We start from the raw sequence: 283201 nt of genomic DNA, 5'->3' as shown, positions 1-283201 counted from the left end.
GAGATGGAGGGGATTGGTTTTGTAGTCATAAAGCTTCTAGATAGTGTGTTGACCAGTAATTCATTACAGGCCTTGATTTTGCTGAATAACATTGTTTTTGAAGAGCAAGGTGGTAAATGACAGCTAACATGCATATGCAGGCTTTGTGCTGTCAGAGTTCTTGGCTTAAAGGTGCTTTTGTTCACAAATGGGAAGAAATGTAGTGTCACTGCTTTGGTTCCTCATAGTCATACAGGACTCTCTGATGCTGTGTTCAATTTGTATCACTTCTGGAGGAAGAGGAAACTCCTTTGTGGATTGCTGATGACGATAACCTGCTAGCAGGTAACAAAAGAAACATATGTACAAATTAGCAAAACCAGCCAGTGTTTCTGAAATGGGTAATTGCATTGGTGGGGAAAAAAAAAAATGGACTATTTCCTGTGTATGTGAAAAGCTAGATGTGACCACTGAAGGAAAAATGGGAGCCTTATCATCAAGGTAGCAGCAGTAGCTCCTCTGGCACATAAAACATTCTTGACATAGCAGTTTTTTTATGGGTATGCAGCTTGGGACAGATTATTGATGCCTGGCAGGAGGCAGCGCCCTGCTGCAGTAATGTATCCTACCCAAATTAGTGCTGTGTTGAGTATACAAGGAAGAGATCGAAGAGCTGTCTGAAAATTGTTAACGGCCTGAGAGGCAAAAAGATTAATTTCAAAGTACGTAATTGTTTTGTAGAGCAGAAGATGACATAAGGGATTTTGGCCCAGAGAATGGTAAATGTCACCAAGTATTTTCCTTTTATAACAATATTTTATTTGACTCAAAATAGATCCACCCATCTCTTGCTAGTCTAGCAATTTTTTCAATATTTATGGGAGGTGAGTAGAAATTGTAAATCTGATGGTTATATCCATTTGAATTTGAATGAGTTTTAATGGCTCAGTCTGTATACTGAAAGGCATAACCAGAGTAAAATTAATCCAGTTGAAGATTGTTGATAATTGGCTTGTTCAAAATTGGGTCATCTTTTAAGTAAAGCATTTGAATTGCTGCTATGGGAGCAACAGGTTGGGAAAAGGAGGGGTTTTATCAGATAACCTACCCTACACCATATGTAGTGCTGGGTAAACCAGCTAAGAGACCAGTATTTTCCATGCTGTGTGGTGTTGGCCTGCCAGAACTAGTGCTGAAGTTGGATTTTCAACATGGTCAGGCCGTCGCTGAGTGCACTGCAAAATTTCCCCCAGAGTTGATGCCAATGATATGTAAACCCAAGTCCAATTTCAATTCTACTGTTGCCTCCATTTTGCCTTAAATATTTTTGGGTTATGGGGACCACGCATAAAAAAGGGTCAGTCATAAAACCTCCTCTGTATTCACGCATCCGAGAGAGACGTGTCGGGATCTGCTTCTGCTGGCACACAAAAGGAAGCTTGTGAGCGAAGCTGGCGTTTGTCTTGGCAGTGCCAGTCAGCCCTGTGCCTGCGGACCCCGGGCTCGGGACAGGGGTGCTTCCCCCTTTCTAGGCAATTCAGTGTTAAGTGCGCTGCCACCGTTGTTATTGTCAGCTGTTAGGAATGTCGTTAGTCAAACTTTGCTAGATAGTGCCTATGGCTTTTTTTTTTTTTTAAATGTTTGTGCCCAGCACACTTAGTTGCATTCTGTGGTAATTCTGAGATGAATCTTGGAGGAGTGAAGCTTGGTGCAAGGCGTTGTTCTAGTGTCAGCACTCAGCATTCCTGCTGGCAGTGCCTTTAAAAGCTGCTCCGTGGGACCACCTGCCCGCCTTGGCATGCGAATGGGGGGAAGTGAGATCGAGTTGTGGTGTTTATTAACGCTAACTCTGCAGTCTGTTGCCATAAGGTTCATCTTTTCCAACGGTAATGGTGGGATATCGTTATTGTCCACTTCAGCTAGGTACCGCCACGGTGCAGCTTTGTGACAAGCTTGACCTTTAAGGCAAAGGTTGCTACAACTTGGAGGAGCTACAACTTAGAGTTCGTTTGTTCATGGAACACAATAATCTGTTCCTGGGAATCATCTGGTCCAGCCCCCTGTTTAGAGGAGGGCCAGTTCAGAGTGTCCGATTATGCTGCAGTTAATTTCCAGAGTAGTGCTTGGGGCAAGTATTTTGGGCTGGAGTATAGTTGCTTGTTGATGAAGCTGGGCTGCATGCTTCTGTTATGACTAATGCAAATATTTGAAAGGTAGAATGGTGGACTGAATGGAGAAATTGCTGCTAGACAGTATTGGCTGTCTATATTGAAAGAAAATGTTGTTAGCAGCAAAATCCAAAGCTGTTCAACACAGAGCTTTTTCGTGTATTATTCTTAAGAAAAGAAGTGGAAAATAAGCTAGTGAAGACATCAAATGGTATAGCTGTAAGAGCCATAAACATTTGTAACAAGAATAGACAATGGCAAATTTCTTTTTAGCTAGGTGAAGTATTTCGTCTGTAGGTGGCACGTGCTTTTTGTGAATGAGTCTTTGAGCTAGTGATTGTGCAGCTCAGAATCTTTCCTCCAAGACACGTACAGGTGTAAAGCTGATACGAGTGACATTTTCCCAGGGTCAGTTAGTTTTTGCTCTTTAATAATTGTTGGCAGTAGCTGTGTAGTGGCCTGAGACAGCTGGCTTTGAACCTTCATGGTGAGAACAAATCCTGAGGATTAAAACAGGAGGAAAGCTGTCTTCCTTATGGAAACCATGCAGTTTAGCTTTGCCCAGGTGTTCTGTCTTGGAGAAGATGCACATATATATATGTGTGTGTGTGTAATTTTTACTCTGTCATGATTCTTTTTGGTCTTCTATCCCATCACTCTTGCTTGTCCTCCATTTTATAGGTTAACGTTTTCTTCAGATGATTAAACTGTTGAAGTGATCTCCTAGCATATTGAAGGCAGTGCTCCAAGGCCAGTAGCCTCAGGTTTTCTTAAAGTCTTGATGAAACTACTTCGTTCTTTTCTCCATATGGTAATACCTTAATCCCTTTTTCAGCAATCAGACAAATGTGTAAAAGACATAGCATTTATAAATTAGTACTGGAGATTCCAAGTCAATCACAGAACAACGCGAACTGGTTATGCTTTCTGAAGGTGGTTTACGGGGCCAGGTCACAAATGCGTTTTCCAGTGCTGGAAATCCTGTTAGAACTTGAAGAGGAAGATCAGAGGATTATGGGCTTTGTCCTTTCTTACAGTCCCTTCTGACACAAAAGCACCTGCCACGCATAAAGGCAAGCAGGAAATGTCTTCTCACATCATGCTATTTCTGTAATATAGTGACCTTCAGAAGCTCAGTTTATGTGAAATGATCTGTTCCCTCTGATTCCTTCCTGGGTGCAGAGGGTGATGTGTGTCAGGTTTATTTCTGAAGGCTTCATAGCCTTTGCTTGCAAGCAGTAGTTCTGTGAAGGCACTTGCCTATTTTTGTAACAAGTAGGTGGATTTTTTTTTTTTTTTTTTTTAATAAACCAAAGCCCACAGATCTGTTTCACTCGATACTTTGACTTGCATGCCACTTCGGGTCAGAAGCAGACCCATCTCTCATGAGTGGTGGGAGTGTTGCACCTTTGCAGTTCTCATTAGCTTTGCTTGTTTCCATACTGGCTGGCAAGCTTAGTAAGGTGTTTTCCTGCAGGGATTTTCTGAGAAGTATTTTAACTTCGCATTTGCTCCATGAAGTAAATAGTTTCAATGTCAGTGTCCATGTAGTTTTCAGCAGCGTTTTGGGAGGAAACTGTCTCAATAATATTGTAGCTGCTTATAAAGCATTTGCAGCAGCTGGTATCTCTGAAGGCAGCAAGTGTGGTGAGCAAAATAGAAAATCCAGTGGTAGTATCTGTGTCCTGTCAGCTCTGAGATCGGACACAGTTGTCTTTTGTCTTCCTTTACTGCCAAGAGGACAAGAAGTACGTGCAATTACAGTAAATATTTTCAGGTGTGGGTGGTCTCTAAGCTCCTTTTACTGTTGAAGCATGGTATTGAATATGGTATTCTGTAGGGCAGTATTAAATGGAAGAATGCCAAAGTTTTTTTCAGTCCTGTATTTCTGTCTGTGCTGCAGACAGCTGGCTCATCCATCTCCTTACTATCCTTCAGCCATGTCCATGGTGTGCCTGCCAAATGAGAGCGTTCGCACTCAAAGCTGGAGCCTCCAGAGAAAACGCAGCCCTGCCTCGCCTCTGTGGGCTTCAGCTAGAAAGGGATGGCTGAAAGCGCTGCCTGCTCGAGGTCAGAGGGATCAGTAGCTACTTGATGTATTTCGGAAACAATAATGAACCAAATTTCACCTCTTCTAAAGGAAGGTCATGGAGACTATACACTCAAAGGAGGTATAAATAAATTAGTATGTGATTAATTTCATCGTATTTGTGATGTGCAGCGTAAGAGTACGGAAAAAGACATAGCCAGGGATTTAACCCTGTTCCTTTAGAATCTGTGCAAAAAAACCTTATTCCGATCAAAATTTATTTTCAATACAGTTAAAAATCAAGTTAAGCTTCCTGCAACAAGAAGACTGTGTTGTTCCTACAAATTAACCAGGAGGAAGTTTTATGATGATTCTGAAAAGGTTTGAGGAGAAATTTGCTGGTTGCAAATTAACGTATCCACCCTCCTTTGTGTTAGGGATGTAACCCTGTTGACCTTTGGGAACTGCATATAGAATAGAGTTCTGGCTGAAACAACTGAACATCTTCCTGTACGGGCGTTGGTTTGACTTCTTTTTCTTTTTTCAGTTCTATAGTCAATTTTTCTTGCTTGTAGCCAAACCTGATCATTAACATTTCACCTGGCATGCAATGCAATCGTTTCTGGATTTTCACGCTAAACTGCATATAATGGGGGGAAGTTATTTGCAGGCCTTGTTTGTGGGTGAAACGCATTTATGAGGATGAAACCTAAAAGAATATTAACAGGAGTTGAAGCTGACCACAAAAGCAAATGTTTGATGACATAAGCATCAAAGCCTCGGTGCTTTCTGAGGCCTGCTGGGAATACCGACCTTCCGCACAAACATGCTCTTAGCCTGACTTCAGCCTTATCCAGTAATTCGTGTTGTTCCTGCTGCATGTCATCCTTGGCAGAAATCAAGATTTTGCTTTTGTTCTGTATTTCCATGGCTGAAAGAATTGGGCTTTCTGAAAATACCCACCCACTAATGAGCCAGGTGGAATCCCTCATGCAGAATGCCAGCTGGAAATAAAAGATGACTCACTCAGGAGGGTGAGGATGCACAGCATCTGGTACCAAAAAAATGATGATTCACTAACATTTCAAAGTGTTTTTCCTTTGGTTAGGGTTTGTTCTAGCTAGGTCTCACGAGACTTTCAAAACAAGTTAGGCCCTCTGTGAAACTTGGAAGGGAAAAGAGTTTACTCTGAAACTGTCAATGAGAGGGTTGTGGAGAATTAAATTATGGAAGAATAGATGTAATGAGGTAGTTGTTCAGGTCAGAGGAAATGCCTAACGTGCTCTTTCAGCCCGTGTGCTCTTGGTGGACCTCTCTTGAGGAGAACATACTGGCAATGATGTACAAAGAGGAAAAACCCTAGCCAAGACTCTGGTTTTAACAAAGTTTATCTTGACAGAGAAGTAGTTGCCCTTAATTGTCTGTATAATGGTGGTAATTGCCCCCAAAACTCGCAGTGCAGAATTTTTTTGAGATCTTTTCAGAGCTGAAAACCCTGAAAATGAGTGGGGATTGATAATAAATGTGATGGCCATGCAGGGGAACGTATGTTCATGGTTGATGTTTGGAGGGATCTCTCTTCGCTGGGAAGAATCACAGATTCTTCCTTTAAAACCATTCAACACTACAGAGGAGAAGAGCATTTTGTTGGACAGGAGGGGTGGCGGGCGCTACGTCCATCGACGCTGCGTGATGGAAGCTGGGCTGCATGGCGGGAAGAGCAACAGAACAAGCAGGCTGATAATCCAGAAGCAAACTGGACATTTTTAAAGGGTGAAATTGTGAAACTGTTTTCTAGAAATAATCTTTTCTTTCTGAACAGAGTGCAGACATGCTGCTGAACAGACAAGGGTCAGGGATGTTGCTGCTTGCTAGTGGTGACTGTGATTTTTGTAGATTAATGCTGTTGGGTTACTTTTTGTGTGTGACATGCAAACATTGTTATGAAAACTCTATAGGACTGACAGCTGTGGAAGCAGACAATTACATACAATTTTTTTTCACAAGTCATTCCCTCCAGACCAATCTTTGTCTCACAAATTCAAGGAAATTTGGAGGATGACTCCTTCTGCCCCACAGCTGTCATAGTGCGTGTCCGTCTCAGTTGTGGATGGTTGTGTTTTGCTGTTGAATCCTATTTTAACATAAATTAATGTGTTTTCCTGAATGATTGTCTCAACCAATTGATTGTCCTGCTGCATCAAGAATGTTGTCTTAGACTTATATTGTCCATTACGTGGACACGCCAGCATATTCTATGATTTAACATCCAGTTTTTGGTTTGCTATAAATGTTATTGACTGTGTGGGGCCAGTTTGAATTACTGAAGCTACTTGCTTGTAGTGCTTTATAATTTGTTACCCTTTTAACTATTCTACCTTGTAACATGGGTTAGAATATTTAAATTACTACAATAAGGGGTATTAAAATACAAGGTGTAGAGTTTCCACTGTGGTATTGAGATGCCAGCACAATCAAAAGGCTAGTTGAAAATATTTCTGTTCTTTAATGCATGTCTAGATCTCAGCAAAGGTCTAACAAGTGATGGTAGTTATGCAATTGTACTGGCAATAGCAATTAGAGATTTACAAGTGCTTGTAAATGCTGCTATTTATAGGATGGGCACTTTATTTAACGAAATGCTAATCTTTCTCTGCAGAGAAAATGTCATAGGGGAGTATTTCATCCTTGTGATGGGACTGGACTATAATATCCAAAAGAACAGTACTTTGTCCTTTTTTTTTAAAAAAAAAACAACCTAGAGGCTTCAAATAAGCTTGCACATGGGGAATGGAGAAAGAATATTTTAAATTTTGCAGTGCTTTGGAATGCTAGTATTAGAGATCTGTGGGGCTTTGCAGGTCACGAGATACCTGTCTTGTGAGATTTGGAATATGTATTTTTAGTTTTCAACCTGTTAATTTTGATTATTGAGGAGCAGAACAAGCACCTCGTTCTACTGAACTTCTCACTGTGAATCTGGGAAAAGGTGATCTAAATGCATTTTGTTGCTTGTTCTTACTTTGTGAATAAATTTGTCCAGGAATATTTTTAAAAATTAGAGCCAATATGACAGTATTTTTGTTAATCTTTCTCTTTGAGGGACCCCGTATGTCTTCTTGAATACGACTGATGGATCCCATTTCAGTGAATGATGGTACTAATAATGTGAATCAGGCTTAAATCCAAGAATAGAAAAAGCCCTTTTTTACTGAATTAGTTGCATGATCTACCTAGTTATAGAAGTGTCAGAAAAAGGTTTTTTTTCTTCTCTTCATGTTATTTTGACTGTGCTACAGTAAGTGTTATGTTCTTGGCCATATTCACACACAAGGTTAAGTTATTCTTTTTTTTCCATACATGCATAGTGAATGATTGGATTAAATAAGAATTAGCAGAGCAGATCCTATCAGCAACTCTCCCAAGTGTTGCAGGAAGCAGCAGAAGGATGATTGCTTAGGATAACTGACATGAACTGCTGTAGACTGATGCCAATGTATGGTCAGTGAGGAGAGGAAGAAGACAAAAAAAGGAAAAGAAAAAAATTTTTTTTTAAAGACTGAAACATTTAAGACAGCAGGGAAGCCTTTTGTAGAAGGAATGAAATAAATCTTGTATTGCTTTCTGTCTGTGCGGCATGTATGGTCGCTGCATTTGTTTTCAGTAGCTCCTGTGGCTTGCGATAGCAGCGAAAACCTGCAGGACAGATGGATATATAGTCATTGGCAAAGCTGTGTTTTCAGAAGCTGCTGATATATGTAGTTATACAAATCTCTTCTTGTATTTACACACTAAGGGAGTAATTTTTTTATACTGGTAGTAGATTTGTTGGTAAAGTTGTGTCTAAAGAAGGAAAACCTTGTGTTTATTTGGTAGTTTTCTACTGGAGTGTTCTTAGTATAGAGACACACAGATATTCGCTGTTGGAGCCATGCTTTCTGGTTGTTATCAATTTTATAAACTGGGTTTTGTGGGGGTTTTTTTGTTTGGTTTGTTTGGTTTTTTATATAGCAGAGAGATTTTCTCTGCGGAATTTTTATGCTTTCCATCCTTACAAAAGACAGATGGACTTGTTTATCTGCTGTGAGGTTCAGGGACAGATTATAGATTATTTTGCTTTGTGTCATTTAAAACATTCTTATTTATGAGCAAGGAAGTTGGCAATAATCACGTGAGTCATGGTGGAAAAATTATCTGCAGGCTGCTGCTCCTGTTGTCCTAATAGGCTTAAAGGAATTACCACCGATGTAAATAATAGTTCTGTGTGCCGCTGGTGCGCAAGGCAGGGCAGGCAAACGCTAAATATAAAGGATGTGTTTTGGGTAAAGCCCTTCCCATATGATTTTTGCAGAAATAACACTGTAAAGTGAGTAATCCATTTTGATTTCTAATAAGCCACGTTAACAATCTTTGTAAAGATAGATTGTTTAATTAAAAATCCAAACACCACCTCAAGACATTAAGAATTTAAGACTCTGAGCCTGGAGCAGTGTTAGCATGTGCATCTCTGTAACACCCTGTAGCGGTTCAGCTTGGCCCAGGAAAAATCAGAGTTGCAGTTGTTTTGAAGCTGAGGAAGAAGAGCAGCGGGGGAAGAGCCAGGCCTTCCTGCCCCATTCTTTTCATGAAAAGCAGGAAGAATTTCAAAAGATATTTCAGTGCCATTTCTACTTTCATTTGTGCATGCAGAATGCAAGCCAGAACAGTCGAGGGGAACGTGACCAAAGCTTAGGGAGCATGAAGAGAAATAGTGCCCAGAAAAGGTGACAACGTGGTTTGGGTGCCTTGCTGAATGGAGTGGGGACATGTAGAGGACAGAGCGGCAGCGTGGGCAGCGCAGCCGGCTCGGCGGCCACGGCAGCACGTGCCACTTGTCCCACTGTCCCTGAGCAGAGGCGGGTTCAGGGGAAGGGAGTAACATATTGTAGCTGACGATGAGGGATTTACAATTGTAATAGTACAATTACAGTAGTAACGCTAAATATCAATAGCATCTGAAATTCTTATGCAATTTAGTTTACAGTTGATTTTTAAAAATTGCCCAAAATTTTGTATGTTGCTAACTTGACTAGATAGTATTTTATTAGAGAGAAGCATGTTTATCAAAACCAAGGTGTGTATTTCAAAACCGAGACATAATGTCCAGTGTATGTTATATGTGGCATCGATAACATGATTCCTCTTTATCAGATGTGCAGCTTTTTGAAGTTCCAGGAGCTTTATAATTTCAAAAATTGGGTGATATTTTTTTCCCCCAAATATTTTCTTCTCCTTTTTTGAGTACTTGTCTGTTTTGGGCCACGTATCTGTTGTAGGGTATCTGAGTAATAAGAATTTAAAACCCCAAAAGTGACTTCGCTAGCACATGTAGAAAAAACAGGATCCTGTAAAGCTGAAGTGTAGTGTAATAAAACTAAGGAACAAATATCATCAGAATGGGTAAATTGTGGTTTAGGAATGTTGGCTGGAGAAATGAGTTGTACGCTGTTTGCAAGGATTATGTCCCTCATTGTATGCTCACCACCTTGCGTTCCGTTGAGGATCAAGTTTTATTCCACTTAAGAAGCTCTGTGCCCCCTTCTTCTTTTCCAAAGAAAAAGAACTACAGAAGGATATGAGCAAGCCTGTTCTCAAGTACTGCAAGGCAGATGCTGTTTTTACAGCTTAATTTTCTGCTTTGCGGTATTTCCTGTTAGCATCACCCCTTTTTCGGCAAGTGTTACTATTCTGCTTTTAGAGTATAACTGCTCTTCACAAAACCTTTGCGTCCTTGGAATGTGAGAGCATTTTAATTGGATTTTGATGGTGTTTCTTAGATTAAGGAGTAGGAGAGGGAGGAAGATTTCATTAAGATCGGTGAGATTGTGGAAAGGACAGATTGATTCTGATAAGCTGATTGGGTTAGTGACTATTTTGGAAAGGAGAGGTCGTGGACTCAAAGGGGAGTAGCATAGTGTGTAAGTAGTTGCGACAGAATTTCAAGTGGATTGAAAGATGAAAGGGAACGGGCAAGGTGAACAGAGTTCATTAGCCTGCCTGAGAGAGGAAGGCATAAACACAAGGGACAAAAATAAATCTCTGCAATTTATGGTGTCAGTGTGGTGTTAGTCTATTCAAAGGAAGCTGAAGGTGAAATAACCATCTTTTTCAGACTGCAGACTCAGAAAGGCAATATTCCTTTTTTTGGTTTGTTTGGTTTTGGGTTTTTTTTTTTTAATATTCACATGCAGGGGGCTCCATATTCCACAGAATCTACAAATAGGCATATTTGTAGGGTAAATACACACCAGAATAGATCAGGCAAGATGAGTCCAAAGACTGCTCCTTCAAAGGCTGCCCAAAAGTAGACAAGAGGGTGGTAAACACAAAATTGATCCCCTGAGAGAAAGACTGTAGAATACAGTATGAATTTCCTAAAAATTAAGAGTATCACAGTTTTTAAAGGGGGGGGGGGGGGGAGGGGGAAGGAAGCATCTAACCTTACATAGCCATCTGCATCTGCTACAAAGTTTAAATATTCTTTTTATTAGGGAAAAAATCAGGTTACTTCTTGTTGCTGAAATTCTAGTTACTGCTGGTTTTCCCTCATCTCTGCAGTAAGAATATAATTAAAGCCAAAGCTAATCTCCTGCCTTTGGCGAGATATTGGGAAAACTGCTTTGTCATGGTAAAAGCTGTATTTTGATTGAAAATCAGCCATTTGAAGGTCAGCTTCTCAGGTAGCACTTCACATACTGTTGTCACGGAAAGGAGATTTACAATAGAAAGTAAATTACAGTAATTGAGATTACAGTAATACAGAGCTCTGTGTTTAACCAGTGATTGACAACACTTGAATTTGCAAACAGTACTCATTGAACTGTGGTTTTAACTATGTTCAAATTTGTTCTGTCTGTTTTGCGGACCAAATTATTTACTCTTCACCTTTCAGTTAGACCTTTCAGGCTTTAGGTGATAATTTCTTCTTGTTTCTTTAATAACTGTGTGAAAAATAAACATTGTTTTGCTTTATACAGTTAAGTCAGGTTGCTTTCTACTTCAAAATGGGAGCCAGCTTTTTTTCCTTAAAATGCTCAGGATTTTTGTCTCATGTGGTATTACCTGCGTAGATCTGGGTACGTGCCATACTTGAATCTGAACTGTCTGTTTATTTGCAGGAGAGGTCTGATCAGTGTTGCTGAAGTGATTGTTTTCCCCTGTTCTGAATGGGATCTTGGCACCCGATATTTTGTTTTCACTATGAGAAGTGAATCAGGTTGTTCAAATTGGTTGCAGCAGAAAATGCAAATTATGGTAAGTGGTAGCAAAGCTTTTGGAGACTTGTAGAATACACATTTATTTCAATTGTTTAATTGTAGGCCTTAGCTAATAGATAACAAATAACACTTTCATTCACACCAATCGTGATATTTTTATTAGTTTGAAAGTACATACTCAATGCATCTGGCCAGCTATTTATATTTATATAGTAAAAAGGAATAGAATGTAAGTATGTATGTATGCTTCAAAAAAGAACTTAATTTCTCTATTTTTAAGTATCTCCACCCTTGAAACTTACTCAGCTAATGGGAACTTAGTGCTGTGCAGATGCTCTAGTAGGTTTTGCGATATATTCTTTGGTTGTTAGGCCTAATCAATGAATAGTGGCGTTTCTTGCTGGTTTTTTAGAGGAGGAGGAGGAACAGTATGTCGTTCATTATGTGATACACTCTGTAAACAGTATATGTGGAAGGTACCTTAATCTGAATTTAGCTACCTTATGAATTTAAATTAGAATGATGTTATTTGCTGTTCATGCTGACTCTGTACCAATACTTGCATTTTTTTTTCTTTTTTTGCAGATTCTTTTTTCTTGTTGGATATTTTCAATTCTGTTGAATGTGTAATTACAACTATGGCAACAAGAGTAGAAATAAATTCTACTTTGGCGTCTTTGACGACAGTACCTGACTTAAATGAAATTAGAAATGAGGATAAATCACAGCGTGTGTATGTAAGTGTGCTTTCAGATGCAAGTAACAAGACAAAGGAGGCTTCAGCATCACTAACCCTTGAAGAGAACAACAAGTTTGGGAGTACTTTGAGATCTGCAACAATGCCATCGCTAGGCTCAAGGCCAAGACTTTTCCCAAAGCCTTTTTCTAAAGAGAAATCTTCAGATACTTTTGCAAATGTAAAACCACCTATTCCAGCTTTCAGATCAAGTAGTGTTATTAGAAAGGCCACTGAAGAAACATCATCTGTTAAGGTATTAAGTGGAAATGTTCCTCCGTTAGTTGATCAGAAAGTAATTGAAAATGAAAATAAGGCTGGCAGTGAAGTAGTCACAAACATGACTTTCTACACTGGTCCCAGTGCGAATACTGTCATTCTTTTTGAGACAGCAGGCACCAACCAATCAAAGGTAAGCCTGGCCCAAGAAAAAAGGGCTGCTGATGACTGCAGAGTATTTAGTACTATGCAAACAAAAGAGCTTCAGTGCAATACAAAGCTGGAGAAACTATCTCAGCCATCTGAAATATCCAGGAGTCCTGAAGGGTCTCTTCATAGGCAGATATCACTTTCCTCCAGTCTTAGACCAGTCTCTTGGAACTCCCTCAAAACTGGTGGAAAAAAAGATGCTTATGAAGTTAATCCAGGGGAGAAAAACAATGATGATGCAAATAATATCAACAGTAAAGTTGATTTCTCTATTGATGTGCAGCAAAGGCCAAAACATAGACCAGTATCTGCTATTTTTCTGGAATCATTAAGAGATCAAAAGCATCGTACTGTGGAAGCTTCGGAGGACAAATCTCCTACAGAGAAGTCCTGGGTTAGAAAACCAAGGCCTTTGTCCATGGACCTGACAGCTAAGTTTGAACAGAAAGATCTTTCTTCTTGCAAGAAGACTTGTTCATCTCACGAAAGCAAGGAAAATGTATCGGTAATGTCTTTTACTGACATGGGTTGTCACAATCAGTCCGAAATGGGGCCAAAAACTGAAGAAACTGAATTTAATAAAGGCAGTTCTAAACCAAATTTGAAGTGCAGTAGTCAGGACATTGGCATCCTAAATAACGGAAAACACATACGGGAAACAAAGCTTATATCTAAAAGTGAACAAATTGAGACAAAACCAGAAATAATGACTAACTTGCACAGTTCTGAAAGAAGCCATGAAACCACTAGTGAAAGCAGAACTAATAAGGGGAGGAAAAGACCGGATCAAAAGGAAACGCATATGTTTCTAGGCTGTGAAAGCCCTGCAGCTTCGTCAGAAAAAGAGAGTAATATCAGAAGAGGTAGTGTTAAAAAACACATTAGTTTGTTTACTTCAGAAAATCCCGGTACCTCAATGGATACAGAGCTTCTCCAGTCAGCTGCTGAGAGGGAAAACAGATGTGTGAACATCCAACAGAGAATCAAAGAACTGACAACAGAAAATACTGATGTTAAGCCAGGAACTCCTCACAGGTCACTTCAGTCACGACCACTTTCTGCGGACTTAACAAAGATGTAGGTTGCAGAGAAATTTTATTTAATCTTCTTAACTTCACCTCATTCAGTAAAACTTGCTCTCTCAGTACAGTAAAATAACTGACCATTTTGATCAGATAATTAATTAGATAATTCCACTAAATGGAATTATTCTTTATATTATTATTCTTGAGCCCCTTTCCCACCTTTTCCTACCCCCCCCCAAAAATAGAAAATTTAATGAAATATACCCTGACAACAGCTGCAAAAAAAAAAAAAAAGATGCTGTCAATATTGTGGCCTTTGCATGTTACTGTAACTCTATATCTATTATTAAAATTTCATGCATTTTGAAATCTTGAGATGAGCGTTGTAGACTGCAAGCTTATATATTTGTGAGAAAGCAAAAGAATGGTTACCATGTCTTTGACAGTGGTATAAAGTATCAGGTGTTCAGCCAGACAGGAATCTTATTTCGCTGTCATATTGAAGCCTAAAGATCTATGATGTCTATTCTGCCTAAGCTGTTGCAATGAACAGTGTTGTTAGAGTCATATGAGATCTGCCGATTTTTACATACCAAAACAAGAAAGAATCTTGTCCAGTAAAAAGAGATTTAGTCCAACATAAAATATATTCTCTCAGTACAAAGTTGGGTAAATGATTATTCAAAATCATAAAAATTTGTTTGTGACATGAATGAGATAGTACTTTTGTGCACTTTGCAATATAATCTGACGCCACAGTGCGGGGGCCTGGTGCTAGTTTGGATGGTTCATGTTCTGTATGTGATGACAAAGGGATAAAGAAAGAAGGATAATGTTTTTTGGTAGTGTAAAGGAAGTGTGCTTCGTAGATGTTTGGCTGACAAGACCTGCTTTATGAACAGTGGAATAATAGAATTTTTCAGGAAACCTTGGTCTTTTAATATTGTGATCAAAATAAAAGAAATTTAACTGAGGCATGAGCGTATTAGTATCTCTTTCACTATGCCTCACTGTGTATCTCTAAATCTTATGCTATACAACAAGCTGCATAACTAACCATTTTTTGGGAAACAACAATCCTTTGGTCTAGATGCAATGAAACCACCAAATACAGTTACTTACTATGAAATAGTAATGTTTCTCCTTTAAGAAATACAATTTATTGGATAATTTCTACCAGTCTGCTTTGGTAGGAAGTATACCTGCTAACTAACTAACTGGACTAAAAGAAGTAACAGAAGTCTTTTATCTTAGGTTTTCAAGTCCAACATCAAGCAGTGAACCAAAGCCTGAGAAACCTGCTGAAACCAGAAACGACTCTATCGATGAAATGCAAGAAAATCAAAAAGTAAGAAAATGGCATCAGCTGATGTGGTCTCCAGCTAGGTTTGCATTTAGAAGGCAGAGAGCACTGCCCTGTGTCCTGTGTGTCTTTATCAATCAATGACTTCAAAATGGGTGTTGAGACTATTAAGAATGACATACTCCTAATGGGTTTACTTGTCTAAGTCTATCTTTAGGACACACCGATGAAGTGTGAGGGTATCATGTCTGTTGAGTTTTTAAAAGCTAAATATGCATGCAGTGGTATAGAGTGAAAAGTATTTTATGTACTATTTTAAAGGGACTTTTAACGCATGAAAACCCATAGTGAATTAACTATGGCTGTTGTGGTTTTGTGCAGTGATTATCCTTTATTTTCTCTAAGCATAGCATTAGTGTAGTGCATTTCTACACCTAAGTCATAACTCATTACATACACGCTGTATGTTTCATGACAATCTCCTAAATATCCTTTAACTTAGAAGTTTGACGATGAAGTATACAGAAAGTTCCGATATGCTGTAAAAGTTGTTAGGCTGTCTTTGTTTCTAAGCAACACTTTGGTGTTGCAAAACACAACTTCTCTGCTGACACTTCTTAGTATTGGAGATTTAATGTAGCTTTAAGGGTATTTCTTGTGAGTTCTCATGGCTGTGCCTTTTTCCTGTCTAGGTTTAAGATAGGAATATATGGTAGGGAAACTAGCAGCTAGGTACAACGTTTCTGTAGTTTAATATAATTTTAAAGAAGAACAATCTGTTTTAAAAAGAAAATCTTTCTTTAATGGAAATGCTGTTTTCACAATCTGACAATAAAGTAAGATTAAAAAAATTCCTTTGAATTCCTAGAAGAATATAGATCAGATTTAAAAATTTTAATTTTAAAATGTCTTTAGTGTTAATTTTCTGACATTCTTCAGCTTTTTTTTTTTAAACAGATTCTTAAGTCAATTCCAAGTTTTAAATTTTAAAACTTGAAAAAAAGATTGAACTCTTGTAGGACCAGGGAGTATTCTTTGACTCTGTTTATTATTTGCATGGTGTGCTTTTTCAGCGAATGTTATTAAAAATAACAGCTTTCAGGATGTTAGTTGTATTTCTTGCAAGTAGCTAATATTAAAGAACTGGCAATAAATATTAATACCCACTTTCTCTTTTTACTTCAGCTCAGCCTTAACATTCTTCTTAGCTGAGCAGCTCCAGCTGTGATATTTACTCAGATCTTTATGTTCCTTGCAGTTACTGACCACGTAACTATTTAGTTAGTGAATGGCTATATTTGAAAAGACAGTTTTGACAAAATACAGTATATTTGGTGTCTCCCAAGGAGTTTAGACTTCTTCTGAAGGTGCCTACCTCCCTGTGGTGCTGTTCTATGCTTTGCTTTTGAACTTGAATTTCTGTAGGGCTTGCAACATAAATGTTCATAAGCATTTCTGTGGTAGCTGGGGTTATGAACCTTCTAAAGTTTTGTACTATTTTTGCATGTGTTGCCTTCTCTGGAGTATGCTGTGGGTATAAATTCACTGCAGATTAAAATCTCTTGTGAAATCTGAGCTCAGGAACTCACAAGAGTCATGCATATCTCAAGTATGAACACTTCATAAATTTCTCCTTTTTTGTATTAAAAGTAAAAATCGAGCTATGAGATAATTGTTATAATTATGATTCAGGAGCTGGAGGTACATATTTACTTATATTACCTTTGTCTCAGTGGATCTTGTGTTCAGAGGACATGGTTGTATTTAACTTGTGCAGGCTGTGTTGCACAGAACAGGTGCAAGTAAGTTTTAAAATAAACTTTATTACACATCTTTTAAATAAACTATCTCAACTGTTGGATTTTTTTGTTCCAGAGTAAGGAGATCAAGCTTGCACATGGCACAGATTTCACTGAAGCACATGCTACTGGGAACCCTTGGAAACCCCGGCAGATTTTAAAAATAACAAATAAACCTGATCAGATAGAGAGGAAAGGAAGCTTCCTTGGAGATGGTCAGCATTTTTCTCAGCAAAGTGAAAATTCTGTCTCCTTCACAAGCAACTTGGAAAAAAAATTAAAACCAACCACACTTATGGAAAAGACCTACATTAAAACTGTCCGAGCCACCATGTTTGACCATAATGTTCAGAGGCATAACGTTGCTGCTGATCATCCTGGAACAGATTCTGCACTGAAAATGAATAATGAGCTTGAGGCAAAGCATGATGTGGTGACTTTGGGGCACAACAGACGATCATGGATGGGAGAAGCGGAGGAAACCACTAGTATAAAGCAGGAATATCACAAGAAATCTGATTCATCAAAACATATAGCAGATGTAGAAAAAAGTGGAAAACCAGCTTGTTCAAGTGAAGACAAGAAAATGACTCCAGGAATTCTCTTAGAAAAATCTTTTGTTGAGAAAAGTGAAAAACCCACTCCTAAAAATGCAGAAGACTCTCTAATTTACCAAAGAATAGAGCCGAGATATGAAATCTTTCAGACCTGTGGTGAAAGAGCTCTTAGTGAAGCCATTACAATGGCTCCTGAAAAAAAGGCCATGACACTCAGAACTAGAAAATCATCTGTGAGAGAGAATAAGAATGATGAGGATGTTTTACACACTGGTCAGTCGGCTAGGGCAAACAGCAAAACTGCCTACTTGAAAGAAGATAACATTATTTCAGAAGCTAGAGATGCAAAGGTTTTTACAAGCAAGTCTCCATTGAGAGAACCTAATGATATTTTCTCTAGTGAATGCACTTTACCTGAACAGAAAAAAGACTCTGATAAAACTGAAACTGATCCGATACTAATAGCTGAGAAAATTTCTTACTCTACAAACAAAAGTAAATGTTTGGGAATGAATGAAAAAGTAAACAAACTACATTCTGAAATTAAAAATGATGAGAGTGAAGTCTCTTCCATGGATAAAATGGAGAGGTCTAATACGATGAAATGCTCTTCTGAGAAAAGGAGTTTTAGACCAGGTGGGACAGACAGCTATGAATTCAGAACCAACTTTGATCATGAAGTTATTTTAACAAGTGTAAATAAACATGGGGCCCAGTCATCTTCAGTGCTTTCAGGTGGACAATTTTGTAAATCTTCTATTAGCTGCCATCCTGATACAAGAGTGCTAACCACTAATAATGAGGAATCTAGGGCCTTTGGTTTAAGGAAAAGTCTAGACTTAAATTGTAAAGAGCAAGACTTCAGCTTAGGTAGTACAGCTCATGAAAACAGTGAAAAAATCAGAGTAATAGATCCAGAAGAAAAAGTCAGGAGAACCAGAAGTAGCGTTTCTGACTTGAAGATTTCTGAAAGGTGGAGAAGGAAGACCTTGCCTCAGGATTCTGTCAAGACAGAAGAAGTCGTCTGGCTCACTCCTGAAAATATCAAAAGGCCGAGTTGGACAGAGTCATTGCAATTAGATGAAGGTTCAGTTAAAAAGAGAAGCAGAAAAAGCAAAGAAGGGGTGGAAGGGAAAGAGGCAAACCAAACTGTTCTTGGCAGTCCTGATGATTACTTGAAAAATCAGAGTTCTGCCTTTGAGCCAAAGGCAACTTACTTTGCAGTGACTTGCCAGATTCCTGGTAACAAAAAAGAGAAAAGCTTTGTTGGTACTCCTAGTGCAAGTGAAGGTAATACAATTTCTAGCTCAAGTGAGGGAGCAAAAATTAATTTGGACCCTGTTTTTCCTGGAAGGTCCAAACCTTTATTGCAGCAACCAAATAAAAATTTGACGAGTACAAATTGCAGAGAAGACTCACGGCAAGTGCATATTAACAAGAGTTGGGTCAAAGAAGATGACAAAGATGAAATTTTTTCCAAAAACATTGCATTTGGTAATTTTAATGTATCAAGGAAAGATAACCAACAGTATCATGAAAGAGGTCTGGATCATTCTAAGGAGAAAATTATAAATGTTGATGCTTTCCTGTTAAAACCGGATCTGGAACATACAGCTCCAACTGATCTCAGAAGTAGCAGGAAGGTCTCGTCTTACCATGAACCCAGATCCCCTCTGCATTTTGCACAGTTACATAAAGACAGTGAGCTAGTCCCCCTGAAAAGGAGTGAAAATAATTATGATTTATCTGGAAGGAAGGCTGAGGATGGTTACAGATCCCAAATTCTTGATATTGATGCACTTATGGCAGAATATAAAGAAGAATCAGTGAAGGCCAGTAATGTTCAAGACAAGCTCTCTGAAGATCACAGCTCATTTAGCAGGGAGAAATCAAAGAACAAAAGAAATGTGTCAGATAAGATGACTTCTTCCTATAGCTGGAAAGAGTGGAAGGGATCAGATCACTATTCTGTTAATAACAAGCAAGGTGACTGTGCAGAAGAGTACCGCAGGCCAGAGAAATTAATTCTAAATGAAAAGAACAAAGAGAAACTGGAATCATGTAGCCCTGAATTCGATAAACAAAAGTCCAAAGACAGAAAATTCAGCCCTCCTTACTGGGGAGATCCTAGCAGCTTTTTTTCAGATAAATTTGTAAATTCACCTGTGGAGTTCACTAGGAAGAAAACTTTCATCGTTGATGAGGAGGAAGAGGTGAACTTAACTTCCAGGAATCAAAGTTCAAAATTTGTAATTGATAAGGTACAGCCTATAAGTGCAGTTGGTACAGACCAAAGGTTGGAAGTTAATTTTGCTTCCAAGTTGTCCATAAAGGCAGATGATGGCCTCTTACAGAAGAACTTGGTCACAACAGAACAGTTCTTGGAGGTGTCTCCAGAAAGTGATTGGAGCAAAAATATAGCAAGGAGCTCTATAACGAGGAACAAAGGCAATGCAAGTAAGACGATGTATGAGAAAGACTCTTCCAATGTGAAAAGTAAAACTGATTGGAAGAATAATACGTCTGGTTTAGGAAGTGCACCCCCAGATTTAAGACGATCTTATTCAGAAAAGACCCACCAAGGAAAAGACAATCTACCGCTTATGCAAGAAGTAAGGGGAAGAAAGGATCTATACCCATCCAGGCAAAGCTTCCCGTTGGAAAGTGTGGATAATAGGTGGAAACACAAGGTGTCATCTCAGCCAGAATCATTCTTCCAAGAGGATAAAAAGGTATTACCAAATGGTATCTAAGTGTTTCCTGTAACTAAAATTGAAAGTGAGGAGGAGCTTTTATTATGTCTCTATACTGCTTTTCAGTGTTAGCTGTGACTTTGCAGCAAGTGAGCAGATACATACTTTTCAACAGAGTTCATTTGCTTTTGGGTTGTATTTTCTTGAGGAATTTGTATTGTACTAGATGACTAGATTTTTGTTTCAAATGTATAAATATTTATTGATGTTTCCATGGAGAGCTTGAAAAAGCTTTAAAACGTGTGTGTATTATTTTATTAATGCTATTAGCCTAGGATGTTAAATTGTTAAGTCTGCAATTTTATAATTATTTGAAAAGAAGTAGTTTGGGTTTATTTTATAAGTTGTCAACAGTGATCTTTTTGGAGTTCTTTTTTGTTTAGGTTGTTTTTTGGGTGGTTTTTTCCCCTGAAGGAAGCAAATTTTTTTTTTTTTAATTGGTTGAATGGCCCTCATTTGTATGTGAAACTTCACTGCTGATATTCACTTTGGTGAAATGCAGGTAGTTTTCCTTAACGCAGTGACACGTTAATGCATTAATGCGTAGCCAGTTAGACATTGATGGCTATAATGTTTTTCCATTTTGTGTTTTCAGCTTTGAGCTTCCTCTGTGTGGGGTTTTTTTTTTGTTTGGTTGGTTGGGTTTTTTTTCCCAAAAGGGCATTTTATATACATATGTATGTGTATGCATGTATATGTAACAACATACATAACTTTATTTTAACAGGCTTCTAGGAAAGAGTGGACCAAGCAGAGTTCAGACAAAACAGACGGAACAGACTTTTCATTGGTTTCTACTCGGAGAAGCCGCCACAGTTTTTATAAGGACAGAAGGGCAGATAATGGGACGGTATGTTATTTTGGAGGAAGTTCTTGGGCAGGGGCTAGGGGAGAGAGAAGGGAGATGCAGCCTGGCTTACTCCGTTCAGCCCTGTTTTCCTTTTTGCAAATAGCTGTGAAAGAAAGTATGTGTCTTCCTAGGAGAAGGAGCAGATGCGCTTTTTGTGGAGTTTAACGGGCAGAGGATGCTTCTCCCTGGGATTCCATCTGTGCAAAATCTTCAAACACAAAGCATTAACCATGCAGCTTGTTCGTTTTTCTTTCTAAGCGAAAAATTTTCATCCTGAACTCTTAAGAGGGGTCTAGATCATTATGCTTTTTGTTTGCTTCTCAGCTTAGATAATGAAAATTGGTTAGATTCCAGAAAAATCTTTTCTGGAAAATTGTGCAGACAAAGAGCACCATGTCATAGCCTGAAAAATGATGGGTTTAATTTTCTTTCTGTAGGCAACACAGAGAACTATTTATGTGAAGAATCACGGCTGGCATTTTTGGTAGTCTGATTTGTCTCCAATATGCATACTTTTTGGGTAAAGTCCCACTTAAAGTTGTTGGGTGATACTCTCCTAAGTTGCAGAAAGATGTCCTGACTTTAACCCACAGATTAATTTTATGTTGGGAAATAGCATCCTATGTCCAGATGTTGTTCTGAAATACAAAGCAATGATCTGGATCTTCCAAATTTATATAATAAATGAAGTATCAAAATTTTCTTGGAAAATAAAGGATTAGAAAACTACATCAGCAGCACAGAACTCTACAATTTTAAGAGAGATGTTGCTGCTGCCACTGAAATCCTTCTTTACTGGAAGAATTGTTTTGAATGACTGCAAGTGCTGTGGTGTTTTGTGTTTTGTTTTGGTGTGGGGTTTTTTTTTTTTAACCCTGTGCATGGAAACTGATTTGATGCACTACAATAACAGTCACTTCAGAGTGCACTCTTTTGCAACTCTACACACACATATTTGCAGTTTTTGAAAATCTGGATGTCCCACATCTTTTCAAAACTTCCACTTGTGTGGAAAGGGGTGACTGAAAGATGTTACCATGCTGACTGTACCAAGGCCAAATCTCATCTGTCCTTAGTCTGCTAGCACACTCGTGTGGTGACTGAATGTATTGCCCTCTGCAGAGATTTTTTTTTTTTAAATTACTCCTACTGCTATTTACAGCCCTTTAATAGAGAATAGACAAAAAGATAAAAGGAAAAGAACTGAGTGACTTTTTTTCCTCTTCTATTGAAGAAAAAGAAAACCCCCAAACCTATAAGGATTTTGTAAACAAGTTCCCTAATAGGAGTTTTGGAAACAGGCTCATATTGTTTCCAATTCTAGTCTTAAAAATTCATGGAAGGTGTCCAAGGGCTGGTATCCCCTTGTCTTTCCCATTCTTAGCATGGACTTAAGGTTGAATGTTCATCTTGGGGGGAGTTGGGTTATTTACTGAATTGGCAATTATCATTCAATCCCTAGAAGTTGCTATATGCCATCAGCTTACAGTGCAAATATGTAAAGATGTTGTTGACAAGGTAGAATATGTGGGAGAAAAGTGCGGTCAGAAATACTGCCGGGATAATTGAACTATTCAGGTAGTGTACTCAGATGAATACGACTGTTATTCTCCAACTTGAAGTGTGAGGTTACGCAGAATAAACCTTTGACTTCATCAAGTGTAGCCTGAGACAGGAAAGGAAGGCTGTCAGCCCCACTAAAAGAGAAAACTCACATGTCCAGGATCCACTGGAATTCAGTAGGATCCGAGTGCTTTACTCCTTTGTATTGCTTTGAAAAGCCTAATCGTGGTGTATTTGTTGTCCTGCAGTGCCATGGTAGCAAGAACAGCAGTCTGGCCTTTGTGAATATAAATTGTGAGTGAGCAGGTGCAGAGAAGCGATTTTTACATGCGTTCGGGAGGTGGAAAACTCGTCATACTTTCATGTTTTCCAAAGCCCCACATAGGTATCACAGGAGATTATGAAAAACTGAACCATTTCTTCTGGTGCCAAGGTTAATATCTTTGTTTTCATTTGGAGAAAATACAAAGACTTTTGCTGTCCGGTTGCCGTTCTCATCAGTACGTTTCAATGCTTCCCTCTGGTGGAGAGATGCGTTGTAGTTGTGTTTGAGTTCAAGGGATGCGAGAGGTCGAGATAGATCCACAGGAAAATCACAGTTAAGTAACATATTTCCTCTGAATTTGAATGCAATCTGTGTTTCGCTTAGTGCACCTTTGAAAGAGGATTAGAAGGAAACAAAACTGCTGCTGTTTTGTTTGAACAGTTTCTAGTCTATCTGTTTAGTTGTGAAGTTATTTGCTTTTTCTTGTGGCATAGTGATAAAAAAATATGCTACAGTACATATCACTGGTCACTAAAAGATACCATTTTCTTTCTAATGAGACTGTAATGCTCAAAGTGACAAGTTGTTACTTTTATTGTAGAATAAAAGATTCACTTTCATTCACATATACTACTAAAGTAGTGTAATGAACTGTCCTGTATTCTTTGATATTTGGCAAACCAACTTAAATTAATATGCATTTGTTGCATTATTTCCCATCTGGCTATGACAATGAACAACTACTTGAATGAAATTTTCCAGGACAGCTAATGAACTAGATTCTTATGGATGAACACAATTCTAAATTGGAAGCAAGGTGCAATAGCATAATTCTACTTCTGGAGAAGTAATTTCTTTGTGATTATATTTTAGGGAAACTACTTCCAATTAGGTTATTTTTTGAAGTTATGTAGGACTTCTTTGAAATCAAACCATTACAATATACAATTGACAATATGGGATTGTTGGTTGAAATTGCAAAGGATAATACTCTTGAGATTTAACACTCATCTAGATTGCTTGGTTTTTTTGCTATTTTGAGTTTGTATTCCTCAAAAACAGAGTAAGGCTTTTATAAAGATTCCAGCATCATTGCTAGAGTGTCGTCATCTGTGTTTTTAATATGGGTGGTACTTTTCTCCGTATGTCTTTTACAAAGAAAATCTGCAGTGCTCTTAAGTATTACAAGGCTGGTAAAGCATCATGGCATTCAAAGAGGGGATGTTCCTGGTGGAAGGGTGTTCTGTACTTATAGCAGTAGCTTCCAGACTTCACCACCTTTGAAGACTGTGCTGAATTAATGACTGTGGATGTATTGGACTGTGGTGAATTAATGACTCTGAATGTATCATACTATCAGTGGTTTATATGCTGAAGTTTGAGGAGGAATTGGGCCACAGCATCTATATGTACTTAAAAAAAAATCACGTTCTATGACCTGAAAAGATGGTTTCTTTCCCAATGAATAATAGAAATATCACAGTTTGGATTTGCCCACATATTTATTTGGGCTGTTCCAGAATAGAGGATAAGGAAGTCTGTGTTTTAATGTGATGGTCTTTGAGACTGTGGAGGTGTTGTGGTTTAAAACCTTCAAACTGAGATGATCTTTGAAGACTGACAGATTTCTTAGAGTGTTTTTCTCTGTGGTCAGTAACATTACATATCTCATGTACAGGAGAACATGTTAGGATCTGCAAAACTATTCCTCCTACTGTGTAGTTGGATGTTTTAGTGTTCTCTTGGCTGCTTTTTGCTGAGATGTTCAGAAAGTGACTTGTGCAGCCAGGAGTCAGCTGGGTAGCCATGTCCTTGGGGTTAGGACTGGGGATGGGCTTCTGCTTTCTGGGATGTGTGAGTGACAAAGATACAGGTGAACAGCAAGGCAAATCCTTCTAACTTATGATTTCTGTGTGAATATTCTGGCCTTTCTTTCTGTTTCTTGGAGGTTAGAATAAATTTATGTTTGTAAGCTTTGTCGTTAGTAATTTTTGAGCAGGTGACTGGCTGTGTTACAAGTATTACTGCTAATTGTAGCTTAGTGCTTAAACGTTCTATTCTAACATAAGAGTTTTTTTTTCTTTCCATTTTCACTCTTTGATATAGCCTGATTCTAGTAAAGAAGGAAATAATTTCATGTTTAAAGGCATTCACCTAACAGAGAATTAAGGAAAAGAATAGACTTTATGTGAATAAATAATTTCCTGTTTGCTTCGCTAGAGCTAACAGTATCGAGAAGACAAGACTTTTCCCTGCCCATTTAAAACTATTTATTCCTTCGTGAAGAAGTCAAATACTCTGTACATTGTACTTTAGCCCTGCCTGCATCACAGTATAGGTATAAAAATAAAGTTGTTCTTATGTTCGCTCTGGACAACGGGGATTTCAGCTCACAGAATTAGCTGCAAATCTCTCAGACTCTCTAGCAGACGGAGAGCTCATCTGCATGGCTTAATACCGTAGGCTATTGTAGGGTCTTTTTGTTTAGACTTTGAATGCAGTTTGAGGGACTGCGAGCCTCTGTTGTAACTATCTGTAAAATACAAATGTTTTCTGGTTTTGTAGCCTGTTGTAAGACTTAGGGTTATTATGCACTTTGTGCTCCCTTAGAAGGCACTGTAACTGCAACGTGCTGTGGTAAACCACTTGAATTTCAGAAGATGTTCTCAAGTATTGTCTTTCATAAATCGTAATGATTCCATCACAGCTGACACAGTAATTCTCTGATGTTCAGTCACAAACCTCAATTCCTGATTAAGTCATCAAGACTGATAGGAGTCTTATGAATTAAAAACTGAGGAATGTGCGATGCAGCTCATCCCCCAAATAGAACTAACTGCGCTTGCTCTATTGGGCCGAAGGGATTGCAACTTCATCTGGAAACAGCAGCTTTAATGCAACTATGGTTTATAACCAAAATTGCTGCTTTGTGTAGTTAAAACGGCGCATTCTGGTACTAGAACTGGTGTAGGCCTGAATTATTTTGAAGCCTCTGGCTATATATTTTATTTATTTTTTTTATATTAAACTTTGGTTTTTTGTTCTTTGGTGAGGAAAATCTGGTATCCATAATGGTATCCATATAAAGATGCACTTATTTGAGACTGCGATGTGTGGGTGGAGAAGGATGTGTTTAAGAAAATCATGAGCTGACTCTTAAAAATATTTTGGAAATTAACTGCAAGGGAGAGAAGATAAATATTTTATAAACATGTGCAGATGAATTTATAGTTTGGCTTGTTCACTAGTAGTTTCCGGTTCTGCCCATGACAGGTGTCTCTCCTGCCCGTTGAAAAGCAAGCCTTCTCATCTTCTGGTTGTGTAAAGCCTCTAATACGGCAGCTTCACTCCTTCCCAGATGGAAACAGATGTACTAACAAAACCATCACGTGCAAATTGTTCTGTTAGCCTCAAAACTGTATCAGCCTGGATGAAAATCAAAAGAATTTTGTCAGCTGTACAAGGTCTTACAGGTACAATGTACAGCTTAGAGGTACAGCTGTACAAGATCCTGTATCAGTTAGAAAAGTGGGGGCTATTTTCCTTAAACATCCAGAAACAAAATGGCAAGCAGAGGAGATTGTGGAGTCCTGGAAGCTGTTTTGTGTACACCTCTGCGTTGTCCCTCCCTGGGCAAGGTGAGAGCCTGAGGAGTGCTGGGTTGGGGGGTTCTCCCTGGGCTGCCTCCTGTCTCCTGTCTTTCCTTTTCCCATCAAAAAAGGGACATAGGTCAAAGAAGTAGGAACAGATAGAGATGTTATGATTCCCATTTTTGCTCTTCACAACATACCTACCATAATTTGGCCATTTAACTCTGCTTCCTATTTCTAAAAACAGCCCAGAGGAGGATGACCTGGTGTTGGTTAATAACTCGGTTTGCCCAGGCTTCCTTCCTTTTTTGGTAGTATTCGTTTGCTGGGAACATTCCAGTGGTACACAAAAAGACACTTTGCGTCTATTTCTTCTTGTTCACAAAAGACATTTTTATATTAAAAGCAGGAGCTTTTCTTTCGTATGTATTTTTTTTCTTTTTCTTGTACATTACGGAAAAATAAGGTCAGCTAGCAACCCCGCCGCCTGCGGTGGCATTAATAGCGTTTCATAACCCAGCCTGCAAAACAGAGTGGGTTTAGAAGCTTCTCTTTCCTTCCAGATGAAGGGCTTTTTAGTGCGAAACCCAAAGTACTATTATTAATTCTAGACTAACACATTCCGGATTACCGAGATGGGAGAAGTCTGAGCGGTGAGATGCTAAATAACAAGTGGTTAAGTCACATGGTGCCGGTAGCTCAGCTACTGCTTATAAGTAGCCACAAGCATCTGTTAAAGGCACAGAGCTCAGCCTGGTGACGTGGGGCTGGATAAACAGGCACCGTACATTATTCATGTTGCTTTTAATTGCTCTGGTCTGCTTTTAACTTCTGCTGGAGGCGGGGAAGAGTGGGGAGGCTGAATCTAACAAGGATGGTTTTGCATTAACTTTGTGTTTTGGAAGATGGAGTATTATTACTGTCCACGTTTGCTGAAGTTCCTGCAATATTTGTGGGTAAGTGTACTCTTTAATGTAACTGCGCTTACCAAGTTGGACATTTTTAACTGTTTTCAAAAATCCTGAGACTGTTATATGTAGCAATGGCTTGCTTGGCAGCTTTTCTGATCTTTCTGAATAGTAACATTAAACTTGGGATTTATTTGATATGTAGAGAAAGGCTATTTTATCCTTAATACTCACTTAAAATGAGGAGACTGCAGACTACTTAAATGTGCCTCAGAAAACCCTCTTAGTAATTGGAATTTCTTCCTTGTTTATGTCTAACTGTAGGAGTTGTAGTTTTGCATACTGCGTATTAGAAATATTCCTCCCCGTTTGTTTAAAAGCTCTTCTTGGACTCTAGAGACTGCTGCTTTCAGAAGCACTCCTTCTCCTACTGCTAGCTAGAGCTGCTGCCTGCTATTTAAGTAAAATGGCCAGTACTAATGGCTTTGGAAGTGTGTATTTTTACAATTCCTTACTTATTTTTAATTTAACTGTTAACAGGTTTCACCCTTCTCAGCGAGCACTTCCTCTTCAAACAATCCTTAGGGCCCTCTTCAATGAAAAGCTCTTTTTAACAGGCGGCTTTTACTGTGCTAGGCTGCCAGCTTTGGAGGGTTACTTTTGCACAGTGATTCCTGCGTGTCTGATCTTTTCACATTTATAAAAGATGAATTTGATTTTTAAAGCCTTTTTGAATAGGTACTATATTACTTTGAACCTAACTACTTAATGTTTTAATTTCTTCTGTACTAATTAGATATCAGTTTTCATTTGTTTGTGATATTGTCTGCATTAATCTAGCAATTTTTTCAGCTGTAAATTCAGCACGTAATCGGCACTGACCTCTAAACCTTTTAATGTTAGCTGTTTGTTAGCACATTTTGAAACTGTAGCAAAGAGTTGACTTTCCTCATTTAGAGTTTAATTTTACAATCCTTGCCTTGTATGTGCTTTGATCGGTAGTGAGATGAGATTGCCTGCTGTAATTTTTTTTTGCAGCTGGGAGAGAAAATAGTACTTGAAGACCTGGGCGTTTTCTTAAAAATCTTTTCCCATTGGAGACTGTAGTATTGTAAAACATGGAAGTCTTTGGACATTTCTTAAGTTTTTTGTCTTTGATTAGCCAGATTTTTAAAAGGCAAGCTTCTTTAAATAGCACATTAAAAACTTAGTGTGATACATCAGACTTTAGTATGACAAGGGGGTGGATGTTCTTCATGGTTTGCCAGTGTGAGAAGTCTGAAAGAGATCTCTGAATGCTTTTGTTTTCACATGTATCTGGTGATTTTTCCATAAGGCTGGGGTGGGTGAAAAAAAAACCAAAACCAAAACCCAAACCACACTTTTTGATCAGTCCAGCAGATCACTGGGATGATATCTAATATTGTGCAGTTTTAGTCTGTAACAGAACAGGTATGTTATATTTTCTGTGTGTATATGCTCTTTTAGAGGCCTTGAAGTATCTCTTAGGTGTCTTCCTTAGCGTACACTCTCCTGATATGTTGCAAGAAAATATTGGAAGGGCAATTGTGATATTTATGATATTAAATATATATATAGAAAAAGAAATTTTAAGGGAAAAGCACAGCTGTGCCTTTTTATCACTTTTGGTGTTGATGTTACAGCTGAAGGCTACTAAGGAGATACTTACCAGTTGTCTCTATTTATAATCAGGAGTAACCAGAGATGTCAGGGTTAGTTGACAAGCTTTGTGTTATTTAATCTATCTTGGGGAGCTAAGATACTTTATTCATTAGGTAGACATACCTGGAGAAGCTGTAACTCTTAATTAAAAAATACTATAATGAAAATCCATTTTTAAAGCTACTATTTTGAGTTATTAATAGGTTGCATCTCTTCTGCTGTGTATTTGTTTTACTCCTACACAGTGGTGGAGTTGTTGGGACATCAGTGGACCCACTCAGTGCCAGCTATCTGCTAATTACTTGCTGATTTCTCTTCTGATCTTTGAATAGGATATGTGTTATGGTGATGTGTAGGAAAGTCGTCAAAAGAAATCCTCACAGTATTTTTTGAGCGCAGCACAGTTTGTGGTCTGCCCGGGTACGTGTGAAATGATGACTGGCCACCAAGAAGTCTATGTCCTGTAGTCAGGGGTGTGGAGTGACAGCTCTAAGTTTCTGAAAACTTGTTGTTATGTGTTTTGTTCAGTACGTTGTATTAGATGCAGGCAGAGTTCTGTCCAGTAATTCAACGTTGAGCTCCCTTTTAAATTCAGGTTGCAATATGAGGAGGAGAGCAAGCTTACCAAACCTGGATCATTTGCACTCTTAATGAGGCATGCCACAGGACTCTGAAATACTGTAGCTCTTTCTTGGTTGGTGTTTTCTTTAGTGAGATGCATAACACTGAAACAGGGATTACTGAGAAGCAGGTTCCTAGGGAAGACTGAGCATCGGATTTTTTGATGACAGGAGATGGACTAACAAGAGCTGCTGAGAACTATTGCTGCAACTGTGCCAACTTGCTAAAAAAAAGAACAATAAAAGAAGAAAGCCAAAAGTGCTTATGGAGCCTTGCAGATTGGTGCAATAAGGGTTTTATGAGTCTTTAGGATGTCTCAAGAATGCAGAAGTTCCTAGCTGGTGTGATAACACAGTCTGGTTTTGGGCAAATTAGTTGATGTTTCTTTGAGAAGGGGAAGAGCAGGACTCTTAAACACCACTCTGTGTTTGGTTTACTCTCAGTAGATTGTCTCTTCATACTATAAATGTGCTCGCTGTTGGGAGAGATTGCTCAGAAGCTTGTGGTTTTTTCATTCCAGCTATGTATCGATCCTTCTTTGACTCTGGCCATTCAGATTATAGATGATGTGAGATATTACCTGTATGGCATACAACCGGGTTTTTGCTGGTGATAGGGGGAAAAGGGGTCCGGGCTGCCTCCTAGGTCTGTCTGCAGCCCTTGGTAGGACTGCCTGTGGTTGGTCCTGCCTTAGCCTGTGTTTTCCCGTAGGCTGCTGGTGGTGCTCTTCCTCCTGGCATTTTCAGGGCTGGCTGTTTACCATCCAGCTGGTGTCAGCACTGATTCCTTTTGCTGCCTTTTCCACCAACCTGGAAGCCAAACTGAGTTGCTTTTAGTCATACATTGTTACAGACTGTATTTGTTATTTGGACCCCTTCAGTCAAACGCTCAGATAAGCATAAAGCAGAGCACTGCACGCTAATTGCCAAATGCATTGTGGTGGTCTGTAGTTCAGCAGCTGAAATTCTGAGACTGAATCATAGCTCTCTGTATTCCCTGTCATCACTTCCTTCTCTGCTCTGCCATGTACCTTCCTCCTAGCTGTGATCTTTTCATCATCTTTAATTGGTTATTATTGTAATTATGTATTCAAGTGCCAGTCTTCCAGTGACCATGTGCTATATTTATTAAATTTGAGTATTTTCCAGGGTACATGGGGTATTCATCATCCTTTTTCCAGCTGGTGAGGAGCTTTGCTGCAGCTGATACAAGACATCTTTAGGTCTGACTTGCATAAGAAGTCCTTTAATTGCTGCTCAATAGTCTGCTGTCCAGCTGCTTGCATCAGTCAGACTGTTGAGCTGGTCAGCATGCCAGGTATGCAGCCACAGTAATGAGGTTTCCTGTTCATTTGTAATGCCCTTTGTCCAATAACCAGCTTTTTTGGCTTGCCGGTGGACACAGCCACTAGTGGAGCACTCTCAGTTGGTTCTGTTCCTGTCCTTAGCCATCTCAAAGTTGTGAGCAATTCTTGTTCTGCCTCAGGGCACTTTGTGGGGTGCTCCAGTGTTGATGATGTAATTTCTTTTTTGATGTATCTGAGGCTACTGTAAGAGCGCGCTGATAAATAATGATCAGTGTTACAAGTAGGACTAGGTAACGTAAGCCAGCTCAGTGGGTGGAGGCCAGACTTCTTGCAGTGGGGGCAGAGCTGGCAAGAGATAGGAAAACTCTGGATCCGTTCCAGAATAGGTGCTGAAGGAAAAGAATAGGAGCCCTGGCTGATTTTGAACAGGCGCTGTAAGTGCTCGCAGGGAGAGGAGGGTTGGTGTCAGGACGTGAGCTGTCACAGATGCAGTTTTTAGTACCTTGGCCAGGAGCCAGCTGCGACTTTGGTCACAGCCACCTTCAGAACGGTCGTGGCTGGTTTTATGCTTAGTGAGGGACCTGGGACCTGGCTTGGAGTGCTGGCTGGCCCTCCAGCTGTGCTGCTGTGGTATTGGAGACAATCAACAGTCAAAGCCTTGGGGCTCGATGGAGAGCTGTGTGATTGCTGTTCAATCCAGATAAGACAGATGATGTCAGTAGATGAGAGAAGACAGCTGGAAGAGCTGAGAGCAGCTATCAGTGTACTCCTTCATGTGAGAGCGTACTGTGATCTCTAGAGAATATGTGGTCTTTCTCTTGATAGCTAGATGCTGGCCTGGTCTGGATCCCCCCACAACATGTGTGGCAGATGCATAAATCCTGACACCTCATAAAATGAATAGTTTCATTAGTTTCAACTGAGTGTGACAGAAGAGCATCTGGGGCAGATGAGTGGCTGAAGATGCCTTGAAAACGTGACCATGTTATAGATACGCTCTAAGAGTGGCCTTGGCTCCGCTTTAACAAAATGAAGTTCGAAAAAGCCTGTGGGAGATCAGTGTCCTGTTAGCAACAGAGAGTCTCTCAATAAAGCTTGTAGCTCTGTGTTATACGTCATACTGTGATGCACAGTGGAAATGAAAGTGGGCTTCGGATTCATCATTCATTTCAGGCCTTCTGGTGTGAATGATGGTGGTGAGTTTCCTGAACATGCTAGGTACCGTTCTTGATGAGTTGCTTCTTCTCAGTCTGGCACTTGCCTTTGTTCAAATAGCAAATGCTACATCCTGAAAGCATTCAAAGGAAAATGACATGTTTTAAATAAAATGTTACCCTGCAGCACCGTGATGGTTTAAAAAGATGTTCTTTATTGACAGTCATTAAACAATAATTGCAAAATCAAAAGAAAATTGGGATATTTAAGTAAGAAGTAAGATCTAAGTTTTGTTTTGATGAGGTTTTAGTTGCTGCCTTTTAAGAGTGGTTTTGATAACTCTTTATCAGGTGATTTCAAAGGAAGTGGCAGCTCAATAATAGCCATGCTGCCGCGGCATGTCACTGCAACAGCATTTTGATGGGTGATGCAAGGAAACCTTAATCATCGGTCTGCATGCCACGTGTAATGGTTAGCCCTGCTTTAAGGGAGGGAAGGCATTCTGTGTCGGTGTTGTGCGGCTTCCCTCTGTGTGCGCTGCCTGGGGATTTCCTGTGGACAGTGTTTGCTGCTATTCTGTTACGGGATTTACTTTTGATGATGGGACAATTGCATTTCAGACATGCATTTTTTCCAAAGACTAAAAAATCTCTCACACCCAGGTAGTGTCTGAGGTGTATCTGCTGTGCTGATGTCAGCAGCTAAATCTTCCTTTCAAATAATCTGAGTAAACAAAGCCCTGTTGCAGGGAAAAATCTGTTTGGAAAGGCATTTTCCTAATTCTTGAATGCTGCTGTAGGAGGGGAATTCTAACTTTTGTGTCATTGCTAAGAGCAAGCGGCCAAAACAAACCCAGCCAAGGAAGCCCATTCCCTGTGGGAACGCGAGAGAGTGCTGTTCAGCCGCAGGAGGCTGGTGTGCTGGCATGAGGCCACTCGTCCTCTTGAGCTTCAGAGCTCGCACAAGGGAAACAGTGCAGAATCCATGACAGTTTGTTATAATTAGGTGTGGTATTAAGTTTAATTTACCATAAAATGCTTTTATGAAATAGTGCATTCTAGGTTAACTCAGTGCAATAAGGTTTGCATTCAGTAAGATGTAACCATTTGTAGACCCAGTAATTTTTTTTTTTGTAACGACTGTATCATTCCAGGCTCAGAGAAGCTGGAACTGGTGGGTTGTCTGCCCCTGCCCCTCAACTTTTTAATTTGTGTCTGAAGTAGTGAGGACGCTTCTGATACGGGGCTAAAGTGGACTGTTAAATCTCATTTATACATACAAAGCAGAGGTAACTTCCCTGCCTCTCCACTAATATTTTGACTTAAAGTTGTTTTGACTTAGTTCCTGCTTTCCCATGCTGTTGTCCATGTTGCTAATGCTGGGAGACAGCCAAGTTCCCACTATTGTTCCTGTTCTTTCAGCAGTTGTGAGTTGTTCATACAGCCAGTGTGTGTTTACTGTACTGAAGGGAAACAGCATTTTAGAGAGCAACTTGAGCATGGTGAAAGTAGGTTTTTGTAGTGGCCTTTCCTCAAGATATGACAGGACTTTGTACTGCAGTGGAAAGCTTCTCTTAAAAAGGAACTTAAGGTAAATCTTAAGCCTGAATGAAGCTTGGAAAAAATGTAGTATTTGGTTTTGTGATTCATGGTTGAGGCTAACAAATACCTGCCCCATTAAGGAAGGCAGTATAGAATATTTGCTAACCACAGTACATATTTGGCAAGTTTTGATTGCTAGGGTTGGAGATTGCCAATGTCAGATTGGACTGGATTTACTTCTGCATTTGTTCCATAATTCAGCAGTATTTCACAGTTCAGGGCAGGAAATACAGCAAATCTAGTTGAGAATGCAGAAGGAATTTCAGCAAATCAACCTTTTAGCTCCACAGAGTTCCAGACCAAGCAGGAAATAATGCACTTAATGTAAACGAAGGCCACTCCTGTAACAATGACCCTGATAAGCAATTTGAGATGTAGCCTTCTGCAGAGTTGTGTGGCTGTTCTTGTACCGCACCGCTGCTCTGGGCTCCAGAAAAGCGTGTTGGCTGGGTGTAGCTTGGTGTAAGCGTGGGGTCAGCAGGCTTGTGGTCCCCCACCAGTGCACCGACCACATCTCGGGGTGTGGGAGCATCGGGCCGTTGTGCGGCTGGGCTGCGCAGCCACCCTCCCGAAGGGGGACGTGGGGCTGACGGGCTGGGCATGGGAGGAGGAGGAGGCAGTAAGAGCAAAGAGTCCAAGAAGTAACGGAACTGTGTATGCATGCAGTGCTACGCAGCAATGGCGAATAAATGCCATTGCTTTTTTCATAAAAATGGCATGTTGCAAGATAAAATGGATGAAGGATGTGTTGTATAAACTTAGACTTGATACTTGTTCTACTTACTGCGATCAAGAAGTGGCTGATGTAAATGAAAGACGTGTGGAATAGTGTTTTGTAGAGCGAAAATGGAAAGAACAATCAGGCGCTCAGTGCTTCCCAGCTGTGCAGTGGGAAGGTGGTTTAGACAGTTGTTAGGCAGCATGTGATTATGCTGAGAACAGCTGAAATGATTTAAGATGCAGTTTTACCTTCCAGCTTCTTGTTACTACTCTTTGAAGAAGGAAATCCCTTGCACAAAAAAACATGCTCTTCCTTCAGAGTGTTCACTGAATTCTGAAAGTCAGATTTGAAGCCTCAGTAGTTGGAGGTTACCCGAGCACCCTCTGTGAGAAAGAGAAATACTACCAAATTTCTCCAGGCAGACGGTAATAAAAAGTTCCGTATTTTATCCCTTTGAAAAGGATGACAGAAATGCACTATTTAAGAAATAGTAAACTTGGCTTTTACTGACTGATTTAAGAGAGCAGCGTGCTTTGGACCAAATCTAACTCTTCAGAGAACATATCGTTCCCCAGTATAGCATGCAGTCTGTCTGTCTGTCACTTCTTGAAATTGGCCTGCATGTGTTTGCTGTGTTTTGAATTGCCTGTGCTGCCTGACGTTCGGGAGCATGCCGAAACGGACCCTGACTTTAGGTACAGCGTTACCAAGCAACGCTAAAACTTGGGAGATTTGAGGAGATGTTTTCTGACTGCTAGAACCTGCCTAATAAATGCAATGTGTGTGGACCAAATCCTGCTTCCCCAAAAGCTCAGCTGTGCACAAGAAAAGAGCTCTTCTCGCATAAGGGGATTCCTGCTGTTACAGGGTGTGGATGACAAACCCCATCCAGCCTACGTACCGGGGCTGACTGCCTCTGATGAAAAGTGAGTGCTGGCTGAGGTACAATGCTACAAAACTGCTCAGACTGCATTTAGCGAGATGAATCAGAATTTCATGGTGAAACTTTAAGGAGATGGAATGAAATTAGCAAAGCTGGCATTATCCCTGAAGTTGGATTTTGATGCCTTTGCAGAAGGGTGTTGGTGAGGAGGGGTTTGAATGACTGCTCATATGCAGGTCTGAATTGACAGTAAAACTTTGCATCAGTCAAAGAGAAGGAAATACTTTGAATGTCTCTTCATATCGGATTGTTCTGTCTCGTTTGCACGTAATTTGACTCACTCTTATGGGAACAAGAGATTTCCCAACCTTCTTCTTCCTGTTACCATTTTGAGCAGAAGTAGCATGCTTGTTTTCTGTCACTTCACTTACCTTCTTTGCCCTGTGAGAAAAGTTTAGCAGTTGGAGGTATTTTAGGCCACTGTGGTGGGTTGACCCTGGCTGGATGTCAAGTGCCCACCAAAGCCACTCTATCACTCCCCTTCTCAACTGGACAGGGGAGAGAAAATATAACAAAAAAGCTCGTGGGTCCAGGCAAAACAGACTCGACTTGGGGAAAATCAGTTTAATTTATTACCAATCAAAACTGAGTAGGGTAATGAGAAATAAAACCAAATCTTAAAAGACCTTCTCCTCCCCAACCTCCCTGCTCTTCTTCCCGGGCTCAACTGCACTCCTGATTTTCTCTACCTCCTCCCATCAAGTGGTGCAGGGGGATGGGGAATGGAGGTTGTGGTCAGTTCATCAAACATCATCTCTGCTGCTCCTTCCTCCTCAGGGAAGGACTCCTCACACTCTTCCCCTGCTCCAGCATGGGGTCCCTCCCACGGGAGACAGTCCTCCACGAACTTCTCCAATGTGGGTCCTTCCCACAGGCTGCAGTTCTTCACAAACTGCTCCAGCGTGGGTCCCTTTCATGGGGTGCAGTCCTTCAGGAGCAGCCTGCTCCAGCGTGGGCCCCCCACGGGGTCACAAGTCCTGCCAGCAAACCTCCTCTAGCCTGGGCTCCTCTCTCTCCATGGGTCCACAGGTCCTGACAGGAGCCTGCTCCGGTGTGGGCTTCCCACAGGGTCACAGGCTCATTTGGGCACATCCCCCTGCTCCGGCGTGGGCTCCTCCCCAGGTGCAGGTGGATCTCTGCTCCCCCGTGGGCCTCCATGGGTGCAGGGGCACAGCTGCCTCGCCATGGGCTGCACCAGGGGCTGCAGGGGAATCTCTGCTCCGTGCCTGGAGCACCTCCTGCCCTCCTTCTGCACTGTCCTGGGTGTCTGCAGAGTCATTCCTCTCACATAGTCTCACTCCTCACTCCAGTTGCAGTTTTTGTGTTCCTTTGGTTTTTTCCCCCTGTTCTTAAATATGTTATCACAGAGGCGCTACCGCCATCACTGATGGGCTCAGCCTTGGCCAGTGGTGGGTCCCTCTTGGAGCCGTCTGGCATTGGCTCTATTGGACATAGGGGAAGCTTCTAGTAGCTTCTCGCAGAAGCTACCCCTGTAGCCCCCCCGGCTACCAAAATTTTGCCATGCAAACCCAATACAGCCACATTCTGTCCTCAGGAAGTCTCTGTTAAAGATGTTTTGCGCTTAACATGTGAGTGTCCATTGGATCAAGTGACAGAGAAATAACTGTTCCCGTGATGGACTTAATAGAAGAGCCCTGGCTATGGTACTGCTTTGTTCTGCCTCGCTGGTGCAAGGAGACCCTTTGCAGGCTGAAGTTTTTGCCTTGTGGCTGCCTGGCATGCTGGGGAGATTCCCTAACTGAAGACTGGGGCCTCGGGGAGAATTGAATCAGTCGCGTGTTGAGATCGTGCATTTGATCAAAACAACAGAACGGCTCCTGAGAATGCTTGGGCACGTTTGCAGGGAGCATGTGGCGTTCAGCCTGCTTTGTATTTGTTTACATGTTCATATTTTCATTTCACTGTGCAAATAGCTCCCTTTTCAGTTAAGTTTCATATTGTGTTTCTTGTTGACATTAGATACCTCCCCTACTGTAAGATAGCTCCTGGTTTTCCATAGCATCTTCCTTAGCTTTTGTATCACCTAATGCTTAGCTTATTGCTAAGCTTGTAGCTAATTTGTTTGTAGTTTTCAGCCCGCATTGGAGGGAATGTCTAGTATTTGTATGGTAATGTTTATCAACAAAAAACTTTCTTCATCATGGATTTTTATTTGTATAAATGGAAAAAACTGTAACTACCCATCTTTTGCTTGGCTTGATCCTTTGACGTAAACAAATGTAAAGAAAATGTTTTTAGTACTTTCCAGAATATTTGTGCTGTAGGAATTTCCTGTTTCTGTTTTGTTTTTCAGTTTTTCCTCCTCCATTGAGATGGAAGGGAAGTGCTGCATGATTATGTACATGGGCTTTCAAACATCATAGTATATTTTTAGCTTGTTCCCTCAGCTTTAATGTTGATAGCTTTGTTTTATACTGAAACAATTCAAGGTACAAAAACTATGCGTGTTCAGGATGTTTAACTGGGCCTTTATTAAGCTCAAGAGAAACATAGTTTGGGGGACAAAAGAATTAACATTTTCTGAAAAACTGCTCTGGCACTCTAGTTGTTGCAATTATTACTGGTAATTGTATTTAAACTAAAATTGTTTAAAAACTTAGATTCAAAGTTATATTTCACAATTACCTTTGTTTACAGATTTTTATTAATCTCGGGATAATTACATACTACTGTAAAAGTGCACAGAATTTTGTACAGAGAAAAGGATGGCTGACTTTCTACTTTGATTACAAATAAAATGGGGAACTGCAGTTTTTCACTGATCCCATCAAGGATGAGCATGGTATTCGAATGGTAAAATTACTTTGGCAGGTATAAACGAGTATGTGGAGTGTTCAGTCATGAAAACTATTAATGTGTTTTCTTTTATCACAAGTGTAGTTCTGTAAGGAAAACAAGGGATGCAAATTTAAGGCTTTTTTCTTCTTATCTGCTTTCTCTAATATTGGTTAATTCGGAGGAAAGTGCAGCTTTCAAGTGCGTTTGGAACTTAATAAGACTCACTCTGTGCCTCTGCTTTCCCCTGTTCTTGCCCCTTCTGTTATCATTCTTTGATTTAAATCCGTAAGAAGTGTACGTATCTTACTTAAACGTGACTTTTCTTAAATGAGAACGTAAGGTACAAAATTTTATCTGACTGAGGCGATAGTGCTGTAATTTGTTTTGTTTTGTTGTTACAATGTACATGAGTGTTACCTATCTTTTACAGAAACAGTAAGGCAAACCTACCCTCAAAGATCCATAATCTAAAGAATGGACAGAAGCCATGTGATACCATGAAACATGTTGGGAAGGGTGGTGGTAGCGGGGAGGGGGATGTGGATGAGAGCTTACAAAAGCGGGCAGAGAGTGCACGGCAGCTGGGGCCCAAGTGTTCCTAGTGAGAAGAGTCAGGCTATGGGGTGGACTTGCAGGCAGATTAGATGTGTTCGGTATCTGACCTTCTTCAGCAAACATTGCAAAATGTTTGTGATAAAAAGCTTCATTTCATACACGCTAATGTGCTTCTTGTGTGGGAGGGGAAAAGATGATGTCCCAGCAAAATTTCTAATCTTTTTCTTGTCTTGTTTGAAGTGTGTGGATGTCTAACTGTGTGTTTCAAATTTATTGATCACACTGGGTCACGCTATTTTTTTTTTTTTTTTTTTTAAAGATTGAAGAAGAAAAGATGTTAAAAGTGGTAGCTCTTTGTATATAAAAATGATTTGGAACCTTGCACACGGAAGTTTAATCAGCTGCACACACAACACTTCCAACAGGTTTTTGCTGTTTTTCACAGCGTTATGTTGGACAATTCTCATTGTGTGCTGCGGAGAATGTTTTATTAGTCAGAAGATGTGGGTGAGACGGGAATCCATGTTCAGGCATAAGCTTCAGCTTTAATAAATTACCACTAGGTAGGTACGAGACATTTACCCCTTTAATGTTCCTGCCACCTTGTTGGGGTTATAGAGTGTCAAGGACCTCCCTCATACTTGCTTCCGAATCCTCTAATTCTCTTTCGAGCTGGCCATTTTAACCTTTACTTCCTGAGCACCAGATGTGTTTTTCTGCTTGCTTTCATGATTCTAACTCTAAGTCATTCTTACCGCAGATGAATGTATACAGAATGAGGAGGTTGGAATGCCCACAGTCAAGACAAATGATACGAAATAGGGTGAAAAAAATTTCCTTCCTGCTCCCCAGACAGGTGATATGCTGCTTGCAGAGACCTTTGGAACCAAACCTCACATTTTGCAATGGGGGAGAGGGGAGAGAGAGGAGTTGGACTGCAGGCGAGGAAGGAGGCCCTGTCTAACGTAAGCTCCATTTTTATCAGCGCTGAGCATTGGCTCTGCTTGGCAGCAGCGCTCAGCCAGCGCCGAGCCCAAGGAACAGTGTGTCCACTGTCCTTTCGCACGCTGATCTGGGAACTGCTCATACCTGTTCCTTCGCCGGGCCAGGGGTGTTCCAGTGATGCTGTAAGATGACAGTTGTACCTGAGGAGTGTGGGGTTTTTGTTTCTTTCATATATTTATTTATTTATTTCACTGCCATTTTGTCCTCCCCGTAGTCTAGCCAAACCTCTTGGTGTACGAGACCTGGAGAAAGGATGTATTTCTCTTGTTTTGTCTTTTCTTGTTCCTTTTTATTGTCCTCTCTCAGCTGATATTCAAGAAGATGCATGCAGTGACTATGAACTATTTGGTTGGTTGGTTGTGAAACCTTGGCAGAGCATATTCATTTATATTGCGGAAGTGGCAAAACCTGTGCCATAGGTCTGCAGGGAAGTTGCTGGTTTCCTCTCTGAAGTCACTTTCTGTGGCAGGGAATGTTCTTGTTACTTTTCTGCCCCTGCGTGAGGGGACTCTGTTGTGCTTGCCATAAAACGTGATTATTTTTATAATGCTTTTTGTGCTTTGAGAGGATTGTCAGGTTCAGCTGGAGTAGGCAGGATAGCATGGTGGTAGCCAAGTGAGTTCAGCTCTGTGGTTTATCAAACAAAAGTGGTAATACCACAGGTGAACTTCAACAGTAAGGTAGTTGTGGAATAAGGATGTGCATCAGGTGAGTGATATCGTTTCTGTTTTCAATGGCTGGCTGTCAAAGGGATTCAGCCTTCTAGAGCTTGCACTGCCACTGGTCCATTACATTGTGGGGTAGGAGATGAGGCCATGATGAGTATTTGTCCTAAGGTGACATGGTCTGTGCAGACACTTGAGTACTGGGGAATGTGATGTCTTCAAAGGGACACAAATTAGTTTCTTAGCGAAGGTCGTCCTGAAGCAAATTTGACTGGATGATAAATAAGGAATTCTTGTGTCCTGTTCCAGATCAGATGAGACTCAGACTGCAGAGGCAAATTGCAAAGACAGTTTTATTACATAGGCCTTTTTGCAGTTATGGTGCAGAAGTATCAAGAAATTTAATTTTGCTTTTCAACCTGGAGGAATAAATGAAAAGTATTTGTCTGCAAAGCCCCTGGCACTGAATTTCAAAATGTAATTGTTTCCCACGATTGAAATGCATTACTTCTTTAAGAAATTAGTATTACTCTGAGGTTGTTATTACCTCTGTTTAAAATGAAGATTTTTAAAATAGCCGTGGACTGCATTGATGAGATACTTCATATATGAAGTGCTTTAGCACCTTTCTTTAAAAGTCTCTTGTATTAATGTGTGCTTGTGTAAACGTTACAAGCATTGATCCAGAACCTGTTGCTACTGCAGTCTCTCATTGCTCACTAGTTTGTGAGGCCTCTGTGGGCTTTTAAAATAACCCAATAAAAGAAAAAAAGTCTAGAAATGGAATTTCAGTCTCTTTTGTAGCTGGCTATGTGTACGAGGGGAACGCCTTTAATGTCAAGTTCTATGCAAGTTGTCTTAAATTCTGAGTAAGCATAAATTAAAACTGTATACATGAACTTAATTTGCTTAGTTTTAGTAGGAAACGAAAGTAGGAATAGAAAACAAATATTTAGTGTAAATATTGAGATACCCAGTGTTTCAGGTTACAAAATAGATTTCAGTGTATATACACACTGTACAAAGTCCCTGTGCTAAAACACTCCATTCAACTCTTTTTTTTCCTCTCTCTCTTTCCCCTTCTGACTGTAGAGTGCTTATGGTTATTGTGGCAGGTGAAACAGTCTAGGCATCTGAATGAATTGTATTTATTGTACTGCCATGAAAAAGAAAAACACCAAACCAAAAGAGATAAAACCACTAAGCTCTTCATCTTTGGCTGTGTTAAGTTTCATGAGGAATCTTGGATTTGAGGGATGGGAAAGCTAGGTACAGCAAATGGGAAAAAGGGTGGAATAAGAAGCAGGCTTACCTCAATGATTGGCTTAGAGTGTATGTCATGTCAATTATTTTGTTATGGTATATGTGATACTGTGTAAAAATCAGAGGGGAAGCAAGGTTTTTGTTGTCTTCAGAGTACCTGTGCAGCAGTGTTGGTTTTACTGGTTGGTTTATTTATGCCTGTGTCATAAATTTGTTCCAGCGTGGGCATACTAGGTACCTGCATCACAGCTGGTGATACCCAGTGTGTTGGAAGCATACGGGGAAGGTGTGAGTCTGAAGGATGTTGAGCTGCAGACAAGGTGCCTAGCCTGCTGCAGATTGGTGCCTGGCCTGCTGGCTTCGAGACAGAGATGGATGCTGTGGTGTGAATCGTATCATCTCTTTCTCCTCTCTCAGAACAGACCTTGACTGGGCCAAGGGATTTATTTCCATTTCCCCTAGACGATGCATGGCACAGAAATCTTCTGCGCCCATGCACCAAGCAGCCTGTTAACAGTTTTGAAATTATGCCAGGTTTTGAACTCTGTCAATTATAAACAGGTGCAGGAGCCTGAACAATTCCAGTCTTTTGTTCATGCACCTAAATGTAAGCCTTTTGTTTAACTTAAGCGCTGTGTTAATTTTTTTTTTTAGCTTAAACGAAAAAAGATTGCTATGTGCCATGAACAAAGATAAAAATTAAAGACTTTGTGCATTAAGACTGTTCTATGAACAGTTGTGACAGCTCACTGACAATAGCAGAAGAAGTGCCTTTAATTCTGTAAGTCTGTCTTCTTGCCGGCGAAGTGAGGTTTAACCTGGCAGACAAATGTAGACAGGGTTTACTCATAAATCTGATAACCTGATTGAAACTTGTGCATTTTTCAGATTTCCCTAAATCCAGATATTCTACAGAATGTACCCAGAGGATTTGTCTTTTTTGTTTGTGTAATAGCAAGTCATTTTGAAGAGAAAGGGGGGTGTGAGAACTGGCAAGTAGATTGGAGCATTTTAAAGAAACCAACTTGATACACAGTTTTGTTCTTTGTAAGTGGAAAGCAAAACATACTATATCTGCCCAGGCCCTTACAAATCATGTGTTTTCCCAAGTTAAGACTGTTTTAAAGCAGTTCAGTTGGTCTATGAAAGAAAAAACCAAAAACCTTTGCTCCAGCTGTTAGGCTTTTGTGTCTGCTAGCTGCGCGGCCGGGGCCCTGCTGACTGGCCAGGACAGTGGGGCAATTGGGGAACGGTTCATAGGGGGAGCAGGACTTGTGAACTGGCAGATCATTGGGAAGCCTTGAGAATATTACTTGGCATTTCAGATGACTGAGTATCAAAGCATTTGTTTTTTAGTTTAAATGAGAATTTGAGGATGACATAGTAAAAACTTTTATTATGGGATGTTACATGTAAGAAATTCAGCCTGTAGTTAGGAATGCTTGCTAGTCCTTCTTTGAATATGACAATTCAGGTGACAAAATAGAGAATACAGAGGCAAAAATAAGGCGGATATAAAAAGCATAAGTTGTTTTGTAGTGTCTGAGGAACCCAAGGAGTAATTGAGTCTGGAGCCACGTAGCTAAGCTCAGCACACTGCTGCATCTTTAAATAGTCCGTAATGTCAAACACAACAGATTAAATTAAGTTCTCTTACTAATGAAACTGAAAGAGAGTTGATGTGGAATGCAGGACCAGAACAGCCTTACAAGGGCAGGCTTTGCTCCTTGGTGGTTGCTGAAGACGGAGCGTAACTGCGATGGACAAACTAAGAGGGCAGAGATGGAATTGAGGCTGTCACGATCTTTGCAAGTGCAAACATCATGATATTTGTTTGTACGTGGGACGATGACTCCCAGAAAACACTTAAGAAATACATGAATTATTAATAATTGCTAACTTAAGTGGGTGTGAGGCAGGGTCCCACAAAGGAAAAGCAGAGGCTCTGGTTTTGCAGTTAGTTTAAACTAAAGTTGCCCATCCTTCTCCGTCACGTCTGCTTTGCTGTCAAAGGATCATTCAGGGATCCAGTCTAGGTGAAAACTAATCCCCAATATCCTTCTGACAGGTCTTCAGCTGGGTTGCCTTCCCAGTTCCATGCACGCTAGTGCTGCCAGAAGGAAGGGGGTGATGGGGGGGACCCAGCCACTGCTAAAGGTCCTGTGGACTTGAACGGCTCGCACTCATCATGAGGCTGTGCTGCAAGTTCCACCTGCCTCTCATGGTGTGTGCATTATGTGCTGTGCTACATGCAGGCCTGTTTTGAATTTGACCTACCAATCCTATATAGTCATTAGCATAATTATATGTATTTGAGAACAGGTAAAGCTCAAAATGAGCTGAAAGAAGCTTTTGGAAAATATAATGTAGCCATAGAATTTTGTTTTCTACTGAATGAGGGGAAAAATAGGGATTTTCACTCCTTTGTGCAGGATCGTATTTTTGAGTTGTAGGTGGAATAGACGTTAATAATAAAAGTATCCAGCAATGTTTGAATAATGAGGTCCCATTTGCTACTATGGTAATTAGTCATGCAGTAATGGTTAGCAATGTGCGCTCTCTGTTTTCTGAAACTGCAGACCCTTGACAGATCCATGGTGGCTGCAGCATGAGATAATCACTAGTATTTTTCAAGGGCAGAAGATCAGCTTGTGCTGTTCTTGTTCAGAAACAAACCCTTGGTCAGCCAGAAAGACTGCTGCACTGAAGTGGCTGGGAGACAATTACAGAACGTCTGTATGGTTTAAGCTATGTCCTCTAGGCTGATAGTTATAAAAAGATACGTGGATTCACCAGAGAAGAAGTAAAGAGAGCTCGTGTGTAACCCACATGCTGTTATTTAATTAAAATACAGTTGTGAGCTTTTGCCAGCTGGGAAGTTTGTGTGGAGTCCTACAGAGCATCATATTCTGGGGAGCCTTAGAAAAGAAATAAAGAGAACAAGTTGGTGTGCTCCCCGGGGAGCCCAGGCTTTCTTGGTCCAGTGTGTGCACGCCCACAGGCAGGAGACCTTGTCCGTGGCAGCGTGCTCTTTGAAATTGATACTCTTCTATGGCTAATATAGTCCTTAATCTATTGTGAAGTTGATTTATGTCTTTTAAAATTATTTTTAATAGTGGCTTGTGTTTTTCATACAGGTGAAATATCACTTGAATCAGAAAGGCCAAAAACATGATTTGCTACTCAGTTTCTTACAGCTTTTGAAAACTCCGTCCTTTATACTTTTCAAGTGTTCTCCAGCTTTGGTTGGCTGATGTAATGGGGTCCTTTGAGGTTTCGGTGGATTATTTTACTTACAAGAATAGAAGGGGTAGAAGCAGTCCATTTTAATACAGTAGAATAACCCTCCTCACACACACACTGTGCACAGATCAAGGCAGAGGTCAGCATATTATGCTTTTGGTGGGGAGGGGTGAAAATAAAAAAAATGTATTGTGAAATAATCCATCCAGTCCAGTGAGAGGTATTTCTGAGGATGTTTCTTCTATGTAATTGCTATGCAGATGCATTTTAATAAAGCGCTATTGCTACAAATTTTCTTAAAACTTAATCCATTTTTTTCAGACAGTTATTTTTAGATGGACTTTCTAAGGAAACCAAGTGTGACTGCATAGTCTGTCACTCTCCTGGCAGCTGCTGAACTCGGCCAGTTTTGGTATGGAGCTCAAGCAGGAGAACATGCAGTCACTGCATTTCAGCTGGAGGGATGGAAAAATCTTCAACCATTTGAATTTGATGGTGAAAGCACATCTGATTATCTCCTAAAATGTTTTGCCATGTTAATTGAAGTGTAAATCTAAGCATTAATTTAGATGCTGAGTATACTTAAATACCTAGCAGTAAGTTCATGTGGTAGCCAGAAGATACTAAATTTAGTATTGCAGATAGTCTCAATCAGCAGTTTTACAGTCTTCTAAGGATGAAAATGGTAAATTGAGCATAACACCTCACTCTTTTCAGGGGAGGTCTAATAAAAAAGTGGAATATATTCTCTAGTGAATTTTCAGATCCTTCAAGTCACATACATGTGTCAGAAGTTCTTGCAGCAAGCTGCAAGAAAGCCACCTTCTGTGGATGTTGGGTTGAATCTGGTCGTGGATCTCCTCCCATTTTTTGACAGGTGATAACACCAGAAGGTTGGTTAAATTTCAGTTCTGCTCTGCCTGTCCTGTTTAGGTGAAGGGACTGCTGACTAACTTGCATGGCAGCTACAGTCCAGAGCTCTGTGATTGCTATTTCGGGGGGCTACTGAATCAGACAGAGCCTGAGACTATCTAAAATAGCAAAGTGCCTTGTGAAGAATCCCTGCACTGCAACAAGCACAGAGCTGCACTTGCAAATGTGCAGATGTTTGAAATATAGAGCTTAGACTAAACAGCATAAAAATGTGTAGTAAGTCTTAAATTTCAACTTTGGATGCAGGATCTCCATTGTTTGTGAAGCATTATCCATAACTGTGTCAGAAGAAATTTAATTTTTTTCTGTTTCTTTAAAAATACAAGAAACACCCAGCTCTTGGGGCATCTGATCAAAAGTATCTCTTTCTATTTCCATACAAAAACAAGTCTGTAGCTCTTTAAAAAGAAGAGCTATGTGAGGAAAAAGGGGTTTTTTTTTCTCTATTGGTTGGATTCCCTTTTAACACTGAGGGTTTTTGTTAGACTGCTAATTTGAGAATGTTCAAAACAAACATAATGTATTCAGAAATGAAGAGTAAGATATGGAACACTGCATTTTGTTATCAAAGTTTTTCTTGAAGATAAGTTACAGGTTGGTGGAGTTCAACTCTTAAAAACAATGCTTAAAAGGCAAGACACTCCATTTCCTCAGAGCGTCTTATGCTTGTGTGCATGTCTGTAAGTAATTTCTGATACGATAAAACTTTATGTGAGAGCCATTTCATAACATATTATCTAGAAATTTTTCATTCCATTAAATCTCTTCCTGAAAGGTTTAGGGGAGGAGAGGATGATGCAAGACCATGGTACTTTGTACGGCAAACTAAGCAACAGCAAGAAAAAAACCCCCTTGAATAAACAAGAAAGTGAGCAGCTTTCAACATGCCTTCCCTACCTTCATACCTGTATCTCTCTTTCCCCTCAGTTCTAAACTAGTCATGTCTTGACTTTGGACACCTACTTAGGTTTACTGATTTAAAACCATAGCTTTTATTTCTGCTGCCCCCCCAAACAGGCTGTTCCTAGAAATTCCATGGCTGGTGACATGACTGCTCAGCGTTACCTGCTTTTATCTGTGGGGTCGTCTTGTTACCCCGACCCGTTTCAGGCTTTGCAGTGGCGGTACCAACCCCACGGTCTCCCAGCTGCCGAGGAGGGAGCAGAGTTGGGGACTGACAGGGAAAGTTGTTAACAGTGCGTGAAAGTGGCAAAAACTGCTTTAAATTGTCAGACCTGCTCAGCTTTGTTTTGAGCTTCTGGCTTAATCATTATCGCGCACTGATATCATAGTCACTAACTTGCAAGTATCTTGTTGGAGTTTGTGAATCGCATAATAAAACAGTTCTCCATGATGGCGCTGCCCCGGTACCCCATCAAACGACGGGAACGGGGTGTGGGTTTTGTCCTAACCTGCCCTACCCGACTAGGAAGCCTTTTGGTGTCAGCGTAAAACATTCCCCGGCGGAGATGTTGCTGTTTTCCCAAGGAAGGGTTAAAATCAGTAAGTACACGTGACAAATGCAAACTATGAATCATTCCAATAGATCTGTGCAACTCCTGCCTGCTTAGGCAGCAAGCAGATGCTGTTCCCTTGGTTGCCATGGCAACCCTGCCTGTACTATAATAAAGCCCAGCCCAGATCCTTCCTCAGGCAGACCTCTGCGGCTGTTTCACCTAGCTCATTGTTTCCTCCGGGAAGAGGGGAGGCAGGGACCGAGAGGAGGGAATGAGATGCCGGAGGCAGCGGCAGCAGCAGCAGCAGCTTTCGCCTGCCTGTGACCTCTTGAGCCTTGCTCAGGGAGCGGTCAGAGCACGCGAGCCTTGCTGTGTGGGACTGAGCCGGGCTTGCAGACAGCTCTGAGATCCAGCAGCTTCTTCAGAGTGCTGTCCAGGAGAGGAGCAGGCGTGTGCAGCGGCTTTAATAGGCGTGGGGAAAGTCTCTGTGCTGGCCACTGGTACAGTGTTTTACCATTCCCAGCTCCATTCCTCTGTTATGAAGCCCCCCCTTGAAGCAGAGCAGCTGATGTCATTCAGAAGATCTCTTGGCAGGCTCTGAGCAGCCAGCAAGTCCGGTCTTGAAAGCAGCAGGCTTGACACGGTTCCCCTTCAGCTCCACCGTGCCTCACGAGCTTGTGATCTGCATTTCTGGAAGGGAAAATCTTGTAGAATGGTTCTGAAGACAGGAAGACTGGTGAGGAGGGGATTCTGCCGATGCTGATACCTCCCTGCAGAGTTTTTTGGGAAGAAAATAATTTGGATTTATTGTTCACAAGATCTAATTGTTTTGCTGCTAAATGGATTGCATAGAAGCATCAGAACTTTGTTTAATGTACTGTTACCTGAAAAGCTGCCGAGCCAGAAGAATATGGTTTTTTTCATCCTTCTGATATTTACAGCAAAACAAAAACTTGGCTTAAAAGGGGAGTTGCTTTTCCAGCTCTGAAATGAGACAGTAAGAGACTGATTCTGTGCTTGTAAATGGACTAATTTCAAGTGACTGTGTCAGGATTTAAACCTTGATTTCTCTCTTTAACATGGCTGAATTAAACATATTTTGATGGAACTCTGGAAATCTGATTGTAAGTAGGAAAAGTCTTTTATTTTTTCCTACTTGACAAATACCAGTCTCCAACCTCACATACCTTTTGTTACTTAAATATAGAAATATGCTGATGGTTATGGTGTAGTGCTACTTACATTAGCTGAAAATATTTTATAAGTGGAATCTTTTTTGCAAAATACAATCAGGGCTGTTAAGGAGAATATATTTTACAGTAATTGCTACTGAATATTGATTTCTCATCTCTGCTGGAAAAATGGATTACCTTGGAGACAAACTGACAGTGGCACAAACTCACATGACCCAGTGGATGGGTACAGTGCGGAGATCCTTACAGGAAGCACTAAATTTAGTCACTACTGCGGTTGCTCATGAACGGACTAGCGGGGAAGGTGGAAGCAGGACTCCCTTCAAGCGAACCTCTTCCTTCAGGCACTTTGCATCCCGGAGCAGAGAGTCCTTCCGAAGGTTTTCAGTGCGGAGTCAGCAGAGGTTTTCCTCTTTGAGGAAGAGGCAGACCAGTTCAGAGCCACCTGAGCTTGTAAGCTATACACCTTTTTGAGACTCTCGAGGTAGATAATACAATGCAAAAAACTTGGTTTTGTTGCAGTGTTTTATCTAATAACAAAACCTATATCATGTCTGATTTTCAATTTAAAAATAGCCCCCAAAACACTTCCAGGTAGTGGTGTCTTGTCTGTCTGCTCCCAGCTGGTTTCTTTCTGCAGCACAGGTGGATATTTTCATTTGCCAAAGAACACAGTTAATCAAGGTTTTGGGAATGGGGAAGAATGTTGTTGAACTTTTTTAAAGCAACACAGTAACGTAGGACAAATATTTGTCTAAAATTAGGAAGTTAATCTGAAACTGCACTCGTGTTGGCCATTTCAAACAGCACAGGTCAGCGTGACTTTTAATGTACATCAATACTTGTAATTTTTCAGTAAAAAAGGCTTGAAGCTAAATTACTAAAAAGATCTGTCACTCTGCAGTCAATGGTAAATAATCATTATTCTCTTCTTTTATTGAAAAAAGAGGTGCTTTTTTTCAGTATAACTTTGTCATGAAATAGAAGTTATATGACCAGTGTGACTTGAGGGCTGTAGTTGGGTGGGGTCAGGGTGTAATTTCATGGGAGCAAAGGAAAGGTGAAGAGCCCTCGGATCACAACGACTGGGTGCCATGCAGAGCCCCCTGCCACTCCCTTTTCCATTAAATACCTTTCCTAGTCTCTGGGTTATTTTCAGGAAGGACAGTCTGTATTACATGGCATGGGAAAGCAGTGAAGGAAATGCTGGTTGTGTAGAGAGAAGCCCCTTCCCGGTGGATGGGGTGTGGGCTCCTGCAGCTGGGCTGGGGTCTGCCATGCTCCTTGCAGCCATTATGCGACACCCCCTGTTTCTAGTTCCAGCAAATACTGCAAAACAGCAACGTGTTTTGGTTATAGTGTGTTGAAAGGTAAATGAATCCACTTTCTTCTGTTTTATTTCACGGAGGGGAGCCTAAACTGGTGATTTGAGTTGTACCTGAAACTTCTGACTGGTGTTTGAACCGTGGGAAGTGGGTGTACTGTGGTTGACTTGAGTGGAATCGGGACCAAAGCCTTGGTACCAGCATGTGGGTAAATCCTGAGCAGCTTGTGCTCTGAAGTGGCTAAACATTTTGTTTTGTTTTCAAACGAAGTAGTTATTCATTGTAAGTGCGAGTACGTAAAGTTCTGATGTGGCCTCACAGAGGTTTGTTCACTAAATGATTGAAGGTACAGTTGCATTCCTTGGGCAGGTGTGGCGTTTGTGTATGGGCTATTTCCAGTACTTTTTATCAGTTATCATCTATAGCATTTTTGTCCTAGCTTGCTAGTCATCTCCTGTTTGGCGCTACTGGAAAAGAAAATACTGTCAAGTGAGCACAAAAGAATGAAGAGGAAAATATTTGGTAACCACTGTTAATAGTGTTAGCATGGTGAAGTTCTGTTGGTTTCTTTTTTTGAGCTGATATTTTAGATTTATTAGAATAACCTGAATTAAAAAAACCTGTCTAAAAGAAGTGAAGACTGAAAAATGGAAATGTGGAACCTGCAGAGGGCAACTGTACTACTTTCCTTACACTGCACTGCTTACAGAGCAGAAATCGTGAGACACAGGATGACCTTTTCACTTAATTCACTGGTGACAGCCGCTGGCACTGCTGTTCTTCTGTTTCAGCAGTAATTTTGCATGTGCTTGGCTTTATGCATGAATTTGTTTTAACTTTTGCCCAACTCCTGTGCTCAAACTTAAGGTCTTGGCACTTGTGAAAGTTGGTAGTTTGTGCCATTGCATCTTCTGCAGAACAACTTGTGAACACGGACCTTTAGCTATTATTTTTTTGTCTGGCTGGAACAGGGTCCTGGTTTTACTTAGCCTTGGAGCTACTAACATTTTTCTACAAAAAAATATGGAATTAGTATAAAGCACGTAGTTCATCATAAACTGAGTTATTTGTTGTTTTAGGGATGTACTGCAGAGTAGTCACTCAGTGCTGATACATCAGCGATACAGTTTTTAAACAAGGAGCATCCGGGCTCGCTGGCTTCTGAGCCAGCTGCCGCCACTTGCCCGACACAGCGAGGGCTCGGTGGCTTTCAGCTCCCATCTCCGCTGTCGCTGGTGGCTGCTGGCTGAGAACTTAGTGTCATACAAGACCCAGAAATCTGTCAAACCTCAAGTCAAACAGCACAATTTAAGGTAGTGTGAGTAAACTTGCTGCTGGGGTTGAAGATAGTGGAGGTGTGAGAGTGCATTCCACTGTGTCGATGTAGCTGTTTGTCCCCTATTTGTCCCCTCTCATGACTTTGGTGGACTCTCAGATTAAATAACCAAGGGAAATAATAGGTTACAGTTTGTACGGATCTCCCGTCACTGCTCCAGATATCCTCTAGAGGAATTAAGAGTATTGTCTTTAAAGTATTAATCCATTTCTTTGGATATCTGTGACTTTTAAAAAAAGTCTTAGGCTTAGGCTCAAAAATTGCCTTGTTTTCTGTTTAGTTCTGTGCTTAAGTTGCAATCCTATGTCTGTAGTAGCTTTTATGGCAAAGGGATGGTGCTGTGTGTGCTGTCTGCTGGATCACACAGTGGGAAAACTCAGCGCTATTCCATAGGTCTGACATAGGTGCAGCTCTCAATCTTCTTAAGTGTGGGGAAGCTGGCAGGTTGGTACCTTATTAATAACATACTACAACATACTTCAGCTCGGAACTACTGCAAGCTGTGTAGCTGGGAAAGGGCTCATGGATATTGCATTCTTTTCCTGGGCTGTAAGAGAGATTTTTATCCACTACAGAGGAGCTTTAGGATTGGAGCAAAAGGCATTTGACATAACTGGTTATTTCCTTGCTGGAGGTCATAAAAGTAGGAATCAGGCTGCAAGAGAGAAGAAATAATTTTCTTTTCAAACACTTCTCTTTAACAGCTCAGGGATTATGTATTCGCTTAGTTTTTCTGTTCATACCTTGTCACATTTTCCTATTTGATGTCTGGCAGGGCTGACTTCCTGACCCAACTCCGTCTCTGATGCTCAGTGTTGCTCTGTAGTGCCGTAGAGAGGAGGTTCTGCAACAGATTCCTCGGGAAGGGAGGCTGGGTAGATATACCTTATTTAAAATGTAATCCTCTAGTTTTTATATGGGAACCAGTCTTCATACACATGACATTGTGAATTTAATTTGTGCCATATAAAATCTCTTCTAACCTCCACTTTTTCTTTCTTGTTCTTTTTAACTCCATATGCCTTAAATTACACCTAGATAAATAAATGTCTAACAGATGGCAATCTGATTCTAAATCTAGAGAAAGTACAGCCATGTTTTTAAAAATTGCTTAAAAGCTAGGACAATCAAGGGGTAAAATGAGCCTGAGAGCTAAAACTAATTCAGCTTGTGCTTCTCAAACCAACAGTTGATCAGTCAGAATTTAATATATGCAAATCTGCAAATCACAAACAGGAGTGCAGGAATAATTTTTATTTTAAATAGCTTGTCTGGTATAGTCAACAGCGGGCTGCTTGGAAAAAGGTTATTTTTTTTTAATGATTATTTTTCCCTGTAGTACTCTCATTCATTTCTTCATTGAAATGGAATACTCTGTCATTTGTCCTGCCTTCATTCATAGCACAAACCCCTGAGCACACTGGTTTTCTCATCAGTTGCTATTTCCCAGCAAGCTTTTCCTTCCTCTCTTTTGCCTTGTGGTAGTCTGTTCATGTAGCTGTATCTTTGCAGCCAGTTATCTGTCCTTTTTGTTTCCACTGAAATGGAGTTTAATTGGTCTGAGAATATTTTCTACAAATAGATGTAATACAGTGTTCTCATAGTAAATTTAAGGGGAAAAAGGTGTCACCACGGACTGAAGAAACTTACTGGCTGCTGCACCCAAGAATGCCTGGGCCCTGCTGTTGCCGGTCACGTGTACTGAAAAACGCCCGCACATAGTGACCCAGGACCAATTTTAATTGCATCGTTATTCTGGCATATTAATATCAGATCTGGGAATATGTAGCTGAGCTTGCAGAATTTTTTACTTTACAGTGGAATCTTTTAAATGGAAGTTGATTTTTCTCCCAGACTTTTTTCTTAAGGCTTTTTTCCATCTTTCGTCTCATATCATGAGCTCAGTGTCTTTGTTGTAATAGGAGAAAAGATCTTTTCATTCAACATTGCCTCTGTTTTAATCATGGCAATATCAGTCACATTTCTATTACAGGTATATCTGGTTTCACAGCCAACACCATTAGTCTAGATCTCTAAGTTTGTTGCCATACAATAAAAACAAGGTAGTTGTTTAATACCCACAGTTCCTTAGCTGTAGGCTTACGCTGCTAAAGAAGTGTGGCAGTTTGTTTCTTTGTAAGAAGTTCAACTACTTTCAGACTGCTAACCTGAACAACAAAGCTGGGCAAAAACTCAAGAGGTGTTTCAGATTCTTTGGGAGAAGGTTTTGAAATAGAGCAGAAACACTGGAACAGAACAGAAACAGAACAGAAAAATTCTGTGGCTACTTGGGCTGTAAGTACTTGGTGTGTTTTACGTGAGTTGCTCTGATACGTGCTAAAAATCACACCGAAGTGCATTTAATTGTGTTTTGCTTCCTGCTGTGCTGGTCAGTTGATGGAAATGGTCTTTTCATTCAAGCTTGATCTGACACTATCAGTTGTTTTGTTTGGATTTGGTTTTAATATAGTTCCAATATAAAGATGGGAATTGAGTGTTTTGTTTGGCTGCACGAGTCCCAGATGTGCTGGGAGGGTGCTTAGTCCTTCAGAGGGTTTTTGTTCCATCCTACAGCCCTCTCAGTATCATCCTCTCTACTAGAGATCGAAATTCCCGTCTTGGTTTTTTAAATCTTCACAGCTCTTTCTTTCTAAGGTGGTTTAGCCAATATAAGTTTGTGCAGTTAGTTTGTTTCTTGGAAAAGTTGGTGGGCTCTCACTTTTTCCATCTGAGTAGGATCCCTCTCTGGCGCTGAAGAGCGGGTGAGGGACTAAGAGGAGCGCTGTTAAAACCTGCTTTGAACTATACACGTGCCATTCACCTGCACATCGTCTGGGATTGTATCTCTGCTTTTAAAAGAGCATTGATCTGTACTATCTGTTTTGATTTTACCCAAGGTCTGTGTGCAAATGTTTGTCCTTTATGGTGAACAACCTTCAACAAACTGTTTGTAAAAAGAAGTTAATACAAGTTGGCATTTTTATTCTGAGCTTGGCTATTTTGATACAGACCCTACAACAAATAGTTGCTGGTTGCCCTAATATTCACCGAAAGCGCAATTTTTTTTTTTTTTTTTTTTTGGCTACCGTCGGTGAATGGAATTTTATCTTTAAATTTCCAAAGAGTTCTTATGGTAGCGTGGAGCATGTTTGCAGAAAGCATGCTTTTAAAACAGAGTTGTTTGTCTTGTTTCAGGGTGGGGGGGAGGGGTAAAGCTGTTCAGTTTAATTAATGAAGATACAAGGGCCAATACTGAAACAGTTCATGCTTTTTCATTCTTAATAACTTTTCTTTGGTTTAACAGGCCATGAACATAGCTGGCAGCATAAATCTGGGCCATAAAACTGTAGTGATGGGTATTTGGTAGAATGCCTTTGTTGTTCCCTTGTTATTTTGACAGGAATAATCGCTTAGACAACTTCACTCTGTCATTTCACTTAGGCTGGCTGCAAGGAGTTGATTTTTACCATGTTCTTAGAGCATAAGGAAACATAAATATATTTAGAGCTGGTCATTTTGTGCTCATTCACCTTGCTTTTTTTGTTTGTTTGTTTTTTTAAAAGCACTAAGTGATAGCAGTTAGCTTTCAGAGGGAAATAAATTGCATTAAATAAAAACATCACTGAATACAACTCTTAACACTGGCAGTCCATTTTTATTGAAACTTTGTAACATTGTGATAGTTTCAGGAAATACTAGTGGTGTTTCCTTGGTCTGTGTGTGTGTGTATTTTGACTGCTGTCTTCTAAAACATCATCTAAGTTGTATGAGATTTTTGTTTAAACGAGCACTGCAGTTTCCAAAGTCTGCGTGTTTGTTACTCACTTGTTGTCAAGATATCCTATCACTTTCTATACATCTTTAAATCTAGACTTTGAACTAAAGAGGCCTTTTTCCCAGGAATGTTTGTTTGAAATTTAACTTGTGTCTTATGTGGAAAAACGTTAACTGTGCAGAAGAGCTGTGAAATAAAGTATTTCAAGTAGGAGGTGTTGATTTCAAGCATGTAGCTTTTCAAAAAAAGCCAATATATTCACTTCCTAGCATAACAGTATAAAATTGTCTTGTTCTGGCTCGTGTCTTTTCCAATGGTGAAGATGAGGGATCCTGTTCAACTCCTAGTGCCAACTGTTATTAATGCTGATGAGAGTTGCCTATGCCCTCTGGGAGAGAGTGAATTCCTCAGTCTCTGAGGTAGGACAGCACTATTCTCCTCAAAATCTTCCTGATGGACAGGCTGGCATGCCTCTGGCTCTGATCTTGATGGGTTTGGTTTCTTGGGGTTTAATTTCTTTTTAGCTTGACTGCCTAAGGCTGAAAAGAAAATTTAATATGTTGATATAGGAGGGATTTTAAAGACGTTCCCAGCTATTTCCTCTGCTCTGCTCTGGTTTTCTACTTTCTCACTTCTCAGAGGAAGTAGTCATGGCTCGCTCAGCCCTAGCAAGGTACATATTTAGAATTTGGTTCTTGTCTGCTTTTTGCACATCAAGTCAACCTCTGCTCTGTCTTCAACCTTGCACTGAAACCACATGATATGTGCGTGGTGAGTGCTCAAAGCAAGTCATAGCAGCTCTATTTTCAGTTATAAAAAAATGGCAAACTCTAAAATGTCTTTGAAATCCTGAATGAAGCAAGGAAGTTAACTTCATCGAGAGTCACTGCAAAAGCAGTGAGTAGATTTCATTGCGTGATGGTAACCGGATTGCTGGCAAAACTAACTTAATCTGAATTAATTTGGCCACGTTCTCTGCTCTGGGTAGACTTTGGGTGTCTCTTTGGTGCTGCTGCCTTTCAAATCGTGTGTGTCTCAGCTGGACCTGGCTCTTGGAAGGCACGGCATAGCTGGGGGTTATGAGTGAAAGATCCATTAATGTAGAAGAAGTGATTAGCTAAAGACCAGCAAGCAGAGGAAGTAATTTTCTATGTCAAAAGGCGTGGAAAATGCCAGGGTTTGGGGAGCTGTGATAGTATTCAGATTCAAGTTTAGGCTGGAAAGGTGTTGCTGGGAACATGCTGTTTGAACTTGAGTAAATCATTGAACTTGCTGGCAGTGGTTTCCTCTGGCTCCTTTGTCGCTGTTTGCAGCGAACACTTTGTGCTGGTGTGGCAAGGAGGATCCCTGTCAGCTCTGCGCTAACCCGCTTGACAAATCATTTGTAGTGTTTAGGTCTGTTGCACAGTTTGGGTGTTTTGATTAAGGTGAAAATATTTTTACTGCAGCATAAGGCATGTATACGTTTCAAAGGGATATATGTTAAATACAATGGATTTAGTTTTGTTTCGATTCAATTCAAATACGGTACTAAAGCAAAGAGTTTAACTTCTAAGATTAAGGCTGGCTTTCCTATCAGCAAGGCTGCAGGACTAGTGATAAGGCCTGTCGTGGGTGAAGTATAAAGCTTTTTAAAGGAGAGCAGCTGAGCTAACAGTGTGCATGGGATATCGCACCTTGGGATGTTCTCTGCCCTCCCCACCCACACACTCTCAGGTACCAGCAGCTCACAACTTCTGGCATTTGCTCCCTCAGGTTAGGGGCTGGAAGGGACGCTTGCCCTTCCCCTTATTTCTGCAGATCATAGAATCATAGAATGCTTTGGGTTGGAAGGGACCTTTAGAGGCCATCCAGCCCAACCCCCCTGCAGTGAGCAGGGACAGCTTTAACCAGATCCGGTTGCTCAGAGCCCCGTCCAACCTGGCCTGGGATGTTTCCAGGGATGGGGCCTCCACTACCTCTCTGGGCAACCTGTTCCAGTGCTTGACCACCCTCATTGTGAAATATTTCTTTCTTATGTCTAGTCTAAATCTGTTCTTTAGTTTAAATCCATTACTCCTTGTCCTGTCACAACAGGCCTTGCTAAAAAGATTGTCCTCATCCTTCCTATAGGCCCCCTTTAAGTACTGGCAGGCCGCAATAAGGTCTCCCTGCAGCCTCCTCTTCTCCAGGCTGAACAACCCCAACTCTCTCAGCCTGGCCTCGTAGGAGAGGTGCAGATGTAGGTCTGCTTATCTGCAATTTTTGCCATGCCTATCTTGGGGGAAGGTGTTGGGACTCAGGCCCGTGCATCAAGCTGGGAAGCTATGAAAAGGTGGAGAATTAAACCAGTCACCCTCTAAAAACAGCCCATGCTTTGTAAGGTAAACGCTGTCAGCTTTTAACATTAGGGATATAATTGGTTGTTGCTTATCGTATCCTGGTGGAAGAGGTAGAGAAAACACATATGGCTGAGACAGCCCTGGGTTGCATAGCAACAGTGAGGATGTAGTGGCTGATATCATTTATGAGAATGCTTTATACCGTGGGACTCGGTACGTACTCCACTGCACATGGAAAAATTAAACATTTTATGACTGAAAGGGTTTTTGAGTAGAGCACTGTGGATTCTTAGGATGTAACAGTGCTAAATAAGTTGTGTGTGAGGACTTTTGAGTGCTTTTGGACACAGGCTGGAGCACGCTTGTTTCCCCCGGTGTGTGCTGATGCACCCCTGCAGTGGCAACTGCTGCAGTTTGCCACGTTAAACCGGCTCATCCTCTCCAGCCTCATCCCAGGAGGGCAGCGGGGCCGGTGGGATGTTCCTCCTGAGCAGACACCAGGGCTGCTCACTGCAGCCTCCTTACCTGCTGCCAGCGGTGGAGATGGCCTTTATAATAATGTAAAGACCTTGAGGTTATGAGATCGATTAATTCAATTACTTTTGTCACTGCTCTTAGACTTGGTCTCCGGTGTTTGTAAAGTGCTTCCTTGGTTTGAAGATATTTATTGTGCTGAACCGGGTATTGGATAGGGCTGGGGAAGTCATCCTCGCATATCGATGCCTGGGGGTGGAGCCTGCACTGGAGGTCTCTTAACTTTCCTCATCAGTGAGGTCAGAAAGAAAATGTACAATTCCTGGAACTGTTTATCTGTCACTGCAGTGTGGAGGGTGGGGTGGGAGGCAGAAGGTGCTGCCTTCTGCCTGGGACATTACACTAAGGCAGTTTACTCCTTTCAACAATTTATTTAAACACTGAGTTAGTAAATCTTCTCGCCTGATTGCTAGGAACTAACTGGAGCGTTGGTCTTGAACCATGACTTACTCCTTGTGGGCAGCGCTAGTTCGGCGGATAGTAAGTATATATGGAAATCCTAGGATGCTGATTCCACAAAGTTAGACTTCCCACTTGCTCTATTGGCATTTAGATACTTACAAAGAAAAAATAATATGGGTTGTGAAGTGTTGTATAGTTTCTAAGGCCCTCTTTTTGTGGTGGTTTTTGTTGGTTGGTTGGTTTTGAGATGGTGCTATGATCTTGGTAATTCTGCTAGTGCTCCAAACTGTATAGTTTACCTTTTAGTAACAATCCTTAGAATCATTAGAATAATTGTAGAATAATTCAAGTTAGAAAGGACTTCTGGAGGTCATCCAGCCCAGCATCCTGTTGAAAGCAGAGTCAACTATGAAACAATAGAATAAAATTTTAGTAGAATACGGTGGCATATTGCTGGGGAACAACTGGGATGGTTTTCTGGATTTGTAAGGACTTGTAAGCTCCCCTTAAGTGCAGTGTCACACTTAAGGGGCAAGAGACTTCTGAATATATGCAATTTTACCAAAATTCTGACTTCTTTTAATTAAAAAAAGGGGAGAGTGGGGGGGGGGAAAAGCTTTTCAAGAAATTAGCAGAAATTTTTCTCTTTGAGTTTCATATTAACAAGGCAGATGGTCAAAACTTCATTCCATTGTGCAATTACCTATTCATATTCAATATATGCCAGTAGATTTTAACTTTTAATTTTTGCACTTCAAGCTGTGAGGTGTCATTTTGGCTGTCTGATGTCTCGGTCTCTTTTGCAACAAAGATATTTTTGAAACTGTCTGTGCAGATTCTGACTCATGAGATCTCTTTCAACTGGTATTCCTCATATGCCAGGTCTTTATTTCACATCAGTGCAAAAGATTTTTTTCACATAAATGTGTGCATTCATTCTTAGTTACGGTTAATTTTTGTGCTGGTAGGACCAATATCGTGTGTGCATCATTTTCAGGAACTGAAAACTGCAGGAATAATCAGCCCTGGACTATTGCCAAACCCAGCTTAATTCCAAGGGAGTATCGAAAGAGGCATAATCATAAAGTCTCATTTTAGAAGAAGAACTAGAGGGAAATCAGTATACAACTTGGCTGTTTTGTTTCATATGAAAATTAAGTTGATTTTTTCCTGGCTACTGGTGTAAGAATTACAAAGTTAAAGATCAAAGCATGGAGAATTACAGCATTTGAATACTGGATCGAGAGTAGTGTTTATTTGATTGGGGAGATTCTTCTGTGATTATAAATAAGAAAATTCCTAATTTGGGTTTATCTTGTGCGCTAAGAAGACACCAGACCCTTCTCTTTATTGCCTTTTCCTTTGAAATGTCTGTTTTTACTGCATAATGAATATTCTGTTTATCGAGGAAATGGCTGTATCTGGCCTAGCTTCACATGTTGTACACCTCTTATTTCAACTTTGGGTTCTTCTTCCAAGGGATGGATAAAGAAAGAGAATGGATCACAGATATTAGCACAAGTTTGTTGAGTTAATAATGGGTAGTTGCCTCTTACAGAAAAAGAGGTTTCTCTTCTAGAGCAGATCTGTCCTTAAGAGCAACAAAAGTCAAAGCCGGATGTGTCACTTCTTTATCTTGCAAGATCTCTTGTCCTGTGGAGCTTATACGTTAAAAATAATAATAATAAAAAAGAAAATATAGGTCTTATCCATTTGAAGATGTGAGCTTTAAATTAGGATTTAGGCTAGGGAACAAAATATGAGGCAGAAACTGATCATGTTTGGGAGCAGTTACATGTCGGAAAGTATTTCCTTCTTTCTCCTCCCAGTACTTGGGTACAAACTAGCTTTAGTGCACCTTACTGTGCCACTGGACGCATTGCAAGCGCTACTACACAGTAGGTAGGGTGCTTCGATCTGTCTTCTATGGTTTTATGTAAATTAAAGTGATACAGGGCACTGTGGGCTGTGTGATATAATGGGCTTGTGGCAGACCTAAAAATTGTCAGTCTAGTACATTCAGTAAGTCTTACATTATTTTCCCAATCTGTCGTATGTTTTAAAGGTTTCAATTTGTAATCCTAGTTTGTTCTTCATTCATGCTCTTTGTCTGTAACACCAAGTTGTTCCAAGTAAAATGTTAGTGCCAGAAAATGCAAATGTATCTGTAGGATCTAATTTGAGTTGCTTGTGTCTAAAAGCATCTCAGCCATCAAACACAATGGTACATATGTATAGTTCTCAGACAATTTGTGTGGTTTTGTCTGGTATTTAAAAAACCCCAAAGTTTAATAGCAACTTAATAGCAAGTTTTATAGCAAGTGCTGTCCAGAGAGCACGAAGGCTGAAAGAGGCTGCAAGTAGACAAAATTACATCCCCCCCCCCCCTTTTTTTAATAGTCTCTTCTGTTTAATAGTCTCTTCTTATTTTAAAAATAAACTTATAGTTACTGAGAGTAAACATTTTGAAAACAAAGGGAATGAATCTTTCCCAGGCACCTCCAAGGTCCCAATGCTCAGTGCTTCTGTATGCCAGATTGCCTTGAGTCTTTCCGAAATGTGCTGAAGATGGTACAAAAGAGATCTTCAAAAGAAAAGATAAAACTCGTCATTCTTGTGCTTGCTAATAATCATGTACTGGAAAGAACAATCTCTATGGTTTGTTGTTGCTTCCTTCTTCAACACACACCATCTCCTCCAAGCTGCACGGGCTAGAATTGCTTTTCTGCGTCACTCTCGGTCCCCCCAGCTGACATCTCTCCTCCACAAGTTGGGGAGAGGATCGGCTCCTCCTACCCCTCCCTATTTGGGTTATAGTTGGTACCTTTTTTCTCTCAGATAGCTGAACAGGTTATCATACCTCATTAAATTCTCTGCAGTTGCTCTCAGCTGGTAGAAGCTGGAGTCGTTAAATAGTTTAGGCCTCAGGAGCAATTTGTAGACTTGAAAGAATGTTTGTTTTCCAACTAATCATTTGGCCTATTAAAAAGTATGGGTTGAAAGGGATCACCAGGGAAAGACGTGCAGTTGTCTTCTGAAATAAGTGGCTTCCTCCAGAAGCAAAATGCAATAACATTACTCGATGTAACAAAGTAATCTCTTAGAATTTGGAGCGTCTTATTCCTTACATTTAGACTTTTCAGTTTGTTTTATTGAATTTAAGTTCACAACGTCTACAGAAGTAGTAATGTTGGGGTTTTTTTCAGGCTTCTTTTGGTTATAGCATAGAGAATTGCTATCTGAATGTTAATTGTGTCATTTTGGTTATAAAACTACATCTCAAAGTTCAAATATATGTAACATCAAGTAAAATGTTGCCCAAAACTGAGGAGTATGTGCAGATCAGTTTGTCTGCAATGTAAATTTTTATTAAGAATTACTGTGCCTTCAGATGAGCGATATATTTGCATCTGAATTTCTTTCCTGTTGCTGCTGAAATGGTAATATCTGGGTTGTGCATACTTTCTCCTCACAACCATCACTTTTGTGATAACACCACCCACTTTTTATAAAGTGTCTCCTAAATGCAACACAGAAAGTTGTTTTTCTGCTGCTCCCATTCCTGTTTCTGAGCTTTTTGGACTATATTGTCTAGTTAGAAACAATGTGAGTAATTGCAAGTAATACGGTCTATACCATGCATAGAGAGAATATGCTGTAGCTGTAGCAAGTGGAAAATACTGGCTTCCAACAAAAATGGTAATGTGCTTGTGTCTGGTGGGTCATCTGTTTGTGGCAGCCAGTGTTACCCAGGGTTATCGGGCAAGGGCTGTGGAGGTGCGTGTGCTGCCACTAAGACTGCCAGATGCTGCAGTTAAAGCTCTTAATATAGATGCAACTTCTTCTGTGCAGACAGTGGCAAAAGTTGATGAATACTCTCTTCATACTGTTTACAAGAATCATAGAATCATAGAATCGTTTAGGTTGGAAAAGACCTTTAAGATCATCCAGTCCAACCATTAACCTAACACTACCAAGTCCACCACTAAACCAGTTAAGGGTAGAGTAGTAATTTCATGTTTTCTGGCTTGGTGGCTGGATTATTTTTAGTGAAAGTAAAAACTAGGAATCATTAAGGTTGGAAAGGATCTCTAAGATCATCAGTCCAACCATCAACCCAACACTACCATGCCCACCAAACCATGTCCCCAAGTGCCACGTCTACACGTTTTTTGAACGTTTCCAGAGATGGTGACTCCACCACCTCTCTGGGCAGCCTGTTCCAACGCTTGACTACCGTTTCCGTGAAGAAATTTTTCCTAATATCCAATCTAAACCTCCCCTGACGCAGCTTAAGCCCATTTCCTCTCGTCCTAATGCTAACTACTTAGGAGAAGAGACCAACACCCACCTCACTACAACCTCCTTTCAGGTAGTTGTAGAGAGCGATAAGGTCTCCCCTCAGCCTCCTCTTCTCCAGGCTAAACAACCCCAGTTCCCTCAGCCACTCCTCATAAGACTTGCTCTCTAGACCCTTCGCCAGCTTTGTTGCCCTTCTCTGGACACACTCCAGCACCTCAGTGTCCTTCTTGTACTGAGAGGCCCAAAACTGGACACAGTATTCCAGGTGCGGCCTCACCAGTGCTGAGTACAGGGGGACAATCACCTCCCTGCTCCTGCTGGCCACACTATTCCTGATACAAGCCAGGATGCTGTTGGCCTTCTTGGCCACCTGGGCACACTGCTGGCTCATATTCAGCCGGCTGTCTACCAACACCCCCAGGTCCTTTTCAGCCAGGCAGCTTTCCAGCCACTCTTCCCCAAGCCTGTAGCGTTGCATGGGGTTGTTGTGACCCAAGTGCAGGACCTGGCACTTGGCCTTGTTAAACCTCATGCAGTTGGCCTTGTCCCATTGATCCAGCCTGTCCAGGTCCCTCTGCAGGGCCTTCCTACCCTCGAGCAGATCGACACTCCCACCCAGTTTGGTGTCATCTGCAAACTTACTGAGGGTGCACTCAATCCCCTCACCCAGATTGTTGATAAAGATATTAAACAAGACTGGCCCCAAAACTGAGCCCTGGGGAACACCGCTTGTGACCGGTCGCCAACTGGACTTAACTCCATTCACCACAACTCTCTGGGCTCGGCTACCCAGCCAGTTTTTTACCCAGCGAAGAGTACACCTGCCTAGGCCATGAGCCGCCAGCTTCCTAAGGAGAATGCTGTGGGAGATCGTGTCAAAGGCTTTACTGAAGTCCAGGCAGATGACATCCACAGCCTCTCCCTCATCCACTGGGCAGGTCACCAGGTCATAGAAGGAGATCTTCTATGTAGTAGCTTGTAATGTGAGATTGGGATTGAAAAGAATTCATAACAAGCAACAAGTTGAAAAAAAAACCTGAACTAGCATGGACAGTAGGGAGGAAAGTGAGAATAACAATTTGCGTTTGTGAGTGCCTTTCCTAGAAGTGAATCAACTTGCCAAAGGTTATGTGGCCACCAAGTGACAGCAAGAAGGCTAGGCCCAGGACTGTTAGCTTAGCCCCCAGTGGAAAGCGTGAAATCATGAAGCTACAGAGGGAATTTGTGGAAAGCCAAACATATGCCCAAGCCAAGCAGGAGGAAATGCTCTGTAGTTTCTAAGAAATGCGAGGCTATTTCCCCTACCACTCACCTAGCTGTTAGAATTGTGTGCCTTGCTTGCAGTTGAAAGCTTGTACCTGGAATGGACTGAAAAATGTAAGAACTCGGCTTACCTCTGGACATACATGTATATATCTGTATATAAAGTGTAAGAATTACTACCAGTGAATTACTAGGCTGTGGGAGCATGTGGAAAATGAAAAGCAGGAAACTTCTGTTTCTTGTAACTCACAAGCTGAGCCCCTGTTTTACTTGGGTATTACAAACTGAGAATTTTACTTTGTTTAGTAATTGTGCATTAAATGGTGGAGCCTTTTGTTGCTTATTTCACTCAGCATTAAAATAGACCACTTTGTCAGCAGCAAAGAGTACGATGGAACTAGAGAATGGCAATGGGTCGTAGTACGGTTGGGGAGATAAGCAACTTGTTATAAAAGATGCAAGCATTGTAGGACTTCTTCAGTAGCCAAGTATCAGTATTGGTGAATTATCCTTAATGCCAATATTTTTATAGTCTTAAGGCAGCATTCTTTACATTTAAAAAATTAAGGACAAAAGAAAACATGCGATCTCTTTTTTTCCCAATAATACTAAGGAATCCCATTTCATTGAATATGGTTGTTACTTTGTGTGTGCTGCCTGAAGTGAAATAGATGTGTTGGAAGTTTCCACGAGCGTGTTCTGCTAGGTGGGTTTGAGGGGGTGGGTGGATGTTGTTTCTCCCTGCGCCCCTCCCCGCCTTTTGTTTTTTTTAAAGAGAGAAAAAGCTTAGGACAGGTGGAAAACAGTGTAATCTGCTGTCAGATGAGATCTTCATAAGCAAAGCTGATATGGCACTGAAAGCCATACTTGTATTTGTTCAGGATAATGAATGCGAAAGGGGCCAACATTTAATTATCTACGCACAATGTATTATTTCAGTAACTATCTAACTTCAGTGTGTAACTCAGTACAACTGCAAAACAAAAGGTGCAGCAGTACCATATTCTGGAGCATATTAACATTGGTCTGCTGCAAATCTAGGGTGCCAGCAGCAGCAGCTGACCCACTTCTCTCCCCTGAAAGGGAAGGGTCCTTAAATGCACTGTTTCCCTCTTACGAAAGTAGCAGATCTATGAAATAAAAATACTTAGAAAATGAAAGGTTGGAGTAGAACACAGAAAAAATGCCATGGTCTGTCCTTATATGTTGTACATTGTGTTTGAACTTTACATTAGCACACATCAATTTGTCAAAGGCTTTCTATTGTCTGGCACTATGCTTGCTTGCTTATTTATTTATTTATTTATTTATTTATACTATTTATTTTTAATGTCTTCCAAAGAAAGAGCTGGAAAAAAAAAGGTCCTGTTATTAAACCCAGGAAAAGAGCAGCAGAGTTGATGTTTCCCTTGTATGCTTGGGGAGATTAAATGTAGTCCCCAGCAGAATTCCTTGTGTTTGCATAGGTGCTTCTAAAAATTTTGTGCAACCTGAGATAGGAATAGTGTTAAAGCAATATGGAGTTACTAAAACTAGGGAGTCAGTTCCAGCCTCCAGAACTCGTTTTGCCCAGGAAAACAGTGCTCATTTTATAGAGAATCATTGTTCTGAGTTCATAGCCATTTTCCATGTTTAAGTTTATTCCCAGTTTTATGCTGACCAAGTTTAATTGGGGGATTCAAAAACACTACTGCAAATAAAATATGTTGAGCATTCAGTCAAGGGCTAAAGGAATGCTGAAAAGTTGCAATTGTTCTGTTGCAGGATCAGCTGAAGCAGTGCTTCTCCAGACAGCCCCGGGGAGTGAAGGACACAGACACGCTGGTGCAGGAGCCCGACAGCCAGTACGGCACCTGGAATGAGCAGCGGCACAGTGGGGACAGGTAAGGGTGACCAAGGTCCCCTCTGCCATGCATGCAAGCTTTTCCCTAGCTGAGTAATGAGAAGAAACTGTTGGCTTGGGTGTGTATGTGTGCACATGTGTGTACATGTATGGTTTTTCAAAGTCGCATGCTCAGTTTCAGTGACTATACAGTTTATTAGGTCTATAAGTGAAGAAATATTTCTTTAATACCTGCAAATTGCAGTATGGTTTGAAATTTAAACTCCATTCTCCAGTGAGAGTGCAGTGTCACCACTTTTATAAGCAATAACAAAACCATCTTGGACTGGAATAGATTTAACAAGTCTGCTAGTACATGAAACACAAGCTAGATGGTAGTTTTTTAGTGCTAAAATGGTAGAAAGAAGATACGGGAAAAAACTTTTTTTCTCCCTCAATAAATAACACCAAATGGCTTTGACTAGATTAACATAGGTAGTAAAACCTTCTTCGTGCTTTGTGTTTATGTGTTTGTAATTATAATTAAAAATGTACATTTTCACATTTAGAAAGTGGTTACCTGCTTGTGTGCTATGTGCCTCTGATGGGTAGAACTAGGGTTCTGGGAACAGTTTGCTAAAATTGTCTGATTTCCTCTCTCTCAGGTAGGTAAGGAAGTGTCTGATTATGGTTAGACAGGGTACACTAACAGTTTTGGGGTTTGTTTTGATTTTTTTTTTTTTTTGGTAAATTTGGTCTCTCCCATGCCAATTAACATTGCCTTAAAAGCTGTGCTACTAGATAGGCTGAATGGCAAAACCTGTTTGAAATGGGTGCTCTGAATGCCAGGCATCTGCTCCAACAGCAGGGTGACGTGTGGTGCACCTCTTAATGTGCCCCGATAAACCTTGGGGTACGATGCCCACATCCCACAAACTCGGAAGTATTTTAGTGTGGTGAAGTGGAGGGTGAAATGGAGTATCATTTGAATGAAAGATAGTGTTACTGATGCTTTTCTGTTATTAAAATGATTTAGTGAAATAAACCTAGAATGTTAAAGTGTGAGGTTTTTTTTTATAATTTACACCTGTTGTGTAAATTATAGCTTGATCTGCACTATTTGAGCCAATATCTTATCTGCTCAGTGTAGTATGAAAATAGCATTTCATCTGGGTGGGGTTTTTTTAATGCTCTACTTGTTGAGATCTTATAGCAGACGTTAATGTCAATTATGTTTGGTGTGTTCTACACTTGAGAACTGTGCGTTATAAATATTTTATTGCTTATGAAATCAGGGTAGCTTTCAGCTTGAAATTCAGTGAGCTAAGTGACAAGCCAACAGTGACATCCAAGTCTTCTGTAAAATTAACTTTGATTTCAGTATGTTACAGACATTTTCTGAAATCAGTTTCTTAACAAAGGTGCTTGTCTCAGCTCCAACACAGACAGCATTTGAACGATACTTCAAACCTGGAGGATTCTTCCTGGTTAGAAAAGCTCCATCTAAAAATTCTGGTTTATTGAAGTATTGAACTCTTAACCCCCGTGTCCTGGAATTTTATTTCCACTGTAACAAATGTTTAGGTTGTGTTTTGGTTTTTTTGTTTGTGGGGTTTGGGTTTTGTTTTTTTTTTTTTTACAGTGTAATGATGACAGCATAGTGACTTCTCAGCATTTTGCCACCCCCTTGCTCTGCTTTAGCTTGACTTATGGCTCATTGCAGGGGAATTACTGGTGTATTAATTCACTTGGAGAGGAATGAGAGTAATGTACTTTTAATATTAAATTTATAATTAAAATCATCCTGGAATATACTGAACCTGCATTTTGTTTGTAGTTTATTTTTTATGAAGGAGAAGTCAGGGCAAGTGCAGGCACTCTCCTCCTCTTGCCACGGGTGATTCGAGCACGTCTCTGCGCTCGGCCGCTGCTGATGCAGTCGTCTCGTCCTCTGCTCGGCCCAGAGGCAGGAACTTACACGAGACTTTGATAATTCCGCTTTCCTGTTTTGCCTGGCTCACTTCCCCTAGATTTTGTATCTAGCCAACCGTACGGCCCGTGGTTATGCGTTGCATTCCTCACGCGCTCTGATCTGCCCTCACAGCCGGCGTTTGGCCATAAGCTGAACCGCGGCTGAGAGAGCGAAGGGGGAACAGGCACCGTGACTCCCTTACCTGCATCCTGGGAGGGCACCCAGGGAGCAAACAGGGAACACCACGGCAGGGGGGACAAAACAATGTCACCAGCCTGCTGCTGCTGTGTGGGAGGAACTTCCAGTTTCTGGCATTTTCCAGTATTTGAGTCGTGAAGCAATTATTTTAGCCCTTTTAGGAGTGTTTCACTAATGCATCTGTGAATGAACAAATTTTCTCTGAGAGGAAGAGAATTTTAAAATAAAAAAAAACATGACTACATGGCAACAGCATAAATGTGGTGCTTTCACTAGATAAGCTTCTAGGAAGGTGGAAGAAGGATCGTTTTCAAGTAGAACTTAGTCACTGCTAGAATAAGCGTAAGGGGCTGCTCTTGGCTGGTTGTAGTGGGCTTTGGCAAATAACTTCTTAGAATGGAAGGAGATGGTTTGATTTGGAGGCGTTAATTGGATTTCTCTTAGCTTATCTAAAAGATTTTATTTTTATTTTTTCTCAAGTGCTTTAGTAAGCTTTTCCAAGTTGACATCAAAGAAAATTCTTACTTTTAGATCAGAACAGTCTTCATAATGAAAACCAATTCTCTTTTACAGAAAAAGGACTGTGTTTTTTATATGGTGGATCTATACAGCTCTGACTTCATAAGGTTTTAGCTATTTGTTTCTTCAAATCCTTGAAGCTAGGCTACAACAAAAGTTTTGGAAAAGAAAACCCACTGTAGGGTATCAGCTACCTGTAATAGATGGGAATCTGCAGTTCCAGAATATAAAAGGGCATTTTTAAATGGACATTCTTTTTTGTGTGATGCAGTAGGCAAGTAGAGCTGCCTTTTGATTCTGACTCCTCAGCAGTGTTACTGTTAAAAGTAGGATTCCTTTACTTTTTGACTCCTGATTTCACGTGATGAAGCAACACATTCTTTATTGCCTCTTAGCACTGTCTTGCTAAAACTCACTTCTAACTGCAATTAAATTAAAGATTGATCTTAGTTTATTGCATATTTGTAATAACCATGCTGCTGATATTTGTGTGCACTACATGAAGCATAATTTTTCAGAGAAAGCAAGTATCTGTAAATTACACCTGTTGAACATTGTTGGTAGCTTACGAATATGCTCATAAAACTTGAAATCTTAATGAAGTAATAGAAAAAGATGCATAATACGTCTCAGTAATGAGAACTGAAAACATGTTTTAAATTTCAATATTTGACCATTATTCTGAAGAGAATTTTCTCCCTAACTTGCTGTTCAGATGGAAAGAATCCACTGTGCGTAACCGAGTGTTTGTAGTTGAGTCATCCTTGCCACGTTTGGTGATTAGCTGTGCCACAGCGTTTAGTGTGTAACGATGCTGTAATTGCGAAAGAACTCTGAAGGAGAATCCATTAGAAGGGTTTGTGAATTAGAAACCACCAATCAGTGTAATCTGTATTTCTGTCATTGCTTACTCTCAAATAGTTCAGCTTGAAAAACTGCACTGAGTTGTATTAGCTGAAGCTCTAGGATGTAGAAGGAAAGTGGCTTTCTAGAGATATGCAAATCAGACAGGATCCTTTTAATATACATTTTCATTTCCATGAAAGGTGATAAGGCTGCAGATTGTCTTTCGTCTCTACATTCTTCCATATTCTAGTGAATCTAAAGCCTAACGCTGCAGATACCAGATATCATTTGAAGCAAAAATACTAGAGGAAAACTTCCCCCTGGAGCTCATTAGTACCATTTCTCAATCATCCTGGGGCCCACTGCTGAAGGAGGGAAGAGGCACTCACTCTGCTCGTGTGCTGGAAACTCTCTGTGCAGTGTTCGCTCTGCCAGACTGGAAATTATGTCACGTACTGCAGCTTGATAGAAAGTTGTTATTCGACAGTAGACTCCTGAGTGTTTTCCTCCCAAGATTGCTATCGCTATGGAGCGTACCAAATACTACGGTCTATTGTTTAAAAAAATGTGCATATATTCATACATACACGTGGAGATTTTTTTGGTTTTAGAACAGTTTTCCTAGATATTTGCTTAAGAAAAGGTGCTTAGTAACAGAAGACTCTTGTTAAGCAGAGGGGGGAAAAAAAAAACCAAACCTGAACTCCTTAAATACTTCAGGTTTTACTTTTTAAACTAGAAACTCCTAAAATTAGAAGCAAGACAGCCCTGTTTTTACTGACAGTAGAGTCTTTAATGTGTTTCCTACAATCTGCTGCTGCTTAAAGGAATACTCCAACCTACGTGACAAAGGGAGACACGTAACTGTGTACAGCTTTCAGTCCTGACACTACAGCTCATTTCTGTCAGTCTAGGTAAAGGGAGGATTTCTAGGAATACACTGGGAGCATCACGCCAATGGGGTGCAGGTCCTGCCGCCCTCGGTGCTCTCCCCGAGGCACCCCAGAAAGCCGCTGCTCGTAGAGCCCTGCCTGAGGGTGCCACCTGCTGCCCACCTCTCCCTTCAGCACCCTCTAACATCCATGAAAGCAAAAGCCTCTGGCTGGCTGGCTGGGCAGCTCTCTTGGAAATATATCCTGAAATAAGAGAAGCTCTTTAGGAAAATGGTTGGTTCAGAGAACCAGTTGTGCAGTTGCGCGGGCATCTCTCAGGTTAGCTTCCGTGCTACGAAAGAGCATGGTGGAGGAGCACAGGGGGTTTGTCCCTATTGCCATCCCCAGTCCACAGGCGCTGGCTCAGCCTCTCCCCTGCAGAGCTTTCTGCATGATTTCCAGCCCTCTTCTTGCCCCTTTCCAGTCCCTTTCCCTGCCAGTTCACTCTCTGCATGCTTTAAAGTCACTCAGTGTGAAGCCAGCAGACCTCCTGCCTGGCAAGAGTGAATCCATGAGCCTGCAGCACTTCTGTGTGATCGCATTGTTGCTTAAAAACTGCTGAACTTCCCAATAGGATCTGATCCACCCCAACTAGCAATGCCTTCTCTACTCTTTCACATCTTGGCACTTATGGTTCGCTCGGTTACCGTTGCTCGTGTTCCTTGTCTCTTGAGGACCAAAACTAGAGGCAATAAGAGAAACAAAATCTAATACAGCTCTAGTGGAGGAGCTGTTGATATCAGGATAGTGCCAACAGAGACGCTTCTTTCTGTCAGGACGCAAGGGATGCAATTTTTTTAAATCCGATGTCTATTAACATCTGAAAATGGCATCCCAAAATGTTTAAATCCTCTGCACTGCTGAAGAGGCTTCAGTTTCCTTGGAGTCATGTGAAATGGAAATTACACCTGCTGCTTGGTATGCATGGAGCACGAACTGTATTGCAGGAGCTGCCATGGTGGCTGGGGCCATTCCCAATACACTCACGTTTTCTTCAGGTCCAGACATGCATACACAGCCTTGCTGTGATTTCAGAAAAGGTGCACACAACTTTTCTGTCTACTGTACATATATGGTAATAATATGAACTAAATTAAAATATAATATGAATATATTTTTTATATTTTTATATATTATATATTTTTGAGAAGACTCTTTTAACAGTTACTCTTTGCCTGAGGCCTACTAATAGGGTATTATCCTTCATAATATTTTCAAAAGTATGCAGTGCCAAAGTGTAAGGTCTGCTGCTGTTATATGTCAAATGGGCAAACTGCTTAGGGTTTTTAAGCAGCTCACTATTTCCCTCATCTCATTTGTGTGTATATGTTTGAAGGGGCCTTTGTGCTGGGGAAAAGAAACCCCAAGCAATCAAAGCATGTTCCAATCAAATCATTACAATTTATCTGTGTACTTGCTTTATTCAATACACTGTAAATCCACATGGGTAAAAAGCTGTGATAATGAAAGTGATCCACACCCTTGCTGCTGGTACCTGCTGCCTCCAAAGATGGAGGCTGTAGTTTGGAGTAGTTTTTTGGCTGTAGTTTCAGTTCTACCTTTATTTATCATCTGCTGAGTATGCGTGATCCAAACTATCCTTGCATGTATTTGTTTACCCTGAAGTCCCATAGATTTCCTTTTCTTAATTTTCAGCTTTGTGCCTGAATCTCCTTCCTTGGAAAACGATGTCATTTCAACAAGAAAGCAACCTCCAAATAGCCACCCGTCTTCACTGTCCTCTCAAACCGAACCTGCCTCCCTGGTTGATCACCATGACTTCTCAAAAGACCAAAGGAGCACAAGTTTGGACCGTTCCAGCACTGACATGGACTCTACTGATGGGACTGACTTACCTCCTCCGGGAGACACCTACCCTGATGAAAAGACCACTGATTTCTCTTTCATTGATGTAAGTTACCATAATGGGAAACGGAAGTTCTTCTTCTGTGTTAACTATATTGTTACCTGTGTTAATCACTGCAAAGCTTCTTCTGGAAGCTTTGCACTCAATCTTCCTCTGCCTTTTCTTTATCACATTGAATTTTCCCAGCTGACTTCCTGCCTGAAAAGTTTAAGATCAAAGCTACAAAGTTCTTCTAGTTTCTGTAGTGGTTAGGTTCTGAGAAATTCCAAAAAGCTATTGGCCTCAGATAGTGTTGGACAGTGGCTTAAAAAATTGCTGTTTCTCTTTCTGCTTCTCCGTGAGCTGTAACAGAAGAGTTACATGGCTCGATGAACATTGGAAACATAATTAAATAGCACAAATAGCTAGTGACTGCTGTGCTATGAGCAATGCAGATTTAAGGCTATAAAGACACGTGCTAATATTTTTCTTACTTACAATTGGTGTCTTTCTGCAGTAGCTTACAATTGCATTTTAAAGGATTTTTTTCATACTTAAAAATCTTGCAGCTAGTGTAAGAACAGTAATTTCTGGCCAGACACAGTTAGATGAGGTTTAATATTCTTTGAAAGCACTAACGCAACTGTAGTTTTTAGTATAGCATCTAGGAAGTATTGCTTTTTCTTTAGTAAGAGTTGGTGCACCTTTTTTTATTATGTAACATCTGATGACAGATATGTTGGTAAGTGCAAGGTTCCCAACTTACATGAATTGTGCAGCTGCTAGGAAGGTCTCAGATATACCGCCTTGCCTGTCGAAGTGCCTTGACGCCTTCTGAATTGAGGAGTAGACTGCTCTGTAAAACATATGAAAGATGCAGGCAGGTTTGTGCTGGAGGCAGTTTGGTCTGGTGCAGCAGAATTGACTGTTAAAATCACAGCTGCTTCCTGCGTAGGCTGTTTGAAAGTGCCTCCAGCCAGCTCTGTTCTCCACTGGTGTTGCCATCTATGGGGAACTGCAGAAACCTGTGTTTTTTCAAAGTAGGTGCTGCTCTCATCTTCCAGCCCACTCTGGCTCTGAAGCAGAGGCCACATTTGGTGGTTCATGGCTTTGAGATCCCTAACTGCATGTGCCTTGGCCTTGGAATCAGTTAATAATCCTTTGGCAGGACATCCCAAGTGCACTCTTTGCTCTGTAAAGGAAGCGTTAGTAGCCCAGAACAGCGCGGATGGCGTTTTGTCTCTTGTCTGTCAGTGGTTCTGCACGTAGTAGAGATGATCCTGTATTGTGCTGTTCACTGGACAGCTAAAGGTGTCTCTTTAAAACTTCAATAGCTTCAAGTACAGCTGGCAATATGCTGTTTTAGTGAGTAGTTTATTCCTGACCTGAAATCTCTTGAAAAGAAATAAAACCACGTCTTCAGAAGAAGAAGAGGAGGCTTAGTGACGTTTGCTGCTTGCAGGAAAGTCTCTAAGAGCAAATTGCTTTAAATAAATAAATAAATTACAACTCCTTTTGCTCTGTAAATGTTATTCTCTTACCATCATGTACAGGGGTGGAGGTGTTTGAAGTGACTGAACCACAGAAATTTTCTGAATGCCATGACACTTAACTTGCAGTGTCCTTGTTGCTGGTGAGTGGTTTGAAATTTCTGTGGATGGCAATGTGTCAGAACAATGAAATTACAGCGCTCTACTACAAGAGAATTTTGTGTAGTTGCTCTTTTTAGATCCCAAGCTTCTTATTGGCCTTCAGCTGTTACTGGCTAGCAAGGCCTGTATCCTTGAAACACCCTGTGAACCAAAATGCTTTATTGCAGTTACTTTTTTATTAATTCAGTGAAAATAATTCATGCAGATCAGACGTCAACAGCCAAGGGAGATCAAAGAACCAGTGTTGCACCCAGCTAGCCACAACGTAGCGTATCCTCATCATAAATTCTCTTTAATACAGTTTTGAGTAACGACAATAATAATAATCAGGCAAATATATATAGTTAATTAAACTCAATGGGTTAATGCATTAAAGTAGGTTGGGAAATCATTATGGAGGAGATCACTTTTATTTTCAGGCTGATTGAAAGTAAAGGCCTTGTTTCTTTTTATAGCAAACCACTGTTCTGGACTCCAGTGCGCTGAAAACTCGTGTACAGCTCAGCAAAAAGAGACGCCGTCGGGCTCCTATTTCCCACTCTCTTAGAAGAAGCAGAGGGCTGGACTTTGAAAACAGATTTTCTTTGACGGAAGAACCAGATAATACCTGGATGTTTAGAGACTCCACAGGTATCCCTCAACTATTAGAAATAATTAGCCATAATCAATTTGGTTGTAAGGGCAGGAATTTCTGAGTGGTATAACATACCTGAAGTTGCATCAAGGTTTAACAGCTTCCTTTTCCCACCTGGTCATCCTCTAAATCAAGTGTTGCCCTCCATTCCTTGGAGCCTTTGGAGTGAGGGAAGCCACAGTTACCAGACCTACAGAAGAACAGGGTGAAGGAGAGCTTTGATGCAGTTTCCTTTAGCTTCTGGCTATGGACTTAAGAGAATTTTGTTCACTGAGAAAATACTGAGCTTAGAAACTGCTATGATTGGATGCATTCTCTAGCACATTCTTTATATCTAAGCTCGTTTGTTATTGATAAGAGCAACTGTAATTGTTCATATTCTATAGGCGCTCATAAATATTCTTTCTTTCTAGCATCTGTAAGTACTACAGGACTAAAGATGCCTAGTTAAGGATAAACCAACTCCTTCAAATCCGTTCTATTAAAAATGTCCCCCTCCTGGCCTGGCCTGTTCTTTAGGATGCAGTAAGGAAATGCATTGGGCATTGAAAATCCTTGCTCGTGGAAGTGAATGAAAGGCTTAATGCGCTCATTATAGATCCATGATTTAGTACCCACGTACCTGCAGCACTTTGGCGCTATGGTGATATATACTGCAGACATCCTTTTGCTATTCCCTGGTGTTGCAGCCTGTTCTTTGGAGAGGTTGGTGATGCTTTTGTAACTGAGGGGACCTATTAAAAAACTCGGTTTTGTGACCTGCCATTTCTGCTTTCCTTTAAAGCCTATGAATACAGGGAAGAATGTGTGATCAAACTGATCTCTTCCATAGCCTCCTAATCAATGGAAAGACTGTTACCTGTGTGGTGGTCGCTTTGGTGCAGGTCTAACAGACCTAAAATATTTTGAAGATTTACCTTGATAAGAAATGCTGTACTGGCAGCTGGAGTGTAATTATCAACTAAAGACCCAGCGCACGTAAAGCCAGCCATACAATTGCATGTTTCCCTGTAGTATGCAGACTTCTGCTACTCAGCCGCTTTGTATCAAAGCCCTGCTTTGAGCAGGGGGTGGACCAGATAACTTTCAGATGTCTCTTCCAATCTAAATTAATCTCAGTTGATCACAGAACATGAGGTGTTTAGAAGCAGCAACATTCGTTAAATTAGGCGTACCTTCTGCTCCCTCAGCTCTGTTGGGAAGGAATCTTTCTGTTGCTGAGTACTTAGTATGTTTGTTGCTTTGATCTCTATTGAAGCACTGAACCCAGTCCTGTGGTGTGTTAATACTACTGTTAATGCATTTTTTAATGGAAAGAGAGATCAAGAACAAGGTATAGATGAAAAGCCTGCTGACTAATGCTTTTTTTTTCCCTTTGCTTTTTTTTTTAAACAATTAATTAGAAGAGAAGAAAACTATGCAACAGGAAGATTCTGATGAGGAAGACAAGATACAGCACACTGCGAGATCGTCTTCTGTACAAGCTCAGAGACTTCCTGTATTTCCAGGAATGGACCACTCTGTTCTCAAGGTAAACATAAGCAGAACACATCAGATGAGGGTTAGACCAGTTCAGTAGCTGCAGATGCTCTCTAGGAGTAGAGGTAGGAAATTTTGCTGAAAATGACAGTGTTGTTTGGGGTGGGTGGGTGTGATGTGCAAATCTTTCACTTTTAACTGTTGGTTAGAAATATTAAGTGATTTGGAAAAAGGTTAGCTTCACAATAACAAGCATGCTTTCAAAACTGCATAGGTTTATAAGGAATGCCTTCACTGATTGCATTGAATCGATGCAGGCATCGATTTTTTTTTTTTTTTTTTTTTTATAAATCTGATTTATTTGTTTGCATTCCAAAAAAAGTCTGAATGCTGCCTTAAAAGGGAGTTCTTCTCTTTATTTTTATTTTGTAGGCCCAACTGCGGAGGAGACAGGTGACTGAGAGTCCTGGTGAAATAAGTTCTGCTCAGCTGTTCAAATCCCCTAAACCACAACTGCAGCTTGGAACGCCTGGTAGCAGACTGCTGCCCTCCAGTGTAGAGAAGGAGGACAGGTGAGAGGCTTCCACCAGTGTAGGATGCTGATACTCATTTTGGTGGTGGTGGGGGGCGGAAAAAATGCAAGTAGGCTTCCCAAGGCTGTAGTGGAAATTATATATTTCTCTTTTTTTGTTTCTGTAATGAGTTTTCATAATTAAAGAATAAAGAGTATTTTTTTAAACCTTAGGTTAGAAGAAAAGTCTCCTCAGTGGCTGAAGGAGCTGAAATCAAAGAAGAGACAGAGCCATTATGAGAATCAGGTTTGAAAAGGTACCTTCTGACAGAAAGTGGAGCTTTGCTAAGTGAAAGGATGAAGTGATAAACACACACATGGAAAATGTTTTTCTTAATGTGTCAGTATAACAACTCTGTAAGCAAAAACATTAAAGCAGACTTAACTATGAAAGGTCCACCCAGGAATGTAAAGTAATTCTGTGTTGAGGCAGAGCAGGTTTCATACAAGTGAAGTTTTCATTCACAGGTGATATAGTTTCGCTGATTCTCTGCACATAATTTTATTGTAACAACATTTGGTCTGTTTGTGCTGCCATTTCATAGTGCTTCCATCCAGCAAGAACACTGAATAACAGGCTTGCACTCATTTTGTAAACCTTGGTGTATGTTGTTTCAGCAGTATTCTGGGCAGCTCTTGAGCATTTAGGGCATTAAATAGGACAAGACCAAGATGACACTACAACAGTACTATGCATTTGTGGGGGCTTTCCTGTTACACTGAGAGGGGTCTGACTGCTTTCTTGACCATGTCACACTGTTACTTCAATTGCTTCTGTTTTTTCTTTCCAGATAGTGATTCTAACTAGAAGAAGATACAGAAGTTTAACAGAAGCCTTAACTCATCTGAACCTAAAATTCACATGTCATGTTGCTGCTGTTTGCTTCCTGCCTCAACTGCTATGTGCATGGTGCCTTCCTGTTTTGTGGAGAAAGCTGCTTAATATTCATAGTCAAATACAAAGCTGTATCTTTTCAGATGTGGGAGGATAGTCACTTTAGACCTGCCTGGAAGAAGAACTGGTGGTTCATAGTTAGCACTTCAGAAAGTCTTGAAAGATTGTAATATTTGATCTAGGCGTGCTGTGCACCAGAAAAATCCCCTCACTGTTGAACAAAGACTACATTTCTACGTAGGTGTTCAGCAACTCAGAAGTATGACTTTCGGTAGACACGTCAGGTGTAAGCTGGGCTTTGTGTTTGTTTATGAAAATAACAATTTTAATCAAATTTATCTTTTTTTGTGAAAAAATAGTAAGCTCCTATTTAGAATGAAGTTTGTGGAAGGTGAGAGTGAAAGAACAAATTATGTTTACTGCCATATTGAAAAAGGAAACTTGATTATTTTTTGTAAAATGTATTTTTGATTGGCTTATATTTACATGTGATCTGCTGACCTAGCAGATTAATATAATTTTTAGATTAACAAAGTGTTAACTTTTGTCACTCTTGAAATGGTATAATCTGTGTTTTGTCAGCATGTGGAATAATTGCTTCATTGGAATGTCTTTCCTAAAAAGGATCAAGCAATAATGTCAACCAGTTCTCTTTAAAAAAAAAATGTAAATACTGTTTTTATAACAAAAAAGGAAGGGAAGAGGGAGGATGTTACACTCATATCAGGGTTCCAGTTAATTGTTGAATGTCACTTTAATAGCAGTTCAGATAGTCCCACTTCATATTTTTATTTGTTAATCTGTAAATACCAGGTTTAAGTTTTTATTTTTATGCTGATTTTGTGGGTTAACCTAAATGTGATCTTCAGTTTCTCAGATGATTTACTTTTCTTCTTTTGGTAAGACTGATGTTGTAATAGCGGTATAGATATATCATGCATAACACGGGTGTTACGAATATCACTAATTTCTCAAACATGTTCATATCTTTGAATACAGATTCTGAAATCAGCCAGGATATCCATTTAAGACATACTTTATTCTTTCCCCAAATAAGTGCTCTTTTCAGTAAACCTTTAACGACGTAGGCCAACGAGGAAGGTTACTCTGTTGTGTCAGTATTCCTCTCGACTCGACTAAGAAAGCAGCAACGTGGAAAAACAAAGCGAGACCAGAGCGCTCTCCTCCCCTGGCGCCCTCCTGTAGCGCAGGGCTGGGCAGAACCTCCCGCAGCGCCGGCGGCCCTAAAGCCGCGTGGGACAGCGGGGCAGCGGTGGGGCTGGAGCAGAGCAGATGCTGCTCCTTGTGTTGCACTTCCCCTGTCCTGCTGATGGGCTTCTCTAGATATTAAAGATAAAGCACCAGCACTTGAACTCATTCTCCTTTTTTTTTTTTTTTTTAATGATTAGCGTTTCAGAAAGCTTGATTTACGTGAGGTTACCACAGCGGTGCATCTTGTAACCAGAGTGTCATGCCTGGTCTGCTGTCTATCAAGCTTGTAGCTGCCAAAACCATGTGCCAATTCTTCCCATGGAGGAGTCACAGATGAGGTGATTTTTAGTCCCAGTCTGCTCATAGGAAATAACAGCAGTATGTCAGGAGACAAGTCCCATATGTGCATCTCTCTGTCCCAGATTTAGTTCTGATAGCAGCTCCCTGTACTTAATGGAGGTGAAATGAATACGTTCCTCTTGTGTAAAAAATCGTTACTTGCTGCTTTGCCCTATTTCACGTCAGAGCTGTTGCTACCATTGAAGTTTTACAGCCCCTTCTGCTAATTAAGAAATGATCACCCAAGATCTCTGTCAAGCGTTTCATTCTGTGTGGCTTTTAACCCTGGGCGATGGGAGATGGACTTCCATTCGAATGCAGTTGACCACTATTAAAGAGCTACTCTTAGCTAATTTTAAAATGTTGCACATATTTTCTTCCCTCTTCTTTAGATGATGGTGGAAAAGGCGACTCTTTTTAAGATAAGCTTTGCATATGTGTCTTTTGGGATACTTTTTTTTATGGCAGCACTCAAGGTGTACCATCAGTTGTATGCCACGTGCGACACGCGCTTCGATCAGCCCTGAGCAGCAGTGTTTGTGAGTGTGAGAGAAGAATGATGATCGCTTTTCTTACCGTTACTCAGATGAAGTGGGGCTTACTTCAGACAGTATCTAGAAATCAGGTAAATTCCCCCTGCTTACGAGAATATTTACACAGGCTTGATTTTCGAATTCAGCAGGTTGACAGTGTTGCATTACCAATAGTTGGAGGATTTACTGGTTCTTGGTCTAATGAGTGAAGGCCAGAAATTCTGTAACTGCGGTGTTTGCTCTGTGTTTGAGGAAACTGAGGGGATTAATACTAGGTTTCCACAAAGCCCTTTGAATGTGTATGCATTTCCACACCTGCTTGGACAATGCACTGAAACTTACTGTATTTAGTAGTTTAACCTACTACTGAGAAATGTTTAATGCTTAAATGTCTAATTAAAAAGCATCTTTAGAATGTTGTTGAATGGGAAAGTGTTTTTTCTGCTCTGTCATTTCTTTATATTGTACATGGATTAAATATCTATTTCCTTCTCTTCAGGTTATCACTATGTAATAAAAGATCTATAAATATGTTATTACTTCTTAAATGATAGAACATACTGTAATACACTTTATACAATTCTATTTCAATTCCAAATAATGCTTGATGAATTTTTTATGCTTTTACTTTTTTTGCCACATACTTTTTTTTTTTTTTCCCCCCTGTTAATACGAGGTGGGAGCGAGCTCTTCGCTTCAGCACTTTCTTCAGGTATGCTTTTTCATTAATTGCTGGAACCTGCCCTTGAGCAGGTTTCACCTCTTGTCCTAACAGTGTCTGAGTAATAACAAACATGATGGAGATCCTGGCACTCCCCATGGAGTGCGGTGCCCTCGTCCCTTCCCTTACAGTTGCTCAGCTTTTTTTGCTTGCTTAAAATGCTGCATCGGTAATGTTTTTTAAAACTGAAAGTACATGGTTTGTGGAATTTAGAAATACCGCTTTTCTGATTGCACTTTTCTATCATTACCAGAAATCTTCCCTCCGTTTTAGTTTGTCATTTGGGGGTTTACAGAGTCATTCTGTTTCTTTTGATTGGAATCCCCAGTTGCGGATTTGTTCCTTTTTATTTTTCTGTTTGCAAATTCACCTTTTTAAGGTCTGTGTGGCTTTAATTTGAGGCTTTAATTTGAGTAGCTGCTCAGGGTCTTGCTGCTTTGGTTTTCCTTCCTGCAGAGAAAGATGCAATGTTTCTGTTCTTCAGCCTTTGAAGTCTGAAACCTTTTTATAAGGTGGCCCTATAGGAATTAACCCCCCCACCTTTTTGCTTGCACAAAAGTTTGCTTTACCCTCTTATTTGTTTGCAAACAGTTAAATGCACTGTGTGTCAGATTTATAAATGCAAACTGTTAATCGTCCGTTTCATCTGGAGCAGGAGCATCAGTTAGTTTATAACCTCTACTGCTTGTGCAAACACACGGAAATATGCCTTCTGTCTCAGGTGTTCAACTGAGGATGTGGTTTGATGTCAAGGTGTTAAATGGAGAGCCAATATACCAAAATAGCTCAGTGGGGATCAGCGCAGTTCCAAGACAAATATCTAAATAGTTTTAAATACAATGCTTTAAAAAGTCTGCACCCCAGTAAAAGGCACTTCTGTCTCTACAGATTTTTCCCCTTACTACAAAAAAAACCCTGTTGCTGATACTACGGTATTATTGCCCTTAGTGTTACTGCACGTAGGAAGCGAGAGCACCTTTGGCAGACATTTAACTTGGTCCTCTGGAGCCAGAGGAACTGCATATCCAGAGCTCCTGTTGTCCCAGCCCAAATACTCTGTGTGTGTGTGGTACCCCCAATGCGGTCGGAGTGAATCCATGGAGGAGAGCAGGATTGCCAGCGTGGACTAGGCTGTATCTGGTTTGTGAAAAATTGTAAAGTCCATTGAATGTGGTATTTTGGGAGATGGCAGTGTGTTCCGCACGTGGTGTGGTGGAAGGGGTTTGCTGATCACTTACTGTGGATACCTAACTTTGAACGGTAAAGCCACACTTTCTCCTGGGATACCTTGTTTTGCTGGGACATGGGGAGTTTCAGCGTGCTGCCACGCAGCGTGGCTCTTCCGCAGAAGGTGCATCCGGGTACAGGAGCTCCGTGTTTTCAGCACTGTTACTGCTATTGCCAAGCCAGCCCCTGTGAATGAAGAGAACTATTCCGGTAAAAGCATAGTGCTGGCGGCCATAACTGTGCTCACATGAAGAAGGTGCTGCTGGTCGGAGATCGCCGTCTTCACCTTCCTGAAGGACACTGGTGCAAGCCCGTGGTGTAGGTGCAGCAAAGCAGCCTGCAGCCCAGCCCGCGTCCCAAGGTGTGAAGGATGTGTTGGACAAGTCGCCCCAGCCACTGCCTTCGGGGTGAGTGCCGAGGTGGAGGTCTCGCTGGCCTCAGATAGAAATGTTGTGAAGGAAAAGCAAATGTTTGTTTTCGCATCAGCTCGAGCTCTACAGTCATGAGAGCTATCAGTTGTTGGTTTTCCTAGATCTTCATGTGAATTAAAGGAACAAAGGCGGGCTTTTTGGGAGGACAGGGCTTTTGGGGCAGCAACCAGCCTCCATGGAACTTTTTAATGTGGATTTGGGGATACGGTGTTCTGATACCTCTCAGCGGGGACTGCAGTGTCCAGGAACCTCTGGTCCAGCCTAGTTCTGCCTGCACTGGTACGAGTGGAGAGGGCGAACGGTGGGCGTCCTTTCTGAGGTGGGGTTGGAGAGAGCTGGTCATGGTGAGCACAGTCCCTGAGCACGCCCAGCCGCCCGTGTCCCCCCGTCCCCCTCCCGCAGCCATCCTCTGCTCAAAGTATTTTCGCAAAAGTATCATCTGAAATAACTTTTGATTCTTCTGGTGGGATTTGGAGGAGGAGGAGGAGAAATAAGGTCTAATGGCTTATGGATTTTTCTCTTTCCATATTAAACATGATGGTGTCAAGCCTGTTTTTAAAGGAGCTATTGTATAGATTAAAATTTTATATTGTTCCACATAGCCTTATAGAATATGTAAATATGGGTCACAATAAATATATTGTGCTATAGAAATTATTTTGTACTACATAGTTTCCTAAGTAATAAAGATATTCTGGCTGTTGTGTATTGTACTGTACAACTACAATTCAAGTTTAGCTTTATCACATATTAAGAAAAAAATATATTTTCTAACACTATAAGCATTTCTCAATGGGATTTAAGAGGCTGACAACAAAAGGAAATTGAGTTCTGTTAGGAAGACAAATCAATGAGATCTAGTGCCCCTTCTGTCATGTTTTCGCAATTGCCTTATCAATGTGCAAGCTCCGTGAGTTTGGGAAAGGAAGATTCACAGGCACTGCAGCCACTACAGAGCTAAGTACAATGGGGACGCTGGCAGGGAAGGCACCCGTAAGAAAAATTCTGTATTTCTAATCTGTTGCGAACAGCTGCTATTGTGTTTGGTAAAAGAGACAAATTAATCCATACCATGCTCTCCTTTCAGTCCTCTTTCTGTACAGAAGTGATTTTCTATTTTACAGCCAAGCAGTTTCATATTCAAAAAGATGAAAATGTGAAAAGGAACTGTGATAAAAACGGACTGTATCAAGCCGCTGTCCGTGCTGGGGGCTTTGTAGGTACAAAATGTCATTTGACTCGTGACAACATGCTGCTGAGCTGTGCTGCGCTGCCAGTTGTGCTTCAGGTTTAGCTTTGCATTCCTAAGGCCCCTATCCCACCCCACCTCGACTCCCGTTTGTTGGAGCTGTGCAGCATCCCGCGGGCGGGCTCCGATGGGGAAGGCAGATCTCCTTCGGAGGTGATGTGTCTCGTCCTTCATCAGAAGCTGCAGCAATGGGCAGGGGTGAAAAAGTCTGCTGGAGACGGAGCGCGGTGCTACACCAGGCACTGCGTGGATCGCCTCCGTCGTACCGGGCTTGGTGCATTGCCCTCGCTCTGTGCTGGGGCCAAACCTCCCCAGGAAAGCTGCCAGCGTGCATCAGTGATGGGGTGGGGATGAAGAGCCTTGCCATAAACGGCTCTGATGTGTGGTACGATACAGCAAATTGCAGCAGAGAGCTCCATCTGGGTGCTGTCGCAGACAGGACAGTTTTCCGGCCATCTGCCAATTGGACAAACTTCAAGTTTGTCCAGCCCGTACTAGTAGAGTAGCTTTTTGGCAATTTTGGTAAATGTTTCGTGTGTAGTTCTTAGTTTCAAGACGAGACACGCTCAGAGCAGGTAGAAAACCCTGTGAGAGCAATACTAAATGGAGATGTGTGTAGGCTGAAAGTAGCTTAGTGTTCCTTGAAGAAGAGGGAATTGGACCTGCTACCAGCAAAGTAAAATGCTCTCAGCTGGGCGTCTGGTGTGGGAGGACTGCACTTTCCCCCTGGTTAGATCACGCTTCTCCTGTAAAGATTCATCAACCCATGTACGAGGCACTTGGCTCCCAAAAGACCCTGTTAGTGTCCTTGAGCCCAGGGCAGCGTGTGTGCGGTGCTCCCAGCAAACCCGCAGGGTAGGGAGATGAACTGGGGTGCAAAGAAGGAAAAGGGGCTTGATGGAGAAAACCTTCCCGCTAAGGGTCAAAGCTGAGGTGAGAACCCAAATCTCAAGAGCCAGTCGTACTCTCTTGCCGTGGTACCAGCTGCCCCCAGCTTCCCCGCCGTGGTTCCAGCAAAGTTCCTGGGAGTTGACGCTGGCCCCGCGTCTCGTCTTGCGCTTGAGCCCAAACAAGCTCTAAATATTTTGCACATTTTTTTGCTTTGTGCTGTGCTTGGTTTCTGAGCTAAAGCCTCCCCTTAACTGCTGATGGGAGAGTTTTCCAGAGAACCTGGCAAGAAGTAGCATTGAACGTGCTGATGGGAATTTTGACGTTAATCTTCTGTAAATCGAGTGGCACATTTTTAAGGGACAGCCGGGAGAAATCTGAATAACATTTCCACAGCACGCTGCGAGCCCGTGCTATTGAGATGAAATCTCATGGATGGAATTCAGTAGACGCAGCTGCTGTATCAGCGTCCAAATAATGTGCTGTTCTGTTCAGAAGCAACCCATAAATAGCAGGGCTGCCCATGCTGGCCGGCAGAGCAGAACCACGCTGGGAGAGGTAGCGGCAGCACTGCTGGGACTGGAAGGGGCTTTAAAAAAAGAATTAGCGTGTCTGAGTTGAGGTCTCACTATAGCAAATGTTTTGCTAATGCTTGGCAAGAAGTGGTGCTGCAGGGCTTTGATTAAGGGCGCCGGTCAAACTAAGTTTCTTTTATTCATCTCCTGTTAACCTCTCGACAACCCCTTGCGTTAGCGTGGCGAGAGCAGACGGGGGAGGCATGTTCGGACGGGGTTTCCTATTCGAGTAGGGACTTTGTGAGATGTTCTTGGAGGGTCTGGTGCCCCCCGGGATGCAGGGCTGCAGGAGCAAGGGAGAGCTGTCAGATTTATGTTAGTGGGGAAAGATGTCAGCGGCTGGAAGCTGAAACCCAGCAAATTCCTGCTGGAAACAAAAGGACAGGCTTTTAGACATGAGTTTAATGAGCAACCGGGCGAGCTGCCAGGGTCAGAGAGGGATCCCGCGGCACCTGGAAGATGGCTTGGTTTGCTCATGGGCTCTCTGGCCCCACGGTGATGCCCGGGTGAGGATGCAGGAGGGAGAGGAGGATGGATAACGGAGTGCTTCCTTCTAGCCTGGACATCCCTGGGGATCTACAGCTGTGGGAACTGTATTAACTTTTGCTACCTGTTCCCATGCCAGCTTCATCTTTTCTGTTTTATTAAGCACTTTACAATTAAAAGGCTGATACCTCACATAAAAGTGATGCTGTTTTAACCTCCTACAATTTGGGTTTTCCAGGAGCAATGACTGAGCAGCAAAGTCCCCCTGAGCAGATGGCAACTGGGGAGGGTGCTGGCGAGCGAGGTGGCAATTACAAGGTATACCGGGGGCAACTGGTTCCAGACGGACTTTGGGTGATGCTGTAGATCACCGTGCGTTGCAGCGTGCATGCACCAGGCTGGTGCCAGCGTCAAAGCACAGGTTGTACTGGGGAAGCAAGCGGCCTCCGGCTCTCCTAACGCAGTAGCACGTTAGCGTCACCGCTCTGATAAATGTGCTCCTCGCCCACCGAGCCGAGCTGCGCAGGGCTGCGGGATGGGGAGGGAGGTTTCATCCAGGGGATTTGCTGCTGCCTGGCAGGAGGAGACGCTGCTCGCTGCGTTTGTGGCTGCCAAGTACATTTGCCTGGCGGTCTGGCGTGCAGCTGCGCGGCGTTTTAATCCAGGAGATAAAGTATCCTGTCATGGTAGGGATTGGCTGGAGGTTTGAGCAGTGAAATTCCTTATGCCTTTTTTTAGGTTATAATTCTTACGATCGTAGGTTGGTGAGAGGTAAATCAGCTGTAGGTGTTGCAATGGCTGCAACCCTTCCTGCAGCTTGGGAAGCTGGACAAAGCTGCTCCTGGCCAAGGAAAGCTGGAGGTGGGAGCAGATCCTGCAAATAGGATAAAGAGGTGCCGGGAGCTTGGGCTGCTTATTGCTTTGGGGTGGAAAGAAGGTCCTGAGGACCACGGGTGTCGCCTCCATCCCTTGATACCCCCCATCACACAGTGTCTGCAGGAGGCTCTGCCCTTGTCCCGGGCTCAGGGGTTTCAGCTGGGACCCCTTTAGGGCAGGGGCTGGGGGTGCCTGGCCGCAGGTGTGTGCAGCCTGGCTGCCGTGCTGACCCTCCTGGTCCCCGAATTGTGCTGGGTACCCTGGGCCCGGCTCCCCGCCATGCTCTGGCTGCTGGCACGGGCTCGAACTCCTCCTGCAGCTCGGCCCCAAAGCTCTGCTGAGGGCAGGAGGTCCCAGGGAGGTGTTGCAGTCTCTGCACCTGGCAGGGTTTAGAGGAAAACACCAAAAAACAAGCTTGTGCCAGGCCAGGCCAGGGGAGCGAATGGATCTGGAGGGAGCAGTGAGAAGGAAAGGATGGGCCATGACCAGGCTGAGAGCAGGAGACGGCAGCCCACGGCCCCAGAGGTCTCTTAGCACAAACCCTCTGTTTTCGATGCTGTGTTTGAGCCGGTCAACTTGTTTTCAGCCTGTCACAGATGAAATATCAGCCTGTGTTTTACATCTTTGGCCGATACCCGGCTGCGGAGTGGAGGCCGGGAGCCGTCTGTCGGGGCAGAGGCACGTGGCGGGATCCAGCTCTGCTGCGGAAGAGGAGCGACGCTGATGTGGGGCCGCAGGGACGGAGGGGACGCGGCCAGAGCGCTTTGCTCCGCTGCTGCTTGCGTTTGCCAAGGGGGGTCCTGCACCGGTGCACGGCGTTCCCCCCTGCAGCGCGGCTGCAGCAGCAGCTGATGGCATCTCTCCCCGCTTTAGATCACCATCTATGAGCTGGAGAATTTCCAGGGCAAGAAGTGCGAGCTGACAGAGGAGCTCCCCAACATCACTGAGAAGGAGCTGGAGAAGGTGGGCTCCATCCAGGTGGAGTCTGGCCCGTAAGTCTGGGGTGCGGAGGACAGACAAGCCCTGGGGGGAAGGTGGGGCGGAGGGAGAGCATCCCCTGTGTCCTGGTCATGGGGAGCAGTCCTGCCTCGTGCTGGGGTGCTCCCCCCCGTGCAGGGGTGGCCGTGCCATCCCCGACCCCCTGGTCCCGCAGGTGGCTGGGCTTCGAGCGGCAAGGCTTCGCTGGGGAGCAGTTTGTGCTGGAGAAGGGGGACTACCCGCGCTGGGACTCCTGGTCCAATAGCCACAACAGCGACAGCCTGATGTCCGTCCGCCCCCTCCAGATCGTGAGTAGTGGCTGTGCCCCTGGGGACAAGCAGCATGGCCACAGCCATGGGGACCGCCAGGCTGGGAGGGTCCCGGGGGGCCGGGGGTGTGCGGGGCAGGGCAGCCCCTGACCCACGCCTCCCCCCAGGACAGCCCCGACCACAAGATCCACCTCTTTGAGAACGTGGGCTACACGGGGCGGAAGATGGAGATCGTGGACGACGACGTCCCCAGCCTCTGGGCCCATGGCTTCCAGGACCGCGTGGCCAGCGTCAGGGCCCTGAACGGAACGTAAGGATGGTGGCACTGGGGGCACATGGGGACACCCCAACGAGGTCCCATCCCATGGCACCGTGGCTGGTCCCCCCAGGGTGGTGGCAGGGATGCCTGGCACAGCTGCCGCAGCGGGGACAGGGCAGCTGTCCCCACGGTGCTGCTCGTGCCCATCATGTCCCCTGCTCCCTTCCCGCTGCCACCATGTCCCTGGCCCGCAGGGAGTGAGGGGGACGGAGGCAGCATCACTGGGCTGTGTGACGGCTCCTCGCCCCGAGCCAGGGCTCTGCTGGGCACCGCTGCAGGAGTGGTGGAGCTGTGGCCCCTTCTGTGCCCTGGGCTCTCCAACCCCTCCTGGAACGCCGGCGTTTCCCACCCGGGCTCTGCAGCCGCAGCCTTGTCGCAGCGGCATTTGGCGGTGACGGAGCAGTGGCCCTGGGCAGCGCTGCAGAGCATCGCGTGGCTGGCGCGGGCAGAGGCACGGGCACCGCCGCGGCCTCTGGGGGGGTATGGGGGTGCTGCCCTCCTGCTCTGGGGGGGTTCATGCCCGCTGGGCGGGGGGGCCGCAGCAGGGCAGCTGGAGCTGGCCCTGGGGCACTGCTGAGCGCTGCCTCCGTCCCCTGCAGGTGGGTGGGCTACGAGTACCCTGGGTACCGGGGCCGCCAGCACGTCTTCGAGAAGGGCGAGTACCGCCACTGGAACGAGTGGGACGCCAACCAGCCCCTCATCCAGTCCGTGCGCCGCGTGCGGGACCAGCAGTGGCACCAGCGGGGCTGCTTCGAGAACAGCTGAGGGATGCCCCGGCCCCACGCTGCCTCCCGTGCCGGGGGCTGGCTGACGTGATGCCGCCGGCTGATGCCGTGACCTTGGTGGGTTTTTTGTGCAAAAACCTTAATAAAGCTCTGAGCTGGAGGCTGCCGGGAGCCTGCCTGGTCCAGGATGGGGGTTGTGCTTGCGGGGGTGTACAGTGGATGGCGGGACGTGGACGGGTGCCATGGCAGTGCCCCCAGCATCTCCCATGCAGAGCAGAAGCAGGGAAAGAGCAAGTATTTGCCATATTATGTAAAAGCTGCAGCTTTCCAAAAGTAACCCAGGCGGTGCCACAGTGCGGTGCTGGCATGGCCGGCATTTGGAGCGGCATGGAGGCGAGCCCTGCACCGGGGGCAGCCAGCCCCGGGGAGGTGGTCTCAGGGCACTTGCCAAGGGCTTTTCTCATGACTCTGCCCCTTCTCCAAGCATCTCCGTGGGTGGGGGGAGCTCTGCTCATGGCTCCTTCCCCGCTTTCCCCAGCCCTGCCTGCTCCGCTGCAGGAGGGTGTCCAGCCCAAAGGGCACGGTGGCGGCTGGGGGGTCCTGGGAGACACGGGCAGCCGCAGGGGTGGTGAGGCTGGGGTGGCCCTGGGAGCAGCGGGGACGTGGAGAATGGCCACCCCTGGGCAGTGCCAGGCCTTTTGCACCCCAAAGGTAGGCTCACCCCGTGGGGTCAGGGCTGCGCCTGGCCCCAGCACCCTGCAGGGCCCCCAGCCCTGAGGAAGCTTCCCACCAGCACCCGGGGTTGTTGCTCCCTGAGGATGATCTCTCTGACATGTGGGGCAGCTGTTTTGGTTGCAAAGGCAGGGGCTAGAGGTGCCTCTGGGCCACGTGCCCTGAGGATGCCAGCGGGGAGCTGGGCATCCCAGCACTGAGCCGCCGCAGCTGTGCAGGCAGAGGTGCGGCCGCGCTCGGGGACCACCCGGAGCTGGTGGCAGGGATGGGAGACAGGCTTGAGGCTGCCTGAGCACTTCATGCCCCTCACCGGACAGCCTCTTCAGAACTTTTCTTTTTGGGCCTGGGATTGCAGCTATTAAAGGAGATTGCATGGCCCTAAGCAGCAAAAGCTGCTTCCAGGACAGTCCATGGGGCTGCCAGGGCTCCGGGCGGCTGCGGCTGCGGCTGCCTGTGGCATCGCCGCTGCCCATGGATGAGATGAGCTAAAACCGGCCTGGCAGGGCCAAGGGGAGGGAATCGCAGCCTGGCAGGAGCCGTGCTGTGTCTGCCAAGCTGTACCATGCCAAGCACTGTGTCTGCCACTCACTGGGGTGCGTGAGGGGCCGGGATGTGCCGGACGGCAGCCGCAGGGATGCATGTGCCCTGCGCTGGGACCTGGGCAGGTCTGCGGGGGTCCCGGGCCAGGAACCCCTATGAATTAGCCCAGAAAGATGGGGAGAGCGGTGGCTCTGCAGCAGCTGGGGCCACAGGGAATGGGGAAGGATGGCGGCAGGGCTGGGAGCGTTGTAGGCACCTGCTTACAAACCTGACCGGCCAAAACCTGTCTGTGGCACGGCGTGATTTCTTGCAGAGCTGCACGGTCGCCTGTGGCCCCTGCAGCCCCATGAGCCCCATCGCCCACAGTTGGGGCAGCTGCAGACTGTGGGGACCGACCCCTCTGTGTGTCAGTGCCAGGGCAGGCTCCGGTGGCAATGCCCCAGCGGAGGTGACCCTGCCTGTGGCCGTCCTGGGTGCCGGGGCTGGGGGAGCATCCGGAGGTGCCGTCGGGGGGGCTGCAGCACCTCGCTGGGGCTGGCGGCACATCTGCTGCAGGACCCTCATGATGTTGCATGCAGAAGAGAGCTGGTCTGGGCCACGTTAATGCTGTGTGATGCTTGCGGGGGTGACAAGGGGGATCCTGCTCCTCTGGGGGATGAGAGGGAGCTGTGGGTGCTGCACAGCACCCAGGGAGTCTGATAGCTGTGTTGTCGTGTGCCCCGTTCCCCCCCTCCCAGGAAACTCACTTAGCTGCAGCCAAAATCAGCCCACAGCCCTGACATGTCTCCCCAGGTCAGCCAGCAGCAAGATGCCAGCGAACGGGTTTTGCTGCTGCCCTTAACCCTCAGCTCATCCCTGGGCCGGTGCTGCCTGCACCGGGCACATCCCGGCTATGGGGACACGTCCCAGGCTGTGAGTCCCTGCTGCTGACCTTGGCTTTGTCCTGGTGTGATGGAGGGGCTTCCGTGCTGCCATTCCTGCTGTCCCGCGGGGCTGGGATGCTTCTCAGGCACCCCAAAAGGGTCGGGGATAAGGAAGGAGGAGCCTGACACCTGGCACCCGGGTGCCCCCGTGCTCAGGCTGAGGATGCTGCCCGGGTGCTGCCCCGCTGCATCATGCCCCCAGGACCAGATCCTGCCCCTGCCCATCCCCGAAGCTGTGGGTGGGCTGTGGGGGACAGCAGTGGGAAGGGGCTCCCGTGGTGGCCCCAGGTCCAGGAGCCTCGCAGGGTCCCTCTGCGGCGGCACCGGCATCGGAACGGACTGCGGGGCGCGGGCGCTCCCTTGCTGGGGATGCAGACGGGCAAAGCCAGACATTTACGCGTTATTTGAAGGCTTGTTTTATCGTGCATGGAAAGAGCCAACTTCAGCAGTTTTCGGCAGTTCTAGTGGCGGGGCGGCTCGCGGGTTTGTTGGAGGGATAAAGTCTCTGGCTCCAAAACTCCTGAAGCAGGGCTGGCGGGCGCTTTTGTTTGCAAGGGCTGGTCTGGGTCTTGGCATACATTCGGCTGATGCATGCAAACTCCAAATCTCCTTGCCAACAAACTCAACAAAGCGGGCGACTCGAATGTGAAAGCTAATGAAATAACTCCCCAACTTGGTGTTTGGGGAGACAAAGGCTGCGGCCGATCAGCTGACCTTGGTTTTCATTGGGTTTTAATCCAGCATTCTCGCTTTGAATCATGCTTTAACTATTTTGTAAATAGTTTTGGCACCATTCTTCTGCAGCTCGGTATAAATTCCACCTCTCGGCCCCAGCCCTTCACTGGCTCAAGCGGGTTCTGGTATAACTGGTAAGACTTTTCTATTTATTGTCCTCTTTTTTGTCATTGCCTCCTCCAGACCCCCGGCACCGGAGCTCCCTCCTGCAGCGCCGGGCAGCGGCACGGAGGTGGCTGTGGGATGCAGGCACACAGGGGATGAGTCGTGGGGATGGTCCTGCCTCTGCAGCCCAAACCGGGTGGCCAGCTCAGGAGTATTGCCACCCGGCCATGGCGCATTTTTTGTTTTATCAGGAATGAGCTGTTTTCACCTGGTTTGGAGCCTGCTCAGATGCCAGGGGTCCCGCTGGGCTTGAGGACGAGGGTCCTTCGCAGGGGTGGCTGTGCCAGGCGGAGTTGGGGGGGCTCAGCACCGGCGACCCTGCACACGCACACATGCACACACGCATGGCTGGGGCGAGTGCTGGGAGCCCCGGTGCTTCTCCCCGGTTGCCCCATGCAGGCACCCGCATGCCTTGACTGTCGCTTGCTGGGCAGAGGCAGAGGGAAAAACCTCGGCCGCAAGTGCTGGGGTCCCCCAGGAGCGACTCAGGAATGCCCTGGGTTCATGGGGCCCCTCGCTCCAGGCTGGAGACCCTCTGCAGGTCCCATCATGGTTGATGCTGCCCTGGGACCATCACCCAGGCTCCTCCATGAGCCTGGGGAGGTTTGAGGTGCCAAGCAGCCCTGAGCGGGGACTGGCCCTGGCGAACCCAGCCTGCTCCCGTCCTGCTGCGAGCCCCAGCCCTGGCACCCCTTTCCCCTTTCCGTGCACCTCAGCAGCAAGGAGCAGCCAGCGGCCGAGCGCCGGGCAGGCTGTGGGGGACGGATGGGAGGCACGGACACAGAGCCGTGAGCACAGTCCCGGCTGTGTCCTCAGTGGCAGCTTTTAACCTTCTGAGTTTTCCTCCCAAGGCAGCGGACAACCCAGCTTATGATGGCTTCCGAGCACCAAATGCCAGCCTCCAAGCAGCAGCAAGCCAGCTCCAAGGTGAGTGTGTGACTTCTCAGCTCCGCAGCAGGGCCGGGGCACCCTCAGCCTCTCCAACCAGCCAAATCATCGCCCCAGGACACTCCTGGGGAGCAGCTGAGCTGCCATGATGCAGCCCCTCGCCAGCACCCCACAGCACTCCAGATGGGTGCCGAGCATGCCGAGCTGCGGTGCCGAGCTGTTTGCAGAGGGACAAGGGGTTGGGGAGCTGGGTGGGAGATGCACGGGATTTTGCTGGCGTCCCACAGCCCCGGTGCCGGCGGAGCGGGTGGGAACGGATCAACTCCTAATCTCCCCACCACCTCTGCAGACACAGCAGATCTGCCCCACTGACCCATGAAATCTGTGCTGAGCTGGCAGCGCTCGGCCCCCGGGGCTGCCCTGGTGCCTCCCCCCGTGTGCTGCGAGCCCTGCTCGCTGTGTCCCGCTGGCAGCCGCGATGCTCGAGCCAGAGCCTGGGCTGCTCAGCTGTTTGAAGCCCGGCGCGAGTGCAGGCATCCCTCTGCGAGCTGCAGCAGGGCGCTGGGCCGGTGTCAGCAGGGACTCGCAGACATGCAGGAGCAAGAGCTGCCTGCTCAGACGGATGGAAGCGTCGGTTCATGCGAGTAGGCTCTTTAAAAGCCACTGAAGTGCAGGCTTTGCGGGGCAGCACGAAGTCTTCTGGGCTGCAGCACATGTGGAGCCGTGCTGAGCCGGTGGCCAGGGACAGCGGGTGCCCCCCCTCGCAGTGCCGGGGGCGGCGTGCCCTGCTCTGAGGTCCCTGCTCTCTTCCAGATCGCCATCTTCGAGCAGGAGAACTTCCAGGGCCGCTGCCATGAGCTCAGTGGTGCCTGCCCCAACCTGAAGGAAGCCGGCGTGGACAAAGTGGGCTCCATCCTCGTGCATTCCGGACCGTACGTGCTGGGGGGGGCTGGGGGTCCATGGCGGTGTGTGGGAGGGAGGCAGGGGCTGGGGTGTGGAGGGGTGTCTCCCCACTGCCGGCACCTGCAGTGCACCCCAGATCTCACGCAGCCGATGCTGCTGTGCTGCTTCCCCACCTTGCCCCGGTGGGTGCCCGGTGCCAGGGGGTGGGTGACAGGGTCCCCTGGGTGGGCTGCTCTCCCCCAGCCCTGCTCGGTGGGAGGGGAGCTGGAGGGGTGTAGGCATGGGCACGGATCGCGGTATTACCCCCAGTTTGGTGCCCGTCGTTTCGGGAGCAGGGACAGGCGGGGATGGCACCCCTCGGCAGCGCGTGGTGCTGCCGGCAGCACCTCCTCTCCCCATCCACCTGCCGACCCCCGTGTGTGCTCTCGGGGAGAGGCTCTGCTCCCCCGGCTGGGGGCTCTGGGCAATGGGCAGCCCCTGAAAATCTCCTGGGGAAGCGCTGGGGTGGGTTCCTCGCCTGCACCCCACGGCCGGCAGCGTGCACCAACAACAGGGCAGCTGTGGAGCACCCTTGGAGGAGCATGGCCCCGTCCGGTGAGCCTGTCCTCGGCGGGTCCCCAGGGACCAAGGATGGGCTGTCATCATGTCTGAGCATCCACGCCAGCAACGCCGGTGCTCCTGCGGTGCCTTTGCCAGCAGAGAGCCAGCACTGGCCGTGCCGGGCCCCGTGCGTGGGCCAGAGGCATTGCTCCGCAGGCAGGGCTGCCCGCTCCCGCCCTGGTACCACTGCCGGCACCTTGCCAGGCACCACGGTGCTCGTTTCCATTTTCCAGCAGGGAGCGGAGCTGGGGAGCGTGGCCGGGGGCTCAGCCCAAGGGTGTTTGCTGGGGTCGGTGCCGGGGTGTCGGTCCCTGTGCCTCTGCCCTGTCTGAAGCTCATCCCCTGCTCTCTTCCAGCTGGGTGGGCTACGAGCAGGCAAGCTGCAAAGGGGAGCAGTTTGTGTTTGAGAAGGGGGAGTACCCCCGCTGGGACTCCTGGACCAACAGCCGGAGAAGCGACAGCATCACTTCCCTGAGACCCATCAAAGTGGTGAGAGCACCCAGACAGCCACTACCCACCCGCCAGACCAAGGTCTGCAGCCAGAAATCTTCCCCAGCCTTCCCCCGCCCTCCCCAGCCCCGCGGGCGGAGGGGCACCCCCTCCTGCGCACCCTCCCCCCAGCCCTCGGGGCCCGGGGAGCCGGTGGGGGGTCGGAGGGGGCGCGGGGCCGGGGGCAGTGCCAGGTGACCCCCGCGCGCAGGACGTCTGCTGGTAAGTCCGGCAGTGCCTGCGCAGGTGCTGGCTCCCTGAGCTGGATGGAGGGATGCGGAGCACCCCCGGTATAGGTGGGACCGGCGGCACGCGGTGCCAGCCCTTTGCCTCGGTTTCCCCATAGCCCTGGGCTTTGCCCCCTGCCCAGCCTGGGGTGCTGGCAGCCATTGACGCCCCGTTTCTGCTCTCCCCGCTGCAGGACAGCCAGGAGCACAAGATCGTGCTGTACGAAAACCCCAGCTTCACCGGCAAGAAGATCGAAATCATAGATGACGATGTGCCCAGCTTCCATGCACACGGCTACCAGGAGAAGGTCTCGTCCGTGCGGGTGCAGAGCGGCACGTGAGTACCGGGGGCGGCGGGACCTGGGTGATGCCGGAGCGTTGCGCGGCTGAGCAGCCTCGGCTGCGCCGCGGTACGGGCGATGGTGCGTGACCCCCGTGCTTGCCTTGGCAGGTGGGTGGGATACCAGTATCCCGGCTACAGGGGCTACCAGTACCTGTTTGAAAAGGGAGATTACAAGGACAGCTCAGATTTCGGCGCTCAGCACCCTCAGATCCAGTCGGTCAGGCGCATCCGGGACATGCAGTGGCACCAGCGTGGCGCCTACCACCCCACCAACTAAAGCCCCCGGCCCGCGCCGGGGCACGGGGAGCGGAGCAAGCTTTCCCCCGGCCGCTGCTGTCCCCCCACGGCCTCGCCTCCTGCCTCCCTCCGTGTGATGCACGCCGCTGCCGAAGCAACTGAATAAAGCTTGGAGTTTCAAAGTCCCGGCTCTGTTCCCTTCATTCCCACGGGGCACAGTGGGACCCCACCAGCGGGATGCCCGTCCTGACCCCGTGCTCCTGGGCGGGGAGGGGGGCCCATTGCCAGACCCCCACTGCTTTCAGTGCCGCCCGCATCCCACCCACCTCCTGGCCACCCACCCGTTCACCGCCAGCGGCATCGCCGTGTTCACCGGCCGGTGCTGACAGACCAAGCTGCCCGCAGGGAGGTGAGCTGGGGGGCTCGGCAGGAGGGATGGGAGCTGCTCACCTCCTCCGCAGCCCTGGGGGGGTCCAGCCTGACTGCGATGGCTGCGGGGCTCAGCCCTGTCCTGGGGGACACAGCCAGGGGTGAGCGGCTCCTCCGCAGCCATGCACCCTGCTGTGGCCAGCAAAGGTGACCCCGAAGCACCGTGGTGCCAGGGTGGGTGCAATGATGTCTGGGGGGTTTGCCCTCCTGGTCGGGACACCTCCAAGCCCACTAATTGCTTTAATTATTAGGCATTGTAAGCTTTAGTTAGGAATAATGCTTTAATTTGGCATTAATAATGCTAAAGAACGCTTTACTTATGTGCATTGTAAGTCGAGCAAAGGAAGCTGTTGGGTGCCGGCTCCCACAGAACCGCAGCCTCACCCTGCCCGGCTGCGCTCGGTGATGCGGCGGCACCGTCCTCGCAGCTCCGCGGTTCTGCCAGGGCTGGCTGCAGCGGTGGAGGCGGCGTGGAGGCTCCTGGGCCGGCCCGTTTCGGTCCCCTCCGCCGTCAGGATGCGGCCGCAGCGGTGGCAGCCGCTTTGTGTCACTGCAGCTTTGCTGCGCGGGGCGGCTGTGGGTGTGTGGGGGCCGGGGGTTGCATGGGTGGGGGGCTGCTTTCCAGCCCCGGTGATGTGCATTTGACGGGACACCCCAGCCACCCCTGCACCGGCTCCTGCCACGCTCCTCTCCCGTGCACCGCAGCTCCCGGGGAGCAGGGACCTGCAATATTTTGGTGTGAACACCAGCAAACCCGGGAATCGCGGGGAAATGGGGATGCACAGCCCTCCCCTCTGCCGGCTCCCATGCACGACCACCCCGGCGGATGGTGTTTTGCCCCCTGAATCCCCCGCGTTTCAGAGCCCTTTCCGCTGTGCTAGGGATGACTGAGCCCAGCATAAATCAGCAGTTTGGCAAGGCCCAGCTCCACCGGGCGATAATCTGAATTAATCATTTGCCAAATGTTGCTGTGAAATGTCAGCTCCTCAGCGAGTCGTGCTTTGGCAGCGTGCTGCCGTGTCGCCTCAACCGAGCCGCTTCCCTGCGAAAATCTCTGTGTTTCCCTCAAGGGGGAAAATTCAGAATGATCCCAGACTGAATATTTCTCGTGAAAAATGGGGTTTTAATGAAAGTAGTGATACACACCCCTCTGTGCTGCTGCTTTGCCTCATCTGGGTGTTTGGCTGTGAATCGTCAGTGGGAAACGGCGTCTTCTGGGGGGTGGAAATGGCGTCTCCTGGGGGTGCAAACTGCCAAAATCAGCAACAAGGCGCAGAGCAGAGACCCACGGTCCCTGCAGCTGGGGACCGAGGCAGCCCCCGCAGGGACCACAGAGCCCGGCTGTGAGCTGTGACGGGGTCCTGGGGGGAAAAGCACCGAAAGCAGAAGGGGAAAATGTGAATGAACTCAGAGGTGGCTCATCTGTGACCCGCCAAGGGAATTTCCTCATCTGGCAGCTGGTTGCGCTCAGGTGGGCGCCCTCAGGTCACCTCGATGCAGCTTCAGCTCTGCCGAGGTGGGTTTTTCCACTCCGACCTTGGGCTGCTCCCCGGGGCACCAGAAGCCACCGCGCTGCCCCAGGTTGCCCACGGCAAGGGGACTCGGTGATGCCCGGACCCCGCCGGCGTCCTGCCTGGCGGCATCACCTCCGCAGGACCGCGCTCCTGGTTGCTGGCCCCAAGTTTTCGTGGCCTGAGCCAGAGATGGGAGGAAACGCAGCAGCTGTGGCATGAGCAGGACCCGGCCCCCCCGCTGGGCATTTTGCTCCAGCGGGTGGGCTGTACCGCGCTTGCCGCAGGGCGACGGCAGCGTACCGGAGCGGGCGGTTTCTGCAGGGGCTCACGTAGGAGGAGACGTGTTTTCCTGACCGAGCGAGGCTTCTGTTATTTAGCACCTGCTCCTGTTCTGACTCACAGTTGCTCACCAGTAACCCCAACCCCAAAAACCTGCCCTCACTGAAGGAAGTCACATCCCGCCCTGCAAACGGCGCTGCCAGGTGTCGTCCCCGGCACAGCCCGTGCCCTGGCATGCAGCCGTCCTCAGCTGGGCCGGAGAGGTGCCGGGACAGAGCTCCGCGTTCCCGCTGCCCATGGAGGGGCCCCGAGCCACAGGGACAGCAGCTGGATGGCTGCGCGGCTCCATCACCCCCCGTGCCACAGGAACCGTGGCTGCCGGCTGGGGCCGAGCACGGACACGCTGCTAGCAGGTCCCTAGCTCTCTTCTCGGGTGGGAGCCACGTTATTCCCTGGTCAGCGTCCCGGCATCACTGCTGTTCCCAGCTGCTACGGGCAGGGATAGCTCCAGAGAGAGCCACGTCCCCGTCTGGTTGCATTTTTCAGTGGCCACAGACAACACATGTGAAGCCATCTGCCCAGCAATGCAGGCAACCCGGGCAGGGCGGGCAGATTTCCCAGCCTTCCGGGAAGCGCAGGCTCGGCTGAGAGAGGCAAAACGTGGGGTCTGGTCTGGGGAAGGCGAGCAGAGACTCGCCATGCGCTGTCCCCCAGTGTCACCAGGGCAGAGCTGGGGCTCTGGTCTTGTGTCACCCTCTGCAAAATGCGAAGTGGGAGCTGTCGGGTGCCAGCACACGGTCGGGACCCGATGGGGCCCTGGCTGCCGCCCTGCTCGCCCGGCAGCTGCCAGCAGCGCCCAGGAGGCGACGGCATGAACGACTGCCGCAGCCTCTGCGCCGCTCCCTGGCTGTGGCACCCACCCATGGGGCCGGTGGGATGGGGGGCAGAGGACAGGGCACCCCGCTAACCTCTGCTCCAGCTGTGGGGTGGCTGCACCGCGGGAGCAGGGAAAGCCGGGGTTCAGCTCCCGCGGGAGCGATGCTGCGTTAGCTGTGGAGCCCTCCCGGTTCCCCTCGCACAGGACTCGTTTTTCAGCCGCTCATGGCTTTCCCAGAGGTTTGGATCCACCACCCAGGAGCGTGGGGCTGGAGAAGGCAGCGTGGGCTGCTCGCTCTGGCTCGGTGTCCTCCTCTGGGATGTTTCCTCCTTCCAGCTCCCCTTTCCCTTTTCCTTTTGGAGAAACCACAGAAGTGGTAGGATCCGGGCGGTGGGAAGAGAAATCTGAGACTCGGAGGCTGTTCAGCTCCGCGGACGGGCAAATAGCAAGAGCCACTGACTGGCACTCGAAGCTGAACAAGCTGAGCCGAGGAGCGAGGGCTGGGTCTGAGGGTGAAGGCAGTTAATCTGTGCAAGAAGTACCCTTGGCTTCGGGGGGATTCGCCACCATTAGAAACATCACCACCGAACCCAGCGTTTCGGGAGATGTGGTCACCTGAAAGGCGCAGCTCCTCAGCACGGCTGAGCAGATGCTGTTGCTGGCTTGGAGAGACGTGTGCTGGGAATTTAAAAAAAAAAAAAAAATTAAAATTTTTTTTTTTAAAAATTTATTCAAAAGCACAAGATCGCCTCCATCCCACGCGAGCTGTGGAGGTGCCATCTGGCACGCTGCTATCCTGCCGCTCGCTGCCCGCCCCCCGGCACGGCCGCTGCGGCTCGGTGCCCCCGGCCGCCCCGAGCGCTGCCTCTTGGACCCGCTCCCTCCCCGCTGCCCACCGGGCCTCGCTGCCGGCGCGGCTGCGGGGGGAACAGCGGGCGCTGTCAGCGGCGGTAGCTGGTGATATTTCAGCGGTCCCACGGCTCTGCCGGCGGGTGGGTGGTTTTGCTGTCATGCCAAAAGATGGGAGAGCTAAAGCTGTTCTCCAGACTGGCAAACTATTTTTTTTTTTCGCCCTGCAAAGACGAGGCGGGGGCTCAAACCCCGTTGCCACCAGCCACGCTGGGTTTCAGCCCCCTCGGATGGCCGGTTCCTCTGATGCCTGCGGTGGCTGGGGCACGCTGGGTGCTTGCGGGAGCTGCAGGTGCCGTAGGGCGGTGGGATTCCCCTGGGAGCCTCTGCAGGTTAATCCCCCCGAGCGCCGGGAGCCCGGGCTGTGCCGTGGGCCGGAGGCAGGAAAGGGTGCTGCCTGCAGGGGAAAGCGCAGCAGCGATTGGCATGGAGTAATTCATGCCAGAATAAAAATAATGCAAACCCCGGTCTAAATTGCATCTGAGATTTAGGTGCCTTTTCCTTCCTATTTTATTTTTTAACTGGAGCATCGGCCATTGTCTGTCCTTTGAATGTGCCTTCATGGGGGAATGTAACCGATGCAGGATGGGCTGGCTGGTGGGGTGGAAGCAAATGTGATGAAAAGAGGTGTGAAAGTGCCCGTGTGCTCACAGGGGCTTTCCTTTGCCTTCCCGCTGTGCCCACCGAGCCCAGTGGCAGCAGCTGGGTGAATCCCTCTTCGTGCACGGGGTGCCGGTCCTGGGAGACACGCCAAGGTCGGGGAAATCATTGGCTAAAACCGAATAGTCTTGAAAATATGAAATGTTTATTCTTAGTTAGAGTGGGGGGAGTTTTGTCTGCAGCCTGGATACTTTTGGGTATCGAATGCGCGTTGCCAACTGTTAGGGGTTTACTGCGGGTTTCACAGATTTTTGTCCTTTGAAAATTATTGTTATTGTTATGTTTAATTCTCCAGCTTCTGGAGCCATGTGATTACATGAGATTCTTAACTTCTATTTTTTCTCTTCTTTAAATTAAATTGAGCCTCTAGCCTCATGTTTGTGCATACATGCACAGACGTAAGAAAGGAAAAATAAGCAGGAACCCAGCATATATAATATAGTCTTGTGGTTTTCAGGGCAGATTTGTGATTTATCAGTGCTCAGCTTTGGTATGTGGAAAAGTAATCTCACCTCTGATTAATGTGAAAGCTGGGACAGGAGTGAAACGACCCAGTGTTATTTCTCCAGCCGAGAGAGGAGCCTCTCCTCGCTTCGGCAAGGGACGCCGGTTCCTGATGTCCCCGGGGCGATGGGGAGCAGCGGGGCTGAGCAGAGGGGCTCGATGCTGAGCTCGCAGCAGTTGCTGCTGCCTTGGTTTTCCCCCTCTTCTGATTAGAGAAAACATCTGGGGAGAAAAAGCAGCTGCTGTGAGCGAGGGGACCTGGTGCGTGGTGGGTCCGTGCCGGTGGCCCGGCACGGTGCTGGCTGGCAGAGCTGGGGGGGCAGGAGGGGGTACACCGGGCGCTGGCACTGTGCTGCATGGCCCCGGCGAGCAGAATGTCCCTGCTTGGCTTGTCTTTATAAAATGACCTGTTTATAGCGACCGGTTTTTAATGGTCGTACGTGAAGGGTGTGTGGGGCTCAAGTGATTTTTCTATTTCAGGCTCTGAACGCTGCAGCCAAAACACAGGATTAGACATGGAGAGGAGCTAAGCCGGGCTGCTGGCTGCCGGACATGGGCACAGGACCTGTTAGCGTCGCTGGGCTGGTGCCAGCCTGCAAGTACGGCTTCTCCCGTCTTACAGGGGGCCGTGCAGGTCGGCAGAGGAGATCTCTGGTATTTATAGGCAGAGGTAATACCAAGCCCTGTTCAGCAACCGGTGAGACAAATGCGCTTTGATCACCGCATGGTACCCAGAGCTCTGCGCTGCGCAGGAGGCAGATGACCGGAGCTGATGGGCGCTCTTGTCCAGAACGCCAGGCTCCCATTCCCTTTCTTGCCGCTCATTTTTGTTCCTAACACTAGTGCAAAAAGGGAGAAAAAGGAAGGAAAGAAAGCTTTATAGCTTCCTAGATTCTTTCAGCAAGGAAAACTACTGTCCAGCTGAAATACTAATTAAGAAACGTCACTTCTTCAAAGGCCAGAATTGCAAACAGCCACGTGGAGACATAATGGGATTAAAATGTATCAGGGGATTATAGCAGCGCTAAGGGCTCGGCGACGCTGCTCCTGCCCCATGCGCCACAGTCAGTCACTCAGTGTGTTTTTCCCAACGCTTGATTACGAAACACTCAGGACAAAACCAAAACGCTTTAATAATACGAAAAGCTAAAGGTATGTGCTGGGAAATAGTGAGTCGGCTGCGGCCAAAGGTGAGGAGCCTCCCGTGCACGGCCGCAGCGCTCAGCCCCCGGCCCCTCCAGCGCAGGGGCCGCAGACGCCCTTGTGCCGTACTCTGCCGCTGGACGGGGCTTTGCGTCGAACGCTTTACCCAAATACATCCGAAAAAAGAAAATGTTGTCTTTTCCTCCAGGCGAGCGGCCAGGGCAGCCCCAATTGCTTCCTTGTCCTGCAGCAGCCGGCAATTAAACCCCGGCGATCGCCAGCAAACACGGCGTGACCCATCCATTGCACCCACGCACTCCAACCTGGTATCAGCGCTGCTGCCTTTGTACAGAAAATAGCAGCTCGAGGTGGGTAATTGGAATACGAGCAGCCAATGCCATTATATAATTTGAGGCTGTAAAAACCAGCGGCGGGGTCTCGCTTTCAATGTCAACACGAAAGGCAAAGAAACTATTTTCAGTGATGTAAACTCCTGGGTAGCAGAAGTGCCAATTAGGAAACATCTGTTCCTCATAGTCCAGGCAGACTATGAGCAACCACATGGCAACATAATGGGATTAAAATATATCACCAGATTACGTTAGTGCTGCAAAGATCAGCTGCTGTGGATGTTCTTATGAAATCAGGGAAAAAAAATGAAAAACAAATTTCTCTCTTCAGGATGGACATAACTTTTTTTTTTTCTTTTTTTATTTCTTAATTTGTGTCTTGCGTAACGTGCAGGAGCCGGTGCCGTACCTTTTCTCTGTACAGTTCAGTTCATCTAAAAAGACATCCTGTGCTGAGCTGAGTTTAAGCAATTTTAGATGAAATGGCCACGTGAGCAGCTGGTCCCTCCAGGTCCCCAGGTACTGGCAGAGTGGCCGTGGCTGCACGGTGGGAGGCTGCAGCCCGTGTGAAATGGCTTTACCTGGATGCTTGGGGGTATGAAATGGTGGCCGTCCCCTCTGCCCAGCTTCTGCTCGCGCTGGTGGGTCTGGAAGGTGCGGCGTGAGCAGGATTCGGTCCCTGGGGTGGAGCAGTGCCTTGTGCAAGAGTCAGGAGTCAAGCAGTGGTGGGAGGCTCGTGGAGGAGCGGGGCCGTGTCTGCGAGCATTCCCTGGGGTGCAGCGGCGAGAGGCTCTTCCCCTCGGGCTGGGTCCTCTGCTCGTAACATTTGGCCCATAGAAAAACACTGAGCAAAGCATTAGGAAAGCAGAAATTCAAGGCAGGGAGAGGCAGATGATCAGAGCAAAAGAGAAACCTGCATTGTACCCTGTGCCCCCCAGCTCGCAGCATTCGGCCCACCCGCCCCATCCTGCACACGGGGCCACCCCGGGGCTCCCCCGCCGGCGGGACCCCGCGCGCGGTTCGGCTGGTTCAGGACTCCCCATCCCTCCTGCGCCGCAGCCGACCCACCACAAAAGGGTTTTGCGCAGCGGCAAGCAGCGATTTCCAGGCATCAGACGCTGTGAACCCAGCAGACAATAGGGACATTCTTCAGAAAACCATACAAATCACACAGAAACGTGCACACTGTTTTAGGATGCTCATATGCTCTAAGGCAAATGTCATTTATATGTAACATCCATTTAGGGAGCCGAGTAATGAAGTCATGCATCATAAGGAGGGCACCGCTCGCTTAGCAACCTTCCCATCGTGTGACGTCTTCCCTCTGCAGGACGGGATCGCTCCTTCGACAGCCAGGAGAACAAAATGCTGCTCGCAGCTGCCGTAAGAGGCATTTTTAATGGAAAGGCACACCAGCTCCCATTAACATCAAATTCTTGATTCAGGCTTGTGCCCCGAGTTAGACCCCAGGCAGCCTTTGTGCTACAAGGGGCGGTTTGGGTCCCGCTGGCTTCTGACTTACACCAGCACATTTGTGCGCTGCCTTCCCGACAGCTTCCTCTGCTCTTCTACGGGTGGAAAGAAGTTGGGGCATGGTGGGGAGGAAACGGACCCCTTTCATTTTGAGGCCTGAGCAGGAGAGCTGCGATTTCAGTTCCCGTTGAGAGCTGCAGGGCTGTCAGGGTGTCTCTCTGACAGCGCTGCAATGGCTGATGGCAAACGCAGCAGTGTCGCTTACGGGAAGCGCAGCTATAAAACCCTCCTGGCATTTTGTTCATGAAAAGCATCTTTGGAGAAGCAGATTGAAAACCAGCCCCTGCTCTCTGCTGGTGCCGCTGGTGCCACTGCAGATTTTGGCTGTGTCATGGTTTAGCCCCAGCCAGCAACTCAGCACCACGCTCACTCCCCCTGCCCCGATGGGATGGGGGAGAGAATCGGAGGAGTAAGAGTGAGAAACACTCCTGGGTTGAGATAAGAACAGTTTAATAATTGAAATAAAGTAAAATAGTAACAGTATAATAATGATAATAATAATAATAATAATATACAAAGCAAGTGATGCACAATGCAATTGCTCACCACCCGCCGACCGATACCCAGACAGTTCCCGAGCAGCGATCGCTGCTCCCTGGCCAACCCCCCCAGTTTCTATACTGAGCATGACACCATATGGTATGGAATAGCCCTTGGGTCAGTTTGGATCAACTATTCTGGCTGTGCCCCCTCCCAGTTTCTTGTACACCTGGCAGAGCATGGGAAGCTGCACAGTCCTTGACTAGCATAAGCAGTACTCAGCAACAACTAAAAACATCAGCGTGTTATCAACATTCTTCTCCTGCTAAATCCAAAACACAGCACTATGCCTGCTACTAGGAAGAAAATTAACTCTATCCCAGCCGAAACCAGGACAGGCTGCGACGTGCCACACGTGGAGGCGAGCGGGCGCAGGGGTGCGCTGGGTGCACGCTGGCAGCAGGACGGTGGCAGGGAGGGAGAGGATGGCTGTATCTCACGGGGGGAGTGTCTGTCCTGGCTCACTCGGAGGCTTCTGGATGATAAGCAATTAAGGGAGAGAGATTTACAGAAGATTAAGTCAGAAGGCAAAGTCCGTTATGTGTGGAGATGAGCTCCGAAGGAAGAGGCCTTGCTGAATGGGGAAGTAGGATGCTTTAACTGTTAAAGTCCCTTTCGACACTGACCTGGTATCCAAAGGACAGCAGCTCTCCTCCCACAGGGATGGTGGCTGCTGCAAGGATGCCGGCACGAGGACCGCAGCCAGTCCACGCGCTGCCTTTCCCTTGCCACAGTAATGGCATTTCGGAACCTGCATTAGCCCTGATTCTCTTATATGGATGAGAAAGATGAGCGCACGTGATTACAGTGCTTGGTTTAAGCTCTCTGTACACCTGTTGTGTGCAACATGCCTGCCACGCTGTAGCTCTCGCAGAGAAAGCGACACAAAAGGTATTATTTGCTGAGTTTGCAATGAATGCACCTACACAACAACAGTAATTAATAGCTTGCATTTTCCTGTGTGTGGTTTAAAGGCATTTAGTCCTTCTCTGCCCTACCCAAGCAGAAAGGAGCTTGTTGCTTTTAGTGTTTAATTGAAACAAGTATCTTCTCTACATCCCTCTGGGTTTGATTTGCTCTTAGTACAGTGCATGGTAATGACTGCTCCTCTTAGAGGACAAACTAAATTGTCCTGTAGGAGAGGTGCTTTTCACCAGTGCCACGGGTCAAGCTGAGCTAAAGATGCTAAATCCATGTGAATGCATTTTAGCAGAAAGATGCTTTTCAGGTCACTGACAGTTTATTCACTCTGCTTTTCTGACATGCGAGTCTCTCTGTGAATTGTCCTTTTTTCTCGGGCAGGCTGTCTTTGGGATGCTGCAGCTATCTGCCTGGATGCGCAAATGGACCCCATCCGCGGATAGGCTCCCGTGTGCCCCTGGGCAAGGTGGCCTCATCGGAACTGCGTTTCCTCAGCTGTGAAATGAAGATAATTTACTGGTTTGCTTTACAAGGGCAATGAGAGGGTAGATTAATTGTTTGGCATATGGGGACCGCAGACAGGATGGGTTATGATCCTGCAAATCCTTCTGCTTCATTGTTATGCACAGTGCAGCCGGAGCACAGCTTCGCGCCATGGCAATCATGGGCTCCTTTCCCCCGTGGACCTTTCCTGCGGCATTTCCAGGTGGCCACGGACTCGGGTGCCGGCACAAGGGCAGAACCAGCGTCCCAGGGACGGCATGGCCGGCAGCTCTGGTGGCCTCATGCCTGGCACGCAGAGGGCAACTGGCCTCCGGCGTCCGCGCAGGGGGTGACGATGCAGCTGCTGCTGCCTGCCGGAGGCACCCGCTGCCACACGTACCTTTGGTGTCTGGATTAAACCTGGCACCTAGAGCCTGAAAATCTGCTTAAGGGAAAGCTGACATAATTCTCTGTGTTCCTAGGGCGTGCACTGCGGAGCTGGGGCATGTCCCTCCCTGCTCTCCTGCTAATCCGAGGCAGGTGCCCACGGACGGTGCACCTGCAGGCTTTAACCACAGCTGACATAGCGGGATGCCCCTTCGCATCGTCCTACAGCCGACGAGAGAAAAATCCTCTTATGGGATGATGTCAGGTGCCTGCAGATGGGCAGCAGATGTCCCTGAAATGGCCAGCCCGCCTGCAGCCCCCAGCCCTTCCCCGCAGCAGGGAGGTCCCCGGCAGCTTTGCCTTGTCAGGGTGCAGGACCAGAGCCACAGCACACCGCCTTGCTCCCTGCTGGCTCCTTCCCCGGTACGGATGATTTCCCCAGCATCCCCTTGCCCGGCCACCAGCACCGGTCCCTTGGTATCCCTGCAGTGAGCTGTGCCCCCTCTTTGACAGCCCATCAGCTTGCTGGGGTGCTCCTTCCTCTCGCTCCGTGCCTGTCCTGGGGATGTTTGCTGCAAAATCAGGAATTTTGGAGGAAAGGCAGCACAACTGCCTGTGCCAGGCAGAGCGGCACTGCATAGCTCCTCTGGGACCTGGGTGCTACTGACACCGAAGTAAGTTAGCACTGTCATCTCCTACCAAACTGGAGAAGGCAGTAATTAAGGCTGCTGAGCACACACTTCTTCCAAAATTACCTCATTTATTCAGAGAATCAGATGCTGCAGTCTTTCATGGCTTCTTGCAAGGCTTGGATCTTGTGGGATGCGAGGCTATTAATAGGAACCAATCTTTCCCCTTCTTCTCCTCCAGGCTAAAGGGAGAAAAATTCAAACAAGGGCCCCTTTGATGTCATAGAAGTACAAATAAACTCCGTGCCATTTTGTTCCCAAGCTGTCTGTGAATTCCTGCTGCTTCACCCCGTGTTTCTGGTGGGGTTTGCCTGTGCGAGGACTCGATCTGCGGCACCTGGGGAGCCCTGGAGCGGGGCGGCTGAGGCGGAGGAGCAGCCCGCGGCACCGCTGTGCTGTCACTGGGCATGGAAAGCACCAGGTTGGTTTTGTTTTGCAGAGAGAGTTGTTTTCTCTCACTGAAATAGAGAGCAATGCAGCCAAGTAGAAAAATTAGCAGCGTAATGGCTGGCTCAGGCAGAACAGCGTGATTTCCCTTCTGGTTTCCTCAGCAGGCTTGAAGGGAGGATTTTTCCCATGTAGGTTTTAAACACAACAGCCAGGTAGGGGGAAAGGAGGGCTGGGACACAGGCAGTGAGGAGCAGGAGGTTGGGGCAGCCTGGCTTTCCCCTGTGTCTTGCTTTCTCCATCCACAGCCAGTGGAGAGGAGCCTCCTTCCACACCTCTTTATTTGTGGGCACGACGGCCGGTGCTGCGGGCAGAAGGCATCCCCTCCCGCTGCCCAGGAGGCTCTTGCCTCCAGCAAGATGTCAGCGGACAAGCAGAGGGCAGCGGCTGAGCAGGGCCAAGCGCGCAGCACCCGGGGCTGCGTGCGCCGGGGGGATGCTGAGCCGCACGCCGCGGCTCCGCTCTGCCCAGACCGAGCCGGAGCTGCCAGGCTGGAGGAAAGGGAACATCCTGACTGCAGCGCTGCTGGAGGCACGTGTGCTGGCACCGGAGCTCCACACCCCGGCTCCGGGCGAGATGCTGGCGCCCGGCTCTCCGTGCCGTGTAGCTTCTGGTGTCAGTGTGGCAAAACTGCCCCACGCTCGCCCAGCACCGGGGGATGCGCCGGCTCGGGGGAGGCTCGGCCACGGGGGACCGCAACTTTGGCTTCTGCCACCGTGCACCTTGCAGCTGACACTGCTGTCGTCTGCGGTGACATCAAGCGCCCGGGGCCAGCCTGGAGACCAGATGTGTAATATTGGATTCAAGTGAATGATCAGCCAGGGCAGCAAATGCCAATTTCTGTGCGAATAGACTTTGAGTACAAAAAGCCAGGGAAGAGAAATAACTAGAAAGCATTTCCCACATAACTAGAATTGTTTCCAAGGAGCATATTTGAAAGGTTTTCTAGCAGGCTGGCTTGGCTGGCTCATCGCAGGCAGCCTTGCTGGCACTCTGGGGGAATTTCAGCAAAGCGGCGCTGGAGCCCCGCACCCTCCGGCTGCCAACCTGCTCCCACTGCGCCTGGTGCATTCGGCATCGCCCCAGGGCTGCTGCTGCCCGCAGCGAGCCCCGCACCCTCCCACTGCCTGCCAGAGTTAGTTGTGTCCTTCTGATATACTCCTGCGCCAGGCAGCAAAACCACCCTGGAGATCAGGGCTTTTATATTCAGCACTGCATGATTTACCTTCCATAAGACGTTGTGACAGAATCTGAATTAACTTCTGCCATTTCAATATCTGCACAGTTGTCAGTTTTTCTCCTTCTATCCCTCAAAATTTATAGCTAAATTAGTCAATTATTGGTTTGGTTTTTTTTTTTTCCTTTATCAAGTTACATTCAAGCCAGACAGTGGAACAGTGAATGCTCAGTGGTTCCCTCTTGACATCTGTTTGTCTCATCAGTCTGTACAGGGAAAATGTTTCTTTAATGCCAGCTGATATAAGCTCTCCCATATAGTGCTGAAGGGGGACTCTTTTTAGGGCTTTAAGACATTTGCTGTTGCAGTCCCCATTGGATTTATTTGCTTTAAACTGTAACGACATATGCTGTTTTTTTAAAATCAGGCAAAGGATGGCACGAGTGGAGGAACCCGGCGGGGTCCTCTGCGACCCCAGGACGCAGGGCGGTCTGTGGGGTCACTGCCTCACCCCTCCCGGCTCCCACCAGGCTCCTCGAACCCCATGGGCAGGGCTGCAACGAGCCTCCCCGGCAAGGTCTGAGCGAGATGCTACGACCGTATTGTGATCGAGCTGTAAGGAGAAACAAGGGTGGAGATTTAGGTGTAAAAATGGCTCGAACTTCCCCTTGGTCCCCTCCTGCCCCGTGGCAATTCACGCGCGGCAGCCCCCCTTGCAGAGGAACACAGGGTGGGTGCAAGTGGCACCAGGTGATGCCGCTCAAGGAGCAGAATCAGGGCTGGGGATTAGGTGGGCTGGGCTCTAGATCCCCGGGTCTGCCTTTCTCCCGCAGCAGTAATGGTGGGTGTTTTATTGCCACCAGCGTCGTTCCCGTGCCTCAGCTGGTTCCCCGGGGCTGGGCTGGTTTTGGCGCGGTGATGCCAGTTCTGCAGCCCCGGCTCGTCCAGCAGCTGCTCTGCACGGCGGACGCTGCTCCTGCGCTTTTTACACTTGCACTGGCCAGGTCAGAGGCGTGCTGCTTTTTTTAGATGTGTGCATGGTGGGGAAGAAGGGTGTTCGGTCACCACGCTCGGTTTTGGTAACATTCCTGTGCGTACTGTGAAGAGGACACAGCCAGCTCCGGCAGCAGTGCGAGAGCATCGGGCTGCAGGCTGTAGGGACAGCAAAAATACACCCATGGGAAGGGACTGATGGCTTTGCACAGCAGCGGGTGCATGGCACAGCTGGGAGGGAGAGGTTGTCTGGCACTCATGTTTTCAAGGAAAAGCTTTATTTTTTTGCCATACCTGTGGAGCTAGCAGTGGTCGTTCAGGTGCTAAGATCGTTTTCACATTTGACCTCTGCACCTGGCCTCAGGTGAGGGCATCTTTAGCACACAAATGTCCCTATTAACTCTCCATTTACAGCTCAGTTATAAGTAAATAAATAAATTGTCTTTAACAGCCGTTCTTCCCAGTAAATGATTTGGCTCAGCCCATAAGGCTTGGATTTGAACCCTCTGCTCAAATGACCTCTGGTTCTCAATATAAGCAAACAAGTGGGATCTGCTGCTGTGGAGAATCCAGCACAGGGAGCGCTGCGATTTTGGTCAGGCCACCGGTCCCTGGGAACCCCTCAGGTCCTCGGCCCCGATCGTAGCACACCCTTTCCATGACAGGTTTATGCCAACCTGCCTCACCACCAGCATCGCATCCCGGGGAAAGCAGAGTGCCCTGCATCTTTGGAGATGAGCGAGAGCTGGCTTTCCCATCCCTTAGGCTGGGTTTTTCCCATTAAGCTGGAGGACAAAACCAAAACATGCTGAAGTTAGCCACAAACGCCCCTTCCAGGATGGATCCATGCCATGTTAGTAGCTGCTCAGGTGTGCCTGCTCTTTCGGCTTTTCTCTGTGTCTTGTTGGACCTGGTCCCCATTATTTGTTGTGTGTTTAAAATCTCTATATATTCTTCACAACATTCCGTGTTTTCATTTGTGTCTGTTTCCATTCCTTCACTGAAAGGAAGTGAAGGGAAATAAATAGTAGAGACTGTCTTAAAAATCTAGAGTCATTCCAGAGGAGGGAACTGTGTGCTTATTTAAAGAGAGAGAGCGCCCTTTTTTTTTTTTTTTAAATGTCTCTCTGTGAGTTTGAACTGCTTAAATTTGACCACTTCGTATTCAGCCATTTTTCAAAATGTCTCAATAATGCAGGAATTCCTGCATCACGTGACAGTTTATTTATCCTTTTTGAAAGTTCATTTTTAAATCGCTGTGTAGAGTAAAAGATGGCTGAAAACTCAACTTGTGTCTTTTACCGCTCACCGGCTCTAGGTTCCCCACTAGCTGATGCTGAAATATTGGAACATTTTTATCATTCAAAATTAAGAAATCACTTGCGTATGTAATTTTGGACCTGTAGATTAACTTTGTGAAATTAATTGTTCAAGGTTTCAATAGTTAACAGTTGAGCTGTAGCGTTTCAGGGATTTGGTCTGATTGCCTGGCCCAGACGAAGGACTCAACACAAAACAATCTGGAAGAGAAGCGTGAGTAGACCTGAAACCACCATTTCTGTGAGTAACCCCCAAAGTAAAATTCTTCCTTTGGACAGCAATCCCAAAACCGACAGGAAAGGTGCACCCTCAGAGGCTTTCAGCTCCTGCATTAGCTCATGCAAAGAGCGGGCAGGATTTCAGCTGGCTTCTAGCAAACTGGGAGAGACCGGAGGGAAAGTGGAACCGACTGGGATGCCTCTTGGTTTTGGGTTGTTGTCTTATGACTTTGCCTGACATCCACAGTATGTTAAAAGATTTGCAGGGCTCCGGGTACATGATGAGCCTCCCCAGCTTGTGGTAGATGCTGGTACATAAACCATCAGTGCAGCAGCTTGTCTGCAGTGGGGCATTTGGAGTCAGTCACAAAATAGATGTTTACTCTTGCTGTTAATGATCATTAATGGCTATAAAAGAGAGCAATACTGCCAAAGTGTCAGCCCAGCTGATGGGTAAAGCGACCAGCTCACTGAGACTGTGGAGGCTGGGAATACAGAACACAAATGCGCTACAAAAGCAATACTAGGAAAAAAGCATCTGGGGTTGTGGTGGGTTGCACGCCAGCGGGATCTGAATCGCAGCATTTCACAGAGTTGTCCTATTCTGGTTCAAAAGCCAGGATCCCCATTTATGATAGATGTAGAATAGAATATTGTCTTGCAGCCCAGACAGTACATGACATTAGTAGCTGTTAGCCTGTCACAGAAGAGGATTATTACTAGAATTACTGCTGATGTACATGGACCATTCTTTTGGGGAGAAGAAAAGGAATTTGCAGAGGTTCCTTTCTGGCTTCTTCTAATTCCCCACTGAATGGGCAGAACAACAAATCAGACCGGCTGTCACTGGCGTCCAGCTGTGCCCTGGAGTAAGGGCGCTCCTGAACACCCAGCAGGATACGTGCCATGCTGGATGCTTGGACGGGTGCACGCTCTGCTTGGCAGCAGCAGAGACAGGCACGACAGTTTCAGAAAATACTTTTCTCTTCCTGCAGCCTCACTTCATAATTTGGGCAAACACAACGTGTTTGTCTTTCCGGTCCAGTGTTGCACAGAAGCCACTTGCAAGAATTGAAAGCCCTTTGGGGTGGAGCTTGGGCAGGATGGGTCCCCACGTTGCTCACTGAGCACACGTGGGCTGTTTGGCAAGCCTGCTGAAGTTAGGCTGGAGGCTCCCACGGATGTCGAGATGAGTTGGAGCAGGCCCACGGTAAATCTGTTGTAAGCCATCAGCTCCTGGACCAGGGTGCTCTTTGCTTTTGGGGAGTGAGCCCGGTTAAACCAGCGCGGCAGGAGGACGAGAGAGGGCCAGGTATCTGGGGTGCCAAAGGTGTATTGGCCCACCAAAGCCAATGTAGCCGTATAAATCAATATCTGCCCAGGATTCGGGCCCCAGTTTTTATGAGATGATCTGTACTGGAGAATGTCCTGTGTGGCTGGCAATTGAATTAGCAAGGGGCCAGAAGAATGCATTCTGATGTTACCATCATCTGAATTAGATTCGCTATTTCTTCACAATTTATTTTGATAAAAAATACTGCTAAAATCATTTCAGTCAATTTCGAAGGAACACATATTTCCTCCTGGAGTATTAAGCTAAGCCAGGAGTCCAGCCAGGCGCTGCCACTGCACAGAGCAGAGAGGACGAGATTTCCTGCTGTCCTCAGCGCAGCCTCCTCGACCTGCCGCCCCTGCGGCAGACCATGAGACTCTTCTAAACGGCCCCCGTGGGACCATTTTGAAGTTAAAAAAAATCGCAGGATACTCTGCGAGCACACCTGGGGCACATCTGCCTGGCTCTCGGGCGGCCGTGGAGAAAACAGCAGCCTCGGATAAAGAACCAGCAGCCTGGCAAGGCACGGACTGAGGAAGAAGGAGAGACACAGCAAACAGGTCATTCTTATGTGGCATGTCAGTTTAAGAAAACGTGGGGAGTGAAATGTCTGAAAAATATTGTTATTATCGTGGTGAGAGAAATGGTGTGATGCAACTGCAAACTGAAGGACCCTTACCTCTCGTGCCTTTGTTTTCTCATGCAAGACTTTAGACATGGCATGACTTTCAACTCTGGTCTGATCTCTGTCCCCAGAGGACGTTATTATTACTAATCAGACTATTCAAGTACGAATGTTTGATGGTGAATAATATTTTTGATGATTTATCTACCATTTGTTTCCTAATTAAAACTTAGCCTCATCATCATGTCAGCTAGTTACAAAAAGGAACGTGGTGGTGATAAACTACTTGGAGTGCTTTACCTATCAGAAGTGGTTGAAGTACCGTGGTTAAGAGTATTCAGGAGAAAGCCGGAGGGATTTGTAGAGATGCAGAGGATCCACGGTGCTTCTCCAGGAGGCCAGAGCTGCAGCGCTCATTCCCCTCCTGAGATTCAGGGTGCCTAATGCAACGGCACTGCGAAGGCAGAGGCTCTCTTCTGTAAAATTGCTCCTTCTGGAATAGTCAGTGAATAAAGGCAGCGGCAGAAATGGCCATTAATTACTCTATTTGTTTTCCACATTGCCTCTCACTGCTTATTAGCGTAGCATTAAGGAGATGGTATGCAACTTCAGTCTCAGTGCGGATGCTGCAGAGGAATGCCTGTGTGCTTGGCCCGGATGTGCCGCCCGCCCTGCTCCGCACCCTGTGGGTGGGGAGAGGGGACGAAGCCACCCCGGCGCCCAGCAGATCGGAGAAGCCCGACAGGCCCCGGGGATAGCGTGAGGCTCTTTCTTTGGGACGCCGGGCTAAAAACGTCCCTCTCCGCCGTGCCCCGCACGGCCGAGCGCAGGAGCAGTGACTCTCTGCAGCTTCTTGTCCCTGCTGTAAGGGCAAAATCGGGAAAACGCAGCAGACTGAGGAGGACTTACATTGCCTAATTTTTACTAAGAATAGTTTGCATTTATTTATCTCTTACTGTCCTCTGGGCACTTTACCGTTGCTTACTGAATCCTCACATAACCTCATTACGCAGGAGCTGCTGCTCCTCTACTTTACCTCCAGGTAACCCTGTGGCTGGAAGCTGATTTAGAACACTTTAGCGAGAGGAGCTCGGTGCAGGTGGTGCAGGGAAGGGATTTCTGTGCTCTTCCTTTCAGCCAAGCACGCGGTCGCACCCCAGGTAATACTGCCAGAAGTAGAGGAAGCAGCAAAACGCAACCTCTCTGCTTGGCTATCACACAAACGAGCCACGGAGAGTCAGATACCATTGGGATCCATCACCAATAAATGTATTATCCTCTACCAGCGCTGCTGAGGAGGAGTAAGGAACGCAGTGGATTTCTGGCCATTGGCTTGCTCCCTCTGTAGACAGCAGCATCCCACGGAGGGAACTGAGCTAAACACTGCTTAATGCTCTTAATCTCAAACTATGTGCATTTCTGCTAATACATTAGAAATATTTAAAAACCAGCATTTTGTCATCTTCTGTGTGACCATTCCCCTCAAGAGGTATATTGTTAGCGTTAGCCATGCACAGCAGCAGAGATCTTATTTGTTACCAGATGTGCCACAGGTTCGAGGGCGGCAGGGCGAATATGCCTCCCTCCTGGCATGCCGTTTTGCACCACTATCTTGATGGGATGGTGTTAGTATAGGGCGCACTAATAAATCTACTTTAGACTCGTTGCTCTCTCTAATATCATCTGTCATCCTGTGAAGCAGAGCAGTGCAAAATTAAACATTTAAATCTTATACAGATGGTAGGAGCAACTCACTCCTCGGAAGGAAGGAACACCAGAGAGGAGGCAGGCTTTCTTGGCTCTGCAATGGATGCACGCAAAACCCTGCACTCAAGCCCAGGCGGGCCTTGAAATGCATTTAAATTGATTGAACAGTATCAGTCAGCATTCACAGAAATGTCAGGAGATACTTAAACGCATTCAGAGCGTGCGTGAGTGTATCATATTCTGACCTCTGCTAACCCTGGTATCGATTAATTTGGGGTTTCCTTTACCTAGGGGAATACAGAGACAGGCACAGAGCACTGTTTAGAAACATACACAAATACTACATACAAACACTGAAAACAACACACAACGCATGAAACAACACCCACAAAAAAAGCAAACCCCACACACAATGCAGACAAACCCTAAACCTGGGATACAAACGCACGCTAAGAAAAGCTGCAGACTTGCACTTGGGGAATGGGAACTTCCCTGCAACGGATGCTAGCGCTCCCTGTTCTGCTCGCTTCAGCTTCAGGGAAAAAAACAGGTTTGCCTCCACTCCATAATTAAAAAAACACCCATCCAAGTGACCTGCAAAACTTCTGAATATAAAACTGCAAAATGCGCGAGTTTTACGTGCTGCGAGAGGTAACAATTAATAAACAGACCTCCCCTGCCCCCTTGCTGGTGCAGCACAGCTCCGGCTCGGGGTAAGAAGGGAAGTTTGAACTCTGCCAGCCAGCAGCGCGCCCACCTCACCGGCCAGGGCACGGCGGCGGCTACGGGGTCATGCCACCACCTCTGACTGCATTGCAAATACACTTTTTAAATAAATGGTGAAGAGACCACCTTTTCTTGTAACCCACAGCTGTTCTGGTTCCAGCGGCTGCTGCCACACCAGCCAGCACCAATGGAAACGCAAAAGCAGAAAGAAGAGAACAAGTTTTTTGACTGGGTCTTTGTATTAGCCATCACCAAACACGACTTCCTAGAAATTGTCATCAAGAATGCCCTTCAAGTGTACAGTACAATAATATCCAGATAATATAATGGCGAAAACATGGCACAGGAATAAAAAGGAGAGCATTATGAATCCTAAGTGGCATTTTCATGGCCATTATTGCAATCATCAGCACCGTCAAGTCATTTAAATATTTTAGAAAACAAAAGGGCCGCCTTTGGCGAGGCAGCGCTAGGCGGGCAGTAATGGATTTCTGTTTGCTTCCTCCTCCCCTTGGTGCGGTTGCATCGTGATGGTGGTGTTTAGCAACACTATCAGGTCAGCGCTGCCAACCTCCCTGCAGCGCTGTTGCTTCTTCTGCACGTTCAGGAAATGAAAACCAGTGCTCTCCATGGAAATATCTGCGAGCGGTGAGGGACAGAGGGGCTGCAGGAGCTGCGACTTCCCCGTCCCCTTGGAAGAGCCAGCACAATGCACGTGTCCGCTCACGTAACCAGGCTAAGGACATCGTAAGGGTGACAAATGTTTCCTCCTGGTTAAACAAATTACAATATTCTTTATAACAGTGGAACCAAACAGTCTTGGACCCATCGTTAGACAACGCCAGCCTTTCTCATCAACACTCAAACATTTTAAAACTCTAAAATGATTCCACAGATGAAGCGCAGACGATGGTTTTGCCTTAGCCGGTAGATTAGTGCGCTACAGCACAGGGCATCATGTATACTTACGTATTTACAACTTATTAGACAATAATTCTGCAAGCATTAATGAGGTCGCACAGTTGCATGTGACAGTAATGGGACCCCTCCTGTATGGAGGATTGAGCAAGACTGCTCTGCCAGGCTGGGGGAAAGATACCACGGAAAGCATTCGAAGTCGCTGCACCCAGGTGTAAGGTCTCTCCCATGACGATCCCTGCAAAAGGAGAGCCCATGCAGAGGCACTGAAATAAGCTTTGGGGCGGGAGAACAGGGTCTGGACTGAGCCTGAGGAGCGATGGGAACCACGTCGTGGCCCAAAAGCCAGACCCAGTGTTCGCCGCCAGCCTGGCAGACTTATGAAAATAAAAATAGCCCTTTCCATCTCGTAGCTCACGCTCAGTGAAAACTTTAAGCAGCGCTGGTGGGAAACTTTACACTGAGCTTCCAAGCGGGACCTGCCCCAGGTCCTCCTCCGCTCCCTTCCACCTCTTGCTTGAACACCCCAAGCCTCAGCGCTGCTCTGTGGTGGTCAGGAACTTCACCAGCGGAGGAGAAACCTTCCCCAACGGATCTGTTCCGGGAAAAAGCGTTGCTTTAAATTAACATTTTCCACACAAAGCGGGTTCTCAGACGGTTCATAACGAGCCGCACGGTGAAATCCTCCCAGCTGTATGCTCTACCTAGCTTTAATCAGATCATTAACTTTCAGAAAGATGTAGGAAGGAGGAGTGGCGGCACTTGAAAAGAGCTCAAAACAAGCTGAGTTTTAAACTTCAGACTTGTCATTGACTTAGCCTTTCATTGAGCCAATTATTTATGACATCTTTGATGAAATTCAGGAAAGGAAGGAGTTGAAATCTGCATATCTGCTTGGCTGCAGCAGAGCTACTACTACACGTTTAACCCGGCGCGCGAGCGAGGAGCTCCGCTCGGAGCCCGTGGGTGCCCGGGGACACGCGGGAGCACCCCGACGGCAGGCTGGCACAAGCCCCGCGGCGTCAGCGCCCAGCCTTGCCTTGCGCCGCTATTTGCCAGCAAAACAAGCGTTCCAGCGAGCGGTAACGGGGTTTCACACAGATGCGTTTACTTGCATCCCGTTTTCTTCTGCTGCGCATCACGCTTCAATAAACTACGAGGGAATTAATTTCGAGGAGAAGCGCGCGGCTCGGCGCGGCGGCTGATGGGGAGGCAGGCAGGCCATCACGCTCCTCGGCCCAGCGCCCACGGGTGCTGTGCCAGGCCAGCCTTGGCTGTCGCGCTCCCCTCGCCCTCTGTCGCGGGGGTGTCGCGGGGTGCACCCGCATCCCCCAAACCGTGTCTGAGGTCGAGAAACGACGAGGACCCCGCGCTCGGTCGCCTAAGATGCAGCAGCCCGCAGCGCCGGGGGCTTTGCTCTCCGCCTCCCCCGCCGCCGGCAGCAGCACCGGGAGCCGGCCCCGGCCTCCCCGCCGCCGCGGGGTCAGCGGGCCGCCGCCCTCACCTGCGGCGGGGGGCGATGCGGCGGCCGCGGAAGCCCCTCGGGGCCGGGCGGCCCCCGCCGGCGGCCGCCCCCTCGCCGGGATCCCCGCGGGCGTCCCCGGCGGCCTCCCCCCGCCACCCCCCGGCCCCGCCGCGCCGGCGGCCGCCGCGGAATCCAGGTCCGGATTTTTGCAGGCGCCGCCGCCGCCGCCGCGCCGCCCGCCGAGCGCCGGCCGGGCAGCCCCTGCGGCCGCGCCGCCCGCCCATGGCCGCCGAGCCCCGCGGGCGCAGCCGGACCTGCCCGCCCGGCGCCGCGGGGGCCGCGTAGGCTGCGAGGCGCGGGGGGCCGCGCCGGGCGGCCCGGCCGCCGCCATGGGCCCGGCGGGGGCGGGCGAGCGCTGAGGGGCGGCGCGGGCGGGGGGCGCTGCGGCCCGGCCCGGCGCGGCGGGGGCGGCGCAGGGCCGCGGGGGCGGCGCAGGGCCGCGGGGGGGGGTCCCGCCCGCCCGCCGCGGCGGCCGCGGGCTGAGGGCGCGCAGGGCCGGCGGCGAGCCCCGGGCGCGGAGGGCGGGGAGGCGGCCGCTGCCCCCCCGCGATCGCTCGCACACACACACACACACACGCACGCACACACACAGAGGCGCACAGGCGCACCCGGGAGGCGCTCGGCGGCACCGGCGGAGGGGGAGCCGCCGCCGCCCGCCCGCCCGCCCGCCCGCCGCCAACCCCCCGCCTCGGGGGCGGCTGCCCCCGGCGGAGCCTCCATCTGCAGCCCGGCGGCGGGAGCGGGAACATGGCGGACCTGGAGGCGGTGCTGGCCGATGTCAGCTACCTGATGGCGATGGAGAAGAGCAAGAGCACCCCGGCGGCCAGGGCCAGCAAGAAGATCACCCTGCCCGAGCCCAGGTACCGCCCGCCCCGGCCCCTGCCCCGGCTCCGGCCCCTGCCCCGGCTCCGGCCCCTGCCCCGGCTCCGGCCCCTGCCCCGGCTTCGGCCCCTGCCCCGGCTCCGGCCCCTGCCCGGCGGCCTCCCCGCTCCCCGCCCGCCCGCGCCGGCACGGCGCTGCTGGACGTAGCGGGGCGGCGGCGGCGGCCCCTCCGCCGTGCCCGGGCACCCCGCGGCCTCCGGCGCTGCGGGCGGGTGGGCGGCGCGGAGCCCGGGGCTGCGGCCGGAGCGAGTAGTGGGGTCGGGTTGGATGCGTTTATTTGAAACAACTTCTGCAGGCGGTTCTCGGTAGGTGAAGATGTGGAGAAGCCCGCTTCTCCCGGGGGGGGGGAGCGAAATACCAAAACAACAAAATAACCACGGTCCGGGTGTTTATTTGATCCTAAACTTGATGCTTCAGCCAGTGGGTGAGAAATTCTTGAAGTGGTGAGCTAAATAAAATGGTAAAGCCAAACTGAATCATTCTCGCTGTTTTATTCTGCAGAGCTCTTTTTTTTTTTTTTTTTTTTTTTTGGTGATGCTTCATGAGGTTTGACAACAGAGCAGGGAGATGCGGGGAGGGAGGACAGACTTGGGAGAGAGGTTTTTCTCTTAGCAAGCGGCTCACGGAGCGGAGGTGGTGTACGGCGACGAACTAGAGCGGGTCTCGGTCATCGGCAGTGGGCTTCCACAGGTCTCGCCGGGTGAGCCGACGGATGCCTCGGCGTAGCTGAGGTCGTTTTCTTGGGCTTTGGTGGTAAAAGCAGCTTTCCTTCTGAACGGCAGCCCCTGGTTATGCGTGCGTTATCAAATCGCCTGCGCATCGCTTACTGATTTATTGCTGAAATTAAAAGCGAGCTTTCCCTCTCTTTCATGGCTTTGCGTATATATGTTTAAAACGAAGATTTAGCCGGCAAGCAAAGCGCTGCGGCAGAAAGAAATCTAACCCCAAATTTACTGCAAAACGTGTAGGCAGTTTGCAAGCCTACTGGTGGCCTAGCCTAGCTGTCTGCCGTGAACGAGAGATCGCTGAAGCCGTCTTCTCACTTGTTCGCTCGTTTTTCCGCCTTTATGCCTGAATTCTGGGTAGCGCAGTGAGGCTGCAGAACAGGGGAAGGTGAGGGGCACGGGGGTGCCCAGCCTGTGTTAATCCCCCTTGCAGAGGCAGTGAAACCTCGGATAAAGAAGTTTGGCAGTTGTTTTTAAGGTCCAGTTGAGGATGGCTTGCTGGACAGATAAAGGTGCCTGGTTGGTTTTTTTTTTTTTTTTTTCCTGGTATGTGTAAATACAAAAATAATACCCATAAAATTTAGCCTGCTCTCTTAACCTGAGGTACCGCGTGCTTTACTGGGAGTGCTGGTAGCTTTACATTTATCAGCGCTTTGGTTATGTCTGTTGCTGTCCCTAGTGATGTGCAGTGGCGCTCCCTGTTTGCAACAGGGACACGGCCCCTCTGGGGAGGTGAAAGGTGGGGATGTGGAGAGCGTGCAGGGGAGGAGTCCTTCCGACGCGGTGAGAAATAACAGCGGCGTTGCCGCTTGCGGGGAGGCTCGAAAGCTGCTGCCTGGAACGACATCCCCTCGTGCAAAGCGCGGTGTCAAGCCTTCTCACGTGGCGCGAGGCCTGGAGAACCTGCGGCGTACCGCTCTCCTTCTCCAGGACTGGCGTTTTGCGGTGTTTGGTAGCCCCCCTGAGCTCGGAGAGACGGTTCCCCCACCTTCGGCTCTGCAGGGCGGGAAGTGGCAGCCAGGTGTGGGAGCAAGTTTCGCAGAGTAGGAGGACAGGTGAAGGGTTAGGTGGCTGAAACGCCTCGCTCCTAGAGCTGCATGTGGAAGAACCTGTTTGCAGATTACATGAAACGTTAAAGGAAAAAAGATTGTTTGCCATGCCCCCCTGGGCTGCCGTGCTCCGCAGAAGGTGGGAGGCCTTAAGCGAGGGAGAGGTTTGCGGCTGCGAGCGGTGCCAGGGTGCCATGGGACGGGGCCCAGCGATGAATGAGAGGAAGCGTGGCCATAAATAAGAACAGAGACTTACCTAAGCCTGGGACCACAAACGGTTCTAGATTGCTTGAAATGACTGAACTTCTCAGCTTCTAACTGAAACCAGGGATTTCCTCATACAGTAGGAAATTGTGACCGTTATTCTGGTGTCAGATGTCTTCGTGCTGGTTTTTGGTTGGGTTTTTTTTGTTTGATCCCTCTCATTAAAACAGACATGGTGTGTTGGGTATACTTAAATATCTGTATCACTGGCAAAGTGATTCATTTAAAATTATACAAATCGTCTCGTTAAATGCAGGTTGATATAGTAACAGTAAAAAAACCAACACACAAAGTCCTTCTTAGGAGTTTGAAATCAAACAATTTTTCCAAATAATTTTTTTTTTTTTTTTTTCATTTCTGTGCGTGTATGTGTGAGAGCAGCTCCTTGGAGGAGCGTGAGCACAGCTTTGTAATGCCGGGCTGTGAGCAGCCATCGTCGCGTTTGGCTCCTGGCCGTCACCGGGACGGATACCAGGAAGGTCACTGGAATATCACATCCACACTTGAAAATAAATGTCTCTGCCTTATTGCAGGGCTCTTCTTGCAGGAATGCGTTCGGTGTCAGTTTATCTCCGGCGGGCAACCACTGCGCAGCGACCGCGTCCTGTGCTGCTGACGTTCTCTCCCCCAAGAAATATTACAGAGGTTTTACCCCCCTATTACAATTTGTTTCTTTGCTGGAGCCTGGTACACCTGTCAGCACCGTTTTATCTTTCTGAGATAAGACTGACACTAAATGAAGTAACTGAGTTTACTGTAATGCAAATTTGAGGGGGCTTCCTGTTTACAAGGAAATAGCTGTAGTGCAGGCAGAATAAATTCCAAGGCTGCAGGCCAAGGCTTAGCAGCAAATAAACTGTAGGGGTGAAGAGTTTATTGGCCATGGGGCTGATTATTGCTGAGTTTACATGAAGCATCCCCAGACTGTTTTTGTGCCGAAATTGTTGAATATCACAGTTTGGGAAGAAAGAGGACAGAAAACACTAATGAGACAAGAGTGCCTAAGGAAGAGGCTTAGTGTGTTTTTGTTGTTTTTTTTTTAAAAACACCAAAACAAAACAACCCTTTTTCCATCCTCTGTCATCTGCTTTTCCTTCCCTTCTGCGTTTCCTCCTCTCGTTCCTAAGAGCCTTGCCAAGAACTGGGAAAGCTGCGATATCTTTTAGTTTTACGCTGTTTCTTAAAAGCCTGTTTTGCGGGTGGATTCGCATGGGTGGACAGAAGGGCTGTCAAAGGCAGAATGACCTGCAGAAGTAGGACCTAAAATGGAAAAGAAGACATACGTATTAAAATATGAGCAAATATGAAACCTTAGTCTTTTTCTGCAGAATTACGGTCAAATATTTTTAAGTCTAGGGGGAAAGGAGTAAATTAATGGCAGTCTTAATTTTTTAGGCTATTCAGCAGACTTTGGAAGTTTTTCCCTTTCCCATGTAAATTTTAGATTTCCCTTATTTTGGCCAAAGGGAGTGGAGGAACGCTATGTAACAGCTCTTTTTATTTGCCAGCAGCTTCTTCTGTTTCGAGTAAAGGATTTGCATAATGTGAAGTTGAGAAAAATAGTCCAGGAAATCAGGTAATTGGGACCAAAGAGGGTGCAGGGCTTGCAGAGGGCTTGCATACAGCACTGCTGTCCTCACACTGGCTGCGGCCGTCCTCGCCAGGAAAGTTAACATTAAAGCTTCCCTACTATAAACATCACGTAAGCTTAGGGTGCTTTTGGTGTACAAATACCAAGGGCATGGTAACAAAACATAGCATGCATCTGTCCAGGCTTCTCTCCTGCTTCTCTTGCTGCAGTTGTAGATGTTTCTCATCTCGTCTTTCCTTTTCTAACCTGCTTATTTCAGTAATTACCTCCCTCTCAAGTTAATTCTTCGTTTTCTCCCAACCTTTTTCTTTGGTCTCCTACCTTCCTCTGAATCCTACCCCTCTGGGGGGAAAAAAAAAGGCACGTTGCAGTCACTTATTTCTTAAAAATCAGACTTTTAACATGACATTTTTCCTCAGTTACCATCCCATCTTCACTCTGTCTCTGGAGATGAAGACTAACGCACCGGTACCCCAGCTCCTTCTTGCCAGGACAGTTTAGTCTGTGATGTGCTCTTTGCTTTCTTATCTAGTATTCAAACTAACCTGTTTAAAACCCTAATTGAGGTTCATTGGTTGCTTTTTCTTTTCCAATTCCATCCTGAGCTATTTGTGATCTTGCTTTCTTCCTGTTACAGTGCTGAATATTGGCGAAACCCAAGCGACATCTCCCACTAGGCGTTGAGCATCATTACTCTACTCTGTCCTGTATGGCTTCTGCTTTTTCAGTTTTGTTCTCTTGGCATTATTATACTCTTTCTCTGAATTTCAGTTGTTTCTTTGATGTGTCCTTCAACGTGTTTGTGCACCTCCTGAAACTTCCGTAGTATCTCTGAGTTACAGGCTAAAACTCCTCTGTCTCTCTGCTGCCAGTTTTGGTTACTCTGACGGTATTTTCTCCGGCTTTGTTTAACACCTTCTTGTTGTGCTTATTCATTTAGAGTGCTGCCTCTAAGAAAATTTTCTTGACAATTGTTTGTGTAGTTTTCGTATTTGCGGCTGTTACGCTCGTGTCATCCCTTTGCGCCTTTCTAGGTGCTTCTTTGTTGCTTCAGGCGTACTGTTCAGTTTTGGGCTTCTGCAGGTAGCACGTCTCACTGAACACCTCTTGCTTGATGTCACGGTGTTGAAAACTACTGCAGCTGGCTGGTGCTGCCGGCTCCCGTCGTTCCCCTATGGAAGTTGAGAGGCACTGCCTGCTTTGGTCCGTGCTGTTCATTGGCATCACGTCTACAAAACTCCTCCCCTGAATCCCTCATTAAAACACTCTTTTGTTATGAAGCTTAGGAAGTTTGACCGTGATTAATCTGCCAGTGCTTGCTGTGTCGATGCAGTGTTTGTCATGTTTACTGCTGGGGTTTCCTGTCTGTCTGCCTCTATCCATTTGCATTCCCTTGTCTCCGATGGCAAGCCCGGGACCTGGAATGGCTTTTTGTGGTGTTGATCCCTGGCACAGCACAGCGGGGTCTAACAGCGTCTCATCAGTGATGTTGATACCAAACCCCCTTACTCTATATGCGGCGTGTTGAGAGAATGTAGTGGCTCCAGTGGCTCTTTGTACTATGTTATGCTTCTTCCTCGCGGTCTGAGTGCAGATGGTAGAAACCTTGAAAATTACTGTTTCCAGAAAAAAAGTAGGCCCGGATTTTTCAAAGGCTTATGCATTTACTGGGCTTTGCACAGAAATGGTGCCAATGAATGCAAAGTTAAATAGGAGATGATATGGAGGATTAAGGATCTAATGGTTAATTCAGATGAATCTGTGTCATGGTAACTTTAGCTCTGTGAGGTGGTGGTACTTTACTGAAGCTTGTTCCATCTGCTTGAGGCAATAATGACTGTAAATTATTTTAGTAGGACTTCTTAAGCTTGACTGTCTAAAATTTCAAAACAGTTTAGGTTTTTGTTTGACATTTACAATTTTTTTAGTGTCAAGCAAGATTGTTTCTTGGTATTTTTATACCACTTCCAGTACTTACTAAAAATTGAATTGAAAAATCTGAATCAGTAAGAAATTAAAACCAGCATGCAGGACTCTCAAACTGTTCAAAATGGTTTCATCGACATGTAGTTTGTGAAACTAGAGAAGGAAAAAGGATTCTAAATGAAAGGTTTTTATAAGCTGATTTATTATTTTGTAGTTATACTATATTGCACTGTTTGAGTTGAACATTTAAGCAAAGAGTAAAGGAAGGAAAGCTTGGTGAGAGCTGAAGATGGCTGAATACGTGGTGTACACCGGGCAAGTATTCTGGGAACTAGGGTAAGTGCTGTAGGTGAACCTGAAGTAGGTGTGTATAGGAGGCAAGCAGCGTGGATTTGTACTTTTCAAGGTCAGAGCATCCCCGTTAAACGGGGCACCTCATGGTTCACTGGGCACTTTCTTGAAGCGGGTAGTAAACTGCTTGAATGGATGCATACCATGTTACCGTGCTTCCGAAAGCGTTGCCATCCAGTAGGTGCAACTAATATTTCTGAGATGGTGAATGTCTTCTCATTTCAGTGAGACAGCAGAGCATCTGCCTGTTTTCCAAGTGCTAAAACACCTGTGAGAGTGCTTTTGAGACACTTGAGCATGCCTTTTGTCCCCCTGCCCCTCAAGCGATAGTGCTGTTCGGTGGGGTATCCAGAGAGCAGCGTGAGCACACTGCGCTTGCCCATCGTGCTTGTGTCGCGTCCTAGACTATCCCTCTATTTTATTTCCTTACTTAAAGTATTAAATTATTATTGATGGTTATGGTCAAGAAAGGCATTGTTCATTTCATTTAGTGCAATTCATAGTAATGTATGTGTTTCGAAGGCTAGTTTACATGTTCAGGAATGATGAAGTATGTAGCCCGAAGCTTATCTTACGTTGCTTGGGTGAAAAGGCATGCTTGACTATTCATATGGTAACTGTTTGAGGAGGGGGAAAAAAACCTTGTTTTTTTTCTGAACTAGCATTACAAGAAAGACTGAACATATGTGTTTTTGTTGTGGAATAGCTTAGTCCTGCTCAGGGTGAGTATGGATGACAGAGTAGCTAAATTTTGTATAGAAATTCAGCCTCCTAACTTTGCTGTCAGTAGAAGCGTGTGGTTGAGAAGGTAGTAAAAAGATGGCTTTCTCAAAATAGTTTAGCATACATATGGAAAGCTAGGGCTGGCGACAAAGTGTACTTGCTTTTTATCTCAAGTTAGCTTTGTAGTACAGTATTTTCTTAGCAGAAAAAATGCATGCTTTAGGGATGGGTATGGACTGTCAGCGTAGGAGCTTGTATAAGAGAGCTCCTGCTTGCTGCGGGTGCTGCTCTCTGCACCAGTTGGGTGTTCTCTCACTTGGGAATTCAGGTCATTACTTGTTGTAACTGCAGTGTCTGATACCTCAATAAAAGACAGGCCTTTACAGAAGAGCATGGGAAGATGAAGGTCCTGTTGCAAAGCTCTTGCGGCTTTAATAGACAAGAAATGAGAGTCTGGAAGAAGGGCACTGTTGTTACCTGTATTGTACAGATCAGAAGCTAAGCCAGTTAGAAAATAAATGGTGTGCCTTTGCTCACACATAGGACGTTTGGCAGATGCAGGGGTTGAAGTTAGATTTTCTGAGCTTCAGGTAAGCAGTGGAGGCCCTGGACTGTCCCAGCTCCTGAGCATGCATTGCTTGGGGCGTCTCTGGGCACGGGAAAGAGAGATCCAGCCTTAAGAGAGACGTTCCAATTAGTTCTCCTGTGGGGATGCTATAAGGCTGAGGCTTATGTTTTGAAACATAGACCTTCCCTTGGGCGTCATTACCTTAATTAAGGAAAAAGGTAAATGAGGGTGATCTGCAGAGAGATCAGCGCGCAGATTTCTGTTACTGTGCTAAAAACAGAGGGATGTTTCTAGGGACGTTTTTGGGGAAAGCTTCCGTAACGTGATGTTGCACGATGGGTGTTATGCATCTGTGTGATCCTGTGTGGCGCCGGGGAGCCGGTGCCTGGTGCGGGTGGGCTGTGGGTGCTGCTGGCACCTGCCTGGAGCTGCGGCCAGGGCTTGGCGCATCGACCGCAGAGAGTTCGGCCGAGCTGCGGCACACGGAGCACGCTTGGTGTTTCTAGTGGGAGATACATACAGGCAGACTTGTCTTTTCGGTAAAATTAATAAACCTTGCAGCTATTACTCCTTTTATAGGTATGACGGCTTTTCGGCGTCTGGACCTTCCCATGTGAAATGTTTTCAGCAAAACGCTGGAACTGTAACATCAGGAAATGAATGTATGCAGCTCTTGGTTGCTGTTCTGGTGAAATCATGTGGAATGGCCTGGTTTAATCTTCTTACCAAGAATAACATTTTTTTGGTAATTAATAAAATTAGAAAAAAGCCTATCAGGAGCTGTCAGGTCCAGGTGCATAAACCGAATCACATACTTTAATTGAACTAAATTGATGTAAAAGCAGCAGTTCTAGCTTTAGAAAATACAGCTGTGTTCTACAGAAAGAGCTTCACCCCATGCTTACTAGCTTCTCCAAGAAAATCATTCCAATACTGAATAAACACCTATATAAATATGCCTTGCGTAAATAAATAAAAGTTTCTGAGGGTGTTAGGAGAAACCGCTTCCAGATAGAAGCCCCCCAGTCCCCTTCCAGCGTGCCAGGAATTTGTCCTGTCAGCATGTGTCATGTCCTATTGAGAAAGGAACTGGGGAAAAGGCAGATTTCTCAGGATCTGGGAGAGCTGCGCAAATCAAAGCCTTCGTTAAACGCCGGCAGAAATTCAGTCCAGCTGATGCAGCGTGTTTGCGATCCGCCGCGCCAGACAAGCACCGGCTGCACTGCGACCGCTGCGCACTTGGCTGCAGCCTTGGGGGGCTCCGCGGGGACGCGCATCGCGGAAGCTCTGTACGGAGCCCGGAGCGGATGGGTGCTCGTCACCCAGGGGGAGCTGCTACCTCTGCTTAAGGTGCAGATGAGAAGGCAGCTCCCACTAGCTTCTGCATCCTCCCAGAAAATTAAAAAGCGCCGGGGAACCCAATAAAATACTTAATGCTTCAAACCTTAGAGGAAGACACCCCTCTCCCGAGGGGCTGAGCGCAGAACGCAGCCTCCACGTGACAGCTCTCTGGATGCTACTTGGCTGCTATTCTGTTTACTGCATTTCTGTCTTAATTTCAGAAGGGCAAACAAGCTCTGTGAAACGCGAGTATTTGTTAAGCTGAACTTTAAATGAGAAGACGCCAAAACGCGGGTAGAGGTTTTACTCTTGAGGCTTCCAGCGTCTGCTGAAAGAAGCCTGGCTGCACCACCAGCAGACCTGGTCAGGACCTTGGTTCGGGCGGCTGCGGTTTACCGGCTGCCCTTGAGCGTTTTGGCTTTTCTGGCTTTGCTTCCCAGCCCTCGGTGGGTATTAAGGATAGCCGAGGTAGTGCCTCTGACGTGACTTTCCTTTCTGAGCCTTCTCATCATTTGCTGGTTTTAAGTCTGCAGCCTGGCTTCCCTGTGTCTGCCCCATCACGTTCTGTTCATTTCCACATTTAAGCGGTTCTGTGCCTCTGTGCATCAGTCCTCTGATTTTTTAAATTTAAAAAAAAATTTTTTTACCCCAGATTTTCCCAATGTTCTTTCCAAATTGTTCTAATTATTACAATTACTTTGTTCACATGTCCCTTACTTCTGGGACCTTAAAATAACTGCCGGCTTAAAACGCGCAACGTGAAGCAAAAGATCAATGAAGACAATTTTGAACTTCTTTTTTTGTTTTGCTTTAGGAGAATCGCTGCTGCGGTGTTTGGGATGCAAGGCACGGGAGGGATGCTTGCCTGTTCAAAGGGGATCGTTTCCTCTGGGGGAGAAAAAATTACGGGAACATTTCTGTAGTTTTAACTTTTTTAAAAGAGTTCTGAGAAGGTCTGATTCTTAGGCCAAATATTTCTTAACAGATTTCCCTTTTGATCAATCTTGCATTGCTAAACCTTTTAAATGCACTTTTACAAAGGAAAAAAAAAAAAAGTGTTGGCGGTAATGGCTGTGTGCCATTCTGCCGCTGGTTTGAATTGTACTTGTTGACCCTGTCATGCTTTCAGCTCAAAGGCCTTTGGGGCAGGATCTTTGGTCCAATTTTAGCAACTTTATGATGGATTTGGATAGGGCAAATAACCATTTAAGTCTCTGTAAAACTGTATTCTGAGACTACTATACATTAATAAATAAATCACAGGCGAATGTAGTGTGTTTCAGTCAATGTTGGCCGTAGTTCCTGGTAGCTCAGTTAATGTTTATGCTTGCATGCGACTTTTAAAGAAAGTTCTAAACATTTTATAGCTATGGAAAGATTAAAAAAACCTGGCACGACTTCAGTAATTTTGTATTTGTTTAAAAAAAAAAATTATGATTGACGAATTACTTAATTGCAGTAGGAGCAAGGAGATGAGATTTTGCTCCGATTTCTCTTTCTTGTAATTTCTCAGTAGCAGCATTTTGGTGGAAGGGCAAGTCCTTGACATTACAATTCAGTGTAATTATTCCTGAAAAATTCATGTACTTAGACACAAGCTTTTGTATTAGTTTCAGATTTCAGCAGTGATAATGCAAATGATCCTCAAGGAACATAAGGACAGTGCGTATTTTGAAATGGTGGCTACATAGTTATTGCTTTTGGCTCCCTTGTTGTAAACTTGCTCTATTAATATAATTTGCATAAGTGAAGCTGCTTCGTCTCCTGGATGAGATGCGCGCACCAGAGGGGGGTTGTGGGAAAGTGTTGCTGAGCTTTAATCCCTTCCATCCCAAACAGGGTTCTTGGGTGGAATATGCTATTAATCATCCTTGACAATTATAAGAGCATTAGTTCACTGCGGTGAAATGACTTGGCAGCGGGCTTAGCATAAACTTCAGAGGGTGTGCAAAGGCAGGAGGTGGGACAGAAATGGGTGAACTTGAGACAGAAAATGGCAGAGCCCTGTTCTTGTCCTGTGTGACATCCAGTGCAGGAATAACTGGGATTTGTGGCTGCGTGTATAGGTACGCACCCAGCTGGGGCTGTGCGGGCACGCATGTGGATGTGCTGTGTTTATGGAGAGAAATGAAACTGTTTGGTTTCACTCATTGGTACTTTATTCGTCAGCTGATGAGACAAAGAGTAGAATGAGCATGTGCGCTAATTAATGTGGCACCAATGATCACTTTTATTTCTCTATTAAATAATGAAGTCAGTTGGATATTGCATTGCTGTCACGGGTATTCTAGTAATATTAGAGGATGCTCAAAAGTAAAAGAATAAAAGGAACATAGTTTTTCCATGTTATTTCATTGTTGTCCAAAAATGTTTTTTCACAGTCTTCTAATGATTTGTTTCCTCTTCAAATATGGAATCTTACAAGTAATAGATAAATATATCAGATTAGATGGCCTAATGGTCCTTTCTGGCTTTCTGTGCTGGGAAGTTACTTTGTCCCATTAATTGCTCAAACAGAAGTTGCAATGAGTGAAAGACCCTTTTATAGCATCTGAGAACAAAATCATTTGGAGAAGTATTAACTTCTGCTGAACTTTGAACTGGGTGCGAGTCTGAGAGGAAGCAAAGTTAAATGGATTGAATGGTTTGTGGTATGTTCACTATTTTTTACTTCTTATGTAGGAGGGGAGCTAATTCTTTTTTACTGGTTGCGTCAAGTGTCTGCCCTTTGCCTTCACCCCTAAAGTGGAGCATTAAGGTGACCTGAGGGCTGTGATCCAGTGACTCACTGCAATTTACAGTCTCGTTCAAGGGGATTTTTCTGTTCAGTTGGAGAGGTACTTCATGCCAGCGATGAACGTATTACAAGAAAATAATAGCATCGTTAGTAACCAGTCACACAGATTTACTCTTCATGTTGAGATGTTTCTTTCCTTCTCGCTGTCGTCTTCTGTTATGCGACTTGTTTTCTTTCCTACTCCGCAAAAGCTGGGTAAAAATACTTTAAGGAGAAACCGTATTACTAATGACGCATTGGTAGTATTATACTTCAGACTTTCAGATTTTCTTCCCATCTGAAATGGGGTCTAAGCAGGCTTAGTTATTTTCTGACTTGCAGGCGCGAGCGCGGGTCTTGGTGGGCTTGGCGAGGCTTCCCTGCGTCTGCGGGCTGGTGCGTTTGTGCAGAATGGGAAGGCAAAGAAGAAAGGGGAGATGGAAGCTGGATGGCATGAGGGGATGTGATAAATACGGTGCGGAAAGCAAGGTGAGACAGGATGAGAGAAGGGTTTGAAAAAGGGAAATAGGGAGTGATAGCAAGAAGGGAGAGGAGAAAGCAGACAAGAATACATGGAAGGCGACTGTCCGGTGTGGAAACGGGGCGCTTGAGGCGCAGAGAGCGGCAAGGCGATGAGGGGCAGCGCAGAAGGTTGGCAGTCAAAGGCAATGGTAATTTAGTTGCTGAATATCTAGCGTGTTCTTGAAATCATTATTAGCATTTGAGTAGTTTTTGGATGTGCCAGGAGCCATCAGCAGCTTAGTGTGCTGGGTACAGAATACACACCTACCTGCCCTGACGACAGAGACGGGGAGGAAAAAGAAATACAGCTTTATTTTACAGACTGGGGATCTGAGGCAGGTAACATTTATGACTTGCCCAAGATGATACAGGAAACGTTGGTAGAGTTAAATACTGAACTCCGCTCACCTCAGACCAGTCTCTGTAAAGTTGCCATTTCATTCTTGTTTCATTTTTCTGTTCTCCTTTTTCTGTTTCAGTTTATAGGTGAATATATTAGTGAGTGTAACTGCGCATTCTTAATGTAGGTATGATTCTTTAATGCTTACAATAAGGCCAAACATTTTTTTTCAAGCTGTGGTGTGCATGTGTGCACCTGTACAACAGATAACATCCCACAAATGTGAGCTCTTATTGATTTATAAGAAAAAATAATGTGCTTTTGTGATAAATAATTAAAAGCTCCTTTAAGCTTCCTACAGTAGTAGGAAGGCCAATAGTAAGTAGCTTTTTGATCTAGTTCCAATAGTAAGAGTATGTATACATACACGTAGAATCGCATCTTTCTTGACCCTTTCCATTTCCTAGGTGTGAGATGCTTTCGAAAGAACTCCTGCGTAATTTATATAGCAAACCTGCGGGGACAAAATCCACGTGTCTTTGAAATTAATAGCAGAACTTTTAGGAAATGTCAAAATGAATGCTGCTTGTTTTACCCTCCTCTGTAACTTCTAGCTTCTGCATGTGTCCGCATCCACTGCAGTCACGCTCCCGGCTGACTTGGGCTGCCTGACGGACGGTTCCTCGGGCTCCGTGGCCACCCTGGGGCTCTGCGGTTGCAGATGCAGTTGGACACCCAGCAGAAGTTTAATTTCTTCCGATAGGTATGCTTATTGTTGGAGTCACAGAGTATTACTCATCTCTTACGGGGAGGCGGGGGGACCAGAGCAGGAGTAACCGTGGCTGTCGGCACTGGCGTGTGGCTGCAGCCAAGGGCAGATTTTGGCTCTGGGGTGCGCTCCCTAAGGGACCTCCTGGTTTGCCGCTTCTGGCGTAGGTCGCCCGAGAGGGAGCATTTCGGATGAGTGGTGCTCTTGCTGTGCACATGTCCTTTTCTGTGTTAAAGAGAACATAATGTGTTTTCCTCTTAGTTTTTTCAGGAGACGTGCTTTCAAGTAGGCATTTTCTGCCCGTCCCGACCTTGCCGCTGCGACTGTTGTCTGTGCCCTGTCAAACTGTATGCCACCATGCTACTCGCAGACAGTGAGAGCTTTTTAATTACAGAATGTATTTTAACCTTGAAGGTTGCTTTCCAGTGGTTTCCTTTGATCAAGTCTGAAAAACCAGGATGCTGGCTATAGTAACTTGAGCTTCAAGATACAGCTCAAAGCTCCTTTTAACAGATTCTTCAGCTCACGCTTGTAATAAACCTCTTCTGCGGGGAGGTGGAGGAGCTGGCCAGGTTGGAGTGACCTGTGCTGTTCACAAAGTTTATGGTTTGATGACGGTGCAGATAGCCATCTTTCCGCCTGCTTCTGGGCAGGCAGCGCGCTCTGAGCGGCTTCGCAAGCCTGGTGCTTTTGCTCAGCCCCTTCTTTAAAGGCAGCTTCTCCCGTGGGGCTGCAGGAGATGAGCCCGCTGAGCACCCACATCCATGCTGCGGCACCCCGCTGCCCGCGCCCCTCGACACCCGCGTGAGGCGCTACGTGGGTATCGTTGGCATTGCTAGGGATAGAAATGCTCATTTTATTTGCGATTAAAAAAACCTCTCCCCAGATGCCTTCACTGTCTCACCGCTGCGTTAGTTCTCTCTGACTGCCCTCGGCGCGGGTGCTGCTGCCTTACACATGTAAGCGTGGTGCAGCTCCCTCGCCTGCCTGGTCATGGGCCAAGGGCTGCATTGTGCCCGCAGCTACGTGCTTAAATTTGGTCCCGGTTAAACCAGCGATACGGTATCCGGAGCCCAAGTTGCATTTCTCGCAAGATTTTAAGCCTGCCTTTTGATTTCCCCTAAACAGACTTGTCCTGTTATTTCAGTTGACTTGCGGTATGTGGACAGCAAACTGTTTCTGAAATGTTGGTTGTTTGCTATTTTCTTCCTCTCTGAAATAAAAAATAGATGGACAAAAGGTTTTGCTGCGGTACAGTCGGATATGCTTTTGTTTCTGAAGTCTCCCTGGATTTCATTTTTAGCCAGCTTTTGTTTCTGCTTATTTTGAGTGTTGCTATTAAGGTAGACCATGCTGTGAACTGAGATGAACTTATGCAAAAAGTCCACTTCTCGCATTAGCGCGTTGTTTGCGCTAAAAGCATATTTGGATATGGAAGGCTTTTCAGAAATGGCTGTTTTTCTGTGAAATGCAGCTTTTAATCCCAGATTGTTTACGTGTAGGGCAACTAATGATTCAATATACAAAGGCAGAGAGGGAACCTTCCTTCCCATTTGTGGAACGTGCTAGGCTCCATTTTAAAATTTCCCATCCTTCTGAAGGATATATGGATTCTGCTTCATTTCTTTTGACCACAGTAGGATTTTTACCTCAAGCTTCCGTGTGAGAATTAGAAGGCGATTATTCTGGGCAGTCATAATGCACTCTGTGTAATTTACTCCTGTTTATTCATATGGATAAGGAGAAATGATTTTTAAGGGGTGAAAGTCTGTTGTTTAGAAGCTGGAATGCAGTGTGGACTCCCGTAGCCTGTGATCATTTTACAGATTTGTTCAGATTCTGTAGCTGCAAAAACGTTTTGTTCCTTTGACGTGTTACCCATCAGACCAGAAGTGCTAGATGTCAAGGGAGAGGAGGAGAAGCGCTGGAGAGATTTGTTCGTTACACAACCAGAGTGTTTTCCTGGACACTTCAGTCATACGTTAAATTTTTCATTATCTTCTCCCATTGTCTAGACTAAGAGATGTTTATGTAATTTCTTGCAGTGCACTTGTTCGAGCGGAGGAAAGCTTTCTTGATGTCATTGTTATTAAAAAGGCTTATTATGTTACTGATGGTCTAGCGGTCAGTGGGAATGGGACGTTGCCGAAGAGTGCTCCGAGCGCAGGGGCTGCGATGGGCAGCGCTGATGGGCTCGGGTCAGCCAGGAGGCAGAGGAGGGGCAAGGTTGTGGTCTTTGGTGATGCACACCCTGTTCGTTTGTAAGCGGTCCTCCTGTAAGCATGGAGAGACAAGGGAAGGTGTGGGTGGGAGAGGTCCTCCTGTAAGCATGGAGAGACAAGGGAAGGTGTGGGTGGGAGAAGAGGGATGCGGAGGGAAGGAGCCCGCGGGCGGGCAGAGCTGCAGGGCTCTCCTGGAGCATCCTGGGCTGAAGGCTGCCGTCCCCCGGTCCTGCCAGCCTGGCCGCTCTGCTCCGCAGCCCGGCGCTGCTGGGGCAGGCTCTACGGCTTTTACTGCCCGTGCTCACTGGCACATGACGGTGTCAGGACGACTGGAGGTATTTTGCCACCGATGCGCTAACGCTTTATGGATTTAAGAGCAGAATTAGGTTTTATGGTCACCGTTTTAAACATGTTAAGCTAGGATGTGCGTTTTTTAAAATCTACCCATAGAACAGGCGGCCAAATTTTGCAGTTCTGGCATTTACACGATAAATTTTATTTCACTATCTTGCTTTTCCCGAGTACAGAACATAGAATCATAGAATGCTTTGGGTTGGAAGGGACCTTGAGAGGTCATCTACACGATCTCTATTTACTGCTTCCTCTTCATTTGAAATCAGTATTTCGTTTAGGTTGTAAAAATACACAGAGAGTAGACCTAGTTTTTAATGAACAAATAAAAAGACCAGCAAGTTCATCACCGAATGTCTGAAACCTGATAACAACGTTTAGCCCTCCCAATTCTTGGTTAACTTGATGTGGTGGTTAGCCCCCGGAGTTCTCGCTTTGGATCACAGTGCTCATAGATCTGTGTTCCATGTGGGGCTTTGAGATATACATAGAAACTGTTAATAGAATAATTTCCTAGGTTGGGGTTTAGGGCCTTCAAGTTAATTTTTTGGCTTTTATGATAGACTTTTCTGGTCAGGTCATTCAGACTTCATGCCTCAGGTCCTCATTTGAGGAGGAGCGCAAATACTTTCCTCCCTCAGAGATGATGAAAGAGATGTTTCTTAATATTTGTGAGGTTTTTCAGGAGCTCTGCTGGTGGGGTCCTTGTAAGCATGTGAGAGAGGACGGTCTCAGCCCTTCGCAGGACTGTCTGTGAGGTCTGCAGCTTTTTTGGGCAGGGCTCTGCTGCTTATGGTGACCCAAAACTGCACAAGTACCTGTTAATTAAGAGGCTTTAGAGAAAAAATGGATGAGAAGTAACCACAGTAGTCTAGTTTTTCCTCTCCAGGAAATGTTAAAATTTGTCCATGAGAACTGGCTTGTTCTGCTGCATTTCAGAAGTAGGATTTTCAGTTTTTTCCTGATGTGAAGTAGTTCAGAGTCCACATTTTACAAGGATTAGGTGCGCTCAGTCTTACTTCTGCAGAAATGTGAGTGGTATTTAACAAGCTCGTTTAGGGCATGAGTACTTTGTGCAGGGTCTTTGTGGTTGTTTTTTAAAAATAAATAGTACATATGAAAATATCAATTTTAAAATTGGAAACAGGAAAAGTCTGGTGAAATTTTGACTTAATACTATGACAATATAGTTGTTTTACCAAGGCACAGTAGCACAGTACTGCTGGGCTACATTGATTTTAAAATTTATGTACTTGTATTGTTGCTTGTATGAAATTTTTATAGGCATTATATTAAAATGAATATTGAGGTTACTTGACAAATAAAGGAAATCTTTGTTAATGTGGTTTAAGTGAGTGATTGTGACATTATAAAGTAGGCAAAGTAGATGTTAAGTGCGCTGCAGCCAAGCTAGGGGCCTAATGGAGCTTACGTTGGCTCGTTTTCTACGTGATATATGGCAATCGCAGTGTTAACAGCCTGATGCAGCTTTGATTGACTTGTACATTTATTTTACATGGTGCGAGCTAAAACCTGGTGCAAGAATGAAGAAACAGAGCGATGGCCAGAATGTCCCCTGGGAAGTGCTGTGACCGCAGGGCTCAGCTCGCCCAAGGCAAGGCCAGTCCAGGGCTCCACCTCATCTTGCCTGTGTGCAACATGTGCCTGCTGTCTCATCTGTCTCTTTTTGAGGAAGAACACCCAGCGTTTGGTGCTCCAGCTCCCGGTGGCAGCCCCGTACTACCCTTCCATTGAACCCGCAAATACCAAACTGGGATAAAAACCCCGCCGGGTGAACCCAGGAGAAGCCTGGGAGCTTTCCTTTAAGCTGTTGTGCTCTTGCTTCTGTAGTGGCGTACAGTGAAGGGAACTATGTGCAATCACTGATGGCTTTTTTTCCAATTTATGCTCAGTTGCGTTATTTTCAAACCTTATTAGGTAAGTATAGATTCTTGAAGGGGAATTCTAGCAGCATCACGCTGTGTTGTGTAGGCTATTGATATGTTAAGCTTGAAGTGTAAAAGTTACATCCCTTCTACACCGAACAGGTACTAAAGTTACTAATATTCTATACTGGATAGTGTTAATATTTACAGTGGGGAAAAGTGATATTTCTTGTGTACCTCAAACGCAAAGAACCTTTAAAAAAAACCTCTTAAAAAAATCACAGTATTGAGACTGCAAGCCTGATTTCAGGCTACTAAGGTGAAGTCTGGAAAAGTACTCACAGACAAAGATTGGATTTTCATAAAATAATTTGTTTTGCAATGTTGAATTCTGTGAATTCAACAATCTCTCTGTCTTTGTGAGTTGACTGCAGGCCAGTTGACGTTAATGGCTGTAGTCCAAAGAACTCTCATGGTCTTTAGATAGAGCAGCAGGCTGCCTGTCATGCTGTGAGCTGATGCAGTAGATGGGCAGTGGTATCTCATTTTGCAAGAGTCTTTTACGTTGATGTTTCATTTTAGTGATCCTTTTCTCCAAAGTATGTTAAAGGTCTGGTTTAAAAGAAGAAGTTTCAAGTAACTCCTTTTTTTCTTTTCTTCTTTTTTTCTTTCAGTATCCGCAGTGTTATGCAGAAATACCTTGAGGAAAGGGGTGAATTAACCTTCGACAAGATCTTTCATCAGAAAATTGGTAAGTCATGTTTCAGTACAATGTTACTCATGTAAATATTTTTAAGATTGGCTTGCCTGCCGCTTCTCTGTAATGACTGCTGAAAAACTCACTGTTGTAGATGGTCTGAAGAACGCTAGAATATGGACAGGACTTAGTAAAACAAAGGTCTTCAATAAAATGAAATGTTGTGAAAGGGAGGAAGATGAAGCAAGGCAATATGTCAACTTCATGTTCTGGAAAACTACTGAAAAAATAATTAAATTATTTGGAAACATCGAGGAGAAAATTACATTACTTGGTATAGGCTTGTCAGCAATATAATGTGTCACATCAGTTAAACTTTTTTTTTCTCTGCAGGGGTAATAAGCATTGTTGATAAAGGGAGCGGTAGTAGAAAAGATACCATACGTGTTGTCTGACATCATGCTCTTGCTAGCAACACAGGGAGATGTGGCCTGGGTGAAACTGCTGTGTGCAGGGGGCGAAATGGTTGGGAAAAATGACTTGAGGAACAGTTATCAGTGCTTCCGTATGAACATGGAAGGATGTATCCGGGGAGATTGCACAAGAGCGTCAGAGATCAGTTACTATGCAGCATTTTAGTTAGCAGTGTGAATGCTGGGATGAACCTCTGTATTCTGCCTGCATGCTGAGAAAGACAGTAGCCACACTGAGGACAAGGACAGAATTACAAAATATCTCCATAAACTAGAGGAGGGGAAAAAATGCAGCGCTTTTCAGTCAAATCAAGCAGGGTCCTCTACACCTGTGCTGGAGTAATTACAGAAATACAGGGTGGACAACCCCTGATCAGGTAGACGTTTTTAATTGACTTGGCTGTTACAGTGAGCCATAGGTTGTATTGTCTCAGCTAGATCACACGACTAAATATAAAATCAGGATTGTAGCCAGTGAGGCATGTGAAGTAATCCTCTTTTGGCAGAATATTGTGTCCATCCTGGCGCTGGACTACAAAATGTACATGGACCTGCTGGAAGGAGTCCAGGAAGGAGCAGTGGGAATGAGCAGACCTTACTTAGCAGTCTGCTAAATACGACCTACAAGGAAGTATTGAAATAGGATGTTATGTAGGCTATGAAAGAGAGAAGTGAGGTTGAACAATCTTCAAAACCAGAAAAGTTGTTGCAGAAATGATGAGGTTAGTCGATTTTCCAGAGGCTTAACATGTGAATTAAAAAAAATCTTATTATGAATAAAACCATTTTAGTAGTAGGATGGGTAGTAAAGCACAGGAACGGATATCATGAGGGGCTTTTGAAATCTTTGTCCAGTAGATGTGAGGAGTGGGGTGGCATATGTCTGCTAGGATAGTACAGCTGCTCTTTGTCTTGCAAAATGGGGACAAAACCATAAAACGGGTAGGAATACTTGAGAAGATCAGTGGATCTATTCCTGTCTGAACTACACCGAGGCCATAATTAACAGTGGAAGCAAATGCCCAAGAACAAAGTGCCGCTGCACCGTGTTTGCCAGGGAAGGTGGTGCAATGGGGGCATCTTTGGGCTGGTTGAGCTTTAGCTGGTCTCCCTTCCTGGCTGGAGCAGAAATGCCCAGCCTTCCTGGAAATACGCAGCTCAGTAGGTATGAGAATATTTTGGAGGGAGAGTTTTAAGTATTGCTAGATTAAAATAAATAGTATTCTTGTATAGTATCACAGATGGTCATTAATGGGTTTCATAGCTTTATACAAAGAGGGTTGTGGAAACACCACTCTAAAGTATGTGTTCATAGAAGTCTCATGGAGCTTTCCATTGTATTACAGTAATTGCAGTGTAGTCTATATCTCTGTGCATAAAAACTATGACTTTTTATTCTGGCCAAAAATTTTACACTGTAAATGCATAGGTGCCTCGTTTGCTTGTGCTGGTATCTCTCAGTATGTGCTTCAGTTTTAAATGTCTGTGCTGAATCATTAATATTTTGCTGTAGGGTGGCAGTTGCAAAATAAGTGGAATTTTAAGCAACCAAACACAGGCTGACTTGAACTGGTTCTGGTTGGTGGCAATGAAATGAAGAAGTCTCCCCCCACTTTAAAAAAAAAAAAACCAAAAACCCAGAACAGCTTATATGTAATGGATATTTCTATTTATGTAATTGAATACTTTTCACTGATAGTTGGTTCCAAAGAACAGTGAAGAATGTTTTGGTAAGTTATAGCAATTATAGCTAGGTAACTGTAACCTTGGAAGGATTTTATCTTTCTTTTTTTCCCCATGTTGGTAGCCATTGAACCTGGAATTTTAGAGCCCACAGTTTCATTAACATATTAGTTTCTCCCCCGGGTCTTGAGATGCATAGTTCTCAGATGTGCAGAGAGGTTTTTTTCTTCCTCTCCCCTTGGTACTGTCATAGCAGTACTTGCCCTCTGTTACCTGGAAATGAGGAGGTCTTCTGTGACCACTCTGCTGGAGTTTCGGTTACTTCTGAAGCTGGTTTCTTCTTAAGAAGGATTTAGAATGGAAGAAAAAAAAGATTAAAGATAAACATGACTGTTTTTAACAGAAGATTTTGCATTGCATTGGAAAATATTGTATTTCCTTACTGTGGTTGTTCATTTAAATTTTATTGCATTTTCTGGCTTGTTCTTTGCCATTAAATTAGTTCTGTTTCCAGACGTTAGCATAATTGCTTGTGGTAAAGTACCTTCAATTTCAGGCAAGCATTATGCAAAAGGCTGTGAAAATAAATATGGTGAGGTAATTAAAAGTCTAATCACCTTTTTACTCTTGTTGTTATCTCTTTGTGTGGTGGGGATGTGGAGAGACCGCAGCTGAGGCTGGACCTGCGTGTGCAGGTGTGGGGCAGCTCCTGCTTGGGGGAGTTTAAAATCAGCCTGAGTCAAATGAGTCTCTGATCATGAGCTGTAATTCTGCTGGTTCATCCCCTTGCTGCTGGCTCTTCCTATGCCTTTATTTTCTCAGTTAAAGAGCCATCTAGTATACAGTGCTTTCTCCCTATATACTAATTATAAAATTTCATCAAGCTACCTATTTTTTCCTTTGGCAAGTGATGTAGATGAGGACTGTTAAGCTTTTTTTTCCAAATCACAATTCTTTTCACAGCGCCAGGTCATTGGTTTTTTTTCTGTTTTTCAGTATCCTTCTTTCAAATGTAAAAACCAGGGCTTTGATCAGTTGTCCGATACAAGTCTTTCTGATGTCCTGTATGGAATTGTTCCTGTTGGATGTTTTCCTATGAGTATGTCTAATTATGGTGCTGGTCTTATCAGCTGCAAGTGTTTATCCTTAAGGAGCCCTTAAATCCTTTTAGGATCAGTGCTTTCCAGGTCCCACTGTGAAAGACTGGCCCAAATTCCCTCCCTACCAGCTCCCCCAGGTGTGCAGCTGCAGGGAATCCACAGGTGGCTTGAGCTTGGAAACCAAAACCTTTGCTCTGCCCTTTAGGATCAAAACAAGAGCAGGAAACTCTGTCAGCGTGCAGTGTGGCAGCAGCCCTTGCAGGGATGAAAATGGCCTGGAGACTTCATAAGATTTGCATAAACAAGTGTCTGTCTTCTATTTACATCTTTTTCTTCATGAGGGCAAATAGGTTGCTCCCATCTCTTGAAGATGGCATGACCGTTTGCATGCGGAGTGATGCTCCAGAATGATCTTGAACTCTCTAAGAATCGCCTAATGAGTCAGAGGACATGAATATAATGGAGCCACGCAGAAAAATGCTCTGGCAGCGCTTAATAGCCCAGCAGCCGGCTGTTCCCGCAGAAGCTGCTTCCTCCACAGCACAAGCTTCATGGGGAAGTACAGCATGTCTTGAAGCGGAGTGCGTAACCACCTTTAGCTAGTTTTCTTTTTACCACATCCTGTTTGCTACAACACCAGATTATGTGTTTGCTTTAGAAAAAGAGACGTTTTCTGGTATCCCAATATCTGTAATTTACATGTGGAATCCACTCTGCTTCCCGACTGCGTTAAAATTGCGTGTGGAGTTCTTGTCGTGAGCCCTCGCGCTGCAGGGTGGGCACGCTTGTAAAAATGCTGCTTTCAGAGAGCGGTTTTGATATGAGCTGTAACGTGCGTAGCTGCTGGGTGGATCAGGGTCTGCTGCAGCGAGTATAACTGCCAAGTGTTAAAAGGGGTGAATTAGGTCATAATATTACTTTAGAACAGGATTATCGTGGTTATTAAATGCTTTGAAGCAAACTTGTTGCCAGTTATAGTTCAGTGACTCTTAGGTCTGACACCGGACTTGCTGACAAATTGCATCTACCTGGTAGGCAGTGAATAAAGTTGGCTTAGAAATTCTGTGATGTGATGGTAAAGCATCCTGTGACTTCAGGTCCTGGCTTAGGTTCGGCCTTGGGTTCTCTGGTGACTGCTTGGAAGCTGGTGGGACGTGACAGTTTGTCTACACCCTTCTCAGTTTCTCATGTGTTACGCAGAGCTGTCGGGTTTGGGTCGTGGGGAAAGATGAGAACAGAACATATTTTAGCTGTTTCAGCAGCTGGTCATACTGCAGTATAAGCTTTTCACCTTGCCTAGTAAGTAACTTGCAAATTTTTTTCCCCTGAAGCTGGATCTAATTTCTGCTTTATTTTCTTGAAATCTAACACTTGTAAACAGAACCAATTAAAAAAACTTGTAGTTGACGTAACAAGTTACAAACATTTTTTTTTTCCTATTTACCATCCCCTTTTGTATAGTGAGGAATGATCTTTCTTGGGTGATTCATATAACTGTCTTTTATATCCTCTCAAATCAGCAGGCTCCAAGTTGGAGGTCTTCCCAGCCAGGGTGAGCATTTTGCCATCTGTATCAGTGCTGCTTCCTACACACGCATGTCTTGTGAGGGGCTCTCTCACATCTTATCTGCTCCCTTTATACTGCTACAGCAAAGCATAGCTCGCGTACATTCTGGTAGCTTTTTAGCTGAGTTTCCAGAGCAGATGAGAGTTTGGTCTATTTTATAGTTCCTTGTGCACAGACAACCTACAGCTGTGGGGAGGGACTTTTCTGCCTGCCCTCTGCAGTTAGAGGGAAACGCGCTCCTGACTGTTCTGGCTGCTATTTCCTCCAGCTTTGTCAGTGACAACTTTCTGTTAAAAAAAAAAAAAAAAAAAGGCCAACAAACTAGGGTGAGAACAGCTAAAGAGGTTTTTTTTTTTAGGGCAATGAATCATGCTTTCTGTTGCTTGTTGCTCTAGTTATGGACCCAGCATATTTCATTATTTCAGAATTTTGATGCTAATCATTAGGTGGATCTTGAGTTAAAAATCTGTTGAGAAAAACATTCTTCCTCTTCCTCTTTCTGTTGCCAGTGTGGTAGCACAGCGCACTGCGCTCCCCGAGATACCTAAAAATAACAGGCTGGGAAAAGTACCTCCCTAGAGCATTATTTAAGCTATTGTTTAATTTGAGCATAAGATCTATGTGCCGTTGGCATTCTGAACTAATTAAGTAGTCCTCTGAGGAAATAACAACGAAAGCAATAAAACTTGGTTGGGAGTAAAGAAAAGCACCTGAGTTTTTGCCTGTTAAATGAGCAGGGGATGACAGAATTATTAGTAGATCTTGCTTCTAGTCATTTCTAGCCACTCGTGATGACACCGAAGCTGCACGCTCGCCTGCACCGTCGGGGAAGGACGTGTGAGCGGCGGGGGGGTGGTGCGGGCGGCGTTGCCTCTGCCTGTGGTCCAGCGGGGCCGGCGGGGGCAGCGGGGCCGGCGTGGGCAGCGGGGCTGGCGGTGGCCAGCAGCGGAGAGCTGGCCCGGGCGGCTGGGGAGCCCGTGTCCACCCCAATCGGCATGGACCAAGGTCCTCCATCCTTCCAGGGGAAGGACGGTGGCGAGTAGGAGGGGATGCGCAAAAACCTGTGCTAAAGTGTCTTTAAAAATTGAGAGCAGCTTCAGAGCCAAAGTCACCTAGGGGCATACATTAGCTACTGATCTACGACTGGAATGGTTGGGAATGTCGCAGCCTTGGACTCCTTTCTTAAGAGCGTTCATGAGACTTGTAGCGCTGCGGTAATTTCACTCCATTCTGGTATAACCATGGTAAATAATGTGCAGCCATATAATAGGGAGAATAGTACTTGCTCGGTGGGTTTTCTGTAAAAGCAAGAAGGCAATTTTTTTGTTCAAGTGGTTTTGTTCTGGGGTTCCTTTTCTGTCCGGGGGAAGACAGCCTCCATACAGAAGTAGACACCATCAAAATTAGGAAGTAACTATACCAACAAAGAATTATATTTCAAATACTGTTTGAAGACTGATCTTCTTTCTCGTGTTGCTTCTTATTTTCAATTCAAGTTTAGACTATAACTTGGATTGTGGATAGTTTGCAGGAGGCCTTCACGAATCTGTTGAACCCATGCATTCCTTGCACGGTTCCTATGCTCAGTTAAAAACAACACAAAAACCAAACCACAAGTAGATGTTGGAAACTGTGTGATTGTAAACTGAAACAGAAACTATTAATGTAAGACATTTCACAGCGGAGCTGTTCCTTTACAGCGATTCTGCACTTGTATCAAACTGGGGTGTGGACAGTGAGAGAGAAAATACACACTCAGAGCCTTCTTGTAAAACTCAGTGTGTTTTGCTGTGTGCATTTTTTTTTTCACTGAATTAGTGTTAGGTTTAAGATCTAGTTTTTATGTCATAATTTACATGTTACTGGAAGCTACATTTCTTTCAACATACTTTTATTTTGTGGTAAAATAAATGTGATGCTTGCATGAGTTACAGTGAAGATCATTCAGAGGGATGTTGACAAAGCTTCCTGCTGTAGATTTTATGTGCACTTTACCTGCAGGCAGTTTTAAGGAGGGACAGGGACAAATGGTATCCAAAGTCACTATAAAAAATGTATGCATTCATTTTGGGTTTTCTTCTGATCATAAATAATTGAGCATTTCTTTGTTGGGATGCAGCCTGATACACTCCTGTGCCTGCCTTTGTGGAGGGATTGAAGATACTCAGTTGTGTGATTTCCCAGTGGAGTTGCAGATGAAGTCTGAGCTTTAAAATAGGAAAAATATATACGCTATCACCTGGAACTTCACATAATGGATAATGTACACATGCTGATGTATATTAGCATTTATATACAGTATAGTTCTTGGAAGATTTAAGTCATGGGGAAAAATAGTCTTTACCTTAGCAGAGCAGTGTAATTATACAGTTTTTGGGTTAGATTATCAAGAATTCCAGGCAGACTGGGAATTCTGAACTCCAGAAGTAGTATTGTAGGAGAGATAGATAACAAATATAACATATATAGAGATAACAAATTATGAATTATTTGAATGAAATTTCACTTGGATGCTTCCATGTTTAAGTTTTCAGCAAACATACATACCAGACGGTAAACCCCAAGCTGGTCGTACACAGCCTGCAGTGACTTTGTTGTGTACATTTCATAGGTTTGTTTGTTTTTCCCTGGGAAGCACGTACGTAAACTCATTCCTTTCAGCTTAGATGGGCCCTCAGTGATTTGTTCAGTCATGCCGCAGCTGCACACCTGAGGCTTCGGCAGCGGTCTCCTGCAGCGACGAGTCTCCAGCCTTTCCTTCCAGCTCCGTTTGCAGCGGCTTTTCCAGCACACCGCTGGTGCTGCGGCTGGGCTGCAGTGGCCTCCAAAAGGTCTTTGTGCAGGCACTGCACGTGGGGCAGGGATTAGGTGGGCTCCAGAGTTAGGTCCTACTGCTGGGTGAGCTGTTTGTTACCCCTTTGTGGCTTGCCAGGTCCGCTACCGACTGCCAAGGAGGGGCTGCAAAAATTGGTTTGGAAAGCTTTGAGCTAAAATGTTATAAACTCATCCTTAATACAGTGCAAAGTGAATTCCGTAGCAAAGGTGGTGTTTTGCACCTGCTTGTAAAGCTTTGTTAGCTTATTTCTGATGTTTATACTTGTGTATGAACAGTGATGGTGTACAATTTTGCTTTGCCCCTTCTCCCCTGAGCAATTTCTCAGTCAATCCGAAACAGTTGCGCTCTCACGGAGTTTTTATCAATGTGTCTTGAAACAATTCACAGAGCAATTACGCCTCTGAACACCACTGTGAAATAGGTAAATATTAGTTTTCCATGTCTGTAATGTGGCATAATAACAACTTTAATGAGATTTAGCTGCATAGCTCTGTACTACCAATAAAGCAGATTCTATGGTCCTGCCAGTGCTACTCATTCATCTCTGTGGGATAACTCATTAGTAACAGGAGAAAAGCTCAGAAACCAGGAGAAGAGCAAGTAGAATCTAAATTACTGGAGCTGTTAAGTCTTCTAACTTTCAGCAGTGCTTTTAAGACATAGAGCAGTTAGAAAGTTGCAGAGCAGAGAAGCTGGAGAGCTCTGGCTATCAGTTATCTCCTGAATGCATTTGTAGAGCAGAGAACAGACATGGATATTTACTATGAGCCCTTCAGATGCTTTTATTGTTCTATACCGAGATCTGTCCTATAAAAGAACGATGTGTAACACAACTTGCAAACCCCCAGGGGAATTGGTCCAGATTTGCGAGGTTCTTGCTGCAGAATGGCTCTTGGTGCCCTCTCAGGACGTGAGTAATGTACGCCATCAGACCTCCGAATCTTCAAACTCTGTAGGGGAACAGAGCAGTAACCTTATAGGGTAGTTGCTTCTCTCTTCCCTGGCCTCTTTCCACTGACAGCATTATGTCCGGCCAGTGCCTCTACGACATCCTGCTCTCAAATGTGTGCATGTCTGCAGTGGTTGGATAGGTAGGTTCAGAAATACTCAAAACAGTTTCTTAATGTTTCTAGATACTTCTGTCAATAATTTCTTTGATTACAAGGGGAAGGAGTCTGAAGAGAAGTAGAGCCATCTGTTCCTGAACCTCCAGCTCTCAGCAGCTTGCTTCTCTCTTAGAGTGCACAGAGCGAACCAGAGGAAGGCTTTAAAATTCGTGTAGGAGAATCATCTGTGCTCTGTCACCGTTGTTGTAGTGGTTTTGCTCCTCTTTACCCAACTAAGTGCTGTGTGGATTTACTAACTGAATACTGCTGGGTTTGTGTTTTGATTTTAACCACAGTACAACAGTCTTCCTAGATGCTATTGCAGAACAGTTTGATTCTTTACAGTGCTTAAGATACTGAACAGTGTTTGCTAAGGTGAACGCTGGCATTGGAGACTTGAGAATACCCTTCTGTTGTGAAATTATTCCATGTCTTCGTTAAATGGTCCTATCACACCCCCTCTTCCCCAAGAAAAAACACACACAGATCTAGGCCCTTTCTAAGAAGTAGAAATGCATCTCCCAGTGTACTTTGTGTGTTAAATAATTCATAATGGTGAACAGTTCATAGCTTAGAGCATGTCAAAAGAAATAGTGTGCTTTTCAATAAAGGGATATTGGCTTGCATTATGTAAGTAGTTTTAAGAAGCTGTATAAAGGAAAAATGCTGATCAAGAAAATAACAACTGTCACGTCCTTCACAGGGACTGAATATTCTTGTGACGTGGGGAAAGAACAGATAGAACAAGTAACAACCAACCATCGTGATGTTTTTAAGCTGCTAATGCTTGTTAGCTTGCTAATAGCTTGCTAGTAGCTGCTAATACCACTTGAAAAAGTGGTGGGAGTTTCTTCTGTTTACAAATGAAAAAAGAACAAAACCTCAAGTGCTGTGTATTTCTTGATAAGCTTTAGTGAAGGAATTTAATCACATGATTTGCAATAACTGATTAATTGAAATTAAATGCATCAATTCTGTATTTAGTTGTCCTTTTAAAAATTAGAGTATTTTTACATATGTTTGTGTAGTGATATTAGTTCTTGGTCTTCTAGAAGTACTTTTTCTTATGTACAACCCTTTCTTTTCTTTCACCTTTGATACGTTGAATGCCTTTGATACTCCTCTTTCAATGTATGTATAGAGCTCCTTTAGTCGACTGGAATTCTGCATGTTAAGGGAGACTAGAGTATGAAAGATAAGTACTAAATATGGTTCAGATGTAAGTTTTCCCCATTCTTTTCTTTTCATGGCTTTAAAAATGACTTATTGCACGTTCAATATTCAGAGGTACATTTCATGAGGGTCTTAAGATAGTACCTGGTGGTTTTTTTTTTTCGAGGCAAAGATCCAATCCGAGGCAATTGCCGTGGGTGAAGCACAGACATCACATTTTTTTTAATGATTTACAGCTGCGTGTTAAAAATAGAGCACATTCTTCTTTTCCTTAGAAATCCTGTTATCATTTGAATTGGTGTGCCTCCACGTGACATCTTGACAGCTGCTGGTCCTACCCTTTGAAAGCGCTGAACTCCTGGCTGCTGCCAGAGGATGTGAAAGGGTGTTTACCCTGTGCCTTCCCGTTTGAAATGCAGACTCTGTAATCCACCTCGAGTATTTTGCTCCCAACTCCTCTTCTGGGCTTGAAGCAGAATAATAATTGAATGTTCTCAGTAAGTCGTTATATTAGCTGCTTAAGATCCTCTACCTTGTAAGCCTATATTGAGGTTTGACGTAGAATCTGGCAATGCTCCAGTTGTGTCTGAAATGCGTGTGCTGGAGGAGCAGTACGGCTCTTCTGCTCCTGTTGCTGCAGGAGTTTAAGGCATGCACAGGTCTAGCATTTGGGAAGGTGGCTGGCAAAGTTTTAACAAGCGTTAGTGATTTCACTGGGTGAAAAGCTATTGGAAAATATGCCTGGAAATAAGGATTTTCTTTGAAGACACTTGAAACCTTTTAGCCAAAATTTATTTTCATATAATGAGATTTATAGATGTCATTAAAGAAGCTACCTGGCACCTTACAGACTAATTTGAGCTCAGTTTGTTTCTGTTCTAGGGAAATTGTTCCGCACTCCTCACCATTGTATGCAAGTCCTGTCTTGTAAAATACAATTTGTTCTTTTACTCTGCTTTTTATGCGCAAAGATATGTTTTAATTTGTTATGATGCATTATTTTTAATGAAAAGTGAATGTACATTAGGCTTTATTAGGAAAAATAGGTTAAGGACAAATAGCTCATAATTGGAAAGAAAAATAGTGAAATCTGTGATGCCTTCTGGGCTGTGAGGATTTTTGTGGCTTTGTACCTAGCCAAAGCTGTGATTCCTACGCAGATGAGTTTTCCCTGGTAGTAGCAAGTCTCTTTGTTCCTGAACAAGGAAATCGGTGGTTGTCCCAGTTCTGGAGCTTTTAGGTGGTCTTAATTATCCTGTGCTATGGCAACTGAGTGCATATACCATATGGAACAAGATTTTGAACTTGACTGGATATTCTGTAACATTCTGCAGGCTCGTTTGAATTACAGTTTTTATATGGTATAATAATAGACCTCTACCCCTAACTTTTTGTGTCTAAGAGCCAGATCTGTTATTGGTACCGATGGTGGGCTTGTTACATTACTTGAGACAAATAAAATAAAATGGGATAAACCATGAGATGGCACATTGGGAGGAATGGTAATTTTCCAGCAGAAAAGCCAAGCACGATCCTCTGTTTATGGTCCTGGCTCCGTGCTGTACAGAGGCTACAGACCGTGCTGGAGAAGAGCTCATGGGTGTCACACAGCAGATCTGCACCACTTCATCGCAGGGTAGCAAAGCCTTGCCTCCAGGTGAGGGCCATTTCAGGTGGTTAAAAAAATCCCAACAACTGGGTTTAAACATAAGCATGCAATAATTTCACTACAGCGTGTTAGTTGAGCGTTGCTGTTGCTGCGTGCTGTTCCGCAGTTTCCTCGGCAGCTCTGCACCAGAGGCTTTTCTGGGGACGAGGCGTCTGTGATAGCACCACGTACAGATGTCCCTCTGGTTACGCTCCTGACTTCTTTATGCTGTTGTCCAAATTCAGCCAAATAAGAAAGATCAGGACAGAGACGCTGAAGTGCCCTAAATGAGGAAAAATCCCTGTGTTGCAGGGGTTGCAGAGCAGAGCATGGTGCACGTTCCCAAGCAGCCTGATACGGGGAAGCTTGTGCTGAAGCTTTGCCTGCCCGGGAGTCAGAGGAGTTTGCAGTCGACGGCAAAGGAGCCTGTACTGATTTGGTGCCGATGTCGCTACTTACTTGCTTGTCATTATTCTGTACTTACACACAGCACGTTTAGTTAGGATTTGGAAACAGCTTGATATTTTTGTTTTCCAATTTGCTATTTTGCCTACTAGAAAGAGTCGACATCAGCATTTTGGACCACGTTCAGGTCTGCTGTAAATAGATGCCGCTTCCTTTCAATCAGTGACATTGTGCATACTTATATCTGGGCTAAATGCGTCTATTTTTAGCTCTGCTGTCTTACCTAGTCACTTCTGTTTGTTTTAATAAGATTTTTATTTACTCCTGTTAAAAGGGTATTTGAATCAGATACTAATAAAATTCCGGTTAGATAAGTCGTTTTCTCCAAGGTTTGTTTTATTATGGAGTTCCTCATTAATTGTTTTTTTTTTTTTTAATTTATTATTCCGTGCTCTCAGTTAATTGACATTCTCGTGAAGATCAAGATACGGCGTTATGAATGCAGAGGTGACCTTTAGACAGTAGGCGAAGGCAGGCGGCCTGGCTGGCAGCGTGGCTCGAGCTGCCGTCCCGTTGGGGAGCGCTGGCAGAGCCGTCCCGGCTGACGGCGGCTCGACGCCTGCCGAACCCGCTGATGGGGCAACGCATCCTGCTTTAATAACACCAGTAACAGGGCTGTTTCTTTATGAAAACTGTAAGAGAAGGGTTCCACATTGCAGGTTGTCCTGGTTTCGGCTGGGATAGAGTTAATTTTATGATTCTATGATTCTATGATTTTCTTCCTAGTAGCAGGCACAGTGCTGTGTTTTGGATTTAGCAGGAGAAGAATGTTGATAACACGCTGATGTTTTTAGTTGTTGCTGAGTACTGCTTATGCTAGTCAAGGACTTTCCAGCTTCCCATGCTCTGCCAGGTGCACAAGAAACTGGGAGGGGGCACAGCCAGAATAGTTGATCCAAACTGCCCAAAGGGCTATTCCATACCATACGGCGTCATGGGCAGTATAGAAACTGGGGGGGGTTGGCTGGGGAGCAGCGATCGCTGCTCGGGAACTGTCTGGGTATCGGTCGGCGGGTGGTGAGCAATTGCATTGTGCATCACTTGCTTTGTATATTATTATTATTGTTATTATTATTATTGTTATTATTATATTGTTATTATTATCATTACTATTTTACTTCATTTCAATTATTAAACTGTTCTTATCTCAACCCAGGAGTGTTTCTCACTCTTACTCCTCCGATTCTCTCCCCCATCCCATCGGGGCAGGGGGAGTGAGCGAGCGGCTGCGTGGTGCTGAGTTGCTGGCTGGGGCTAAACCACGACAAGGTTTTATTTCTTTTTTAAAAGAAAGCAGCGCCCGGTTCCGTCGGTTTCAGTAGCGTTGTGCAAACCCGTGCTGGGGGGCTGGAGGTTGAGGCTCGCTTGTGCCGGGGTGGGTACAGCCCACGGGCACCGGTCTCGCCGCAGAGCCGAGGGTGGCGGCTGCGAAGCGCTGGGCTTGCATCAAACCAGGGCAGCTGCAGAGGTGTGAATTCAAAATTCCGTAGAGGAGACTGAAGTAGGTGGAGTGTGTTAAATGGATAAATGTGCCAGCCTGGGATGGCCTGGGAAGAGCTGTGGGCTCGTCACGGAATGGGCACACAGCCATGGGTACCTGCCGGCCGTGTGGTGGGAGAAAGGCGGCATGGGTGGCACGGAAGCCTTCCGTGGAAGTGAGAAGTGGTGCAGAAGGTTTGCTTTGGGGTAATAAAATAGTATAACCCATAATCGGCTTGTAAACATGGTGTCGGTGGCCAGGCCAGGTTTGTCAGAAGTGTGTAGGCTGGTCACCAGTGGCGTTTCTGTTCTCTGCCCGAGCCTGGCCCTAAGAAGTGCTGAATTTGGGAAACAAAAGGCAGACCTTAGTAATTCAGGGGTGCTGTGGGGGGTTGCCGTGGACTTAAGAGTCAGGATTTCATGCAAAATTTCTGAAGTCATGTTAGAAAAACTAATTTGAAATAAATACAGAAGTAAAAAGCATGCACTTTTAAAAAAGAGATGGGTTGACTTAATTCCCTCATGTTGCCCCTTCAAGGCTGTGAAAAGGACCTTGTCCGGCTGGGGACAAGCTCTGGGAACGGCGCGATCGCTCGAGCGGGTGCAGGCGTTCTCGCCCGAGTGCCCTGGGGCTCGGCTGCTCCCCGCATCTCCCCATCCGTACCTGGTCGCGAATGTCCAGTTGAGACTGAGCTGCAAACCTCACGAGTCTTCTTTATCCCTCCTTGACAGACATTTTGTCTTGGTAATTGGAGTTAGGGCAATTAATGGCATTTGGCAAACTTAGCCGTATAGGATTGTCCATAAAAAGATAACGGGAAAAAAATTGTCCAGAGACTGGGAAAGCAGAGGCTTGGAGCTAGGTGCTGACTCGCACTCACATGTATGTATTATTGATATAATCCATTACTTTGGTGTTACCTGAAAAAGCTTTTAATTTTTTTTTCCTCCCCCCTTAAACAACTAGTGATCTGGTTGTTGCAGAAATTATATAGTATAGAGGAAGAAATTTTAAAGGAAAAGCTGTCAGCATCTTTATTTCATAAATAATTGCTGGTTCCTTTTATCTGTTACTTAACACTATCATTTTTTTAATTCCTGCTTTCTGTTCTTGGTCTTATTTTTCTGTGTGTAGTTAACTGTGCTTATTGTGTTTTTCGTCAGTTCTCCTTGAACTTCTTAAAACTACTGTCACTTTTTTCAATGCTGCGTCTGTCAGTTTTGCTATTATCTGAGAGCTACGGTTTCTGGCTAATCATTTTTCACTCAATCTTAAGAACATCAGCAAAAGAAGATATTTTCTTTATGCTGCAGTGCGAGTGCAGAATCCATTGATACAATGGGAGGTCGAAAAAGAATCACTTGCAGTATGGAGAATGTTAAACTCTAATTGGATTTGTTTGAATTCAGGACAGTGGAAGGTGTGCTGATAGCTTGGGACGTGGATTGCGTGGTCAGAGAAGCTGCAAATGCAAGACGAGGGAGGAGTCGTGTGTTTGCATTTGCAGTTGTGCTGTAAAAGAGCTAATGGTTTAAGGCCGAGCATTCAAAACCAGATAAAAATCAGGGAATAGGAGTTTTTAACTGAAGAATTTACCCACAAAATCTTTCGAATTTTTCTTAATACATAGGAGTTCTAGATTCTTTTGAGCCATACTCTTGACTGGCTAGTGGAGATCCTGATTCTGTTTTCCTCCACTGTAAATCTTTAGTGAAATAATTACAAGTCACTAGAAACCGCTCTCATCGCTTGGCAATCTGTTTTTGTTTCTTGGCTTCCCCAAAGATTTTTCCTTAACGCCTCTGTCCTCCAGGCTCCACAAGAGACTCTTCCAGTCCCCAGATCCTTCTTCATTCCTTGTCCTTAACCATCAGCCTCTGATCAATCATCCCTGCAAGTTCAGTTTTCCTGCAGACCCCCCATGTTCCTGGCACCGTGGCAGCGCTTCGCCTCCTCCGGCCGCTTCCCAGCGCAGCCGTGGGACACAGCTGCTCTTCAGCCAGCCGGCATGGAACCTGCGCAGAAGGCAGCTCTCCATCCGGGCAGGGCGAGGAGGGGTGCGTTTTGCTGCCTGCATGCTGCTGTCTGACGTTACTGTCATTTTGACAGAGAAAATGCCCGAGTTGTCACCTTTCCCCCCCGTTTTCATGAGGCAAATGAAAAAAATCTCATTAATCATGAGGTTCCTAATTAATTAAAAAGAACTCCATCACTTGGCTTATCCTTCCCCATATACCACCTGCTGAAGAAGGAGGTTGTGCTGGACACCCACAAATTGTCTCTGATGTCTGTCTTGCTGCGAATTTTCAGAGCAGCACTCGGGGTTGCCTAATGCGAGCCGAGCATTAGGATGCACTTAAAAAACTCTTAAAGAATGTGATTCTCGTCAGTCACGTGTAAAAACATCGCAGTCAGGAGGAAGCTCATTTCCCCGCGCAGGGAGAGGGCTGCTGCAACGCCTGGACCCCTGTGCCGGAGGCCGCTGGCTCAGCTCCCGCGCGGGACGAGCGATCGCTTTGCTCATTGCCACCGCAGCAGCAGTAATGAATTCTGCAGCTGGCTCTCCGCTTTCAGTTCCAGAGTATTTTTCCAGTGCTGAAGCCACCGGACAGTATTTCAGTGACCGGTGCAGGCACTGTCACATAGTCGTTAGAAACGTGTTCTTGGAGGTATTCATAATACATAGGTTCTGGTTGTAAGGTATGGATCTGGGCTAACAGTCCCATGGAAAACTTGGAGGATGAAATTGCCTAGCATTTATTTGCAGAGCAGTGCATGTGTCTAGCTTTCTGAACTGTTGCTTGGAAAGCCTGTGGTAGGTAATCCTTCTTATGGTTTGGTAGAGCAGATCTTTTAAAAAACATATGCCAGAAACCTTTCTGTCAAGGGAGGTTGGTCCGTGTGAAATCCTGGCTTTTTTGATGACTATATAAGCTGCATGTATGTATACAATGCATCTTAATATATGTACATAAATGCTTCCAGTCCATAGGTTCTTCAAAGAAAACTTGAAATATCTATTTTTATTTCAACTCGGCTGGTATCAAACAGTGTTGTGGTTTTTTTCTTTTCCTGAAAAGACAATGGAGAATAGCTGATGAAAGCTGATGCTCTACTTTATGTGTCAAACACTCCCCAAGTGTTAGAATAATATTCTTCTTGGATGCTACTGACCTTTTCAAGTGTTGGGTTTTTTTCCCCCCTCTTGCAACTTGTAAAAAATCACACACAAAAAAAAAAATCTTAACCATTTTTCTGGCTATGAGAGAACTTCTGTGTGCCCTCCTGCTGTAACAGGCACGGCTGCGCCCCGGGCGAGGAGCGGGATGAGCCCCGTGCACGGTGCCCACCCTCGCCCCGGCTCCCACCGTCTCTGCCCACCGCCCTGCAGCGTGCTGCGGGGCTGGAAGAGCCGCCCAACAGTTTTGTCTACAACAGGCTTGCAGATAATCTTGGGTGTCCTACTAGTGAAAAATTACAATGCTGGTAACTCCATGGAGAGGAGATGTTTCGTGCTATGTAATTTATTTTAGCGCTATATAATTTATTTTAGTGCAGTATTTTTTAGTAATTTAACTTTTTTTATCGTACACTTTAAAATGCTGCTGTAATAGTTCTGCTCATCTTCACTGGAACCTGACTAACAGCGTTTTCTCAGTATTGATTCATACGGCTGTAACTTATTATGACTATATTAGTCGTCTATAAAAGTTTCTAACTTCTTGTTTTCGGGGTGTCTAGTTTTTTTTGCATAGCAATGCAGTTTAAAAAAAGCGACTTGGTGAGAAGCGGGCTGTGTAGCGCAGGCAGCATAAGCCTGCTATTGTTCCTTGTTCTCTGGCCCTGGGAGCCTTTTCTTTCTCTGCAATAATTAAATTAAAAAGTTTGGAAAATATTAAGCAGGGCTAAAATGTTTGGCATGGCATTGTTGAAAATTTGTGTTGGTATATTTTCACACTCCTCCCACAGTTGTCTTTGTGGTTTGTTGTTTTTTTTTTTTTTTTTTTTTTTTTGTTTGTGGGTTTTTTTGGTAAACAGCCAGTAGCTGGGACCACGCCAGGGATTTTTCTTTCACTGCATTCATTGCTGTTTGTGCCACTCTTTAGTCTCTTAATTACATGACTGTAATCTTCTTTGGTTCATTGTCCAAATAAAAGTTCAGTCAATTCAGCGTTATTTTGCTCGGTGCTGCTGCTGTTGCGATCGTGCGTAAAAGAATGAATTGGGTTCAGTACCGTAAGCGGCGGGTTTTGTCCTCAAAACCGGCTTCGTGCCGCGTTTACCGCTCAGGCAGGGGAAGGCAAGAAGAGGAGCGCTCTCCGGAGGTGCACTTTGTCCGTCCCTGGAGATGAGCGGCTTGGGGCGCTTTTGGCAGCGGCGGGGACAGCTTGTGACTTGCTCGGGGTGCCTGCTCGGAGGGAGCGCTGGTGTCCCCTGCTGTGGCAGGGTGACTCTTGCTTCGAGGGGTGGCCCTTGTGTCCCCGGCTGGGAACCCCGTCCTCCGTGTGAGGCACGGGGATTGCCGGCGCTGTCTCCTCGGCAATCAGGGAAGACAACTTCCGAAGAAAATTTCCGGTACAGTAGGAACTAGGACGAGCCCTTAAAAAAAAGAGAAAGAAAAAAAGCACTCTAATTGCAAATCGCTTTTAAGGAATAGAAAACTTGGGGTTGGTTGGTCTTCAGAAAAGCACATTTGTTTATAAAATATTTCAAGAATGATTCTTTTTGTTGAGAAGAATCAGAAAGTTTGGAGAATCTCGTAAGAGAATCTCCTAATTAGATTTCTGTCCTTTATTTAGAGAACAAAACCCAGTTTGTATAATCTTCAAAATATCATCCTAATCGGCTAAATGAGTCAAGCGAAGTATAGGAGTTGCCTGGTCATAATCCCTTTTCTGGTATTCTGATTGTGACCAAATAAATCCAGGGGACCCCAGGACAACAAGCTCTCCCAATAGGAAATTTAACTTGGAATCCAGATATAGCTAGAGGGGTTACCAAGAAGCTGATAAATGTTTTCATTATACATAAATGAAAGCTTTTGTTTGCCTGGTTAGTGTTGCTTTGTCTGCTGAGATTAGTGGGTTTGCTTCCGAGTAGTTCGTGGTTCTTTTTCTTATTAAGGTCTTTGATAAAATTGGATGATAGTGAGTTGAAAGGACATGATACTCGTAACTGACAGTGAAATGCTCTCCTGTACGCACTACAGTGGAATTACTAGGTAGCACATGAAGCAGGTTTTGCTTTTTTTTTTTTTAAAGATAGTAGACTCTGGAAAACATGAGATGTCGTAGGTGGTTGTATTAATCCTTAGTTGGGCATTCAGTGATGTGATACTTTTTTTGGTAATATAATTGTGCTGTAAGTCAAATTACCATTACATTTTACATAAAATAGGTCTCTTGTATATACATTTTTTTTTTTTTTAAGTTGAAAAGGGATGTTTTATATCTTGATGTCTGTTGGGAGAGGAGTTGAGCAGGGGAGCGGGATGGAGTGGTTCCCAGCCAGCGCCAGCCCTCAAGTTAGCTGCTCAGCCTTCTCTTGCTCACTTTCTTATTTTAGTTTACACTTTCGTGGTCTTAACTTCCAAAAGCTGGGTGTGATTTCGGTAAGTGCGCAGTAACTCTAAATAAGGAAAGGTATTGCCTATTGCAGTGAGCTGAAAGCCCGTTTGTTTCCAGCTCTGAGGGGCTTGCAGATAAGCCAGGTAATGAGCTGTGACAACAGATAGGCGTGTAAAGTAAAAGGGTAGCAGGTAGCAGCCCAGGTGAATGTAAAGACAGTACTGCCATGCGATGAAGTGTGTAACGGTGCGTTGAAATGCTTGTAATGGAAAATACTCATCAGCGGGCTGCAGAGGTCATGCTTTAAATTACTTGCAAAGGAACCTGTAAAGATCCTGATGTGATTTGTTGTGCTATAAAACCTATTGGAGGTAACATTAACCAGTAATTCTAAAATTGGAATGCAGAAGAGGTTGCTTTTTGTCAGTAGAAAGTAGGCAAATCTATTTCAAAAACGCAAAACGTGTGAATAGTATCTAGTTTTCATTCTGAAAAAAGAAACAAAATCTGATCCGTGAAGAGGAATGGGATATTTTGGTGCATTATGTAAACATCTCATAAATTCTCAGCAGGTAGAAATTGGAGTATGCTTAATACACCTATGGGAGGTGAGTGAGGTTTATGATCCTTTCCTGTTCAGAATTCTGTAGAGCCCCTTGATAATCAGTATTGCTAAGCCTTGGCAATTAGGGATACTTACACAGGTATGTACAATCCATGATGTTACCCGAGTGTTTTTCTGTCCCTTTTTACAAGTTACCGTAGTAATGATGCATTTTTTCTGATTTTTTTTTTTTTTTTTTTTTACTTTTTTCTTTCCAGGATTTTTGCTTTTTAAAGACTATTGCCTGAATGAGATTGATGAAGCTGTCCCTCAACTGAAGTTTTATGAAGAGGTAAGCAGCCGCTGATGGAGTTTTGGGACTGTACGGGGGAGCGAGGCTGAGGAACGCTGTCCCTTTAGTCTTCGGGCAGGGGATGCTAAGAGCGAAGGAGAGGCGTGCAAGGGTGCGTGTCGTTCTAAGTCATTTCAACTTCATAGAGGAATGGTTGATTCATAAGAGACAATAATTTATGTGGTAACGATTGCATCTCAAAGGGACAAAACTATCATTTTAAACAAGTTCAAGAGACTTTTAAAAATAGCAGTGTAACTATTGAATCAAGTTGGTAATTTGGTACAGTACTCTTACAGCGTATGTTATGAGAGTAGCGTAGATGATTTTTTTGCCCTCTTACTGGGCAAATACTTAAGATTTAGAAAATGGAGTATTTGCAGGAAAAAATCTACTTCGCTCAACTCCTAACAGTGCTTTTGTTTGCATATTCTAGAACTATGTCTTTTTATTAAACATAAGCTAACAACGCATTTAAAAAGCTACTGTTACAGTTTTTGTCCTTCAAGAGTTAAGCGTGTTTTGTTTTAAGGCATAATAAGTTGTAAACAAAACAATGGAAGAAAGTTCAGTAACTTTCTTCTAAGAGCAGCCACTTAACCAAATGTTCATTCACCACTTTAATGTGTCAAAAGATAGCTTGGAAAATACTGAGATAATGATGGAAAGGGGAGGAGTACTAATAGAGATTAAAATATCTTTAGGTTTATAATGTTTTTTATCATAAGGTACACTCTTTGACTGCGTTTCATTTGAAATATTTGTAAGAAATGAGTTGAAATTAGGTTCATCTCAGTCTCTACTTGTTAAATATATCCAATACCTTAAGTTAGGCCAGGTATGTTGTTGAGAAATGGGATAAGCTTTTGATCTTCACTTGTGAAGAGGATGATACATCTTAGTTCTGCTACAAAACAGAGATGAAGTTAAAGTAAGTAACATTTGCCAGCTCTCAGTGGAATTACAGCAGCGGATTCCTTCTTTCTAAAAGACCTGAAAGCAAAACCAGTGCTTTTTATTGTTAGAGCTGACGTGGGACATGGGTTCGTATCTCTTGCACATAGCGAAGATCTTCCTTAAAGGCAGAAAGCCTAAAATAAGCAAGTTTATCTTACACTGTCCCAAAGAGCAAAAGCAGAAAATGGAGCGTGGGTCCCCGATGCAGTTTGCTGGTTTGTCCCTGGCATGGCTGGCAGCTGGCGCTGTGGGGATCACAGCCAGCTTCTGGCTCTGCTCCATGTCATCCGCCGGAGGAAGCGGCGTGTCTGGTCCTCTACATCCCTCGCCTTGCTCCCTGAAGCTTTCCCCGTGCCCTCCATGCTTCAGCGAGGGGCCCAAACGCTGCGCCTTCAGTCCCAGGCGCCTCTTTCTCTGTCGCACCCACCCAGACAGAGAACGATGCCTTGCTGTCTGTAGCTGATTTTGGGCAGCTGCCTGGGCTTGTAGAAAAGGAGGAGGTGCAGCTGAAGTTACCAGGGTTTGGATCGCGCTCTCCAATGCTTCATGCCTTTCTCTAACATCCTTTTACCTGTAGAAAAGACAACAGAGTACAAGGACAGCTGAGGCTGGTGCTAGCTTCTGCGATTTCTTGGGAGTTGCTGTGGCAGGGTTGCAGAAAAGCCTTGTCAAACGCTGCAGGTGGGTGAGAGGATCCTCCGGAGAGGGATGCGAGATGTGGCTTTAGATGGATAAGGTCAGTTGTACTCCACTGTCGTGAGATAATCGATGCAGAAACTGGCAGACGTCGTGCCCGAGGCAGGCGTGCATCCAGACGGATCCGTATTTCAGAAGCGTGCGGATGGAGCGCGTCGTGTCCTTCCACAGCTCTCCTTTGCTGGAAGGGCTCCCTCAGCGCTTCTGCAAGGACCGCTCGGGAAACTTGATGAGTCTTACCGCTCCATTCATTCCTTGTTATATTTGTGACGCTCTAAATATAAAACTGTAGTTAATCCTATCATAGGTGCTGGTTTCAGTTAAAACAGGCACACGTGCTTTTAAAAGGCAGCCTGTATTGCTCAGTATTAATCAGAAATGCTGCCTGAGATAACCTTTTGTCTGGATTACCCTTAAGCTGATGATTTAAAATTTTTCTTGCTAGTGGGCTAACAGCACAGAATAGGCTAATCTGGTTATCAGTTTGGAGATAAATCCTTAGCAATATACAGTTCCCCCCCTCAAATTAGATACTCGCTGTCAATAAAGAAGAATCTTTCGTGGTTTTTATCTTGTTATGTACTGAAGATATCACTGTCATAAGTAATCAAAAAGGCATGTTGTAACAGATTGTTTAGCAAGATATTTTTAGCTGCCTCTTTATCTTTGAAACAATTTGAAATTGCATTTTTAGGTTATTAGCAAAGTGTTGCCTAAAAAGAATTTAAATGCTTTGTCATGTACTTTTTGAAAAATCCCATTAAAGATATTTAAAGAGAGGTTCATTGCGTTTTCTTCTGTGACATACTGGATTCAGAAGCTTTTCTTTTTTTTTTTTTATGTATTTGATTTACTTACTGCATTTATTACATGTAGAATAATTTAAGTACATTGCTACATTAAAAATCGCTTGATGTAGAAGGGCTCTGTACTCCAGGGATTTCATATTACTGCAGCTTAAGTCACGATCAAGCATTTAACTGGATGAATGATTCATCCAGATCGGTTTCAAAAAAAAAAAAAAAAAAAACAAAACCCAAGAACTTCTAGGTGCTTGAAAACTAATGCATTCTGATTTCAATTTTTGAAAAGATACTTTGTCAGACACTTTTCTTGAGGTGAGCTGAAGTTTTCCGGGGAAGCATTGAGATACACGATGACACAGTACGTTGTCTCTGGGTCAGGAGCAATACCGAGGCGGCTGCTGCTAGCAGAGACGGGTTACGTTTATAAGGGGTGACACTTGTAGCTCTGCCTATCGCTGTAATTTGTGGCAAGGTACAGTAACGTTCTATTTAATAAACATGTAAAATTAGCTTGTGAATATGTCAGGCGTGCACGTTAAATGTGATCGCGGTAGAGGTGTCTCATCGCGCCGCCCGTGTGACGAGCGGCATCGGGCAGCGCGTTCGGGAGGGCGTTCTCCCGGCATCGGGGGGAGCAGGCTCAGCTGCCCAGGAATATATCCCCCATGGGGACTTTTGTCACCTGCTGTCCTTTTCTTCAAACTTTTACAAAAAAAAAGGCGCTTTGAATGGTTAAAAAGCCCACTGTAAGGGCAGGAGGGAGAGGCACTGACCCGGTGCCAGCGTGGCTGGGGGGGCTGTTGCAGGACACCCCTCTGCTTTGGGTGCTGCAGAGTTAGGGGTTTAAAAAAATAAATATTGAAGGGGAGGAGGTTGCATTCAAGTAAGACAATATGGTATGCATCAGGCTTTCTCCTGTACTTCTAATTATTTTGCGGCATTGCATTAATTAAAAAAATGTTTCTTTGGCAAAGATGTTTTGAAGCATTTTAATTATAAATTGGTACCGAGGGGAAGTAGTCACAGATGGCAAACCGTGGTGGAGCTGTTGCCTTATCATAGTCAGCAAACAAGAGGACTACAGCTAGAAAAATACCGAGTTTAATTACGGTGTTCCACCTTCAAAGACGGATTGGTCTGGGTTTGTCACGTGGAGGCCTGCTCAAGAGCTGTCAAGTACAGCTCATCCTGCAAAAGGAGCGGCCTCTGAATGAAGGAAAAAAAAAATTATATTGTGAAACAGAGGCAAAACACGTGTTTTTAAAATCTTCTGTGCTTTTTGTCCCTGGAGGCCCAGCCAGCGTGTTCTCCCTGCCTCAGGAGGAGATGCTCTGGTACATCATTTGTGTAGGGTTTATTCTGTAGGCTGAAAGTACAGACAGCTCTGGCATGGCCTGTTCCTTCTCTAGCAGGCACTGAATGAAATCCAGCTGGGTCTGGCTCTGCTTTGGTTTTCTTGAGTCGGTGTAGGCACCCAGAGCACGTCTGCACACGGGCGTTCACTGGACCCTGGGACCTCACAGGCTGATGCTGGGAAGGTCCAGCAAGTCAGAGCTAAGGCTTTTCCCCAAAGATCTCGTATGTTTTTTTACATTCTGTCAGTCCTGGAAACACTTCTTCCCCAAATATGCTCCAAAGGACCCTTGGACTCGGTGAGGTTTTTTTTCCTGGAACTGATTTTCTGGTTTTGTTCTGTAAATGAACCATACGGCATTGCTGTTGCTTCATCTGGAACACGCTGACGTCCTGTGTCACACCTGAAGAAACTCGATATATTTTGTAAAACTGTCTTTCTAGCCACCTTTAGCATTCAGATTCAACACGTAGCTGAGCTACGTGAACATTTGGAAATGTGCTTTACATTCTTTCCTGGACACGTGCCCGTAGCGTGCTGTAGTCGCCCTGGAGCAGGGCGCTCGGGCGCGCTGGCAGCCGAGGGCTGCCGCTGGGCGATGGTTTGCGCTGCCTGAATACGACTGCAACTCCTCTGCTAGCCCCGGGAGCTTGCAAAAGGGCACGTTTTGCTGTGCTGTGGGTAGTCCAGAGCATCGAGTGAAATAATCTGAGAAAAGGGCTCAGCGCTCTCGGGTGTCAGAGGAGCGAGGTCAGCGCTCTCCATCTGGGAGCGGAGCAGAGGGGAGGAAAACCTTCGGAAACGTTGCGGTGCATGCTTGCTCGTCCCGCGCTCCTTGCGCGGTCCGGTCCTGTCGCGGTTAGCTTCTGACTTCCCCGGCACAGATTCGTGCTCTGGCTGAACGGTAGATGGAAGACATGCTGCTTCAGCTCAGCCCTCTTCAAATTCTAGAAAACAAAGCTTTGTGGCAGTTTTGAGCAAATCGGTTTCCTCGCACAAATGTTCTAAGAGAGGCGGGAAATTTATGGTCAGCTGCAACTGTGGTATTGCAGGTGTTTTTTCTTTTAAGTCTTCATTAAGAAAATAATAAAGTAAAATAAAACTTCAGCCGAAGTCTTGTTTTTGCTAAATGAGTGAAAATTCATTAGAAATGTGCTCACCTAATGGATCCTTCTCTCTTGTATTGCAGATAAAAGAATATGAGAAACTGGATTCTGAGGATGAGCGTCTGACCCGAAGTCGGCAGATTTATGACATGTACATAATGAAGGAGCTCCTGTCCTGTTCACATGTGTGTATCATCCAAATTTCACACTGCTCTTGGCCTCACTTGAGTAGCTTGACAGCAGTGATAATTCAAAATAACTGCTGTTTCATTCAGAGAACAATTAAGACTATTGCTGAAGGAATTTCTACTACAAATACTTGTAGTGCTGCAGATTTCTGTTTGAAGTCTGTGGGCCTGGGCTTGGCTGAATTCAGCATGCTTTTGGGGTTTTTTTTCCCCCCAGTAATGAGGTGTAAAGATTGGTGGTATGTGCCAATTTTTATTAAACTTGGTGGGACGCAAAGGAAAGATTTGGAGATTTATCTGTTTTATAATTCTTTAAATCTCTATTTTAAAATACGATGAGTGCAGTTTGTGTGTATATATACATGCATACATATACATACATTAACCACCCCCCTCCAACCTAGCAACAACCCTGCCCCCAAAAACTCACAGAAATGTGAGCTGCCAGGGGCTCCGCAGGACAGTTTGGCTGTTGAACTTTGGTATCTCTGAAAGCTCAGAGTAAAGCTTGAGATTTTGTCTGAAACTCATCACATAAAGATTTTTTTATTGTTATTATTATTTGGTCATAAGGCAGTCTTTCATACTAGAGAAGCTATATTACATTCATTCTGAAGTATGTGTATTTTTATGTGTTCAAAGAACAACAGTGCTGTAGACCTTTAATGAAACTTGTTACATTTCCAACTGTTTGAAATCTTTCTTTTTCTTTTTCAAAAGCCTTTCTCAAAACAAGCTGTAGATCATGTACAAACACATTTAACCAAGAAACAAGTGCCAGCCAGCCTTTTTCAGGTGAGGTTAAGACAGTCTGAATGTTCAAGTTTTCTTCACTTACTTGACAGTAAGTGACTTTGTATATGTTATTTAAGGAGACGGAATAAAATGGTTCTGGTAAATATTCTTCACTGTAATAGTGATATTAGAATGCTTTTCTAAGTCAAATAAAAATTACAAATTACTGTTCTTATCTAAAATATTTTTAAGCACATTTATGAAAACAAACTATACCTTGGTATATGAACAGAATAGTTTTTAAATTTATGTAATTTTAAGCCATGAAATGATTTAGAGTAAATCACTGTACATCAGGAAGATACACATCCTGTCAGGATAAACCAAATTGCATAGTGGAGAAATTGCCTTAATGTTTCAGTAATGTGAAATCTTTGAAAACATTTTTCCTTTTTCTTTCATTTTAAGGTATATTAATTCCTAGTTGACGATGGTGAGGAATTAAGCATTTGTACCATTTCACATGTTTTTCTGTCTCTCCACAAGACAAAATCCAATCAAAAATTGCCTTTCTAAACAGGAGTTTCTGCACCATTCAAATTGGGGTGCTTTTTTTAAACTTTCTAAAATTCTGAATTGTTAAAAGAAAGTCTGGGATTTGCATATCCTCCATTTGAATATAAATATGAATGTAAATGGTATCCTGGCTCATTTGCAAAATTATACATCTTTTATGTTTTTATTTAATTCAGAAAATAAAGAAATGAGAAGTGAAATATTTCTTGTATTGTTATAGCTTTAATACACATTGATACAAGACAAGAAATTCAGAATTATGCTAACTTTCATAGCTAGGTGCATTAAACCAGTGTGGTTTTGCAGATAACGAACCTCATCAGTCATGGGAGTGTTTATTAGCTTCAATGTCTTTGACGTAAATCTTACGTATTTTTATATATTGCAAAAATGTGAAGTTTGCCCCTGCCTTATGTTTCTTACTGCTCAGTGAACTGTTTTTAATGTTGCAATTAGGTGAACTGACAAATTGATAACTACATTGCTTGAGTTGTATCTCACCGCTAATTGGGTTGGGATTCGAGATCGCTGCATGCCATCACACATCAAGAGAAAGTATTTCTCTAGAAAAAGTCACTTGTGAATTGAAGGTGCCGGTTTCTTAGTAAGGGCAGAGAGGAGAGAGGCACCAAAAAGATGAAGCGTGGCAGCAGCTCTGGGAAGTCACACTCCACAGGAGTGACCACGTGTTGCTTTAAATATATTTGAACAAAGAACTGTACTGTGATTGTTTTGCCGAACTTCTTGTCTGTAGACAGGTGCTTCACACAGGTTTCATACAATCCCCCCAAAGGCAAACACTGAAGGTTTTCTAGCTCATGAAAATACTTTATGTTTGACTTCAGGGCACCTGCTCAGATTCCAAAAGCTAAATGAAGCTTAAATACTTCGTTGAGCCTTCTTCAAGGAAAACACAGTAAATGCTGTAGTTGTATAGGGCCAGCGTGAGTTATATGTAATGGGTAGTATTACATAATCAGTTTATTGTATGCTTAAATACTAATTGTGTTTCTTAACCCTTTTTAGCCATATATAGAAGAAATTTGTGATAGTCTCCGAGGAAACATATTTCAAAAATTTATGGAAAGGTATGATCATGACATATTATCCGGACTTTCTACCTAATGTAGCAGGAAGCCAGGTCCCTTAAGTATTGCTGTGAAATAAGGCTAAAAATATTTAATAAACCTCATTTAATTAATAGTGTATTATCAGCAAGCTTCTGCAAATTACTAGCTTTGTTGTACATCATGATTAATGTCAAGATGTATGCATGGAAAAATTGTAATGACGATAGATTTTTCTGTTGTTCTGTGTAGCAGTAATAATAGATTGCAGTTTGATCTTAAAGGTTTAAAAATGCAGAGCTATGTTTCTTGTGGGATGTTCTCATGAGTAACCATCTCTTGCGTGTGACTGAAAGACCCAGTCATTCTGGTTTGTATCTGGACACCTTGCAATTAAGCGGAAAAGGTCTAGTAAAGGGTACAAGGCATAGACCTAATTCAGCTGAGCAGCCCTCTTAACCTTAATGGAACTGCTCTTGTGTGCAGGGTCTGTAAAGTGCAGCTCTCAGCCAACGACAGCCAAATGTACGGTGTAAAATGGTATGGTGGTATTCAGCAGTCAAACCGAAATAATTCTAAAAATGCCTCCATAGAACTATTGCTCTGAAAAGAAATACTTAATTGTTCATGTAGAGATGAGAAACTTTTTTTTTTTTTTTTGCAACAGCTTGTGGTATTATTGATGTTTTTCCGATTTTAAGATAAAATGAGTTTAAAATGTTCCTTGGGGTATACGGAGGTTCGTTAACATAAATTGAGCTGTCTCTGTTTTCTTATAGTTATCTTTCTCTTTCTGTAATTTAAATGTTCTGTTAGTTCCAAGCTTAGTTAGTTGTTTTTAAAAATGAAAAAAAAGTCTGAAAGAGATGTGAGGACATACTGAGCACTTCCAAGTACAGGGATAAGGTTATCTGATATCTTTGTCTTACAAGGATGTAAAATATTAAGTGTGCACTGCCTAGTAATTGTTTTTCTTGGTGGGGGTGAGACTACAATTGTTTGAAAGGAAGGCTATCATTTACTAAATATCACAACACGCCCTAGCGCAAACTTTATTTTCAATATCAGAGTCTTGACGTTTTCTGTAATACTTTATGCAGTAGTCTCAGACAACTTTTCAACTTTTTTCCTACAGCGACAAGTTTACTAGATTTTGTCAATGGAAAAACGTAGAACTAAATATTCATGTAAGTACTTACAAGTATATTTATGCTGTCAAAGGCTGATACAGGAAAGAGAATGTTCAGTTTTGAACACTGCTTCTGAAGAGGCCTTAGTAAGGAGTATGGTGAATGTTACCGATCTGCTCTTCGATTCTTAGACCTACAGTCCTAACGATTCCTTTCCGGATGTCCCTTCTGCCTGTCTCGAGTTAATAGCTTTTGGATTTTTATAATAGCTGAAAGAAACCGAACTGCCAGAATTGCCGCTCTTTAACAGCCCCAGCCACCGTCTGTCTCCTTTTTCCCGCTGCGGTTCTGACGTTGTCCCCAGCACCCCTTACCTCGGCCGCTGCCCTTGTCCCTCTGCACTGCTCTTTTACCACTTTGGCGGTAGGAACAGCCCTCCTCTTCTGCAGACTGCGTTGTGAATGAGGCTGTCAGTCTTTGGCAACAACAGTCTCATTTGTCTTGCTTGTACTTCGGACTGTAGTGCTTGCAAGTACGTTGAAATATAAACAGTAAGGGGCTCCTTTTTCCACAATAAATGCTGTATGAATTACGATAGTTAAGTATCTTAACACATTAATAGATTATTTAGATGTTTTTACAGTAAGTTTTTTAGTACTGAAAAATGAAGTCTGGTTTTGTTTTGTTTTGTTTTTTTGCATTTACAGCTGACCATGAATGATTTTAGTGTACATAGAATAATAGGAAGAGGGGGATTTGGTGAAGTGTATGGTTGCAGAAAAGCAGACACTGGAAAAATGTGAGTACACACACACTTCATTTTAGAGGTAATTCTAAACTCTGAACTAGTAAGGAAACCCTTCCAGTCATTTCTTACAAAATCACTGGAAAGCAGCGTCGCATTACTGTATAGTTCTTTGTAATTAAATTTTATCCCAAGAGGTTCTGATTTCTGGATCATCTTTAAGCTTAGTTTGATATTTGATCCTGTTACGTGCCATGCAGCGGGGCTTCAGTCTAGCAGAGCTCTTAAGCACATCCTTCATTTAAATGGTCTTGTCAAAATTAATGGAGACTGTGCATGTGTTTAAAATTAAGTACGTGCTTAAATGATTTCCTGGATCAGAGCCTGACAGTGCAGAACGATGTTCTTGTGGAAGCCGTGGTGATTGTGTGAGGTGTTACCTCTTGTCTGCTGAAGGTTGCTCTTCTCGCAGCAAAGCGTGTCATGCGGCTGGTGCTGCCATAGGGTTGGAGGATGACACAGGAATATGACCTCAGTGCTGTTCCATCTGTAGGGTCGTGCCTGGGCAGAGTCTGAATATGGTATTCCAGATTTGTGTAATTGCATAAGTTTCTGCCCTGATGAGCACGTTTCACTGGCAAAAGCAGTGATCCTTGTTTACGTTTGGAAGAATATAGTTCCAGTGTTGAAATTCTGTTTAGCAGAGCTCTCAGTGGGAACTCCAAGATCAACCTGTGTGGTTTTTTTCTTTTTCTGGTCTTACCATTGACACACTTCTCCTAATCAACAGATTTCAATCTCTAGGCATAATTGTCCCATTATGTCCTGTTTTGAACATCTGGGCATTGATTTAAAAAATTGTTCTCAATGTCTATCCATCTACTTATTTATTTATGCTCCACACCCCCCTTTCATCTTGCTTTTCCCCTAACAATTTAGGCGAGGGACCATCCTTACACATTTCTCTTCTAAGTAAGCATGGCGTATTTGAAGTGCCAAGTCTCTGCGATTACAGCTGGCTTCACTGGCAATTGTGTGTGCTTGGCATCCTTGATAATAATAAACCTTTGAGCTGTTAACAAGTGGAAGACATCTTAATGTTGCTATCGTGCTCAGTATTTTTGCAGTGACCTCAAGTATTTATATTAATACTATTACTAACAATACTGTCTTTATTCTTGCTTTGGTACTTTTTTGTCCATGTACAGTTCATTATTTCGTCCATGTACAAACCCAAACATTTTATTTAGCTTGAGCCACACTAAGCAGGCGTCCACCCTGAAGAGGTAGTTCTCAGACTCCCAGTCATTTTCATGGCTGAGTTTTGCTCTGGCAGGAGGTGGATAAACCTTGGGACTAGCAAGGGAAGCAAAGGACAGTTTTTATCAGATATAAATAGAGTAAAGGGAAGTGAAATGTGGGAAAACCAACCTTTTTCAAATTTGAAGCAAGACTTTAGATTAGGTTCAGTTTCTGGGTAGAGGTTTGGTTTAGTTCTTTCTTAATCCAAACCTGTTTACCCATCCCTAATCCAGATCCCGTCCACTCTAGATGGCTGCCTCTGCTGCACTTACTGCCTGCAAGGAGCTTGGGAAGCCACCCCTCTAAGGTAAATGCCATCGGTGTTTCACTAACCCACAAAGATACACCTGAGGCTTCTTTCACATCACCTCCTTCAAGGACATCTAAATAGGGGCCAGAAGTACAATGCAGAAAGCAGTCCAAAGGGGGAGGGATAGCAGTGCTTTTTGAGCACGTAACTCGGTACAAGAATGAGATACTTGCTTTTGATCAGCCTTAAATGGCCCCAGTCATTCACTTTGATCAGTGATGTCAAAGCATTAATAAAGGGTAGCATGTGAGATGTTATTTATAGTCATCATTTACAGACTTCTCAGCAAGAGCACGTGCTGTGAATATATTCCTTGTTTTGGAAACTTAAAATTCCAGTATGTTCACGCTCACTCTTCCCCCACTCACAACACATGCATGGCAAGGAATGACGTGGCTTTTTTAGGGAGTGCAAAGCGAAGGTGATACGAGGCCCTGTTTCTGTACAGAGCTGTCACAGCGTAGGCAGTTGATTAGCATTGATGCAGTGCTGTAACATGGTGTTTTCCTGAGCATATTTTAAAACGAATGGCCTAAAAATCCATGGCTGCCCACGTCTAAAAATCTTGTATGGAGGATCACACGTGTCCTTCTCAGCTGTTCTCTAATAGTAGGCTCACCTAACGTCTTGAAAAAATATCCACAGACGGTGTTATATCCTACTCTTGTTTGATGGTTGTTAGGGTAACGTTCTTTTTTGAGCAAAATTTTATTAATTTGTGTAATACAGATGGTAGAAGTTTAAAAAAGCTTGTGTATGTCTGACCTTTCTTTGAGTAGAAAGAAAACTTAAAAAAAAACCCTATAAAACTCAGCATGTGTTCAAGATATTACTTTCTGGGTAGAGTTGAAACTGTTAGAATTAAATGGAACTGTAATAGGGTCTCTGTTATTTAATTCATACTGCAAATCCTTGCTTGTAGATATTGAAAAACGGACGAATGATATGTAATTCCTGTATCACTGTGGTTGTTCGCACACGGAAGTATTTGTTAAAGCACATTTCTGTTAGGAGGCTTCTGTTGAAAATGCTTTAATTCTGTGAGATTTTGGAGATTTTCTTGTTTAGTCATGTAATGATGGTTTTAGTACCAGGTTTAAGTCTTTAAAGAGCTTGCTTACAGGTTGCTCTAAATACGCATGGCATAACTGCTAGTGAATAATGCTGAGTATAGGACGAAATTTTTTCTGGTGCTTTTTCTGAATGGTTAATATTTTCAGGTATGCAATGAAATGTTTAGATAAGAAGAGAATCAAGATGAAGCAAGGAGAAACGTTAGCCTTAAATGAAAGAATTATGCTGTCTCTTGTCAGTACAGGAGTAAGTATCATTGATTTGTTACTCTTTTTTTTTTTTTTTTTTTCATATAATGTAACAGCTTTTATATGTAATACATATTCCATCGATTCAGTTGTGTGACATGCAAAAGTTAACCCCCCCGGAACCTTCTCCCGAGTCTAGCAATGTGTCTGGAATAAAAATGGAAAAGCAGCCTTGCTTTTCAGTTTGGGTGCTTACAGAAATGAGCATCTCCGCTAAAGAGGATTGAGGAGGTTCCCATTTCTTAGGTAATTCATTCTCTCTCTCTCTCTCCCCCCCTCCCCTTCTGATTTTTTAAATATTCCCTTTTCAGGTATTTATATTTGAAACTTTTCCAAAACATTATTCTGCCTTGTAAAAACATGTCCTTTTCTGCTATGGTTACATAGTACTTTTGTATAATATAAGATGTTATTTCAGAATCAAACTTCAGTTACCTGTTCATCCTCCTTTTCCTGTGACTCTGATATTAGCTTATCCAATTTTTCCATTTTGTTTTTATGAGCTTTAGCTGAGTACCTGTCAAGGTCTACCAAGTAAACCTGCCCATCTAGCAGACAAATGTATTTACAGTTAGAAGTATCACTAATGTGCATAAAAAGCAACCCAACTGGCGGTGGTTTCAGCAGACCGTGTCTTGTTACCTGCAGAAGAGAAGTTCAGCAGTGGCCGCAGTACGTTGCGCTCAGACAGCTTCAGAGCAGGCTTTGAAGTGCCAGAGCCTTCAGAGTACACTGGCCTCATTAAACAAAACTTGAAACCAACTCCTATCACCATGGTTACCTGTGATGCTGGTAAAAAGGTTAATTTTCCTCATGACTATTGCGGTGTACGAATTAAACATTCAGTTTGCAGCTCAGTGTAAACACATCCCCTTTTCCCAGCCCAGTTAAAGCACGAGAAGGAATTGCGTGTGATTTTTTTCTAGGCTTGTACAACAGGTGTGCAAATAGTGTAATATCTGCAGTGCAGGAGGATTACTGCTTTGGCTTACAAGATGGCAGAGAGCAAATACTCTGAGACAAGATCTGTGTCTTGCAGAGACTAGGTAAATCCTGGTTTTGGTTCTGCATTGCCCAGGTGGGTTAGTAAATACTGATTTCTTTTTAAAAAAGATCTCACTTGTGATGCATTTAGCGTCGTTTTGTCCTTTCAGTGCATACACAGCATCCTTGTCGTCTTCTGTTGTTCCGGGAGCCCATCAGTCTGATCAGGCTTGAAGATGGGCTGTCCTCTGCCTGCAGATAGTCTGGGACTTTGCACTGCATTGCTTGTAGGTGCAGCTGCAGGAGAACTGCCTGTGCTGCGGCGGCCCCTGTCTTCTGCAAACTTGGCTTGAAATAATGGAGATGTGTTTTTCACATCTTACATGTAAATACAGAGTTGTAATTGCTACACAGAGCCCTTTTATTGTCAAGTGAATACATTGTGAATCAGACAACACTTGGTACTTTCCAGCCTCACGAGAGGCATGTGGCGTGCTCTCTTGTGCAGATTGACAGGACGGGAAAACTGATTGCAGTGTTGGCCTAGAAGATTAGCTTTTGAACTTTTCTTGCTACCCATCAGATCATTTTCCTCTGCTGTTAGAAATATCCTGGTAAGGCAAATCCTAAATGGGAAACTAGGGAAGCTACACGTCCAGGTGTTATGATAAGGTTTAACTTTTTCCTCATTGCAAAGCTCCGAAGGAAGGATGAGGTATTTCTTCTTGTGCCTTTCATTGCAAACTCCTCTGCTTCCTCAGCCTTCCTCAGGAGAAGGGCAAGCATGCACTGAAATGGAGTGTCAGTGCATTTCCTTTAACACAGACATGCATTCACGTTTGGCTTGAACGTAAAGACAGACAAAGGACTGGAAAGTATTTCATTGTTCTTTTATCTGTGAAATTGAAAATTGGGATTTACTGGTTAGACTTTTTAATCGAGTTAACTGTTTTCAACAAAGATAAGTTGTGGCTTGTCCAGAAGTGTCAGGAGTCTTGAGAGCCAGTGGGGTGAAGTTCTGTAGCGGAGACTAGACAAGAAATCTAGGCAAATGAGTAATAATTGTCCTATTAACTCTAATTTGTGATTTTCTTGCTCCAGTACTGAATGTGAATTTTCACGTCTAGTGATTCAAAAAGAAAATTGTTCACAAGGCTGCTAATGGTAGAACTAGTTTTCTTATATGACAGCGCATAGCTCATCATTTAGCAACAGAAAAGCAAGACAAACCATTTGGGGTTTTTTTTGTTAAGAATTATCAGCTCATTAGAGTGTAACTTCTTTAGATTCTCAGAAATTTGAAAAGAGAGATTTTGTACAAAATGCTACCCATTCAGGTTGGATACACCTGCTGGTGCAAGAGATACCGGGCGTTTTGAATATGCAGAATTAAGTAGGTTTGAAAATGGTAGAATAAGATAATTCATTTCATTCCTGAATGTAAGCTGTTAGGTTTGAATGGCGCGTGCCTTCCCCAATGACAGGATTTATGTGCTGCCCGGAACAAAATGGAACTGGGAAGTTCATCATAGTACAATTAGTCATTTAACTGGGAATCCAGATGTCTCTGCAAAATACATAATAACAGCTGTGCAGATTACACATACGTTTGTGTAATCATTTTTGTTAATCCACCTAAAATTTTGGCATTCACAACTACTTCTTAAATAGGGAGCTCCCAAATTTGAGTTCATCGTGGCCGCGTTGTGAGAGTAGCTTTTCATGGTAACGTTTCGAATCGGCACAGCTCAACGGTACGACAGACACCTCTACAGAGCACAGGGAACTGCTTGGATTGGCCTAATAATACCAAATGTGGGCTCTGCGTTACTGGGATTCTCCACTGGTATATTTGCTTCGTCACTGACTGTTGGTGTAACACGGGCAAACTGTTGCTGAGGTTTGTGTTTCCTCTTCTGCAAGATGCAGGCCCCATCTTCCTCTCCTATGGAGATGTTCAATCTGGAGGCTGGAAATGCATTTTGAAATTCTTAGAAGATAGCATAGTAGGGAAAATATTTCACTTTCTGTTAAAAGAAAAAAGAAAACCCACTTCCTTTCCGTAATGCCCAACATTTGCCTAACGTTCAAAAACGGGAACACTGAAATCACCAAGACCATCGCTGCTGATGAGCTGTATAAAAACAATCTGCCAAAAGGTGCTGTTTGTGGAAGGAAGTGGCCAGTTAATAAATCTTTTCCTGGCGGGTAGGAGGTGGTCATTCCGGCAGTCTGTTGCAAGACCAGGGGCCTTGCAGGGCTGTGGCTCCACTCTACTGTGTCTTCTAGTTCTCTTGTTCTGAAAAAAATAGGCAGTTAACCTGTTCTGTTCAGCTCTTTTTGAGATAATTTGACTAAATACTGGATTCAAGATTCAAGGGATGATAAACATAAAGGTGCAGCAAAAGTGGACAGGCTGAATAATATCTGAGATCAATAATAATTTTTTTTTTTTTTTCTAAGAAGAACAGGTACTTACTGAGATTTGCAGGAGTCTTGGCTTTGCTCAAAAAATGGAATATATTCCCAAATCTTGATAGTCATTTGAAGCCACATCTGTGGGAATGGCAGATAATAGTTTGGTGTTTCAAGCATTGACTTGCACATCTTTCTGAGCTGTCAGGACAGAGCTGCTCTTTAGTTAACCATGCTGCACAGCTGCTCTACGCTATGAACACATTTTTAAACCTGTTTGCTGTCATTTCTACGGTCATGCTCTAAAGCCGGGTGCTTGGGTTATAAGAAAGAGCCAGAAGCAAAGTTTTCCTTCTGCAGTAATTGTTAGTGTGCTTATGTCTTCAAAATGTTACATTCCTACAATTTTTTATAGTTACTCTAATTTTTTTTTTTCCTTCGACATTATTTATCACCAGAAATTTGGCTTCTACAATTTTTTGGACTTAACACAGGATTGTTTGGATGTAAGGACCTGTGTCCAAACTATTCTTAATTCACACGTTGTTGTTATACTGTTGCTTATTTTTTTTCAGAGGAGAAGCTTGACTGCAACAACGTATTACTGCCTTGGGAAATCTGCTTTATTTGCTTTATGTTTCATTTAAAAAAATACCTGTAGGGTATTTTTAATTCTTATGCTGGAAAATACTCTTTTGCGGTGGTTTTTGTGTCAGAAAAATATCACAGTACTACAATTTCTTCTCTCTGTTAAACAGTGAGAGGGTAGTGATTAAATTAGGAAGACTTACAGGAAAATGAATTATGCATCACACTTATACTCACAGATTTCTTTTCTTTTAAAAAATGAGATCCATAAAAATATAGGCATACTATGTTTTGGTATAGAAACACCCTTTATTTTTCTATGTATGGTGTTTAAATTCTAACGCTAAATCCTTCTGGGTAATTAGATTGCTCTAAGGTTTTAGGAAGCCTGCTTGGGGACACTTCTGAATTATGCAGTTGATTCAGAAAATTAAGTTAATAATTCTACTGACGCTTTTGTTCGGAAGTTGAGTGGTAACTATGATAGTCCGCAGTTAGGAGCAATACAAAGTTTATAAGGAGTGGTAGTATCTTTTGTTAGATGCCGTACTGCCTTGCCTATAGTCTCCTTATTTCTAGGACCATTTACCAATTGGGCTTTTTTCACGCTTGTTTCTGCAGGGTGTTTCAAATGCGTGCCTGCCTTCTGCAGAGGCGTATTTGGAATTAGTGTTTGCCCAGTAAACACCAAAATAGGGTTAGGTTTGAGCGTTACGGCGGGATCAGTCCGCGGGGCGTGGGAGTCACTGGGGATTACACTCGAGCAGATAAAGCTTCGTGTTTCACCCTTACGTGGTTTTTCCTTGTGGAAAGGTGAACCGACGTGCGCTGTGCCGGCCGGCCGGTGAGGACGGTGTTGCCGTTCCCTCCCTTTCCTGCTCGGCAGGGCCAGCGAGGCGGCACCCCAATCCGGGTCCCATGGCCCCCGCTCTGCCCAAGGCCACCGTGTTTTGCTGCTTCTAAATTGGGAAGGAAACGAGTTCCTGTTAGAGATTCCCAGGGCTTTCACTATCAATACAGCAATAATTAGCACATTGTTTAAGTCACGTTAGGTCACATTCGTGCTTCCTGCGTGGTGTCTTGGCTCGTCAGCAGTTAAGCTCATCTCAGCTCGTCTTCCTGTCAGCCTCCGCGCTTCGGGGTCAGACCTTCGTCTGTCGGTGTTACGGTGCAGCCCACTCTGTTTTAACAGCCCAGCCGTTCCTTAAGTTTTCGTTGTAGGCTGACCGAACAGCCTGGTCCCATGTAGCTTGGAGAAGGGGTCAACCAGGTAATAGCCACCCGCTATTAATTAGCCTCTTGCATCCAGTACAGGCATAAGTAAGAGAGGAAGGTCTGCCAACTTGCCACCATGGCATCTTTCGATCCATGTGCGTTAGAGAGGTACCAGCACACTGAACAAAACATGAAATTGCTACTCTACCTTAACTGGTTTAGTGATGGACTTGCTAATGTTCGGTTAATGGTTGGACTGGATGATCTTAAAGGTCTTTTCCAACCTAAACGATTCTATGATTTGCAGTAAAAAGGTGTTTTTCTGGCTGTGTTTTTTTATGGCTGCTTGTCTTAAACATCCGTGTGAATGAAGGTTAAAGTGCATCAAGAAGTGGGAACGTACTCCACGTAATCCATCCCTGCGCGTGGCTGCTCTGCAGTGACGTTCTTAAATCTGCACCCACCGTGCCTGTTTTCTGGGTTTTGCATAATCTGGACCTTGGTGTTCTTGCTTCCCATGCATTGCGTACGCATCAGAGTTGTGACTTCCTTCCTAGTGTATTTATGTTCATTTTAATCATCTGTTGCAAAAGCTGCTGGAGCGCTGAAGGGCAGCAGCGAGTGGCAGAATGCCCGCTGTCGTCTTTGTGCAGCTCTGCGGGGGGAGTTCAGCAGCACGGACAGGGTGTTACTGGGGTAGCTGCGTTTAATGTATAGGTGAGGATAAAACTTTCTTTCCTTTGGGATCTTGTACGTGATATGACTCAGATTCTTGACTGGTGTTCTGACAGCGGAAAGTTCTCTATGCAGTTGTGGGAAGTAGTGCGTATCCTTCACGCTTCATGGGAGCGGCTTTATTTTTTTCTGAGCTGGCCTAAAGCTTGTTAGCTTCAATGTATCTTTCATGTAAAGTCTAGTGCAAACTCAGGTAAATATTTTTATAATATGCTGTAGTTGAAAGTCTTCAGAAGACAGTGATGCTACCTGCATTTTTAAAGTCTTTGGCTTGTCATAGCTTTTTTTATTTTTGTATTGAAATGAGATGGCAAAATCTAAGATCCCTAAACTGTAAGTGAAATATCAGAGTACGTAGATTAGTACATGAATTGCTTTAGAAAATATTACGAATATTGGCAAATATCATAGGAAAAATACAGCTTGTATTTTTAGCTTCTCTAAATAGTACTTTGCTTATCACCTGAGATCAACTCTTTGCTCCTTTCCTTCTAGGACTGTCCTTTTATAGTGTGTATGACCTATGCCTTCCACACCCCTGACAAACTCTGTTTCATTCTGGACCTGATGAATGGTAAGCAAGGCTCATGCAGATGATGATAATATTACAGAAGGACTGGCAGAAGGACTTGCTGAGATCATAAGGAGAATGAGGGAAAAATAATCTGAGGTGTGAAGCATCAGCCTGCAAGCAGGAGGGGTAAATTGATCTAAAGCCGGGCATGGATAGAACAGACTGAAAAATCTCTGATACCTTATAACATGAACGTATTTACATAAAGATATCAAAGGCCCTGCTAGGCTGGAAGCTTAAGGAAATGGTGGTCATGTGGAGAAATGTATGAAGAGATCAGGGACTCAGCTTTCAGAATAAAAATAAAAGGGCTACTATAAAGAGCTCTGCAAAGAAAACAGATGGGGGAAGCATTCCTCAAAGGAAAGAAATTATACCTAGAAGCCTTAGCATAACTCTTGAGAGAACACACAGAGCAAGAAATTGGCAGAGTTAAGAGAGAGAAGATACTGCAGTGCCCTTATTTGCTGAGGATGCTCAGCACTTGTGGGGCTTAGACTCGAACCCTGACTGTGGTCCCGCGGTAAGCACCTCAAGATGTTGGAGCACATCTCCACATACCGTGGTGCAAAGCTGGAAGTTTAATTAAGAAATAGAGCTCATATCCTGTAAGTAATAGAGACTGGCTTTGGTGTTTTGCAAGTAAAGATTCTCGTTAAAATCAAATTCAAGTACTGGTTTGATTAGTTTAAATCTGTAGCTTGATCAGAAACAGTTTTCTAGGAATATTCACAATTTGATGTGTTGGTGGTGTGGATTAGCTCACAGAGTGACATTGTATTGTGCCTGTTCTTCGATTAAGAAAGTGTGAAAACATCCCCAGCATGAATATTGGAATAGTTTGGCCCAGATGACTTTTCGAGGTCCCTCCCAACCTGGGCTGTTCTATATGCAAATTTATTCAGTTCTCCAGAAACCTATGTATGTGACTGCATTTTACTTGCTGCGGAAATCCTTTGCATTAAGACTCAGTTGCTGGATTAGTCACCGAATGCAAATGTGTATGAAGTAAATGTATTTTTAAAATGGAGTTTCAGACTGATCAGATTTATTTATTAACTTTCTCAGGTATTTTGTCACCATGTGTACTTGCAGAGTGTACGTCTGGGTTCCTGTATGCTCCACAGGTTATAAGAACCTACAAATGCTCTGCTGTTTTCCCCCTACATCATGCCGTCTGCCTGCAAGGCAAGATTTTACTGTTCTTTTAATTGCATCTCAATTCTTCTAATTTTAGGAGGAGATTTGCACTACCACCTCTCCCAGCACGGAGTGTTTTCTGAAAAAGAAATGAGGTTTTATGCTACTGAAATCATCCTGGGTTTAGAACACATGCACAATCGCTTTGTTGTATACAGAGACCTAAAGGTAATCGTTAACATAGTGACTGCATTCACACAGGTGGTTGTTAGATAGCAGCAAACAGTCCAGAGATACTGATAAGATAAATGAAGTATCTTACCTGAAACCTTTTCTTGGGAAGAATACAAATCATTTGTTTATCTTTGGCTGATTTTTCTAGTACTGTTTCAACACAGTTACAATCTGTGCTATTATCTAGTTTAACTGGCCTGGGAGATGCTTCCTTGGGGTCAGAATAAATCCCGTGCAGTGTTACTCATCTCACCATCTTAATGATGCTATTGATTTAGAGAGCGTACTATGTTTCTGAGAGCCCTGAAAGGGGAGTATGTGATGGGAGACTAATAGGGGGGTTTCACTGACGATTGGGAAGTTGAGGGCTGCTCCAAGAGAGGTGTCCATGAGCCAGGTGACGACAAAATTGGGGAATAAATCTGCACAGAGAGTGCAGAGTGTAGATTGCAAGTAAAGGGTGTAAGAGCCACACACGGACCCTTCTGTGAAAGAACCAAAAGCAGTGTGGACTTGAGGCCAAAGTGGATTTATTCTTTCATATGGTTTCCATTTCAGACCTCTCCTGTTTTTTCTCTTCTGTTATTCATCAGTATTTCATAGTCTCTTCTGGACTTGATGATAGTGCTCCGTTAGAATGTAGATTTTATCTAGAAAGTGTCTGTTAAATTGCCTTTTTTTTTTTTTACATCAATAACCTATTACTGGAGAGTATTGATGTTTGAGAATGAGTTACAGTGTTCTGAGAATTTGTAGTTCTGTCAACTGAAAAATACCAAGCCGTAACCTTTCTGTGTCTATGCATTCCTAGCCTGCAAATATCCTGTTGGATGAACATGGGCATGTGAGGATATCAGACCTTGGGCTGGCTTGTGATTTCTCCAAAAAGAAGCCACATGCTAGTGTGTAAGTATTATGTATGGTAGCTTTGCTGCACATATAAGTATTGCTAAATAAGTTCTTTATGTGTCTTTGTAATTTAACTTCACCTAAAGGAAAAAAAATAACACTTGCATGCCACTGGCTAGCTTTATAACACAGCTAAGCTGGATACTCTAATAAGGTTTTTCAGTCTCCTCTTTCTGTTTTCCTGCACAGTTGTAGCAGCTGATGTGTAGGCATGGCTGGAAGATGACACATTATTTCGCTATGATTCACTGTTCAGAGAAGATAAGAACCTAACTGAGTTAAAGTACCAGATTGTTTTAATTGTCCTAAATGGATAATTAAATATTCCAAAACTGACTAAAAACCAGGATTTATTGTGTCTTTCTCTTTCTGGATCTTTGTAGAACTGGAGGCAAATTGTGTTCCTTTCTGCCTCTTGGCATCAGGTCATCATTGGGATCTGAATTTCTTGGGTTGCATGTGAATTGGATTCCACATCTTATCTGGCACATTTTATTCTTAGGTCCTCATTTGCCCTGATTTAGTCTCATAATTTATGCAAAAAGGAAAGCTGCATCCTGTCATATCTTAAAAGATTTGCAATTCAGTAGCTTCTTGAAAAAGTTCGTACGTTCCAATTACGTCAAGGGTAAAAGCAGTACGTGGTGACTGCTTTCTAGTGGTGAGCAGCGATGACTTCTGGAGGAGGTGTCCTGTTGATTAGCACACAGGTGTCAGCTGGAAGGAGACACGTGAAACGCATCGAGAGAGCACACGCCAGCTCCGCTCGCCCTGGTCCTGGGCTTGTGGGTCAGAGCAGGTCTCAGTCTTGCAGGGCCCAGGGCTGGGGCCATCTGGCCTGAAATATCAGGTGCCCTGACGGTGTCCTGATGTCTGTCTTTCCTGTAAACCGAGTGGACGGAGCACGCAACTTTTCCGCCTCTCTTCTGTGTTCCACTCCTGCACAGAAGGCCACTTACTGACCCCTCTACTGATTCTGCTACAACTTGCTGTAGCTGCTTCAGCTTGCCTGCTCATTTCCGTTGTTCTGTTGTTTGTTTTAAGGCATTTCCTCAGTAGATATATGCAAACAGAAAACATGTGGATGTATGTATGGTCAAAGAAAAAGCAAAAAAAAAAAAAAAGTTTAATTATTTTTAAATTAGGCTATTTTATTGAGAAAACACTGATTTTTTTAATTTTTTTTTTTTTTTACAATGATAGTTTTGATTGTAATCAAGATTTTGTCCCTTTCTGCTTCTCAGAGGTACCCATGGATACATGGCTCCAGAGGTGCTCCAGAAGGGAACAGCATATGATAGCAGTGCAGACTGGTTCTCGTTAGGCTGCATGCTTTTCAAACTTCTGAGAGGGTGAGTGAAGTTCTATGTGCCATGTGCTGCTTTTTTTTTTCAGCCTGGGCCTCATCGTTCTCTGTCCCTTGAAATACTAATATGTAACGTATTACATATTATCTAAAATGGTACCTTACTGCCATCTCTGCAACTTAGAGTGCGTCTGCACATGAGACTAAAGCAGGCTTTTTTTGCTTCCAAAACAAATAAAACACAAGCCCTGCTTCCCTTAGTGGGTAGAGGTGTAGGGCAGTGAGGAAGGCAGATGCTCTATCCATTCTTTTGACTTTTACTGATAGGCAATTTACTCATCTCTTGGCAATTGTTAGTATTTTAAATGATATGATGTTATACATTGCTTAAATACACAAGTAGCCCTGTTAAATTATGGACTTCATTTTAGTCTTAAAACATGCTGTTACGGTGAAACTCTTTGCTGCATTGTTCCCTCTTTACATGATACTCAGTCTTTCCTTCTGTAGTGTTTGGGTAAGTTGTAATGTGTGGATACTTCCATTTGCTCAATCTGGCCTGTAACCATATTGGTGTACAAAAGTATATGATAATTAAAGCTTTGTCAATTATTACCTTCTCAGTAAACTTACGTGGCTATGTAGAATTTATTAAGACTAAGGGATTTATCTGAACAGTCAATAAGCACTGATTGGCAAGTGTTTGTTGAAAATAGCAGCCTCAATGTTAATTGCAAAAAGGAAAAAATCTTTTAAGCCTTACAGAATGCTTCTCTGTAAAGATTGATCATTAATTAGATAATCTTGTGTCCTCTCACATAATTAATTATAAGCTCTTGCGTCTATCCCAGACACTGTACAAAGGAAAGTAAGTGTGTGACTTCTGAAGTGTGGAGCTGTATGAGTGTAACATTAATTGTTCACAAAATCGACTAAATGTAAGTGTGCAAATAAAGAAAGAAATGGTGTTTAAATTGTAAAAAAAAAAAATATTTCTAAGTATGGACAGCATCACACAGCTGTGAGCAGTACTCTGTCTTTTTAATCACTGATTGGAGAATTGTGTAGGTAGAAAGACACACAGCAGTTGGGGTTTGCCAGTAGGAGAGAGGAGAGTGTCTTTCACACGCAGGACCACTGCAGACTCCTTGTCTTTTCTTTGGAGACCTTTTCCTTTTGAGTCACTTGGGCACAGAGGATTGGGGCGTCTGACTGACTCTGGTGTGGTTCTTCCTTCACAGGATTGAAATTGTGTGATGAAGGAACTAGCAACCTAGGGGCAAATGGTCTCATTTACCACCAAAACTCACGGGGAGATCTCGGTCTTTGTGGGCTGTGATTCTTCCTGACAGAGATGTGTAGGGTGGTTATCGGTGGTCGGCCAGAAGCCAAAGCATTATTCACTGTGATCTATCTTTCCTCATCTGTTCTGCAGCCAATTAAACAACTCACATCCCAAAACAAGGGTTGGGCACATGGTGACATTTCTTGGTGTTTAGTAAATTTAGTCTGGCATAAAATCTGCCCATAAGTCCACAGTGAATCATTTGCTTCCCTGATCTGCTCAGAGCCTCATTGTCAAAGTATATGAGGCTGTATGTTAGCCATTTACTCTTGCCTTCCAACCTATCATGCTTAAAACCAGAAAAGTGGAAGTCCTGGTCTGTCCATCAGATCCATTCATCAGAAACGTTTTTGAGGGTAAAAGGGAAATAACTCTTGAGTAGCAGGTCCCCAGCTGAAATGAGCTAGTACACACTGCCATGTGGCAAGACAAAATGCTTTATAATAGTGAATTAATGTATTGATAAGTAAATAACATTTTCATTTTGAAAAATACCATTCCCTCAAGGTTTTGAAGAAAACTAAGAAACAGGCAATATATTCTAAATCTAATTAAAAAATCTCATGCTCAAATGTTTCTGCTTTCTTTCATGCTGTTGTTTAAGTATTGCCTGGTAAATCTGTAATATTCTAAGGTCTTCTATAGCTTGGGGTTGGAACTAGATAATCTTTAAGATCCCTTCCAACCCAAACCATTCTATGATTCTATGATAAAGGAAAAATTCAAACTAAAAACTGAGTTATAAAGCAGGAAAGGGATAAATACGATAATTTACCAGATATCATCAAATATCTTCCCAGTCACTAATGTTGTGGCATCTGTGATTATCTTCTGTTTCATCTATTTAGTTTAAGATCTTGCTTCATTCTTTCCATATAGATGAGTGGTAAGTTCTGTAGGTCGTACTCAGTTTCCGTATATAGATCAATGTTTTAAATATCTGTGTTGTGATAGCTGTTCAGGGTTGTCTTGCTAGATGAAACTGTTCTGTTTTTTAGGAGACATAGATGTAATTGGTAAGGCATTTGAAACACTGTCTTTAAGGATGGGTCAGTGCATTTAAGAATAAACTAACCCTCTGCATGCTTTATATGGACTAACTAGATTAGATTTCCCTGAGTTCGATAAATCTCAGAGATGTCTGTGTGTAGTCTTTAAAGAAATTGAATGGTTGCTTTTCTCTGAATTTGATTTTGATATCTACCACATGCAATTGTACTGAAAACAGGATGAACGTTCTTGCAAAGTGGTGCAGCTCTCTGTAGTAAGAAAACAAAGTTGTAAGAGATCAAACATTGATATTTTTGAGGTACCTAGTAGCCACAATATGCTAGTGTGTAAAGTCTCGGGTTTTTTTGTTGTAAATGCTAAATGTTTTACTGCTTGTTTTATTGTTCTGCAGGACAGGATTGATGAGGTGGAAGAATGGTACTAAAAGGATGCTCCACTCTTTCCTGGGGTTGCCACAGCTGAAATAACCTGATATGTTATGGCTTTACATTTATTAGTGCATTTTCTTATTTCTACAGTCACAGTCCTTTCAGACAGCACAAAACCAAAGATAAGCATGAGATCGACCGGATGACGCTCACCGTGGTAAGGAGCCTGGTGACGGTTGCAGTTACATTCCTCTTGTTTAGTAAACTCCCATTTCCTCTGAAAACTGGAACTATATAGCCTGCTTTCTGAGAAAGCTGTATTTACATATGGAAGAGTTGTTTACAAACACTATCAAAGAAAAGCTACTCTCCTATGTGGGGAAAGCAGATCACACTACTTCTATAATGAAATGTCTCTTTTTGTACTTGCTTTTTTTCACAGAATGTGGAGCTACCAGATTCATTTTCTCCTGAACTGAAGTCCCTTTTGGAAGGGCTCCTGCAGCGAGATGTTAGCAAGAGACTTGGATGCCAAGGAAGAAGGTAGGTGTTGTCTTCTTCTTGGACCACTGCCTTTAAAAATTTCCACTTCTCTGTAAATGAATGAATTCATTTCAAGTAAAAATCTGCTTCCTGTTGTGATGATTTTAATTTTGGAAAGAGAACTTCAAAAAGTGCTGTTGCATAGAATTACATTTCAGTTTCCTTGGGTTTGGACAAATTTTTGGACCATTTCTGTCATTAAAAGACTTCCCCTGAGTTCTCTGCAGTCATGCTTACAGTGGATGGTATTTGTACTTTTCATCCTTGGGTTGTTTTTATGTTTTTGCCTGATCTGTTTTGGCATGAAGTCCTATTACTTGATTCAGACAATACTGATAGCTAAAATTTATTGTTTATATTGTAGCTGTAATAATATGAGCATATTAGACATGAAAAACCCCAACCCCCAAACCACCTAGCACAGAAAGCTGTGAATACTTGCTTCATTTTGGGTTGCCTCTGTTTCCAGATGTACCTGTTTCATTTCATGATTCTAAGGAAGAGGGCTTTTTTTTTTTTTTTTTTTGTTATTGACTGCAAAACACTACTTGCTCCTGCCAAGCTTACCTTGCTTATAGCTGTTAACTGAAATTGTTGTTATCACCTATTTAGAAAGCCAGCATGTGCCTCGTGTGAGACTAGGAGGGAAAACTATGAGAGGAGTAAATAACTGTTGAGAAACCCTTGGCAATGTGTGATACCTGTTAATTGATAGTCACACTTGAGACTGGGGCTGGATCTAATGCCAGTGAGATATTCAGAGGGTTTTTTATCATGGAGACCTCTGTGGTAATGACCTGAGATTGCTTTTCAGCCTTGGGCCTATCAAGAGTAGTTGCTTATTTTGCCATAAAATATGTTTAATATCAAACGGAGTGGAGTAAGCTTGTTACTTAGAAGTAGCGTATGGGATCTGACAACAGATGAGCATTGTTTGTTTGAAATGACGGAATACCATAGCAAAACAAGAGTGTTTGCTTGCCAGACCTACAGCACTATTTCCAGTGTTTCCATGTGAAAGTCTTCTGTTGTTCACTTAGGAATCCTTTTTTTTTTTCCCCTTGGAAAAAAGAGCATTTTACCGACGTTTTCAAGTGATAGAAATGTGATCTTTGAAGGCTTTGTATTCCTCAAATATATTTGAAAAGCCCCTTCATTTTATTGAGTTCAGTTACTTTTCTTTTGCAGTGCACAAGAAGTAAAAGAACATCCTTTCTTCAAAGGCATTGATTGGCAGCAAGTCTATTTACAAAAGGTAAAGGATTCAGATAGTAACCTTAGCTTACTTGGTAAAGCAGTAAAAAGAAAATAAGCCTAAGCAGGTAATGGGCAGAAAACTTCAGGGTTCCAGTCCCCAGCACATGTACTCATTTGCATGAATATGTGGAGGATTGTTGATGAAAACTGCTATATATTCATTACTACAAGTCTTCCTGATCGGTAGTACTGAATTACTACTTTTTCAGGCTTTTTTCTCTGAATTTTTGGAGGACCATTTATTAAAGGAGTGGAGAACTTTTTTGCACTGAAGTTTAATTTCAAGGAACATACTTTTGCACAGTCTTGTGTAATCTGTGAAAAAAAAAAATAAAAAGGCCATCTATATCTACAGAATGGATTTAAATAATGTCCGTTAATTTGTCTTTAATTATGCTACTTTTAATTTCTAGTATCCTCCACCATTGATTCCTCCCCGGGGAGAAGTAAATGCAGCAGATGCTTTTGATATTGGGTCATTTGATGAAGAGGACACTAAAGGCATTAAGGTAATACAACTTTAAATGATAGGTAGAGAATGGCACTGTGACTGCTGTGCTGAACTTTTCATGTGTGCATGCCATTCCTTTGCTTCAGGGGCTACTGAATGTGCAAGGAATTGCTTTCAAGTTTGGAAACTTAATCTATGCTGTTATGAAAGAGCTTGGGCTGGTTGGCTGGTTGGTTTTTGCTTGCCAAGTCCTTATGTTTTATTTTTTAGCTTGACTGAAATCTACCTTCCTATCAAAAGTTTTATATGATAAAGCAAATATTTCAGATGGTCAGACAACTTTTGGGAAATCCTCAGATTTTCAAGAATACTTAAGGGTTTGTAGTTTTATAAATTGTAATTTGTTTCTGGTAGCTGGATGAATTGAGCTAAACCTTATTTTAATAGTATTACTTCATGGTCAGAGAGCGCATTGGAAAACTCTTACAAATGACAAGCTGTATATTAATGGTAGCAACTTGGAAAAGTGAGAAAAGAAACTTTCAGGTTCTGGTATTAATCAAAATCTAATGCAAACAATGTAAAGGCAAAAATGAGACGTTAAGGCTGCTGGCCCATTTCTGACTTGCATGGAGGTGGTGTGATGTACCCTGTGTATTCATCCCCTCTTCTGAAGCCTCCCTGGTACTTTGAGACAATAGGTGAATCAGTGCTTGCCTTGGGTCTGTCCCGTTCATTATTTTTATTATACGTTTCTTCAGTAGATGAAACTTTATTCTTCTTGTTACAGAAGTGAGTCAGGAGAGAAACTAATTGCTCTAAACTTTATAAGCAAAAAAACATGTTAAGTACTCACTGTGCCTAAAAAGGAACTTGTCTGTCAGTGTCACCTGCTGTAATTACAGAAGTTGGCACAGAAAAGATTTTACGTGTTTAAAGAGAAATGCAGAGAACCCAAGATGTTCTTTATCCCAGAAAACGCCACATCTTCAGTGTCAGTGTTAGTCTAACAGGATTCCAATTTCCTGCAGTTCTGGAGTGCCATAATTTGGAGGAACGTTTTGCAAGGGGAAACCAGGTGGTCTTTTTATTTATTGAGGGGATCAGGTATTCTCAGGGATCAGGTATTCTCAGCAAGGCTTGTAAATTGTATAGCTTCCATGTAATCTTTGTTCAGGCTGCCTATAAGATAAATTTATTCTTAGTCATGAGTCAGTGAGGGATATCATGTACAGCTTCTTTGCGCTTTCACCGGGATGTCACAGTCTTTTAGAAGGGACTGAATAATTCGTGCGTCTGAGTCAGCTGCAGTCGGAGCTTCCATTAAGGTGTCAGGAGCCATCTCTGCCCCTGAGGACGCCAGTTTTGAGTGCCTTGCTCCCCTCCGTTGCCCCTGCGGATTATATTTATACTGCAGAGTGTCCTGTGACACCGAGAAGAACAAGAAGAACACGTGTTCTTTGAGGTTACAAACTGGAAAGCCAACAGTGGATGGCTGTGGCTTTCCTCTCTTACTCGGATGCCAGAAGGAATCCCTGTCAGCCACTTGCGCAGAATTGCTGAGAAGCCTTCTGCCTTCAGATCCGGCATGTATTTTCCTGCTGTGATACGGCTGTGGATCTCTGAAAAGGAGGAGAATATCTGCTCTGGGAGTGTCTGGCCTGGCTGCAGAAGGAGAATTGAGCAAGGCTTTCCTATCCTGCTCCTGCAACCGCTGTGTGCTGCAGCAGTGGCTGGAGTCGCTGGGTTTGCTCTGAGCAGCGGTGTGCGTGCGTGCCCTTCCGTCGGGATCTGCCTTCCCCTGGCACTCCGCTGCAGCGAGGACTGGACCCGGCCCTGCCCGCTGTCGGACACTGCAGTCTAGTGGGCTTACTGCGTGCGTAACGCAGCAAAGGATGCCTCTTTGCCTTGCTCTCTGAAAGAAGGGTCTAGTTTCTCTGCTGACTGACTGAAACAACTGAGGAGTGGCTGCAGAGAGTTTAAACTCAGCCCCAAATGAAAACCTTTAATAAAGTTGTAGGGAAAACATTCATCGCTTTTTGTACCGCATCCAAGTGCCTTGTGGCTAGACCCAGACTATGGCTGTGTCAAGCAACGAACAGTCCTTCCTGAAGATCCAGTAATTTTAGTTTCCTTCAGTATAATTCAATTCAAGTACTTGCAGTTAAGGGTTAGGGGAGAAAAGAATCTATATAAGAGGAAAATTGAGGTCTGCAGCATGCGCTGCTGAATTTTGAAGGTTACTTATTAAGAATGTAAAATTAAGCTGCGGAAGCGTGGAAGGCATCGTTGTGTAAACGGTATCTTTTCATTTATTCATGGAATTTTTGTGCTGAGAAAGTTCTTAACACAATTAAACATTTTGTTAACACAGATTATGCAACAGCGTGAGGCTTCTAGAGCTATCGAACCAAACACGTTTTGAACAGGTGGCCTGTTCTCTCTATATAAATGAATATCTTTGCTTAAATTAGTATGTGTGTTTGCTCTTGTTCGCACCTGGTTGTTTTGGTGAGGTTAGAGTTCAATATATCTTTTAAAATAATACTGTTATATGGGTAACTATTAATTATTGGGAATAAGAATAGTAAAAGTTATTAAAATGTTGGGTTTTTCTGTTGTTTTTCTCTTGCAAGTTGCTTGATAGTGACCAGGAGTTATATAAGAACTTCCCTCTGGTAATATCGGAGCGTTGGCAGCAAGAAGTAGCAGAAACTGTTTATGATGCAGTAAATGCAGACACAGATAAAATTGAGGCCAGAAAAAGGGCTAAAAATAAGCAGCTTGGCCACGAGGAAGGTAATCTGTCAAATACACTTCTCTGCATCTTTTGCTGCTAGATAGTAATTCATGTGTTTGAAGTTCCACACAACAGACTCTCATATTACTGTCATTCACCAGTAATTGTTAGAATTCATTTAGTCAGTATCGTGTTTCTTAAGACGTTTCTTAATGTTTTGAAATGCTGTATGACATAATGTTTTGGAAAATCTTTTGTACTCTCTTTTAAAGATTATCATGTACAGCCTTTCCTCATTTTTGTTTATGGTGTATGCTCAGAAAAGAGTATGTGGGATTTGATTTCATGACAAAGAAGCCGGGAAAGAAAACAGGAGGTCCTTTACAGCAAACCTCCCTTGTTTGCACGAGGATGTTGCATCACAAACTCTGTGAACTTCGGATAGCAATATACAATTCTTTTAATAGTTGATAAGATACTTTTTTAAGAACCAAATTCTGTTCTTGGTTACTCCGCTGCAGCCGCATCAGCTCATGTCATTAAGGCAGAACTGGCTCTGCGTGTGCCTGTGCGCATAGAAGCACTGTTGCGAGCCTGGGGAGAGCACGTTGAGTCGCGTTGTGTTCCAGGACTGTGTCCTTCCCCAACGTAGCACAATTGCAGAATGCTTTTAGGCAGTACCTTGTTTTGCGTACTAATGCTTCCTCTTGTTATAGATTACGCACTTGGGAAGGATTGTATTATGCACGGATACATGCTGAAATTGGGGAATCCGTTCTTGACTCAGTGGCAGCGTCGTTACTTTTACCTCTTCCCAAACCGACTTGAATGGCGAGGAGAAGGAGAGTCACGGGTAAGTGAGGTTACCCTAGGGAGCAGCAGCTTCCAAGGGCATGAAAGGCAGGTGGATGTTGAGGGAAATCTGAGAACTCACACTCAGGCATACCTCCCGTGGAAGCAGAGTTTTGTCCGAGTAAATGACCGGTGGATTTGAGTAACTTATCTTGAGTATCGCTTTAGTTAATGGGTAGCTGCACTGCACTAAGGAAACGTAAAGTTGACTTGAGAAACCTGTTTACTTTGTTTTGTTATGTTTTTAAAGGAATTTGGTAGTTCATGGTGTTGTTTTTCATTTAGGACCTCTGGACTATTTATACAAAAAAACATAAACTGGTAAGGTCATAGATGCTATAGCATTTTCTTTGAAATAAAATGCTATAGTGACTTTAGTTTAGTCCAGCTGTGATCATGTGCTAGGCAGATCATTTGTATACTTAAGTAAGGTTTTGGAATTTCAAAACATTGTTCTCCTCTTACAGTCTATAGGGAAAGCTTTTCTGCAAACTGTTGTGTATGTTTGCTTCTTTGTAAGTATATAGTGCTTAAATATTCCCTTTCAGCTCTTTGAAATAGTGAGATTGCCTTTTTTTTTTTTTTTTTAAAATAACAGCAGTAATACTTGGAAAATATATAAAATTATACGCAACTCTTGTGGGAAAATAATGAATATTTTGTTTGTAGGCACACCTATTTGTAGATTCTTATTTCATGCTGTCATTACTGGCTTTCTTAGCTTATGTTTCGTTGTCTCTGTTGAAGCAACCAAGAGCCTTGCTAAATCTCCCTCTTACCTTATAATCTATCTTTAGTTCATGACCCAGTCTTCAGAAGTCAAGAAATGTTTGTGTAATGACTGTGAATGTTCATAACTTGATTCATGTGGGTAGTCCAGAAAAATTAGAGAGTGGCTTTATTTGATGGGCAACAGTTTTTTTCGAATCATCTCTCTGCTTTATTTTTGCAAATGCTACAGCAAAACCTACTGACAATGGAACAAATAGTATCTGTTGAAGAAACACAAATTAAAGATAAGAAATGCATCTTACTGAGAATTAAAGGAGGAAAACAGTTTGTCCTGCAGTGTGAGGTGAGATGCTTGTTTTTCAATAACTGTTAATCAGATTGTTTTACATATGATAAAACTATTGAAAAGTTTTCCAGGTCCTCCCGTTATGTATTCACTAAGTGTTACTTTTACTAACTTTACGACGCAAAGCTGAACCTAAGCAAAACTGGGAAGTTTTTATCACACTTGAATTCTGAAAGCAGGAAAGCTGCAGCTATGCCAGTTTCTGGCATGGATTTCAGTGGTATTTGGGCCAAAAATGAGTTCAGTTTAATAAATAGCTAAAAACTTCAAAACTTCTCAACCTACGTGGGCTTCGAAGGCCTTGTTGGCACGTGCCTCGCCGCAGTTAGTTCATGGTAGCTAATGTGTTTGCGAGGGAGGAAGTACACAAGTCCTCATTACACCTTGACCGGCTGCAGTCGCTGCTGCCTTGCCTGGCTTCGGCGGGGTGATGGAGAAGCAAAGGGCTGCCCATTTTCGATATCCAAAGTTACTGATTCCTTTGGAAAACTAAAATAAGTTGCTTAAAAGTGCTAAGAGAGAAGATGCTATTGGCAGTTTACTGTGAAGTGCCAAACAACTTTTGTATCTCTTTCAGAGTGACCCAGAATTTGTTCAGTGGAAAAAAGAGCTGACAGAAGCTTTTACTGAGGCACAGAGGTTGCTGCGTCGGGCTCCAAAGTTTCTCAATAAATCTCGCTCAGCAGTTGTAGAGCTTTCAAAACCACCACTCAGCCACAGGAATAGCAATGGTCTGTAGGAGAAACAGAGAACAAAGTTCACTTAGGGAAAGCTACTTCGTGAACATGTTGAGTTTCACAGAATCCTTATGAATTACTTTGTGCAATCCTGGACACAGGATGTGCTTAGAAGAGGAAGAATTAGATGTTTACAGCGTGGGATAACGTCAGAACTCTGTCTCTGGAGGTTGTGAAGACTGGAACAATGGCAAGTGAATTCATGCTCCTAGCAGCAGTGGAAGTTACCAAGCGTAGAGGCTGCATATTGCTCCCGTGCATTCCCACACCCTGGCGGTGTCTAAAACGTGGTCCATTACTCTAGAACTACTGATGGGAGGAGGAGGAGGATGCTGTTTTCTCTTCAATACCCTTGTTTGGTGCGTACCAAGCCTGGAGACTGCAATGGTTACTGCAATGGTTACTGCTGGCTAGGATTACACTTGCGTGTGCGATACCGACAAACCCCTCGGCTGTGGAAGGAGCTGCAGACTTGCCATGTTGGATAACCTTTAATCTGTCGTGTTGCCATGTTCTTTCCGACCATTACTGCTGACTTTACAGTAACCTTTCTCCATACTGCTGATGATCAACAGTGTGACTCTTATGCACTTCGAAGTACTGAATTCTAACTGTCCTGTGGTTTAAATGTTATTGCTACTTCATGGAAACATTGAACTCAAATAATTCATTTAGTTTGTTGTACTCACTAATAGTAGCTACCACCGTTTTGCTTCTTCTACGTATATGCAGTACTATAACTGACACAATAGAGTAATAATTGGTGAAGAGGAATTTATGGTAGCTTCATCTAGTGCTCTGTTGTATAAATGACTGTTTTAGCACAGTTTTTAAAGAGCAGATTCCTTTTGACAAGTTTACAGTGAACATAAAGACAGTTCTTTTCCATTTCAGGTCAACTGCACTTTTTAAAAATTAAAAAGAAATTATTCAAATCCGATGCATTCTAGTGCATGTACTGGGTTAAAATGTCTGGGTACCTCGGTACGTATTCTGGATCATTCTTCAGTTATGGGACTTGTGGATCCTTCTCTGTTGTACACAAAAACATGAAGCAAGTGCGTTCTCATAGCATAGATATCCCAGACTTTCACTGTAGCTCAGCTCAGGATGTTCATGCGCACATCACATGGCTCAGCTTGCAAAAGGATTTTTAATTTTCTTTTCTAGAGAGTTCCAACTGTCCACATTGAAAACAGTCTGAGCATACTGAGGATGGAACTGACAAAATGAGCTGATCAAATGCCAGATTTATATTAATTCTACTTGAGACATCAGTCGTGTCATGTGGAAAATCTTGCTAAAGTAAAGATAGAATCTCTTAACTGTTAGACAACTTTAAGCATGTGAAGTCAGCCTTTCCCTGGTTATTGTGATGTTTTGTAAGAGATAGGTCAGGGCTTAATTTAAGCTTTTTTCTGATTCAGTAAACACCTTAGAATATTTTCTGCCTAATTACGGTGGTACAACTCTCACAGCCCCTAAAGACGATGGGAATTGCATCTCCGTAAATGGGAGAAGTTACGCCAACAGCTTGTTCTGTTGACCTGGTGTGCACCGTTTGTCTCGCTTGTGTTGCTAACAGACAACCACAGAGTTCTAGACCTGTTTCCTTGTAGAAAAGTACAAATTGGCAAAAATAGCAGAGTTGTTTTGGAAGTATTTGTTTATTCTGAACCCACTTGTAATAAAATTGGATGTATTTGCTTCTAGAAGTGGGAGTGGCTTAACTCTGCATAGCATGTGCTTTCACATGTGTGCGAACTCTGTCTTATCATCTGGTGTGGCATAAAAGGAAAAATGCATTTTGGAAGATACCCCGTGTGAGTCAGGTGATATCTTTTAATGATTTTTTTCCCCATTTATTTTTCAAATTTGTCATTCTTACTGGTAAGTGATGTTTAGCATCTCAGCATCCTCCGTAAGGAGTGGTTGTGGTATTTACTAAGGTGTGGCACAGAAAATATCTCATCTTACTGGGGCTGACTGTGCACTAGATGTTGTTAAGCATTTCCTGTGATACCATGCAATGCTCTTATTTTTCTTCTTGATTTGGAAAAAAACCTCAGATTGTGATAAAAACCGCTCTTAGTTCTCACGTAACTTGTTCATACTTTCTTAGTACGTTATCAGTTCCATTCTTCTCTTTTAGATATTTTTCACAGTTGCTTTTTACGCTAAATCCTTGTTGGCAGAGTTTTGCAGTTTCTGATGCAGCATACCATAGATTCCGGATGCTGGTGTCTGTGAGGAAGGGAGGGACAGATCTGTAATTGGGAAATTGTGCCTCAAACCCATAGATTTTGTATGAAACAAAGGCTGTGTATTGACTTATGGAAATAAGCATATCGTGAAGCGTAATGGAGTTGGGATGGCCCCAGAACATGCTCGTTAGCGTGGTCCTTATCGTCTCGTCAGGTACATGGCGATTTGAAACCGCTGGCAGCTGAGCTGTGCCGTCGGTCAGCGCCGCTCGCCAATGTCAGGTGGGAGTGGAATAGTAAAAGATCTGTTTTTCTTTAGCCAACTGATTTATTGACAATTTATGAAAGCTTTATGTTTGCGACTCATATAGGACTGTGCTGTTAAGAGAGAAAGATTACCATGGTGAAAAACTCGCGTATGTGTCGGGGAGGTTGGGATCCCCATAACAAGTGGGGTTCTGCGTGGAAGGGACTGGATCTTCTGGTGTGGAAGGAGAGCTGGAATTCTGCCTTTCAAAGCAAAATACTAGATACTCCAAACTGATTGTTCCTGGTTTAGGTACCAAATTCTCTGAAGTTTTTTCTTGGACAAAGATTCTTGATGGTGTTATTTTACATGAGGGTCTTTAGCTGTATGTGTAGAAAATCTTGTTGAACGCAGAAAACATAAGGCATGGTATTGTCTTTTACGCATTTTGACCACATTTGTAGGACTTTTTTTTTTTTTTCTTCCAAATGTTCAGGGAAGTAAAGATAAAAGAAATTAGACCTTCAGGCATCAACAGAGCTGAGTGAATGATTAAACGCAGATTTTTAAACAAAGTCTCTGAAAGTCCTTTAAAAAAACCCCAGCCATACTGGAGATTTAAGTGTGTACGAAAATTGTTTCTTATATTTCAAAATAGAGAATTACATCCCAGATAGAGCCATATTAAACACTCCCCTGACGCATCCACATGCCTTCAGTGCTGCAGGGATTATTTTCTAATTATTCTTTGTCTCTGACGTACAAGCTGACAAATGCAGTAAGACTAGAGCCTGGAAAGCAAGTGCGTGAGTGACGTGATCGTAGAAAGAGGTGCAGCTTCTGCAGGAGCTGGACTCGGGGGGGTCGCGGTGACTTTTAGGAGAGCTGCGGCTCTGTTCTGTGTGCTTTTCCTTTCCCTTTCCCTCCACTCTGAGGTAGGGTGGCATTTTTGATATGTGGGATTTGCTCTAAATTAATGTCTTGTTTCAAGACAGAGATACAGAAAACTCTTGCCATAATCAGACTTTTATGAGTTTAAATTTAAGTGTAGGAGAAGCAAAGCACCAGTTGCAAGCAGAGTGTGACTGAGGTGCTGTTTGGAGCTGGGCACGAGCTTGGCCGGTGCTGTAAAGTGTTCCCTGGACACCGTGTCAGATGAGATGTCCCGTCATTGCAGGTATAAGTTAGGCAATTTTTATTATTCAAATATATGTGGTAATTATTTTGCAAATTCATGAAATGTTAAAGGAACATGTACTAATTTTTTTTTTATATCCTTCATGTAACTGTATCCAGTTTACTAAGTACAAAAGCTTCTTCACATTAGTTGTGTTTGAGCTTTATGTCTCACCACTGGTCCAGCAAAATCTACGGCTGCAGTCTCACGAGTTACTTCTCAGACTGCTGCTGTGAGATCAGCCCTGCTGGTGTAAATACTGGAGCGGATCCAGCTTGCATTGACGTTCCCGGCATGTTACCCCCCAGTTAGGCTTCCAAAACAAAGACTGAGCATGCTAATAATAGTTGGATATGCGGATGGGAAACCTGGCAGGTAGGGACGGTGCTGTGCGAGAGTGACAGCACGCAGCTCCAGGAGATGCCACTCAGCTTAGTCGCATTCGAGTTTCCCTTAATTTCGACAACTCTCCTTTAGAAACGCAGCAGAAGTCTTTCTTCTCCCACTTTTGCGAGGGGGGGAAAAAAGGAAATATGATCATTGGGTTGGTTTTGGTTTTAATATAAATGCAGGTGTTTGCAGTCCAGTGAGTAGATAATAGGAAACATTGCGTATTTGGTGCTAAAAACAAACCTGTTCATCCAAGTTGTGATCCTGTACAAGCGGATGCTGTTGATGTCCAGTAGAGCTGCTCGGGGTGTTGATTTTGTGCGGCTGAGGTCAATGGCAGCGTTGCCACTATGAGTAGCATCAAGCCCCCGATGGGCGTGATGACTTGCGCATCAACGTTTCATAGGTTTACAGTCTCCGACGACAGTAAATTAGCTCATGAACAGTGAAATACCTGCAGCTCTGTGTGTTGCTGTTTTCCTGGCAGCTGATCAGTTTTAGGACTAGGTTCTTCTTGAATATCATGTACGTATCTACGTACTGCAGGCGTTCGCAATCGCACACTGGTTTCACTGTTCCCCACACAGCAGATGGCAATGATGCAGTTAATTTAACTCTGAAATGCTCACACTCTAAATATATGTGGAGGAAGGACTATTTTGAAGTGTACAGTAAAAAGTAAATAATTCTAGTTGTGTTGATTAATATAAGGGATGAGTCAATTCTACAGATTAAAATATCTGAAAAGCATATTTTGAAAAAGCATAGTATTAATTTTAATATTGTAAAAAAAAAAAGGAAAATATCTAAAATATACAGAGAACATATGTATATCCAAGTGTCTGAGGAATTTCAAGATAATCTACTTCTGTTTTCTGTTGATTTCTATTCCATGGTGTACATATTGTGTGGATTGAACATTGGCTGTTTTAATACTATTGTTAAATTGTATTTTTATTTTGTGTTAAACTAATCATCACAGACTCAGCTTTATTTTGTTTATGTAAAGGTTGCTATGCTATGTAGGTATAAAACCAAGAATTCTATTTTAACAAAAAAGCATTTTATATTATTTATTAAATACATGTTTCTCCAACTTCTGACATTCCACAGAATTTCTGCTCCGTATATGTATAGAAATGGCAGTTCCTTTCAAGCAGGATCAGTCAGCTTTATTCTGTTTTTCATAATAAAGTCGAAATAGTTTCCGTCAGTCTGTCCAGCTTACCATTCTGTTACGAGCACAGTGACTTGCAGGCACTGTCAGGACGGTCTCAAAGGGCAGTGGCTCGTGAATGCAGAAACGTCTGAAAAACTCTTGCCAATAAAACCCTCGGTTTGATATTTCTAAATTTCCCCTTTAATCCTCAGCGTTCCAGAGAGCGAGCTTTTATTCATGTGAGTCTGTGCTGGGTTGACGAGAATTAATGACCTTAAATTGGGGCGAGGAATCAGCTTGATATTTGGAAAAGCTCAGACATCAGCTCAGATATTTGCAAAGCTCTTTAATCCCAAGGTTAATGACCGAGTGGAAGGGAGAGCCCGGAGAGGCTGCAGGTGCGGGTCTGCTCGGAGCGGTGCCTTACGTCGGGCTGGTTCGGGTGTAGGGCAGCGATGGGCTAACTGGCATTGATATTGCAAAAATGTACATATTGGAAATGATTTTTGCTGTTGCAGGGTGATTACTTGGTCCTTAAACGTAGGCTAGAGCCCACGAAGACAGGAGAGGTGTCCTGCAGAGCCGGGCAGCCAGGACTGTGCTGCAGCCGCGGAGGGGAGCGGGCACCCCCCGGACCGGGGGTGTGGGGAGGGCGAGCCTGCGCTCCCCGAGCTGAAGCCGCCTCACGAGCCAGCCCCTCGCTGCGAGAAACCGCGGGGCAGGCTCGGCCAGGCGGGGAGCGGGGCCCCGCCGCGCTGCCGTCCTCCGCGGCGCCGGCTCGCTCTGCCGGCCAGAAGTGTCTGCTTGGAGCGCTGCTACCGCTGGGCACATCTGTAGATAACCAAACCAGGCACCTCCTTCCCGAGCAAGGTACAAAAATAGCATGAAATCCGTCAGATAACTCATTTGCTAAAAATAATTCCAGTTACAATCACGGCCTCTGCAGTTTGAGGAATACTCATGGTATTAAAGCACGTGCTTTTAATTTCCACTGTGGTGGAGCTTGAAGTATGTGCTCTTCAAGGCTTAACCGAATGACATCTCGAGGGTGAAATGTGGCTTTTGCCAGCCGTGCTGCTGAAGCCGCCTCTTCGTGTTGAGACGCTGCCCGAGGCAGGGAGGGGGTGGCTGTTTTTCCCCTCGTAGTCATTCTTGCCTTGTTTTCCATTTTCCCCTTCTCACGCCTGCCTGATCGCGTTTTCTCTCTGCGGCTGAGGAGTGAGCTGTAGTGTTGAGCTGTTTCTTGCGGTTTCTCGGCATCGCCCGCCAGAAACGTGCCGTGATTGGGATAGCGCCAAGCCCAGTGCCGCAAGCCTGACACGTGCCCACGCATGGATGCGTTAGAAAACCTGGGGACGGGATCAGAAAGCTGGTTGTTCGTCCAGGGTCAGGGTTTATCTGGGTTTGTGTAACTCGCTGTACTGCCAGACTGGAAAAGGAGATGGACCAGGTGTAACTGCGGGCTTGCCCGGACGTGGGGCTGGGAAGCAGCTTTCCCGGCCGTAGCAGGCATCTTTTCCTTGCGGAAAGGGAGAGACCAGAGAGCAGGTGAGATGGCAACTCAAAAATGAGTCTGAAAAACAGAATAAAGTGCGAGCATCCTAGGAGAGGCGTTTTTATGAGCACTGTTTCAGTGACTACATTCGGTCCTTTGAAAAAAAAAAAAAAAAGGAGCAGATTCACATGAATCTAGTGATTTAAAGAAATATATTGAAAGAGAACCTGTTTTCAATGTGTAATTTAATGGTAAGAAAAGCCAGTATCTGTAAATAACTTTAGATATTGTATCTATGAGAATCATTCTTTGTTTTATGTACTTGGCTCTTTTCATATTTATTGTGCAGAGGAGGGTGTGCCCCGCGCCGGTGTATGCTGCTGCACGTTCCAGTAGTACAGAGACTATCTTCAGAGTTTACAGTCCTCGGCGATTTGTGACTGATATGCCACACTTAGTTAATTCCGCCATTATTTTTTTAAAGGATTCTTTTGGCACAGCTAAGCTGCTTCTGTGTGTTGGTCAGTACAACTGCTCTCATACGACGAGAACCCCAATAAAAACCGTCCTTTGCGTGTGTGCTGCCGCCTGGTTTTTTTGGTCTCGCCTGCCCCTTCCCGTGCGGCCGGCGAGGCTGTGCCGGGCTGCCCGCCGGGACGGGCAGCTGCCTGCGGGGCACGGCTGGGCGAACCCCCGCACCCCCTCTGCCCCGGCTGCTCTGTGCAGAGGTAAGTCCCTTCGCTCGCCGGGGTTGTTCACGTGCGTGACGTTCGTTCGCGCTTTTGGCTGCCGGGGGACGCGCGCCGGCTGCGTGCTGCGGATGGGACGGTGCCCGCTGCGGCGGGGAGGGCCCTGGGGGTGATCCTCAGCCCGGTGGGACGGAGCAGCACAAAAACCGGCGCCGGCAGGGACCGTGAGGTGTGTTATGGGCGACGAACAGCGGCTCTCCGAAAACACGGGAGGGACCCCGATGCTCAGAGCCGAGGGGCACCCCAGCGGCGAGCCCCGCGCACAGCCGGGCTCGCCCAAGGCTGCGATGCCATCGGAGACCATGCGAAGGATCGTCCGAAACCACGTGTCCTCGTGCCGTTCCCGGCTGGAAACGGGGCGTGTTGTGAGCAACGTTGGTGAGACGGCTGGGGCAATCCTCAGTGTTGTGCCAGGCAACTACAGACTAACAATCCTATTTCCTTTCTTATTAACAGCCTTCCCAGCTGTGCCGATGCCCTGGGCGCGTCCGTGGACCTCTTCGGGGGAGATGTGGAGCGACGGAGGGGGTGGGTTTCACCTTTGCGGCGGGGCTTCGCCTGCTCCCGCATCCTGCACCCCTGGCTGGGTATCGATGCTGGTGGCGGCTGCGCTGGGGCGGGTGGGACGCAGGTCCCCGGAGGGTCACCCTCTGCCCCCTGTGCTCACCCTCCGTGTGCTTTGTCCCCAGCAGAGCTCTGCGGGGAGGTGAGGCTGGGGACAGCCGTGCCAGGAGCCCCCTCAGGGGCAGGCGGGGCCCCCCGAGCAGGCAGGGCCCCCCGAGCAGGTAGGGCCCCTCCGAGCAGGCAGGGCTGCCCGCTCCCTGCCCACCTGCCCTGGCTGGGCTGCTGACCGCGTTGGTTTTAGCCCCGCCGTGACTTTTTCGTTCCGCTGACGGGAGGCTATTTTGAGCGCTGCTCTTGGGTCCCTCCCCAGCTCGGCCCCCCTATCTCATGGCTGGGGCTGGTGGGGGGGGGCTGGGGTGCGCCGGGGAGCCCCGTGCCGGAGCTCCGACCCTCAGTCCTAGGGGACAGCCCCGGGGTCCCCTCCTGCAGCAGCAGAGCACCCTGGGCTGGCTCATGTCAACCCGCAGCGGTTCCCTCCCTTCTGTGGGGTGCAGCCGTGCACCGAGGAGGGCCCAAACGCGCGTGCCGCGTGCACGTGCCGGGCGGTGCAGAGAGGCCAGGGACTGGGAGGGCTCCACGGTGCCATCGCCTCTCCCCAGCTGAGGCCCCGGTGCCACCGCTGCGGGTATTTTTAGCAGGGACATGTGTCACCTCAGCTGCCGCCACGGCAGGGGGGCGGTGGGGGGAGGCGCACGCTGCCCCGCTGCCGCCGCTCGCCCGCACGCCGCCTTCGCTCTCCGGCTCGCTGGGGTCCCGCGCCAGTGGCAGAGCCCGGTGCCGGCGTGGGCCGTCAGCCCGCTGTGCCTGCAGCCCCCCACCCAGGTATGAGTGCTCCAGGGGGGCATTCGGGGCAGGGGGGGTCAGGGTCGGGGTCTGAATGGAGCTTTTTGGGTGTGCTGGCAGCCAGGTGGCGGGCCCCTCGGCAGGGAGGGCTATTTTTAGGTGGGAATGGATGGTGATGGCGGCAGCCCCCACTTCGGGGGTGGCTCCCAGCCACCGGTCTGTGCCGGGGAGAGGTGCCTGGGAGGGCTGCGATGGGAGCGGGGACAGGAATGGGGACGGTGCTCCCTGCCCTGTGCAGGAGGGCGGCTGGGGACCCCTTGATGGCCTCAGCTCTTGGCACCCACCGGGATGGCAGTGGGACCTGGGTGACAGCAGGAGCGAGTCCCCGGCCAGCTCCTGTGTGGGGACCAGACCCACGTGGCTGCGGCCCAAACGGGGCTGCATCCTGCTCCCTGGATGGGGGGAGCCGGAGCGGCGTTGATGGTGGTCCCCAGCCCTTGTTCATGCCGTGCTGCATGCTTGGTTGAGGCACATCCCCCTTCGTGCCTTGGTTTCCCCATGTGCGGAGCGGGACTGAGGATCCGGCTCCGGCTGGCGGGTGCGGGGTGCCCTGCCGCGGGCACCCTCCCGGCTCGGGGCTCTGGCTCTGCCGTTCGGGGCTGGCTCTCCCCCGCGGCCACAGAGCCCTGCCTGGGGGGACAGCATGGGGGCAGCGCCGGTCCCCGATGGCAACGAGGGCATGTGGCGCCCGGGGCTGCCGCCCGGGAAGGCAAGTGACATTCCTCAGCCGGCTCCTGGCCGCTCCCGGCACTCCTGCCCTTTACTGTACAAGGAGATGTGGCTGCCGGCGTGAGCGGCAGGGCCAGACGAGCCCCGACCCACTCGGTGCATGAATGATCTTGACAGGTGAAGCCAGGGTCAGCCTGAAATGGGGCACGGGCGGGCTCCCGTGGCTGCCCTGTGCCACCCAGCCCCGGGTAGTGGGGTCCCGGCACCACCCCGGTGCCACCGACACCCTGTACCACCGATGCCCTGAACCACCACCTCCCCACACCTCCTGGCCCCTTGCCGTGCCGTGCCGGGGGCTGGAGGCGGCTGCACGTGGCCGTGCCCTCCCCAGCACTGCCAAACGACCCGTCCCCTCCGTGCCCGGGCTGCCGCGCTCAACCCGGTACCGTGAGCTCAGATTGGGGCAATGCCTGGCAAGGTCATGGTGCTGCTGGCGCCGGCACGGCCCTGGGGCCAGCGGGAGCCCCTGGCTAACTCTCTCCTCTCTCTCCACCTCGTGCACCCGGCGTGGCCCCACGGCTCTCCGTACAGCACCGTCCCACCTCGGCGCCGGCATGGCCATCTCCTCACGCCTCGCGCTGTGGGAGCAGAAGGAAAGTCTCGGTCCAGGGTGGCAGCAGCGGTGTTTTGGGGCTTAGATGCTCACGGACTGCCCGGGGGCTCGGTGCGGGGTGGGGGGATGCACCGCAGCCAGCCTGCCACACGCCTCTGGGGTCGGCGTCCCCCCGCCTCCCTGCGCACATTGCTCCTGCTGCGTCCAACCCTGCCGGCTCCGGGCGCCTTTGCAGCCTGAATGTTCTGGTTTGAGCGATTTTGCTGTCGTTCAGGGCATGCGGTTCCCTGCAGGGCTGAGACTCGTGGGACTCTGCGGGGCTTGGTGCTGGCACTGCTGCGTGGTGCCACAGCTGGGAGAGCCCGTTGCTGTAGGAGCTGAGGGAAGTGGGGCCAGGTTTCGGCTTGGGGCCCGGCATGCAGCAGGTCTGCATGTGGCCGCAGCGATGCCAGGAACCGCTTCTTGCCTCGCTGCAGCCGGGATGGTTCCTCCTGTGGCCATGCTGGCGCTGCTGGGCATCGGGCTCCCCGCAGCGCCTGGCCCTTGGCGGTGTGAGGAAACCTTGGTGCTTCTCTGCGGGGCTTTTCTTCTTGGTGGTGCTTCTCCCGCTCGCCACAGCGTCCCCGAACCAGCCTGGCGCTTGCGAGCAGCCCGCGGCCTCACCGGCAACCTGCAAAATGGCTGCAACTGCGGCTGGCCCTGCCGGCAGAGCAGGGCCCTGGTGCTCAGCTCCACCGCTCGTGCACGCTCGTGCTGCTAATGTGCCCGCGGGGCTGGCTTTGCCTGGGCTCCTGTCCCCCCACCGTGTCCCGTAACTCAGCTTTTGCTCCTCAAACAGATACGGGACGAGGACCGGGGGCCACCCCCATCTGCCCCTCCCCTGCTCCTGTCGGTCATCCCCGGGGGGTTCATCAAGCAGCTTGTGCGGGAGACCGAGAAGGAGGCCAAGGCGGCGAAACTGAAGAAGGAAGCCAAGGAGAGTGTGAAAGAGGAGGTGAGCAGTGATGAACCCCACGCAGCATGGGGGCATCCTGCCTTGGCGCTGGCTGGGTGTCCCTATCTGTCCCCAGCCCAAAGTGGTTCCCAGCCGAGGCGGCAGCAGCTGGGGTTGCTGGGGGGCTGCCAGCCCCCACCTCAGGGGCTGGGGAGCTGCAGGGCACTGCCACGCTGGCCCCAGCCGGGAGCTTGAGCTTTTTTTTTGCACAAGCTGGGTTGGGCAGCGAGGCCCAGGCTCGCAGCACACCATCGGCTGCAGCAAGCTGCGGCCCCAGCCAGCCGCCAGCCTTGAGCAATTAATGCTGGAGACTTCATTAATCCAACTTGCCGTTCCTGACTTGCTTAATTGGAAGCCGAGTAATTAAGCAGAGCGCGAGGCTCTCCGGCTCAGCTCACTGAGCGCAGGAAGGCGAGTGCATGGGGCATCCCCGGTCACGGCACCAAGCGGTGACCCAGGGTGCGGCGGGTGGAGGGATGGGATGTGGCCAAGCGGGAAGGAGGAGGAGGAGGAGCAGAAAGATGCCACCACCGACTGTGACCTTGCAGCCAGGTCCGGGCAGGCACCTGCAGCCATCGGCCATGCCAGGAGCACTCGGGTCAGGGCTGGAGCTGCACGTCCTGCCGGGCTGTGCTCTGCACGAGCATCCCGCACCAGGCTGCTGCTCCTGGGGCCGGGGCCAGGGTCAAGTCCCTCACCCTGTCCCTCTCAGACCCGGCTCCTCTCCTTTGCTTGGCAGCCCGTGGGGGAGGACGGCGAGGCCCGAGCCGGGGACGCCCCAGCTGCCGGAGGAGAGGTGGCCAGCGAGGGGCAGCCGCTGCAGAACGGGCTGCACGCGGAGGGGCAGGGGGGCGAGGGGGTCGTGGCCCCCCCACGCAAGGAGCTGCCACCCGGGAGGGCTGCGCCGGCGACCATCCCCAGCAAAGCTCCATTCCCTGCGCCCAGCCCAGCAGTGGCTGCCCCCAAACCAGTGGAGACCCCTCGCCAGGAGGCTCCCAAGGCAGCGAAGCTGTTGTGCCTGGAGAAGAGCCCCAAGGATCCCTGCCCAGGGGGCAGCTCCACAGCTCCAGCCCCTGCATCCAGCAAGGGCCCCCAGGACTCCAGCAAAGCCCCGGCGAAGGAGGGGGACGCGCCCAAGTGGACGGGCCCCGAGAGCACCAAGAAGGAGAAGGGGGCACCGCCGAGCCACGAGCAGCACCCGGCCAAGGGCAGAGCCAAGAGGGAGCCAGGGCCGGCCAGGAAAGAGCCAGAGAAGATGAAGAAAGATGTCGGAGGTGGCAAGAAGGAGCTAAGGGAAATCAAAAAGCTTGGAAAAACTACAAACAAGTCAGAGGGGCACAAGGGGGAGCCGGGAGGGATCCAAGAAAAATCAGAAGATGTGGCGAAGGAGGTGGGGAAGGTGAAGGAAGAGCCAGGAGAGGGTAAAGAGGCATCAGGAGAGAGCAAAGAGGAGATGGGCGAGAGCACAGACAAGGACCAGGTAACACATCCACAGACCCGCCGGGCTGTTACCCCGTGTCTTGGGGGCACTGATGCCATGTTCTGGTTTCATGCAGCTGTTCCCGTTTGTGTGGGCTCAGCTGGGGGCTGGCTAGGAGGGCAGAGGAGGGGTAGGGGTTCTGGCTGGAAGTGTTGCTGTCCATGGGGCAAGTGCAGTTTGTCCAGCTGTTTTCTGATGGTTCCTGCGCGATTGCCCTCTCTCCTCCCCACAGGCTCCGAGGGATGTTTGGTATGAAGCGGAGAAGGTCTGGCTCGTCCAGCAGGATGGATTCACTCTTGGTAACTTGTCTTCCTCTGCCCTTGCTTTCCAGCACTGAAGATAAGAGCTGTCTTAAGCCCAGCTGTGGGTCGGGAGCAGGGTGGGTGGGAGCAGGTGTTGCTCCAGCATAGTGCCCGGCCATGCCCCAGCGGGGCGGTGGTTGGAGGTCACCCCTCAGCAGCTCCCCACGCCACAGCCGTCTCTTCCCCGAGATGCCTCGGCTGTGCCGTGCAGGAGGGACTCATCATCCTCTCGTTGCAGCCACGCAGCTGAAGCCGGACGTGGGGACGCCCGAGCTGCCAGCAGGGAGGGTGAGGGTGCGCCGGGAGGCAGATGGCAGCATCACTGAGGTGGAGGAGGACAGCGTGCAGCGGGTGAGCCCCCTCTTTGATTTTGGCTGGCACAGGGGTAGGAGCCCTGCCCACAGCGCCTGGTGCATGGCAGTGCCCAGGCAGGATTAGACCCAGGGCAGCCTTGTTGCTCGGGCCATCACTGGGACATGGTTTAGTGGGCATGGTGGTGTTGGGTTGATGGTTGGACTGATGATCTTAGAGATCCTTTCCAACCTTAATGATACCTAGTTTTTACTTTCATTAAAAAATAATCCAGCCACCAAGCCAGGAAACATGAAATTATTACTCTACCCTTAATTGGTTGAGTGGCAGACTTGGTAATGTTAGGTTAATGGTTGGACTGGATGATCCTAAAGGTCTTTTCTAACCTAAACGATTCTATGATTCTATGATTGATTGTGGGCTGGATGGGTCCGGGATGCCAGTGGGTCTGGCACAGCCCGTGCCACACAGCAGAGCTCGAGGGGGGCTCTGGCTATCTTCCTGCAGACCAACCCCCCCAGCCTGGATTACGCCGAGGACCTGGCCACGCTCATCAACCTCAATGAGTGCAGCGCCATGAACACGCTGCAGCAGCGCTACCAGTCCCGGCTCCCCTACACCTACGCCGGACCCAGCCTGGTGGCCATCAGGCCCAGCTTCGCTGCCAGCAGCAGCTCGGGGAAGGTGAGGGGGGGGACCTGTGGGGCGGCCGGGATCTCCCGTGGGAAGTGGTCACCGACCCCCGTGGGGACAGTGGCGGAGGGCGCCGGGCGCTGCGGTGCCGGCAGATGGCACCGTGGAACCGTCACAGCGCGGCCGGGATGCGCGGGGGATGCTCCGAGGACACTCGGGACCAGGGATGCTCGGGGCCGGGAAGGATAGGGGCTGGAGGTGCTCTGAAGACACCCCCTGAAGGGCGAGGGATGCTCGGGGCCAGGGATGCTCTGGGGGATGCTTGGGGCTGGGGATGCTCTGGGGACACTCAGGGATGGGGACACTCAGGGCCGGGGATCCTCACAGCTGGGCACCGCTCCCAGCACAGTTTTCCTGGTGTCCAGGAGAAAATCGCTGTGTTTCTGTGACTGCACCCCCCGGGTGGTGCGGGGGTGTCGGGGCTGGGGAGGGAAGGGGCCCGGGGTGCAGTGCCTGGGGTGGTGCTTGGCAGAGCTCTTGCTCACGGGTGAGCTGGAGCGGGTCCTGCTGCGGGTTCCCTGGGTCGGTCCCCAACCTGGTTTCGGGTGCTGGTGCAAGCAAGGGTAGGCTGGCCGGGCTGGGTGGCAATTCCCCTTTCCCTGGGAATCTCGGGGGGGGGGTCTGCACCCTGGGGAGAAACCATCGCCCTGAGTACGACATGTCTTCAGGATTTTCTCTACAAGGAGAGAACTTCTAAGGGTTGTTTTCAGATGTACCCTCCCACTCTCTCCCTGCCCGCAGGCATTCAAGGGGAAGCGGGACAGCATGCCCCCGCACATCTGCTCGGTGGCACAGAGAGCCTACAGGAACCTGCTGCTGCAGCGGCAGGATCAGGCCATCGTGCCCCTGGGGCGCAGCGGGGCTGGGAAGACCACGTGCTGCCAGAGCGCCCTGGAGTACCTGGTGGGCATGGCGGGCAGCGTGGACGGCCGTGTCTCAGGTACGGGGCACGGCGGACAGTGTGCATGGTAGGGTCTCAGGTACGGGGCACAGTGGGCAGCGTGGACAGCAGGGTGTCAGGTACGGGGCATGGCGGGCAGTGGGGATGGCAGGGTGTCAGGTACAGGGCACAGTGGGCAGCGTGGATGGCAGGGTCTCAGGTACGGGGCCAGGTGGCCACTGCAAGCTCCAAGCCCTGGCAGCAATGCACCGAGCACTGGCAGTGGGGCTGCAGGGTGCTTGGTGCTGGGCAGAGTCAGTGCACGGAGAGCATCCATGCAGGCTAGGGAGCACATGCAAATGCGAAGGTGATGCTGTTGCCATCTGAAGGCCTCCATTTGATCCATTCCCAGTCTGATTCATGCCCCGTTGGGGTGGCCCTGTGCGGCTGTGCAAGTGCACATGGGCTGGCAGGGCCATGGGGCTGCAGCCCGGGAGGCAGGCGAGCAGCAGGGCTGCGAGTGCCCCTGCCTCTTACCTGTCCCAGGCCCAACAGATTTGCTATTTTGACAAACACCCGAGTAAGCACCAGAAGGGAATTACTTGCATGCTTGGGGCAGCACTTTTCCCATCTGATCAAGTTACTGGTGACGTGAGAGGAGGTGCTGTTAAGCAACCAGTAGCTTTAGAGGGCAGGTTTGGATTTTGGAGCAAGCTCTGGATACACCACGCTCTTGCAAAGGGCTGGCGAATGGCCTGGAACAGGGTGGAGGTGCAGGCAAGCTGGCACGTCCCCCTCCTGCCGACATACGTGCTCCTGCGGTGCGGGATGCTAACCCCATGCCCAGTGGGTGCCCCAGGTCCCCATGCGCTGGGACAGGCCCCTGGGAGGAGTAGGCAGAGGTGCAGCCAGGAGGAGAAGCCTCCTCCAGAACTTGTTTGCAGCCCTTACGCTGCGCTGGTGCAGCAGCAGCATGGTCTGGCTCTCTCCTGATGACCATCGGAGCGATGCAGGGCTACAGCCGTCGCAGGGTGGCTCAGGGGGCTGCCGGTGCTGGTTTTGCAGTGGAGAAGATCCAGGCGATGTTCACAGTCCTGGGAGCCTTTGGGTCAGTGACCACCGGCCACGGCAGCAGCTCCACGCGCTTCTCCATGGTCCTGTCGCTGGATTTCAGTGCCACCGGCCGGATAACCGCTGCTCACCTCCAGGTACCCCGCGGGTCCCATTGCCTGGCGAGTCAGGAGTGCTATGGCTGAACCTGGGGGTCCTCAGGATGGGGGCAAACAGCCCCCATGCTGCTTCCCAGCCAGGTTGGGCATGAGAGGAGCGATGCTCTGCTCTGCTTCTCCTCCTGGACCAAAGGTGCCCCCAGATCGCAACTGAGCAGGAGCTCTGTCAGCAGTGTTGTGGGGTCCCCCACAACCCACCACCCCCTCCCCTGGCAGGGAGTGCAGAACAGCGCTGGAATGAAATGTTCATAAGGAAATGCATATATAATTCAGCATTTCATTAGCAGCACCTTAGTCGTCAGCCTTGAGCAGAAGCCTCTGAGGGCTTTTATCACCATCAGGGCTGTTATGCAAAGATGCTTTAATCGGAGCTGCCTGTGGCCCTGGGCCTCAGCTGATGGACGAGAGGGCTTGAGCCGCTGTCTGCTCATGGGGAACACCAGGGCTTCCCGTGGCTGCCCCATTGCTGTCCCTCCTCTGCCCCAGGTACCGATGGGGAGCTGATGGCCTGGCGTGGTCATCCTTGCGCAGGAGTGGGAATGTGCCCCTGGAAGCATTCACTCGCCGACCACTAGTACCTTCCTGGGATGCTCGTGGGAGGACAGGACAACTGGGGGGTCCCAGCTCTGCAGGGTCTTGTTCCTGGTGCCAGTGCTGGCTTTGAACAACCTTGACAAGGCTGGAGGCCGATCTAGGCTTGTCTCAAGCCCAGAAAATGGTTTGTCCATTGCTGGGACACAGAGACTGTAGCATCTCTGCTGGGGCCATTGTATTGCCCAGACCTCTGGAGGCAGGGAGGGACTGTGGGTGTCGCGCCCACGTGCTGAAATGTTGCCCCTTGATGCATGCCTGGGGCATGATTTGGCTCTTGCTTGCACAACCTGCAGTGCACGGCTCCGGGCGGGAGGAGCAGACTCCAAATCTCCCTGTGGCCCTGCAAGGAGAAATCCAACCCCTCCTTGACAGCTCCCAGTAGCATCTCCCCATCTCCAGGTGCCACTGTCCCCTCTCTTCCCTGTGTACCCAGCTTGCCTGGACACCCTAGCACACCAGCCACCCTGCCCGCACCGAGGGGCTGTCCCTGCCTGCATGCTGAGGGCCGGGGGCTGCTGCTCACGCCTGCCTCTGCTCCCTCCCCCAGACCATGCTGCTGGAGAAGGGCCGCGTCGCCCAGCAGCCCCACGGAGAGAGCAGCTTCAACGTCTTCCCCCTGATGCTGGCGGGGCTGGATGCGGCACACAGGTGGGTGTGCAGCTCCACAGCACCGGGCGGCTCTGCTCCTTGCAGATGGGTACCCCCCATCGCCAAGGGGCTCCCCCATGATTTATACCCAAGTTTGCTCCAGCAATGTGATTTTTGAGACCTCTCTGATAAGAAAGAGATTGTGAGGGTGATGACATCAGTGATGCTGCAGGGCTTTTTATACACATATATTAGAGATTTTCTAGAAAACGTGTATTTTCTGGTGCTTTTTCTGCCCCTTCACTAAAACTGAAATTGGGCTGATCAAATGAGATAGAGGTCCCTTTCCCGGCTCACTTCTGGCTTTCCCCACAAGTTGTGTGTCCACATGCTGCCCTGGGCAAAGGGTCCTGGCGCGTCTGGTGCCAGCTCTGTCCCCTGCCTGGGGCAGAGCCGTGGCAGTCTTTCCTGACGAGGCCCCTCGGACATCGCTGTAAAAGCAAAGGGGCTCTGCGGGTGTCAAAGACCCTCCCTGAGGAGAGGGCAGGGGGTTTGGGAGTGCTGGGGGCAGGAGGGAGTTTGAGTCTCATTTTCTGTAACTACTTCCAGGACGATGCTTCACTTGCACCAGGTGGCTGAGAGCAACTCCTTTGGGATCAAGCCATTCTCAAAGGTAAGGAGAAATGCTGGAACCACGCAGGCACCTGCAGCGGGATGCTGCAGCACACGCCCTTCCTCACGCCCAGGTAGAGGACGTCTTGGGGTCCTTGGCTGCTGGGTGACTTGGGATGGTGCCGTCGTACAGGGCGTGTGGAGGGAGGGAGCGAATGTCAGGGTGTGAGGAAGGGTCTGCCCAAACAGCCTCCAGCACCCCTCTGACAGCCCCGCGGGAGCAGGGGAGCTGCCGGGACCCGGGCCGCTGCTGCCTGGTGTCTGTGCTCAGGTTTTGGACAACCCGTGTCCGCCCTGGGGACAGAGCCTGCTGCTCCGGGGCCAACAGCCCCGACGTTTCCCTGTGACAGCAGCTCCTGGGGGGGTGAGTGCATCCTTTGGAGAGCCCAGAATGTGATTTTTAGGGGCTAAAAAGTACTGCATTTGATTTCCAGCACCGGCTCCTTATTAGTCTGAACCATTTGCAAAGACGAGGCAGGTTGTCTACGAGCCAAAGCACTGGGATGAATCGCAGCAATTTGCAGTTACATCACCTATTGATGAATTCAATATTCGATCTTCATTAGGCGGCTCCTGCTCCAGTCTGGCAGCCAAAGGAATCAGTTGTTTGAGCAGCGGTTGTGGAGGGCATGGCGAGGTACTGTGGGCCCTCGCCCTGCTGATGCAGCAGCAGATATGGGTTCAGAGATGGGGTTTTACCCTTTTGCAGTCCCTGATTCCTCTGGGATCCCCATCCCAGCATGGAGGGTTTTCCCACTGGGATGCAGAGGGTCAGCAGGAGCTGGGCAGCACCTCTTCAGTTCAGGAAATATAAGCTCTGCAAAGGGGACAAGCACTGTCCCCATGACCACCTCTCCTCCTTCTCAGTGACGTTCTCCACGGTGCACGTGTGTCCCTGGAAAGCTGGGCTTGGCCGTTTAGTTCAGCATGGCATGGCAGGGTTGTCCAAGGAGCGCCCAGGATGCTGGGGATGGGGGTGTGGAAGGATGAATGGCCCAAAAGCTCCCTGGGGGGGTGAAATCCTGTGCTGCAGCCTGGCCTGGCTGAGCAAGGACATTGGTAGCACTCCATTTGCCTGCTCCAGAACCAGCACAGAAGGAAAGCCAGAGTGGTGGTGTGCTGTGTTTGCTTTCAGTTGGAGTTTGGGAAAATTTGCCAGATTTTCCTTTCTGAACAGTGCTCTGGATGCTAAGACCAAAAATCTAATTGGTGGCATCCCAGCCTTCATCCCCGCAGCTGGTGGGGAAGGATAACCCCTGCCATGATACCGGTGTCACAAGTATTTGGGGTATTTGTTTGAGCCTGGAGAAATTGCAGACCTCAGCTGTGTTTTCTCATTAGTAGCCTATGGGCTATGGGGTCATAGACCTCTGCAGGAGTTGAAATCCTTTAGGCCAGGCGGGCTGGTCCTTGCCAAGACAGGGGTGCTGCCCACTGGAGCCCGCGTGCAGTGTCTGGCCCCGGGGCTGCACGTGTCTGCATCAAAATCCTCAGTTCAGGGGAAAAAAGCTCTAATTTTGCAGTGGGGCTGCATTTGCAAAAAAAATTGCAGGAGTCATGGATGGGGCCGCAGTGTCGGAGGTGGGCAGATAAGGTCCTGCTGGTGGCTGGAAGCTGTTTAGCTGGCCCCAGCACACCTGTGGGCGGGTGTGTTTAGAGAGAAGTGAGAAGATATAAACCGCCTACCTCCAGCTGCTGCTTAACGTCTCTGTAGACACTCCTGAAGTGGAAATTATGTGTTGTTGTACAACGAGAAGACATACCCAGGCTTGCTCCTAACACCAAGCTCTCAAGCAACCTGCCAGGGTCTTCTCCCACCGCAGTCCAAACTGTTCCTAGAGCCCCTTATTGTCTTTTCCTTGCTGGCCATGTGCGTTTCGTACGCCCTTTTGTGTTCCCCTCCCTGTGCAACCCTGTATCCCCCTGTGCCCAGCGCCTGGGATACTCCGGCAGAGGCAGTGATGTTTCCCCTCCTGTCTCTTTCCACCTGCAGCCCGAGGAGAAGCAGAAGGCCTCAGCAGCATTCGCCCAGCTCCGGGCTGCCATGAGCACGCTGGGCATCACGGCGGAGGAGCAGGCGGCCGTCTGGCGCATCTTAGCTGGCATCTACCACCTGGGAGCTGCCGGGGCCTGTAAAGGTAAGGGGGGCTCCTGCCTCTCCTTTCCTTACACCACTTCTCAGTGCTGGGGGTTAGAGGAGGGTGAGAAAGCATGTCCCAGCAGTGATGGGTGCTTGGGCACGTTGTACACCAAGAAGTGTTTGGGAGCGATGCTTGCCTGGAGGCTGTTGCATGGGTGGTTGCTCTGAGCTCTCCGTTGCACACAGAGGAGCTGCCTTGAGCTGGGCGATGCTGCGTGCTGGCATCCTGCCCTGCGGGGGCTTCTGGAGTGGGTCCGGCCATGCGTGGACAGGACGGGGGCTGCAAGGCAGCACCTTGTGCCTGCTCTTTGGGGAGGACTGAGGTAGGTAGGGCAACGAAGCTGGTGAAGGGTCTGGAGCACAGGCCTTATGAGGACCGGCTGAGGGAACTGGGTTGTTTAGCCTGGAGAAGAGGAGGCTGAGGGGAGACCTTATCGCTCTCTACAACTACCTGAAAGGAGGTTGTAGTGAGGTGGGTGTTGGTCTCTTCTCCCAAGTAACAAGTGATGAGAGGAAATGGCCTCAATCTGTGTTAGGGGAGGTTTAGATTGGATATTAGGAAAAATTTCTTCATGGAAAGGGTAGTCAAGCATTGGAACAGGCTGCCCAGAGAGGTGGTGGAGTCACCATCTCTGGAAATGTTCAAAAAATGTGTAGATGTGGCACTTTGGGACATGGTTTGGTGAGCATGGTGGTATTGGGTTGATGGTTGGACTGATGATCTTAGAGATCCTTTCCAACCTTAATGATACCTAGTTTTTACTTTCATTAAAAATAATCCAGCCACCAAGCCAGAAAACATGAAATTACTACTCTACCCTTAACTGGTTTAGTGGTGGACTTGGTAGTGTTAGGTTAATGGTTGGACTGGATGATCTTAAAGGTCTTTTCCAACCTAAACGATTCTGATTCTATGAGGTAACGTGTTCTTTGGCACATTGTCCCCCATGACACTACAAAGGGACGGCTTCAGGTAGCAATAATTTTATCATCTCTTGAGTGTCTAGTAGAGTAACTGAATTATAATAGGATGAGTCTGGATGAAGATTGTATTTATAAAGACTTTGTTAATACAGGCATATATAAATTGCCTTATCCCTTATAAACTGTTTTAAGATGCGCTCTAACCCATTTTAGAGACAGCCACGTTGATTTACACACTTCAATTTATGAAGGCTGCATAAAGGCTGCTATAAACTAAGCCATAGACATTTATAAATGTCTCTGCAACATGTCATAACACATCTTATGGTAATTTATGCCATTATTCATTTATTAATTATTTTAAAAGGATGAATGCTGTCGTCACTTACAGCAAGTTCTCTTTCTCCTCTCTGGTGTTCTCTTTCCCTGTCTCCATCTCCCCTAATGCCCTTCCAACTTTAAAAGAAAATGACCCTGCTGTCTCAGGCTGAACTGTGGGATAAGGCTGTTGGCAAAAAAAAAAAAGTAAGTCCTTCTGCCTTGAGAGTTTTCAGGAGAGCAGATTTTGGAGACGCGTCTCCTTTTAAGAGTGACCAGCTCAAAGGCAGATGAAGGGATGGTCACTGTATTGGCCACGGGGAGTTTGCTGGTTTGCTCAAACTTACTGAACCTTCTGTCCCAAGCATCCTGCAAGTCAGTCTAGAAGTGATTCGAGTGCTACATTCAGCAGATCTTGTTGCAAGTAGTTCAGCATGAATAGGAATGTTAATAGTGGGCCCAGGCAGGGCTTGTGGCTCAGAGCGGACTTGGGTATGGGATTAACAACCAGAGCATGTCTCAGCATCACTCACTCTGGTATTGATTCTCCCATCGTGCATCAACAAAAGGGGAGAAATGAAAGGAAATATGGATAAAAAATGGATCAAAGCTGGATGGAGCAAAAGTCTCAGTGGGGGTGATGACTCTTTTAATGTGGTTAAACCTGTCTCCTGATAGCCATCTCTTCCCTTCCCCTTTCATGCACTTTGAAGTTGTATATTCAAAATCCTCTCCTTGAAATCTCACCAAAGGGAGCCTCATTGCTGGTTTTTCGCTTGCATTCAGGAATGCAGCCAGGCGCTGCGGATGCCATCGCAGCCGCCGCCACCGCCATCCCTGCGACAGCAGCCCCAGCACGTGCCGTGCTCCGGCAGCCGGGCTCCAGTGCAGGTTAAATGCACCTTCTTTTCCTTCTGCTGATGGCTATCATGTCGTCACAAATTCTGTTTGTCCAGGAATGAAACAGGAGTGAATAGCACCACCTCTCTTTGGCTGAGAGTGGAAAATACATTTGCAGCTAGAAAAACACTGTGAAGAAAAGGTTGAATTTCAAAAGCCTGCTCCATCCCGGTGTCAGCATTTCCCATTGCCTTTGAAACATGGTAGAGCAGCTCTTTTTGTGAGAAAGCAGCCTGACAGCCAGAGGCCAGCAGGGCATCCTAGGTATCCATTTACCTAAGTGCTTCCAGTCCCCTTTGTGGGCTGCAGAATATTACATATTTTCATTTATTCATTGCCTCTTTAACCGGGAAGGAGGTTTTGGGCGCAGCTGGGGGTTGGCATTCAGCTCACTCTCAAGCTGTCCGTTTTGCTGACTGTTATAAAAAGAAAGCATCGTGGCTCCCTACTTTCTGCTGGCTTCCCGCCATGTGCCTTTAATAGAGGCAAGTGGGTTTCCAGCGGCTGCAAGTCACTGAAATCCTCCCAGTGCCGCAGGTGGGTGTGCGCCGTGGATGGGAGCCAAGCGTGGCTCCCCCCGGAACCCCCGGTGCACTGGGCAGAGGCTGCTGCAAAACCATCAGCCTGAACCCCTTGGATGGAAGAAAACCATAAGGGCAGAAGTGCAGGAGGGGGGGGCTTGAGCCGCTGCTCAGGCAGGGGAGGCTCTGAGCCCCCCCCAAACCCCATGGAGGTCAGCAGCACCAGGGCAGCATCCTGCATCCGCAGCCTTCCTACATGGCCACGCGAATGGGGCTGGTTCCCTGCAGCAGCAGCCCCGATGGCAGCGCCCAGGCAGCCAGGAGGGATTTTGGGGTCTGGTAGGGGAGACCCCCAGCAAGTAGCAAGGGGGCAATGCCCGAGCTGCTGGCAGCTGCGGGCTGCCATGGCCCAGGCTGGGTCCTGCACAGCCCCACTGCTGCAGCATCGCTCCCTCAGGAGGCAGGAGAATGAGCATCCCTGTTTAGGAAACGGAGGCATCGAGCGGTTTGTGAGATGGGCCTGGGCTGTGCTGGGGCTGGAGCAGAAGGAGGGGCTGAGCCCAGGCTCCCATGTGCCGATACGCAGTGCCCTGCCGTGTGTCTCCAGGGTCTGCAGGCAGATGGGGCTGGCAGGACCAGTAGGGATGAAACCCCCTTGAACACCCTTTTAGCTCGGTGAAATGGAAAGTTTCCAGAAGGGCTGGAAGCCATTTAGCCAAGTACAGTAATGGGGACGTCCATCAAAACGTAAGAGGGAGAGTACCTGGCAGGATCCGATGGGCATTAATTATGCAGCTTCCTGAGCATAGGTGTCAATCAGGAGTGGACTTGGATTACTTACTGCTTTCTCACCAGAGCTGAGAAAAAAGCCTTAAACCTGCATTATCACTGCTGTTTTACAGCCTCTGAGATGTAGTGACCTTTCCTTAATTGATGTGGAAATGACACTTTGTTCTTAGGTCCACCCAAGCTCAATGCCCAGATTTACCCTAATTTTTTATTGCTGCCTGTTGCTAAAAGGAGAAGGGCACAGCATATCCATAATTAGCACTGCGCCAGAATTTCCCTTTTGTGACTAATATATCTGTCCCCGGGGTGGTCACTGTTGCAGAGGGAAAAATGCGCCGGTGGCTGCAGTGTGGTGGGGGGGATGGAGCTGCAGCACTGCTGCCATCGGGAGAGGAGCACAGAGTGGGCCGGGGCAGTGAATTGCATAAAGCAACATTGCGAAGCTGTGTGCCGATCATTCCTCTCCCAGCAACTCCACCTTGCAATGCTCTCGGATACCTGCCTGCAGAGTGTAAGCCTTCGCAGTTTGCTCTGTGTGGGGGGAGCCCGCTGCAGCCCCTCCTTTCCCCAGGATTCCTGTAAGCGCAGAGGACAAGGGTTTGCAGGGAAAGCTCAGGCATCATTGCTTGTGGTTTTGGTGCCACCTGCATGTTCCCTGGCACCAGCTGCAATGGTCTTGCTGGCGTCCGAGGTGAAAAGGAGCGAGCAGGAGCCTCTGCCCCTGCTTTAGCTTTGCTTTTCCTTTGCAGAGCAGCCGTCCCGGGGCTGGTGCCCAACGGTGGCCTTGAGTGTAGTTAAATCACCGGCTTTGCCGTAGGTCTGTGCTGCGGATGAGCGAAAGGCCACCTCACTCCTGACGGGAAGGGCTCCTCTGCTTTCCTGCATCGTTCATCAAAATGATTCTTGGAAAGGATTGCATTAGGGCTGGCCTCTTGATCTTGCCAATTTTTCTCTCTCTGTTAAAGCCTTTTGCTCTTCAGCACCTGGGTTTTCTTGCCGTAGAGGGAAGCGCAGCTGATTTTGCATGTTTTGTTTTCGGTAGGATGGTGGCTCTCTGTGCTTCTTGAGTTGCAACCCTCAGGACCAATAATTTTGCCCTGATGAAGCCTAATGGCTTCATGGGAAAGACCTAACCCAAGGTGCCACAGTCTCCAGGCACTGGATCATAGTGCAGTGACCATCCAGCCACAAAACTCTGTACACTGGAGGATGTCCTTAGGATTTCTTTTCCCCAGGCAAGAAGATTTAGGCAGCATGATGTATCCCGCCCAGGGCAGGGGGACCCCGGTTTGGGGCCCAAATTGGGCAGAGCTGTGTGGTCTGCTGCCTGGGTCTGCAAAATGAGGAGGTTTGCTGGAAATTGTGCTTTGAGCAGCTCAAGCCCTGTGCAGGGAGCAGGAGGGAGATCCAGCCCTGCGGGCAGCGGAGCACCGAGGGGTCTGCACCCTGGTGCATCCCTGCTCAGCATGGGAGCTGGTTTTCCTCCATGTCCTGGCTGTGGTCTGGGGTTCAGAGCCAGGGGAGCAGGAGCAGAAAACCCTGGGCATAGCTGGAGTCCTAGCTGGAGCCCGGCTGCTGCTGCCGGCTTGTCGGGGGCCTGGTGGGGGCTGGCTCGGGGGTTCCTGTTGACATTGCCTCTCCTTCGTGGAGGTTTTTACAATCGCCACCATGGCTCCTGGTCCGGGTGGGCTGTCTCCCTGCACGCCGAGTTACGGCACTATCTGTTCAGTGCTCTGACATCTTTATTACAAACAGTTGGGGAAATGCAGCCAGAATGGCAGATTTCTTTAATCATGCCATTACACAGCTCTTCCGTTTGTTATATATAGGCTTTAATATGTCATACATCAGGCAATGGGTCAACAGAGAATAGACTGGAGAATTTAGTGCAGGACAAATAAATTAACCATTCAAGCCAGGAGGAGCCTCCTCTCTCTCCCTGTCCCCTCCCAGGGTAATAAAGAGGAACAAATGGGCTTTCTTATTTGTCCCATTAACAGTGCAAATGTTTTAATGACAAAATAAGTGGAAGAAAAAGGACAAGCTGACAATATGAACCCCGAGCAGCCAAGGGGGCTTGGGGAGGCAGGTGAACAGGGCTGCTGGCTTGCATGGGAAGGGGGCTGGCAGTGAGCTGCACGATGGGCTCGTGTCCCGGCAGTGAGCCCGTTGTGCAGCTCCCCTCTGCTCCCAGGCAGTGCTGCTGTCGGCTCGCAGGTACCAGCCCCAGCAGTGGCGGGGATGGGGATGGGGGGGATGGTGTCCAGCTCCTCCGGGCTTCCCTGCTGCTCCCCATGCTTCCTGAACTGAAATAAAAACCAGAAACGCTGCCGCTGCTGCCTGGGCAGCAAACGTAGGCATGTAAGTGAGACGAAGCTGGTGCTGACCCTGTATTTTCCTACTGCTTCTCTTAAATATTAAATGGACCGAAGTAATTACCTTTTAGGTGTTAAAGCTGGCGTGTTTTACAATGGTCACATTACACCCAGGAGGGCTGCTGCTGTTTATATTTTATGAAGTGTGAAATGGTGCCCGACCTCTCCTGGGGCAGGCTGCCGGGGGGTTGGTGGCTGCGGGCTGGGCAGATCCGCTGCTGGGAAAGCTGCGGGCACAGTGGGCTTTGCAGCAGCGGCCGTGCCCCCAGACTTGCTGACTCAGCGCATGCCAGCTGCTAACAGCGAGTGCAATCTGGGGAGCACCAAAGGGCCAACCCCCCAGTGGGGGAAGGAACATGTCCAGGGGGTACTGACATGCTGGGCAGCAGCATGCCAGCCTCCGACACCACGTGCTGGTCAGACAGTGATTGTTTGGTTTGAAACAATCAGGCGTTGAAAGGGGTAAAAGATGGCACCGCATCCCTCTGCCCAGGGCAGCAGGACGTCTTCCACACTGGAGCAGCACAGTGCATTTCCCCACTTGCAACTGCTCCATCGGGAAGAGTTTGCACTGCGGCAGGCTGAGCTGAGCGGAGCCCCTTGATTGTCCCGGGGCTGCTGGAGTGGCTGGCGTGGGATTCCGGAGTGGCTGGCGTGGGATGCTGGCTGCAGGAGCCTGGCCAACGGGGCAGGTCTGTGCGGCCCTGGCCCTGCAGCCCCTTGGCTCCCCGGTGTGCAGCAGCGTGCAGAGATCTTCTGTCTGACGGGGATCAGCCTCTGTCCAGCCAGCTCAGATGAAAACAAGTGAGAACAGGAGAAATCAAAGCCTGGATTGCTGAGGCAATTCCTCTGTCTTCTCCAGCACAGCTGTTGATGTTGGAGTCCTTCAGTCAGAATAAAAAATAATGGGAAAAGATCAAAGGGGAAGAGAAAGGAGGGATGACTCTCGTGGGTGTGCTATGAAGCACCCCTCAGCCCCGGCCCTGGGGAATGTGGCCTTTTGCTGCTTTGTGCACCACCTTGGCCAGGAGCGGGGGACCCCGGTCCCCCATGGGGCTGGCCAGGATGTGGCCAACTCCTGCTCTCCATCCCAAACCCTCTCTCCTGCCACCAGCTGCCTGCTGTATTTTAAGGGCTCATCTTTGCCATGAGCCCCCAGGCCGGCTCCTCATCAGTCACCACCTAAAAGCGCTACCCAGAGGTCTCTGGGCGACTTTGCTCATCTGCTCCCGTTTCTGCTCATCCCCCTGTGTTCCTGAGCGTGCGCCAGCCGTCTGCCTCTGCAGCACCTTTCTTTCCTGGATTTGTAAAAGGCAGATTGCTTCCCTGTTGATTTTAATCATTAAGCTGGAATTGCTATTGCTAGATGTAAATAACGTGTGCCAGCTCTGTTTGCTGACGGCGCTGGGAGGAGTGTTGCTCTCAGGCTGACGGGGACAGCAAACATTGCTGGGGCTGAGGAAGGTGATCCAGGATTTTGAGGGATTGGTTCATAATCCCATCAGCTTCCATAAACACATCTGCTCATTTGCTCCACTGAAGTTCTTGAAACGCACGATGTTACTGATGCCATGCTTGCAGCAGCAGCAGCATACGTCACATGGTCCACCTGGTCCCTGACTCACTCCGAATTGCCTCAAAATATTTCCTTGGAGCAGGTCTCTTCTCTGCCTGGTCTTGCTGGGCAGATGGGATGCTCTGAGCACCCGAGGAGCACTATAGTGGGGAAAATACGTTCAAAAGCATTGATTTGACATCTTTAAAGTTTTGAACTATCTTCTGACCAAAAAACCCAAGGTCCTCTTATGCTAAATGATTGCCCAAGGGACAAATCTGTCAACGTCTCTCGAGTCAGCCAGCCTTTAATATGATAAGTATCTTGCAAAGCTGAGAAAATCCTTACAGCTGTTGTTAGCAGAAGCATGTGCGTAGGGAGGACAGCCCCGTGTACTGCACACTGCAGGAGCGGGAGCCGGGCGAGCCATCAAGACCAGGTCCGGTGCCTAGAGAGAGATAGGGGAGTTGTCCCTGAAGGAGAAGGGACTGCAGGAGGAGGCAAATGGTCTTTTAGGAGGAAAAAGCTTTTCGGTTCAATTAGTGATGTTATGCAGATGGGGAGTGAGGTAATGCTAAAACTCTTCCTAGCAGCCACACCTTCAAGGCAGAAACCGTCTTTTGGTGTGGGTTGATTTACAGCTGTTCTGCATCCCCATCCCAGCCAAGTGTCCAAGCGATGCCAGGGGGCAGAAGGCCTCTCCCTTCCCACGAGCATGGCTCCTGCCTGCTCTGCCCAAACTAGCTCCTTGCCCAAAGGGCATTTCCAGGCTGTGGTCTGCAGGGCCGTTGCTCTGAGTGGGTTGGCAAGGGCAGTGCTGGGACTGAAACTGCCCATTAGGGATGTGAGGGAAGGGCTGATCCAGCAGTCTTGGGGGGATGGAAGGACAGTGGGGTGCAGTGGTACAGCACCTCCACCCACCTCCTCATCCCACGCCGCAAACAGCAGTCCTTTTTTGTTTTATTTTATTTTGAGGGGTTGCACGTGGAAGTGGGCAGGGATGTTTGCTGGAGGCGCAGAGCCCGCACCCAGCTCTGCTCGGGCTGGCTCTGCCTGACCTGTTTGTGCCCCGCCACGTCCCCCTCCCCAGTTGGCAGGAAGCAGTTCATGAAATTCGAGTGTGCGAGCAACGCCGCAGAGGTGCTGGGCTGCGACCTGGAGGAGCTCACCACAGCCGTCTTCAAACACCACCTGAAGCAGATCCTGGCACAGGTCACAGCACGAGGCAGCCGGCTGCCCCCAGCGGAGGAGAGCCCGGCAGGTACTGGGATGCTGCATCCCTTTTTTCTTTATTTATGGGTGATAGGGAAATGCAGTGTTCTGTGCCGCTCTGGGCTTTTCTTTTCAGGCAGTGAGGTCTATTTTAAATATGTTCATATTAAATTATTAACTGTGGTCTGTCATGTAGCTACCCTCAGCTCTATGCCTGACCCTGCCTGCCGCTCCTTAGGGACACCTGAAGATTAGGCGAATCCAGATAGTGCCACTGGCAGATAAGTGATGTGGCTTAAATGCTGTGAGAGCTCTCCCTAGAAAAGGGAGGGGGGGGGAAAACCCAACCAGGAGGGAAGCAGGGTGGGCATCCTTCCCCGTGCCCACAAATGAAGCTGCAACAGCATTGTGCTGTGTGCGCCCGTGTACTGCAAGGAGACCTGGACGTGGCGGGGAGTTGTGCTCCTGCTGGACAAACTGCTGCTGAGCCACTATAACCCTCCAATTAATATATGGATCTAATTCACGGAGGCAAATCCAGCATGCACATGGCGGGGGGTGCAAGATACCGCCCGGCTTTAAGGTCAGCCTTTCCATGCCCAACTTGTCCTCGGCAGCAGAATTACAGCTGGGCCTCTGCAAGTTATTCCAATAAAGGCAAGAACTTGCAGAACTGGCCTTTAACGTGACAATGGTTTTATTTCTTAAATATACATTAGGCAGGAGGCACTAGAGGAGCTGAAGGCAGGCAGGTGGGCACGCACTGCTTGTGTAACCGGAGCAATGCTGTGCCTGGCAGGCAGAGGCTGGGAGCCTTGCGGGTTATCCTGCCCACCGAGCGAGGGAATCCCTTGTTACCGGCTCGGATCCATGTGGGCTGAACTCAGCTGGAAAAAAATGATGTGTCTTTGCCTGCTTTTCTCTCTGCCTGTGCCAGGGCCGAAGATGACGGGTGTGGAGTGCGTGGAGGGGATGGCTTTGGGTCTCTATGAAGAGCTCTTTGCTGCGGTCGTCTCACTGATCAACAGGTACAGAGCTGCCGGGTGCCGCGCTGAGGGTGCCTGTGGGCGATGGTTCCTTCTCCTGGGGCTGCTGAAGAGGAACCTTTGCTGGGGGCTCTCCAGAGAGAGGCATGGAGCAGGCAACTGCTGCCTGATGAAAAAAGAAAGTTATCTGTAAATCTCCGTCTGGGAGAGCGTGCTGGCACTTGGGACCTTCCGTGGGGCTGTTGGCCCCACGCAAGCCAGCACCAGGGATGAAGGGCCCCACGGAGCAGCAGTCTCTGTGCATCTGGGTGATGCACGGGGCAGCAGTGTCCTGCTGCTCCTGCCGGCGTGGGCAGCCTGGCACGGAGACCCGGCATTGGCACTGGCACCGGCACCGCCTGGCTGGCACCGCTTCTGCTGCAGCTGCTAAGCTGCCTGCCGGGAGGCAGCACGGTGAGCAGACGTACCGAGCAGCGGAGAGCAGGGCATCGCACCGCTGACAGGAGCAGCCCGGCTACCTATTAATAATAGATGTGACTTTGCAGACCGAAATCAAGGTTACGAGTACGGGCAGAGTAATAAACCAGTCAGGGAATCCCACAGTGAGCCCTGCAGATGCATGGTAAGAGTCACTTGATGGTAAAAGCTTGATTGCAGGAGAGGATCAAGATGTCAAGAGTGAGAGGGTCTGGCACCAGAGTAGCTGCCGAGGTGCCCTGGGAGGCTGTGTCCATGTCCTGCTGCTGGGTGCTGGTGTGGCTGAGCCAGCAGCACCTTCCTCTGCCCCGGGGGCTTGTCCTCACTCTGCCTATTTCCATCTGGAGAGCCAGGATGGGAAGGACATCCTCTGTGGCCTGATGTATCTCTTGCTTCAGTTGCTGTAAATCCAAAATTATTTATTTGGATAAATGGAATAATTTAACACCAGGGTAAGGATCAGGCCCCCGAACCATTTCATTTTCTCAGTTCTGATGCACAACTCAGTTTGTTGAAGTCAGCATCCACATAAAAACTGGTGCCCAAAAATACTCTGTGTTGTCACTGCAGGTTTATTTTAACCTGCAGTTGAATATTTTATTGTAATTCCTAGCAAACCACATTCCAAAGGGAAATTGCTGATGGTGCTCTAAGGGCTGACAGAAGAGCAAAATGTTGCTGATTCTCCTGAATAACAGCATTAGCTCAGGATGTGTCCCGGGCCCCCTCTTCCCTTTAAAGGTAGCTTTGTTTTGCCGATCTTTATTTTCCACACCAGCCCACCAAAGCCTATTAAACCATTGCAACAATGATCCAGGTGAAGTGGCATGTGTCAGTGCATCATGAAAATGCTGTTTCCTCCGTGAGTCGATGGTGAACGTGAATCTTTTCAACTCTGGTTGCAGGACGGTGCTGCTACAAAATTCTGCGAGCTATCCATAAATATACTTCTGTTTCTTCATTCAAACCTGTGCTTTCATGGAGGTGCTGGGATCCTTGGTGCCTTGCTATCAAGGAGAAATCATCTCCTTTAATCTTGCCGATGCAGTGGCGGGCTGCCCTGCTGGCAGGGCTGCTGGGGAACAGGCAGCACTGCAGCCAGCGAAGCGACACAGCGCAATGGCTGTTTCAGAAATATGCATTAAAAACAATCTCAGAGGTTTCTCAGGGTCAGACTTCCCTGTTGTCCTTATCTGAAATACTGGAAATTGCTGCAAGCAACATTTTAAGAAGTAAACAACATCTCTGTTTCTCCCAAGAAGGCCCTTGATGTCTGCTTCTCAGATCACGCGTGTTACAGGCTACGGTTCCCATTAGAGATTTCCTCAGGAGCTGAACATTGGCAGCTTCTCTTGTAAAAACGCTACAGACGGCATAGCATGACACAGCAGCCGGGGCTAGCCGCTTTTCAAATCAACTGGTCCATCAAACTTAACATGTTGGGATGAAGACGTAGCACTTTAAATAACTAGAGTGCTAGGATGGGGCCAAGCGTGGGAAGGGTGGCATTTCATCCCACCCCACCGTTAAGTGTTTGTTAGCCTGGGTCAGGAGCAGCCCATGCCACATGTCTCCATCCAGGCTGGGAGGAGAAGCTGGGTTGAGTAGATCAAAGAAAAGCTGGGTGAAGTGTAAGGGAGAAGCAAACGAGCTGAGCCAGGAGGTGTGGGTTCTCCCTGACTGGAGACACTGGGAGAGGGGGAGATGGGAAGCGCCGGGCTGGTCACTGCTGCGTGGGATGGTGCCCGCGCAGGGACGTGTATGTTGGGGGGAGAAGGCAGTGTCACCTCTGAAGGCAGAGCTCAGATGCATCTGTGGGTAAAACCCTGTGGTGTGTGTGGCTCTTTCCCCAGGTCTTTCTCCTCCCAGCACCTCTCCATGGCCTCCATCGCTGTGGTGGACACTCCTGGCTTTCACAACCCACGGCATCAGCGGGGCGAGCGAGCGGCAACTTTTGAAGAGCTCTGCCACAACTACGTGCATGAGCGGCTGCAGGCCCTTTTCTACGAGAAAACCTTTGTTTCGGAAATGGAGAGGTACAGAGAGGTGAGGAGCGAAGGCTGGGAGCAGCATCCCGAGGAGCCGCTTCCCAGCACCTGGGGACGGGGCTGCCTTTGACACAACAGGTCCCTGTGCTCTGCTATGGTGTGACCAAATAACACATTTCAGCAGCTTTAATGGGAGGAGCGTTGCAGAAATGAGGGGTCTGTATGGAGTGGTAGCCTTGAGCCGGGTCCCCCCGCTGCCCCAGTCATGGATCCTCTTGGGTATTTCTGACTTGCTAGAAATGCCGGGCTGTCTGGGCATCTCTTTGGGCAGGCTTGTTCCAGCTCAGGAGGCTTCACGCCCTTCTGTTGGTGCAGCTGAGTTTTTCCTCAGGTGTTGAATAATACAGAATAGAAAGGAAAATGATAAATTATTGCAGAAATAAGCTTCTGAAAAATCTACAAGCAGAGATGAACTTATTAGGCTTGCAGAAGTTGCTTTAATGCCTCTAGCCCTGGGAAAATCATTGAATTCCCATGGCTTAATGTTCACACATCACTTGCGCCAAGTAAGTGTATATGTGCTCTTCACTAGTGATGAATATGTAGTTACTGGCCGAGCTTGAAATGACAGCAGGCTCGGCAGGCTCGCCTTGCCTTGGCTTTGTTGCTGGCTAAGGATGGCTGCCCTGGTGCAAGACGTCTCCCTGTGAGCCACGGGACTGCGACTGTGAGCCCGAGCCCCAGTGACCCATCTGCTCCCAGAGCTGGGTCACACATGGGGCTGACGGTGGCACGTGCCTTTGGTAAGAAGAAACTCAGGTTTGGCTGCTGCTTTCTGCTCCACCTGCACGCTCAGGCTGCAAACCTGAATCCTGAGCAAAATCTCACCGTGTTACCATGGAGAGGCATTAAAGCTACAGCTCTTGCTGAACATTCCTGGTTCACACGTGAGCAAGAGCAAGCTGTGCTTACCCTGCCCCTCCTGGGGGGCTCCCTGCGCTCCAGGGCACATCACAGGGGTGTCAGGAGGGGGTGCTGGAGCCATGGGTGGTGATGAGCCCTGCAGCCGGGGGCTCGCAGCCTGAAGCCCTCGGTTGAGAAAGGGAAACAATACCTGCAAGCTGCAAATTAAATAATTGATTGTTCTCTTGGTGCTTTCTCATAAGTCCTCGGCTATTGTCATATCCATGATTTATGAAGCTTGTCTGACATCCACAAAGTGCTGCAGAAGCCTGTTGGGTCCGGTAGTCCTGACAGCCCAGCCCACGGGGGCAGACGTGGCCATGCCTCTGCGTCACGGCAGAGGTGTCTCCGGTGGCTGCTCCGCTCCGCTGGCGCTGGCTCCCCGCAAAGCCGAGCGGGAGCGCAGCCCGCACCATCCTCCTCCAGCTCTGTGCAAACAGATCTCCTCTTGGCTTTCAGATGCCAGCTCATGACTGAAGCAAGCTTTTAAATAATGTTTTCCAGGAAAATGTTGAGGTGTCTTTTGATCTTCCAGAGCGCTCGCCACTGGCCACGCTGTCCGTCATTGACCTGAGCTCCTCACAGGTAACCTGTCCCTGTGGCCACGGTGGGAGTTGGTTGCTCTGGCCGTGCTTGAAGCATCCTTGTGCTCAGAGGGGTGAGGATTTCAGAGGTAGAATGGGGCCTCACGGTGTGTTTTGCACAGAGCAGCCCAGGGTGTTGCAGGGGAGGGCACAGCATCAACCAGGACCTTTTTGGATTTTTAAAACACAAGCACCCTTTCTGGTCAAGCCCTGAGCCTGGGCACCTCTCCCAGCCCGGCTGCAGAGCCGGGATGACTGGCCTCTCTGGGTCAATGTGTGACTGCGGGGGTCTCTTGGGTGATGTCCAGAGCTGGATCAGGCCAGGAGGATTTCCGGACCCTGGTCTGGCTGCTCTGGGACTGGGGGCACGGTTGAGCAGAGGTGGCGGGGAGCAGTGTGGGAGCAGGCTGGCATGTCTGGGGCTGGAGCCAGCTGTCCGCAGCCCTCCTGTCCCTTCCCTGTCACCAAAGGCCATTTCCCTTCAGCAGCTGCAGGTGATGCCCGGCAGCCCAGAGACCGATCGCAGGGGGCTGCTGTGGATCCTGGATGAGGAGGTGCTGATCCCAGGCTCCGGGGACGGCGCTGCCTTCGACCGCCTGTGCTCCTACTTTGCCACAAAGGGACCCAATCAGGAGGGTAAGTCTGGGTCAGCTTGGCTGCCCCATCCTTTGGCATCACCATTTAGCTTTGGCAATTTAAGAAACCATGCAGCAAATTAAATATCTCACTGGGCTTTTCTTCTCGGGCAATTCTGGGGTGCCTTTGCAGGGGATGGCCACATGCGCAGGTGCGAGCAGGCGCTGCACTTCGAGATCTTCCACCAGCTGGGCACGGACCCGGTGCGCTACGACATCACGGGCTGGGTCAGCAAAGCCAAGCTCAACCTCTCGGCACAAAACGCCGTCCAGGTGCTGCAGCGGTCCAAGATGTAAGTATGAGGGGGTGCTGCAGGGCTGGTCTCCCATGGCAGTGGCGGTCATCCCCGTGCCTGTGAGAGTGGTTTGGATTGACCCCCACCGTGAGCTGTGCTGCTCCAGCTGGGGCTGGAGATTGCAAACCTGCCCCAGCTCCGAGAGGTGGTTTGTGGGGGGGAAGGCGGAGGGTTGTGGGGCATCCCAATGGGGAGGAGAGGACCCATAGCCTGACCGACTCGGCCAGCCAGGGTGGCCTTGGCTGCAAGGGGTCCCTGCCTGTTCCCCCACCCTCCTGCCCAATGCACAGCCCAGGGTACGGAGCTGATCTGAACTCAGGATGGGCAAGGAGGGGACGGGATCTTGAGCAGATCCCGCGTGCAGGGCAGCCCGAGGCACCTGCCGACACCAGCGTTGCATTGCTGGAGTCCAGCTTCGCCTGGGGGAAAAACTGCAAGGAAGTCAGAAAAAAACACAGCTTTCAACCCAGCTTTGTGGGAATCTTGAGAGTTTAGTTAAGGTGGGGGGAGCAGATGTCAAGTGATTTGACTTACAGCCATCAAGCCCCCGGGCTGACTGACAGCCAGATGTACACATTGTGATCGCAGTAGACGCTACAGAGCGAGCTGGTGAATAATGCCGCGGTGAACAGCTTTCCATCAAAGCTGTCTGGGTTCTTCGAGTTAGCAGATCTGTGCCATTCATGTTTCAGTGGGGGTCCCCTCCTGCAGGCGTGGGCAGTAGGGTGGGGGGCACAGGGGGACCCCGCGATGTCCTCGGCTCCGCAGTGCCGCAGGTTTGGGCGTCTGGCGTGGGTCAGGGCTCTAAGACATCACCGGCTGAGGGCAGCTCCCTGTGCAGCAACCGCTCAGGTTTTCCCCACCACTTTGAGGAACCTTGTAAACTAAATTGGAATTGAAATGTCATTGAGCTTCTGCAGATGTCTCCACACACAGGGTGATTTTAACCTTCTGCTTAAACACTCCCAGCTCATTTTGTTTTGGGCTTCAGTTCAGGAAAATTTTAATAGTGGTGAACAGCTCGGTGCCTGAACCAGAAAGGAACAGAGGGGGTGGGGGGTGTCCCAGCACTCCTGCTCTGCAACCAGGTGCCCTGCCGCAGCACCAATGCCGAATTTGGGGTGCTGGGCATCGCATCCCCATTGAATGCAGAGGTTCCCCAGCACCGGCACCGCTGTGGCCCCACCGCCCCATCTCATTGCTCGCCCTGACAGAGACGCCGTGAAGGAGCTGGTGTTGCCGCGCTCGCAGGCGCCGCTGGCCTGCCGCGCCGTGGCGGGGCTGGAGGGACGCTCCCAGGCAGTCCTGCACCGCAACAGCTGCGTGAGGAAGACCTTCGCCAGCAGCTTCGCAGCTGTGAAGAAGAGGTCGGTGTGCGCTCAGCTCAAACTGCAGGCGGTGAGTGCGGACACCGAGACCCTCGTGGCTGCAGGTCGGGGTGTTTGCAGCACTGCGTATCCTGACCCCACACTGAGACCCTGCCTTAGACGTGCTCCTCCTTAGCAGGAGCCCTGCTCCCCCCGGCAGGCACCTCCCACGTGTGGGGCGGGGGGTCACCAGTGCAGCTCTGTGTCCCGCAGGGCTCTTGGCCCGGAATGCTGCTCTGGCCGTGGGTGGTCATGAGCCTCCCCAGCACTGCTGTTGCTCAGGGAAAGCATCCCAGGCAAACAAATCATAAAGCAGATTACACATGCACCTTGCTGTGCCGCCGCTTAATCCTCTTAAGCACTCAGACAAGTAGACTAGCCCTCTGTGCTGGGCACGTGCCAAGCTCCTGCTGATCTCAGCTGTAGTTAGGTGCCTAAAATCTCTTGAGGAGACAAGGATCAGTCTCTGTAGACTCCCCGGCCAGCCCGCTTTGTGGTGCTGGCTGTCCCTGGCAACCCTCCGCCAAGAAACCCTCAACCCTGGTAACTTTTTATGGCCCATCAGCTGAAAACGTGGGACATTAGGAGGAAGGGTCCCGCTCAGCATCTGTGACCTGCACCTTGGGCTCACCTTTCTGACCGAAGCTGTTGTTCCTAACATGCACGTGGGCTTTGAGGGCTCTGAGGATGGCTCCTTTACCTGCCCAGACACCGGGCAGGGGGTGCACGGGGAGTGTTTCCCACCACTGCCACATGCTGCCCCTCCGCCCCCTCCAGCCCGGCTGACCTCTGCTTGCCTGGCAGGATGCACTCACAAACCTCCTCCGGCGGTCCCAGCTGCACTTCGTCCACTGCCTCCTCCCGGGAGCGGGGGCGGATGGGCCGGTCCCTCGGCCCCCTGTGCCGCCCGATGCAGCCCTGCGGCTGGACGTGCCGACCCTGCGAGCCCAGCTGGAGGGGACCCAGCTCCTGGATGCCCTGCGCCTGCACCGCATCGGTACGCCCCGGCCCTCCGCTGCTGCTGTGTGCCGTGCCGGTCCCACCTGCCGGTGTTGCCCTGCTGGCAGCTCAGCCCTTCCATGCTTTGCTCATCATCTGCCTCTCGCCAGCCCCACTTCAGCAAAACCCCTGGGTTTTTATTGCTGCTTTTTGCAGGGGTTCTCGGCCCCTTTCCTGCCCGCAGCATGCGGTGCTGCCAGGTGGCACAGCTCCGGTGGGGTTCCCTTGTGCATCTGTGCATCAGGCTGGACCTGCACTGACTGATCACAGTCCATGCCAAAGGGAGAGGGACTCATGCAGGAGGCACGACACGAGTTGCTGGGATGGCATCTGGCCACCTCGAGCTCATCTCCTTCATTCTTCTTGCTTCTTCGTTCCCTCTGCCCAGCCCTCACTGCAGGGGTTTCTCTCTGCTAAGAGCATCTCCCCCGGTCCCCACCACCCGCGATATCTTTTGCTGTGTGCAGGATGCGCCACCCTTCGCAGCAGCCCCCACCGCCCGTTCCCTCCCCAGCATTCCAGTGCAAGCCACGTGCCCCTGGGCTGGCGCGGCCCCCAGCGATATCTGTCTGTCCCCAGGGTATGCGGATCGCCTGCTCCTGACCCAGTTCCGACGGCGCTTCCAGGTTCTGGCTCCGGATGTCATGAAGAAGTACACCTCTGCTTACGAGGTGCCAGACGAGAGCAAGGTGCGTCCCGGGCTGGCCTGGGGGGCAAGGGCTGAGAGCCCTACGTGGGGCTCTGCCGGTGCCAGAGCAATTCCAGCCTTCAGCAGCACGGTCAGGGCTTTCTTTGCAACAAGGAGCAATTCCTGGAGCTCACTGCAGGCAGCCGCTGCACTGGCATTGCCTGTGCCCTGTGTGAGCCTGGCTGTCCTCTCTCCGAATGACCTGGGTCATACCAGCATCTCCGTGCCCTGGGACAGGAGCTGCTTCCCAGTCCTGCCTCACTCAGGCATTCGGTGTTGCTGATATTATTCTGTTGGCTGCTGTAGGGTCAATACCTGCAGGTCCATGGGCAGCTGAGCTCCAGCGTCTCCCAACAGCTGTGGGTGATGCTCCTTTGCGCTGTTGCTGCAGGACCCGCCATGGGAGGGAGCACACATCTGGACAGCTGTTGAGGAGCTTTAGTAGCAGGGTTGTCAGTGCAGGTCTGGGGGTTTCTTAAATGCGAGATTGTCCTCAGGAACTAGGGATGAAGGAGAAAAAACATGTTCAGCAAGGCTTAGGGTAGCACACCAACATTCACGGTGCTGCTGAGAAGTGGTGACTGGGTTTTGGAGTTTGCAGGGTCAGCCTGTACGTCCAAGTGCTGGGCGGTTGGAGCTCCCTAGCAATGATCAGGAGTGATCTGGCAGTGGGGCTGCATCCTGCATGGGTGCAGCGCTGGGTTGCAGGAGGTGGCTCTGCATCCTGCCCCTCTTCATCCTTCCCACATGTGCCCAAGCACGGAGGGATGCGGGTTCTCCAGCAACCTCGCAGAGCAGCCAAGCTTGGCTCTTTGTCCCGGAGTTTCTCCCCCTGAGGACTGTTTTTGCAAAGGCGGTAAACGTGCCTGGCATGGGCTGCATTTGCCAACGTTATTGCACCGTGGAGAGGACTTGGAGAAATCAGCCTGGAAATGAAGCCTGTTATTGCTTCATTTTAATACTCAAGAGGAAATGGCTTTGAAAATCCTGCTTGCTGAGGGCTGTGCCTCAGTCCTCCGGTGCTCTGGCTGCATGCCTGGTAGGTCTCATTTTGCAGGACAGGGCACAAACTGTGGGACTGGAGGCATGTGCAGAGGGCAGGATTTGTGTATTGCTCTGGCCCAGTGTGGTGGCACCCCCTCCCTCCCCCTGGGTCCTCCAAAAACCATCTGGCTGAGGACAAGCCAGGCAGCATTCCCAGGCACCCAGCGGAGCAGGGACCATGGAGGTTGCTGGGGACAGGGCATCACCTGCCTTCAGGCACCTGTAAAGTAGCAGCGCAGGGTGGCTTCTCGCCTCGTCCAATGAAGCCTGAAGGCCAAAGGAGCTCAGGAATGAAGGTGGAGATTTGCCAGTTTTATTTGTTTAGTAATAAATTTATAGCAAAAACTGGGGAGAACCACCCCTGCCCCTGGAACAGGCTATGAGCAAGCTGAGAAGCACTGAGAGCCGGGAAGAGCCAAGAGGAGATGAATTAAACATGGGCACGTGCTCTGTTGTGCAAACTGCCAGCCAGCATGTGCAAATTCAGTTAAGACCTTGGGATTTAATAAGACAAGTCTGACAGTCGGAAAAGGTCAATATTGTTATTAAATGCTTTAAGGAGGCAGAGGGTGCCTCGTCAGCAGCGTGTAAGCAGGGGATTTGAAAAATCCCATCTTCCCTGGAGCTTGTTGCCACGTGGTTTTGTTAGCTGGAGACTGCTTCCCAGCAAGCTGCATTAACTCGGCCACTGGAGCAGAAGATATGCTTGTCTGTGGTGAGGGTGTGATGGCGCAGCAGTAACGGCCCCCGCTGTTGCGCATGGGATGGGATCACCCCACACAGTCCTGCGTCTGGCTCCAGTCCCAGCAGTGCCACAGGAGCAGGGCACAGCCGTCGTGCTGGTGCTTCCTCACCTCTGGCACACAGTTTTGTGCGCTGTGGTGGTCTGTCCCCCGTGCACTCACATGCTCCATCCCCACCTTGCCCCGGTGTGTGCACAGCTGCTGGCAAGGGCTGGGGCTGCATTTCTGCTGCAGCAAGGTGCTCCTGGGGCCATGCCGAAATATTTCTCATGTGGGTTTGTCCTTTGTGGAGGAGATGCGCGAGGCCGTTGTATCGCATGTTGGTACAAAGCTCCGAGTAATTGAGTTCAGGCTTCTACGGCTCGGGACTAATTTCCTGCTTGCGTCCCTGTGGGGGCTCAGCTCTGTGCCAATGGGCTTGAGGGGGAACTCGGTGCTCTCCCCTCTGCTTTCGGCCCCACAGGCCGAGCTGTTGGTGTGCCAGGCAGGAGGGGAGCACCAAGGGCTCGCAGCTGCACAGAGTCGTTGGAGCCTGGCTGGATGGTGCCAGGACAGGCTCTTCCCCTGAGTAGCCTCCTTCCATGGCTGCCCATGCATCAGGGTCCTTCCAGATCAGGGATGGCAGCAAAAGGGGGAAAACCTTGCATGCAGCTGCAGATCTCTGCTCCCCATCCTGCCGAAAGCCTCTGGGGCAGAAAGTCCTTCTTGCACCAGGACCCAAGGCTGGGGCAGCCATTTCAGAGGCTGCTCTCGGGCTGGGCGGGTGTGCTTTTGCATGGGGAGGAGGAGACAAGAGCACAGCTGGATGCACCCTTACTGCATGGCTGTTAGGACTGGGGGCCTCTGCTCCCCATTTCAGCAAGCTTGTGCCAGGGTGTAAATGTTTTCTGAGCAACTCTGCCATGTGGTCCTTCTCTGCAGGCTATAGAGGAGCTCTTCCAGGTGCTGGATCTGGAGAAGAAGAGTGTTGCCATAGGACGCAGCCAGGTACGACAGCTCTGAGCTCTGCTTCCCTGTTGCTCTCGGTGTGTATGGGCACAGCCAGCTGGGCGCTGCCAGCTGTCCAAAGCTTCCCAAACTGGAGAGAAAGCCTCTCCTCTGCTGTTGCCTGCAGTGCCCAGGTGGGCTGGGAAACCAAGCCTCGCTGAAAATCAAAGCGGAAGTCTCCTAATTCCCATTTGAAAACGTTACCCTGGGTAAACTGTGTACCTAATTCTCGAAATCTGGCCTCTTGTGTCATGTAATTTCCTAATTACCTTTGATGTCTCATGGGAGTAAATGGGGCTTGGGCAGCTCATGGTTTTGTTGGGCTGGGGTTAACACCGCTGAACTGGGCAGCTGCAGGTGCAAGAGTTGTTGCAGCAACAACATTTGAACTTAAATGTGATAATCATAGAATCATAGAATGGTTTGGGTTGGAAGGGACCTTAAAGATCATCTCATTCCAACCCCCCCTGCCACGGGCAGGTACACCTTCCGCTAGACCAGGCTGCTCAAAGCCCCATCCAACCTGGCCTTGAACACTTCCAGGGAGGGGGCATCCACAACTGCTCTGGGCAACCTGTTCCAGTGCCTCACCACCCTCAGAGTGAAGCATTTCTTCCTTATATCTAACCTAAATCTACCCTCTCTCAGTTTAAAGCCATTACCCCTTGTCCTATCACTACTTGCCCTTGTAAAAAGTCCCTCTCCAGCTTTCTTATAAGCCCCCTTTAAGTATTGAAAGGCCGCAATAAGGTCTCCTCACAGCCTCCTCTTCTCCAGGCTGAACAACCCCAACTCTCTCAGCCTGTCCTCGTAGGAGAGGTGCTCCAGCCCTCAGATCATCTTTGTGGCCCTCCTCTGGGCTCGCTCCAACAGGTCCATGTCCTTCTTATATTTGGGGCCCCAGAACTGAATGCAGTACTCCAGGTGGGGTCTCATGAGAGCGGAGTAGAGGGAAAGAATCACCTCCCTCAACCTGCTGGTCAGAAAAATAAATTTTGCATGCCTTCAGCTCTCAGAGTCTATAAAGAAAGAATTCATGAAATGGTTCTGTGGAGCAAAATAACTTTCTTTTATCCTGCACAGTGCAGTTTGCAATTATCCATTCTATGAAAGCCTTGTACTTAATCAATACTGCAATCGCAGCTCCAGTCACATCTTGTTATAGGGGAGTTAGTTTTGCCATCGCTTTGAGCATTGATTTTGTACTAGCTTCTAAAACTCGCTGGCTTGTGAAGTTAATACAGACATTAATGAGACAATCAAATACGTGGTGGAGCAATCATAGCATTATCTCAAGAAAGTGAGTTTCTTTGGAATTGTTCTTTGATTCAATTTGGCATCTTTAAAACGCAGCTCTTTAAGTACGCCACCGGCTTCACAAGTGTAATTCAGTTTTTATTAAAGCTGTATTATGCAAATAGTGCACAATATTCAGGAATGATTGGTCCCATATCCCAAGAGCTTCGCCAGGCAGTGACCGAGAGGCATCTTGCACTCTGAGAGATCAATACCAGGCTGAATTCAATGGCTTCAGCAAATCTGTATCATTTATGAGGTGTTTCTGACAAGTTCAGTTAAAGAAAATGATGTGGTTAATTCTGTTTTCCCTATTGTAAACTGGCATATTTGCTGTTATCTGTGCGTATCTGTGTGTATGCTGTCAAAAATGCTGTTTCCAGCACAGGCAGCCCTGCCATCCGTGCAGCGGGTGGGAAATGGGCAACGGCCCAAGGGAAGAGTTTCAAGGATTTGCAGCTTCTTGTGTTGGTTGCTGCCTATGTCAAAAAGGCGTGAGAAGAGGCAGGGACAGAGAGCAAAGGCCAGCATGTGCACAGTGCGAGGGCCGGATCCTGACGGGCACTCAGCCACCCAGTCCCCGGGGAGTCAGTAGGACCTGGGCAGCTCCATATGCCCCGTTTCTGCGATACCCAGGAGCAGGAGATGGAGGGGCAGGTGGAACGTGCTCTCTGGGACATGCAGCCGTCCTGCTGCTGAGCTCGGGGATAGGACGGAGCCAGGACTCAGCTCCCTCTTGCTGTCCTATGAGTGTCCCCAGGGAGGTTGGTGCCAGGACTGCCTCAGGTGCCTTCATGGCACGGGACAGACAAGTGTGTTGCAGGTTTGGCCACGTAGGGCTGGAGTCCCCTTCCAGCCCAGCGCTTCAGGCTGGTGCAGTGGTTGCATTCACTGGTTCCAGACGGTCCGAGGACCTTCGGTCTCCCACAGGTCTCAGGGGAGGCTGCCAGGTCTTAGCCAGAAATACATCCCGTTGGCTGTGGGCAGGTTTCAGACCCTGTCCTGAGGGTGCGTAACCTCTGTTGTTTGCTGTCAGGTTTTTCTGAAGCCGGGGGTCATCTCCAGACTGGAGAAGCAGCGTGACAAGCTGATAGCCCAGAAGATGATCCTGCTCCAGGCTGCTTGCAAGGGCTTCCTCAGCCGTCAGAAGTTCAAGAGGTTGAAGGTACGCATCCCATGGGTCGTGGGTACCCTGTGCTCAGCAAAGCACAGGCTTGGTGCTGCTGTGATACAGCCCAGAGTGTCTAAATTACAGCTCTTTGAGTGGAGCAGGCTGCTCCTTTGAAGGGTACCCACTCTGCCCGGCCCCATGGGCAGCCATAAGGTGCCATGCTGCTGTCCCCTGCAGTGTAGAGCTGCTCCACCACCTCATTCCTCTCTGTCCTGGTGCCCCAGCCTGGTTCGTCTTGGTGGGCTCTGTTGTTGCTGGGTGAGGGGCACTGCCGACCATGTCTCCCCACAGATCCAACGCCTCGCTGTCCGCTGCATCCAGAAGAACCTGATGGTCTTCCAGGCAGTCAGGCACTGGCCCTGGTGGCAGCTGCTGAGCTGTGTGCGGCCCTTGCTCAGCGTTAACCTCGCAGAGGAGCAGCTCCATGCAAAAGAAGTATGCACCAACCAATGGGAGGGGATGGGATGGGATGGGATGGGATGGGACAGGATGGGATGGGATGCTTTAGGGGCTTTGCCTGGTGGGTCAGTCAAACTGGAAGTCACTTCTGCCAGGGCAGAGATGTTTTGCTGACGTTGTCTTTCTTTAGAGGGACAGTAGCAAATGCACCGTGTCCCTGCAGCCGAAGCCCCGTCCCAGGGTCATGGCTGCCCTGCTGCCCTTCCTGTGCCCCCCACGAGCTTGCTGGGGCTGCGTTCACTGAGCCAAGCCCCTTGGGGACAGGTACCCCGCATCAGTCTGTGGGATGACAGATGATGAGCAGCCAAACGCATCCTTGGCACAGGGGACTCTGCTCTGTACTGTCACCAGAGTTTTACTGCCTTCCACCTGAGCTGCCGCTGGTGATGGGAGATGTTAATGGGCATTTGCTGACCTGGGAAAGGCACCTGTCGCCCCTCTGCTCTGTCTGAGGCCTGTGCTAAATTCTTAGTCCGTCTTCCTTGGCATCCTGCTCCTCCTCTTGCCTTAGTGAGGTTTTAACAAGATGTTTTCAGGCTGGTTCAGAGGAAATAAAAGCTGCCCAAGCCTCTGTTTCTCTCTCCAAACCCGCCTGGGATCCATCAGGCCACATCACCCGTTAACCTCTGTTTTTATCACAACTCTGCACATTCTGCTTCTGCTCAGTGTTGGACATCAAAGCAGGACAAGGCTGCACCGAGCAGCTCTTTCTGCCATTACAGTCAGGCTGCCTGAAAAAGAATCACAGAAAACAATGTGCCTTTGCAACTGCTCTGTGATAGCCCGCCAGGGCCCCAGGAATGCTCCATGAGCAAAATTCAGACGTTTGGCGGTTCATCCCAGGCTTTTGAGGTTTGCTTCTTTCTCATAAAATGTGCTCTGTATGCACACCAAAGCTGACATTCCCTCCGATGAAATTCATGTCAGGAGCTGTAGTCCCAGCAGTTTGCAGTGAACAGCCTTCAAAGTTGCCTGGTAAATTGTATTAATAAGACAGCTACGTCTCTCCCACTCATTTTTAATGGAAAATAAGATTTTCATAAATAAACTGAGGATGATGGAGCTCTCCATGTGTGTTTTTTTGCAATCTTCCCTAGGAGGAGCTGGCGGTACTGAGAAGGAAGCTGGAAAAATCCGAGCAGGCATGCAGCGAGCTCAGGCAGACTGCAGAGAAGCTGGAAAGCAAGGTAGAGTCTGAAAAAAAGCCTCTGCTGCAGCCCCGCTTGGTCGGGTTGGAAATTAAGCCATATTGGGATAAATATGACCACCATAATAAATGTTACAGCAGGAGGAGCCATGATCGGCAGAGGGTTGGGCAGGGGGCAGCTGCTGAACTGCTGGCAGAGTAACCACAGCTAGAGGTGCTCGTCTGCACAGGACCCAGACGGGCTGCGGTGCCCGACTGCAGCACTGAGGGCCAGCACTGCTGCAGGGTCCCTGCTGGGTGGGATCCTGCCAGCCAGAGCAACAGGTCCCCCCAGGGTCTGCACCCAGAGAGCAGCCCAGATGCCCTGGGAATGGGCCATTCCCAGGGTTGTCCCCAGGGAAAGCCTCATGTCTCCTCCAGCAAGGACAGACGTCGCCTTGCATTGCCACCGGCGTGGTGTATGAGGCTGAAAAGCAGCAGTGCGAATGTCATCCCTTCTGCTGACAAAAGGGTATAATTAGAAGGGGAAATTACACACAGATGTATCATGTTCTCATTACGCTCTCAGGACTGCAGGCTTGCTGACCTCTGCAGGCACCAGAAGTGACTTAGTTTAATGGGACGAATGCTAATACCGAGGAGATGGCGCACAGGAGAAGTGTCCTGCCCGTCCCCTGACTCCAAGTGTGACCCCACTGTGTGTGGTACTCGGGGGGGTGGCAGCTGCTGGGGAAACTGCTCGGCCGCCCCATTGTGCGTTGTTGGAAGGGACCTGGAAGCATGTTGGGGACCATGTGCATCCCTGGCCGGCCACTGGTACTGTGCAGAGTCCCCCCTCAGATGCATGGGCTCCTGCGTGATTGCAGCTGCCGTTTTGTTAAGCACCAGGAGGAGGAGGAGCTCCCAAGTTTGCTATAAATAGCCTGGGTTTGCCCAGCTCGATGGGCTGCGGCGCTCGCCCCTCCTGAGGGGTGGCCGAGCCGTGGTCTAGGTGTAACACTGCAGCTCTGGTTAACGGTACCAACAGCCCCGAGGGCCAGGGACCTGCTTTGCAATGGGAAGCGGCTAAAGGTGATTTAACTTAGGCTCCGTGTTAAAAATGAAATCATGCCCATGAGGCTGGGACTGCTGAGTGAGACTAATGCCTCAGGACAGACCTAGAAAAATACTGTCTCCCCAGGTAAAGAAAACCTATTGAGTTTACTTACTGAGTAAAACTTGTTGGACCCCCTGAAGAGGTTGTGTAGCACACCTGCAAAATGTGAAGTGCCTTAAAATGCTGTCAGATGGAGGAAAAGGAGCATTGGAAGCCTGCATGTTCCTGCTGGCCCTGCTGCCTCTGCAGCCCCTTGATCGGACGGATTGGTGGGACAGGCCATGCTCACCTCTGCTTCACAGAAAATGGAATTAATTCTCTGAATTAATAATTCACTCCTTCATTCACCTGCTTGTTGTTTCAAATGAAACTGCATGCTAATCAGCTAGAATGGTGCAGAAATCTGATGAGCCCTGCCTGCAGTGCACTGCAGGCAGCACAGTGCAGGCAGCTGCTTTGCCACAGGCAGCCATGCGAGGAGAGCAGCCACAGGCTCCAGCAGCAGTTGCTCTTTGCTGGGCACTGCCAGTGGGAGCCTGGGTTCCCACTGGTGACACTGTTTGGTGACGCTGTGCACTCACCATGTCCCCCAAGCATAGGCAGCTGCCAAAGGAGACCGGTCAGGACACTTGGGTTGATGCAGGCTGGCCGGGCCCCCCCTGAGCTGGCGTGCATGGTGATGCCCAGCCTGACTCCATATTGCCTCCTCAGATCGTTGACCTGACGACGGAGCTGTCGGACGAGCGGTACAAGGGAGATGTTGCCTGCCAGGTCCTGGATGGGGAGAGGGCAGAGAGGCTGCGGGGCGCCCGCGAGCTGCAGGAGCTGCAGGTAGGAGAGCCCCGAGCCATCGGGCTGTGCTGGTGGTGATGTTGCACTCTTGGCACAGCCTTGCTGGACCCAAGTGCCCTGGAGCTGAGTAGAGCTGCTCCCTTCATTCCCTGGGTTTCCCCAGAGCAAACATGACCAAGTGCAGAAGAAACTGGCGTCGGTGGAAAAGCAGCTGGAAGAGGCCCAGCAGCTGGTTCAGTTGCGTGAGATGAAGATAAGTGGCTCTGGAGGAGGTAGGGGTGTCCCTTCGGGGGCGATGCATGCTCTGGGCGTCCAGCCTGACTTGTGGGGCCAGCACAGCCACCCCAGTGTGGCAGCAAAGCCTCTTGCAATGGGCAGAGGTTTGCCCCCCCCCCCCCCCACGCAGCTCTTGCTCCTCTGGCCCCTGGCCACCCCAGTGTGTTTTTGGCACCCTGTCATTCTGCATTGCTCATCTGGTGGGAGCTGGCAGCAATATCTTGATCACACACAGCTCTGGCTCTTGCATGGTGCTGGGTATGCAGGCAGGGATTGTGCCGGAGGGCACTGCTGGCACTTGCTGGCACTGCTTGGCACTCCTGGCAGCTTAAAGTGTGTTTGAAGCATGTTTTGGAGTGATGAGGAGGCTGCTAAGACACAACTGGGATGGGATGGCATGGCATGGGATGGCATGGCAAGGGAAGGCATGAGATGGGATGGCATGGGATGAGCAATGCATGCTTTGCTGAGGGTGGGGGTACACATGCTGTGCAAGCCGGGGCAGCCCTGGTGCACAAAGCAGAGCTACCACTGCAAGCTCGGTGCTGGCATTTGTGCCACACAGGAGCTGCAGTGCCATTGTGCATTTTCCGATTCAACCCTGGCACAGCTGCTTGGGCTGGTCAGGCCTGAGCACCCACCCAGCATCTCCGGGTCTCTCCATTTGCAGAGGACGAGTGGCAAGTGCGCTTCGACTGCGCGCAGACGGAGATCGCCTTCCTGCGGAAGCGGCTGGCGCAGCTGGAGGAACGGCTGGAGTCCGAGCTGGGCACCAGGATGGGGCTTGAGCAAAAGGCAAGGGCTGCTGGCTCCGGGGTGTGGGAGGGGACAGGGGTTCCCCAGGGTCATGCCAAGGAGTGGGGCTGCTGCTGGAGCAGGTTGTCCTCTCCTTGCTCCCAGGGCAGAAAAAACTTTGCAGGGCTGAGGCTTGGAAATGCAGCCGTTTGCCGCTGATGCTCTCACTGACCAGGGGAAACCCGCTGTTTTCTGCTGGTTTGAGAATAAATACCCCAAAGCTTCTTTCAAGCTTAAAAAGTTACTTTTGTGCCAGAATATGGCAACATTCAACCTTGGTCAAGCCTGAGCATGAGCAGAGGGTGGAAAGCTGTGGGGTGGAGAGGGGCTCAGCGGTGTGTCTTGGTGGTGGTCTGGCTTTTGGATACTGGACTGGGTTGTGCTTGCACCATCTGTCACGGAAAGAGCTGCTAATGTAAAGAGCTGGCAGTTCCCGAGCTTTGCTATGAGGACGAAAAAAGCCAGCGTGCTTCCCTGACCAGTGCCTGGGAGTCAGGTCACTTCCCATAATGATACAATAAAGACATTATTATTATTCATGGTACATTAAAAAGTAATAGGAAAAGCAGCCCAGTCTTAGGAGCTTGGGTAAAGCAAAACAGCCCATTTGCTTTCAAATAGTTAGTTTGGAATTACAGGCTTCATTAATGCAAGATTTTGCTTATTTAAAGTCATTGCTTAATGACGCCATTCTCTGGCTGGCGAGAGCCCTGCATGTTGCTCTGCCCCAAACACGGTGCGAATCCTTGGGGGATCCGGCTCGTTCGGTCTAGTCACTGCCTTTTGCAGCAAAACGGGATCAGGCACCCGCCCCTGGGGCAGCTTCGCTGACTCAGCAGGAGGGCTGGGGTGCTGTGGGCACACAGGAGGGTACCTGGAGTGTGAGGGGTCAGGGCACCTAAATTTGTCCTTGTTTGGTGAAAGATCTCTGGGTGAACCACCCCCTGCTGCCGGAGCGGGGCTGAGCGCCGGGTGGGGAGTGGCTGCGGGGTGCGTGTGCCATAGGGTCCCTCCGCCACTCACCGACGCCTCTGCCCGCAGCTCGGTGAGGTGCAGGCAGCATGCGAGGCAGCCAAGAAGGTGTCCCAGCAGCTGCGGCGGCGGTGCAGGCAGCTGGCCTGCGAGCTGGAGGACGCGCGGGTGCTCGCCGAGAGCCAACAGAGCCGCAACCACGAGCTGGAGAAGAGGCAGAAGAAGTAAGGCTGGTGGGAGCACCCGGGAGGGCTGGGGCTGCTGGAGCAGGAGGGCAGGGGATGGGGATGCTTAGGGTGGCTTCGGGTGAGGAGGTCCTGGAAGGGCTGCTATTTCTGCCTACTTTGACTGCTGGAGGTTGCACCAAGCCAGGAGGTTATTTTTACATCCCGTTGCTGTGTGACTGTAACACGCTTCCATAATAGAAATCACTCCCAGTGCAATGCTCGGTGGCACTGTGGGGAGGGCTGCCTGGGGCTCAGAGAGCGTGCTGGCTCCCGTGTCACTGGGTGCGGGGGCACCCTCGTGCCGGCATGTCCCAGGCTTCGGTGTGCCCTCGGCGCAGATGTGCCCGCGCTGGGAGCGCTGCTGGCAAGCTGGTGTGGAGGAGAGGAGCTCTGTAGCCAAGAAATGACCCCTGGCGTTTTAATGCTGCCATTTGATACCAGTGAATGAAATAGGTTTTCTGCCCAAAAATAGGGTACCAAGACCAAGCAGGCACCGAAAACATGGGAAATCACCAATTGCTTTCTTTATTTCTTTTAATTTACACTTCATTGCCGGTATTCCCTGCTTGCCTGTGCTGAGATGCTGACTGTGGGCTGGGGCTTGGTCTGACCCAGAGGTATGAAGGTGCTGAGAAGCTCCAAGGATTATTGCTCCGAAGTGCCAAGGCTTCCTGAGCTGAAACCAAACCCTCGGTGCGGCAGAGCCCCAGCCAGCCCTGGGGATGGAGCTCCCTGCGGTGGCGGGGAGCAGAGGGCTGCTGCCCACAGTGGCAGGGGGCAGAAGGCTGCTGCCCACGCACAAGAACATTTTGGGGTTTTTTGAGTCTGTAGCAGCCGACTGCAGCAATTATTTTGCGCTCTGCTCTTGGCGACTGCCTGTGTGCACATCACTGCTGCTCCATGCTGTCCACTTCCCACGGCTGGCACTTGTGCGGAGTAATTAGGGATTCACACAAGGATGGCAGCACTTTGCAGACAATAGGCTTTTTTTTTTTTTTTGTCCTCTCAAAAGCACTTGGAAAGTTCAGTGCCAGGAGAAGCAGCTTGCTGCAGGCTGAGGCTGCCTCCCTGCCTGCCTTGGCACAGCTCCCCCGGCCAGGAGGCAGCCGTGCTGCTGTCGCAGACCCGCTCGGGAGAGGTAATGTGTGTTTCCCCTTCCAGGTTTGACCTGCAGTTAGCCCAGGCCCTGGGAGAGTCTACCTTTGAGAAGAGCCTCCGTGAAAAAGTGTCCCAGGAGAACACCAGCATCCGATGGGAGATGGGCAAACTTCAGCATAGCTTAGAGGTAAGAGGGAAGTATCCCACTTTGCTGCATTATATCCAGTTTTGGGAGCAGCTCGCAGAGCAAAGCCATTATCTTTGCAATTATAGCAGAGGCAATCAGGCACAAACGCGGCAACTTGATTCCAATTTCTTTTAGCACAGTTCTAGGATGTGCCTGATGTATTTAAATAACATTATCCTCTGCCAGAAGAAAGGCTATCACTTTTTACAAGTGATACCCATCCCATGGTTTAGTTAATTAGGCCCACACTTATTTTCACTGAAGTCACTCGTGCTCTTCTTCACACCTCTACCCGTGATCTCACCTGCAAGAAGCCGCAGGTGGGACGGTGCTGCACCGGGTGCCCGCCGAGCCCCCCACATCGTCAGGAGCACGATGTGCTGCCAGCCACCCCAGGCAGTGGGGGCTGCGGGGAACCCCTGTGGGGGACAGCCCGTGGGAGGCGGAAGGTGAGGTCAGGAGCAAGCGAGCAAACCCAAGAGGGAAAGGATTGCTTGGGGCTCATGGTGGCGATGGGGCTGCTGGTGCGGGGAGGGGGCTGGCCACTGCCTGCTGCTGCTCCGGGGTGTTTCTGATGATGCTGTTGGAAACGGTCTGGGTTTTAAGAGTGAGGTGCATGTGCAAGACCCCTCTCCCGCATCTGGGGCTCGGCTGCTGACCTGCCGCTCTGCCCCTACCGAGCAGCAGAAGGAGGCGGAGGTGGCCAGCCTGGCGCAGCGGGCAACCATGCTGGCCGGCCGGGTGCAGGAGCTCAGCACCCCCAGTGCCCTGGATGCCCGCACCGTGCCCGCGCTCAGGAAGCAGCTCTGGGACCTGGAGGCCAGCGCTGCCGAGCAGCGGAAAGAGCTGGAGCGGCAAACAGCCGCCGTCGATCACCTGGAGCAGGTAGTGTGGCTCCCACCCGGGCTGGGGCTGGGTGCTGGGGATGTTCATCCCTGCACCATCCTTGTCCTTCCGGGGTTGTGTGCAACCGCTGTGTGTTCATCTTTCAGCTCCATCAGAGGCTGGAGCTGGAGATAGAGCGGATGAAGCAGATCCACCAGAAGGAGCTGGAGGACAAGGACGAGGAGCTGGAGGACGTGCGGCAGTCCTGTCAGAGGAGGGTAGGTTGGCGCCGGGTGGGGGGACAATTCTGGGTGCTCCCCAGGGCTTCCCCTGTCCGCAGTGCAGAGGAGGAGCCATTCCCGGGGTCCTTCCTCCCCAGGGAGCAGCAGGGTGGGTGAGCGCTGCTTTCCCACCACCAGCCTGGCATGAGCCCCGTCACAGCCCCGGGGTGCAAAATTAGGGTCTGGGGCAGGCGTGAGTCCCTGGTACAACAGAGGGGCTGTCAGGGATGGCGCACGAGAGCCATGTGTGATGCAGCGCACGGGCACGGTGCTCTCGGTAACACCAGTGTCACACCAAGGGCACCAGCTCCAGCCAGCTAGGCCTTCACGTTTGGTGCTAACAAACAGAAAATACCCTTTCAACAAGGCCGCGAGGTTGGTGGCATGCAAACACAAATTCCAGTTTCTTCGAAATCCATGGATTGTTTGATTCAGGGCTGTGGGGCTGCATGGTAGCAGCCAATTCCCATTAGGCCTGGGGCATACCTGGCTGTCGATAGTGAATTAACATTGCTGAAGCTTAATGAAGCGGTCAGTGGGGCTTTGCATGCACTATTTTAGGAAGGCAGGACAAGTGGGAAGGCAAACGAGGCAATCTCTACTCCTCCTGCTCCTGTCAGCACGTAGTCGTGCCCTAAGCCGTAAGGCTCTGAGTGCCGGGGGGCTGCCGCCGGGTGCCGGTGCTGCCGTTTCCCACTGCGCTGCCTTCCCGTGGTGCTGCCCTTCAGCTGGATGGTGCAGCAACAGCTCAGTGCTGCTCTCTCCCCCTCTCCACTGGCCGCTTTTTGCCGAAGCTCCGGGCTGGTTGCAAGGACACGTTGCTCGCGGCTCCTCCTGGGGTCCTCCCTGCCCTTCTGCACCTCTTGTCTGTTTTATTGCCCTGTGCAGAGCGCAAGGTACTGCTGGCATCACTAAAGGAGATGCAGTGCCTTGCGGCTGCTCTTGGCCAATGGGGGAAAGTTCATCCTTTCTCTCCTTCACCCTGTGTGGCCTGAGTGTCATTTCCCAAATGAGTAAATGGCAGACACACTCCAGAGAGCAATTGATATTTAGCAGCCTGCTCCCGTTTCCCTCTTAAACCCTGTCTCTGAGCAGCAGCTGCGGGTGCAGGAGGTGGCTGGGGCAGGGAGGGCTCCGGGGATCTGTGCCAGGGTCGCAGCCTGGCACGTCCGCTCCTGCGGGCACAGCTGCGCAGCTGCTTGCAAGGGGAGGGGCGGGCTGTGAAATGGGCTGGCTTGCTTTGTTAACACGTTTCCACTACCACCACCCCCAGCTGGACTTGCTGGACGTCTTGCAGCTGCGCGGCAGAGCTCTGTCATGCCGCCCCGGGTCCAGTTCTCTCCTGCAAAGCACTTGCCGCTGCTGCAGTGCTGTGGGATGGTGATGCTTGAGCAGAGGAAAAGGCAGAGGGATGCAGGCTCCTGCGCTCAGTACTGGCTCTGGGGGTCCCTTTGCTCCCAGGAGCAGCACAAATCCTGCCTTTATGGCACGCTCTGCCCTGTGAGGCCACTGCCACCTCCTCACTGGTGGGGAGCTGGAGCAAGCAGCGTGCTGCCTGCCTGTCTCATGATCACGGGATGCCTTGAGGAAACCTGGAGGGATTAGAGCTGACCCTCTTCTAGTGTGGCTGAAGGCCCCCTGTTACTGCTCCAGAACTCCAGGGACAGCCCTGGAGTTAGCAGTCCTCCTGGACTGCTAACCCTTGCTGCTCCTGGCCTGGAGCAGTTGCACTGCCTGGGGGGTAGCAGGGGCTCCCAGGGATGTGGCCCGGTCCTGATCCCCAGCGTTGGCTGCAGTGATGGGAGCCTTCAGTTCTCACCCTCTCCTCGGGGCTGCCCGGCCACCCAGGTCCCCGCTGTGGTGGTGGCTGTGACCTGCTGGCACATGGGGCTTTGGCAGGGGGTGGCCGGGCTCTGAGCATGGCTGGGGTTGTCTCCCGCACACAGCTCCAGCAGCTGGAGATGCAACTGGAACAGGAGTACGAGGAGAAGCAGATGGTGCTGCATGAGAAGCAGGACCTGGAAGGGCTCATCGGCACTCTGTGTGAGCAGGTAAGAGGACGGTGCCCGCCCCGGGGCCAGCTTGGTGGGGCTGCTGGCAGGGAGAAGCGTGCTCCGCTCTCCTTGCTGCTACCTCCTGGCCAGCCAAGCCACTTCTCTGGCCATACCCCGGCTGAAAATGCTGCCCGTAAAAAGCGAGCGTGAATGCATGCGTGCCTGTGGATAGCACGACAGCTTGTCTGTTCACGCACGTGCAGCCAGCTGCGATGCCCTCCATCCCTCACCTCTTCCAAACGCCACCAGTCAGAGCAGCGGCGTGTGCTGCAGCAGGCACTGGGTGGCAGGACGGTTTCGGGACTGTGGGCATCATATAGGAGACAGCCAGTCCCGCTAAGGACCCACGGAGGGGAACTGTTCGCTTCTCTACAGGAAAATTATCTAAGCAGGGGGAGGCATCTGCTTTTTGCTTGTATTTTTATGAGAGTCAAACAAACCCGGACTAACACTAGAGCAGCTCCAACTGCCCAGAAAAGCAGTTTATCAGATTCTGCTCTTTGTAGAGGAATTCTGTCCCAGGCACATTTGTTGAACAAATCCTTTTTCACCCTCTAATGTGTCTGTGGCAGTGATTGAAGTGCACGTAATGGGAAAAGCACACACAGCTGCTCCCTGTTAAATTAGAAGGCGAGGGGCTGAACGCAGCCTTATTGAACAGCATTTATCGTCTCGGGCATCACTTAGCATCGCCGAGCAGCCAGGCCTGGGGGCCATCTCATGCACCAGCTCCTGCTGAAGGAGCTCTGGTGACAAAGAAAGGTCCCTCCTGGTCCTTGCCTGGGGCCACGGTGCTGCCAGGGCCGAGGATGGTGTCAGCCTGGCATGGTTCAGAGTTGCCATCTGGGTCCTGCTGCACCCCAGGGCTCCCCAGAGCTCAGCAAGGCTGGGTTTGTGCTGAGGCCGCCCTTGCACAGCCCCCATCACATTGCAATTCACCCTGCACGCGCAGGAGAGGAGGAACTGATTACCTGGTGCTGCAGTAATTAAGCAGCGCATCCTCCGGCCATTGGCACAAGCCTGCTGGATTTCGCCATTTCACCGGCCCTGGCAATTGCATGTGTTCATTAAACGGGATGAATCTGGGAGCTTTGCAACACTGAAATGGCGGGCATATTTCAAGCAGACACAAAATGGTCTGACGAGGCTTATCCATAACATCCCTCCAGCTCCTGGCTTATAAAATGTTTTTGGAACTGTCAGGATAAATCTTGCTGTATAAAAGCAGGGTATTATTATAACTGCCTCTCAGTCCAACACGTCCCTCTTGTTCGGTGGAGGAGAACTAAGATGGATGAGGAGGCAGCAGGAGCTGCATGGAGCAAAGGCGAGGAGGAAAGGCACCTTTTCCTTCCCGGGACTGTCCCCAGGCGCTGCCCGGCCAGCCCCTGGCTCCTGCCAGGAGGGGAAGGGGAGATGGCATAGTGTATCTGGGTATTGCTACAGTGTATGCCAAATACAACTGGCGCCTTGAAAGCAGGTATTAAATGAAATCCCGGCTTTGTAACTTAAAAAGCACCGGGCTGCAATGGTGGGAGACAGCAGCGGCTGCCATACCTGCTGCTTCCAGTTACGGTACAAAACCCATCGTCTGTGGCAGCGGGCAGACCCTGAGCTACAGGAAAATTATGCTGAACGGCATCCAAGATACAGTCTGTAGGGATGGCAGGGATAACAGCAAGTCTGCTGTGCTGCAGTGTTGTTATAAATGCTCTGATTTACAGTGGACAGTGTGCTTCAGAGCAGTTTATTAAAAAAGGCAAAAAAAAGCCAACCCAGAAAACTAATTAAGGAAATGGAGATGCCAACAATCTCTGGTTCCAGCAAATACCAGCCAGCTCTAAACCAGGTTACAAGGTCAAATCCGCACAATTAATTTTAGCCAGTGAACAGAAAATAGGAGAATGGGTTTGAAACAAGAAGAGCTGTGGAAAACAGACTAAATGGAAAATGCTCTTATACTTCAATTAGTCTGAAATCAGGCACTGAAACCATGTCCCTGCTTATTTGGTGTTTTTCTAATTCTTTTATCCTCGTAACCATGGTTGCTCTCAGCTTCGGGGGGGAGTGTAGAGGGGTGTTTTTTAGGGTGCTTCCTACTTCCCTTCTTTAAAAGGCTTCAGAGTAATGTGGTGGCACCACACTGCCTGGGGACGAGCCTCCAAAATCACCCAGCAGTTATTTTCTGCCAGCACTGCTGGGGGATTCACGCACGAGAGATTGCTGCCTCCCGCACCGAAGGCGGCGGCATCGGTTACGTCCCTCTGCAGCTGATGGGAACTCCAGATGCTTTGCATTAGAGATATGTAAATAACTCCTAATGAAGCTTTCCTCATCAGTGTTTCACTTTTTTTTTTTTTCTCTCTTTCCCCTTTGGGCTGACTTTCTCCTGCCTTTGTCACTCTTTTCTCCAAAGGGGTGGAGGGTTTTTTCTGGCTTTTTTTTTCTTTTACGCAATGACTGTTGCATTTGCTGTGCCAGCTCTTGGCACAGACATTGGACCCGCATCTTCTGGGTCTACCCCTCTCTGACCTTACCCCTGGCCAGCCTGGTTTCCCAGGGGGTTGACAGTGCCTGGTGGCTGCAAGGACAGGGCACTATGGCTTTGGGGACCTCCGGTGCCTGCCTGTGGCCCCCGGTCACGCAGCTGGGCTGTCCCTCTGGCCACAGGTGTGGCTCACTGGGCAGGCACGTGGCTGATGGAGAGCAGGGGTGGGCTAATGTTTTTGGAGGAACAGCTTTCTGGTGGGGAAAGAATGTGGTGTTTCAGTGGAACCGGCCAGTATTGATGTGTATGTAGTTTATTTTCTTCGTTTTATTTAACTATTAAATTATTTTTATTTGATAAAGAGGGAAAATTGCAATATCAATACATAGATATTTAATATCTTCTTGCATCGTGACTTCAGCATCACCAAAATGTTTCCAAATTGGTGGGTTTTAGATGTTTAATTTTGTGGGGAATGTCTGGGGGTGGGACAGAAAGGTCCAACAGAGGTTTTGTGGGGCAGCAGGGCTCAGGACACCCCCTCTCCTCTCCCCAGATCGGCCACCGTGACTTTGATGTGGAGAAGCGGCTGCGGCGGGACCTGCGGCGGACGCGTGCCCTGCTTGCCGATGTGCAGCTGCTGCTGGCAGCCCCCGGGGAGCCCAGCACCGGTGCCCAGGAGCTGGAGCGGCTGCGCAAGCAGGTAGGTGCTTTTGGGCAAGCGGGCACCTCCCTGCCCCTTGGAGCATCACCCTTTACCTTGGCCAAGAGGAAGCTGCAAGAAATATTTACAGATCTGGTTTTAGTTGTGTGTGGGGCGAGTGGTGATCCTGTGCTGTGCAAGCATCGCGCTGCCCAGACCAGGGCGAGAAGTGCCTCTTGTGCTGGCGAGGGTTGTCTTGTAAGGAGCACTTCTCTGTAATTAAGCCAACAGTGGTTAAGTATTTTTTTCCTTTTTTTCCCCCACAATCCTGTTAATTACCTTCTGTTCAGTGCGTTTTCTATCTGTCTAATAAGGAGCTCCAGAGGCGCTGCGTTCAGGACGTGTTGCCATAGGGATGCTGTAAGGCAGGAGCAGGGATCGCAGTGGATTTGCCATAGATTAAGCGCAGTTCACAGCCAGCGCTGAGCAACCCGGCGAGCGGCTGCAGGCTGGTGCGTGCTTGTGCCCACCACGCCACTGACCGGGGATGGTCTCAGCCCTGGGGTGAGCTTGGGGTCCGCGGGATGCCCTGCCACAGGACAGGGGTGGCACGGGGCTGTCCATCCCCAGGCTGGCCATGCACGTTCATCCCGCAATGCTGAGCACCGGGGCTGAGCTAACGATGCTGGTTCTCCGAAACCACTCAGTAATTAATCTGTACTGTACATTTCCCGTGGAAACAAACTAATCGGGAGGCATGAGTGATTCCAAAAACATACATATATAATTGAGATAATAGTTCTGCATAAATAACATCTGTGAGCAGCAGCTGTTCCCACCTGTGCTGAGAGAGAAGGGGAAGGTGAGCTCGGCCCGACATGGCCGACAGAATGCCCATGCCCGTGCTCATGCCCATGCCTGTGCCTGTGCCCATGCCTGTACTCATGTCCGTGCCCGTGCCACAGACCTGGTCGGCCAGGGCAGGGAATGGCCATGGCTGGGGCAGGCAGCAGGAATGGCCATTTTTGGCACTCGTGAGTTCCCTCTTAAACATTATTGAGTTAATGCTGTAACGCTACACTTAATTAATCCCTCAGTATTTCCTGAATCCTGCTTTGGAGCTGGAGATGATGCACAGCCCCTGCCTTGCTCTTTCCCAGCCCCTGGTGCCCTTAATGGGGCTGGGCCCTAGGCTCAGCGCCAGAGCTTGCGGCAGCGAGCTGATGCCAAGGGACCCCTTCCACGTGCTGATCCGAGGGACCAAGCGGCGATGCCGGGATGCTCGCTCTGCCCAGCGAGCGTGGCCATCCCCATGGCGTTCAGCCACGTCTTCCTAGGGGATAACACCGTGTTCCCCAAGCAGCCCGGTCCCCGCAGTGAGGCAGGCTGGCGCAGGAGGTTGCTTTCTCTTGCCTGTGGCTGCGGTGCCGTGCGGTCTGTCCCCGGCTCCCTCCCGGCTCCCTTGGTGGGTGGCGTCTGCCCAGCTGCCTTGCGCTTCGGAGAAGGAGAGCAGAAAGCCTTAATATTGGGAATGTTGTATTTTTGCTGCGCTACCAACACTGAGACTCTGCATGCGTTAAAAATGCCTCATGATTATTCCGTCCTTTAAATTTAAATGATTTCTAATGGCATTCATGACGACTTTCTCAAAAGCCAGTACATCCTACCACCAGCCCACAAACCTCCACAAGAATAAAAACTTTGCTAAAATGCTACATTTCCGTTAATCAAAATCCATATGGCTGGAAGTATAGCATTGTTTCTTAATAAGGCTGAAGCATCCATTTTACGCAGGTATTTAACAGATGGTGTAGCACAGCAAACTAATGTTGTTCAGAAGTTCATACATTATGCATTCTGGGGGGGGATTTCAATTTATTCTTCCCAAGTGGGAAAATTCCATTACACGAAGTGAAATGGAAGTTGGTATTTAATGAGAGGTCCTGGAGATGCATTTCTCTCTGATTACACTATCTGGAGTTTTAGTGTAATCGTGGCAGGGGAAAGGCCAGTCCCAGGGGCTGGTTGTGGGCGGGGTTGCTTCTGGAGGGGCCTGAAGCTGGGCAGGTGGAAAAGCCCTTGGTCATAAATCCAGCAGTCAGTCAGATTGGCATCTTTAACATCTCCTGGCAGCTATCGCTCGGGTCATTTCAGTAACGGCTGCCTGAGCTTTATGCAAAACATAAAGGCTATTTTTCAGCTGGTGGAAGAAAGGGGAACACGGCATGTGTCACTGTGAGAGTGGCTCTGCAGATGTATGAATAGACTGGCTAGACAATCCATCAACATGGGCTGAGTTTGGACGCAGGAACATCATTTTAAATAACAGTTTTGCAGGATTCAAACTGCTAAATGTCTCCATGCCAGAGCTTTATATTTCCCATGGTGAGCAGCTCCTGGCTGGCACTGCAGCTGAAGACCCAGTGATGTACAGGGTTATTTCTTCCCATCCGTTCCTTGGTTCATGCAGGGGTGGCAGAAGGGCTTAGAGAGGGAAATGGTGGTCCCAGGAGGCAGAGACCAGCCACCACCCCATCTTCAGTGGTGGGCTGATGGCACCTTGGGGCAGATGGGTGTTTGCTTCCAGAGGTTTTGCTGAAGTTGCTGGTGGGAGCCATCAGTGTTGTGCCTCGTGGCAATGGAGGACATGTTCTCTGCCTGATTTTCTCACTGAAGGAGTTAAAAATAGGGGTGGCTGGGAAGTGGCCATTCAGAGATCGCACTGTGCCAGGAATCATTGACTTTAAGCGGAAAATGATTTCCATTTCCTTTGCAGATTAGGCACTGAGGAAGCAAATTACCTGCTCAGCTTTTCCAAGTAGGTCTCAATCACCCCAAACAGTTGAGGGAAATGAGCCAAGGATTGCTCCAGTTACACCACTTTGTAATCCCCCTGTTTTTGAGGGCAAGAGTGAAAAATGACGAGTAAACCCTGAGAAAGTAGCCTAAAATGCTCAAACTCTCACCGTGGTGTGCAGTGGCTCCGGTTGCCCCTGGCAGTTCTGCATCCTCTGCAGGGGAACGGGCACCGGGCATGGCAATGAGCAGCAAGCGGAAGGGTATAGTTTTCTTTTTCATAAAGAAAAGAAAGAAACCCAAATGAGCAAGGGAAGGAACTGGATGTTCAGGTACAGCCTATGTAAACTCCTCCGTCCTGGCGGTGTGAGTTTTTGGGATGATACTGCATCTTCCAGATATTTGCAGCCCATTTAAGATCACTGTAGTCTTAATGGCTGAGCTATAAAACCCGAGAGCAAATTAGCATTTATAAATGTGATATTCCATGTGTATTTGCAAATTCAATTTATGCCACATGAAAAGCCCATTTGCAAACTCCGAATCATGAATTGCTCTAATCAGGAATTACATGTAATTCACATAATTTTGCAAATTAACGATTCTAGCTCTACCTCAGCATGGCAGTGCCAAGGCAGAGTGTGGATGTGCAGGTTGAGGCACTCACTTCAGCGCTCAGCGGGATGGTCAGTGGTATTAGGATCCATGGTTAGGTGTGCCGGGAGCTGCCAAGAAAACCCTGCCGCACCAGCTGGGAAGGGAAGAGTTTTCACTGTAAACCAGGAGCAGACGGGCTGAAGAGCAGCACAGATTTTAAAAGGTCGAGTTTCCATGTGCATTATCAGGGGAAAATGCTCTGGGGGTGAAGTGTAAATAGACGTGGCTGTGTGGCAATGGGAACAGCATAATCAGCATGTGGTTTCTGCAGACACCGAGCACTCTAATTATGATCTCCCTCAATTTTTCCCAGTTGGAAGAGAGCGAAGCAAAGTGCGTGGAGGCCCAGAGGTCCCAGCAGACGGCAGCCCTGGACCTGGAGAAGTTGCACACAGAGCTGGAGGCCCTCAGCAGAAACAAGACCCTGGTGCGGAGACACAGCCGGAGCTGGGGAGACGGGAGGGCAGTGGTGTGGTCCTACCTCCTCGTGTTTGATAGTAGTAATCAGCTTTTTTACATCAGCAATAATCAGCGTATTTACTAAATCACCCAGCCTCTTTGGGAACAACAGCCCCCGGGTGGCTTAATGGATGGATAAGGGTGCAGCAATGGATAGTAAAAGGGTGCAGCATCCCATAGTCCCCCTCTGCAGATACGCAGGAGCTCCCTTTGCCTCTCCTGGTGCAAGCACAGGATCAGAGGCTGGCAGCAGCGTGTCCCAGAGGATGCTGTGGTCCGGGCCATGCTGTGCAGTGGGTTGCCCGTGGGATGTGCAAGCCAGCAGCCCCGTGGGTCCTCCCACAGGTGGATGAGCAGCTGTGCCAGCTGCAGCATGAGAGAGCCGACCTCCTGAAACGCATCGATGAGGACCAGGAAGACCTGAACGAGCTCATGGCAAAGCACAAGGCTCTGATCGCCCAGGTAGGAGCCGGGGCAGTGGAGGCTGGGCAGTGTCCTCTTTCCCGGGAGGGTGCCTGGAAAACCCTGCAGACTGGCTGAGAGCACACAGCAGTCCCCATCAGTGCACAGCAGCTTGGGGATCCCAGGAAGCTGATGCTGTGATGAGAGGAAGGAATGGCTCATGGCTCCATCTCCTCTCACCCATAGTTTTGAGTCTTCTTTCAAGAGGTGTCTTGGCTTTAGTTTCAATAGTTGAGAAATTCTATAGCATCCCTGTCTGGATCCTTTTGTATTCTTTCTTTCACTGTGTTCTCATGCAGACCTTAAAATGTGCTGACAGACAGCCCTGGGGCTTTCTGTGCAGTATCCAGACTAAGGCAGGCTCTCCCAAAGGATTTTACCTGGAGCTGAGGGACCCCAAGGCTCCCGGTGGAGCAGGGGTAAGCTGGCGAGACTGATAATTCGGTCTGGTGCCCCTTGCAGTGGTGTTACGGAGCCGGGAGTCTGTATCTGAAAGGGCCCTGAGGACAGAAATGACCTTGACAACATGGTTTCTGTCCTGATCTGCAAATATTTGTTTCAAAAATTAGGAAAGTTGCCTTGAGTCAGGAGAATTAAGCTCCTCCAGTCCAGCGCAGGAGCAGCGCGCTGTTTCGGTGGTAGGAGGTGCAGGCACAAGCCAGCCTTCGGCACTGCACTCCTTGCGGCATGTGCACTCTGCTCCAAATCCTTGGGTCTGTTCCCACTGCTGGGCTTTCTCTTTCTGCAGTCAGCAACGGATATCGCTCAGATCCGGGAGCTGCAGACGCAGGTGGAGGATGTGAAGAAAGAAAAGCAGAGCCTTCAGGAGAAGGTAATTCCTTCCCACCCCGTTGCACCCAGAGCTGAGGAGCAAGAGCCACCTGGCCGTCCTCTGACATCTCTGTGCCCGGTGCACACTGATGCCCATTGTGGATGCCATGTTCTTGTCTGAAATCAGATCAAGTCTGATGGTGGTACAAAGCCATTTCTCCTTTGTAATATCATTAGGTTCCTCTCCTCTTCCTAATGCGCTGTGCTTGCCCTCGAGAGCAGCACAGTGCAGAAGCCGCTGTTTGCCTGCTGCATGCCCACAGCCCTGACTCTATGGGCAGGACAGGGCCAGGATGGGCTGCGGGGCTCTGCCAGCAATCGCTTTGGGTGGGAGAAAGCTTCCCCTGGCAAGGCTCTTGGGACAGAGAGCCCCACTTCTCCATCCTCCCTTCCCAAGCTGCTGGTGCCGTGGCTGGAGCTGCTCCACGGGTCCAAGCAAGCTTGGGATGGGGCTGACCCCCGGGTGGGCACTGGCAGTTGCTGCACTGCCTCGCCTCTGCGGCTGCACTGGCCCTCCTGGAGTGCATGGATTTAATTTTAAACACATGAGTAATCCCATTAACTTAAGTGCTTTATTGGAATGTGGCTAAGTTGCCCAGGAACCAGAAGCAGGACTCGCTCCCTCCAAGGCGGAGCAGGTGGTGCTTTAGAGATAGGCCAGATAAAAGATGACGAATTCCCTTACTTCTACGTCAAATACAAAATCTGAACCAGACTTGTACCAGGATCGCTAAAAGGGCAGTTTGCTTTGGAGATCTCAGTGTAATGGCTGAAGAAATGACAGTGCAGGCAGCTTTCCACACAGGGGCAAATTGTGAATTTTTATGCCTGCCGTCCTCAAAGAGTTTGCTGAGAGAGAAAAGCAAGAGATCCAGACATGTGTCGTCTTGCTGGCACATTTTTCATTCAAAAGTACATGTCAGTGTCATGCGTTTATTGTGTGGTATTAACAGCAGGGAGTCCTTCAGGAAGCCAAACACAATGCTTTTCCATAATGCCTGGCAGCCTAAGCCAGGTCCTGCACCATTCACTTTGTCTCAGGAGCCGTGAGGGTCCTTGGTGCACATCACACCCAGGAGAGGGACTGGTGGGGGATCTACGAAAGGGACTGGGAGGTGTTTGTGCGGGCTGGGGGCCAGGAAGGTGCTAACAGAGCCCATCCTCACCCAGCTGCAGGCAGCGCAAGCAAGAGTGGTGCGCCTGGAGCAGTGCCCAGCCGAACGCTCCATCGTCAGCCGGCAGGAAGCCCGCATCCGCGACCTGGAGAGCCAGCTGGACTTCCAGGCCGTGCAGATGAAGCGCTTTGAGGTACCACCTCTTCACTGCTCGCAGAGGGAATGCGGAGCCACGGGGAGATGCAGCTTGCTTGCAAAAGGCGGGCGCAGCGATGCCACCGCCTTGGCTTTGGGGGAAGAAGCACCCAGCAAGGGGTGGGGAGGGATGGGTGGGGTCTTCAGCCAGGTCTCCTGTGCTTGCAGACAGTCCATATACTTCATGCCACTGCCATTATCTGTACCTGCTTTACTGCGGTGTTTATTGAAAGCCAACAGTGGGTCCAGTGCTATAAACACCTGGAGGAATATACGGTCCCTGCCTCCGGACACAGAGTGCGGTGTGTGCTGACTGCTCAGCACATCCATCACAGCACCTCTCTGACAGGCATCCCTCTGCTCTGGCATTGTCCAGAAGTCAGGACATCAGGCTTGATCGCAATATTTCACTGTCCCCATTAATCAGCATGTCTGCTGGTGCCCCAGGATGTGTTTACTGTCACTTCTTCCTGGAGTTGTGCTGCCTGAACAAGATCAGCCCAGGGGCGAAGGAAAATATTCTTGTGCCCCCAAAGCAGCAGCTGGCTCCGTGGGAGCCCTGGGGGACATGGAGTGGCCATGGGCGATGGTGCTGCCTGCTGTGGTGGGTGCAGGGATGGGCTGGGGTCACTGGGGTCCGCACCCACTGCAGGCAGCTGCCGCCACTTGCAAGGTTTCAGGGCGATGCTTGATAATGGTAATCATAGTGACTGGCCCTGTGGCATGGGTCAGGGAGGGAGCGCTCTTGGCATCGCTTAACGCTCATGGAGAGCTTGGTAACTCCTCACCTCCATCTCCCTTGCTTCACCTCGTGCCCTCCTTGCTGCTTCCCCAGGTGCTGGTGCTGCGCTTGCGAGACAGCATCATAAAGATGGGCGAGGAGCTGGAGAAGGCGGCCGAGTCGGAGGCACGGGAGAAGGAGAGCACCCGGTACTACCAGAGGAGGATGGAGGAGATGAAGGCTGACATGGATGAGCTGGTGCAGAGGGAGCTGGAGTCCAGCCGCCGGCGAGTGGAGCTGGTAAGGGGGTGCTCCCCGGCGGGCTCACGCAGCCCCGGGGCCATGGTGGGGGTTTGCTGCTGCTGCGGGTTACCTCTCCGTAACCTGCAGATTGGCCCAAGGGTCCCAGAAAAGTAATTTTCTGCATGGTGCTTTGTGTGCTCTGTGTTTGGAGATGGAGCTGGCCAGTTTGCTGTTAGCTGGCCCCTGCGCAGGTAAGCCATGTTTCCTGGGCTGCTCCCCCATGGGTGCCCTCCCACGGCTGCCCTGGGTCGTGCTAATGGCGGGTGTCAGCTCGCCTTTGGCGACCGGAGCCGGGGAGCACTCAGAGTGGCACTGAATTGCTTCGCACCCCTCCACAGCCCCAAACCATTGAACCGAAGCTGTTATTGAGGCACCTCGCGTTTCATTTCTCCATGGCCGGGCTGGCAGCCTGGGCAGTCCCTCTGCTCCATGTTTTGTTCCAAGGAGATTGCTTTGCCCGCGCAGTTCTAAGAAACGCTGAGAAGTTGCTCAGGCCATTCCTGCACCTCCTTGTGCTGGTTTTTCCTTATGTCGGGCAGAACCACAGCAGGGCCGAGCGCTTCCCCGGCACGGGGAAAATGCCCCCTCTTCCTGCCAGCCCTCCATGTGCTGAAAGCCAGCCATGTGGCTCGGCGTGCCGGGGCTCAGCTGAGGTGCCAGTTCCTTGTCACGCTCCCAGCCCCAGCCAAATAAATCCCCTGTGGCACAGTGGCATGTCAGATGGTGCCGACTAGCAGCTAACCTGCTCTGTGCGCGCAAAACCCCAACAGGATTTGGAGTATGGCAAAAATAGATTCACCTTCATTTTACAGTCCTCTATGAGCATCTCTTTTCAGGTTGTTTTTTTTCCAGTAAACAAAAGGAAAGCCTTGCTTCCAAGCAGTAATTGAAAGATATTGCATTTCTGCTGGCAGCACAGCAACATTAGAAGCAGTTATTTTATCAATAATCTTTTATTTAACAATCAAGGAGATTTCAGCATTTATTTCACCCTGAGGCTGCCAGCCTTTCTGAAGGGAATGGTGCTTTAGTGTGAATTATTCCACATCCCCTGCCTGCGCCGTGAACAGGCTTTGTCCTTGCTCTGCCAGCCTGAATCCTACGTGCTCACGCGCAGCTCTGGCTTCTGGGACACCCTCCCCCGGGCACAAAACGAGTCTCCCCTCTAGGTCAGAGTCATGCAGCCGTCGATGCTCTTCAGAGTCATGAGATTTTAAAACCAAACGCTTTGCTGGGTGTGCCCTGTGTGCCCGCCAGCCCCGGGCATGCCGAGCGGCTCCCCGGGCTGTGGGGCTGCCCGCCGGGCTCGCAGCAACCCACCCCGGGGCCGGATCCTGCCGCTTTCCCTGCGGGCACCAAGCAAGTGCTTCAGTTGCTATGATAATTGTGTGTTTATCGCAGCTTTGTTATAAATGCAATGTTTTGGAACACAGATGTGCTGTCTGTTAGGGTACGGGTGGGTTCTTTTAACTGTAGTTTTGTATTTGTGCATATATTTTTAGAAGCTTTTTGAATGTTTCATATGGGGATGTGAATGGTGGGTGTAGCAAGATACTTGGTCTTCTTAGCACGCTTCTGTTCTCACAAATGAAGTTTGCAAAGAAGTCTGAGAGGGATTTTAGAGGCATCTCCCTGGAATAAGACACAAAACCCCATAAATAGACAAACTCATAAGCCAATATGGAGGGGTCTGGCTTTATCCAGACACCCGGACATTTGGGGTTATCTGGCATCTGCTGCAGCAGGAGGAAGGAGCCAGGCAAGCCCTGTGGTGGGTGAGCTCCCCCAGACACAAGCCCCAGGTTTCTCCCTGCCAGCACACGGCGGCTGGTCGGGGCGATTGCTCCATGGGAACCGGGGCTCCGTGATCCTACTGCGGCATGGCCGTGTCGGGAGCCAGGGGCTGCCGCACAGAGCATCGTAGTGTTCCCCGGGAGCAGAGGAGTTCCCCCAGACTGTGTGTACTCTTAACAGCACTTAAATAAAACATCGCGGGAGAGCTGTGATCGCAGAGCCCAGCCGTGCTTGTTGAGTGGCTGTCGGAGAGCATCAATAGTTAATAGAAAGCCACTTATGGCTCTGCTCCTGTTAAATCCCCCATCAATTATAAATACTGCATGAATTATTCACTTAACATTACTTAAGTCATGGTCTGCACCTAACAATTTTTTAAAATTTATTTAAATAAACAGTCACGAGGTTGTGGACTTGCCACACACTGTCAGGGCCTAAGCAGTCCATTGAGGAGACAAATTCATTGTACAGATTGGGTTAGAAATCCTGCCTTGTTTCCTGGGGTCCTAAGAGCTGGTGCCCATATATAAGGTATTTTATTCTCACAGCCTGTCTTTATCAGTGGTGGAGGCACTTGAAGATCCTGTCCCACTGTCCCCGTGCCTTCAGCCAGGCTCAGAACAGCTATTTTTACGCCTCCCTCATTTTTGACCCAGCTTTGGGCAGTTGGGAGCCAGACTCATGCCATTCACAGGCAGCAGGGAAAATCCAGCAAGAAGCAGGCATTGGAACTGGAGAGCTGGCTGCCAGGCAGATGGCTCTGCCTTATGAATTTTGTAAGAAGAATGGGTTTTGAATGCTTTCCAAGTCCAGTGCCATCGCAGCGAGGGAGGTATGTTTTCTAATGGCGGGGGTAGTTCTTGGCCCTGGTTGTCTCTGTCTTTGCTCTGGTTGCATGTACTGAGTTTCCTCCATGGAGCTGTAGCTCCTCTTCTGATAAAATCTGGATCCCAGCCTGCAACAGCTCCTCATTTCTCAGCTGCTGTGCTGACACCCAGAGCTTGAAAGGCTAGACCCAGCTGCCTGGTCTCCTCGGGCCACAGCAGAGACTGAGTCATAGCGAGAAGCGAGAGATGGATTTCCAACTTAGAGTCAATCCTGGGGAGCTTAAAAACAAGCCCTGGTCTTTTCACTCATCGTGTACGCACACGCGCTCGCGCTTGTCCCGATACAAGCATCCCCTGGTGAAGCTGCATTGTGCAGTGCAGGGAAGGATGGAGCAGGGGCTGGGACCAGGCATCTGGGGCCAGGGTGTGTAGGGTGACGAGCTGCCATCACCGCGGCTGGGACCAGCCACCGGCTGGGATTTCCCTCCTGACACTGCTGTTAGGGCAGGATGCTGCTGGGTGCGGGGCATGGCTCCTGGCTTCATCCTGGCGATGATGCTGGAGATGGGTAGATGGTCCATCATGAGCATTGGGGAGGCAAGGGTGCGTTTGCAAGAGGCCTTGTCTCAGCTGGTTTGGGTGTCCACAGCCATCACTGGAAGCCCTGGGCAGAGGCAGGGGCAGGACAGGGGCAAGGGTGCTGCTTGAGGACCCTGTCCCATGCCTTGCCTTGATGGGGCTGTTTTCACAGAGCTTCTGGCAGAGCATCTCCCTTCTTACCTGTGGATTTGCTGCAGCAGAGGGGAGAGATGTGAATTGCTAACAAGTCAGGATGGACTAATTCCACCTTTTAGACAATAATTCTTCCAGGAGGTGCCAAGCAATAGCTAAAAAGCTTAAAGAAGCTCATGTTTCTGTAAGGAGGTACCTACAGCTGTGCTGCTGATGACTGAACTGCCTCTGCAGCTTGGATTTCACAGGAGAAATCAAGCGGCTGCTGGAGGCTGGGATGGGAGCTCTGGGATGGGAGCTCAGCCATGGGCAGGAGCCCCAGGGTCCCTCCTGCCCTGGAGAGCCAGGTGCCTGCCACCCATGCGGGGCACCTTGCCGAGGTGCCCAGGGAAAAGCAGGGGCTGATCCTGCTGGGATGAAGCCCCAGCTGGCAGAGGTACGTGCCGGGGAGCCAGCCAGACTCACTGCGTCTCCTCCAGCCGCCCTGGACTGACAGACAGATCTGCTAACCTCCCCCCCCCGAGCCCCTGCTGCTGGGGCACGCCATGGGGGGCTTGCAGGCGCTGTCTTAAAATCAGGTTTCTTTAATGAAGCTGTGAAATTCATCAGCATAATAATTAACTATTTTACTGAAAACTGAAGTACAGGTGTGAAGATATTCTTCACACTTTTTTTTTTTTAAAAAAAAGGTGAGAGTCACAGTGTAAATAACCTTTTTTTCTTATGATGGCAGATCTTTGTAATGCAGCCCTGTTATTGCCACGCAATGCAGCATGCTGTAGCACATTACAGCCTGATCTCTATGCTATTTTTTTTCATTTGCAAGCTTTAAAGATTTTTTGGTGCTTTCAGTGAACTTGAGAAGCAAAGTGGGAGCAGTTTGTGCTTCCAGCCAGGAATGCCACACTCCTGCCCAGGCAAACCTACGGCTCCCAGCAAGGTCCCAGCCAAACCCTCTGATGTCTCCACAGCCCTTGACCCCAGCACTGCCCGTGCCTGGGTCTTTGCAAGCTGCTCCTGTCTTTAAAAGCTAATGACTTTGACTAAGTGTAATGATAATTATCATCAAAGGGAGCCAGTCTTTAGAGGTGAGGTTGGGTGATGGAGGAGCCACGAGTGAAAACTCGACCGTACGCGCTAATTAGGCCTGTTGTACAGCAGGCATGTGAATTCTGGTTTGCTATTAAAGAAGTAAATTCTTCAGGAAATCATCAGCACTTGTGGCTGCTCACACCAATTACTGGCAACGCCGGTGTTTGTGAGCTCAGAAAGAGCCGCTCGCCCTGTCTCACTCGAGACTTCAACGGCGGAAATTTTGTCACTTCAAACTTTCTGAAAACCTGCTTGTTAATTGCTTAATTAAAAATAATAATGATTGATGAATGCTGCAGGTGTATGCTAAATTATTCAAATAGAAGCAATCCAAATTGGACTAATTAGATTACACTTCACTTCAGGTGGATGGGAGCTTGCAAAGGTTATGTTGTGACAGCAGAACCACAAACAAAAATAAAAGACGGCGACGAGGACGTGGCGCTGGATGCTCTGCGGTGCCTGCCTTGGCATCCTTTATAGTCCCATAAATTATTTCTCTACTGTTTTTGCTTAGCTCTTTTTAACTTGTCTTCAAATGCTTCCGAGACAAAATTAGATGAAAAAGAAACTCTTAAGAAAAAGAGGTTTTAGAAATCCTTTTCCAGAGAAGCAATGAAAGCGAAGCCAGGATGTGGAGACACCAGGGTGGGGGGACAGGGGTGGGAGGTAGGGAGCTGCCAGCTGAGCTGTCCCCTCTCCCCCTCTTTCCAGGTGGGCTCTGGTCAGGGGCTGAAATGCCTCCAGCTGCCCGCTGGTGCCCCTTGTGCCATGCAGGCTGCCAAGGGCTTGAGCATCTTTTTCTGGCTGTTGGAAAAGACCGCTGGTGAACCACGGGAGGATGCCCCAGCAATGCTTGGGGAGATGGTGGGCAGCGGGGTCTCACCTGCCGGCTGTGCGGGGGCAGAGTGGGGCAGCAGCCCCCCCTCCGGAGCGGGGACCCCCCCGGGAGCTGCCAGCCCACGTCTCCTCCTGTCTTTGCTGGCTGTCCTTGCTGGTGCAGAGCCCACACTTGTCTCGACCTCTTCTGCCGTGGCGCTGGCTGCCTGCTGGGTGACAGCCCTGCTGCCGTGCGGTGACGGTGGCGGGGTGCCACGGTGCCGGGGGCTGTGGTCTCACCACCCCTCCCTCGGCTTTCTCTTGTCTGGGTCCCCACGAAGTGGCAGCGATACTCTGCCAGCAAACCTCTTCCCTTCCAACCCCTCCCAGTGAGAGCAAGTGGTGCTGTGAGAGGGGCCGGCGGGCAGTCTGGGGGTTGAGGGGCTTTGCATAGGACGGGTGCAGAGGGGCCGTATGAAACACAGGGAAAGGTGACCTGCAGGCTAGATCCACTGCTGAGCACTCAGCTCTGATGCGCGCAGTAGGAATTAATTTTTTTGTGGTGTAACTCATGTTGTCAGGGTCTTTCTAGCATGGATGCGCAGCAGCATCCTCCTGCGAGCCCCCCGAGGTGAGGGCAGGAGTCCAGGCTGTGAGCACCAGCATCTCAGCATGGGTTTGCTCTGTGCTGACCATCGCCAAGCAAGCTCCCATCCCTCTGGTCTTGAGAGAGCTTTAATTCAGGCTCCCTGTCATCAGAAATTAACCTCAGCTTTCCAAAGTAAATGTTTTCGACCTGCCAGTGGACGGGTGCTGTCGGGTTTTGGCAATGCTGTGCTCTGGGGCGATCTGTCCGCCGATATGCTGTGAATGGGAGAATCTGATTTGGAAATGTATGCAAAACCAGGCAGAACATATATTTTATTTATTGATTATAAAATATACATTGGCTGGGGTTTCTGGGCTGGTCAGGCTGTTTTCTGCTGTGCGTGACTGACTGGTTTGGTGGAAGGAGCCAGATATGCTGATGCCAACAGGGGCTGGGGTTTAATGGCAGAGGATGCTCCTGAGCCTGTGTAGCAGAAGTGCTCTCAGCCCCTATTTGGGAAGCTGGTGCACCTTTTCCTGGGCTCACAGCTGGTGCCACGTCCCTGTCTCTCCCCATTCTCCCGGTGCCATGGCCAGGTGTGTAGGCAGGTTCCTTGCTGGTCGGCATGATGGACACGGTAGGGCTGCACATGAAGTGAAGGACTGTTAGTTCTGCTTCACCATCTCTGGTTTGTGGCAGTAGCTGTAGCCCCTTTCTGGAGCGCTGGGGCTTTTTGCAAGCCTGGTATCTGCTGTTTTGCAACGGGAAAGGCAATAATCCTTGCTTTTTCATGGGAGAAGGAGGGAGCATGCTTCCAAGGGCTGATGTGAGTGGCTGATGGGGACCCCTTTGGCAGTGCAGTCCTGCACCCAGACCCTTCCCGGTCAGCAGCTCCGGTGCTGACCCCTGCCCCAGCAGCTGTGGTCTTCCTACCCTGAGCGAGCAGCTGCCCCCCGTCTGCAGGACACCTTTTGGGGAGGTCCCACGGGGCAGCCCCGGCACTGCTCCTGGCGGGCTGTGGGCTGGCAAGAGCAGCCCGGCTAAGGTGTATGTGTGTGGTTGGGGATGAAATCCCGCCACGGATCAGTTTGCCGTGCAATGCCTATTAGATCCCTATGGAGGCTAAAGAGTAGCAGAAGAAATCTCATAAACAGTTGGAAAATTGCTGCCTTACTCCCCAGGCATTGTGCAGCATGAGGACGGGTGCTCCAGCCTTCACCTCCTCCTTGATTAGGTAGAAAGGGCTGATTCCCCTGGCAGCTGTTGCTTTATAAGCCCCATTCATCAGCGTGGCTCCTCTGATTGCAGCCCCCCCAGCAACCATCCAGGTTCCCCATCAGCAGCAGCACCAGCCAGGGCACAGGGGCTCTGATAATGGGCCATTAATGATGAATAATGCAGGCAAAATGACAGGCAAGTCACCTTTCATCCCCCCAGGTCCAGCTGTGGTGTGGCGTATCACTCCGGTCCCCGGCGGGCTCTTGATCAGCATTGTGCATAGTTTCTCGCACGTGGTGAAGGGCAGCGGCCGGCTGGCTCTGGCTGTGGCAACCGAGCCACAATGTGCAGGGAAGCCGGGAAGTGGGGGAGCAGGTCTCTTCATGCTCGGGTGAGGTGGGGCTCTGCCGAGGGTGGAGGCACTCGTGGGGTGCAGCAACGCTGTTGCCTGGTGCCTCTGCAGCTGGGTGATTTCCTTGACTCCCAGCTGCTGCCCAGGGTGGGGGAGGATGGACTCATCCCTGCGGTCCGGCTGGATGGGGAGAGGGCATGGCCGTGGGTGCACCAGTGCTCGCTCTGCTCCGTGCAGCGTTTCTCTCCCAGGCGGTGCTCCTGCTTCAGCAGAGCCACATGAACAGGCGGGTTATGAGTTTTCTCAATAATATATTCTCCCCTTCCCCCCCGCCCCCCCCCCACCTTTTCCACTCAGAGGAAACCAAAAGCCAGCAACGCTTGGCAGTTCATCCTGAATGAGGATATAAATGCTCAGACCAGTTGCTGTATTAAAAGGGAAAATGCTTCTTGCATTTACATTTAGATTGAAACGTGTGTCAAAGGTGTCTAATAGCTCCCTGGGATAGCAGTGGCCTGATGCTGGGACGATTCTTGCCAGTTTATATTACAAAGATAATTTTTTTGCATTTCAAATTTAATTATATTGACATAATTAGTCCCTTCCTTGAGACAATTGTATGGTACAGATACTTTATGTTTGAGTAAAACATGAAGCGCCTCCATGCAGGAGACCTGGGATCGAGCACTGGGATGGGCAGGACGTGGGGTTTGCAGCCTCCTCCCCACTGCAGTGCTGTCGCTATGAGCACAGAGCTGATCGACGTAGCTGCTCTGTGACTGTAAGCACGAGCCTTTCTATTTTCCACTGATTTGAGCCCAACATGCCGAGCCACGCGTTTACTCAGGGCATTTCCCCTCGCTCTGCCCTGGCCCGGCCATGGCGCTGCCGATCTCCTCTTCCTCCTCCTCCTCCTCACTGGCTGCAGCATCCTTGCGAGCTGCGGATGTGCTGAGCCCAAGCTGAAAGGCAGGGCACAGAAATCGAGCGGTACCATTTCTCTTCCCCACAACTTCTTGCTGCAGATTTATATCAGCAGAATTCACTTTACGGTAACGCCTGAGCTCCGAGCGCTAAAATTCGCTTTGGGCATAGGCTCGTGCAAGCCACTCGGCAGTGAGAGAGTGTGGAGCAGCTCCAGATTGTTCTCTGAATGTGACTGGCGCTTTCCTCTGCAGTTAATCAGCCCAGGTACCTGGGGCGATGGCGGTGGTGATAGTACCTCCGCTGGAAGGAGTCTGTTTTAGCAACATCAGTGTGCTTGGGCCGTGTCAACTCTAGTTAAGAAACAGGTATTTTCAGGCTTAATTCAAATTGCTGCTCGTGTGGTGTGTGGGCAGGGGACCTCAAGGTTACCCATGGTGCATAGTCCTCACGGCCATCCAGTCCCCAAAGTGCCCCCAGTGCCCTGCGCAGCCCCCTCCCAAGGCTGCCAGGCTCCTCCCTGCTGTGCAGTGTGGGTGCCATGGACCACGGGTGCCCAGGGACCGGGGCATCCCTGAGGGGAGCTGGGCTCCTCCCTGATGTGCAGTGTGGGTGCCACAGACCACGGGTGCCCAGGGACCGGGGCATCCCTGAGGGGAGCTGGGCTCCTCCCTGACGTGCAGTGTGGGTGCCATGGACCACGGGTGCCCAGGGACCGGGGCATCCCTGAGGGGAGCTGGGCTCCTCCCTGACGTGCAGTGTGGGTGCCATGGACCACGGGTGCCCAGGGACTGGGGCATCCCTGAGGGGAGCCAGGCTGGAGCCCAGCTTGATGGCACCAGCCCCATGATGGTCCCATTTCTTTCGGCGCTCCCGCGGCTGTTGTGCGGCAGGCAGCGGGGCTGGGGGGACCCCACCAGCCGCTGGGACACACCGTTTGCGGCTCTCGCAGCTGCACCCGGGGGATTTTGCTTGTCAGCAGCCAGAAGAAGCGGGGTCGGGGTGCCAGAAGGGGTGCGCGCTGCTGTGTGCCCGGCTGCCTCCCTGCCAGTCACTGTCAGGTTAATAATAGCAGAACGGAGGAAAGGAATTAAATGCAGCCACTGAACTATATTTAATTTGCGCTGTATCCTGGAGCCGAGGAACTAGTTCAATAGAGACTCTTATCAGCAGGTTTGAAGGGTTGAGCTTTTTATCTAGTGGTTGTTTTACTGCCTGGTCTTGCAGTTGCAAATAGCTGAATACAGGCATGTAGCCAGCCAAGGCCTGGGGCTCTCTCCCCTTGGGCTTTTCTTCTCTCAGGGGTCAGCGTTTCACTGTGTGCCCCCTCCTCAACCCCTGGCCGCTCGCAGGGCTGGCCCCGGCATGGGGAGCCTCTCTGCTGCCTGGGCAGTGGGCCATCCCCACGCAACTTGGAGCCATTTCCACGACAAAATGGGTCCTTTCCACCCTCTGCATTTGCCTGAGCCAGGAGGGAAGCAAAGGGCTCGGAAGCACTGAGTTTCAGAAAGCTTCTTGGCAGCGTTCAGGTTTTTACCAATATCGGCGTGTTTCCAGAAGCAACTGTGATGCTGTGCAACCTGAACTGGGATATTTCTTTGCATGTTTTTATGAACTGAAATGCCCTTCCCCTCAGGCCCGCACGCCCAGTGATCCCAGGGCTTTCATTATTTACTCTGACAGTCTGCCGGCTCCTGCGCCGTGGCCTGTCGCAGCCCGCGCTGCAAATCATCTCTCACCTTGTCACCACTGAGATGGCAAGTTTACAGCTGGCAGCTTCAATCACAGTGAATTTGCAGCTCGCGCTCGCTCTCCTTCTCTCTCTGCCATGTGAAGGTTTAGAAAACCGCACGAAGGTTTCCTTCCTAGCTGAAAGGACTTGGAGTCCGATGAACACAGCGGTGCACAGCTGCGGCAGGCAAGCAGTGCCGGGTCGGCATCCTCTGCACCGTGAGGCTGCCTGGCCGCGGGCGATGCTGGGTCCACATAGCCGTACGGGTTGTGCTGCTTGTGCAGCTTTCCTTCCCTGTAGTTGGAATTATGAATGGAGTTTCTGGTTTTTCTTATCGGCTCCAGTGTTTCTGGAAAGGGCTTCATTTCCAAGCAGGTGTGTGGTGTGTGTGAGGGGAGGAGCAGCCCTGAAATGCCGGGGAGCATCCCTGCGGTCCGTGCCCCGCTCTGTCCCTGGCAGGGACATCATGCTCTCACACCAGGTGCTTTTACATGTTCCACATGGGGTAGGGGGGGTTAATGTTTAATATCAGATTTACTCATTTGGTATATTGATGTTACATTTTGATTTAGCAGAGTGATACTGTGGTATACTGAAATCACAGCACGGGCACAATACAGCAATTGCAACATACACCCGAGTCACTACACAGTCGTGATGCCCGTCCCCAGTCTCTATACACTCACTGCCATGGTGCTGGGCAACCCCAGCTCCCGGGAAGGGATGTGTGGGTGGAAGCCAGCTCAAGCCCATTGCTCTCTTCAAAGTTTGTTTTATTACTTGTCCAGGTTTTATACTCTATGCTGGGCTGAGCCACACATATGCTTCCCCTGCACTGGTCCGGCTGGCTCAGGAAGACATTACTATCTACTAATTATCTCCGGGAAGGCTGTTTGTACAACCTGATGATGCCCTGGTGCAGCTGTGTGCCTAAAACCAAGGTCACCCTCCCCTCCCCAGAGCTAAGTTCAGTTTCCGCACAGTAATCACTGGTGGCTCCTTACATTCTGACCAGCGCTTGGGATTTTTGGCTCCTCTTTTCTGAGCCTTCTTCTGTTGTGGGAGGTGTTGGTCCATCACAGAGGGGTTCAGCTTCATTTGCTCCTCTTCTCGTGTGTGACGAAATTTGCGTTTTACAAGCTATTGCACATGCAACAGGGCGCAGTGGCAGGTAGCACAAGCCTTGGCAGGGCACAGAGAGCACTGGGGTAGGGGGAGTTTCAGCAGGCGCCTCATTTGCCTGCCTCGTGGTTCGGGGTGCCGTGTTGGGGTGCAGGCGCTAACCCGGTGCCATCCATGCAGGAGCAGCAGCTGGCGGAGCTGGCAGCAGTGCGGCAAGTCCTGCAGGCAGACCTGGGGACCTCCATTCGGCGCATCGCCGACCTGCAAGTGGCCCTGGAGGAGATGAGGTCCAGCGATGAGAGCGATGCTGAGAGGTGAGGCGAGGAGGGCTGGGGGACTGTGGGGGGCTGGGAGGGCTGGGGGGTTGCAGAGAGGCAGGCTCAGATGCTTTGTGGTAGGGAAGGATGCTGCACTGTGCAAGGGCAATGCTGCACTGCAAGGGCAATGCTGCACTGTGTGAGGGTGATGCCAGGGTGGCTGTAGCTGCACATCTGCATCCTCGAGTGGTTTTGCTGCAGCAGCACATATTTATGAACAAGAAACTTCATGTTAATGAAAGGTTTCATGAAAAAGTGCCACCCTTCAAGTCATACTGTGTGGCCCAGCTTAAAGTAAGCAAAAAAAGTGGAAATAGCCCCATTCGCAGAGCAAGCTCCTGTCCCTAGCAGCATGGTGTGCTGCCATGTGTCTGTGGGTGCCCCAGTGCTGGATTTACGGATTGAAGATCCTGAACTTTGTTCAGCCACAGGAGCTGGGGGCCTGGAGGAAGCAGTGAAGCTGGGCAGCTTGGGTAGAGGATTTTACTAGGAAAAAATAGGAAACAAATTCCAGTGAATTTTTCAGGTGTTATTTCTGCAGCTGTCCAATTTTCCCCTCTGCTACACTGCTAAAGGGGCATCATGACAAATGGAGACAAAATAGATAAATGCATTTTAAAAAAAAACAAAACCAGAGATGTGCTTGTCACCATGCCATGAGAAGAGATTTTCTTTATGTAGCGATTAAACTAGGGAAGGGTGAGATAGAAACCGTGAGCTCAGAAATGCACTTCTTCATAAAAAAAAAAGTGATTTCCAATACAATTGACACATTAGTGGGAGGTGAGAAGTGCTTCCCAGCAGGGACGTCCGCAGCTGCTGCGTGCAGGAAAAGTGGTGTATTTTGCTCCCTGCCCTTCGCCAGCGCGGGCACAGCAGAGGTGCTCTGCGAATGCAAATGTAACATACGCTGCAGCAGCACCCATCTCTGTCATGGGGGTGCATGCACTCTTGCGGCGCAGGGTCTGAAGGGTGCAGGGAGCGGGTGAGGAGGTCTTCAGCTGTGCAGCGTGCTGGGAACGGCCTCGCCGCTGCCCCAGTCCCTGCTGCAGCTCTGGTGGGGCTGTTGGTGTGGTGTCGCCCAGCTCAGGCAAAACCCTGCTCTGATTGTACCGGCAGCCACAGGGGCAAGCTTTGATACAGGTAGTCTGGGAAGTTTTCATCTCGTCAGACTCGCACGGTGGCTTTCAGGGAGGCTGTGCAGTGGCTTCAGGGAGGCTGTGCGAGCCACCGGCAGTGCCATGGCTGACCCTCTCTTTTGTCCCTTGGTTGCAGCGTGCAGACAGCGCGGGAGTCGCTCTGCTCCAGGAGGGAGACGTGAGTGAGCCCTGGGGAGCTGCAGCTGAAGGGCAGGAGCCTGCACCGGGTTGTGCGATGGGTTATGGACCACCAGCTGCCCACAGCCTGCCGAGGCACCGCGCTCCGCTCGGGCACAGATGGGCTTTTGGATGTGCTGCCCCCCGTGCTCGCTTTCCCTGGGAGCTCTGTCTGTTAAACTGGGTGGGATGCACTCATTCCTCTGGGCTGCACTTTGAGAGTATGAAGCTGATCTCTGGCTTTGAAGGAAAACTGAGATTCCGAAGGCTTTAATCTGCAGCTGGAGTGTGGGCTCCCGGTGGGAGGGCAGGGGTAGCTCTGGCCCCAGGGGAGCCCAGGGGTGCGTGGGGCACAGTGGGGTGCCCGGGATCACGCTGGCTCTGCCACTGCGACTCTGGTCCTGGGGCACTGCAGGCAGCAGCGGGGTTTTCCTGCCCGCTGTCTACAGGCTACAGGGCACTTACTTATAAAAGCATGAGAGAAATAGTTAATGGCAGCAGCAATGGCACAAGGACCAGGTTGCCTGGAAAGGTCTGTTTTACCCAATCTGTGCCGGTGCCACAAAACAGGCAGAGCAGAGCCCACCAGCTGGAGCTGCCATTGCTGGGGCTGTGAAGGACCCCCTGGTCTGTGCCGGACTTCACCCTCATACATGCTCCAGGACCCCTTCCCAGTGCCGTTGGCCCTCTTTCCTGTGCTTGCGGAGCTAATGGGGTCTCATCTCTCCCCACAGTGACGCCTGCTCCAGTGTCGGCTCCGTGCTCAGTCTGGAGCCCTCAGAGAGCATCAAATCCTGGCTGGGGTCATCCGCGGGCTGGTCTTCCCCGGCGGGTGCCAGCGTGGCCGGGAGCCTCTCAGCACAGTCTGTCAGCAGCCACAGAACCCAGAGCCCGAGGTAAGGGACCCCCAGCCCGTCCCGGGCCACCTCCAGTGGTAACAGACGTGTGGCTGCTCCCCCTGCACAGGGCGCCCGCCGCAGCTTTCCTCCCGGGAAACTGCACGCGCTTCGTGCCAGCTCCAGCATCTTGCGGATGCATGGAGGGTAGAAAACTATCTTGTAGAGGAGCAAGCCATCACAAAGGTATTTTAAACCCCCCTGTATTTTTATTTAAAAAAAAAAAAGTGCAAGAGGCAGGAGCAGGCTGCAGGCAGCGCTGATTTCCCAGCATTCAGGTGCAGAGAGGTGGCCATGGGGATCCTGCCCCGTCATGGTGTCAAGGACAGCACGCAGAGCTGTCAGCCCCGGCAGCTGCTCTCCCGTCACAAGTGTCTGCATGGCCTGATCCTGCAGCCCGGCAGGCAGGCGCTGCCTGCTCTCCTAGCTCCTGCCTGCTGGGGGCTGTGGCTGCTCGCAGCCCCTCAAATGGGGACACACACGTGGTGGGTGCAGCCCGTAACTCCCTCAGCAGAGCCAAGCATCCCAAACTTCTGCGTATCCTCAGGGGCTCCCACATGCTCTCTTTGGCTTTTATTTTCCTGTGGAAAAAGTAAAGTCCCCCTTTACAGGTGACGGATCCCATGGCGCAGTGAGGAGCACCGCTGTGGCACCACTGCAATGCCTGCAGCTCCTCGGGGACAGAGAAGCCCCCGCGGCTCATTGGGGGGTGCTGCAGATGCTGGCCGGGGGACCGCAGGTGCTTCGGCTGTGCTCCTTTCAGGACATGCAGAAAGGCGGTCAGGGGACCCATGGTATTTAAGGTCAAAACATCAAATCAAGGAAGGTGCTGCTGCGCCAGGATCAGTGAAACGCTAGATGAAAGTCGCTACATCAAAAACATGCTTCAAGCGGTATAATATCCCTTGATGTATTCTCTAGGGATAATTTAAAGAGGCAATGCAGCCTATTTGAGGATTTGTGTGCCATATGCTCGCCTTTTGCTGCTGAGGAAACAGTATGCATTCATACAGTTCTAATATAAAATATGTTAATTTTTGACAGTAATGCTAATGGGCTGTGAGGGAGTTGGAGAGTGGCCCAAGCACTCGCATGGCCAAACTGCCTCAGCTTGGCTCCTGCTGCCGTGCCGGGGTGCTTGGCGGCAGGGCTGCCCGGGGCTTGGCGGGTGCCCAGGCGCCCAGCCCGAATCGAGGCCACCTCGCCTGGGTGCTCTTTGGAGGGACCCTCCAGCCCAGAGACAAACCCATGGCTTTACAGCCATCCCCGGCACCACAGCGTTGCAGACGAACCGGTTCTTTGTGTTTCACATGTGAAGGAATTGCATGGGTTGAGTTTTGAAAAGCCCTGTAAATCAGGCCCTGGTAGCTGTATCTCAGAAGGGAGATGGTGAGGACAGGGAAGTCATCGGGTGTCCTTGGAGGCTTGGGAGAGCTGCAGCTGAGCAGAGATGGAGCTTTGAGTCCTGGAGCCAGGAGCAGCGCAGGGCTGAAGTGGCTCCAGAGAGCATCATCCCCATGGAGGGAAGGTGGTTTCTCCACTTTGCATGCAAAGATCTGCAAATCAATAGCTTTGTAACAAATGAAAGCACGCTTTTTTGCATAATGCATGATCTGTAGCATTGATTGCCGTGGAACGTGGTGGGAGCCAGCAGTGCGTGCAGGCAGAAAGACTGACCAGCCGAATTTAGGGCAGCAGGGCTGGCAGTACCCCTGCTTGCAGCCCCTGACTTGGGGTGTCCTCGCCACACTGCTTTCCCGGGGATGGCGTATCGGGACAGGCATCACTATTGTCCCAGCTTTTCCCCCTATTCCCCCGGGAACCGGGCTGGGGCCGGGCTGACGCTCGGCATGGCTGGCTGAGGCACCCGCCTGCTCCCTGTTCACGTGCAGGTCTGTAGATAGATGCTCCAAGCCAATAGGCTTTGATAGCGTTTGCAGACTGCCATTTCATCACAGACATTAGTATGAAGCTCCCTGCTCTGATTCTGGCAAAATCTGTCCCCACTGCATTCACCTGCTTTGTACAGTAAGATAACTGCTGCCAGAATTAATTTTCTGAAGAGCAAGTCCCCTGGTGGCAGATACCTCGAGCATGCTGGAGCGTTTTGAAGCAGTCCATTGCTGATACAAGGCAAAATTTAAGGGTGGTCAGGCAGGGCTGGGACCTGTGGGGAGGTGATGGGCGGGAGGCCTGAGAGCAGCTGGTCGAGCTTGCTGGGACCCCACACCCATCAGTAAAGTAATTCCTCAGTACCGCTTAGGGGGTTTTGGTCCAAATGACCCAATTGATCATAAATTAATGGCAGCAAATCAGGAGTTACAGCTAGTACTGTATTTCTGAGCTGAAATACACTGGGTTTATAATAAAAGGGCAGGTGTGTAGACTCAGGGATTAATAAAAAAACTTACTGGACTAACTGTGGCCATTGTGAGAGGCAATTTGTACCTAGACCTGGAAATAGTGTGACAATCTGCCTCGATCCTGGGGGTCATGAAGAGGCGAATTGCAAATCTTGGTGTCGTAGCTGTGTTTGGCTTCAGCTAATCTAAGATGGAAATATTAGAGAGGAGGCTATATGAAATGCAAACAAACAGACGATGAGACTGGTAAGGTAATAAAAATGAGATCAGCGAAACGAGCTCTTCCTTATTAAGATTCTTTTGTCTTACACAAGCACCCAGTAATGAAAAATGAATCTTCCTAGCATTCGCTTCTCAGCACTACATATGGGATATTTCCTGAACAAAGAGCCGCCAAAAGCCAGAGGAAAGCATAGAAGGCTGTTATCGTCAGTGTAGTGTACAGGAACGAGAGATTTGATTAACGTTTTCTTTAATCCTCTGCTATTTAAGTGCTTGTACAAAATGTTGGCCAGCAGGGCTAAGCCTCAATAAATACAGCAAATTGCAGCATTGGAATAAACTATTAGTTTTTTTCTTAGGAAACCAATTCAAGACTTCATGCATTTATTCTGCCCCTTGCCAGGCAGGTCAGGGTTGCATTGCAATAGCGGGGCTGATCCTGAGGTGCAGCAGGGAATGGCCCCGCAGCACAGGGCCCTGCCTCTCGGTTCCTGCATCCATCCCATGGCACCGTGGCACCCGCAGCCCCGGCATCACCCTGGCATCCTTTCCTCTTCTGCTTCGGTACGGGAAAGCAGGAGCCTGGGTCCCAAGGCTGGTGGGGATCCGACACATTTAATTTTAAACATTATTGTGTCAAAAGCAAATCGTTATATGGGAAACTGGGAGCTCTTCTGTAGATGACAGCGTGACAAGAAAATCCTCTTCTGACAGAAATTAGGCCAACCTCTTTTCTCTCCCTGAAATGGAGTTGTCTTGGCTTTATTTATGAGCTACCAGAAAAAGCATCCGAGCCACACTTTCATCCCTGGTCATGTGTTGCAATGCATGTGTGGATTTTTATTGTATAAATTATTTCAACTAGCATAATTGTAATCATGTTAATTGCTATGTAATCTTCACTAATTATTGTTGTATGTCATTTGCTTTGGTGTGAATGGCATATTGCAGAACTCTGTTTGGCTTACGGATTCCTTCCGAGTTCTGCATCAGGCCCTGCTTTTGCCTTTGGCTGGGGAAAAATCATCTCTGATGCTGAGGCAAGGAGCAGCGATTTGCTCGGTGGCTGTAGCGTGCTTGCGGTCCTGCCTCCTGCAGCATCACCCACTGCCGGGGCTGCTCGGGGCTCCCGGGGTTTACTCCAAGCCCTGGGAATTATTGCCGGCACGTCAGGCCTTAGCCTGGGATTCATGGACGAGCAGAGGATGCTGCAGGATGGGATGGGACCGTCTTGCACTTGTGCCCTGCCTTGTGAATAGGCTTGAGTATGGCCAAGAGATGAGCCATGATTTTTTTTTGGGGGGGTTGGTAGCCATCAGGGTACAGTTAAAGGAACAAATTATGAGGACAGGGTGCTGGTACAGTGGTGTGGGGTGCAGCCACGGTGGCACAGCTTGACCAGTGACAGGGGACGGCAGCCCAGCCTCCCCAGCTGCAGCATCCCCGTGGGATGTAGCAGCACCAGCAGTGCTCTCTGGGCTTGTTCCATCAGAAACCTGTTGCATGGGAGAAATCGCCTTGTGGTCCTCAGGCTCCTTTTGCAGAAAGTAATTAATTGAAATGGAGGTGTGATTTCAGTGCACCCGTGGGTGGGAGCAGGGGCTGCTGCCCTCACACGTGCTGGGGCACGCAGCGGCGGTGGCTGGTGCCAGGGTGGGCACCAGGTTGGAGCCGCCGTGAGAGGGTCTCTGGAGGTGGGAGAAGCAGGTTTTGGCTTCCTGAGAGGGGAAGTGTTTTAGATGCTGGAAAGCAAGAGGAAAAGCATCAAAAGCGGATAAATCCCTGTAGCGTTTCCCCACCACGCGGTGCCTTTTTGCTACTAGCGTAAACCCTGAGGAGTATTTGCATTTTCATTTAAAACCCAATCAGGCCCCACGTGCGCCTGCCAGGCAGCTGGTGTTGCTTGGAGTTAACACGCTGTGGCCCTGGCACCAACCTGCCGGCACCGGCCGCGCATGCGCTGACCACAGGCTGCTGAGCCATGTCTGGAGAGATGCGGCTTCCCTGGGGAAACCAGCCCTTTCCCTGGCATGTGCGTTGGGCTTTGCTTGATGAATGCAGCTAATAGGAACTGCTGGGAGAGACAAGGATGGATGGGGCAGTCTTGGGCTTCAGCTCTTCTGCTGAAAACCAGGGCATGGACAGCGTGGGCAGGAGATGCTCCATTACACAGAGGTCCCTGCTGGGACCCTGGGGGCTGCAGGGCCTCGGCGGCTGGACTCATACTAGCCGTGGGAGCTGGAGGAACAATCCCATATTTGCAGCTCTCATTCTGTTTCAGGCTCTAAAGATTTTCATAAAAGAAGTAACCGTCTGTCATGCTGAACAGGACAATAAATAGCAGCATGTAAACCATCCGTGTTCACAGTCCATTAGTGTTTCTTACCTCTCCAGCTCACTTTTATCTCAGTCTTAAAAACCAAAGAAAAATATTGAAGCTGGCTGTTTAATTTATGAAAGCCGGTCGTTCAGCAGTCAGTTTACAAAATTATTTGGAAACGTAGAGAGCGATTGGAGCAATTTCTGTACAAATTCTCATAGAAGTATTACACCAGCTATTTAGGTAAGATGCAATTTAGGATCCTAAAAACCAGCTTTATCGAAATGTCTCAAACTATTCATCAGCTGCAAGGCTTCAGCAACGTTGGGTGCAGCAGTGCGGGGTAGCCCTGGAGGTTGCTGCATTCCAGGGAGATTAAATCTCTGGTTAATTCATTTTGCTAATGATAATCAAATGGTTTGGGCCCATTTAATGAGCCGTGGGCACACGGCATGGCGGTGAGTGCTGGGGCCAGGCAGGCATCTCTGTGCCCTGGGCTGTGCCAGTGGGTGCCAGGGACCTGAAGCTGCTCCATTACCCCATCACTTCCACAATTTGCTTGCATTTCCCAGCCGTGGAGTTTGTCTTCAACCCGTCTCGGCATGTAAATTATTTCACGGGTCAGCAGAGCCCGGTCCGAATGGGTCCCGCGCAGTGGTTGGATTCTCCACTCTCACCCCATTCCCATGGCAACCCCTGCATTCCCAGGGCAGGATGCTTCATTATCAGCAATGTAAAACTTGACCAGTGCTCCTGCACCTCAAAGCCTGCTGACGTCCCAGAGATGTATTTATATTTAGGTTCTGCTGCATTACCCTTCACTCCCTTTTTCCCTCCTCCTTTCTTTCTCAGACAAATTCACATCCTAGCAGCCTTCTCATTAAGGCCGATTCCAGGTCCCCTTTGGCTGAGTGATGCCGGGGGCATCCACGAGTGGGGATAATCTGCCAGCGGTGCTGGCAGCTACCAGCTCTGGGCGCAGCCTTTGTCAAAACACATCGCTCGCAGGCACCTACGCTCCTTGTCTCAGCGGCAAGCGGCTGCGCACGAGCAGCCTATAGATAGTAACTGGCTATCATTGATCTAAAGCGATGTACCGAGGAGAGGCTCTGCAGAGCGCTTGCTTTGTTTCAGATATGTCCTGGCAAAGAGGGCCTTTGCCTTTCCCTACAGTGGGGCAGGCAGAAAATATGTTTTTTTCATCCCTTCAAGCCAAACTAGGTGCTTGGGGGGGGCATGTAAAGTCACATTGGGAGCTTGGTGTCAGCAGTGACACTGAGCCCACCGGTGATTGCAGCCCCCTCCCCATCTCTGTGCATCAGCTGCACAAGGAAGGGGACAGGCTTGGTGCAGAGAAGCCCTTTCTGCAGCCTGCATGTGCCAGGATCCGGATGCTTGGGAGGGGCTCAGGCAGCTGAACAGGCACCGCATTGGCATCGTGCAGTGCCCAAGGAGATGCTCCCAAGCTCCTGTCCTAGCAGAGCGGGTGCTTAGTGCCATTGAACGCTTTGGGGAAGGACAGGCAGAATTTGGGGGAAGGCAGGACCTTTCCCTTTTTCTGCCATGCTGCCACCCCATCCCTGTCCCACTCAGCAAGCTGCTGGTGCAGGGGTGAGAATGGTGTCACCACAGCGGTCCCAGAGCAGCTCTTGCAGCCCCGTGGTGAGGAGCAGGAGTTACACTGGGAAAACCAGCTGGCTGGCAAGGCTCCTCCTGGGCATCGTCTCCCGGTAGGCTGGCACCACGTGCCGGTCCCAGCCACAGACCTGCTGTGTGCTGGTCGGCTCTCAGCACAGAGGGCATGCCATATTATCATCATCATCATTATTATTATTATTGTTGTTGTTATTATTATGATTATTGCCCTTTCTGCTGTTCCACTTATGCAGTCTGCACATGCTGCAATCGTGGTTAGCAAGAGCAACAGCTGCCTGTGATGAGCCGCTGCCCTCCCTAATTTGGCACCATGTTCTGGGTAAACCAACCCTACAGACTGTCCGGGTCTGGGAGGGCTGCGTGTCCTGGGGATGGTGTCCTGCTGTGACGGTGACCGGTGTGGCTCCTCTTTGGTGAGCAGAGGTGGAGCCCACACGGTTCCTGCCATCTGCATCAGCCCCTGTTTGCAGGGTGAGGTCCCATCCTCACACAACACTTCTGTCAGTCGCTCTTCATTCAGCAGGCCCTGGCCAGGCGTCATTTGGCTCTTGCAGTTCACAGTTGTTTTCCCTCCCCAGCAGAACCCTGGGTGAAATGTGCCCTGCAATAACATTAAGATGCATTCGGGGCACTCTGCAAGCTGGTTTCATAAAATTTTAGTGAATAATCTTTGGCTTTAACAAAAATAAAATAAATCCTATATATTGCTATAATCTGTCAGGAAAAAAGGACATTTGGTTTGGAAGAGCTAAAGATGGTCACGCCACACACCCTACACCGTGGATTTAGCTGGATTGGCTGACTTAGAGTTATTTAAGATAAAATCTTTGGGCATTGCCCAACTGCTGAATGCAGCAGCAGGAGTTTATTCTGAGACTACCATGCCAATACCGGCTTTTCGCTGCTCAGCCTTGTCCTTGCTGAATGATGTTACGGTCACTGAAAATCACACAGCTTAAACTAACGCCAATATCTGTTGTTTAGGGTGAGTAGAGACACCAAGGAACCAACAACGAGCCGCCCAGCTTCTTCCCTGAGTGCTGCCAGGTCTGTCGATGCTGCGGATCTGGGGAGGATGGCAAGTCCCTTGCTCGGTGCCAGAAGACGGGAATACGGAAAACCTCCAGCAGACGAAGAGGAGCTGGAGAGCCCAAAAAAGCCTGTGGATAGGATAGGAGAGACGTCCCCATTGATGCTGCGGCGCGGGAGCTCCCCCGCCTCAGATGGGAGGTTCCCCAGCCCGCTGTCTCCGACGGTGCCAAGGAGGAGAGGGCTCTCTCCGGCAGCAGGGCCAGTGCCCAGCTCATCAGCTGCCCTCTCTGAGTACGTGGAGGAGCTGCGGCGGCAGCGGGGAACGGAGCGGGAGCAAGGGCACCCAGTGCTGGGTGACACTTCTCCCCTCCCCATTTACCGCACCACTGGTGCCGCAGCCCTGCGGCGCTGCAGGGCTTTCCCAGCAGCAGAGGATTCCCTGGGGAAGCTTGATGGGAATCAGCTGGGTGAAGGCGAACGAGCAAGCGCTGGCCTCATGCGCTCCTCCAGCCTGCGGAGCATGGCCTCGGAGCCGGCAGAGCCGGCACGCTCTCCGGTGCTGAAAAGAGCGTCGAAGTTTGGCTCCTACGACTCCCTCCTGCAAACCCTCGATGGCTCTGGCCACCGGCCGAGCTCTGTGGCTGCAGGGATGGAGGTGCTGGGCACGCTGCGGCCGAGCTCCTGGAGAAGCTACCTGGAGCCATCGGTGGAAGATGTGGAGGTGGGAAGGGGCTCTGGGGGGCTCCTGAGCCTCCCATCCAGCGACGGGCTGGGTGAGGGGAAGGGGAGCGATCCCTTCAGCTGGAGAATACCCACCCTCAACTATGAGAGGAGAACCAACGTTGACTTCGATGACTTCCTCCCGGCCATTCGCAAATCCCGTTCCACCAGCAGCCTGGCCAAGCCTGGGAGGGACAGAAAGGATGGCCACCGGCCCCTCACCGTCCGCTTCCAGGATGAGGCCATAGTGGGCAGCTCGGCGTCCTCCGAGACGAAGGGCATGGCCAAGCACAGCACAGCCCCCCAAGAGGGCCCAGGGGACCTCTCCGACTCCTCCTCATCCTCTGGCTCCCTCCTCTCCTCCCGGAGTGCCGACAGCATCAAGCGCCGGCCCCAGAGAGGGGATGGAGAGGGGTGCAGCACCAAAGCCAGCACCCAGAGCAGCGGGGCAAGCCGACGGGCAGAGGCAGAAGGGAAGGAAGATGATGTCAACAGCATCATGAGGAAGTATCTGGGAAAAGACTAAGGTAACCGTGCCCAGCCGCTGACCAGCACTAGCTCAGAGCAGTGGTGGCAGGTTTGCGGTGCTGTCCCTGAGCTGCTGCCCCTCCAGCCCATGCAGTGCCTGCACCGATGCCATGGGATGCATGGGGACAGGGTGCCCCCGGCCAGCGGGTGTCCCCAAGCTCCCCCCCAGCACGCCAGAGCAGCCCAGGGCAGGGGAGGCACTGGCCCAAATTCTGCTCCACTGCCTGGCTGTGCTCCCCACTCTGCAGCAGCCAGGATGGTGCCAGGGATGCCCCACGGGGTGTGCGGCACCGGGGATGGCACCTCCCTTGCCCTCTCCTTGCCCCCTTTGGAGCTGCAGGGGGGTGGGCAATGGGGACGCTGCCAGTGCCGGGGACAGCCCCAGAACTGGCCACAACACCAGCTCTGAGTCCGCTGGGGTCCCCTGGCCCCCTGGTTTCCCAAAGATCGTGTCCCCCAGCTCCTACCATGCCACCCAGCAGACACATCCCCCTGAGCCCCGCTGAGCACTCATCCCGGTGCCCATGCTTGTTCGGTTAATTTGCAGTTCGCTTTGTCTGGATGCTGGAGGTTTTTAAACATACTGTGGTTTCTTTATGCTCCTGCCCTGTTTCCATCACTGCAGCTTTGCTCAGGGCCAGCCACGGGGACGAAGGACTTTCTTGTTCTCCTGCAGTTGTTTGACTCAGGAGTTGGTGCTGTAATTAAAACCCAGCGGCTGCCATAGATGCCTGATAACATGCCATGCTGGCCGGGGGAAGGCCACGCTGTGAAGAGCTGTAGGAACACCAAACCCCCTCCTTTTTAACCCAGAAGGTGCAGCCCAGATGTCTCATCCCACATAGCACTGCTGAAAAATCAGCCAAATGGCCAAAAGATGCTTTTGGGTCTCGGTGTGACACCCAGCAACAGTGGAGCTCTGAAGCTTTTATAATTCTGTAGATATTTGAAGACAGATCCATATGTGCTTTCACGGCTCCTGCCTGTTTGGGACATCTGGACACAACCCACTGGCATGCAAGGCAGCGCTGAGGTGCGTGTGGCAATGGGAGGCTGTATTCGGATGTCTGCTTGGTTTTTACACAATAAAATATTTGCTTCTTTGACATGAGCCTCTTGTCTTTCTTTCCCCACAGCAAGAGCAGGTCTATGGAAGCAGCATGGTGCAGAGCCAAGCGCTTCCCTCTACCAGCCCCCATGGCTGGGGGCTTCTCACCAGAGACCCTGCCAGCATCCCCATCTCTCTGCACTCACAGAATGCTCTTTTTTCATCCTCACCCCTCTTTCCTAGAAGAGATCCAAACTTAATCATTTATTAGAGGTTTGTGGCAAAATTGTACAGGTACACAAACAAATCTCTCCTTTCCATCAGTGATTTATAAGTAATTTGCTCAACTGGGACATTTGCACCAATTTGCATGACCTTGTTGGACACTCTGGGGCAGCTGCAGTGCAGTGGTGGCTTGAAAAGGCAAATTAGATGATTTTCAGCATTTTGTTTTGCCTTGTTTTTGGAGGATACAGAAAAGGAGGAGATACTGAATGCCGCCTTTGCTTCAGTCTTTACTGCTAAGGCTGGCCCTCAGGAATCCCAGACCCTGGAGGTAGGGAAGGAAGTCGGGAGAAAGGAAGAGTTAGAGATCATTCAGGCAAACTGGACACCCACAAATCCATGGGCCCGATGGGATGCACCCATGAGTGCTGAGGGAGCTGGCAGATGTTACTGCTAAGCCACTCTCCATCATCTTTGAGAGGTCATGGAGAACAGGAGAGGTGCCTGAGGGCTGGAGGAAAGCCAATGTCACTTCAATCTTCAAAAAGGGCAAGAAGGAGAACCCAGGAAACTACAGACCAGTCAGGCTCACCTCCATCCCTGGAAAGGTGATGGAACAGCTAACAGGGTAGAAAGTTGGGCGGAGAGGAACCTAATGCAGTTCAACAAAGGCAAGTGCAGGGTCCTGCACCTAGGGAGGAATAACCCCATGCACCAGTACGGGTTAGGGGCTGACCTGCTGGAAAGCAGCTTTGCGGAGAAGGACCTGGGAGTCCTAGTAGACAAGTTAACCATGAGCCAGCAATGTGCCCTTGCAGCCAAGGCGGCCAGTGGTATCCTGGGGTGTATTAGCAAGACTGTGGCCAGCAGGTCAAGGGAGGCTATCCTCCCCCTCTACTCTGCCCTGGTGAGGCCACATCTGGAGTATTGTGTCCAGTTCTGGGCTCCCCAGTTCAAGAAAGACAAGGAACTACTGGAGAGAGTCCAGTGGAGGGCTACGAAGATGATTAAGGGTCTGGAGTATCTCTCTTATGATGAAAGGCTGAGAGCTGGGTCTGTTTAGCCTGGAGAAGAGGAGCCTGAGAGGGGATCTTATCAAGGCTTACAAATATATTAAATGTGGGTGTCAGGAGGATGGGGCCAAGCTCTTTTCAGTGGTGCCCAGTGATAGGATAAGGGGCAACAGGCACAAACTGGAACACAGGAAGTTCCATCTGAATATGAGGAAGAACTTCTTTACTTTGAGGGTGACAGAGCACTGGAACAGGCTGCCCAGAGAGGTTGTAGAGTCTCCTTCTCTGGAAATACTCAAAACCCGCCCAGACGCGATCCTGTGCAACCTGCTCTAGGCAAACCTGCTTTAGCAGGGGGGGTTGGACTAGATGATCTCCAGACGTCATTTCCAACCTCAACCATTCTGTGATTCTGGATTCTTCACATTCATTTCTAATTTAAACCAAAGCCTTGCAGCAAGAGGCATTTTCCTTGTCACAGATGAATGTAAAACCTCCGGATGTAGGTTCACATCAGCAGTTTGCTCAGCCGCCCGTAGGCTGTCAGCAATTCCCAGCAATTCCTTGCTCCCAGCCAGCTCCATGCTGCCGGCAGCCTGGCAGGCAGGAGGCAGCTCTGCACAAGGTGACATTCCCTACACTTCCAGGTCTCTCTCTTTTGCTAGATGCAACTCATGCAAGAAGACAGCAAAAGAAGAAATTACCTCTAATTAGTTTAAAATTGTCCTTTCAAATGATTCTGTTATCTCTGGAACCAACAACAAAAAAAAGCATTTTGTAGTTCTTGCATGTCTCAGCACCACCCCGGCACAGACCTGGCTGTGCACTGCAGCTGGGAACGTGTGTTTGGTGGGTGGTCGGATCCTGCCCTTTCCTGGCTGGCAAAGCCGCTGTTCAGCGCCCTGCCTGCAGCAGCACGGTGCTGGTGCTGGTGCTGGGGAGGTAATGCAGGGCTCGAGGACCGGGCTGGGTGGATTCCCCCAGGGCTGTGCATCGCCACGGGGCTGGGACATGCCGTGCTTTGCTCTTTGCAGTGACTCTTGCTCCCCAGATGGATTTCATGCTCCTTTGGACAGGGACTGGCATCTCCTGGGGTCAGATTCAGACCTCAACACCCCACACCAAGCCCTAGCATGGCCCAGCCGCGGGGACTGTGCTGCACCCCAGCCTTCCCTGCCTGGTCGCAGGTGGGTGTCGTTGCACATGCAATGAAGATGGTTTATTTCAGATGTTTATCTGGACACGCGCTTCGCTTTGGGAAGGGAGGGGCCAGCTTTCGCTGCTGCAGCGCATTCGCAGGGTCCCTGCAGAGCTGGCTGTTAGCGGCAGTTTCTGTGAGCACGTTCAGTTCTCTCAGAGCTTAGTGCAACCCCAGTAAGAAAGCATGCATGTTTGTTTTGAATCTTCTTTTTCCCTTGAAACTGGCAAACTGCAGTGCACTGTACCGTCATTGCAGTCCCTGCAATTTCACAAATTAAGTGAAAGGCATTTTCTTCCCAGTTCTCTCTGCATAAAATATGCAACTCAACGAAAAAAATAGTTTACAAAAAATCCTGTACTCCCTTCTGTGCTTTCAGATGAAAAAAGAAAAATCACAGATTGTGTCGTTTGGAAGAGATATCTTCGTGGTCTGCCCTTCCAACTTGTCTGGAATTTTTTCATAATATATTCAAACAAATAGTTCAAAAAAATGTTACAAAGCGGCACTGGCTGAGCTGGGCAAGAATGGGAACTTTTTCCCAATGAACTTCTTAGCCTGAGTGATGAACCTATCCTTGCCCCCACAAACCACCAGGCTCGGGGGAGGCACCATGGGAAGGGCTGCAGAGGAAAGCTGTCTGCTTGGGCAGAAGGTCCTGCCTTGGTGTGCGAAGCTGATGGGAGCAGGATTGGTGCTGGCTGTCCTGGGGGCTGTCAGTGAGACCCAGCTTCAGACATGGGATGAGGAGGAAACCCCCAGGATCACCTGGATGCTGCTGCAGCTCTAATGAGCTCTTGTGTGCAATTACATCCAGCGCTGATGGCGTATTGAATCTGATCCCGAGTGCTGGCCCTGCTGGCAGTTGCTTCATAAATGAAACGGACCAGCAGCTCCAGAGTTCGGTGATGCTCTTGGAGCCTCCAGAGAAATAAAACAGCTGGAAAAAAGATGCACCTCAACCATGAACAAATCCCTGCCTGCCTGCTGCCAGGCTGCAAGCCGGAGGCTGCCTGCAGCCCCGCCGGCAGCGCCGGATGCTCGCGGGTGAGGGCAAAGGCTGGGGATGTGGGGATGTGGGGGTGACCAGGGCAGGGGCTGCAGCAGGGGGACATGGCACACAGGGGCCAGCGCACAGGGTGGGGGAGAGCAGCCACGGAGCTGCTCACTGCGAGGAATTTCTGTATGTGTGCGCCTTTGGTAAGACTCATTGAATTAATTGTCCAAATGAGCTGGGCAAGCCGATATAATCTGATTAAACTTCAGCACGGCGGCAGCACTGATATGGCGGGAACGCTGGGATCCGTGGCCATGGGCAGGCAGCTCCCACGGCACAGGCAGCATGGGAGGCAGAGTGGGTCCAAGCTGTGAGAGGGACGGGAAACATGGGGTACAGGACTGTAAGATAGTGAGCAGGAGACGGATCGGGGGGCAAAGGCGGACGGATGAGCAGGAAGAGCATGGCAGCATGGCTTCCTCCCGCAGAGTCGCAGCTTGGTGGCCTCTCTGCTCCTTCCCTGCAGCACACGGCAGGGTGCAGCGAGGGTGTGGGGTCTGCAGGTAAGGGGACCCCCACTTGCCCAGCGCAGAGCTGGACGGTGGCACCAGCAAGGAGGGACACCAGCAGCGCTTGGAGGGAGGGACACCCTGAAGGGCACCCATGCCAGGAGGCCAGCTCTGCTTAGCATCGTCACCACCTTCGGCCTCTGAAGTCTGACCTACAAACACTGACTGGATGAGGTGTCGGTTTGCGGTTCATTTTTAATCTAATCTCAAAACGCTACATAATTTGCTCATTATTTGGTGGCTGTAGCAAAATGATTCCTTTGACACTGAGCCTTTGATTTGGAATTACTATAGCGGTGGGTTTGCTGAACATTAAGCTGTTACTATTTAAAATTGGAAAAGAAAAGCGGATTTGTGTGTAATACACTGACTTCTTTTCTTTCCTTTCACTTTGCAGGACACAAAGGAAATTGCTCTGTCACTTGAAATGGCTTTGCACATCCTTTAACAACAAACCAGGGAAAAATGATGCTTGGACTGGAGCTTTTCAGGCTGAGTCCAGAGAATTGTTTGCCCTTGAAGCAGCCGGAGCAGGAGGAGAGCAATGCTCATGGGCGGCGAGAACGAGCCATCCGTCAGTGCTGGCCAGCAATAAATACTGCGCGTGTACAGCGCAGGGTGTGAAAATGCCTGTTCCTTGCCCTCTCCCAAATGTGCCGGAGACAAGTAACTGATGGCCAGGTCAGTCAAGTTTAGGACCACTGCAGTTTATAGCCTGGAGTAGGAGGACAAGAGTTATTCTCTTTGCCCCTGTATTTTAGCTACATTTACCTGCTTTCAGCACAAGAGCTTTGCCATTTGCTGCTGTGAGGGATGGCACCTGCAGGAAGGAAAGCGCAGCTTTGGGAACGGTGCTGTGCCTGTGGGGTGAGTTTTGCTGCCGAGGTGCAAATGCTGCCAGCCCAGCTCAGTGTTGCCGTGTGCTCTGTGCCTTGCAGAGGGCATCCCCCTGGGGATGTCCATGTCGCCCTCAGAGAAGGGAGGGTGCTGCCAGCCCAGAGCCCTGCAGACAGTGGGTGTCCTTCGCCCGAGCGCGCCTCGGAGCCTGGATCAGGCCGGTGCTGTGAGGGTAACCCCCCAGGACCCCTGCACCTGCGGCAGCCAGCTGCCTCCGTCCCTCTCCAAGGAGGCAGACACTGCGAAGGGGAAGTGTCTCCACATCAGACAGAGAAGCACCAAGCAACCGAGGCTGCCAAGTTTCTAATTAACGTAAATAAAGCATGCTCTTTTCTTCCAATGGATGTGCCTTGAAAGCCTTCATCTCTGTAAAGAGCTCCTTCGCTTGCAAGATGCTCATCATTCGGAATTGAGAGTGTCTAAAGCTGTCCTGCCACTGACTGCAGCGTTCATGGAGCCTGGACCCGGCTGTTCTGCTGGCAGACGCTTTCTTTCGCACGTCACATCTGTAACTGATGCAGAGTTGAACACCGGAGCGGGCAAACCGGGTGGGCTCGTGTGCTGCCCAGTGCAGGTCACCAGGCCAGGCAATGCACGGTCCCTGCTGTGGGGGGTACCAGGGCTGGCACCCCCCCCCAGGGTCCCCATCATCCCCCCTGAACCACGATGCCTTTGCAGGAGCTGGGTGTCGAGGACATGCTCTGTGGTCCCCTCCAATGCTCTCTGAGAAGTCAGGGAACTCCATTTATTATAGTTCCAAGTTGATCAGCTGGGTATGTAAGCCTCTCTTCAAATAAATAAGCTGTTTTGCCTGGTGCCTGCATCTGGAAATACTCCACTTTGATTCGTAACTCTGCTCAGTGGGATGGCAAGCAGGCGGCAATGCACAACCTCCCGGGGACAGGACCTGGCAGAGGAGCCGGGGCTTCTCCTGTGAGCTGGTGGCTCCGGCAGCAGGGAGGGGAGTGAGGAGCCTCCCCTCTGCCTGCGCAGGCAGGGCTGGGCAGCGTTCGTCTCCCGCCCCGCGTGTGACAGGATTCAATTTCACGCCTATTGGATGCAGGGAGTTAATACCCGATTGCTGCCATGCATGCAGCCTCTCTGCCACTTAAACGTGTCCCTTCCAAAAGGGAGATATAATTGAAATTATTCTTCCTGCGGGTGGTTCAACAGGCGTGGAAGCTTCCTCTTGCTCTCCTCAACATTTGCCACTGTGGCTGGTCTCGCGCCCTGGCAGCTCTGACAGCAGCCAAGCCCACCTCCACCACAGAGATTTACCGGTGACCTTCAAACGGGCTTGGGCTGGGGAATTCACTCTTCAGAGGTGAGATAAGTCTTTGTCGGCATGGCAGAGCTGGATGGGAATCAACAATAACCCGTGCTTGCCAAAGCACTGCAGCCTTGGCCAGCCTCCCTCCTCCCTACATGGATGGTGCCCCTGTGCTGTGTGGGACCCACTAAGGGTGACCCCCAGCCCCAGCTCCCTGCTAGGATTGGGACCAGCAATGCCACCCCCTACCCCTGCCCCAAGTGTCCTCCCAGCACCCAGCGCCCGGACCAGTGGAGAGGAAGGCTGCCTGCACGCCTGCTCTCCTCAGCGGTGATCCCTGCCGGGACAGCAGCAGGATTTGTCCTCCCTGCCTGGCTCCCACTGCTGCCTTTCTCCCCAGCTCAGGGCTGAGCAGATTCAAGGCCATCTGTCAGACTTGGGGGGTTGTTTTATCAGGATGAATTTTATCCCTGTTGAAGTCCCGCTAGGTTTCCTACATCAGTGCAAGCCAGCCTGCACCCTCCCTCTGCGCCGGTGACAGTTGCAGTCCATGCTCCAGCCAGGTTCCCAGCAATCCCAGCGGAGCCCAGAGCACCCTGGCTAATCTGGTGAATATTTAACTACACCTTGCGCGCACGTGCCATTGCTTCATGCTTGCTGACGTGGTTAATTCCCTACGATTGGGACAAGGAGCTGGAGGAAGAGCTGGCGTCTTTGGGCTGAGGCTCTGCTGGGCTTGGCTTAGGCTGGCACTCCTCCCCACAGCCCCTCCATCTGCTGCACAACCTCCGTGGGAGGGAGTTTCTGGGTTTAAAGCTGAGATCTGAATAGCAAATTAGCAGAGGCTGTGATAGGACTGCAGAGTACAAATTAAGAGCCAAAGGTGCTTTTCAGTGACCCCCCCTCCATGGGCTCTGCCCAGGAGGCTCCTGTGCATCAGCAGGGGCAGGGCTGTCTCCGCTCTGAACGCTCGTGTCTCTCTGCGTGGCTCCCGGTCTCTGTCACAACTTGAAAGGTCCAGAATGTGTATTATATGCATTATATATATACATATATGTATTATAGAGGAGTTTGATATGCCATCAAATGACTGATGCATTCTGAAAAAACAGTAT

The 283201-nt window shown here is 47.9% G+C and overlaps 5 protein-coding genes across 6 annotated transcripts; all 5 read left to right on the top strand.

Annotated features, from left to right (window-relative positions):
* Positions 1–27207: 27207 nt before the first annotated feature.
* KIAA1671 (KIAA1671 ortholog) lies at positions 27208–76911 on the top strand. Its single transcript, XM_075718488.1, has 8 exons — positions 27208–27258; positions 65376–65494; positions 71557–71812; positions 73854–74028; positions 75436–75563; positions 75944–76083; positions 76257–76339; positions 76874–76911. The coding sequence occupies exons 1-7, from the start codon at positions 27208–27210 to the stop codon at positions 76333–76335; spliced, it is 948 nt and encodes a 315-aa protein (XP_075574603.1). The 3' UTR covers positions 76336–76339; positions 76874–76911.
* Positions 76912–84797: 7886 nt separating this feature from the next.
* Positions 84798–87845, top strand: CRYBB3 (crystallin beta B3). Its single transcript, XM_075718148.1, has 5 exons — positions 84798–84956; positions 86388–86506; positions 86668–86800; positions 86929–87071; positions 87680–87845. The coding sequence occupies exons 1-5, from the start codon at positions 84882–84884 to the stop codon at positions 87843–87845; spliced, it is 636 nt and encodes a 211-aa protein (XP_075574263.1). The 5' UTR covers positions 84798–84881.
* Positions 87846–91770: 3925 nt separating this feature from the next.
* CRYBB2 (crystallin beta B2) lies at positions 91771–94627 on the top strand. 2 transcript variants are annotated; one of them, XM_075718150.1, is made up of 5 exons: positions 91771–91827; positions 92602–92720; positions 93648–93780; positions 94202–94344; positions 94459–94627. In XM_075718150.1, the coding sequence occupies exons 1-5, from the start codon at positions 91771–91773 to the stop codon at positions 94625–94627; spliced, it is 621 nt and encodes a 206-aa protein (XP_075574265.1). The 2 variants fall into 2 exon arrangements, with proteins under 2 accessions (XP_075574265.1, XP_075574264.1); XM_075718149.1 differs by having other exon boundaries at positions 91774–91827; positions 92584–92720.
* Positions 94628–117541: 22914 nt separating this feature from the next.
* GRK3 (G protein-coupled receptor kinase 3) lies at positions 117542–188566 on the top strand. The gene is made up of 21 exons (XM_075718429.1): positions 117542–117654; positions 135755–135831; positions 155698–155771; positions 160774–160875; positions 161599–161673; positions 163216–163277; positions 164392–164443; positions 165094–165185; positions 167964–168063; positions 174498–174576; positions 175814–175944; positions 176762–176856; positions 178104–178211; positions 181040–181106; positions 181332–181432; positions 182621–182687; positions 183103–183198; positions 185777–185939; positions 186597–186733; positions 187694–187807; positions 188388–188566. The coding sequence occupies exons 1-21, from the start codon at positions 117542–117544 to the stop codon at positions 188547–188549; spliced, it is 2067 nt and encodes a 688-aa protein (XP_075574544.1). The 3' UTR covers positions 188550–188566.
* A 10149-nt stretch (positions 188567–198715) lies between these two features.
* MYO18B (myosin XVIIIB) lies at positions 198716–274867 on the top strand. The gene is made up of 43 exons (XM_075718415.1): positions 198716–198755; positions 199554–199711; positions 200451–201191; positions 201424–201490; positions 201732–201844; positions 202313–202489; positions 203240–203438; positions 204444–204586; positions 205749–205849; positions 206399–206462; positions 208455–208599; positions 217074–217244; positions 218133–218223; positions 220512–220704; positions 222114–222194; positions 222682–222829; positions 222962–223121; positions 224339–224522; positions 225296–225488; positions 226070–226179; positions 228887–228952; positions 231285–231413; positions 231711–231854; positions 232976–233065; positions 234833–234952; positions 235077–235185; positions 235860–235984; positions 237026–237180; positions 238345–238468; positions 239153–239353; positions 239461–239571; positions 241521–241625; positions 244673–244819; positions 248526–248639; positions 249017–249133; positions 249882–249965; positions 251135–251272; positions 252110–252295; positions 263680–263813; positions 265092–265133; positions 265867–266028; positions 273574–273752; positions 273870–274867. Exons 1-43 carry the CDS (start codon positions 198719–198721, stop codon positions 274865–274867), a joined length of 7056 nt encoding a protein of 2351 aa, XP_075574530.1. The 5' UTR covers positions 198716–198718.
* Positions 274868–283201: the final 8334 nt, after the last annotated feature.

The sequence above is a fragment of the Pelecanus crispus genome, chromosome 11 (genome assembly GCF_030463565.1).
Source record: "Pelecanus crispus isolate bPelCri1 chromosome 11, bPelCri1.pri, whole genome shotgun sequence".
Lineage (NCBI taxonomy): Eukaryota > Metazoa > Chordata > Aves > Pelecaniformes > Pelecanidae > Pelecanus > Pelecanus crispus.
Note: the sequence above shows the minus strand (reverse complement) of the source record. Positions and strands in the feature narration are given on the sequence as shown.

What these genes read in the sequence shown, in the direction of transcription:
- CRYBB3 (XM_075718148.1), top strand. Translation starts at nt 84,882, where the DNA reads ATGACTGAGCAGCAAAGTCCCCCTGAGCAGATGGCAACTGGGGAGGGT. An exon ending in ATCCAGGTGGAGTCTGGCCC is followed by an intron (nt 86,507 to 86,667) that starts GTAAGTCTGGGG and finishes CTGGTCCCGCAG; the next exon opens with GTGGCTGGGCTTCGAGCGGC. An exon ending in GTCAGGGCCCTGAACGGAAC is followed by an intron (nt 87,072 to 87,679) that starts GTAAGGATGGTG and finishes CGTCCCCTGCAG; the next exon opens with GTGGGTGGGCTACGAGTACC.
- CRYBB2 (XM_075718149.1), top strand. Translation starts at nt 91,774, where the DNA reads ATGGCTTCCGAGCACCAAATGCCAGCCTCCAAGCAGCAGCAAGCCAGC. An exon ending in AGCAGCAAGCCAGCTCCAAG is followed by an intron (nt 91,828 to 92,583) that starts GTGAGTGTGTGA and finishes CCCTGCTCTGAG; the next exon opens with GTCCCTGCTCTCTTCCAGAT. An exon ending in CCCTGAGACCCATCAAAGTG is followed by an intron (nt 93,781 to 94,201) that starts GTGAGAGCACCC and finishes TCCCCGCTGCAG; the next exon opens with GACAGCCAGGAGCACAAGAT.
- KIAA1671 (XM_075718488.1), top strand. Translation starts at nt 27,208, where the DNA reads ATGGAGTATTATTACTGTCCACGTTTGCTGAAGTTCCTGCAATATTTG. An exon ending in GATGTTTAGAGACTCCACAG is followed by an intron (nt 74,029 to 75,435) that starts GTATCCCTCAAC and finishes ACAATTAATTAG; the next exon opens with AAGAGAAGAAAACTATGCAA. An exon ending in TGGACCACTCTGTTCTCAAG is followed by an intron (nt 75,564 to 75,943) that starts GTAAACATAAGC and finishes TTTATTTTGTAG; the next exon opens with GCCCAACTGCGGAGGAGACA.
- GRK3 (XM_075718429.1), top strand. Translation starts at nt 117,542, where the DNA reads ATGGCGGACCTGGAGGCGGTGCTGGCCGATGTCAGCTACCTGATGGCG. An exon ending in TGCCAGCCAGCCTTTTTCAG is followed by an intron (nt 161,674 to 163,215) that starts GTGAGGTTAAGA and finishes AACCCTTTTTAG; the next exon opens with CCATATATAGAAGAAATTTG. An exon ending in AGTTTGTCCTGCAGTGTGAG is followed by an intron (nt 187,808 to 188,387) that starts GTGAGATGCTTG and finishes TATCTCTTTCAG; the next exon opens with AGTGACCCAGAATTTGTTCA.
- MYO18B (XM_075718415.1), top strand. Translation starts at nt 198,719, where the DNA reads ATGGCCATCTCCTCACGCCTCGCGCTGTGGGAGCAGA. An exon ending in AGGAGGACAGCGTGCAGCGG is followed by an intron (nt 201,845 to 202,312) that starts GTGAGCCCCCTC and finishes ATCTTCCTGCAG; the next exon opens with ACCAACCCCCCCAGCCTGGA. An exon ending in GGAGAGCCCAAAAAAGCCTG is followed by an intron (nt 273,753 to 273,869) that starts TGGATAGGATAG and finishes GAGGGCTCTCTC; the next exon opens with CGGCAGCAGGGCCAGTGCCC.